General features: G+C 45.2%; 6 protein-coding genes across 13 annotated transcripts; 3 read left to right on the plus strand and 3 right to left on the minus strand.

The window, feature by feature from the left end:
* Positions 1-34,650: 34,650 nt before the first annotated feature.
* CLTB (clathrin light chain B) lies at positions 34,651-59,830 on the plus strand. 2 transcript variants are annotated; one of them, XM_010386384.2, is made up of 6 exons: positions 34,651-35,083; positions 40,950-40,996; positions 54,051-54,168; positions 54,379-54,490; positions 55,917-55,970; positions 59,343-59,830. In XM_010386384.2, the coding sequence occupies exons 1-6, from the start codon at positions 34,897-34,899 to the stop codon at positions 59,512-59,514; spliced, it is 690 nt and encodes a 229-aa protein (XP_010384686.1). In that variant the 5' UTR covers positions 34,651-34,896; the 3' UTR covers positions 59,515-59,830. The 2 variants fall into 2 exon arrangements, with proteins under 2 accessions (XP_010384686.1, XP_010384685.1); XM_010386383.2 differs by lacking the exon at positions 55,917-55,970.
* A 3,074-nt stretch (positions 59,831-62,904) lies between these two features.
* On the minus strand, positions 62,905-63,908 carry HIGD2A (HIG1 hypoxia inducible domain family member 2A). The gene is made up of 2 exons (XM_010386381.2): positions 63,688-63,908; positions 62,905-63,330 (listed from the first exon to the last, which is right to left on the minus strand). The coding sequence occupies exons 1-2, from the start codon at positions 63,839-63,841 to the stop codon at positions 63,164-63,166; spliced, it is 321 nt and encodes a 106-aa protein (XP_010384683.2). The 5' UTR covers positions 63,842-63,908; the 3' UTR covers positions 62,905-63,163.
* A 106-nt stretch (positions 63,909-64,014) lies between these two features.
* Positions 64,015-68,697, plus strand: NOP16 (NOP16 nucleolar protein). The gene is made up of 5 exons (XM_010386382.2): positions 64,015-64,223; positions 64,313-64,421; positions 65,728-65,797; positions 67,302-67,408; positions 68,254-68,697. Exons 1-5 carry the CDS (start codon positions 64,117-64,119, stop codon positions 68,395-68,397), a joined length of 537 nt encoding a protein of 178 aa, XP_010384684.1. The 5' UTR covers positions 64,015-64,116; the 3' UTR covers positions 68,398-68,697.
* A 6,742-nt stretch (positions 68,698-75,439) lies between these two features.
* Positions 75,440-87,181, minus strand: ARL10 (ADP ribosylation factor like GTPase 10). The gene is made up of 4 exons (XM_010386380.2): positions 86,909-87,181; positions 86,085-86,286; positions 83,448-83,623; positions 75,440-80,778 (listed from the first exon to the last, which is right to left on the minus strand). The coding sequence occupies exons 1-4, from the start codon at positions 87,089-87,091 to the stop codon at positions 80,605-80,607; spliced, it is 735 nt and encodes a 244-aa protein (XP_010384682.1). The 5' UTR covers positions 87,092-87,181; the 3' UTR covers positions 75,440-80,604.
* Positions 87,182-94,351: 7,170 nt separating this feature from the next.
* On the plus strand, positions 94,352-117,755 carry KIAA1191 (KIAA1191 ortholog). Of its 6 annotated transcripts, XM_030927162.1 has the most exons (10): positions 94,354-94,560; positions 96,255-96,362; positions 96,610-96,696; positions 100,459-100,637; positions 103,753-103,879; positions 108,398-108,522; positions 110,772-110,878; positions 111,072-111,214; positions 111,327-111,559; positions 115,897-117,755. In XM_030927162.1, the coding sequence occupies exons 3-9, from the start codon at positions 96,669-96,671 to the stop codon at positions 111,533-111,535; spliced, it is 918 nt and encodes a 305-aa protein (XP_030783022.1). In that variant the 5' UTR covers positions 94,354-94,560; positions 96,255-96,362; positions 96,610-96,668; the 3' UTR covers positions 111,536-111,559; positions 115,897-117,755. The 6 variants fall into 6 exon arrangements, with proteins under 6 accessions (XP_010384680.1, XP_030783022.1, XP_010384677.1 ...); XM_010386375.1 differs by lacking the exon at positions 115,897-117,755 and having other exon boundaries at positions 111,327-113,072; XM_030927163.1 differs by lacking the exon at positions 115,897-117,755 and having other exon boundaries at positions 94,359-94,560; positions 96,610-96,715; positions 111,327-113,072.
* SIMC1 (SUMO interacting motifs containing 1) lies at positions 113,143-203,189 on the minus strand. 2 transcript variants are annotated; one of them, XM_030927159.1, is made up of 10 exons: positions 202,912-203,189; positions 159,006-160,436; positions 155,310-155,542; positions 154,464-154,533; positions 142,337-142,491; positions 133,359-133,511; positions 131,351-131,479; positions 122,031-122,187; positions 121,761-121,845; positions 113,143-113,941 (listed from the first exon to the last, which is right to left on the minus strand). In XM_030927159.1, exons 1-10 carry the CDS (start codon positions 203,038-203,040, stop codon positions 113,679-113,681), a joined length of 2,805 nt encoding a protein of 934 aa, XP_030783019.1. In that variant the 5' UTR covers positions 203,041-203,189; the 3' UTR covers positions 113,143-113,678. The 2 variants fall into 2 exon arrangements, with proteins under 2 accessions (XP_030783019.1, XP_030783020.1); XM_030927160.1 differs by lacking the exon at positions 202,912-203,189 and adding an exon at positions 177,333-177,696.
* Between the last annotated feature and the right edge of the window lie 84,151 nt (positions 203,190-287,340).

Raw genomic sequence — 287,340 nt, forward strand, 5'->3', positions numbered from 1 at the left:
CTTTCTTTTTTTTTTTTTTGTTTTGAGATGGAGTCTTGCTCTGTCGCCCAGGCTGGAGTGCAGTGGCCCGATCTTGACTCACTGCAAGCTCTGCCTCCCGGATTCACGCCATTCTCCTGCCTCAGCCTCCCGAGTAGCTGGGACTACAGGCGCCCGCCACCTCATCTAATTTCTTTTTTTTTTTGTATTTTTAGTAGAGACTGGGTTTCACCATCTTAGCCAGGATGGTCTATGATCCCCTGACCTCGGGACCCGCCCGCCTCAGCCTCCCAAACTTCTGGGATTACAGACGTGAGCCACCGCACCTGGCCATTTTCTTCTTTCAGTAAAGATTTGCTTACAAGAAATAATTCATTTTTTAAAAACTCTACTTTAATGGGCCTCAGTGCGGGGACAAAATATGAAAAGCCCAAGTGTCCATTCCCTGTCCAAAGGTGGTTTCTGGCCAGACGCGGTGGTTCATGCCTGTAATCCCAGCACTCTGGGAGGCCAAGGTGGGAGGATTGCTCGAGCCCAGGAGTTGGGGACCAGCCTGGGCAATATGGTGAAACTGTCTCTACAAATTTTTTTTTTTTTTTTTTTTTTTAATTAGCCAAGTGTGGCCGGGCGCGGTGGCTCAAGCCTGTAATCCCAGCACTTTGGGAGGCCGAGACGGGCGGATCACGAGGTCAGGAGATCGAGACCATCCTGGCTAACATGGTGAAACCCCGTCTCTACTAAAAAATACAAAAAACTAGCCGGGCGAGGTGGCGGGCGCCTGTAGTCCCAGCTGCTCCGGAGGCTGAGGCAGGAGAATGGCGTAAACCCGGGAGGCGGAGCTTGCAGTGAGCTGAGATCCGGCCACTGCACTCCAGCCCGGGCGACAGAGCGAGACTCCGTCTCAAAAAAAAAAAAAAAAAAAAAAAAAAAAAAAAAAAAAAAAATTAGCCAAGTGTGTGCGGGGCGTGGTGGCTCACACCTGTAATCCCAGCACTTTGGGAGGCTGAAGCGGGCGGATCACAAGGTCAGGAGATCGAGACCATCCTGGCTAACACGGTGAAACCCCATCTCTACTAAAAATACAAAAAAAATTAGCCAGGCGTGGTGGTGGGCGCCTGTAGTCCCAGCTACTCGGGAGGCTGAGGCAGGAGAATTGCTTGAACCTGGGAGGCAGAGGTTGCAGTGAGCTGAGATCGTGCCAATGCACTCCAGCCTGGGCGACAGAGCGAGACTCTGCCTCAAAAAAAAAAAAAAAAAAAAAAAAAAAAAAAAAATTAGCTGAGTGTGTTAGCACGCATCTATCGTTCTAGCTAGTTAGGACGCCGAGGCAGGGATGATCACTTAAACCCAGGAGGCAGAGGTTGCAGTGAGCCATAGTCACCACCGCACTCCGGCCTGGGTAACAGACCGTGTCTCAAAAAAACAAACAAAAACAAAACATAACAAAAAACAGATGGTTTCTGCCTTTTAGCTGTAGGGGATGGCTTCCATGTATTGCCAAAACTGCCCATTTTTTTTAAGAGCACATACATTCACATCACAAAAAAATACATGTGAGGTGATGCATGTTAATCAGCTTGATTTAGCCATTCCACAAAGTACACATATTTCAAAACATCATGTCATATATGATAAATTTTATTTGAAAAACATCACATTGTACACCTTAAAAAGTAAAATATGCTAATTTAAAAAGAAAAATTCTACACATTTGGATTTCCATGTGAAATCTCCCCATTTAAAAATGGTGTTGGCCAGGTGTGGTGGCTCACATGCCTGTCATCCCAGCACTTTGGAAGTCCGAGGCAGGTGGATCACCTGAGGTCAGGAGTTCAAGACCAGCCTGGCCAACATGGTAAACCCAATCTTCACAAAAAATACAAAAATTAGCCGGGTGTGGTGGCCCACGCCTGTAATCCCAGCTACTTGGGAGGCTGAGGCAGGAGAATCACTGGAACCCAGGAGGCGGAGGTTGCGGTAAGCCAAGACCACACCATTGCACTCCAGCCTGGGAGACAGGAGTGAAACTGTCACAAAAAGAAAAAAAGAAAAGAAAAAAAGGTGTCAACTAATTCAATTTTAAAGAAAATTACTCTGCAAGTGAATCAGAATTGAAAGAAGCCTCCTAGCCTCTATTTGCCATGGGAGAAACAGACCTGGGAAGAAACTCAAACTTTTTTTGATAAGTTCAAGATGAAGAATGTGAAAAGTGTTACCAGTTATTGGCTTGCCTTTTCATTTTTTCTTTTCTTTTATTTTTTATTTATATTTTATTTTTGAGACAGAGTCTCACTCTTGTAGCCCAGGCTGGAGTGCAGTGGCACAATCTTCGCTCACTGCAAGCTCTGCTTCCTGGGTTCACACCATTCTCCTGCCTCAGCCTCCCGAGTAGCTGGGACTACAGGTGCCCGCCACCACGCACGGCTAATTTTTTTGTGTTGTTAGTAGAGATGGGGTTTCACCGTGTTGGCCAGGATGGTCTTGATCTCCTGACCTCCTGATCTGCCCACATCGGCCTCCCAAAGTGCTGGAATTCCAGGCGTGAGATACCACATGCGGCCCACTTTTTTTTTTTTTTTTTGAGACAGAGTCTTGCTCTGTCAACCAGGCTGGAGTGCAGTGGCACTATCTCAGCCCACTGCAACCTCCACTTTCCAGGTTCAAGTGATTCTCCTACCTCGGCCTCCCAAATAGCTGGGATTAAAGGCATGTGCCACCACGCCTGGCTAATTTTTGTATTTTTAAGTAGAGATGGGGGTTTCTCCAGGTTGGCCAGGCTGGTCTTGAACTCCTGACCTCAGGTGATCCACCCTCTTTGGCCTCCCAAAGTGCTGGAATTACAGGTGTGAGCCACTGTGCCTGGCCTTCTTTTCTTTCTTTTCTTTTCTCTTTTATTATCTTTTTTTCTCTTTTCTTTTCTCTTTTCTTTTTTCTTTCTTTTCTCTTTTCTTTCTTTTCTTTTCTCTTCTCTTCTCTTTTTTTTCTTTCTTTCTTTCTTTTTTTTTTTTTTTCGAGATAGGGCCTCCCTCTGTTGCTCAGGCCAGAGTATAGTGGCATGATCATGGCTCACCGCAGCCTCAACCTCCAGGGTGCAAGCGATCCTCTCACCTCAGCCTCCCAAGTAGCTGAGACTACAGGCACACACCACCACACCAGGCTAATTCTTTTATTTTATTTTACTTTATGTTCCAGGATACATGTGCAGAACGTGCAGGTTTGTTACATAGGTATATATGTGCCATGGTGGTTTGCTGCCACCTGTCCACCCATCCTCTAGGTTTAAGCCCTACACGCATTAGGTGTTTGTCCTAATGCTCTCCCTCCCCTTCCCCGCACCTCCGGACAAGCCCCGTGTGTGTTGTTCCCCTCCCTGTGTCCATGCGTTCTCATTGTTTAACCCCCATTTACGAGGAAGGACATGAGGTGTTTGCTTTTCTGTTTCTGCATTAGTTTGCTGAGGATGATGGCTTCCAGCTTCATCCATGTCCCTGCAAAGGACATGATCTCATTCTTTTTTATAGCTGCATAGTATTCCATGGTGTATATGTACCACATTTTCTTTATCCATTTGATCATTGATGGGCATCCATGTCTTTGCTAATATAAATAGTGCTGCAACGAACATACGTGTGCATATGTCTTTTTTTTTTTTTGAGACGGAGTCTTGCTCTGTCGCCCAGGCTGGAGTTCAGTGGCACAATCTCAGCTCACTGCAAGCTCCGCCTCCCGGGTTCACGCCATTCTCCTGCCTCAGCCTCCCAAGTAGCTAGGACTACAGGCGCCCGCCACCACGCCCGGCTAATTTTTTTGTATTTTTAGTAGAGACAGGGTTTCACTATGTTAGCCAGGATGGTCTCGATCTCCTGACCTCGTCATCCGCCCGTCTCGGCCTCCCAAAGTGCTGGGGGATTACAGGCGTGAGCCACCGCGCCTGGCCGTGCATATGTCTTTATATAGCAGAATGATTTCTATTCCTTTGGGTATACACCCGGTAACGGGACTGCTCACAGCAGGTTCATTCATGTATTTTTTGTAGAGATGGGGTTTCACCATGTTGCCCAGGCTGGTCTCACACTCCAGAACTCAAGCTATCTTCATGCCTCAGCCTTTGGAGTAGCTTGGTCTAACAGGCCTGCACCACCAAACCCAGTTTCTATTTTAATCCAAAGTGGATTTAAAAATTCCACCCAGGGCAAGAGGATTGCTTACGCCCAGAAGACCAGCTTTGGCAACACAGTGAGACCTCTGTGTCTATAGAAAATAGTAAGTAAAGTAAATCAGATCCTATCATGCTCCTGCTTAAAACACTCTATTGGCTTCCCATTGTCCTTAAAATAGAATCCAAGCTCTTTACTGTGGCCTAAAATGCCCTATAGCTGGCTCCTATGGTTTCTTTGACCTCATTGGTGCCAAGTCACTTCTCTCAAACCTTCACCTCATTATTCCTATTTAGACATCAGGGACTTTGCATCTGCAAGACCCTATTTCCTTGAGTCCTCACATGATTGGCCCCTTTTGACATTCAGATCTCAGCACAAGATAATGCAGTCTCCTCTGTAATCTCATCGCTTTGGGAAGCCGAGGTGGGTGGATCACGAGGTAAGGAGTTTGAGACCAGCCTGGCCAACATGGTGAAACCCCGACTCTAATGAATACAAAAATTAGCTGGGCATGATGACACGTGCCTGTAATTGCAGCTACTCAGGAGGCTGAGGCAGGAGAATCCCTTGAACCTGGGAGGCGGAGGTTGCAGTGAGCCGAGATTGGGCCACTGCACTCCTGCCTGGGTGACGAGAGTGAAACTCTGTCTCAAAAATAAAAAATAAATAAATAAATAAATAAATAAATAAATAAATAAATAATAAAAATGCATCTCACAGAAGACCTAAACATGTTGCATTTTCCTCAAAGCATTTATTACTACATGGCATTATCTTATTTACCTGTTTATTGTTTACCTCCTCACTCTGTATTCTAGAAGGGTTACAGAAGCCAAGCTTGCTTTGGCCACCACTGAATCCCCAGTGCCTAGAACTGGGCTGCACATGGAGTACAAGGTCTATAAATATTTGGCCCAGGCTAGCTCCTTAGAGAAAGGGCCTAGCAATACAGGTGGACTTACAAGAGTAACGCTAAGGGAAGTAAATTGGGAGATAAAGCCACTGCCTGTGGGATGCAGAGAGATGGGATTTAATTAGAGCATCTCAAATCAGAAGATAAAAGAAGAACCACTTCAATTTCAGGTGTTGGGCTAATAAATGCTGATAACAGGTGACTTTAAAGCTGAAATATTTTATTGCTCTTGGTTTTTTGTTTTTTGTTTTTTTTTGAGACTGAGTCTTGCTGTGTCACCCAGGCTGGAGTGCAGTGGCGCGATCTTGGCTCACTGCAAGCTCCACCTCCCGAGTTCACACCATTCTCCTGCCTCAGCCTCCTGAGTAGCTGGGACTACAGGTGCCCACCACCAAGCCCGGCTTTTTGTATTTTTAGTAGAGACAGGGTTTCACTGTGTTAGCCAGGATGGTCTCGAACTCCTAACCTCGTGATCCGCCTGCCTCAACTTCCCAAAGTGCTGGGATTACAGGCGTGAGCCACCACACCCGGCCTACTGCTCTTTTAAAATATCTCTGAGCCAGGTGCAGTGGCTCACGCCTGTAATCCCAGCACTTTGGGAGACTGAGGCAGGCAGATCATGAGGTCAGAAGATCGAGACCATCCTGGCTAACACGGTGAAACCCCATCTCTACTAAAAATACAAAAAATTAGCTGGGTGTGGTGGCATGCACCTTTAGTCCCAGCTACTAGGGAGGTTGAGATAGGAGAATCATTTGAACCGGGAGACAGAGCTTGCAGTGAGCCAAGATCACACCACTGCACTCCAGCCTGGGCGACAGAGTGAGACTCCGTCTCAAAAAAAAAAAAAATGTGTTTGTAAAGAATTGCATGATTTGTGAACTGTGAAAAAGTTTAACACCTGAGCTGGCAGAATGGGAAAGGGAGGAAAAGCAACAGACCTGCTTACAGATGGTTTAAATAACCCATTTGCATTTAAATTGTTCCTACAATCTTAGCCTCTGCCTGGTTGTGGGGGGCCATGTTTCCCAGGAGACATAGTGTAGTTTCCATTGAACTGCTTGCCGCAATGACTACCTGGACACTTTGGACACCTCACCGTAAATGTGCGAGTGGAGGAGCTGTCAGACCAGCAGGGTAATCCCCCTGTTTACAATGAGGGGCCAGGGTTGCTGTTATACACCACAGAGTCAGGACTGTGTCTGGAGCTCAGGGGACTTACCAGGACATCTTTTGTCACTTCCACACCTAGTGATAACAGAAAACAAGTAATTGCAACAACCACAGCCTGACAAGGGAAGGTAATTAAAGGCTAAGACCCTTCTGAAATAAAAGTCTGGATTGCCCAGGCCGGGAAAGCATTTAGGCCAACCAAAGTACTAGCCAAGGGTGAGGGCAATGCGGAATGAGTAATGGAGGAAGGAGATGATGATTATCACTTACAGCCTTGTGACCAGTTGCAGCTGCAGAGAGCTTAGTTTGTTTCACCAGCTAGCTCACCTTAAGTCTTTGTAGAGATTGTTGCTGGCTACTATATCAAAAGGGGTTTTTATGAATGTTTGGACTCCTTCCGTCCCTCTTGGAAGGAATGAGGGCATTTTGTTCCTACAGTCATGGAGAACTATGGGACTGGATATAACGGGAGGGAGTGAGCAGTGCAAGGAAGGGATTACATCCAACATGTCTTACATTTCACCTGAGATCTTTGCAGTCTTACCTATCTCCAAGGCCCTTAGTCACTTGTTGCACCCCCAGCCACTTCTGTGCTGACCAGTTCTACTTGGATGGATTCTGTCTGGCCACCCCCGTGGTGACCAGCTTGCACAGACCCAGTGCAACAGCATGTCACTGGCACGTGTACTACACGCTTTGGACTCCCGCCCTGGAGCTTTTCTACTGCTACTGGAGCAGGAGACACCATGGACCAGCGTAGTACTTACCTATGTGTGACCCAGAAGTGCAGTGGAAGTAAAGTCCCGCAGAGCAAATTTTTGGCCAATAAGAGATGGGAGTGTGAACCCTGAAAAAGCCGGTCCTTCAAGATGGATCCTGAGTGGCTAAGTTGGCCTGAATTCGCTGTCTCTAGGTCACCCACGTATCCTGCATTCCCAGAAACCCACATGCTCATGTAACGTTGGGACTTTCATACCTGTCTGTTCTTGTTCATCGTGCCTGAAATAACTGCTGCTGGAAAATCCCATTTCACTTCCTGAACTGCTATTGTTTGAATATGGTTTGTTTGGCTCCACCAAGTCTCATGCTGAAGTTTGATCCCCTATGTTGGAGGTGGGGCCGTGTGGGAGGTGCTTGGGTGATGGGGTAGATCCCTCATTAATAGCTTGATGCTGTTCTTGTGGGAGGGAGGGCGGTCTCACTCTTAGCTCTCAAGATAACTGATTGTTGAAAAGAGCATGGCACCTCCGCCCCTCTCTCTTGCCTCTTCTCTCTCCATGTTATCTGCACAAGCCTGTTCCCCTTCACCTTTTGTCATGAGTGGAAACTTCCTGAGGCCCTCATCAGAGACAGATGCTGGTGCCATGCTTCTTGTACAGCCTGCAGAACTGTGAGCCTAATAACCCTCTGTTCTTTATAAATTATTCAGTCTTAGGCATTCCTTTAGAGCAACACAAACAGGCAAAGACATGGACCTAATCAATAGACGATGACCTGTATCGACGAATCAGAACTCAACAAACATCAGTCAATCAGAACTAGACAAGATTGTATCCCTCATTTGCATAAGTAGACCATAGTGAGAACCTGGGCGGAGCTTTCTTTGTAAAAGACAACCTCTCTCTTTTCTCTTTTTCTCTTGGAAGGTACCTTTGTTTTCACTGAAGGATGCATCTCTCTGGTTTGCAAACGGTTCATTAGAATGAAGTCTCTCTTTTTTTAAAAAGACAATCCTTGGCCGGGCGTGGTGGCTCACCCCTGTAAACCCAGCACTTTGGCAGGCCGAGGTGGCTGGATCACCTGAGGTCAGGAGTTTGAGACCAGTCTGGTCAACATGATAAAACTCCATCTCTAATAAAAACACAAAAATTAGCTGGGTGTGGTAGTGGGCGCCTGTAATCCCAGCTACTTGGGAGGTTGAGGCAGGAGAATCGCTTGAACACAGGAGGCGGAGGTTGCAGTGAGTCGAGATCACACCACTGCACTCCAGCCTGGGCAACAGAGAGAGACACTGTTTCAAAAAAAAAAAAAAAAAAAGACAATCTTTGTGAATGGAATTTATATATTTATTTATTTATTTTAGATAGGCTCTCAGCCGGGTGCGGTGGCTCACACCTATAATCCCAGCACTTTGGGAGGCTGAGGAGGGTGGATTCCTTGAGGCTAGGAGTTCAAGACCAGCCTGGGCAACATGGTAAAACCCCCTCTCTACAAAAAAATATAAAAATTAGCTGGGCACAGTGGCACATGCCTGTAGTCCTGAGGCAGGAAAATAGGGTCTGGAGGCAGGGAACATAAGGCCGATTCATACTTCAGCTATAACAGGAAATATCCTCTCCATAAAACGTATGCTGTAAATAACTTTGTACTTCATTCTCTCCATTTATGTAGGGTGTACCCGAAGTAACCAATGGAATCCTCTAGGGGTATTTAAACTCCTAAAACTTCTGTAATGGGGCCCTTGAGCCTCTATGCTTGGGCCTGCTCCCACACTGTGGAGTGTACTTTCATTTGCAATAAATCCCTTCATTCTTTCCTTCTTTGTGTATTTTGTTCAATTCTTTGTTCAAGATGCCAAAAACCTGGAAATCCTCCACCATTAACAGTCTCAGCTACTCAGGAGGCCAAGGCAGGAGGATTTGCTTGAGCCTCAGAGGTCAAGGCTGCAGTGAGTCGTGATTGTGCCACTGCGCTCCAGTGTGGGTGACAGGAATAAAACCCTGCCTCAAAAAAAAAAAAAAAAAAGAAAGAAAGAAAGAAAAGAAAAGAGAGAGAGAGAGAGGAGAGGGTCTCATTCTGTCTCTTAGGCTGGAGTGCATGGTGTGATCACGGCTTACTGCAGCCCTGACCTCAGGGGCTCAAGCAATCCTCCCACTTAAGCCTCCCAAATATTTGGGACCACAGGTGTGTGCCACCACGCCCTCTTAATTTTTTTATCTGTATTTTATATAGAGGTGGGGGTCTTCCTAAGTTGCCTGTGTTGGTCTTAAACTCATGGGCTTAAGTAATCCTCTGACCTCAGCCTCCCAAGTAACTGGGACCATAGACAAATACCACCATGCCTGACTCATTTATTTGAGTTGATTTGTTGACAGGAGCCACCGGATAAAATCTTGTCATCTCTCGCTGTGTGGTGTGCTGTCCCATGATGCAGTCATTCATATGGTCTCTCTGGGAATAGACCGTGGGATTGACCAATGCACTTAGTACCAAGCAGTAGGCAGCCCCTCAAATTAGCCCTCTCATTTTCCCGGCCTCACTTTCCTGTTCCCTCAGGCCTGATTCCCTGGAATTGCACTTCCCAGTAAAGTATAAGCACGTAAGCTTTGAGTTAGGCTATATTTTCCATGATATTGTATATCAAATTAGTGGCTCAACTACAGAGAAAATAAGAAATTCTTTTTTTTGCGGGGGGAGGGATGGAGTTTCATTCTGTTACCCAGGCTAGAGTGCAGTGGCGTGATCTCAGCTCACTGCAACCTTTGCCTCCTGGGTTCAAGAGATTCTCCTGCCTCAGCCTCCCAAGTAGCTGGGATTACAGGTATGCACCACCACCATGCCTGGCTAATTTTTATATTTTTAGTAGAGACAGGGTTTCACCATGTTGGCCAGGCTGGTTTCGTACTCCTGACCTCAGGTTATCCGCCTGCCTCAGCCTCTCCAAGTGCCAAGGTGTTGAGATTACAGGCGTGAGCCACCAAGCCCAGCCAAAAATAACAAATTCAAGTGAATTTAAAACACAGTAATGTGGCCGGGCACGGTGGCTCACGGCTGTAATCCCAGTCCTTTGGGAGGCCAAGGCAGGCAAATCACCTGAGGTCAGGAGTTTGAGACCAGCCTGGCCAACATGGTGAAACCCCATCTCTACTAAAATACCAAAATTACCTGGGCATGGTGGCACATGCTTGTAATCCCAGCTACTCAGGAGGCTGAGGTGGGAGAATCGCTTGAACCCAGGAAGCGGAAGTTGCAGTGAGCCAAGATTGCGCCATTGCACTCCAGCCTGGGCAGCCTGGGCAGCCTGGGCAACAGAGCGAGACCCCATCTCAAAAAATAAAAAACAAAAACAAAAAACCATACAGTAATGTTGATGTATTCCTTTTTTTTTTTTTTTTTGAGATGGAGTCTCGTGCTATAACCCAGGCTGGAGTGCAATGGTGTGATCTCAGCTCACTGCAACCTCCACTTCCCGGGTTCAAGCGATTCTCCCGCCTCAGTTTCCCAAGTAGCTGGGATTACAGGCACCCGTAATCATGCCCAGCTAACTTTAGTATTTTTGTAAGGACGGGGTTTCACCATGTTGGCCAGGCTGGTCTTGAACTCTTGACCTCAGGTGATCTGCCTGCCTCGGCCTCTCAAAGTGCTGGGGTTACAGGCATGAGGCACCACGTCCGGCCTATATATTCCTTATCGGTTATATCCTGAGAACAAAAAGAAAAGCAAAGAAATCTGAAATGGTTTTAAATAATCCTAGTGTCAGTAATAATACTGATATTGCTACTTTATTTATTTTTGTTTTGCTTTGTTTTTTGTTTCTTTTTTGAGACAAGGTCTTGCTCTGTTGCCTAGGCTGGAGTACAATGGTGTGATCTTGGCTCACTGCAACCTCCACCTCCCGGGTTCAAGTGATTCTCCCACCTCAGCCTCCCAGGTAGCTAGGACTACAGGCGCACGCCAGAATGCCCGGCTAGTTTTTAGTAGGGACAGCATTTCACCATGTTGGCCAGGCTGGTCTCAAACTCCTGACCTCAAGTGATCTGCCTGCCTCAGCCTTCCAGAGTGCTGGGATTTACAGGCATGAGCCTCTGCACCCAGCCTGATATTGCTACACACACACACACACACACACACACACACACACACACACACACGTACTTATATATGTACTCCCAGTGGGTCCTGAAACCACGAATAGTACCAAATCTGAATGCTGCCAGTTGAAACTTGTTTCTGTTCATCTCTCCCACCCACAAATGTAATGCCTTTTCCATCTGAACTAACCACTTATCACATACTGCGGTGTAACTTTTGCAGTTTGGGGTGTGACAGCAAAACTGGCACAAATTTCTTCTTCCTTCTTTACAATTTCATGGATAGATCTGTTTCTATTACAGATCTTAGCAACCTCAGCAGACAATTTTTTCTTTCCTTATTAAATCAAGACCGTTCACCTTTACACTTAAAGAAAGGAATTTATGGCTTCTCTTTGGCGTATCTCAGCTGCCAGCATCACTAGTCTTGGGCTTTGGGACCAATATTAAGTAAAATAAGGGGAACCTGAGCAAAAGCACTGCAGAACCGTAACAATTGATCTGATAACTGCAAAGTGACTGATGGGTGGGGAGTATATACAGCATGGAGACGCTGGACAAAGGGGCGATTCACATCCCAGGCAGGATGCCATGGGAGGATGCAAGATTTCATCACGCCCCTCAATTCAAAACTTATTAATTGTTTATTTCTGGAATTTTCCATGTAATATTTTCAGACTGTGGTTGACCACAAGTAACTGTAATTGTAGAAAGTGAAACCAAGCATTATAAGGGACTACTGTGTATATATGGAGACAGCAAAAAAGAGTGAATATGTTATGCATTAGAACCAAGATTTTCAGTGAAAGGAAAAAATATATAGATCTAAAGAGATTAAGTAAAAACATTATTTTAAATTTAATTAAGAAATATCAGTAACAGTACAATGTGTTTTCTTTTTCAAAAAAAAATGTATTTCCTACTTTTTTTTTTTTTTTTTTTTAAGAGACGGGATCTCGCTCTGTTGCCCAGGCTGGAAAGCAGTGGCGCCATCTCGGCTCCATGCAAGCTCCGCCTCCTGGGTTCACCCGCCATTCTCCTATATCAGCCTCCCGAGTAGCTGGGACTACAGGCGCCCACCACCATGCCTGGCTAATTTTTGTATTTTTAGTAGAGACAGGGTTTCACCGTGTTAGCTAGGATGGTCTCAATCTCCTGACCTCGTGATCCGCCCGCCTCGGCTTCCCAAAGTGCTGGGATTACAGGTGTGAGCCACCGCACCCGGCCGTATTTCTTAGTTTTCTTGACTAAAGAGGTTTATAAGAAATAATTAGACTGAATGCAGTGGCTAAGCACACGTTAGCTCCAGTAGCTTTTTTGTAGAATCTACTTTTTTACATAGACAGTTATGTAGTATGCATATAAAGATAGTTTTATGGTGACTGTGCCTGTAATCCTAGCATTTTGGGAGACTGAGGTGGGAGGATTGCTTGAGGCCAGGAGTTCAAGACCAGCCTGGGCAAAGTAGAGAGACACCCCCTAACCTGCCACCGCCCTGCTGTTTCTACAAAAAAAGAAAAGGAAAAAAAGAGGATTGTTTAACCTTCCATTCAAATCTGGATTCCTTTTCTTTTTTCTTTTTCTCTCCCTTCCTTCCCTTCATTGTTCTCCTTATTGCACTGGTGGGAACCTCCAGTGTAATGTTGAACAAAAGTGGTAAAAGCAGACATCCTTGCCTTATTCCTGCTCTTCGAGGGAAAGTGTTCAGTCTTTCACCATTAAGTTTAATGTTAGCCGAAGATTTTTTGTAGCTGTAAGATTAAGGAAGTTCCCTTCGATTTGTAGTTCGCTGAGCATTTTTATTAGGAATCTATGTTGTCAAATGCTTTTTCTGTTATTGAGATGATCATATAACTTCTCCCTTTTGTTTTTTTTTTTGATATGAATAATTATACTGATTGATTCTTTTAAAATTGTGGTAACAAATATCTAACATAAAATTTATCATTTTAATCATTTTATAGTGTACAATCCAGTGGCATTTAGTAAAATGCTGTACAACCATCACTACTACATAGTTCCAAAATATTTTCATTAACCCAAAAGGAAACCCTGGGTGCATTAGCAGTCACTTCCCACTTCTCCCTCTCCCAGCTCCTAGCAACCACAAATCCACATTCTTTCTTTATGAATTGGTCTGTTCTGGATATTTGATATAAAAGGAATAATACAATATATGTGGGCCAGGCGCGGTGGCTCAAGCCTGTAATCCCAGCACTTTGGGAGGCTGAGACGGGCGGATCACGAGGTCAGGAGATCGAGACCAGCCTGGCTAACACGGTGAAACCCCATCTCTGCTAAAAATACAAAAACTAGCCAGGCAAGGTGGCGGGCGGCTGTTGTCCCAGCTACTCGGGGGGGCTGAGGCAGGAGAATGGCGTAAACCCGGGAGGCGGAGCTTGCAGTGAGCTGAGATCCGGCCACTGCACTCCAGCCCGGTCAACAGAGCGAGACTCCGCCTCAAACAAACAAACAAACAAACAAACAAAATATATGTGGCTTTTGTGTATGGCTTCTTTTATGCAGGATAATGTTTTCAAGGTTTAACTACATTGTAGTGTGTATCAGTATCAGATTTTGTTTTCTGAGATGGAGTCTCACTCTGTTGCCCCGGCTGGAGTGCAGTGGTGCCATCTCGGCTCGTTGCAACCTCTGCCTCCCAAGTTCAAGCGATTCTCCTGCCTCAGCCTCCCCAGTAGCCAGGATTACAGGCGCACACCACTGCACCTTGCTAATTTTTGTATTTTTAGTAGAGACAGAGTTTCACTCTGTTGGCCAGGATGGTCTTGAACTCCTAACCACAGGTGATCTGCCCCCCTCGGCTTCCCAAAGTGCTGGGATTATAGGCATGAGCCACCACTCCAGGCCTGTTTTTTGTTTTTTTTTTTTTGTTTTGAGACAGGGTTTTGCTCTATGGCCCAGGCTGGAGTGCAGGGTGCGATTTTGGCTCACTACAGCCTGAGATTGCTCAAGCCATCCTCCTGCCTCAGCCTCCCAAGTAGCTGGGACTACAGGTGTGCACCACCATGCCTGGCTAATTTTGGTATTTTTTGTAGAGATGGCATTTTACCATGTTGCTCAGGCTGGTCTTGAACTCCTGAGCTCAAGCGATCCTCTCACCTAAACCTCCCAAAGTGCTGAGATTACAGGCATGAGCCACTGCGCCTCACCCTTCAGTTCTTGGTTTGGCCAAATAGTATTCCATTGTATGAATGTACTACTTTTTTTTTTGACAGAGCCTCACTCTGTCACCCAGGCTGTAGTGCAGTGTTGGGATCTCAGCTCACTGCAGCCTCTGCCTCCCAGGTTCAAGCGATTCTTGTGCCTCAGCCTCTGGAGTAGCTGGGGTTACAGACATGCGCCACTGCACCTGGCTGATTTTTGTATTTTTGTTAGAGACGGGTTTTTGCCATGTTGGCCAGGCTGGTCTCGAACTCCTGACCTCAGGTGATCCACGCGCCTCGGCCTACCAAAGTGCTAGGATTACAGGCATGAGCCACTGAGCCCGAATATACTACATTTTTAATCCATTTGTCAGCTGATGGGTATCTGCCTTTTGGCTATTGTGAATAGCACTGCAGTAAACATTTGTCTATAGTTTTTGGGTTGAATACTTGTTTTGATTTTTGTGGATATACACCTAGGAGTGGAATTGCTAGATCATATAGTAATTCTATTTTTAACTTTTTTTTTTTTTTTTTTTTTTTGAGATGGAGTCTTGCCCTGTCCCCCTGGCTAGAGTGCAGTGGTGCGATCTCAGCTCACTGCAAGCTCCACCTCCCGGGTTCACGCCATTCTCCTGCCTCAGCCTCCTGAGTAGCTGGGACTACAGGCGCCCGCCACCACGGCCGGCTAATTTTTTGTAGTTTTAGTAGAGACAGGGTTTCACCATGGTCTCGATCTCCTGACCTTGTGATCCGCCCGCCTCGGCCTCCCAAAGTGCTGGGATTACAGGCATGAGCCACCGCGTCCGACCTATTTTTAACTTTTTGAGACAACACCGAAGTGTGTTTTACAATGGTTGCACCATTTTACATTCTACCAGCAGTGTGCAAAGGTTCCATTTTTCCCTTATACTTGCCAGCCCTTATTTTCTCTTTAAAAAAATTATAGCCAGTCTCATGGGTGTGAAGTGGTGTTTCACTGTGATTTTGATTTTCATTTACCTAATGACCAGTAATGTGAAGCCTCTTTTCATGTGACTTCTAGTCATGTGCATATCTTCTTTGGAGAAATATCTATTCAAGCTCTCTGCTCCTTTTTTTTTTTTTTTTTTTTTTTTTGAGACAGGGTCTTGCTCTGTCACCCAGGCTGGAGTGCAGTGGCACGATCTCAGCTTACTGCAAGCTCCACCTCCCAGCTTCATGCCATTCTCCCGCCTCAGCCTCCTGAGTAGCTGGGACTATAGGTGCCCGCCACCACGCCCAGCTAATTTTGCTTTTGTATTTTTAGTAGAGACGGGGTTTCACTGTATTAGCCAGGATGGTCTCAATCTCCTGACCTTGTGATCTGCCCACCTCAGCCTCCCAAAGTGCTGGGATTACAGGTTTAAGCCGCTGTGCCCGGCCGCTCCCTGCTCACATTTTTAATTGAATTGTTTGTCTTTTTGCTGTTGAGTTATGAAAGTTTTTTTTAAATGTATATTCTGGATACCATATCCTTATCAGATATATGATAAAATGTTTTTCAAATATTTTCTCCCATTCTGTAGGTTGTCTTTTCTCCTTCCTTCCTTCCCTCCCTCCCTCCCTTCCTTCCTTCCCTTTCCCTCTCTCCGTTCTCTGTCTTTCCCTCCCTTCCTTCCTTCCTCCTTCTTTCCCCCCTCCCCTCCCTCCCTCCCTTCCTTCCTTCCTGCCATCCTCTCTCTCTCTTTCTTTCCTCACTCTGTCACCCAGGCTGGAATGCCGTGGCATGATCATGGCTCACTGAAGCCTCAACATCCTGGGCTCAAACAATCTTCCCACCTCAGCCTTCTGAGTTGCTGGGACCCATCACGCCCGGCTACTTTTGTTGCTGTTGTTGTAGAGACAGAGTCCTCCTATATCTCCCTGGCTGGGCTTGAACTCCTGAGTTCAAGCAATCCTTCCGTGTATCTTCCTTCCCTCCCTCCGTCCCTCCCTTCCTTCCATTTCACTCTGTCACCCAGGATGGAGCACAGTGGCACAATCATGACTCACCGCAACCTTGACCACCCGGGCTCAAGGAACCCTGATACTTCAGCCTCCCCAGTAGCTGGGTCTACAGGTACATCCCATCATACTGGCTAATTTTTTATTTGTTGTTTTTTTTAGAGACGAGTTCTTGCTATGTTGCCCAAGTTGGTCTCAAATTCCTGGGCTCAAGTGATCTTCCTACCTCAGTCTCCCAAATTACTGGGATTATAGGAGTGAGCCACTGTGCCTGGCCTGTTTTCTTATTATTGAGTTTGGATCATTCTTTGTTTTCTAAAATTACTCATCAGATACATGATTTGCCTATTGGTCTCTGGGTGGCAAAGTTGTCCCTGGTTGAGAATCAACACTCTAGATCTTACTACCACCACTTTACAGGAAATTCAGGTTCAGAAGAGTATGTTAAATGCCACCACAGGAATGTGAACAGGATAGTCCACACTGAGATAAACTCTACAGGACAAACGCTAGGGTTTCTTTAACAATAACACATTGTAAAGAAAAGAGAGAAATATGTCAATTGAACATTTAAGAAAAGTTTTTTTTTTTTTTTGAGAGAGAGTCTTGCTCTCTTGCCCAGGCTGGAGTGCACTGGTGCGATCTCAGCTCACTGCAACCTCCATCTCCTGGGTTCAACCGATTTTCCTGCCTCAGCCTCCCAAGTAGCTGGGACTACAAGCATGCAACACCATGCCCAGCCAATTTTTGTATTTTTAGTACAGACGGGGTTTCACCATGTTGGTCAGGCTGGTCTTGAACTCCTGACCTCCAGTGACCCACCCACCTCGGCCTCCCAAAGTGCTGAGATTACAGGCATAAGCCACTGCGGCTAGCCAGAAAAGAACATTCTTGTTGTTTGTTTGTTTTTTGAGACGGGGTCTCGCTCTGTGGCCCAAGCTGGAGTGCAGTGGTGCCATCTCAGCTCACTGCAAGCTCCGCCTCCCAGGTTCAGGCCATTCTCCTACCTCAGCCTCCCGAGTAGCTGGGATTACAGGCGCCCGCCACCGCGCCCGGCTAACTTTTTTGTATTTTTAGTAGAGACGGGGTTTCACCATGTTAGCCAGGATAGTCTCAATCCTCTGACCTCGTGATCCGCCTGCCTCGGCCTCCCGAAGTGCTGGAATTACAGGCGTGAGCCACGGCGCCCGGCCGAAAAGAACATTCTTAAAGGTAGTGAGCTAGAAAACTTCCTGAAATGAAATTTCACCATCTGGAGAGAATGACGCCCCACGAGACTCTAAACCAGGAGACTGTTAAGGAGCGGAAGTAGAACTGGGGCCTCCCATACCATAGGGACCTAGGATAGGAGGTTAGCAGAGACCACTGTGAGGGAATACTCCAGTTCCCAGCACAGAAGAGACAGGCACCTCCTAGAAGTGAATTTAAAACTACTCAGTCTGGCCGGGCGCGGTGGCTCACGCCTGTAATCCCAGTTCTTTGGGAGGCCAAGGCGGGCGGATCACGAGATCAGGCGATCGGCACTATCCTGGCTAATACGGTGAAACCCGGGCTCTACTAAAAATACAAAAAATTAGCTGGGCAAGGTGGCGGGCGTCTGTAGCCCCAGCTGCTCGGGAGGCTGAGGCAGGAGAACGGCGTGAATGCAGGAGGCGGAGCTTGCAGTGAGCCGAGACCGCGCCACTGCACTCCAGCCTGGGCGGCAGAGCGAGGCTCCGTCTAAAAAACAAAATAAAACAAAACAAAAACCACTACTCAGCCAGGCGCGGTGGCTCACGCCTGTAATCCCAGCACTGTGGGAGGCCGAGGCGGGTGGATCACTTGAGCTCAGGAGTTCGAGACCTACCTGAGCAATATGGTGAAACCTTGTCTCTACAAAAAAATTACAAAAATTAGCCAGGTACAGTGGTGCGTACCTGTGGTCCCAACTACTTGGGAGGCTGAAATGGGAGGATCCCTTGACCTGGGAGGGGGAGGTTGCAGTGAGCTGAGATCCAGCCACTGACTCCAGCCTGGGTGACGGTAATGAAACCCTGTCTCAAAACAACAACAAAAGAAGTAGAACTCAGTGTTTCTCTCAGTGTTTACACCAGAGAAAAGGCAAAGCGCTGGAAGATCGGAAGATCCCCTGCCACAAACAGGTGAGGGTCAGCCTCTGTAAGCAGCGCAGGCCCAGGGAGCAGCGTGCTACTTTAATAGGCAGTAAAGATACTGAAAGGCAGGAGAAAGCTGTTGGGCAGATGTCACAGAAGAAAATGTCAGCTTTATGCTTGGTTATCGGGTTGGGAAAAAGAGAATCCAGGTACAGGACATCTTTTAGTTGGATGTATCTGCAGCCTTCATGTGGCCTCAGAGGGCCTGAATTTTTTAGGGAGATACAAGCAGATCAGGGACAGGCACAGACTTACTGCAAAAATCATGACATCCCAGGATCTACAACTTTGGTGGAGCATCCTCTGTCCATGCCTCCCAGGGACCCTGCGCCCCATCCAGCACCAGCTACGACGTACCAAGGCTCCCAGGAGCCTCAGAACATCTCCATCTTCATAGATGTGTGTTTCATAATGCAGGGGCTGTGAAAGGAAAATAAATCTTGGGGCCTCCAGATCGCTAAGCTAAAGGGAAAAGGTCAAGCTGGGAATTGCTTGGGAAAAACCTGCTTCGCATTCTATTCAGTCACCCCTCTGCTCACTGAGATAAATGCATATCCGATTGCCTTCTTTGGAGAGGCTACTCAGAAACTCAAAAGAATGCAACCATTTGTCTCTTATCTACCTATGACCTGGAAGCCCCCTCCCCATGGAGTTGTCCCACCTTTGCTTCAAGTTGTCCCACCTTTCCAGACTGAACCAATGTTCATATGTAAATATGTTGATTGATGTCTCACGTCTCCCTAAAACGTATAAAACCAAACTCTGCTCTGACCACCTTGAGCACCATGTCATCAGGACCTCCTGAGGCTGTGTCACGGGCGCAGTGTCCTCAACCTCGGCAAAATAAACTTTATTTATTAACTAAGACCTGTCTCAGATATTCGTGGTTCACATTTTAGTAACCATCTCCATAGAAGGATTCTGAGTGGAGATGCCCCAGACCTTTGGCAAATCTCCTATCAGTGCTTGGGACCAGCATGAGCTACCTTTATGGCTCAGACCAATAGGACAATTTGCTGAGGTCCGGATGCACCCCCTCCAGAGAATCCCTGATCTCCCAAAATTTGGTGGAGATCTAAAGTTTATTTTGCTGTACTACTCCCTTGTTTGTAGTTTTACCTGCTTCCAACAAGAAGGCAAGATCTCCTGCTTCCATGATGATTGAAGGCAGGTAATTCCTTTATGGAGTTTGAGCTCGCTCCCAGCAGGGAAGATAAGTTTGAGTTTTTTCCTGCTTCTAGCATGGTAGAGAGCAGTCTTCAGCCTGAGACCCATCCCTATGTAAGTAGCTGAATTGGGGTTTTGTCTTGGCTAAAGTTTAACAACCAGCTGGTCTTAATTTCTCTTTACCATTAGAGTGCTTAGTGACCATATTGTTGGGTTTGTTGATATTGTTATATGTTCTAGTCTTTCTCCCATTAGATTTGACCAACTCTACGTGACTTTGTCAAATCCGAGTGCGAATTCCAAAATATGGGTAACAAAGCCTCTCTAATTTGGCTAAAATTTCTTGCAGCTGCAAAGAGGGAAAACAAAAAACAAAAAAACCCCCAAAAACCATGTGCTTGGTTTCTGTGTTTGTTTTCTGTTTAAAAAAAAATTCTTTTTTTTGGTGGCAGGGACAGGGTCTCATTCTGTCACTCAGACTGGAGTGCAGTGGTGTGATCTTGGCCCAGCACAACCTCTGCCTCCTGGGTTCAAGCGATTCTCCTGCCTCAGCCTCCCGAGTAGCTGGGATTACAGGTGCGCACCACTAAGGCCCGGCTAATTTTTGTATTTGTATTTGTATTTGTATTTGTATTTTTTTGAGATGGAGTCTCACTCTGTCACCCAGGCTGGAGTGCAATGGCATGATCTCGGCTCACTACAACCTCCGCCTCCAGATTCAAGCGATTCTTCTGCCTCAACCTCCTGAGTAGCTGGAACTACAGGTGCGTGCCACCACACCCCGTTAATTTTTGTATTTTTAGTAGAGACGGGGTTTCACCATGTTGGCCAGGATGGTGTCGAACTCCTGACCTCAAATGATCCATCCACCTTGGCCTCCCAAAGTGCTGGGATTACAGGCATGAGCCACTGCACCTAACCAAAAAAATTTTTTAATTTACTTTTCTTGCATCCTAACCTCCTTCCCTCTTTGCCATATGCACTACCAAAAAATCTAGTGAAGGCTTCCAATGACTTAATCCTCTTTAAATAATTCAAACAAAGGCACCACTCACCCTTTTTGAGGTGTTCTGTTTTCTCTGTGGAGTTTTAAGAGTCATGAGCAGATTTTTCTTAGGTGTAAAGCTCGGTTTTCCTGTATTATAATATATGACCTGACTGACCTCTTGGGCTTTGGGGGTATCAGAGATTACCTTATACCGTGAGAGGATTTGACCTTGGTGTGTGTAATGGCGGATGAGAGCTACAAAGTAAGGGTGGCTGAGCACAGTTTCCAGGAATTGGTCTTGGCTGTTGGTTTTTTTTTGCTCTCCTAGGAAGTTGTTGTTTAAGGATCCTAATTCTAGTTCAGAGATGCTCTCAAAATTAATCTAAATTTGGCTTCTCTGTGCATATTTGTGTGAGGAACTGAACTGTTGTTTTCATAGGTAAATGAGAGACTAAGTTTTCTCAGCACCTAAGAGACAGGGCATTTGCTCCTGCCCGCCGAAAGGCACCCCTGGGTGACAGGGGGCCTCATGGGAGTGTCTGGGGGATTCACCCCCTGTGATGTGCAGTGGCCCCATGAGGAAATCCACAACAAAAATTAATTTAAAAAAAAAGGACTTGTCTAAGAAACTGCATATAAGGGCTGACACTCAGCGTTCTGAGCCCTTTCAGAGGTCATAGACCTCTGGAGAGAGAAACAGAGGGTGGAAACGACTCAGTGGTGACACACTTTGGAGTCCTGCCCACAAGCAGTACGCATCCATCCACCACACAAAAACCCTAGGCCACAGCTCAGTGCCTCCTTTTAAGAAAAAAAAAAAGTGGGAAACAAATAATCTAAGAATGAGGAGAAAACTACGAGAATAATCACTTTGAAAGCACTCCATAGGTTTTATGGCATCTCTACTTGCCAGACTTTATGTAAAATGAAAGTAATATGGTCTTTGTGCACATTTACGTCAAGGAAAAGGAGCCCTAAGGTCGATTAGCAACTATAGAGTTCCTAAGTCCTCTTTTTCTCTGTTTTCTTTTCTGCCTGCTTTAAGTCTGCTGTTATTTTTCTATTAAAATAAAAACCATTGTTTGGATCCAACAGGTTCTTTTCGCAAGCTGGTGAATTTGTATTTATCTCATGGCTAAAGTTCTGAAGTAAAAGCTATAGGATCTTTGTGTATGTGTGTGTGTATATATATTTAAAAGGCCTTTATAATTTCTATAATTTTATGTTAAATTGGCAATTAAATCTGTTTTAATTTCCCTCTAGCACACCATAGTTTTTTCTCCATACCTTATGATGTAAATTTTGCTATTTGATTTTCATCTGAGTTGTTTCCTTTAGTACGCAACTTGAAGGCAATTTAGCTGACAATTGCCTAGGGTAGTGAAACAGGTTATAAAGAATTTGCAAGTCTAAGGAAAATAAAAGATTTTTATGAATCTATAAGATGTACTTCTTTTTTTTGAGATGGAGCCTTGCTGTGTTACCCAGGCTGGAGTGCAGTGGTGTGACCTCGGCTCAATGCAACCTCTGCCTCCTGGGTTCAAGCAATTCTGCTGCCTCAGCCTCCCGACTAAATGGGATTACAGGTGCCCATGCCCAGCTAATTTTTGTATTTTTAGTAGAGACTGAGTTTCACCATGTTGCCCAGGCTGTTCTCGAACTCCTGACCTCAAGTGATCTGCCTGCCTTGGCCTCCCACAGTGTTGGGATTACAGGCGTGAGCCACTGTGCCTGGCCAGAAAACATTCTTCCCAAAAAAAAAAAAAAAAAAAAAAAAAAAAAAAGGTGAACAATTTTTGTCTAATTCAAAGCTTATTTAAAGATTATATGGTTATATTAAAAAGGTAAAAGAAACCAGGAAATAAGAGAGATGTAAAGTAAGTTATATAAAAAAAAAGTTTTATTTTGTTTGTTTGGTTGGGTTTTTTTGGTAAGGAGGCTTAAAGAGAATTTTTTTTTTTTTTTTTTTTTTTTTTGCGACGGAGTTTTGCTCTTGTCACCCAGGCTGGAGTGCGTTGGCATTATCTCAGCTCACTGAAACGTCTGCCTCCCAGGTTCAAGCAATTATCCTGTTTCAACTTCCCAAGTAGCTGGGATTACAGGTGCCTGCCACCACACCCAGCTAATTTTTGTATTTTTAGTAGAGATGGGGGTTTCACCATGTTGGCCAGGCTGGTCTCGAACTCCTGACCTCAGGTGATCCTCCTGCCTTGGCCTCCCAAAGTGCTGAAATTACAGACGTGAGCCACTGTGCCCAGCCATGAGAAACAATTTTATATGAGCAAGAACCTTGTATGGTAAGTTTAGTCCTAGAATAAAATGACTGGTTGTTTAAGAAAGAGGGGTGTTTGGCCAGGCATAGTGGCTCACACCTGTAATCCCAGCACTTTGGGAGGCCGAGGTGGGTGGATCAACTGAGGTCAGGAGTTCAAGACCAGCCTGGTCAACATGGTAAAACTCCATCTCTACTAGAATTATAAAAAATGAGTCAGGCATGGTGGTGTGCGCTTGAAATTCTAGCTACTCAGGAAGCTGAGGCATGAGAATCACTTGAACCTGGGAGGTGGAGGTTGTAGTGAGCTGAGATCGTGCCACTGCATTCCAGCCTGAGTGACACAGTGAGACTTTGTCAAGAAAGAAAGAAAGAGAGAGAGAGAGAGAGAAATGAAAGGAAAAGGAAGGAAGGAAGGAAGAAAGAAAGGAGAGAGAGAAAGAAAGAAAAAAGAGAGAGAGAAAGAAAGAAAAGGAAGGAAGGAAGGAAGGAAGGAAGGCAGGCAGGGAGGGAGAAAGAAAGAAAGAAAGATGTTCAGGACAAACCAGAAAGTCCAAGCATGGCATGAACAGTCTTTGCAAGTCATAATAAAAGGATTTATTTAAAAAAAAACTTTTATGCAATCAAGTTGTCTATTAATTAAAGGGAAATTATAATGGTCTTTCCAGAGATTGGGCTTGATGTAAATGACAAAAATGCAGTGAATAATTGGTAAGAGCAATGAAACTTTCTTAAGTGATTGATTTACTGTTAATAAATCATAAGAGATTTAAATATTTTTTAACCCAAATTTCAACTTCTGTTGTAGCTTGCCATTTTTGGTTTTCTCTCCTCTTTTAAAGGGCAAGACAGTAATGCTCTCCAACTTATTTTTCAGCTCATATAAGTTTTTTTCCTTGAGTTCTATTTGTTGTGGACTGATGCGAACAATGTTTTCTTAAAGGTGTAAAGGAAATGTTTTCTTCCAGCATAATATTTGGTGCAGTGCTGAAGGTTTTTTCTTTTGCCCTTTGGTAACCAGCCTAACAAATTTTATGGTTTACTGAAACAATTCCTATGCCATTATTATCAAGTTTTGGTTTGCTGAAAAAAAAGTGAGATTAAAAGAATTTTTTTTGCTGGGCATGTTGGTTCATGCCTGTAATCCCAGCCCTTTGGGAGACTGAGGTGGGTGGATCACCTGAGGTCAGGAGTTTGAGACTAGCCCAACCAATATGGTAAAACCCCATCTCTACTAATATTACAAAAATTAGTCAGCCTGGTAGCAGGTGCCTGTAGTCCCAGCTACTTGGGAGGCTGAGACAGGAGAATCACTCAAACCTGGAAGGCAGAGGTTGCAGTGAGCTGAGATAGCGCCACTGCACTCCAGCCTGGGTGACAGAGCGAGACTCTATCTCAGAAAAAAAAAAAAAGAAGTTTTTTAACTTTAAGGTTATTACATTCATGTATCTTTCTATATGGGCTTTTAAAGTCCTTGTGACACTGAGTTAAAAGGCTTTGACTACTGGTCTAAGAAGGACACCAAGTCTTGCTAAATGTTGAACACTGACATCAATTAAAGCCTCATCTTCAGGCTGGTAGAAGATGCCAGTCAAAATAAACTACATTCCTGAGACATGGAGCCAGAAATTAAAGCTATTTAACTCCTCAAGGTCCAGGCACTATCACAGAGGAAGTGGGCATGTGAGATTGTAAAAGCCAATTTTGAGAGATAAAATAAAATAAGTTTAGTTTCTCTATAAATTAATCATTAATGTCAAATGCATGCTGATGCAAGAGCAGCATTAACAATGTTTTCTCAAAGCGTTAACCAACTCATTAATAAAGGTTATAAAAGGCTTATGGAAGTTATAACTTATGGTCAAGATTAAAATTTTATAGATTACTTATAAAATTTTGAAAAACAAATTTAATTGGCTTCATGTTGTTTTCATTAGGGCTTATTGTTTATAAAATTAAGTCTCCTCTCTCAAAGAATGAAAGTTTCCTCTTTTTTTAAAAAAATCCTTGAGTTAGCACTTTGGTCAAAAGAATGACTTATTTTACAATGACCTGTGGTATCAAGTTTTTCAACCTTTAATATTTGACAAACTTTCTGAAATCAAATTATAAATTATGTCTTTTTCTGACCTAATTAATGCTTTAAGATATTAGATTCCCTAAAGTCCAAAAATGACACAATTTGGCTTATTTGGTATAAAAATTATACAGAAAACACAGTCAAATATGAAATGGTGTTTGGTTTTCTTTGGGCTATATTTGTATAAACATGTTATTAGTATATGTTCCAAAATTATGGGAAACCCCTATAATTATTGTATGACTTAGTGTACATTATCAGTAATAATTGTAATTGTTACATTAAATTATTTTGTGCCACAGATGTAACAAATATCCTTATCAATTGTGGCTTTGACTATGGCTGCCCTAAAACTTTTTGTCATCCGCAGACAATTGTTGTCTTGTTTTGGTCCTCTTTAGAAGGTTGTTTTATAATCAGCTATAAAATCTAACAGGTGCTTTTGAATACAAGTTTCTGATACATTTGGAGATTGTGACATCAGAATAGAATAAAACTTTCAGGACTCACGGAGAAGTGAAAAGTTCATGAATATCAAGCTGAACAGCAATTAACTACATGGAATGAGCTAACAGAAGACTGATGTAATCTTTCTGACTTTTTGCTGAAAACATTGCTAATCCTTTGTTTTGTTTTTTCAGAGTCAAGGGAAGTTTTCTTTTGAGCTATTGACAGCTTTTAATAATTTAGTATACTCCTATGAACAACATTTTGAACATATTTTTTGCTCTCTACCTGATTTCTCCAGAATTTGGAAACTATCTGTGAGTATTCTTAACTTATGATAACATGCTTATTTACATCAGTACAATAAGAATCTGTTTTCGGCCAGGCGCTGTAGCTCACAACTGTAATCTCAGCACTTTGGGAGGCCAAGGCGGGCAGATCACCTGAGGTCGGGAGTTTGTGACCAGCCTGACCAACATGAAGAAACCCCATTTGTACTAAAAATACAAAATTAGCCAGGCGTGGCGGTGCATGCCTGTAATCCCAGCTACTTGGGAGGCTGAGGCAGGAGAATCACTTGAACCTGGGAGGTGGAGGTTGCCAACGGTGAGCCAAGATCATGCCATTGTACTCCAGCCTGGGCAACAAGGGCAAAATTCTCTCTCAAAAAAAAAAAAAGAAAAAAAATTATGTTTTCATTTATTGCAGGACAGAATTGGAGAAACTGGTTACTGACTGGAATGGCATGCTTTCCTTTAAGGAATCAAACTTGACCTATGGAGCCAATAAAAGCACCTTGGGAAAACTGGCCTCTTACCTTGTCTGCACAGTCCCTGTACAGCGTTCCTGACCTGTGGTAAGTAAAGAATGTCACTTTCTGACAGGCCCAGGAGCCACAAGTTTATCTTGGAACTTCAAGAAGAGAGGAATTCACCCAACTCATAGGTATTTGATGATATAAATCCATGGCTGGGCTCAGTTTTAAAAAAGTCTTATCTGAGATTCCTTCTATGGAACAAAGTCCATTCATAGCCTTAAAAGCCTATGTAAAAAAATTATTCTTGCTGCACTGTATACAAATAATCAGGCCAAGTATAATAAAGCAAATCAGTCCTAACATGACTTTAGTAAAAATGGGAAACTAGAGAGATAAAAATTATGTTTCAAAAACTGTAGTACATCTGTTGTTAGACTCTAATCTTGCCTAATGTTTTTCATTTTTTATTATTTTCTACAATTTGGACCAAATTCTAATTTTTCTTGGCTACAAGTCTTAAAAATAGTGTTTTTAATTTTTTTCCTCTTTTTTTTTTTTTTTTTTGAGACAGAGTCTTGCTCTGTTGCCCAGACTAGAGTGCGATGGTACGCTCTTGGCTCACTGCAACCTCCATCTCCTGAATTAAAGCAATTCTCCTGCCTCAGCCTCCCAAGTATCTGGGATTACAGGTGCCTGCCACTATGCTTGGCTAATATTTAGTATTTTTAGTAGAGACAGGGTTTCACCTTGTTGGCCAGGCTGGTCTCAAACTCCTGACCTCAGGTGATCCACCCACTTTGGCCTCCCAAAGTGCTGGGATTACAGGTGTGAGCCACTGTGCCTGGTCCTGTTTTTAGACATTGGCAATGGGCAGCACAGGACTGTGATCCCTGAGAGAAGAGAAACAAACAGTGAACCCTGTGATTTTCCAGGTGTAGGAAAACAGCCGGTTGCCTGGCAAGAGCAACACTATCTTGAAGGGAAACCACCATAATGACCCATGTTTGACTAGTGCATACTAAGGCGGTCCTGTGACAAAGTCAGGAAACAGTGCCTGTAATGGAGATAACCCCTTGTAAAGAAACAGTGCCTGTAGCAGAGATAACCTCTCATAAAGATGTTTATCTAGGCTGGGTTGCAGTAGCTTAATCCCAGCACTTTGGGAGACTGTGGTGGGAGGATCTCTTGAGCCCACGAATTTGCAATCAGCCTGGGCAACACAGTGAGACCCTGTATCTTAAAAAAAAAAAAAAAAAAGAGAGCTTATTTAAATTCTCCAGTGGTCAGGAGTTTCATAAGAGGTCTGAGGCTAAAATTTCTCTATAAAAAGGATACTTTCTGGAGGGCAGTTGCAGAGATCCACTGCCATGTGGTTGCCTGAGACAAGGCTTCTGTTTGTCTCTATTAAATGTTTCTTTCTGAGAAACTGGATTTGTCAACCTCTTTCTTTGGCCTCTCAGTTCCCTTGGCCTTTGGAGGTAGGTTATCTTAGATCTGCTAACAAGAGAACACCAGCCTTTCTGCCTGAAGGAATTTCTTTTCTTTTCTTTTCTTTTTTCTTTTCTTTCTTTCTTTTTTTTTTTTTTTTTTTGAGACGGACTTTTGCTCTTGTTGCCCAGGCTGGAGTGCAATGGTGTGATCTTGGCTCACTGCAACCTCTGCCTCCTGGGTTCAAGCGATTCTCCTGCCTCAGCCTCCCAAGTAGCTGGGATTGCAGGCATGCGCCACCACACCTGGCTAATTTTGTATTTTTAGTAGGGATGGGGTTTCTTCATGTTGGTCAGGCTGGTCTTGAACTCCTGACCTTGGGTTATCCACCCACCTCGGCCTCCCAAAGTGCTGGGATTACAGGCATGAGCCACTGTGCCCGGCCTGAAGGAATTTCTAAGCTGCTAGGAAGGGAAGGGGGACCCAAACAGAGTCCAGTAGTCTCACAGAGGCAAGAGACAAGAGATAGGAGTTGGGGAAAGTTGAAGTGGCTAGGATTTCCAGGGTAAGGTACTGAGAAGAGGGAGCTAGGCAGGGCAAGAATTCCAGAAATGTGCATAGGAATTACCTTTAAATCATCAGCCAAATAATTATCTGTGCATCCATAGAATAAAACTCCACTAGTCTCAGCAAAAATAATTTATGAGCATAGAAAGTTGGTTCTTCATCTGGGCATGGTGGCTCACACCTGTAATCCTAGCACTTTGGAAGGCTGAGGTGGGCAGATCACTTGAGGCCAGGAGTTCAAGACCAGCCTGGCCAATATGGTGAAACTCCATCTCTATAAATAATAATAATAATAATAAACTAAAAAAAAAGAAAGTTGGTTCTTTGAAAAGATCAACAAAATTGACAAACCTTTAGCTAGATGAACTAAGAAAAAAGAAAATTCAAATTACTGAAAGTAGAAACAAGAATGAGGACATTGCTACTGATTCCATAGGAATAATAAGGATTATAAAAGATTACTGTGGCCAGGCATGGTGGCTCACGCCTGTAATCCCAACACTTTGGAAGGCTGAGGCCAGAGGATCACCTGAGTTCAGGAGTGCGAGATCAGCCTGACCAACATGGAGAAACCCTGTCTCTACTAAAAATATAAAATTAGCCAGGTGTGGTGGCACACACTTGTAATCCCAGCTACTCAGGAGACTGAGGCAGGAAGGAGAATCGCTTGAATCTGGGAGGCGGAGGTTGTGGTGAGCTGAGATCACACCATTGCAATTACGATCCAGACAAGAGCAAAACTCTATCTCAAAAAAAAAAAAGATTACTGTGAGAAATTGTACACCAACCTAGATGAAATGAACAAATTCCTAGAAACACAAAACCTAGCAAGACTAAACCATAAAGAAATAGAAAATCTGAGTAAACCTGTAACTAGTGAGATTGGATTGGTAATCGAAAATCTCCTAACAAAGTCCGGGATATAATGGCTTCACTGGTGAATTCTATAAAACATTTAAAGAAGAACTAATATCAACTCTTCTCAAACTTCTGACAGAAATTGAAGAGAACACTTCCTAACTCTTTCTATGATGCCAGCATTACGCTGACGCCAAGGCCAAATAAAGACACTACAAGTCCCAGTAATAGCATGAAGAAAAGAAGACACTAGCAGAAAGAAAAACTGTAAGTCATTATCTCTTGTGAACATTGATGCAAAAATCCTCAGCAAAATATTAGCAACTGAATTCAACAGCACGATAAAAGGATTGTGTACTGTGACCAAGGGGGTTTATAACCTGAAAGCAAGAGTGGTTCACCATACAAGAATCATCTAATATAATGTACTGCATTAACCGAATTAATTAAAAAAGCACGAGATTATCTCAATAGAGCAGAAAAACATTCGGTGAAATTCAACACCCTTTCATGATAAAAATAGTCAATAAAGTAGGAATGGAAGGTAGTTATATAATGTAATAAAAGCCATACATGAAAAATCTGGCCAGGTATGGTGGCTCACACCTATAAATTCTGAACACTTTTTGGGAGGCAGAGGCAAGAGGATCACTTAAGCCCAAGAGTTTGAGACCAGGTTGGGCAACATAGTGATACCCAGCTCTATAAAAAAGAAAAGAAAAGAAATCCACAGCAAACATCATACTCCATGGTGGAAGACTGAAAGCTCATCCACTGGGATCAGGAGCAAGGAGTCAACCTAAAATAACAGATACAGTGGCTCTAAGAAAAAATGAGATTACTTGGGAATTAATGACAAATTGTATATTGATCCGTTTTCACGCTTCTAACAAAGACATACCTGAGACTGGGTAATTTACAAAAGAAAGAGGTTTAATGGACTTACAGTTCCAAGTGACTGGAGAGGTACACAATCACAGTGGAAGGCAAGGAGGAGCAAGTAATGTCTTACATGGATGGCAAAAAGCAAAAAGAGAAAAGCTTGTGCAGGGGAACTCTCTTGTGAGAGTTATTCACTGTCACAAGAACAGCACAGGAAAGACTTGCCCCCATGATTCAATTACCTCCCACTGGGTCCCTCCTACAACATGTGGGAATTCAAGATAAGATTTGGGAGGGGACACAGCCAAACCATATCAGATTGTGTGAAAGGAAAATAAAATCTCAGGACCCCAAACTCACTATTCAAAAGGAAGAGTTAAGCTTAGAAACTAAGCCACACAAAAAACTGCCTTACCTTTTGTTCCTAAACAGATAGGTATAAGATAGAAGGCCACATGTCTCCCCAGGTGGCCTCCCTCACCTTGACAATGTAAATTAACAGCTTATCTTCACAGGTGCAGGACAAAAGGAGACTAGAAATCATCCCCCATATACCCCTCAGAAAAATGCATATTTGACCTCTTCCTCTACTCTTTGTTTATCTTATGTAAGATTTACTGAGTGCAAGATATGTAACTGACTATTCCTCTACCCTGTCCTTTTCACATGGAACATGTGGATTCAGTGAGCACTAATCAAAGCCTCAAAAGAATGCAATGGCTTATCTCATTTGTCTACCTTCCCTTTTTTTCCATTTCTCCTTTCCCCTCCTGCCCACTTTTCCCCTTTAAATAATGAAGTCCTCAAAATATTCTTTGGAAAAAAGTGCATGCCACAGATCGTACTGTGTCTTGTGTCTCTTCTTCTTGGATGCATGCACAACCTTGGCAAAATAAACCTCTAAATTGATTGAGACCTATCTGAGATACTTTTTTGTTTACAGTTGCATCCCAGGGAATACATGTACCATGGTGAACCATGGGGTGGGGGGGGTCACTCAGAGAGAAAAAGAAAGGAAAGGGGTTTTTTTTTTTTTTTGAGACGGAGTCTCGCTCTGTCACCCAGGCTGGAGTACAGTGGCCAGATCTCAGCTCACTGCAAGCTCCGCCTCCCAGGTTCACGCCATTCTCCTGCCTCAGCCTCCCGAGTAGCTGGGACTACAGGCGCCGCCATCTCGCCTGGCTATTTTTTTTTTTTTTTTTTTTTTTGTATTTTTAGTAGAGACGGGGGTTTCACCGTGTTAGCCAGGATGGTCTCGATCTCCTGACCTCGTGATCCACCTGTCTCGGCCTCCCAAAGTGCTGGGATTACAGGCTTGAGCCACCGCGCCCGGCCAGGAAAGTGGTTTTAAAGGCAAAATGAGGAAGGTTACATTAGTTGTTTTGAAAAAACTATCCTTGGCTACAAGGATTGATAACAAGGGTAGCATTAGTCCAAGATTGAACAGGCAATTGCTGGACACGTGTCCTTGCAGAAATATTCTTTGTGCATGAGTGTGACGGCCTTTGTGCAAGATTGTGGTTTCAGATAGTCCTTGTTTTTTTGTTGTTGTTGCTGGGTTTTTGTTGTTGTTGTTGTTGTTTTTTGTTTGTTTTTTTTGAGACAGAGTCTCGCTCTGTCGCCCAGGCTGGGGTGCAGTGGCCGGATCTCAGCTCACTGCAAGCTCTGCCTCCTGGGTTTAGGCCATTCTCCTGCCTCAGCCTCCAGAGTAGCTGGGACTACAGGCGCCCGCCACCTCGCCCGGCTAGATTTTTGGATTTTTTTTTTAGTAGAGACGGGGTTTCACCGTGTTAGCCAGGATGGTCTCGATCTCCTGACCTCGTGATCCGCCCGTCTCGGCCTCCCAAAGTGCTGGGATTACAGGCTTGAGCCACCGCACCCGGCCTTTTTGTTTTTTTTTTGAGACGGAGTTTTGCTCTTGTTGCCCAGGCTGGAGTACAATGGGGCAATCTCGGCTCACTGCAACCTCTGCCTCCCAGGTTCAAGCGATTCTTCTGCCTCAGCCTCCTGAGTAGCTGGGATTACAGGTGTGTGCCACCATGCCCGGCTAATTTTGTATTTTTAGTAGAGACAGGGTTTCATCATGTTAGTCAGGTTGGTCTTGAACGCCAGACCTCAGGTGATCCACCCATCTCAGCATCTCAAAGTGTTGGGATTACAGGCATGAGCCACCGTGTCCAGCCTCAGACAGTCCTTGTAATATTTTCTATCATAGGCATGTGTGCATGGGAGCCCCTCCATTATGGCCTCCTGAGTTCATTTTGTTAGGGTTTGGCATAAGTGACTCCAGTTTGATTTGGACAACTTGTGCAGAAGGATGCCGACTTTTGCTACTTCTATTCAACATAGTACTGGAAGTTCTAGCCAGGGAAATTAGGCAAGAAAAAGAAATAAAAGCAACTCAGATTGGAAAGGAAGAAGTATCTCTGTTCGCAGATGCTATTTATTTATTTAGAGACAGTGTCTCACTCTCACTGCCCAGGCTGGAGTACAGTGGTGTGATTGTTACAGGACAGGGGTAACCCCAAGAGAGGGTTCTTGGATCTCACGCAAGAAATAATTCAGGGTGAGTCCCTGGTGCAAAGAGAAAACAGGTTTATTAAGAAAGTAAAGGAGGGGCAAAATCTCGCTCTGTCGCCCAGGCTGGAGTGCAGTGGCGCGATCTCAGCTCACTGCAAGCTCCGCCTCCCAGGTTCACGCCATTCTCCTGCCTCAGCCTCCTGAGTAGCTGGGACTACAGGCACCTGCCACCATGCCTGGCTATTTTTTTGTTGGTTTTTTTTTTTGTATTTTTAATAGAGACGGTGTTTTACCGTGTTAGCCAGGATGGTCTCGATCTCCTGAGCTCATGATCCACTTACCTCGGCCTCACAAAGTGTTGGGATTACAGGCGTGAGCCACTGTGCCCAGCACTGCAACCTGTGTTATCAGCAAGGTCTTTATGACTTGTATTTTGTGCTGACCTCCTATCTCATCCTGTGATTCAGTATGCCCTAACCATCTGGGAATGCAGCCCAGTAGGTTTCAGCCTCATTTTACCCAGATCCTGTTTATGATGGACTTGCTCTGGTTCACACGCCTCTGACACAATCATGGCTCACTGCAACCTTGACTCCCCAGGGCTCAGGTGATTCCCTCACCTCAGCCTCCTGAGTAACTGGGACTATGGGCACCATAACACCATGCCTGGCTAATTTTTTGTAGTTTTAGTAGTGATGGGGTTTTGCCAGGTTGTCCAGACTGGTCTCAAACTCCTGGGTTCAATCTATCCACCCACCTCCACCTCCCAAAGTGCTGGGATTGCAGGTATGAACCATGGAACCTGGCTAATAAGCTCTTATCTGCAGAAAACCCTAAATATTCCACACATAAAAAAAAGTTAGAGGTAATAAATGAATTCAGCAAAGCAGCAGGAATCAAAGCCAATGCACAAAAATCAGTTAAATTTCTATGCATTAACAATAAGCAATCAAAAAAGAAGATAAAACTTCCACTTATAATAACATCAAAAAGACCAATCAAAAAGCTCATGCCTGTAATTCCAGTTCTTTGAAAGTCTGAGGATGAGAGGATCACTTAAGCCCAGGAGTTGAGGCTGTAGTGAGCTATAATCGTGCCAGTACACTCTAACCTGGACAAGAGTAAGATCCTGCCTCAAAACAAAAAACAAACACCAACAACAAAAACTCATGCAAATGGACAGCAATAAATAAATACATTAATTTAATTAAATAAAACAATTTTTAAAAAACCTCAAAAAACCAGTAACAGCAAAAGGTTCTCAAGGTGTTACCAATTAAATTGAAAGTTCCAGGTGGGCTTGGTGGCTCACACCTGTAATCCCAGTGCTTTGGGAGACCAAAGCAGGAGGATCCCTTGAGGCCAGCAGTTCAAGACCAGCCCAGTTACTATAGCAAGGCCCTGTCGCTAAATAAAAAAATTAAAAAGAAAAAAACAAAAAAACCTGGAAGTTCCCTTCAGCCCAACTCCACTTCTACCCCCAGTGTGGGGGCACGTCTTTCCTTTCTCTCTTCCAGTCCATATTTCATGTAGCCCTTCAAGTCCCACATTAGAAATAGCAGACAGCCCAAATCCCATGGTGTTTCTTTGCATCGTCTCCCTGTACCCCGTGTTTAAAGGTCACAGCGCCTCACACACAGAGCCTTGACATACCATTTGCCGTCTGTTGGTCTCACTGGATTGTAATCTCTGCATGGCCATGGCTGGATTTTGTAAAACGTTGCTGTCCTGGTGCTTGGCAAAGCGCAGGCAGGGAGGAGGTATTCAGAGCCTGTTCACGAGGGCAGAGGGCAGCGGGCAGCGGCGGAGAGTGGCAGGCTGTCTGGATAAACCAGGTCTGCCTTTCTCAGGCTGGTTCATACCTAAAGGACATTTAAGGGGTCCAGCCGGGCCATTCAAACTCTGGTCGTATGAACTGAAGCCTCCTCAAGGGAGATACACACAAAAAATGCACAAAACAACACGGCCTAGTGGGAAAGGACCTGGACTTGCATGAAAAGGTGCGGGGCAGCCTTTTCCAGCCTCAATTTTCCTCCTCTTACAGAGGCGGAGGCTCATAGAATGAGGTGCATGACACCCCAGCTTAGGAGAAGAAACTTTTGCAGAATGAATCAGGAGCCAGGTCTGCGCTCCCGAGGCCAGAGCTGGCTTCCTGTCGCGGCCCAGTGCACAGTGCGGCCACTTTGTGCCTTGCGCTTCGCTTCCAGACCGGGCGGGAGCTGTGCCTCGCCCCGGTGTCCTGGACGCGAACAGCTGGGCGCCGCTGCGGAGAGAGGGAAGCGCCGCGCGGGTGCCGGGCCCAGCGCTGCGCCCAGTCCTGAGGCGCCCTCCTGCGGCCGCTGCTCGGCGACCTCCCGGCCCTGCGGCTGCGGCCCCGCCCCCGCGCTGACGTCACCGCATTCCGGCTCCGCTCCTCCCGCCGCGGCGCCCGCACCGCAGTGACAGCCAGCCGGGCCCGGTGGCGGAGAGGAAGTGCGGTCCGCGCCAGGCTCGTCCCCGCCGAAGCCGGCTCCCCGCGGCTCGGGTGACAGCGTCGCGGCCGCCGGACGCAGCGCGGGGCAGGCGCGGGCAGAGCCGAGCGCAGCGGAGGCTCCGGCGGAGGCGCGGGGAAAATGGCTGATGACTTTGGCTTCTTCTCGTCGTCGGAGAGCGGGGCCCCGGAGGCGGCGGAGGAGGACCCGGCGGCCGCCTTCCTAGCCCAGCAGGAGAGCGAGATTGCAGGCATAGAGAACGACGAGGGCTTCGGGGCATCTGCCAGCAGCCATGCGGCCACCGCGCAGCTGGGCCCCACGAGTGGGGGTGAGTCAGCGCGGGGCCTGGAGCGGGGCTCAGGGCGCGCACCCGGGGGACCCCGGCCGGGGCCCAGCGGCACAGGGTAGAGAGCCTGCTCTAGGCCAGCCGGGGCAGGAGCTGGGGGACGTGGGGAAGAATCTTCCTGGAGCTCTCCATGGAGCACTTCCGAGCTGGGGATGAGGCCTCCCCTGGGGCTGTGGATCCGGTGACTCCCGGGACAGGAATTCTGTCATGACATTTCATCCCCAGGCCAGCTTCCTCGCTGCCCGGCTCTGGAATCCAACCCCAGCTCAGTTTTGAGAGTCCCTCCTGAGCCTCCTAATATCCTGGCTGTCCCAGGCTCCCAGCTAAGTGTGCAGGTGTGGGCAGAACACAGCCCTCCTGGCCCCTCAGGCTTAGCTCTCTCCTGCAGCTGGGAAAAAAAGAGGACCCTGGGTGCTCCAGGAAGTCACTAACCTTCCCCGGTGACCACCTGCCATTCGGCAGTCGCTGGGCTAAGCGCCTTGGTTACATTTAATCACTTCATACATGTTACTGAACCCATTTCAGAGATGGTAAAACTGAGACTCAAAGGGGTATGCTATTGAAATAACTAATAAGTGGCAGATCAAGAATTTAAACCTGATTCTTTTTATTTTTTATATATTTTTTCTCTTCCTTTTTTTGAGATGAGGTCTCGCTGTGTTGTCCAGGCTGGTCTCGAACTCCTGGGCTCAAGCGATCCTCCCACATCTTCCTCCTAAAGTGTTGGGATTACAGGTGTAAGCCACCACACCTGGCCGTGAATTTAAACCTGTTTCTGTCAGACTGGAAGCCCTCTCCACCTGACCACACTGCCTTCCAAGTGTCTGGCTCTGAGTTAGACACCGGAATGTGGGCCGCAAAGAGCCATCAGTCAGATGCGGTAGGGCCCTTCAGGGTTTTGTAGTTGTCGACTTAATGGTTTTCCAAAGGTGGTCCGGAGCTATCATGGTTTTCTGTGATTGGCTTCAGACTTCAGAGTTCATGCCTTGTCCCTGAGAGATCATCTTTATCAATGATGTTCCTGCCCTGGTTCTGGCTAGCAAGAATGATTTTGTGAAATATTTAGTAAAAAAAGTAGATATCAGCCGAGTGCGGTGGCTCTCCTGAAATCCCAGCAGTTTGGGAGTCCAAGGCGGGTGGGTCACAAGGTCAGGAGATCGAGACCATCCTGCCTAACACAGTGAAACCCCATCTCTACTGAAAATACAAAAAATTAGCTGGGTGTGGTGGTGGGTGCTTGTAGTCCCAGCTACTTGGGAGGCTGAGGCAGGAGAATGGCGTGAACCCGGGAGGCGGAGCTTGCAGTGAGCTGAGATCGCGCCACTGCACTCCAGCCTGGGTGATAGAGCGAGACACCGTCTCAAGAAACAAACAAACAAAAAGTAGATATCACCTTCATGGGTGCATCCAAAACAGGTTTTACTTCCTGTTAATGTCATTTTGGAGAGGTTTATGGGCCTGTTGTGATAGTGCTGACATGTATACATATAGATATATTTTGGTTAATGATGTTTACAAGGCTCTTCACAGTCATGTTTGTATTCATTCCACATTTGCTGAGCACCTACTGTGTGCCAGGACACTAGGGATACAGAAATGAATAAGACAGTTCCTGTGGCTGAGGAGTTTGAAGCATCTCTGTATCTCCTTGATATGAGAAATGTAACCAGGCTTTTGTAACATGCAAGAAACTGGTGGCCCAGATAATCTGAGTATCTTGCCCAGAGTCACACAGCCAGGAGTGACCGATCTAGGGCTTGATCCCACACCTCCCAACTCTGGTCTCCATTCTCTTTCAAATGCTGTGGAGCCTGGGCAGCATGGTGAAACCCCATCTCTACAAAACATACGAAAATTAGCCAAGCGTGGTGACATGTAGCTGTAGTTGTAGTTCCAGCTACTCGGGAAGGCTGAGACAGGAGCATCGCTTGAGCCCGTGAGGTGTGGGTAGGTTGCAGTGTGCTGTGATCATGCTACTGCACTCCAGCCTGGGCAACAGTTAGACCCTGTCTTTAAAAAAAATATGTGTAGCAGTCACCTCCTTGGGAGGAGATAGGATATGGGGTGAGAAGCACTGGGTCTTTTGCCACCTGTCTGGGACAGCAATGGAGGGCTTCTGAAGTGGCAGCTTCCAGCACCTCAGTACAGAGCCTGCCCTGTCCCAGGGAATTCCTGAGAAATGCCTGCCCCAGTTAATGCACTAGTATTCATTGGTCCACACCTCTGTGAGACCACCCTTTTCTTCAGTCTGGCTCACTGGGGCCTGTTGGGGGAGGGGTGCAGGGAAGAGGAGGGAGGCCTTGTGGGGAGGTCCTGCTGAGGGGAGCCATTGCCAGAACCTCAGGAGAGAGAAGATGGGATTCAGGCCGAGGGCAGCCAGACGCCTCTGGCAGCTGAGCAGTTTGTGGCCTCTCCCAGGACGGTGGGGCTCCAGGGGCTTAGAGCCTGGATGGGAAGTTCTGTCCTTGGCAGAGCTGGGGCACAGATTGGCCTCAGACCCAAGGTGACAGGGAGAGAAACAGACACGCTCTTCCAGGGAGCTGGCTGGGACACAGCCTTCTGAGGGTCTCCCAGGCACATACCTGCTGACTCTGCAAAGCCTCAGCTGCCCTTAGTCGGGTCGGGGAACAGGGAGGTGTTAAGGGATGGTGGCTCAGTGGGTGGCCTGATGGACTAGAATTGATCTGACCTTCTCAGCCTGCGCAGTGCTGAACAGGTAATCTTCCCCTGACCAGGGATGTGTGCCAGGAGCCTGGATGGGGCAGAGAAAAAGCGCCCTGGCCTGCTGGGAGTTGGGCAAAAACTGGCTCTGGCAGCAGCCGCCAGTCATTACCTCTGAGGCACCTTCTCTTGGATGTTGGGGTGCTCGGATTAACAGTCTTTGTGCCGACACTGGGCTCAGGTGCCCCTGGGGAAAGAGGGATCTGGTGTAGACCTGTGCTGGAGCTGCAGGGAGCCCTCCTCTCTGGCGGGGCCTGTGGCCCTGGGTGATCTGGGTGATGGACACTGTTTCCATTCATCAGCCTTGGGTAGGTTTCCATTTTCACACCCAGTTTTCTGAGCACCAGGCCTGGCTCTGACTTGCCTGTCAGTTCTGGGCAAGCCCATTTCCCCCGCTGGGCCTCAGTAAGCTCACAGGAATGTTCTGGACCCTCTCTGCCCTTGTTCCAAAATGGGTCAGACAGCTGAGGGAAGCAAACAGCCAGGGGTTTATCCCCGGGACGTGTCTCTGCCTCAGTCCTGTTCTGCCGGCCTGTGAGTGTGGACTCCCGGTGATAGATGTGCAGTGGGCGGGTGGAGAGCCCTGTGGGAACAGGTACTTGGAACGCTGTGTGGGTGTGTGTGGACTCCCAAGGAGGCCAAAACGGCATCTCCAGAGGAACACTCTGAAGGCTGAGGCTGGGGCAGAGAGACTTTCTGAAGGTCAGGGTAGACTCCGGGTAGCTGCGTGCAGGTGTGGGGTCTGAGACTGGGGTTGGTCAGGGCGGAGTGGAGTGGTGCAATTTCTTGAGAAGGCCAAGTGTACTGACTGGCACCACAGGAAATAGACAGACCCCGGTAACGTGAAGCCCTGCTAAAGGAGACAGCCCTGCAGGAGAAGCCCCTTTGCGGAAGATGCTGCCACTGAAACCCTATTGGTCCCACGGTGATGTAGGGGCCAGGACACCCACACGGGAGAAGCCTTATCTGAAGGAATGGGGGTGACAGCTGGCAGAGTTGGTTGGAATCAATCACTGTTTGACTCTGAAAGTAAAGTCAATTATGATTTATGTCACCCGGGGATTATTTCCGTGGGATTAAGTGTCCTTCCCTTCAGTCCCCAGGCCAAACACACTGTCGCTGCTCACAGCCCTCTCTGGCTGGTGAAGGGCTGTTTGACCATCTGCCTAATAACCTCATGTGGCCTCCATGGCTTTTTGCTAGGTGGCACGGCAGTTTCTGAGAGCCTTGCAGATAACAGCAGGCCTCAAAAGAACAATTCAACTTGCATTTAGCCAACAGTCACTGCTCACCCCTTCCGTGCTGGAGCCCTGAGGAGCTAAGTAGGACACAGAGCCGGGTAAAGGGGTACACACAGGCCCTGGGGATCATAAGTAATTGCACAAGAGGATGGGAGATACTGTATGATATCCTGGGATACCCCAAAAGTGAGACCTACCATAATTGCCCAGGGAAGTAGAGGAAGCAGAAGAGGGCTTCCCAGAGGAGGTGACTTATGAGCTGGACCTTGGAGAATAAATGGATCCAAAAAAGCGTTCTTTAGAGAGGGAAGCAGGATGAAAGCATGGGGATGAGGGTGGTGTGTTTGGGGAAGGAGGAAACCAGAATTTAGGGTTTGTGGGATGGGCTGGTGGGAAGTGAGCCAGGAATGGGCAGGGCCAGATTGTAGAGATCCTCATGTTCCAGGTTAGATGTATTCATCTGGCAAATATTTATTGAGTCTCTGTCATGTGCCAGGGACTGTTGCAGGTGGTGGGCCCCATCATGGATGAAACCAAGTCCACACCCTCATGGAGGGTCTGTTCGATGGGGGAAGACAGATAATAAACACATAGACAAATAAACAGCAGGCTGTAGTAAGTGCGCTTAATACTGCTGGAGGAATAGGAAGGGGTGCCCGAGGGGTGGATGGGAGTGTGGTCAGGGAGGCCTTTAATTAGACAGCATTTCAGCAGAAGCTGAAGGGGGTGAGGGAGCAGCCTTCCAGGCAGAGGGAACAGCACCTGCAAAGTCCCCAAGGCAGGAGCAGGCGCTACAGGCCACTGTGGTCCATAGGAAGTGGATTACTTTGGAGTTTGTTTTCATGACATTTTGAGTCAGAGGAGAGGCACAGGTAAGTGCATGTTTTACAGACTGTCAGCCCTGGCAGTTGGTTTGAAAGAGGGATGGGAGAGGCTGGAGTCAAGGGGGCCTGTGAACGGGCAAAAGCCGTGCATTCGTTGTCTTTCTTTCATGCCTTTATTTACTTGTTTATTCAACAGATAATGATTGAGCACCTGCAAAGGCACAAGTGCGTGCAGGTCTCTGGGAAAGACACAGGAGAAGAGAAGGAGACACAGTTGTGTCTTCCCAGCTGTTTGCCCCTATTTAGCAGGCAAAGCAGTTGTGCAGGTGCAAGATGCTGAGGGCCGGGCCTGGGGCTGAGCTGCGGGAGAGAGTGGAGGGCAGCTGTGAATGTCACTGTTGTAGCTGAAGCCCCAGGAATTGGTGACTAATCAGATGTCAAGGAAAGGGACAGGGAGGAGTCACTACTGAGGGCAAACTTCGTTCCTTCTGGGAGGGGCACAAAGAGAAAAAATGTGCCAGGTGCTGTCTGGTGGGAACTGCAACTCCGGCTCACCCAGGAGGAGCAGTTGCTTAAGGCACCTCAGGGACAGGCAGAGACACGTCGGCCCCTCTTTTCCTTATCCAGTATAGCCCCCACCCTGAGCTTACAGCAGCTCAGCCTACTCACCAGGCACAGGCTCCACAGGTAATCTGGCCATTCCCAGCCATGGCCAGGGGTCAGTGATTTCGGGTAGGTAAGGAGCTATTCCTGGCTGGGTGATTTTGAGCAATCGCATGGCCTGTCTGAGCCTCAGCTTGAGTATCTGTAAAATGGGTTGACAACAATTTCATTGCAGGGCTATGGTGAAAATAAAATGGACTAATGGCTGTGAGAGGCTTTGTAAACAGTCAGGGATGGGATTGAGCCTAAGTTATATATATATCTGTTATGTCTGCTTGCATGTGGGTCAATATATACATGGGTGTACACAGAGTTTGGGTTGAGGGGCTAATGTAGGACCATTTCCTGCTTGCTATAAGCTAAACAGTGAGTAATGCTATCTCCTCGTTCTCTTTCCAGCTGGTTCTGAGGACATGGGGACCACAGTCAATGGAGATGTGTTTCGGGTAAGCAAGGCTCTGTCTCAGCACTGGTGAGGACCAACAGCCCTGATCTCAGTAACTTAAAGCCTCATTGTTGTAGGCTTACGGCTCCAAGTTCTCCTGTTCATTATATCTGATGCGTTGGGGTGGGAACAAAGAGAAAGGTTTTTGGCATGTTTTCTTGTCATGTAGAGGGCAGGGAAGAAGAATAAGGACCACCAGTGATTGAGATTGATGGGGAGTAACCTCAAGTTGCCCATGGTGATGTCCGATTTTGGGAGGGAGAGGTCAAGTAGCCCACGGTGGCATGAGATGAAGGCAGCGCAAGGCCTTCCCTGACCATGTGCCACTGACGGGAGGCAGAACCCAGGCCATCTCCACACACAGGCCAGGCCCTTTGGTCCAGATATTCCACTTCCAGAATTTTCCCAAAGGAAATAATTAGACAAGGCCACCCAGATTCTCTGCAGGATTATTTATAATGGCAGACAAATTGGAGACAACCTAAGTGTCCAGCATCAGGGGACTGAATAGATAGATTAGAAAACCATGCTGTTGTTAAAAAGGACAATCAGGGTTGGGTGCAGTGGCTCACGCCTGTAATCCCAGCACTTTGGGAGACTGAGGTGGGTGGATCACTTGAGGTCAGAGTTCAAGACCAGCCTGGCCAACATAGTGAAACCCTCATCTTTACTAAAAATACAGAAAATTAGCCCGTCATAGTGGCAGGTGCCTGTAATTCTAACTACTTGGGAGGCTGAGGCAGGAGAATTGCATGAACCCACAAGGCGGAGGTTGCAGTGAGCCGAGATCATGCCATTGCTCTCCAGCCTGGGAGATTAAGAGTGAAACTCCGTCTCAAAATAAATAAATAAATAAAAAATAAAAGGGCAATCAGAGCTTCCTGTATTGACACGAAAAGATGTCCACAATATATTAAGTGGAAAAAGCAGCTTGCAGAATAATATACACAGTATGGTCCTGTGTTTTTTTTTTTTTTTTATATATATGTTTGGGCCAGGTGTGGTGGCTCACACCTGTAACCCTAGCACTTTGGGAGGCCAAGGCAGGTGGATCATGAGGTTGGAAGATTGAGACCATCTTGGCTAACACGGTGAAACCCCATCTCTACTAAGTAAATACAAAATTAGCTGGGCATGGTAGCGCATGCCTGTAATCCCAGCTACTTGGGAGGCTGAGGCAGGAGAATTGCTTGAACCCTGGAGGCGGAGGTTGCGGTGAGCTGAGATCGCGCCACTGCACTCCAGCCTGGGCAACAAGAGCAAAACTCTGTCTCAAAAAAAAAAAAAAAAGTTTGCACTGCATATCTGAAAGGATGTGTACCAGCTGTTAACAGTGGTTAGCCCCGAGGGCGGGGTGGGATGGGGATAAGAAAAGGGCATTCACTTTCACTGGGTTGTTTAAAAATTCTTTAAGTGTTTTTATAGCACAAAAAAGGAAAACCCAGTCGGGCACAGTGGCTTATGCCTATAATCCCAGATTTTGGGAGGCCGAAGTGGGAGGATCGCAGGAGTCCAGGAGTTTGAGACCAAACTGGGCAACATAGTAAGACCCGTTTCTACAAAAAATGAAAAATTAGCTGGGGCAATAGTGTGTGCCTATAGTCCCGGCTACTCAGTAGTCTGAGGTGGGAGGATTGCTTGAGCTGGGGAGGTCAAGGCTGCAGTGACTAGGATTACACTACTACACGTAGCCTGGGTGAGTCTTTTTTTTTTTTTTTTCTTTTCTTTTCTCGAGATGGAGTTTTGCTCTTATTGGCCAGGCTGAAGTGCAATGGCACTATCTCGGCTCCCTGCAACCTCCGCCTCCTGGGTTCAAGTGATCAAGTGATTCTCCTGCCTCAGCCTCCTGAGTAGCTGGGATTACAGAAGTCCACCACCATGCCTAGCTAATTTTTTGTATTTTTAGTAGAGACGGCATTTCCTTTTCTTTTTTTTGAGATGGAGCCTCGCTCTGTCGCCCAAGCTGGAGTGCAGTGGCAGCGATCTCTGCTCACTGCAAGCTCCACCTCCTGGGTTCACGCCATTCTCCTGCCTCAGCCTCCCAATTAGCTGGGGCTACAGGCATCCACCACTATGCCCGGCTAGTTTTTTGTATTTTTAGTAGGCACAGGGTTTCACTGTGTTAGCCAGATGGTCTTGATCTCCTGACTTCCTGATCCTCCCGCCTTGGTCTCCCTAAGTGCTGTGATTACAGGCGTGAGCCACCATGCCCGGCATGACGGTCTTAAAAAAAAAAAAAAAGGGAAAACCCTAGTAAGTGTATTTCTAGTTAAGACTGCTTCTGTCTGCACCCGCCTGACTCTCTTCCCCTTGAATACACACAAATCCATTTTAGTACTTTGAGGGAGCTCAGACCACAGAGGCGTGCAATCGTCCTCACCTCAGCCCCCCAACCAGATGCCTGGTGGGGCTAAACCTCCCCTCAGAGCCTTCATTCTCACTCAGACTGGGCCAAAGACCCTTGATCCTGGGGACTTTGGCTGTGGGATCTTCTGAGCCCTGCCCTGGAGGAGCTGGCTTCTTAAATTCTCTGGGGGAATAAACAATCCTTATTTTCTTATGTAAGAGGAATGGGCTGGTACCTTATGCAGGGAAACTGGCCAAGTCCTGTTTCTGGAAAATTACTCAACTATCAGCAAGCTGGAAAAGTCGATCTCTAGGACTTCAGCAGCTTCATGTCTGGTTGGGCCTGAGGGAGTCAAAGAATGAGGATTTGCTTCTGTGCAGCTTGATAGATCACTGAGACTTAGGCTGCCCAGGCTCTGGGCACATTCAGAAGGACTTTGCTTGACCCCACAGTTCTCTGTCCTAAAGTGGACCCAGAGCTGGAGATATGCTTGGAACCACAGAAGTATGTAGAACATGGCTGGGCACAATGACTCACGCCTGTAATCCCAGCACTGGGAGGCTGAGGTGGGTAAATCACTTGAGGTCAGGAGTTCGAGACCAGCCTGGCCAACATGGAGAAACCCTATCTCTACTAAAAATACAAAAATTGGCTAGGCAGGATGGTGGGTGCCTGTAATCCCAGCTACTCAGGAGGCTGAGGCAGGAGAACTGCTTGAACCCGGAGGCAGAGGTTGCAGTGAGCTGAGATCACACACTGCATTCCAGCCTGGACGACAGAGCGAGACTTTGTCTCAAAAAAAAAAAAAAAAGTACCTAGAACACTCTCAGCAGGATCGTTCACCTTTCCTAAAGACGAGCATCGTGATGCTCAGCGCGGTGAAGTGGTGAATGCAAAGTCACCTAGGAAGTCAGCCAGTTCTGGAGTGCACCCCATTTGACTGATTTGGCCCCCTGCCTTCTCCCTCCCAACCCCGCATCCCTGGGTGAGCCCTGGGTGAATCTGAGGAACCCTGGGCCTCTTTTCCAATCTCAGTGAGAACCCTTATTTTCACTGTTACTAAGAATCACAGCAGGTGTGTTTATTTGTAAATCATATCACATCAGTGCCATCCTAGAATCCTTATAGGCAGGGCGGGGTCACAGACGAACTGAGTCACTCAGAAGCACGGTGGCAAAGCCCCAGCTTGCCTACATCTCCTGACCTCTGACCCGGTGTGCTTTGCCTTACCGCTCTGTTGCTGGAACTGGCTGGCCACAGCAGCTGGGTCACAGGTGGAAAGGCCCAGCTCTTTAAGATTGAGCATAGCAGATCTGGCCTGCACCTGCCTGGGGAGGAGAAACCTTGGCCTGTGCACACCCAACACTTTCAAGGATCCTGGACCGAGCTTTTGTGCTTCTTTTGTTACTCTTTTCTGCAGTCCGTGCACCACGAGCGGGTCCAGCTGCAAACCCGATTGCCAACACAGCCTAAGGACAAGCCTGCCCACACCTATTCCAGCTCCATTTGGCACAGCCAGTGTCAGGGACAGAAGGGGCCTGCAGGACTCCGCCTCCCCACCTCTGCACAGATCCTCTCTCCTTTCCCTTAATACTCCCATCATCCTCCTTTGAGCTACTTAGAGGAATCAGCAGCTCAGCTTAGCTTAGATTTAGCCGATCAATCCCAAAGAAGGATGTGGCTCATCCTCTTGGCCGTCCCTGGAGTCGCAGCACACGCTTGGCTGGTGTGGGTCCGCAGAGGCTTTCATGGGTGGGCCCAGCAGAGGGGTCCCTCAGGAGAGGGATTCTAGGGAGCTAGACTGAGACAAGCCTGGCCCTGACTGTCGCCTCCTGCCTTCTGGTCCTGGCTATTCCTGCCCCTTTCTCTCTCCAGAGCTTGGGAGGGGTCAGAACATTGCTCTAGCCACTGGTGAGCTCTCCTGGTTGCCACCCCTCCTGGCTGTGACTTGATCTCCCCACTGAGAAGCTCAGGTGATTAAAGGAGAGCCCAGTTGTGGCCCCTGACACTGTCACTGGCAAGGGTAGGGGTGGTGCAGGGGCGAGAAAATCAGTTCTGAGCAGCCCGGAAATAATGAGTGGCGGCTGCTTCTCAGGGCTTTACCTGCTGGCAGCGGCACTGTGCTGTCCTGGTCATGGTGCACTGAGGGCCAGCAGGTGTGGGGCCCTGCCACCCTGGAACAGCGGGCGACAGCAGCCATGCTGTCCCTCACACGCACACACCCTCCATGGGCTGCGGAGTGTTTCCATAGCATCTCATGAGCCTCACTTCCCACCGGTAGTAGGATGTTGTCACTCATTTAACAGGTTTGAGAGCCAAGCTGCCCAGGGAAGGGACTTCTCAAAGGTCACGAGTCCGGTGAGCGGCAGAAGGGGGATGTAAAGCCCAGCCCCTCTGATAGGAGTGTCCAGAGCTCTCCCGTGCCCTCCACACCCCTGTGTACCCAGCCACTTGTTTATTCATTTGGTTTATATGTTTGGTCATTTATTCATTTGGTCAGTGCACATTCTTTTATGGCTACACACCTGCTAGGGCAGCAAATAAATGGATATGGAGGCAAATCCACTGGGTAGTTTGTCTCCAAAGAGCTCTCTTGGCCGGGCGCGGTGGCTCACGCCTGTAATCCCAGCACTTTGGGAGGCCAAGGAGGGCAGATCACGAGGTCAGGAATTCAAGACCATCCTGGCGAACACGGTGAAACCCCATCTCTACTAAAAATACCAAAAAATTAGCCGGGCGTGGTGGTTAATACAAAAAAATTAGCCAGGCAGGCGCCTGTAGTCCCAGCTTCTCGGGAGGCTGAGGCAGGAGAATGGCGTGGACCCGGGAGGCGACAGAGCTTGCAGTGAGCAGAGATCGCGCCACTGCACTCCAGCCTGGGCGACAACCGGGAGGCGACAGAGCTTACAGTGAGCAGAGATTGTGCCACTGCACTCCAGCCTGGGTGATAGTGAGACTCCGTCTCAAAAAAAAAAAAAAGAGCTTTTTTTTTTTTGAGAGACAGGGTCTTGCTCTGTAATTGAGACTGGAGTGATCAAGGCTGACTGCAGCCTTGACCTCTTGGGCTTAAGTGATCCTCCTGTCTCAGCCTCCTGAGTAGCTGGGACTACAGGGAGGGCCATCATGCCTGACTAATTTTTAAATTATTTTATGGAGATGTGGTCTCGCTATATTGGCCAGGCTGGTGTCAAACTCCTGGGCTCAAGCAGTCCTCCTGCTCAGCCTTCCAAAGTGCTGGGATTACAGGTGTGAGCCACTGTGCCTGGTCCCACACTGGCTTCTGATAGAAGACAGGGACCTGGAAAGAGGCAGATGGGAGCCCAGGAAGGGAGGGCTTGGCTCTGGGGAAGTATTAGGAGCTAACAGATTGAGTTCTTCTCTGTGTAGGCACCAGCCAAGAGCTTAACGTGCATGATCTCCCTGAGTTCTCTCAACTCCCTGTGATGTAGGTTGTCATTATTGTTTTAATCCGGAGGGTTAACAGCTCACTCGAGTTGTGTAGATAGTAAGAGGTAAAACTTGAATCCAGGATCAGGCGCCAGGGCCTGCCCTAAAGTTAGGGAACGCAACTGTGAGGGGACGCTGGCAGGGTTCTGAGGCTGCCCAGGGAGATGTGGGTGGCCTTGGCCAAGGGAAGAGCATGTGCAAAGCCGCAGAGGGTTGATCATTCAGTCCGGGGTTCACCCGAGCCTGGGACCTGCTGCACGAAGGGACGTGCCAGGAGAGCCAGGGGGGCCAAAGGTTTCGGGTGAGCCCTGCATAGCCCCCACTAGAGTGCATCAGTGGGCCTTGCAGCTGGTTGCAAGGGGTGGAGATGTGGACCCAGTTTGGCCAGCCTTGGCACCTTGGGCCTAGGGCAGGACACTGTGGGGGCTGAAAGTTTCCTTAAGGCTGTTCCCACACCCAGACTGCGGGCTGCAGCAGAGGTTTAGATGGAGTCAGAAGACCTGGACTTTCACTTTCTGCTTTTTCCCGGCTGGCTGGCTGTGCGCTAGTCACTTAACTGCTCTGAGCCTGGTTTCTCATTTGTAAAATGAGAATTAGAGGCTCCGCTCCGCTGCCACACAGGGCTGTGGGAAAAGTGCTCTGTAGCCCCGGACGCTTCTCACAAATTCCTGGCCCAGCCCCTCGTTGAGCTTCGGGTGGTGTGTGGGGGTGTGTCCCAGAGGAAGGCGGGCCAGAGGCCTGGGGGCAGCCGGAGCTGGGGACCCAGTCTCTAGTCTTGGCTTGAGAAGGAGACAAGCAGGAACACAAAGCATGCATCACAGAAGTGGTGCATGGGCCCTATTAGCTACTATGTGACCAGTCACACCCAGCAATTCAGTTTGAATCCTGGCTCTGTCACTTCCTGGCTGGGTGACCTTGGCTCTTTGGAGATAGAGTTTCCCTACCTGTGAAACAAAAAGAATAAAGCTTGGCTGGGTGCGGTGGCTCACGCCTGTAATCCCAGCACTTCGAGAGGCTGAGGAGGGCGGATCACTTGAGGCCAGGAGCTTGAGACCGGCCTGGCCAACATGATGAAACCCTGTCTCTACTAAAAATAAAAAATTAGCCGGGCGTGGTGGTGCCCACCTGTAATCCCAGCTACTCGGGAGACTGAGGCAAGAGAATCATTTGAGTCCGGGAGGCGGAGGTTGCAGTGAGCAGAGATCACACCACTGCACTCCAGCCTGGGCGACAGAGTGAGACTCTGTCTCAAAAAAAAAAAAAAAAAAGGGCCGGGCACTGTGGCTCACGCCTGTAATCCCAGAACTTTGGGAGGCTGAGGCGGTTGGATCACAAAGTCAGGAGTTCAAGACCAGCCTGGACAAGATGGTGCAGCCCCGTCTCTACTAAAAATACAAAAATTAGCCGGGCGTGGTTGTGGGCGCCTGTAACCTCAGCTACTTGGGAGGCTGAGGCAGAGAACTGCTTGAATCCGGGAGGTGGAGATTGCAGTGGGCTGAAATCACGCCACTGCACTCCAGCCTGGGTGACAGAGTAAGACTCCATCTCAAAATAGAAAAAAAAAAACAAACAACACCAAAAAACAAACAAAAAAAAAACGTAGGGTTGCGAAGATTAAAGAAAGCCATTTAATTGCAAGTTCTCCGGAGTCTTAATTTAGGGCAGGCTTGGCCAGGCGCTGTGGCTCATGCCTGTAAACCTGGCACTTTAGGAGACCGAGGCGGGTGGGACACCTGAGGTCAGGAGTTCGACACCAGTCTGGCCAACAGTAGAGAGAGAACCCCGTCTCTACTAAAAATACACCACACCTAGCCAGGTGTGCTGGCAGATGCTTATAATCCCAGCTACTTGAGAGGCAGAGGCAGGAGAATCGCTTGAACCCAGAAGTCTGAGGTTACAGTGAGCCGAGATCCTGACACTGCACTCCAGCCTGGGCAACAGAGTGAGACTCCGCCTCAAAAAAAAAAAAATTAAGGGCAGGCTTTATGGAGATGGCGGGCCCTGAAGGATACAGATGAAAAGAGACTCCTGCGCAGGGCCCCTCTCCAGTCCTCTCCTCCCACATCTGGCCACATGTATATATTGATTTCCCAAAGGCTCCAGGCCCACGTGATTCCTACACGTGCTGGCTCTTGGCCTGAAATGCCCTTCCCCATCTCTCCCCACTGTAATCTGTCTCCAGGTAAGAATGGTGCCCTCCCCCACTCTCTACCTGACCTGTGTTCCAGCAAGGTTCACATTTCCCCAGCCATGGTTCTCATTTGTGAGGGACTCCCTGTCCCAACTTCCTGGAAGATGTCTTGCTCATCCCTGTCCCCAAGCCTGAACATCTCTGAATTCATTCAACATTCTTGAAAGGCGGCCGGACGCGGTGGCTCAAGCCTGTAATCCCAGCACTTTGGGAGGCCGAGACAGGCGGATCATGAGGTCAGGAGATTGAGACCATCCTGGCTAACATGGTGAAACCCCGTCTCTACTGAAAAATATAAAAAACTAGCCAGGCGAGGTGGCGGGCGCCTGTAGTCCCAGCTACTCAGGAGGCTGAGGCAGGAGAATGGCGTAAACCCAGAAGGTGGAACTTGCAGTGAGCTGAGATTAGGCCACTGCACTCCAGCCTGGGTGACAGAGCAAGACTCCATTTCAAAAAAAAAAAAAAATTCTTGAAAGGCTCCTGCAGCCAGGCCCTCCTGGTGCTGGGTGCTGTATAGAAACAGGCAGCCTCTGTCCTCCTGGAGCTTGCTTACTTTTCTGGGGGAGGGAAGGGGGAAAACACAAATAATAAACAGGTAAACAAGCCAAGGCCTCAATCAGGAGGCAGAGGAAGCCCTAGGAAGATACAGACCGTCGATTCTAGGGGAAGAATGTTCCAGACAAAGCCTCTGAGGGGATACAAGATGAGCTTGCATGAAGGCCAGTGTGGCAAGAGTGCACAGATAGAGGACAGAAATCAGAGGCCCAGGGAGAGACCAGATCACTTGAATTTTGTTCTAGCCATAATAGGGACCCTTCACATATTTTATTTTAATTATTTTTATTTTAGTTTTATTTATTTATTTTTTGAGAGAGTCTCACTGTGTCACCTAGGCTGGAGTGCAGTGGCACGATCTTGGCTCACTGCAACCTCCATCTCCCGGGTTCAAGCAATTCTCCTGCCTCAGCCTCCTGAGTAGCTGTGATTACAGGCACTTGCCACCACATCTGGCTAATTTTTGCATTTTAGTAGAGATGGGGTTTTACCACGTTGCCCGGGGTGGTCTTGAACTCCTGAGCTTAGGCAGTCTGCCTGCCTCAGCCTCCGAAAATACTAGGATTATAGGTGCCAGCCACCATGCCCGACTGCCTTTGGATATTTTAAAGTGTGACATGATAAATCGGATTTAGGCTCTGAACAAGCCATTCGGGCATTTTGTGGAGATGAGGCTGCAGGAAGCAGAGACCATCTGTGGTCCAGGCCAGGGGTGGTGAGGGCCGGAGGGAGAGTTTTAGAGATTGTGATGACAGGCCCTGCTGATGACTTGCACGGGGGATGGGAAGGAAGGAGAAATCAAGGACGAGCATGAGGCTGGGGCCTTAGTACGCTTGGGAAATTGTTCACTGTCCCTAGGCTTTCATTTTAACATCTGGAACAAAAATCCAAGAAAGCAAAGGAGGTTTTGTAAAAATGCTGTGTGACACAAGGCGAGTGGGTGAGTGGCGATTGGAGGAGGCAGCCCCCACTGCCCTTTCTCATAGACCTAAAGGCTGAGGTCTCGATGCCATGTGGATGCCACCCTAAAGACAATGCTCAGATATGACCCTCTCTTCCCTTCCTCCTCCCCCACAAGGGCATCGTGGTGCCTTTTTCTCAGACGGAGGGTGGGGGCAAGTTTGGGGAATGAAAAGTCAAGTGGCGTTTGGGATTCCTGAACACCCACGTGGGCTGGCACAGAGAAAGGGCTCAGTATATGTTTGCTCAAGGAGTGGGGATTGGGTGGTGGTCAGATGGCTGCCTTCATTGTATTTTTATTTTTATTTCCAACTTCTCTGACCTCTCAAGTCATTTTAGACAGAGGTAAGTGTTGGGAAGAAAATAAAATAGGGCACCTGGGTAAACCCATATACACAAAGTAACAGTGCAGTTGTCTGCAGATGGAAGGCTCTGTAGGTTTGGGCAGCGGTGCTGGGAGGAGTCCTCGCTAGCCTGGCCTCAGAGCAGCGTTGTTCCCAGCAAGGAGCAGCGGTGAACTTGTGTTCTCCGGATGAGGGCCCCAGAAGGGCGCACTGGGATGTTGGGAGAGAGTCTCTGAATTGAAATGCAGCGCTGTGCTGGAAGAGGAGTAAGGGTGGCGCCCAGCTGCCCTGATGATCCCAGGAGCCAGGCTGCACCCCTGTCCTGGGCCTGCCCTTCCCTCACTCCCCAGACAGCTGGAGACCGAAGCCCTGATGTGCCATCTGTGTTCCCTCTCCCAGAGCTCCTCCCTGAACCAGGCGCCTGCTGGCTCCAGGGATCTTTGCTCATCCAGGCACTGAGGATAGGTGGGCGCCGTAGGACAGAGGGTGTGCCAGACACTCCTGTGGGGAGAAGATGTCAAACAACATGGGCAGTCATGGCAGTTTTGATAACTGCTTGAAGGAGGAGGAGAGGAGACTATTGCAGTCCAGAAGCGCCAGGAGACAAAGGCGGGGCGGCTGGAGTGGAATGCCTGCAGACAGAAATGCGGAGGGCGTGGGTGCCAGAGCGGGTGTGGCTGGACCTGGATTGGAAAGGCTTTGCCAGACCAGAGGGTGCCACACCCTTGTGAGCAGAGCTCACAGTCCTCAGCGCTTTGGGTCCCCAGCTCTGGCAAGGGGTGGGGAGACGTGAGCAGAGCCCCTGCCTGGGAGTCAGGGACCTGGACTCTAGCCCTGGCTCTGCCACTACATTGTCTCATGTCTCTGGGCCTCAGTTTCCTCCCCTGTAAAATGGGAATAATAATAGTAGTAATTCTAGCTACTATTCACTGAGCCAGCACTCTACACCAAACACTCTTCTAAATGTCTCACAAATATTATAGCATTAAATCACAACAGCTCTTAGGGATGTTCTTAATATTATTCCTTTTTTTTTTTTTTTCTGAGACAGCCTCACTTTTATTGCCCAGGCTGGAGTGCAGTGGTGTGATCTGGGCTCACTGCAACCTCCCCCACCCCCGGATTCAAGTGATTCTTGTGCCTCAGCCTCCCGAGTAGCTGGGACTACAGGCGTGGGCCACCATGCCTAGCTAATTTTGTGTTTTTAGTGGAGATGGGGTTTCACCATGTTGGTCAGGCTGGTCTCTAATTCCTGACCTCATGTGATGCACCCGCCTTGGCCTCCCAAAGTACTAGGATTACAGGTGTGAGCCACCGTGCCTGGTCTTTTCCCATTTTTCTTTCTTTTTTTTTTTTTTTTGAGACTGAGTCTCATTCTGGACCGGGCTGGAGTGCAGTGGCATGATCTCCGCTGACTGCAACCTCCGCCTCCCAGGCTCAAGTGATTCTCCCAAGTTCCAGCCTCCTAAGCAGCCACCACGCCTAGCTAATTTTTTGTATTTTCAGTAGAGACGGTGTTTCGCCATGTTGGCCAGGCTGGTCTCAAAAACTCCTGGCCTCAAGTGATCCACCTGCTTTGGCCTCCCAAAGTGCTGGAATTATAGGCATGAGCCACCGTGCCTGGCCTTTTTTTTCTGTAATTGAAAAAATTTTTTTGAAAATAGTGACAGTGTCTTGCTGTATTGCCCAGGTTGGTATTAAACTCCTGGCCTCAAGCAATCCTCCTGCCTCAGCCTCCCAAAGTGCTGGGATTATAGGCATGAGCTACCATGTCCAGCCCCATTTTTCAAATGAGAAAACGAAAGTCAGGCAAGGTTAAGCAATTTCTCCCAGGCCTTACAAACATTTCATAGTATGAGAGGTGGCATCTGAACCTGAGACAACCAGGCTGCAGAGTCCAACTTCTTCCCCATGGTGTGATCTGAGCTATGATCATGCTGCATATCTCAGGGATTCTTCTCTACTCAACAGACATCTACTGAGCATCTGCTGGGCCAGGCACTGTGCTGGGCTCTGGGGACACAGCAGTGAAAAGGACAGAGATGACATCCTGATGGCAGAGACAGACAAACACATTATAAAGTAAGGTCCTTTTGGGCTGGGCATGGTGGCTCAAGCCTGTAATCCCAGCACTTGGGGAGGCCAAGGCCGGCGGATCACTTGAGGTCAGGAGTTCGAGATCAGCCTGACCAACATGGAGAAACCCTGTCTCTACTAAAACTACAAAAAATTAGCCAGCCATTGTGATGGGGGCCTGTAATCCCAGCTACTCAGGAGGCTGAGGCAGGAGAATCACTTGAACCTGGAAGGCAGAGGTTGCAGTGAACCAAGATCACGCCACTGCACTCTAGCCTGGGAAACAGGGACATGTCATCTCAAAATAAATAAATAAATAAATAAATAAATAAATAAATAAATAAAGTGAGGTCTTTTAGGACTAAGTGTTAGGAGTTGATACAACCACAAGAGAGATTTTAACGACAGTAACATAAGGGACTCACTGTGCCAAGCAGTATTTTTATATTTTATTTTTATTTATTTATTTTTTGAGACGGAGTTTTGCTCTTGTTGCCCAGGCTGGAGTGCAGTGGTGCGATCTTGGCTCACTGCAACCTCGGCCTCCCAGGTTCAAGCGATTCTCCTGCCTCAGCCTCTGGAGTAACTGGGATTACAGGCATGCACCACCACGCCCGGCTGATTTTTTGTATTTTTAGTAGAGTCAGGGTTTCTCCATTTTGGTCAGGCTGGTCTTGAACTCCCAACCTCAGGTGATTCGCCCGCCTCGGCCTCCCAAAGTGCTGGGATTACAGGTGTGAGCCACCCGCCCGATGTTCTTTATAATTTAACTCATTTCATCCTTATGTCCTCCCATCAGGGTGCATACTGTTATTTAGCCCATTTTATGACAAAGAAAGTGGCTGGCACACGCTTTCTTGAGTCTCCTGCTTGGGGGGTCTCAAAACCTATGACTGGGCTGGAGGCAATGATCAGGCACAGAGAGGGTGAGTAACTTGCCAGCAGTCACACAGGTGGCGGAGTGTTGCTGGCAGAGGGAACAGCAAGTGCAAAGATAGGTGTAGTCACCGGAGACGGTGGGTATGAGATGGTTTGAGGTCGAATTATCCAGACATGAGCGAGTCCCCAGCAGGGGCAGCAGAGACAGTGGGGCAGGTGTGCTGGCTGGATAGACTGCTGCGTGTTTGTGTTGTAGGAGGCCAACGGTCCTGCCGATGGCTACGCAGCCATTGCCCAGGCTGACAGGCTGACCCAGGAGCCTGAAAGCATCCGCAAGTGGCGAGAGGAGCAGAGGAAACGGCTGCAAGAGCTGGGTGAGGGCGGGGCTGAGGTGGGGTTGGCTGTGTGGGGTGGAATGTGTGGGGAGTCCTCAGAGTGCATGGAACCCTGCATACCTTAATGTGGGACTGGGCCAGTGTGGTCCTGAGGCTGCCTGGCAGGGGCCAGGGGAGGAGCAGCCGGGGTGGCCAGGCCTGTGCATCCCCAGCTGGAAAGCAGCCGCTCGTTCTTCTGTGGGGTCCTAGATGCTGCGTCTAAGGTAACAGAACAGGAATGGCGGGAGAAGGCCAAGAAAGACCTGGAGGAGTGGAACCAGCGCCAGAGTGAACAAGTAGAGAAGAACAAGATCAACAACCGGTGAGAGGGCTGTGGGGACATGAAGGGGCTGTGGGGACATGAGGGGGCTGTGGGGACATGGGAGGGTGGGGACATGGGGCTGTGGGATATGAGAGGGTGGGGACATGAGGGGGTTGTGGGGACATGAGGGGGCTGTGGGGACATGAGAGGGTGGGGACATGAGGGGGCTGTGGGTACAGGAGGGGACTGTGGGGACATGAGAGGGTGGGGATATGAGGGGGCTGTGGGAACATGAGAGGGGCTAATGGGGACATGAGGGGGCTGTGGGGACATGGGAGGGTGGGGACATGGGGCTGTGGGATATGAGAGGGTGGGAACATGAGGGGGTGGGGACATGAGAGGGTGGGGACATGAGGGGGTTGTGGGGACATGAGGGGGCTGTGGGGACATGAGAGGGGCTAATGGGGACATGGGAGGGTGGGGATATGGGGCTGTGGGATATGAGAGGGTGGGGACATGAGGGGGCCGTGGGGACATGAGAGGGTGGGGACATGAGGGGGCTGTGGGGACGTGAGGGGGCTGTGGGGACATAAGGGGGCCGTGTGGACATGAGAGGGGCTGTGGGGACATGAGGGGGCCGTGGGAACATGAGGGGGCTGTGGGGACATGAGAGGGGCTATGGGGACATGAGGGGGCTGTGGGGACATGAGGGGGGCTATGGGGACATGACTGAACATTGCCCAGCTTCCTGCCTTTGAGGCTGTGCCCTTCAAGGTACAAGGTCTTCCAGGAAGGGAAAGGCCTGTTCTGGGAAAAGCTACCCTTCTGTCTAGGGAACTGCTGTATGCCAGGCTCTGGGGTAGGCACTGAGGAGATGGAGATAAGGAGGACCCAGTCTTATGTCCTCAAAGGGCACAGAGGAGAAAAACACACGTTTGACTGAGCTCGAATACACTAGGGCCCTCTGCACAAAGGCCATGGAAGCAAGGAAACAGGTCAGGGAGGGACCTCTGTGTCTTGGGACTTGGGCTTTGGAAGATGACTAGGAGGTCATCAGGGAAAAAAGGGCAGGGGGTGGGGGGCGCATTCTAGACCTGGGTACGAAAGAAAAAGATGTGATGTATTGGGCAATGGGGCCAGGGAGTGGTGGGAGAGAAGGCAGGAACCTGTGGGCTCACATTGTAAGGGCCTTGGCTGATGAGCTGGGCAGTGACATGGGCGGTGGGGAGCCACTGAAGGTGTCTGAACAGGAGTAACATGATCAGGGATGGATTTTAGAGAAGGCGCTGGGACCAGGGTGAAGGTCCCCATTCTCCTATTTGGGTCTGTGGATCGTTGCTGAGCCTTCCAGAACTATGCTTCCTAACACTTCTCCTACTGGAGGTACTAATGCTGTCTCTCTCTCTCTCTCTAACCTTCTGCCTGCCTGTCTGTCTTGCCATCTGTCTACCCCCACCTAACCCCTTCCCTCAACCTTTCCCTCAAGGATCGCTGACAAAGCATTCTACCAGCAGCCAGATGCTGATATCATCGGCTACGTGTACGTGTCTCTTTTGCTTCTCTGTCGGGGGAGCTAGAGAGGGAATGGCCACCACCGTTTCTTGAGTTTCCTGCTTGTGGGATATAAATGAGTGTGGCTGGGCTCGGAGCAATGGTCAGAGCAGGAGGCAAATGCCCTGGTGGGTGCAGGCACCAACCACCTCCCTCCCTCCAGCGAACTGGAGGCTGCTTGGCTAAATCAGAGCCCTGCAGGATAAAGGCAGAGAAAAGAATGTGCTTGGCACTCATTCCCATGTGGGAGGGGCAAGTGGCAAGCCACCCAAACTCCCTCCCTCTGAGATATCTCTTGGTGAGTGTGGGGGGTGAAGGGTTTTGTTTTTTTTTTGGGGGGGGATGGAATTTTGCTCTTGCCACCCAGGCTGGAGTGCAGTAGTGCAGTCTCGGCTCACTGCAACCTCCACCTCTTGGGTTCAAGCGATTTTCCTGCCTCAGCCTCCTGAGTAGGTCAGATTACAGGCGCATGCCACCATGCCCGGCTAATTTTTGTATTTTTAATAGAGACAGGGTTTCACCATGTTGGCCAGCCTGGTCTCGAACTCCCGACCTCAGGTGATCCACCCACCTCGGCCTCCCAAAGTGCTGGGATTACAGGTGTGAGTCACTGTGCCCGACTGAAGGGGTCTTTTATTGAACAAAACAGACACTGAGCATGGGATGCTGGAGGCATGTGAAGGACAAGAGCTGCTCCTCTGTGACATCCATCTCTTCCTCCTGCCCCAGTGCACTGACTTTGGCCATCAGCCCCTGCCCAGACCACCACAGGCCCGCTCACGTTTCAGGTTTGGGTCTACTTGGTGTGATGAGTAATCAAGACCAGGGTTGGCAAACAGGTTTTATCTCATGCCAACCTCAGTTGATTGGTAGAGGCATCCTGGAGGGTGGCGGTGGGGATTCTGGAGCTGAAGAGAAAGTGCTTTCTGTTCTTCACTCTAGGTGTGCCCTCATAGCCTGTTGTGTGTCGAGGCTAAGCCTCCTCTCACAGGGCACAGAGCACACCAGAGCCTTCGTCTGCTTCCTTCCACTCTCCCTCATTTAGTACTCATTGGCACTCGCCTTGTGCCAGATTGGTAAGACACCCACAGGCCGCCCCCCCACGGTGCTCGTGGTCTGGAGTGTGTTGTGATAAGGGCCTCGTGGAAGGACACAGTGAGCTCTGGAAGCCACTGTCTGCCTGGGGAGCCTGGGCAGGCTTCAGAGATGCAAGACCTTCAGCTGACCTTCAAGTGTGAGAAGGAGTTTGCTGGACAGGGAGGGTGGGAAGAGAAGGTGGGAGGAGCGGCTGGGGCCAAGGCATCCGGAGAGAAAAGGCCCAGCTGACTGCAGTGGCTGAAGCTCTACAGGCCAGAATTGTGGGGATGGGTGGGAGCTGAGGCTGGGAGGTGGTTGGCTTGGGGCTGGTTGTAAAGCTCCTGTTGTGCCAAGGCTGAGCTTAGACTTGATCCAGAAGGCAGTGGGGAGCCACGGGAGGCTTCCAGCCAGGGATGGGGATGTCAGATGGGCATGGGTGCTGTGAAATACCACAGGGTGCTCAATGCTTCTGTTGAGCCTGAGCAAATGGCCCAGAGAGCACCCAGGAGAGCCCTGAAGAGAGAATATAGACCAGGGCTTCTCAAACTTTTTTTTTTTTTTTTTAAGATGGAGTCTCGCTCTGTCACCCAGGCTGGAGTGCAGTGGCATGATCTCAGCTCACTGCAACCTCCGCCTCCTGGGTTCAAGCAATTCTCCTGCCTCAGCCTCCCGAGCAGCTGGGATTACAGGTGGCTGCCACCACACCCAGCTAATTTTTTGTATTTTTAGTGGCGATGGGGTTTCACCATGTTGGCCAGGCTGGTCTCGAATCCCCGACCTCAAGTGATCCACCTGCCTCTGCTTCCCAAAGTATAGGGATTACAGGCGTGAGCCACTGCACCCAGACTCAAACTTTCACATGCCTGTGAATTACCAGGGGGTCTGGTGAAAACCCCGGTTCCGATTCAGCAGGACTGTGGGGAGGCCCAAGGATCAGCATTTCTGACAAACTGTGTCGTCATGCTGATGCCATTGGACCATGGACACTTTGAGCTGCAAGGATGGAGGAGAGCCTCTGGACCCTGAAGGGACAGCTCCTAGGATAGCTTCCCTCATCCCCACCTGCCACCCAGCTCCACGTGGCACTTCTCTTTTTCCCAGGCCCACTTGCTACCTCATTGAATTCTCAGGCCAGTGAAATAGTTGGTAGGGCAGAGCTATGATCCTCATTTTACAGGCTACAAAATGAGCACACAGCCAGCATTGCTCGAGAGGGGCCACGTCACCTGATCCGGGGTCAGCTCTTCCGTGGAGAGCTCCTGCCATCAGTCGTGTCTGGCATCGGCAGAACCAGTCCTGCTTGAGATGGAGAGGGAGCTTCCAGGGACTTTTGAGGGACCCTCACTGGCCATACAGAACATAGACCCAGCTCTCCTCACCTAAGCATCCCTTATTGTCTTTCTCTTAATGAGTCCCACTTTGGATTTTGTTCACTATACTGTATTTACTTGTTTCCCCACTGTCCCTTAGTCAGTGGCTTCTGTAACCGTCAACTAGAACTTCTGATGAAGGACCGCCAGTTTTCATCCTAACTTGATTCCAACCAAAAGCAGACTCCAGTGGAGCATTCATGCCCCAGGCTGTGGCTCCATAGAGACACCATAGAGACAATGGTGGTTCTGGGCTACAAGGGGCTCTGTAGTGAAATATGCTTGGGATGTGGTAGATTCCATCACATACCCACCTTGGAGGGTCACGATGCACACAGCATATTAAAGGCTTTGAAAGTCTTGCTGTAAAGATCCTCTAGCTGGGTTTTCCATAGGTATTTGACCACAGTCTTTCTGGAGAATCCTCACACAGAGCATTCGGGCAGTGCTGAACTAGGCGCTTCTGTTAGGTGGTTAGTCAATGTCCTACTTCTGCCAAGCTTTTGGAAATAGTGAAAATAGCTAAGGTCCTGCATTAAGTCCTCTAAGGGTCTTTAGGTGTCAGGAACCCCAGGTTGGGAACTCCTGATGGGGAGGTAATGAACAGAAGGTACTTAGGCTGGGAAGACCTTTCTGAGCAGGTAAGGCCTGCACTGAGACCTGAATGGCAAGAAGCAGCAAGCCAGGAGCAAGTCTGGGGGAAGTGTGTTCCAGGAAGAGGTGATAGCAAGGTCCTGCCTCGGGACCAAGCTAGGCTTCCTCTTGCCCCAAGGCTGCCCTCCTCTGAAGTCGGGGGCACAAGGCTGGGGAGGACAAAGTGCCCCAGAGTAGGCTGGGCAAAGCAGCCTTGCTCAAGGGAAAGGCTGGGGAAAGGCAGACTGCTATAAAACCCCCTGTGCTATCTCCACCTGCAGGGCATCCGAGGAGGCTTTCGTGAAGGAATCCAAGGAGGAGACCCCGGGCACAGAGTGGGAGAAGGTGGCCCAGCTATGTGACTTCAACCCCAAGAGCAGCAAGCAGTGCAAAGATGTGTCCCGCCTGCGCTCGGTGCTCATGTCCCTGAAGCAGACGCCACTGTCCCGCTAGGTGCCTGCTAGGTGCATGGCCACAGAGCACGGGCCGGGCCTGGGCAGAGGAGGAGCAGCTGCTTTGGTCGGGGTGGAGACTCGCAGCAGCTGCTACCCACAGCCTATTCCACTCCTCCCCATCTCTAGGCGCTGGGAGGGGGACCCTCACCCCTCTCACCCCTCACTCCCTCCTGGCCCTATGGTCCAGCCCCTCACACCTCCTCTCAGTCTACTCAATTGTGACTGTCCCTCCTGATGTATTTTTTTTTCTTGGCTTAAAGGGTGTGTTGTTAACTCTTTTTACACTTATTATCATTCTCATTTCTCTGGAAGCCTCAACTGGTGTCAGGGCTCAGTTTGTGCTTAGAACTTTCCCAGCTTTATGGCCTTGAAAGGTGAGAATGTTTCCCCATTTCCCAGCCAAGTGGGAGCCTCAAGTTGTCTATGTCTGTTGCCTCCATCTCCAGGAGGAAAGACAGCCTCTCGCAGAATGCTTTTGTAACCTCGATCCTTTAACAAGTCTGTGAGGTAAATTCTGTTATTCTCATCATATAGCCAAGGACACCAAGGTTCCCAGAGGGGAAGTGGCTTGTAGTGGGAGGGAAAAGCAAGACCAGAGGTTCCTGGTGGTAGCTTCCTTCTAAGCTTGGGTAAGAGCCCTGAAGACCCATGAGACTCCCTTCCTCAGGGTTGGCTGGGACCCTCTGGATGTGGAGGGTCCACTGCCCTGTGTGTTTCGCTTCCTCCTTCGGCTGGGCCCATCTGTGGATTCGGGATAAACAACCAGTGACCACACCTTCTTCCCCTTCAGCAGAGTTTGCAAACAGGACGCTCATGACCTGCATGATGTTTAAAAAGATTTGAGTAATTGCCAGTAAATATTAGCTTCCTAGGGCTTCTGTAAGAAGGTACATGAACTAGCTGGCTTAGAACAGAAGTTTATCGTCTCATAGTTCTTGAGGCCAGAAATCTGAAATCAAGCTGTGGCAGAGCCATGCTCCCTCTGAAGGAGCTGGGGAAGGGTCTGTTCCACCTGCTTCTGGCTTCTGGTAGCCTCAGGCACCCCTTAGCTGGCAGATGCATCACTGCAATCCTGCCCCCATCAGATGGCTGTCTGCACATTGCCTTATAGGTGTATCTGTCTTTGTGGCCAAATCGTCCTTTTTTTTTTTTTTTTTCCTTCTCAAACAGGGTCTCACTTTGTCACTGAGGCTGGAGTGCAGTGGCACAATCTCGGCTCACTGTAGCTTCAACTTCCTTGGGTCAGGCGATCCTTCCACCTCAGCCTCTCAGGTAGCTGGGACTTCAGGCATGTGCCACCACATTCGGCTAATCTTTGCATTTTTAGTAGAGATGGGGCTTTGCCATGTCACCCAGGCTGGGCTCCAACTCCTGTGCTCAAGCGATTTACCCACTTTGGCCTCCAAAAGTCCCAGGATTACCGGGATGAGCCATAGCACCCAGCCTAAGGTCACATTCTAAGGAACTAAAAGGACTTCAACATTTTTGGAGGGGGACACCATGACACCAACACTTACAGTGTTCATCCTCTTTAAAAGTGTCACAGTCCTCACCACTCCATGTCCTTGTCTTGTACCTGGAGGCCAAGAGTCGCCACAGTGCACTGCTCTACACCTATCAGCTCTGCCTCAAAGCTGACAGAACATGGTGGAGGCGAGACACTTAGCTGGCCCTAGTACAGCCCTCCACTCTGAGATCTAGACTCTTGGGGGGCTCAAGAAGGGGTGTGGCTTCACTCCCTTTTTCCTTCTGCCAGCTTGAAGCTGGTGTTGAAAACAGTAGAATCGCACCCAGGAAGAGCGTTGGAGGAGAGCTGACCACAGACCAGGAATGCCTGTTTGAGACTTTCCATGGAGGAGGAACTCACAGGTCACCTCTCCTCCAGAGTTTGCTCAGGTCCTCAGCCTCTTCCAGAACCCTCAAACGTTACGTACACAAATCACTGGAGAGCTTTGGGACTGTGTTCTTCCACTGTACAAGACTGCTGCTCAGCCTGTTTCCTCTTCCATACTGTGTCAAGAACCAGATGGTCTAGGCCGGGCGTGGTGGCTCACATCTGTAATCCCAGCACTTTGGGAGGCCGAGGCAGGTGGATTACCTGAGGTCAGGAGTTCAAGACCAGCCTGGCCAACATGGTGAAACCGTGTTGTTTCAGTATTCTACTAAAAATACAAAATACAAAAATTAGCCAGGTGTGGTGGTGCACCTGTTACGCCAGCTACTCGGAAGGCTGAGGCAGGAGAATTGCTTGAGCCTGGGAGGTGGAGGTTGCAGTGAGCAGAGATTGTGCCATTGCACTCCAGCCTGGCTGACAGAGATTCTGTCCCAAAAAAAACAAAAACAAAAACAAAAAAACAAAACACCAGATGGTCTAGATCAGTGGAGCCCCACAGACTCTCGGGAGGTGGGAGCAGGGTGAGGAACTGATGGCAGAGTGGAGGGCAGAACCCTGTCTCTGACCTGACTATGGGAGGCCTCATCTGAAGGAAGGTTGTCCTACTGAAAGTTTGAAAAACTGCTGGGTAGATCAGTATTTTTCAAATGGCATTACTCTAGGCCCACTGAACTAGAATCTCAAGGAGTGACCTTGAGATTCTTTTTTTTTTTTTTTTTTGAGATGGAGTTTTGCTCTTGTCCAGGCTGGAGTGCAATGGCGGGATCTCAGCTCACTGAAACCTCTGCCTCCTGGGTTCAAGTGATTCTCCTGCCTCAGCCTCTCGAGTAGCTGGGATCACAGGCATGTACCACCACGCCCAGCTAATTTTGTAGTTTTAGTAGAGATGGGGTTTCTCCATGTTGGTCAGGCTGGTCTTTAACTCTTGACCTCGGGTGATCCGCCCGCTTCAGCCTCCCAAAGTGCTGGGATTACAGATGTGAGCCACGGCGTCCGGCCAAATCTCTGCTTTCAAAGTGCCCTGGGTGGCTGTTACTAGAAAAGTTCGGGAATAACTAGACTACAGATTTCTTTATTTTTTTATTTTTTTTTATTTATTTTTTATTTTTATTTTTTTTGAGACGGAGTCTCGCTGTGTCACCCAGGCTGGAGTGCAGTGGCCGGATCTCAGCTCACTGCAAGCTCCATCTCCCGGGTACAGGCCATTCTCCTGCCTCAGCCTCCCCAGTAGCTGGGACTACAGGCGCCCGCCACCTCACCCAGCTAGTGTTTTGCATTTTTTAGTAGAGACGGGGTTTCACTGTGTTAGCCAGGATGGTCTCGATCTCCTGACCTCGTGATCCGCCCGTCTCGGCCTCCCAAAGTGCTGGGATTACAGGCTTGAGCCACCGCGCCCAGCCTAGACTACCGATTTCTAAGCGCCACACCAGTCTAGTCTGTTTCTTTCAAAATCAAAGACCAAAAACCATGGGGATGATACTTAATTCACCATACTACAAGTGGATTTTTAGAGTTTATTAAGCAGGGGAGTGGAGGGGAGATGTGGCACAAATAGAAGTATGTAACATTCAAACAACAGAATCTAGGATTTTTGAAAAAACTTTCAGTTACGGTTACACAAAGGGTCACTTCCTCCCCCAACGACACATGGGCCTCTCAAAGGAGAGGAGGGAGTAAGACCCATGGTAGGGCCAGTGGTTGCTCCTGGGTTTTGGAATCATTTCTGTGGAGCTTTCAAGGCCAGACCTTGGGCTCAGGGTCGAGACTTCATAGCGGTTACAGCTAGACCCAGCAAGAGGGCTGTGACCGTGAAACCCTGGGCGGCGATCCGGGTGCGCATCATGAGCTGAGAGCGCTGGCTGTCGCCCCGGTAGAAGGAGTAGAGGCCGTAGGTGAGGGCGGCCACCGTGGCCAGGCAACCTGAGGAGGGGACAAAGCAACGGGGAAACAGCAGGTCGGGCCCCGCAGGTCATTCTCCGCTTTAGGTCTAGCTTCCCCCAAGCCAAGATCTCTGGATCACAGCGGAGGTAGGGCGGAAAGGGTAGGTCGAGGTGAGGTCCTCCTAGTTACAGAGTCCTCCCAATGCTAGGCCCCACATCCCGCCCCCTAAACCCGCTGCTCCCGCTCCAATCAGTTTCGCCCCTCACCGCCCCGCCGCCTCGTTACGTCTCTGGTCCGCTCTCATTCGGCTCCCCGCTAGTGCTCTGGTCCTCCTCTACTTCCTTCCCTCCGACATCACTCTCCTCTCCTTGTGCAGTTCCTACAGCACCCACTTACCTATGGGTACCACCGGGTTCTCGCGGGTCTTGCGAAGGAACTTTTCCTTGAAACTCTCTGGATTCCTGTAAACAGTGGGGCTAAGCCCCTCAATGACTGGAGGCTTCGATGGTTCAAAGGGAACCTCCGGAATCACAGGGCCGGGAGTCGCCATGTCCGGGCCACAGCAGCACGAGAAAATAGGGACTCCGAGCTCTGCCTCCTGGTAAAGGTCATGAAAGGGGCGGGGAAACGACTAGATTGAGCGTTGTAGGCAGGCGCAGGTGCTCGTTGCATCCTGGGAGTCGTATGCTCAGAACGGTAGCGCTACGAAAGGACTACGTTTCCCCAAATGCCCGCAAAGCGTTGTGCACGCCTTCCGGAAGGAGTTTGTTACACGAGGTCTGAGAGTGAGAGGCACTTTGAGCTGCTGGTGCCTTGGTCAGCACAATGCCCAAGGCCAAGGGCAAAACCCGGAGGCAGAAGTTTGGTTACAATGTCAACCGAAAGCGTCTGAACCGGAATGCTCGACGGAAGGCAGCGCCGCGGATCGAATGGTGAGGGGGCTGGGGTTCCGGGTGGCGGTGGGCCTCGGCCGGGAAGGTCCGCGAGATGACGGATCCGCGATGTCTCTCTTTGCCCGTAGCTCCCACATCCGACATGCCTGGGACCACGCTAAATCGGTGCGGCAGAACCTGGCCGAGATGGGGTTGGCTGTGGACCCCAACAGGGCGGTGCCCCTCCGTAAGAGAAAGGTACTGACATGGCAGGGTCTCGGTCCTTGACTTCTTTACTCTTCCCCCGCCATACTGACCTAGGTTTCAGAACTTGCTTGGTACTGCCCATACCTTCCCTCAGACCCTTCCCGAGTTTTCGACCTCCCCACAGTTGGAACGCTCAACTGATGGTGATCACGGGTCTCTTGACGACCTTCGTCACACTCCCTCCCCTGCACACATTCCCCACACCCTCTCTACTCAGTCTTTCTTCTCTGAAATTAACCCATTGGCATCTCAACGGTATTTTCCTTAATGCATCTTTTTCCACCCTTAACTTCGCTAATTAGTACTGCGTAAGAGTTGGATATCTTTACACCTTTCCTTTGTTGTTCTATCATCCTTGGTCTGAGGCTTCCCTAGACTTCCCTGACTGCAGTCTCCTCCCCGGGTTCAAGCGGTCTCCCACCTCAGCGTCCCAAGTAGCTGGGGTTACAAGCGTGTGCCACCACACCCGGCTAATTTTTGTCTTTTTAGTAGAGACAGGGTTTCGCCATGTTGGCCAGGCTGGGCCTCAAGTGATCCACCTGGCCCCCTGGAGGCTTCAACTATTAAAAGAATCTAGATTCCCAAAAGAAAAGCAAGCAATTCATCTTTCTCTGCTTATCTATAAAATGGGTATAACACTCCTTGCCTTAGGGATTATCTAACCCGTGTGGCTGTAGCCTCACATTTATTCAAGAAATGGCAGTGCCATTTTCCTCTGGCATGAAATAATAAAAAGAAACTTGCCTAAGGCAATGGGACAAATGCATTCAGCAAGCCCATTCATTAGGTTAACTAATTATTGAGAACATGTCACATCCTAAGCACCCTGGGGATTTAGTAGAGAACAAAACACAAAGTTCTTTTCACCAAGGTTATGTTGGGGGTAAAAGGCACAGACGGATTACTTGAGGCCAGGAGTTTGAGACTGGCCTGGCCAACATGGCAAAAACCCATCTGTACTAAAAACACGAAATTTAGCTGGGCATGGTGGTGCACGATTGTAATCCCAGCTACTTGGGAGGCTGAGGCAGGAGATCACTTGAACCCCAGGGGAGGTTGCAGTCAACCAAGATTGCGCCACTGCATTGGAACCTGGGCAACAGAATGAGACTCTGTCTCAAAAAGAGAGAGAAAAAAAGCCTCCAGGGCATTAGTTCTCATTGTTACCTACTTCTACCTAACCTTGGGCAGGGATTCTTATGGGTTAGTAGTTGTGTTGGGATAAGCAGGAGTCTATAACTTTCCCTCATCCTTCTGGTCTCAAGGACTGTGGTCTCAAGGACTCTGTTCTCTGCAGGTGAAGGCCATGGAGGTGGACATAGAGGAGAGGCCTAAGGAGCTTGTGCGGAAGCCCTATGTGCTGAATGGTGGGTTTGGTCCATATATTCCTTTAGGTCACTGTCCTGCACCGTGGGAAACTGGGAAGGGCCCTAAGATGTTCTCATTTTGCAGATGGAGAAACCAAGTTTCAGAGGGAAGAAGTGAGCTGGTTCAAAGTTCACAGAGTTAGGACTGTGTCCTGGCTGGGTCATTTTTCATTGTACTGACTAAACCCTGACCTTACTGTGTGAACTAAGGTCAGAGATGTTCAGGGAGGATGTACCTAGGTGCCTGGGAGAATAGAAGAGAAACTAGTAAATCTCAGGCATGTGTATGGCTTATCATGAATTTAAGGATGAACCGATTTTTAGGGATTCCACCATCTCAATAAATGTTTCCAATGACAAAATCGATTTTACATATATTAAGGCTATAGAGAGTGAATGCTAAAACAGAGGAGAGTAAACCCTACAGGAAAGTGGGAATACTCTAGAATTCTTCATTCATCCTTCCCCTTACCTGTCAGGGAGTTTAAGCAGCTCCCCTGAAGATAAAGGATTTGAATGGCCAGACATTTGATACAGAATTCCTTGAGTTCCTGTCTTTATCTCAGTGGTTCTCATGAGAGTTACTGCACAGGATTGTATAAACAAAGCCATGTGTACTTACTGTAGTCAAAGAGAAATATTTTTTAAAATTTTAAATTGTGGTTAAAAAATACATGAAAGTCACGATCCTAACCATTTTTGAGTGTACTGTTCAGTCAAATATACTCACTTTGTTGTGCAACAGGTCCCTATAACCTTTCATTTTGCAAAACTCAAACTATACCCATTAAACAGCTCCCCGTCTTCCCCTACCTCCAACCCCTGGCAACCATGTCAAAGATAATTTTATATACAATAGGACCTAACCCCTGGATATTATTTGCCTACTTCCTTTCTCTGAAGTAGCTCTTTCTCTCCCTTCCTAGATGAGAAATGGAGTAGGATTTGCCTGCCTATTTTTAAAATGAAGCCATTAGTTGGCTCCACATCCTGGCTTTTTCTCTCCCATGGAGCACTATTAAGGTGCCAGGGCCCAGCTTCAGGCCCCAGACCCAGAAGCTCTAGATCTCACATATTTAGACCATCCGATTTCATGTGTTGCAATAATACATCAAGAGCTTCTTTGAGCGGCTTATAGCTGGAAGGGAGCCCTGTCCTGTGGGCAGGTATGTACCTTCATCTCTGTCCTGAGACCTGCCACTAAGTAGAGGTTATTAGTTTGTTACCTTCTTTGTAAATCCACCTGAGGCCTGGAGAGAAGTGACTTCCCTTTCAAAAAGTTGCCATACTGGTAGATGATTGGGTCATAGGAGACAGAGTCTGGGATCCAAGGGGCCGAAGAAGGTTCCAGCAATGAATTGGGGAATGGGGAGGAAAAGACCCCCAGGTGGTTGGTGTGGTGGGTCTTGTGGCTTGGGAGTGGGTGAAGGGGTGATTGGACAGCTCAAAGAGCACAGAAAGCAAAGCCTTATTCCCTGTTTCCCCGCTTCTGTCATCATTCCAGACCTGGAGGCAGAAGCCAGCCTTCCAGAAAAGAAAGGAAATACTCTGTCTCGGGACCTCATTGACTACGTACGCTATATGGTGGAGAACCACGGGGAGGACTATAAGGTGAGCCAGCTGAGGCCACGTGGGCTGGCTGGGAAGGTGCCCTGGACCATTCGCGGCTTGATCTGCTTGCGCAGCACCTGTTTTCTGAAACGGTGCAAAGAAAGGGAGGAAAAAGACTCTAGGAAATGGATCCTACTGACAGAGACCTAACTCGAACGAATGCTTATGGCAAGCATAGACTGAGTGGCCTTGGTTCCTGTCTCACTCACAGATAAATGTTTTGCTTGCATATGGTGTTTTTGGTGTGTTTTTGTTTTTGAGACAGAATCTCTGTCACCCAGGCTAGAAGTCTATTTTTGGCTTCCTTAACAGTGGAAAGATCTGGCTACAAACAGTGGACCCTTGGACCCAGGTGGGATTAGTTGGCTATGATGCGTCACGAGCTCCTCAGCTGGCCCCAGCTCCTCCCTGGCCCACTGGACTCTCAGGCCTTCCTGGTCTTTTTTTGAGACAGAGTCTCACTCTGTCACCCAGGGTGGAGTGCAGTGGTGTGATCATGGCTCACTACAGCCTCAACCTCCCAGGCTGAAACAGTCCTCCTGCCTCAGCCTCCCAAGTAGCTGGGACCACAGGATGGTTAATTTATTGTTTTTGGAGAGACAGGGTCTCACTGTGTTGCCCAGGGTGGCCTGGAACTCCTGGGCTCAAGAGATCCTCCCACCTCGGTCTCCCAGAGTGTTGGGAGTACAGGTGTGAGCCACTGTGCCTGGTGCACCACAGCCTTTGAGGTTAGGATTCTGGACCTCAGGGGTAGATAGCAAGTGGCTTGCCTAATTCAGGATGAGCTAAGATTTCAGCCTTTGCCTGTCTAGCCCTCTCTTAAAGTAGCTCTTCTCCTTTCTTAGGCCATGGCCCGTGATGAGAAGAATTACTATCAAGATACTCCAAAACAGATTCGGAATAAGATCAATGTCTATAAACGCTTTTACCCAGCAGAGTGGCAGGACTTCCTTGATTCTTTGCAGAAGAATAAGATGGAGGTTGAGTGACTGGTTTACATCACAGCTGCCCCAGGCCGAGGCCTGCCCTGGACCAGTGAAGCTGGAGTCAGGGTGTAAGGCAGGGAGGGCTGTGTGGCTCCAGAGGCGCTGGCCAGGTCCATGGAATCAGAAGGTTACGCATGCACACACACACGCACACTCCCCGCTCTGGGGAAGGAACTGTTCTCAGAGGCTCCAATTTATATTCGTCTGGAGGTTCATGGAAAAGCCAGAACCTGCTGTTTTCAGGGTAGGTGGTTTTTATATATAGTGTGTACATAATAAAACAAAGGTATTTTACTTCTCTGATGATTTTGTATTTTCTGCTCTCAGCCAAACCCTGGGGCTGCCCCAGCGAAAAGCACCTCTACCGGGGCTGAGAGGCCATCCTGTCCTTCAGCAAGTGCTACATTCACATGCTCTTCTAGGCACGGCCCCCAGCCTCTTCCTGATTGCTGTCTGCCCGTTTCCCACACAGCAGTTCCTCTCACCTCTACAGAAGCTCGCCAGGAACCCTGGGCTGCTTGGAAGGGGCCTGCCTTGGCCATGCTAGTCCCATCCCTAGGCTGGGGACTGGTGGGGCCCTAGCTTGAGGCCAGCTGTGGCTTTACTGGCAGAGGGTAAGGAGCTCGGAGGGTAAGGAGCTCCGCTGGACTCTAAGCTGCCCTCTGAGTGACCTGCCTCCTCTGCTTTTCTTTGGATTGCTTATACTGGCCTTGGTCCGAAGTGAATCCGAGGCCCCCAACCTGGCTTCTGGGACTGGTGGGCTGGTGAATCCTACTCTGTTGTATGCCAAGCACTGGGCTACACATGGCTTGGCCATCCTTTGGGCCAGGCTTGCCTGATTCAGTGGCATGAGGTGATGTCCACAATGTAGCAGGATCACGAGCAGGGTATGGAGTGGACACTGGGCATTTTCTTAAGTCCTGATACTTGATCCCCAACTATTAGTCATACAAAAACCTCATTCCCAGGGTTTCTCAGAGTCACCTATCAGCTGTCTCTTGTCACTCATTGTTCTCAAAAAGGAGGGCTTGCTTTTTTTCCATAGATCATTTCATGTGAAATCTTGTATGATACATGGGTTTATCCTCATCTTACAGGTAAGGAAACAGGCTACAAGGAGTCGAGGTGGGATTTGAAGTCTGTCCAACAACTAAGCCTAGGCTTTCTGCTTGCTGTCTTCCCCTTTAAGGACCCCGAAGGCTGCCCATCAGTCCCACACCGTCAAGTCAGGCTGGGAGAGCCCCAGAGGCCCCCTTACTGGAGCCAGCTGTAGACTCCAGCAATGACTGGCCCTCGGAAGCATGAAGCAGTGTTTAGTCTGCAGCGGAGCTCCTGAGGGCCTATTTGGCCCCATCTTATGTCCTCCAAAGGATTCCAAATTCAGGCCTTTGGCTGGGGTGGCCCCTTAACGTGTATATTTACACAGTTGAGGAAAGAACTTTAGGAAGCCTTCCCTACCACTATCCTGCACCCCCAGGCCATGTGAGTGTCTTGTAGGTTTTTTGAGACAAGATCTTGATCTTGTATCCCAGGCTGGAGTGCCATGGCATGATCATGGCCCACTGCAGAAGCAGCCTCAACCTCCCAGGCCCAAGTGGTCCTCCCTCCTCAGCCCATCCCAGGAAGCCATCTCTGGTGGCCTCTCTTCAGAGGGATGGTAATAGGTCAGAGAATGGAAAATCAGAAGCCACCGCTTCATCTGAGTTACTTAAGAACAAAAGCCCCCAGTGCCAGGTGAGTGACCAGACACAGGTTCAACAGGTAAGTGTAGTGAAGACTTCCCTTCTATGTGAGGAGTGGACGCTCTGCATGGTCGGCACCACCCACTCCCTCAAGTCCACAGCCTTCCCTCCAGCTATCTCTGTTGGAACATGAGAGCTGCCCAAACATTTAACTCTGTTCCCAAGCTCAGCTAGGTTGGCAGCTGTTGGGTTTAGGCAGTGGGGGGAACACAGTATCACCCAGGCTAGATCATTCTGAGATGAGCAGCTCAGGGTAACTGGACTGGTTCCCAAGAGCAGGTGATCGTGGTTCCTGAATCACAGAGTCATATTCAGGAGCAGCTGGGTAAGGGCACCACACAGCCAGTTAGGTGAGGTTCTTAAGGCCTGTTCACTCACTTTGCCCAGTCTACGTGTGGTGGAAACCAAAGCAGGTGAGCACTGTGCCTGAGGAACAGGCCAGCAGCCCCACCAGAGGAGCGCAGCCACTGGCCACTGAGCCACAGGCTCCAGGACACTTACATTCTGTACCAGTATCACAAAGCGGTGACACTCTGGACCTTCCGTGCCCTCAGTGTGCTGCTGGGACCTGACATTCTGAGAGCGGTCTTGATAAAAGTAGCTCAAATAGACATAAAGAAACTATTCTTCAAGGTCACCTCCCACAACTGGGGACTTTAAAAATTGTACTATATAAAGATATTCATTAGACATACACAAATCTTAATTAGGTAAAATGGGACCCCCTCAACCATTAAACTGGTTCCAAAGGTGACCTCTGTTAAACTGCATTAAGTTTGGCCTAAAGCTGCCTCTGTACATAGTGAATTATAACCTAACTTAATGTGTAAACACCCTGCAACCTAAGAGTCTACTCTTGTAACAAGTAGCCAAATCTCAGCCAACCATAGGCTGAAGGCTGCCAAAACATGTCCAAAGAAGGGAAACGCCAGACTGCAGCCAATCAGGCTATCTCTGTATGTCATTTCCATTCCTTTGCCTATAAATAGAGCCTGCACACATTCTGAACCATTGCTTTTGGTCCTGAGTGCTACCTGGTTCATGAACCCTTTTCTGCTCAATTAAGCTGTTAATTTGTCTATAAAATTTTTCTTTTAAAAAACTGGTGTCAGAAGTAGGATCCGAAGTAGAACTTCAGTGACCTCCAGGAGCACTGAGTGACCACACAAAATGGTATCTGCCAGGGCCCATCGTGCCCACTGATCTCTCACAGCAACTAGAGGCCATAGTGAGTTCTGGGATTCTGAGCTCCATAAATTTGTGTTTTGAGCTCTCCAAGTTTATCTGAGCAATTTTTACTGGACTGCGTCCTGGATTAGACTCAATCCCATAATAAACTGGATGGATCCAGTTAGAGGCACTGGGTAGGTCATCCTTTTGATAATGGTCTTGTTTCAATCCAAGGAGTCTGGGACTCCACCTTCTGGGACTCCATCTAATTTTATATATAAGATTTATGAGGCTGGGTGTGGTGGCTGACGCCTGTAATCCCAGCACTTTGGGAGGTCAAGGCAGGAAGATCTCTTGAGCTCACAAGTTTGAGACCAGCCTGGGCAACATGGCAAAACCCCATCTCTACAAAAAATACAGAAGTTAGTTGGGCATGGTGGTGTATGCCTGTAGTCCCAGCTACTCGGGACGCTGAGGTGGCAAGATCTCTTGTGCCCGGGAGGCAGAGGTTGCAGTAAGCCAAGATCACGCCACTGCATTCCAGCCTGGGCGACAAAAGCAACACTCTATCTCAAAAGACAAAACAAGTCCGGGCGTGGTGGCTCACACCTGTAATCCCAACACTTTGGGAGGCCGAGGTGGGAGATCACCTCACCTGCCTGGCCGATGTGGTGAAACCCCTCCCCACTAAAAATACAAAAATTAGCTCGGCATGGTGGTGCACATCCGTGAGCGCAGCTACTCAGGAGGCTGAGGCAGGAGAATTGCTTGAACCTGGGAGGCGGAGGGTGCAGTGAGCTGAGATCACACCACAGCACTCCAGCCTGGGTGGTGACAGAGTAAGGCTCTGTCTCAAAAAAAAAAAAAACCCAAGATTATGGACCCAGAACTTGTTTTTAGAAAAACAGGCTAACCTTACTAGAAACAACTTAGAATTAAAATGGCCACAATGAGGAAACTTTAAATAAAACTGTTTATTTGTGGGACACATTAGAAAAGAAAGGATCAAAAACTCCACAAAAACAATGGGATGCATTTTAAATTGGTCTCTGCAGAGGCACCCAAAAGACTATACAAATCTAAAATTGCCTAAAAGATTCTTTACAAAATGCAAATGAAAGGCTCATGCAGCACACTAACCCCGACTGCTCCTTCTCTTTCTCTTCTTTACCTCGATGCTCTGAGTACAGTAACCCTTTTGCGCAGTCACCTTTTCTCCTTGAGATTAATGAAAGAGGGGAAGTTGGATAAATGCCTTGCCAAGTGAGACTCTAGTCAACCAGCCCTGCCTGCTGTAACCACTTTTACTCCATTGTCTTAAGCTGAGTTTAGAGCCATCGTAAAGACTTAACTAATCCAAGAGAAAATACTCAAAAATGTACTGGGAAATTGAGAATCCTCATAGGAGCTTATGATCCAGGCCTCTAATCTTTACCAGTTTATTCACATGATACTGGGACCTGGTGAAGCTCGAAAATTGATGGCAGGAGTAGAATGGAAACAGCCTGAGGATGTTACAGACCACTCCAAAACCCCGAGAGGGGGGCCAAAAGGAACTAGAAGAATTGCCGAAAATCTTTTAAATTCAGTCCCTAAGACTTTTCCACAGAAAAATTGGTCAATCACATAATCTTGTGGGCAAAAGATCAACCAGTTTCAGATTATAGAGCTCATTTAGAAACACTACTTGTGAAACCTGCAGAGACAGAAATGACATTAACTGCTCTATTTAAAAAGGACTTCATTCAGAACTTCGCAGTCTAATTAAGAAATATAAACCAGGATGGAAAGGAGCAGATACGGTTGCTCTAGGATTTCCAAATTACACTGAACCCTTCACCTTGTTTGTTCATAAACACAACAATCAGGCATTAGGAGTTCTTTCTCAAGAACATAGTTGGCCCAGCACTTTGGGAGGCCGAGGCGGGCAATCACCTGAGGTCAGGAGTTCGAGACCAGCCTAACCAACATGGTGAAACCCCGTCGCTACTAAATACCAAAAATTAGCCAGGTGTGGTGGCACATGCCTGTAATCCCAGCTACTTGGGAGGCTTATGCAGGAGAATTGCTTGAACCTGGGAGGCGGAGATTGCAGCTAGCCGAGACTGCACCATTGCACTCCAGCCTGGGCAAGAAGAGCAAAACTCCATCTCAAAAAATAAATAAATACATGAAAAAGAACATAGTTGGGAGAGCATAGGCCCATCACATATTATGGCCTGCAATTAGACCCCATAGCTAAGGCATATCCTAATTGCTTAAAGGCAGTGGCAGCAACCACCAGATTGGTAAAGGGTTCATCTGACCTGGTTTTAGGGAATGAATTTTTTTTTTTTTTTGCAAGTTCCACATGCTGTGGAAAGTCTATTAAATTCCAGTCAAACCCAGCATTTTTCAGCAAGTAGACTAACATCGTTTGAAATTATTCTTTGGCAAGATATGTCATCACAACCCAAAATGAGTTAATAAAAAGCAGACTCTTCCCAGTTGTTCAACCAGCTCAAAGTGCAGAGCTTTTGCTCTCACTTGAGCTTGTCATATAGTTAAAGGGAAATCAGTAAATGCTTATATACAGAGCAGACATGCCTTTGGAGTAGTCCACAATTTTGGCATGTTATGGCAACAAAGAGGGGTTCTCACTTCTAGTGGAGCCCCCATTAAAAACAGACTCAGGTGGATGAACTTGCTACCATCCTGTTGCCATCACAAATTGCTATAAGGTCCAAGCTATCTTGAGTAAAGGAGAAAAATAAATAACAAATTCTTGCAAGATTGAAGCCCATACATGGAAAGCTGAACCTGAATATCAAGGGACTGCCCTGACAGATTTTCATGCTAAATCAGATAGTGCTGAAACAGTTAGGATGTGCAATTGGAATGAACGCCACTAGATTGATGACCTTTTTGATGACCCATCTAACAGTGCCATGCACCTGACTTGGAAAGCCAAAATTGTCTGACAGACGTAAACATAATGTTAAGTGTAAACTCATGGAGAGCCTAGATGGCCCCCTGGTCCTTCCTGAGCCCTTGAAACTTTCATTGTTAAAACCTTTGCACTCGGCCAGGCATGGTGGCTCATCCCTATGATCCCAGCACTTTGGGAAGCTGAGCTGGACAGATGGCTTCAGCCCAGGAGTTTAAGACCAGCCTGGGCAAGAGGGTAAAACCCTCTCTGCAAAAATTACAAAAATTAGCTGGGGATGGTTGCGCACACCGGTAGTCCCAGCTACTCAGGAGACTGAGGTGGGAGGACTGCTTGATCCCTGGAGGTGGAGGTTGTAGTGAGCCACGATTGCACCACTGCATTCCGGCCTAGGTGACAGAGTGAGATCCTGTCTCAAAACAAAAACACCCTCTGCACCTCACAATTCCTCATGAAATGCGCAAAGTCATCCAAATTATAAAAACCATTGATAGTGTGACTCCTCTAAAATGCTAAAATGGGTTATAACCAATATTTGGTTTGTCAAACCCATAATCCTGGGAAGATAATAAAAACTCCAAGTGTGTATTTCCACCACCACCTGCTGGACCCCTGGAACGTTTACAGATGGCCCTCATTCAACTGCCACCCTCGATTAAGTATCGGTATGTTCTTGTAATAGCTGGCATGTTTTCTGGTTGGACAGAAGCCTGCCTGTGTAGGAGAGCTGGTGCTGTGACAGCAGCTAAGGAGTTATAAGAAAATGCGTTTCCTTTATGGGGCATCTCTGGAAGAATCTCCAGTGACAGAGGAACTCATTTTATTGGACAAACCATGAAGCAGCTAAATAAAGTGTTAGCAACACAGCGGCACTACCATCGTCCCTTTCACCCTCAGTCTTCCGGAAAGGCCAAAAGGACACATAATATTTTAAAACTAAAACTGGCAAAATTAACTGAACTGATTGGATTATCTTGGCCAAAGGTACTACCATTGGCTTTGAATTTCTTTTTTTTTCTTTTTTTTTTTGAGACAGAGTCTCGCTCTGTTGCCTGGGCTGGAGTGCAGTGGCTGGATCTCAGCTCACTGCAAGCTCCGCCTCCCGGGTTTCCACCATTCTCCTGCCTCAGCCTCCCGAGTAGCTGGGACCCGCCACCTCGCCCGGCTAGTTTTTTGTATTTTTTTAGTAGAGATGGGGTTTCACCGTGTTCGCCAGGATGATCTGGATCTCCTGACCTTCCTGATCCGCCTGTCTTGGCCTCCCAAAGTGCTGGGATTACAGGCTTGAGCCACCGCGCCTGGCCGTTGAATTTCATTTTTATTTCTCTGATCTCTGAAGAAGAAAGTCAACCATTGCCTTTGGTCCGCCGATCAGATCCACGACAGGACACAGATTGACCCCCATGAAATAGTTACTAGAAAGCCTGTGCTCCTAACAGAACTTCACGTAGTTTCTACTCTCCTAAATGCTCATATGACTAAATACTACAAAGCTATAACGCATTATGTCACACTGTATTTTGACAAAATAAACTTCCTGTGACCCACAGAGGACCATCAAACCCTTCACAATCTGTAACCTGAGACTGGGTCTTCTAGAGATGATATCAGGGAAAAAGTGCCCTTAAACCTCATAGAAAGAGACGATACCGAGTTCTTCTATTACCCACACTGTGGCAAAACTTCAGGGCTTCGAACCGTGGGTCCACATCTCACAGCTCAAAAGGACCTCTCCAGACTCCTGGAACTATGCACCTGTTGGAGACTTTAAGGTAAAGCTAACCAGGGAAGTTTTTCCCCAGAAGCAGATGGTATCCTAGACATGAACAGCTTTCCCTAGATTGTGGATGAAGACTTCACTGCAATCACAAAAATCTTATCTTTTTCCCTCTATTTCCTATTTTCTGCCCCCAAATCCTTTCCCTTTCTTTATGGGAAAATCCATGGGACCATAATCTGGGGCTGGCTTTAGCAAAAGCTAATGCTCTAGCAAGTAACTAGAGTAACTGTTGGGTCTGAGTTAATGCCAAAATCAGGAAACGATTCCATTAATGCCAGTATCTCTTCATGTTCCCAATGAGTCACCCCAAAACCCCAAACCCCAAAGGAAGAGTGGAATGCTAACCTTTTTTTTTTTTTTTTTTTTTGAGACAGAGTAGTCCACTCTGTCTCCCAGGCTGGAGTACAGTGGTGCGATCTTGGCTCACTGCAACCTCCGCCTCCTGGGTTTAAGCAATTCTCCTGCCTCAGCCTCCCAAGTAGCTGGGATTACAGGCGTGTGCCGCCACCCCCGGCTAATTTTTTGTACTTTTTGGTAGAGAAGGGGTTTCACCATGTTAACCAGGATGGTCTCGATCTCCTGACCTCGTGATCCGCCTGCCTCAGCCTCCCAAAGTGCTGGGATTACAGGCGTGAGCTACGGCGCCCAGCAGCTAACCTTGATATTCTAAACACCACTACTTGCTTCCCTACGCTCACTGGAAGTGGTACTCTGACCTTTTCAATTAATAACTAATAAGTGCCAATACAGAAAACCTGTCCAGGTAATGCCTATGCAAGGAATACTGCCTACACCTATGCTTTCAGGCGTCACATATTCAGGACCTGGGAACTATCTATGTGGCTCCAAGCAATTGCTTATATAATGTCACTGGGTTAAATCCAGTAGGGTCCCTTCTCACTGGCTGTGGTTATGCACCCTTACAGCATGCTATAAAGGGACCACAAAAAAACAAGTTCCCCACTGGATCTTGTTTTGGAGCTGTGCAGACTTATGGTGGAATGTAAGTGACCCCTGCTGAAATGCTACCAGGTGGCCCCCACTTTCCAGCTTCAGAGGGTACATATGAGGTCTGTGGATAATTTGCTTACTCTGTCCTGACTTCAGATCTTGCTGTTTCGCCTGATTCACACTCGCCTTGCAAACAGCTTTCTCTGAAAGTCCCCATAATCAGAGGTCCAAGACTAAAATGAATACCGGCCTTGAGACAGATGATGAGTAAGTTTCCACCGAGCAGATGTTCCAGTGGGGTTCCTGGGACTCACTTGCTGTGGCAGTGGAGTGCCAACTGTATGGAAATTAAAGTAAATGCTAAATTGAAAAAAATTTTGTAGCATGGAGATTCACACTGGTAGAAGCCACAGATGGATGGATGAGGCCATCGGTGTTCAACAAAAACACTTAATGGAACTTCATGCAGCTTTAGATTTCCTTTGCCCAGCTAGGAGCTTGTGTGTGGTGCTGAACAAAACCGAACGCTGTGCTTATCTTTCCCGATTCTACTACTATGGAAAGCTTTAAAAGGCGGTGGTGGCTGCCGCTTCTGTAGATACTGCCACCAAACACATCAAGGACATTTCTCAGGGAAAAGGAACACGTAATGTGTTTGCAGGAACAGCTAGGGGTCGGTTTGCAGGCATCCTGAATAGTAGATAGCAAGCTGAGCCGTTCAAGGTTTTCTAATCTTGATCTTTCCTTTAGTGGGTATCCCAATCACTATGACTTTTGTTACCAAGCTAACTAAAAAATCAAAAACCTTAAAATTCAGTTACTCCATAGTGAACTATGTCCTTAATTGCTGTTATACCCCGAACAGGCTATGAGCCACAGAGCTTGAATGCTGCTGAACTATTTTTTATCATTGTGACTGTGACCTTGAGTTGTCTGATTCCGATCAGTTTGGTTTGTGGAGACTCATATTTAGGAATGCCTTCCAGTTTCTTGGTATTATGCCCTGATGGCCATCCTAAGGTCCTCACTGATGTGCTGTAGTCGTAAGTCCACCAGTGCCATCATCCTTTGTACCTCAAGTGGTCTCATTACGGTTAGAGGAACAAAAACATGAAGACATAAAGAATCCTCTAACTGATTTAACATTGTAAACTGTGAGTTCCATAATGAGGTCAAATAGTGACAAGGTGGTGTGAGTACCTGGGATTTTGGTCAATCTCTCAAAATTAAGGGACTGAGCAAAATGGTAGATACTGTGAAGCTGAATTAAGTCTGGCCTAAAGCTGCCTCTGTACACAGTGAATTGTAACTTAAAGTGTAAACAACTCATAACCTAACCGAAAAGTATGTTCTTCTAACATGTAGCCGAATTTTAGCCAATCACAGCAGCCAAACCGTCAGTCAATCATCAGCTGAAGGCTGCTAAAACATGTTCAAATAAGACAAATGCCAGACTGCAGCCAATCAGGCAATCTGAGTTATTTTCGTTTCTCTGGCTATAAATGTAGCCTGCACACACTGTGGGGCTGAGCATTCTGAACTGCTTTTGGTGCTAAGTACTACCCAGTTCATGCATCTTTTTTCTGCTCAAAACCAGAACATAGTTTTTAAACTATGTTGAAGTTGTCTAAGGTTTTTTTTGTTAACACCTTCAAGCGCTGAAGAACAAGTTCATAGAACAAAGGAGAAAAGTCTCTTACCCTTCCAATGACAAAATGAAAAGCTGCCAGCAAAGTTTCAAAGGCTACTCTAAAACCCAAGTCCTTCCTTAAAATTTTACATAGGAGCACATAAACCACTTCTTACTGCAGAAAGTGAACCAGCACTCTAAAGAACAGTGATTCTTTACATGGCGCTCAAGGGCACAGCAGCCTCTATTCCAAAGATCGCACTTGCTTCTGGACTTCAGAAGTTCCCACCCTCCTTGCGGCCTGTTGAACTGCTTTTATCACAGTTCTTCTTCTTGCACTGGTCACAGTGTGGAACTGAGGCATGCTGGGTAAATGTCAAATGAAATGAAGGCACACAATCTCTATTCTCAACTAGACAGCAAACTGAGGTGCACAGCTCCTCTTAAAGAAAAAAAAAAAATCCCTTTGTGGTTGTTGATTTAGTGGTCCCTAACAGACAATAGGCTCCTCTTTGCCTGTACTAACAATACATGTCAGTACAGAGCCAGTCCTTACACTGGGCTGATGGCCAAGCACTGGAGAACCATGGAGTGTGCACTGATGAGAACTCCAGAAACTCAGTCCAACTCGCCTTTCGCTGGGGAAAAACTGGGCCCGGAAAGGCTGAGTGATGTTCCCAAGGCCACCCCGTTGGCTGGTCTGCTATTCCTGTCCTTAGGATCACATAATACAATTTTTTTCCATCTTTTTACCTAGATTCACATAAGGGAAATCCTCTCCCAGAGCCATTTCTTATCTACCCAGAAGAAATTTGCACCCTTTCAACATCCTAGGCCAAGTGGTGGAGTTTTAGTTCATGTGAATCCATGTAAAGTACTATGACATCGAAGACAGCCTCAAAGCCTGGTGGGAGGAGGAACTACAACGTTGTCTCCATTGACATCTGTATGTTATCTCATTGTCATTCATGATTCCAGCTATTTTCCTAAGTTCCAAATTTTCCATCACTATCATCTGGGGTTTTGATAACAGCACCTAGAAACAGAGCCTAGAACTCTGGCCTGTTCCTCTTATAAATAAATAAAATGCAGTTCTGAGGTCAACACCTAGCTCCAGTTGACTGTCGTCCCAGGGACACAGGCTCATCCCAGGGACACAGGCTCCTTCATTCCCCTGACTTATGTAAACATGGGCATTGGCACAGTTAGTACAAGAGCAGCAGCTTGTCTACAGATTAGAGGGGAAAAAAACCCAGCCTTCACTTTTTCTGTTTGGTGGGTGAATATGTTATTCTGTAGTCAAAAGAGGCTGGCAGGCCAGGCCTGGGCTCAGGGAAAAGCAGGGAGGTCTTCAGAAAGCTCCTTGCTAGGATTGCCAGGTTCATCCTAGCACTTCATACTCCCATGGCTGGGAAAGGCATCTCCGAATTGGGAAACCACCTCCCTTTAAAAATAATGGCTCTGGGGCCAGAGAGGCAGAGATTGCACAAGGCCACAAGTCATTTAGGTGGAGCTGGGGCTGTACAATGCAGGACTGGGAACAAAGGCTGGCTGTGTTACCACTCAGAAGCTGCCCACGTGAGAAAAGCATGACGTCACCAGGAGGGAACAGTCTAGACTGGGAGAGACCTTGAGGCTCTAGGAACATTTCTGACACCTACACTGGTTCCTCAGCTACCGGGACCCTGCAACGGAGGACTGAGCCCACTGAGTATCTCACTGTACAGGTAACAGAAGGGAAAGCTGGATCCACATTCCAGCCTGGAATGAGCTAGACACTATCCTCCCCACCCTCTGTCTCACCCACCTCCCAGCTTCGGCTTCACGGCCACCTCACCAGGAAAGCTTCTGCATGGTTCTTGGCCTTGCCCACGCCCTGCTCTTGAGAGGGAAAGGAGGGCAGAAGAGAAATGCTGTCATGTGGCTCTTGCCCCAGGCCCAGTCTGGCAATGAAACAGCAGCAGTACAACTGTGGTCTTGACAGGCAGGTGGCGAGCAGGAGAGCTCCAGCCTAGGAGAGAAGCTCCAAGAGCAGTTTCCAGATGTGAACAGTGCCAGGCTCTTCGAAGCTAGGTCCTGCAGGGGCAATGCTGGCTGCCAAGAGGAAAACCTCCCGCTGGTTATCGATAGCCTGTAGGCCCAGCTCCCGCTGCAGCTCCACCATACTCATGGCCTCGCTCAGGTCCTGGGTGAGACAGAGAAGTCAGAACACAGCTGGCAGCATTTCGTAACACACTCACACCCTTGTCATTCATGAAATACACTGTTCTTAGGCTATCCCTGGGAATATCAGGCCCCAAGTTCCAAGAAGTAGCCTCTGGACCCGTTGATCTAAACTCAATACTCTCTCCCTCACCCTGGGCTCACCTTTGTACCAACCTCTTTTCATTGCATCATCACTGTGGTAATTTCATTGCATTACCACAGTCACTGTGGTAAGAAACAGAGCACTTTCTTTTTTTGTTTTGAGACGGAGTTTTGCTCTGTCACCCAGGCTGGACTGCAGTGGCACGATCTTGGCTCACTGCAACCTCTACCTCCTGTGGTGGAATCCTGAAGCGATTCTCCTGCTTCAGCCTCCCTAGTAGCTGGGACTACAGGCGTGAGCCACCATGCCTGGCTAATTTTTGTATTTTTAGTAGAGACAGGGTTTCGCCTTGTTAGCCAGGCTGGTCTCGAACTCCTGACCTTAGGTGATCCACCCGCCTCAGCCTCCCAAAGTGCTGGGATTACAGGCATGAGCCACCACGCCCAGCCAGAAACAGAGCACTTTGTATGTGTCAAGCGTTGTAGATAGGCCCTTATATACCTAGCTTAATTTTCACAGTCCACACTTAATTGATGAGAAAATTAGCTCAGGGAGCTGAAATCATTGAGCTAAGGTAACAGTGATAAGTGGCAGAGCCAGGTTCCAACTCAGGTTGGTTTGATAACCAAGTTTCCTAAACTCAGTCATGGAGAGATGATACAGTAGGGTCACTTCCAGACAAGACCTCTAGAAACTAGCTGGAGGAAAACAAGAGACCACTACACAGCATGGCTGGTGATGGTACATTGTAATTTCAACCCTGGCCCAAGATTGAAATGATTCTTCCTGGAGCAATTGAGAGACTGCTGGGACCTTAGATGTTGTCTCCTACAGGTTCAAAACTGCTATAAATTAGTTTATAAATAGAATATGATGTGATTCCTTGTCCAAACTGGGGTAGTGTGAGGCTCAGAGCAGGCACTATTAATAGTCATATATGGGGACTGTCTTGGACAGAAAAGGACATACAGTCACCCTATTTAGAAATAATTGTCAAATGTTTCCTAATAGGTTGGGGAATCTGAGGTCAAAGACATACAGCCTCTCTCCATGTCAAGTTGGAAATAGGTCCCACAGCTCTCAGAGGCACCTGAGTTCAGGCCGCAGGAAATAGGATCAGACTCTGTACTCTGGCAGTTTCACCTGATATTGAGAATGGGACCCAAGGTCTGTGATATTGAGGGTTCCTGGGCCCAAGGCGACTCTCTGGCACCCACGAGAGGTGCAGCATACTGGTTTAGAGGAAGAACTTTGAAGAATATCTGACTTCAGGTTGGCTTTGCCACATACCAGCTGCAGCTCCAGGTATTTAGTGCTAACAGCAGGGCCCATCACGGGGTTTTTGGAGGGCTGAAGTGAGGTCATGATTGTCAGGTGCTTACCACATGTATGGCACACCGTAAACACACAATAAGTGTTAGCTGTAATTATTTAACCTCTTCTACCTCTCATCAGTTACCAGCTTCAGCTCTCTGATCTAGAGCCAGAATTTGCAAGGGAATAGCAGAGTGGAAAAGGTACAGCTTTAGAGTTAGACGTTCTCAATTCTACTATTTTTTTTTTTTTTTTTTTTTTTGAGATAGGGTCTTGCTGTGTCACCCAGGCTAGAGTGTGATCACAGCTCACTGCAGCCTCGACCTCCCGGGTTCAAGCGATCTTTCTGCCTCAGCCTCCAAAGTAGCTGGGACTATAGGCAGACACCACCATACCCAGCTAATTTTTTGCATTTTTTTGTAGAGACAGAGTTTCGCCATGTTGCCCAGGCTGGTCTCGAACTCCTGGAAACAAACGAGCCACCTTCCTTGGCCTCAAAGTGTTGGGGGTAGAGGTTTCAGCCACCACGCCTGGACCAATTCTATTACTCTCAAGATGTACAACCTTGGAAAGATTACAAAACTTCTCTCATCTATAAAATGGAATAACATCCCATACTTTATAGGCTGAACAGAAGCATAAGAAGAAATGTTATTCAAAACCGTACCTGGGGGCCAGACACAATGGCTAATGCCTATAATTCCAGCACTTTGGGAAGCTGAGGTGGGCAGATCACTTGAGGTCAGGAGTTCAAGACCAGCCCGGCCAACATGGCAAAACTCCGCCGCTACTAAAAATACAAAAATTGGCTGGGTGTGGTGGCACATGTCTGTAATCCCAGCTACTCGGAAGGCTGAGGCACAAGAATTGCTTGAACCCGGGAGGTGGAGGTTGCAGTGAGCTGAGATCACACCACTGCATTCCAGCCTGGGCAACAGAATAAGACACTGCCTCAAAGAAAACAAACAAACAAACAAACAAAAAACACCATGCCTGGCATGTAGGAGGCACTTAATAATTATTTTTCTCATCTCTCCAGGGTGCGAGATGATAGGGAGGCAAAGAGGAAGGAAGACAGAGGCAGGCATCAGGACAAGGCATAGGTAGAAGAGGTAGGGGCAGCATCTCAGCCAACCTCTCTAGGCCATGGGCCCAGGCAGCGCTCCTTGCCCCTGCCCAAGCATCTCTAAGTGGATATCCCCTGGACTGAGCTGCCCTCCCACAGCCCTCACCTGCTTGTTGGCCACCACCACGACAGGCAGGTCAGGGTCCTTGTCCAGCAGCTTGTGCAGCTCCTGTCGGGCCCAGGGCAGTCGCAGTCGGTCCGCTGAGTCCACCACAAACACCAGCACATCCACCTCGTTCACAAACTCCTTCCAGTAGAAGCGCAGGTTCTGGCTGCCACCAACTGAGGAGAGGCCAGGGGCCAGCTCAGAGCGTCCAGGGCCCTGGCTCACTGCCCACAGCCCCCACCCCACCCTGTTCCTAGCTTGGTGAGCTTCCACCGGCGAGGGGCAAGGAAAAGTGTCCGCAGCTACTCAGACGAGATGCAGCTCCAGCTCTGACAGGTGGGTCTCCTGGGGCAAGTCCCTAGCTTTAAACCCCAGTCTCCTCCCTGAACTGTCCTAACAGGTTGCAGTAAAACCCACAGGTACCATGTGCAATGTACCTTTCACAGGACTGACACATAGGTGCTCAATAAATGGGACTCTTCAGTTCTTTCCCCTGGGCTGTCTTGCTTTGCCTCTTGCTAATTCTTAGCTTTCTCCGACAGGTTCGAAACTGTCAGTGATGGCTGTGATAGGAGCCAAGAGTCCTATTGTCTAGAAAACTCAGGACCCCCTGCCCTGCCTATATACAACCATTCTCCATTCAGTTTCCCCATCCCCTTCTTTTCCCTTGGAAATGTCATACTCCATCCTACCAACACATGGTTGCCAACACAGTCCCCCAGCCTGGGTCACCTTTCTGTTCCTCTGTGCTCCCCTGCAGTAGTCCCATTGGTCACCCCGCACCCTAGTGTTTCTGGCTATGCTCTGACACTTGTGGATTCTAAGCTGTGAGAGTCAGAGACACTTACCTCTGGATCCCCACAAAGCCCTCAGCACAATGCCTGGCACATAGCAGGCACTCAACAAGTATTTACTGAGTGCTTGCTAGGTGCCAAGCACTGATCTGGGTGCTGGGGATACAGAGGTGAGCAAGGCAGGCAGGGGCCCTGCACCAAGGAGCTCCCTCCCTAACTGGGAAGGACATGGCAATGACATCAACACATTTCAGAAAGGAAGGAAATAAAACAGAAAAAAGGGAAAGTGGCTGAGGTGGAACAGGGGTTGGCCCTGGATTGGGTGGTCTGGGTAGGTCTCATCAAGCAAGTGGCATGTGAGCTGAGTGTGGGATGATGAGAAGGAACCAGCCACGGGAAGAGGCAGAGGAAAGCATTCCAGACAGAGGGGAGAGCAAGCTGGAAGTGTCTGCAAAACAGAAAGAAGGCTGGGGTGGGCCGGGCGCGGTGGCTCAAGCCTGTAATCCCAGCACTTTGGGAGGCCGAGACGGGCGGATCACGAGGTCAGGAGATGGAGACCATCCTGGCTAACACGGTGAAACCCCGTCTCTACTAAAAATACAAAAAACTAGCCGGGCGAGGTGGCGGGCGCCTGTAGTCCCAGCTACTCGGGAGGCTGAGGCAGGAGAATGGCGTAAACCCGGGAGGCGGAGCTTGCAGTGAGCTGAGATCCGGCCACTGCACTCCAGCCCGGGCGAGAGCGAGACTCCGTCTCAAAAAAAAAAAAAAAAAGAAGGCTGGGGTGCTGAGGCACTGCAAGAAGGAGAAAGATATAGCTGTGAGGCTAGCTGGGACGGGCCACATAGGGCCAAAGACCACAGTGAGGGGGTGGGGAGACCACCAAGGGCTTTAAGCAAAAGTGACATGACCTGACATGGGCTTTCTCCAGCTGACACTAGGGACAGAAGGGGAAGCAGGAAGACCAAAGAGGAGACTGTGGTGCTGAGAGGAAAGATGACACTAGATTGGGCCAGACAGGCAATGGTGGGGGAGGGTGTGCCACTGCTCACTGCACTCCAGCCTGGGCAACAGAGACCCTGTCTCAAAAAAAAAAAAAAAAAAGACTAGAAAGGTCGGGCGCGGCGGCTTACGCCTGCAGTCCCAGCACTTTGGGAGGTCGAAGGGGACGGATCACTTAACGTCAGGAGTTCAAGACTAGCCTGACCAACATGGTGAAACCCCGTCTCCTCTAAAAGTACAAAAATTAGCCGGGCGTGGTGGCGGGCGCATGCAATCCCAGCTGCTCCGGAGGCTGAGGCTGGAGAATCGCTTGAATCCAGGAGGCGGAAGTTGCAGTGAGCCGAGATTGCACCATTGCCCTCCAGCCTGAGTGTCACAGTGAGACTCCATCTCAAAAAAAAAAAAAAAAAAAAAAAAAAAAAGAACACTAGAAAGGTGGGTGACCTTGGATTCATGATACTACTGCTGGAACTCATTTTTCTCTGGAGATAATTAGTGTAGTGACTGATTCTAGTTTTATGTAATTGTTTAGGGGAGTTTTCTTAAGCAATGCCTGTCAAGTGCTTGGCATATGAACCCTTAGCTATTAGTATCCCTGTGTTAGGCCTATCAACTTTGGTAGGGGTGATGGAGCAGGCGGTGCAACTGGAGAGGCCCGATCAAGAAGGCCCTAAATGTCAGAGCACAGAGCGTGGACTGAATCCTGTGCCCCAGAGAGGGGTGGGAAGGATTCGTACACGGGAATGTGCTGCTTAGACATGCATTTTGGAAGCCCCCTTCCCTGCGAGAATCCAGGACAGGTCCAGTAGAGGAGACGGGGAGATGGGGTAGGGTGTCCGCTCACTTTCTAGCAGGTCCACCTCAAAGTCCTTGGTGGGCAGACGCACGGAGTTGAAGCCCCAGGTGGGGATGTGGCCTTCCAGAGGTGGCTTCCCCGACAGCACGCGCAGGAACGTGCTTTTGCCCGCGCCATCCAGCCCCAGCACCAGCACCTCGCGCTGTTCCAGCTCCTCCAGCGCCGGCTCCTCGTCCTCCTCGTCCTCGGGCTGCGGGGAAGCGGAGGTAAGGCTGCGGCTGGCGGCCTCCTGGTGGACCTTTCGCGAGGGAAGACCAAGGCACCAGAGGGCTCAGGCCCGCCTTCCACCCGTCCTGGGACAGGCAGGCATGGTCTGGATGAGTGGGACGAACGCTGCCTTTGGAGTCCTGAGTTCCAAACCCTTGGCGAACTCCTCACGCTCCCGCGCCCTGCTTCCTACCCCGGACTCGGAGTCCCAGCCGCAGGCGGGAGGGGACGGGGTTTCTCCCGACATCTGCCGGGGCGGGGCGCACTGCGCAGGCGCCGGAGGGGCGCGAGCCGACCCAGCTGGGGCCCAGGACACTCCCGAACCGCGCCCTCCAAACTCCGGCCCACGCTGGAACGCCCGAGCCCCACGGCGTGGAGCGACGGCGCGGCTCTACGGCGCCGTACACACCCAAACACGCCCAACCGTTCCTCGGTTCCCGGGCTCTCACCGGCCACCCGCGCGGGGCCTCTGCGCTGCGGCTGCCAAGCTCTCGACCCCCCGAGCTTCCGGCGCCAGCAGGGCCGCGGTCACACCCCTTGGCCACATGCGCGGAGTCGCAGCCCCAGCTTGCCCGCCCTTTCGCGAACCTAGGCCCGGCACTCACGTCCCACTCGTCCCACTCGGGGAGGCGGGCGGCTTCCGCGCCCCACCAGGCCTCGCCCCGGTCCCAGCGCCGCTCCCTGCCGCGGCCAAAGTAGGTCTTCCAGAGGATGAAGAGCACGGAGCCCAGAACCGCCGCGGCGCCGCCCAGCGCCAGCACCAAGGGGCCCAGCGGCCGCGGCGCCATCGGGCCGGGCGAGGGGCGCAGGTGCGGGCTGCACAGGCCGAGCCCGCTCGCCCGCTGAAGATGGCCCCGCTGCGACTGCCGCGGCCGCGCCCACCCACCCAGCCCTAGTCCGGCACTACAAGCCCCACAATGCACCGCCGCTGTCACGGCTGGCCGCCCGGGACCCGGCGGCGCGGGTGGGGGGCGCTGGCAGGCGCGCAGGGACCTCCGCTCCTCGTGCCAGGTGCGGGGTGTGGGGAGGAGAGGCTGTGCCTGGGGAGGACGGGAGACGGCGGTGCTTGCTGGCAACCACCAGGGGTTAGCTCACGGCTTTTCTCGGTTACCCCGTACAACGATACCACGCAAAAGGGAAAACCGAGGCCCAAGAGTTAAGTAACCCGCCCAACGCCGCATCGTAGTGCTTCGGTGTAGCCTGCGTTCAAGCCCAAGCGATCTGTCTCCTGGTCATCTCTCAAGACCTCGGGGAGGAAATTGAAGCAAGACGCCGGAGATCACACGGCTATGGGGTGGCAGAGGCAGGAATAGAACCCAGGGCCCTGGCTCCCCGCCACCTCTAGCCTTCTTTCGCTGCCTCCTGGACCCAGTTGTCTTGGGGTCCTGGTCAGGCTGAATTAAGCAGTGTCAGAAGTTCAGAATGTTTAGAGCTGACTGCCTTGTTCTAGGTCCCCCCAGTGGCTGCCAAGGCTTCTACGTGTGTAGCACGAGGAGGAAGAAGAGGAGAAACGACCTGAGTACAGCAGTCAGGTTCTTTTGGCTCTCCAAAGGGGTGACACCATGTACAGCCGGCTGTAGGGTACATGGGTCGAGAGACCGCCTGTGGCTCTCAGGGCCCAGCAGGGTTACCTGTTTCCCTTTATGTTGTCTCAATTCTTCACCTCCTTATAGTTCCCGATTCCTCTGTACCCCTGGCTCTGGGTCCCAGCCCCTATTCCTTCTGATGTGACCCCCTTTCCCTTTGGCTACATATGTATGCTCCTCTCCTCCCAGATAGTGATGTTTTAGCTACATCCGTATTTCTGTATTAACACTTTTGGAGGACTATGGATGTAGTTTATTTGGGAAGTGATGTCTGGAGGCAGGAGAAGGACATTAGCAGAGTAGGACAGGGAAGAAGGAAAGGAGGCCAATGACAGGGTGCAGCATCAAGGACTCTGCTGTGGACCTTCTGGGCCGAATCCCATTGGGGCCTCTCAGGGCACTAAGGCCTCTCGAAAGGAAGAGAGGTTGGAACAATTACTCACTGGCTCCAGTTTCCCAACGGTTAATGGTTGCCCCTGGGGTGCGTGTTGACATTGGTTTCAGAATGTGGTTTTATTGTAAGCCACTCCATGCCATTTTGTAGGACCAGGGAGGACTATCTTAGAAATCAATTTGCCCCCTACCCCTTCTCACTCCTTACCCCCACCCCACCTCCTGGTGTTTTCTAGCAACCCACACACATATACTCAGATTTCTCCCACTTCAGAAAACTGGCTTCTCTGGTTCTTGTCCATTTCAGCCCCACGCCTGAATAATGTGCACTTCCTATGCCTTGCCCCATGCACCCAGTGAAACTGTTTTCACCTGTGTCTCCAACAAATGCCCTTGTTAGAAAATCCATCGGGAACACCTTTAGCCCTTATCTTGCTGGAACTATTTAACATTGCTAAACATTGGAACCTTCCAGAATAAAAAATACCGCTTATCTCCAGGGATAGAACCAACTGAGAAGATGCAGGAGGCAGTGAAACGGAGAGAACAACGTCACCTGCTGACCCTACAGAGCCAGGCCCCAGCCCAGGAAGCAGGGAGCATCCTCACCCACTCTCTTTGCAGATGGGCAGGGCTGGGAGGGGAGCTCAGAAGCAGCCTGTTTGAGCATGCCTCCTGCCTTCTAAAATCCCCATCCAAATAAAACAGGCCTCTGGGGGACAGTGAGTGAGGGTTGAGGAGAGAGCCCAAGAGTATGACTCCAGGGCTGGGGTTCAAACTGGTTCAAGACTATTAGTGTGTTATGAAATTAATTTAGGGGTTGCTACTACAACTTTATTTATTTATTTATTTATTTATTTATTTATTTATTTACTTATTTATTTATTTATTTAGAGACGGAGTCTCGCTCTGCTGCCCAGGCTGGAGTGCAGTGGCCAGATCTCAGCTCACTGCAAGCTCCGCCTCCCGGGTTTACGCCATTCTCCTGCCTCAGCCTCCCGAGTAGCTGGGACTACAGGCGCCCGCCACCTCGCCCGGCTAACTTTTTGTATTTTTTAGTAGAGACGGGGTTTCACCGTGTTAGCCAGGATGGTCTCGATCTCCTGACCTCGTGATCCGCCCGTCTCGGCCTCCCAAAGTGCTGGGATTACAGGCTTGAGCCACTGCGCCCGGCCAATACAACTTTATTTAATTTTATTTTATTTTATTTTTTGGAGACGGAGTCTTGCTCTGTCACCCAGGCTGGAGTACAGTGGCCGGATCTCAGCTCACTGCAAGCTCCGCCTCCCGGGTTTACGCCATTCTCCTGCCTCAGCCTCCGTAGTAGCTGGGACTACAGGCGCCCGCCACCTCGCCCGGCTAGTTTTCTGTATTTTTTAGTAGAGACAGGGTTTCACCATGTTAGCCAGGATGGTCTCGATCTCCTGACCTAGTGATCCGCCCATCTCGGCCTCCCAAAGTGCTGGGATTACAGGCTTGAGCCACCGCGCCCGGCCAATACAACTTTAAATTAGAAAATGAAATAGACGGCCAGGCATGGTGGCTCACGCCTGTAATCCCAGTACTTTGGGAGTCTGAGCTGGGTGGATTGCTTGAGGCCAGGAGTTTGAAACCAGTCTGGCCAACATGGTGAAACCTCATCTCTACTAAAAATACAAAAATTAGCTGAGCGTGGTGGCACACGCCTGTAATCCCAGCTATTCAGGAGGCTGAGGCACAGTAATCTCTTGAACCTGAGGGGCAGAGGTTGCAGTGAGCCAAAATCGTGCTACTGCACTCCAGCCTGGGCAACAGAGTGAGACTCTGTCTCAAAAAAAAAAAAAAAAAAAAAAACTGGGCGCGGTGGCTCATGCCTGTAATCCCAGCACTTTGGGAGGCCGAGACAGGTGGATCACTTGAGGTCGGGAGTTCGAGACCTGCCTGACCAACATGATGACACCCCGTCTCTACTAAAAATACAAAATTAGCTGGGCGTGGTGGTGTGTGCCTTTAGTCCCAGCTACTTGGGAGGCTAAAGCAGAAGAATCACTTGAACCCGGGAGACGGAGGTTGCAGTGAGCTGAGATTGTGCCATTGCACTCCAGCCTGGGCGACAAGAGTGAAACTCCGTCTCAAAAAAAAAAAAAAAAAATTAACTGGGCGTGGTGGTGGGCACCTGTGGTCCCAGCCACTTGGGAGGCTGAGGTAGGAGAATCACTTGAACCTGGGAGGTGGAGTTGCAGTGAGCCGAGATCAGGCCACTGCACTCCAGCCTGGGCAACAGAGTGAGACTCTTGTCTCAAAAAAAAAAAAAAAAAAAAAAAAAAAGGAATAGAATGGAAAACACCAGCATTTTATGAATTTTGTGAATGTGTATTTGTACTGAGCACCACGTAAAAAGTATTTCTTACTTTGGGATGTGATAATAAAAACTACTTTGAAAGTCCCTGTTCTAGTGTAAATAAGTACCTCTATGAGGAAATGAGTCAGGGAAAGTGTGCAGGCCCCCCGCCCCCTCCTCTCCAAACACACACACCCTGGTCAGTCCTTTTGCTTGAAACTTGTTTTCACCACCTGTATACCTGGGGAGCTTCTAGATGGCTTTCAACTCCTGGTGGAGCCAGGAGCTCAGCCTTGAGGGATCAGCTCACTGGCAAGACAGGAGCCCAAGGCCTCCAAAGAGAAAAATTTAGCACCAATTAATGTATTCAGCACTTTGCTGTCAGATAATTAAAAAGCAAGCCAGGTGTGTGGTGGCATGGGCCTGTAGTCACAGCTACTCAGGAAACTGAGTGGGGAGGATTGCTTGAGCCTGGGAGTTTGAGACTGGCCTGGGCAACATAATGAGAACCTGTCCCTTAAAGAAAAACCAGGCTAACATAACTTACGCCTGTAGTGCTAGTGCCCGTGATTTCGGAGGTTGAGGTGAGAAGATCGCTTGAAGCCAGGAGTTTGAGACTAGCTTGGTGAATGTAATCAAACGCCGTCTCTATAAAAAATAAAAAAATTAGCTGGGTGTGGTGGCGCGTACCTGTAATTCCAGCTACTGGGGAGGTTGAGGCAGGAGGATTACTCGAGCACAGGCGTTAGAGGCTGCAGTGAGCTGTTTTTGTGCCACTGCACTTCAGCCTGGGTGACAGAATGAGATCCTGTCTTTAAAAAAAAAAAAAAAAAAAAGAGAAACAATCCTCACAGGGATTTAATTTTAGCACTCCTGTAGATTTTATGTCATTTCAAAGAAAAGCACCTTGATCTCTTAAGAAATGAAGGCTCCTCAAGGTCTAATTTGAAGACCCCGAGGCATGATTTGGCCTTGCCTCACCTTTTCTGCCTCCTGAGTGAGTAATCATCTTCTTAGGTCTTTCAGAGGGAGTCTTGCCACCCTGTCTCTTTCCCTCTACCTTTTCCTTTCCTTTTTTGTTTCTTTTTTCTTTTTTGTTTTTTTTTGAGTTGGAGTTTGTCTCCCAGGCTGGAGCGCAGTGGCGTAATCTCAGCTCACTGCAACCTCCGCCTCCCAGGTTCAAGCGATTCTCCTACCTCAGCCTCTTGAGTAGTTGCTATTAACAGGACCCCACCACCACACCCAGTTAATTTTTGTATTTTTAGTAGAGACAGGGTTTTGTTATGTTGGCCAGGCTGGCCTTGAACTCTGGTCCTCACGTGATCCATCCGCCTCAGCCTCCCGAAGTGCTGGGATTACAGGCGTGAGCTACCACGCCTGGCCAGGAGGGGCCATTCTTAAATCTTGTGATTCAGTTGTGACTTAATCCTCCCTACAGGAAGCTTACAAAAACCATTTAGCAAAATAGTTTACTTGAAGAAGGCTTGCAGGGGAATCTAGGCATTAAAAGAATTAGCTCCTCCTTGGTCCGGGCGTGGTGGCTCACGCCTGTAATCCCATCACTTTGGGAGGCTGAGGCGGAAAGATCACCTGAGGTCAGGAGTTCAAGAATAGCCTGGCTAACATGGTGAAACCCCATCGCTACAAAAATTAGCCAGGCCTGGTGGCACCTGCCTGTAATCCCAGCTACTCAGGAGGCTAAGGCAGGAAAATCGCTTAAACCTGGGAGGCAGAGGTTGCAGTGAGCTGAGATTGCACCACTGTACTCCAGCCTGGGTGACAGAGCAAGACTCCATCTCAAAAAAAAAAAAAAAAAGAAAAAAAAAAATTAGCTTCTCCTCAAAAATACACCCACTTAGAGGGGAAAAACCCACAAAATTGCTAAGATTAAAAGTTTGGCCAGGGTGGTGGCTCACGCCTGTAATCCCAGCACTTTGGGAGGCCGAGGCAGTCGGCTCATGAGGTCAGGAGATTGAGACCATCCTGGCTAACACGGTGAAACCCCATCTCTACTGAAAATCCAAAAAATTAGCCAGGCAAGGTGGCAGGCGCCTGTAGTCCCAGGTATTCGGGAGGCTGAGGCAGGAGAATCGCTTGAAACTGGGAGGCAGAGGTTACTGTGAGCCGAGATTGCGCCACTGCATTCCAGCCTGGACAACAAAGTGAGACCCTGTCTCAAAAAAAAAAAAGTTTACAGTCTATTATTTGTGGAAAAGAAATAGGTGCTTTCACATAGGTGCCATGCACCAAGACCATGGCAGCTTCAGACACTGGTACCACAATTATTAGTGATAAAATTGGTGGTTTTTTTTTTTTTTTTTGGGATGGAGTCTCGTTCTGTAGCACAGGCTGGAGTGCAGTAGCATGATCTCAGGTCACTGCAGCCTCTGTCTCCCAGGTTCAAACGATCCTGCTGCCTCAGCCTCCAGAGTAACTGGGATTATAGATGCTCATCACCACACCCTGCTGATTTTTGTGTTTTTAGTAGAGATGGGGTTTTGCCATGTTGGCCAGGCTGGTCTCCAACACCTCAGCCTCTGAAAGTGTTGGGATTACAGGTGTGAATCACCGTGCCCAGCCAGATAAAATTGTTTTAATCAAATAGTACCTTCCAGGAAAGTCTTAAGTTTTCATGTATTTGTGGCTAAGAAATAAATGAGATGATCCCACCTTATGATCTATATAAGGGTGCAAAGTGCTATTTCTTCCTTTTCTGACTGAGAGGTGATACACATCCCTTCCTGTGGTGGATAAAGAGCAAGGTGCCAGCTTTGCTTCCACAGAGGTTAAAAAATATGGCATATTTTAAAAACTCCAAATTAACAAAGGAACACCTTTAACACACACACACACACACACACACACAAAATTTTACTGCAATGTAATTGTGCTGTTCATAAGCTAATTATGTAATTCATCGAAGACTTTAATTCTTAGTGCACTCAAGCACCCTGGTCTGGAAACAGTGCTTAAGTTTAAAGTTGCATGAGCAAGGCCTCTCAGTTCTGCCAGTATGGCTGGAAGCCTCAAATGCTGAAATCTAAATGTGGCATTCACGCCACACCACCAATCATAGGTCTCCTGAGATGAGTTTTGATGGCAAGCTTTGGACTGGGGTAGAAACGGGGATGGATTTTTGCAGCTTCTGCCTTAACTTCGTTGCTTCGTCTTCTTTGTGAACCCTTCTGGGATAAGAGAAGTCTTCCTTCAGGATGTGACTGACACCTCAGCTGGCGCCTCTAAGCCTCACTTTCCTTAATGTAAAAGGGAAATCATGTGAGGATCGCCTTCCCTAGGGGAGGCAGGTGAGGTCGGTTCCCCTTTTTGGTTCAGCTACTAGTATGAACCCTGCCTAACCCCGCTGTTTCGGGAGACAGTCCGTGCTCACTACACCGCTTATTAACCGAAGTGACTTCTCTCCCAGTCTCAGCTTCACCTCCGTGAAGTGAGAAAAACAAGATAAGTAATCGCACTTGGCAGCCCTTTATGAGCCTTGAGGGCTTGGGATTGTGGGTGTCATTTTACTATGCCACCAGCGGCTTCCCTTAGCTTGTCACGGACCCAGGCACAGCACACGCGCTGAGGAAGTAGTGGTGAAGTGTGGCGTCTCCTCTTGGGGCTGGAGGATTCCACGCTCGGAGCTGCGGCTCCACAACCAGCTGGGCAGCGAAGGGTGGGGACTCCCGACCGTGGACTACAACTCCCAGTATGCCCTGTGCGCCTCTGGGCCAAGTCTCGCGCGAGATCCCGCGGTCTCCGGAGGCTTTATCAGCAGGGCTGCCTGCCCGCCGGGTAGGTAGTGCTGCCTAGCGGGTCTCGGGGACCTTCGAAATAGCTGCCGCTCTCACCATGGCTTGTGTCCAGACTACGCCACAGCCTCTCGGGAGACGTGGACCCTCAGAACCTTTTTAGTGCCGGACTCCGGGCCGCAGGCAGTCTCGCGGCAGCAGGATAACAGGTGAACAGATGGCGGGCCTGGGCCCTCCCTTGGGGCTGCGTTCTCTGCCGATCAGGAGGGGCGCTTCCGGCGAGGCCCGATCTGGGGGCCCCCCAAGCCTCTCCCCTCTCCCTCTCCCCGCACCCCTTAACCTTTCATCCCGACTCCGAGCTCGGCTGGGTCGCCTCTTGTCTCCCTGGCTCCCCTTTCTGGGGTCTCCGTGATGGAGCTCCTCTCCGGGGATGCTCTGCAGCTCCCGTACGGGCTTCCCCTCCTCTTCGTGGGACCAGCCCAGCCAGAGCCCCCACGGCTTGTCCTCAGCCTCTTCTCCCCAGACCCTGCCTTCGGCTAGGGTCCCAGCCCTAATCTTAGCATGGAGGGGTGGGTGAGGCAGCCAGCCTTTCATATCCTGGCGGCGCCGTCTTGTATATTGTGAAGGAGAGGCAGAGGAACGGTGAGCTGGGGGGTGGAGGCACAGGGAAAGGGGAAGGGGATGTGTCTGGGGCGGGAATGCTCCCTGGACTGGCAGGATGGCTGAACTCGGCCTTTGCGACTCTCGTTCGTGACGAACTATCAATAACTGGTTTGCTCTCTCTGAGCCTTATCGGGATAGAGGGACGGTGTAGCAAGCTCAAAAACAGAGTAACTTTCTCAGGCCCTCGCTTTAACTCCCCTGTAAACGGCATGAAACTACCTACCTTGCACACGGACCACTTATCTATGACCGTGGACAAATTTACTTAACTCCTCTGATTTTTATTTTCCTTCTCTTTATTATTATTTTAAAAATTTTTTAATTTTTTTAATTTTTATTTTTGGTACTGAGTTTCACTCCGTCGCCCAGGCTGGAGTGCAGTGGCTGGATCTCAGCTCACTGCAACCTCCGCCTCCCGGGTTCAAGCTATTCTCCTGCCTCAGTCTCCCGAGTAGCTGGGATTACAGGCGCCCGCCACCATGCCCAGCTAATTTTTGTATTTTCAATAGAGACAGGGTTTCACCATGTTGGCCAGGCTAGTCTCGAACTCCTGACCTTAAGTGATCTGCCCGCCTGAGTCTCCCAAAATGCTGGGATTACAGGCGTGAGCCATCGCACCCGTCCAGTTTCCTTCTCTTTAAATTTGGGATATCCTTTCTGTAGGAGATAGCTTAAAAAAAAAAAATGGGGCGGGGCGCGGTGGCTCACGCCTGTAATCCCAGCACTTTGGAAGGCCGAGGTGGGCGGGTCACGAGGTCAGGAGATCTAGACCATCCTGGCTAATGCGGTGAAACTCTGTCCCTACTAAAAATACAAAAAATTAGCCGGGCGTGGTGGCGGGCGCCTGTAGTCCCAGCTACTTGAGAGGCTGAGGCAGGAGAATGGCGTGAACCCGGGAGGCGGAGCTTGCAGTGAGCAGAGATCGTTCCACTGCAATCCAGCCTGGGCGACAGAGCGAGACTCCGCCTCAAAAAAAAAAAAAAAAAAAAAAAAAAATTTGGGATAAATAATATCTGCTTTGCCATCTTGCTGCAAGGATTAAAAGACAAGATAAACGCTATAAATAGTTTATAGTGTTAGCAGTAAAGAGCGAATTTCCCTACTGTAGTATCTAGCCGCTTGCTGTGAGTTAAGATAATGAAATGAGTGTAATAACCCTTGCAGAGTTGTTGTGGGGAATAAACAAGTGTTTGCCAGACTCTGACGGGCTGTTCCAATGCTGGCTGTTTGTTGTTATTAGAACTTCTGGATGGACTCTTCCTGGGAAGCTTTGCTAATTTGCAGCAGCTGGACCATGTTCCTCATTAACATCTGTCTGTCAGCTTAGTCGTCACATCATTTCACTGTGGTAAGGTGACTTCACCACGTATGGCATCTTAGGTCTGTCATCTCACAGGTGTTAAGATCAGCCACGGGTGTGGTGAGACCTTTGACTTTATCCTTTTTTCATTGGCATGTTTGTCACCCACTGGCTCCTGTGTGTGTGTTTCAACCTTGTAAACAAGCCATAAAATTCTGTGTGCTTGTCAGAAGAACAGCATTGGTGCTGCTCTTTGGTGTTCACCATAAGAAAATGCCCTTTGTTATTTTATTAGGTGGCAGGGACTCAGCTCCGAATTCTATATAGAAAAAGCACCTGGATCCCAGTCTTTCAATGGCTTCAAGACAACCAGAAGTGCCTGGTAAACTTAATTCTTTTTGGTAAAATCATGTTTTGCCCTTATTAATGTTTTAAGCTAGATAGAAACCATTTTATCTGAACTATATGTTAATGGTTAATCTCTGCCACCAGGCGAGTATTTAGACTGAATAGATTGGCTTATTTTATTTTTTTGAAATGGAGTCTTGCTCTGTTGCCCAGGCTAGAGTGCAGTGGCACAATCTCAGCTCACTGCAACCTCCACCTCCTGGGTTCAAGCCATTCTCCTCACTCAGCCTCCCCAATAACTGGGATTACAGGCACACACCACCACGCCCAGCTAATTTTTGTATTTTTAGTAAAGACGGAGTTTCACCATATTGGCCAGGCTGGTCTTGATCTCCTGACCTTGTGATCCGCCCGCCTCGGCCTCCCAAAGTGTTGGGATTACAGGTGTGAGCCACCACGCCCAGCCAGTTTTATTTTACTTTCAAGATGGAGTCTCACTCTGCCCAGGCTGGAATGCAGCGGCATGATCTCAGCTCACCGCAACCTTCCGCCTCCCAGGCTCAAGTGATTTTCCTGCCTCAGCCTCGAGTAGCTGGGATTACAGGTGCCTGCCACTGCGCCTGGCTAATTTTTTGTATTTTTATTTATTTATTTTATTTATTTATTTTTTGGAGATGGAGTCTCGCTCTGTCGCCCGGGCTGGAGTGCAGTGGCCGGATCTCAGCTCACTGCAAGCTCCGTCTTTCGGGTTTACGCCATTCTCCTGCCTCAGCCTCCCGAGTAGCTGGGACTACAGGCGCCCGCCACCTCGCCCGGCTAGTTTTTTGTATTTTTTAGTAGAGACGGGGTTTCACAGTGTTAGCCAGGATGGTCTCCATCTCCTGACCTCGTGATCCACCCGTCTCGGCCTCCCAAAGTGCTGGGATTACAGGCTTGAGCCACCGCACCCGGCCTTTTTTGTATTTTTAATAGAGACATGGTTTCTCCATGTTGGCCAGGCTGGTCTCAAACTCCTGACCTCAGGTGATCCTTCTGCCTTGGCCTTCCGAAGTGCTGGGATTACAGGTGTGAGCCACCGTGCCCGGCCTTAGATTGGCATCATTTAAATATTTTATTAGTTGCTCAACCATAGTATGAAACTTTTAACTTAAAGAGAGTAGTCACTTCATTTAAGGGTATTATGGTAAGTTTGTTACTTTCCTAGTTATCAAATAAGAATTCAGAATAAGTTGTGCAGTTCTTGTAGTATGTACCAAAGTGATTAAACTCACCTTCTTGTAGTATGTACCAAAGTGATAAAACTCACCTTTTTGGGGGTGGTGGGGAGGTGGGATGGAAGTCTTGGTAAAAAGGCACCAGCCTGCTTAAATGGCAGATTGAACTTAATCATGAAAATGCTCACAGCAACCCTTAATGAGTCAATTTCTGGGTTACTGACACCATTGATGACTACTTGAATTGTTTCATGAGAAAGGAAAGTGATTTTTAATTAAATCTGAATCACTTAATTTCTGATTCTTGGTAAAGGATGATGACGAAGAAAGATGATGGTTCGTATCTCTCAGGATTGTGAAGATTAAACAAAATATGTAAAAATGGGATAGTGATAAATATGTATTTACTGCCCAGAATGCGTTTGGTCTGTCTGTATACGAACATATTTTCTAGTAAATATTAGCTGACTTGATTGGTTTTAGGATGGCTGTTCAGTGGGAATCTTTAAGATGTTTTTGAAATTGCTTCCCAACTAGGTGGATTAACAGAAGTCTCCTGCATTCCCCAATATAGATCCATCTCTAGTCTTAACATCATCAGCTCTGTTTTAGTTTGTCTTTCATTGTTGCTGTGATTTACCGTAAACTCCATGTAGCCATCGCGAGCCGTAGGGTTGTGCCCATTCGGTGCATGCTTTTTAGTGTGTTGCATGCAGTGTGTGCACTGGCTCAGGTCTGTGTTCCAGTTCCCAGAGCACTCTTTCAAGCTAGGTGATATTGGGCAAATTGATTGTGAAAATGGGAAATTGGAAAATGGGAAGAGTATCTGCTTAGTGAGGATTAGATAAGATAAGGGATGTAATTGTCTAGCAAGGAGGAAGACTTAGTAATTATTATTTGCTTGTGTGTGTTTGAGATGTAATGCACATACCATAAAATTCACTCACCGAAAGTGAACAATGTTGTGATTTTTAGTATATTCACAGGGTTGTGCAAACAAAACTGCTATCTAGTTGCAGTACATTTTCTTTTTTTTTGAGATGGAATTTCACTCTGTTGCCTAGGCTGGAGTGCAGTGGCACGATCTTGGCTCTCTGCAACCTCCGCCTCCCAGGTTCAAGCAATTCTCCTGCCTCAGCCTCCCAAGTAGCTGGGACTACAGGCACGTACCACCAGGCCTGGCTAATTTTTGTATTTTGAGTAGAGATGGGGTTTTGCCATGTTGGCCAGGCTGGAACGCCTGACCTCAGGTGATCCACCCACATCAGCCTCCCAAAGTGCTGGGATTACAGGCGTGAGCCACTGCACCCGGCCAAATTGCAGTACGTTTTCATAACTTCCAAAGGAAAACCTCATGCCATTAGCAGTCGCATCCTCACTGCCCCCCACCCACTCCCTGGCAACCTCTAATCCTCTTTTTATTTCTATGGTTTTGTTAATTATTACTAATAGCAATAGTAATAATAATGATAGCTGCTTGGTCCCCTTGCCGTTTAAATGAAATCTTTTGTGGTTTTGGACTTACTGCCAGGCAGGTTGATGTCTTAGAGAATGTGATTATATGATTTTAGCAACAGGAAAATGTCGCCTCTCAGGTAGGCTCTGGACATTAGTTCTGATATGCAAGGGTTAGCAAACGAAACACAATGAACTTGGCTCCCTGGTCTGGCACAGCCGAGAGTGCCTGCATCACAACCAGACATGTTGGGCGTCAGTTCCAGTGGACAGGAATGGCGGGATCAGCTGGTGGTGGTTTGCGAGAGTGGTTGTCAATAATTTCTGTGATGGAAAGTGACTCTACTGTTGGAATAAATCATACAGAACATTTGAAACCACAGGTGATGCCAGACAACATTTCTTGCAGTGCTGTTTCTTTGGTGAGGAAAGGAAGGTAGAGGATCCACAGACCTTGGCTGAGCGCCAGGCAGCCATTTTCTGAATGAACTTGGGAAGCTCACTTTACCCCTAGGCCTTAGTTTCCTCATCTATGAAATGGGAATGAGAACTTCGTATGCTCATTCATTTCATATCCTCAGTCTTGCATGAATTGAGAGCCTTCGTATTGCAGTAGGGGGGTGGCTTCTGTGGCATAAAGGACACAGCTTTGAAATCAGATAGGTTTGGGTTTTGATTCCAAACTGTACTTGGAAGTTGTGGTCAAGTACCTTTAAATGGAACTTCACATTTCCTAATCCATGAAAATTAGCTGGACGTGGTGGCATATGCCTATAATCCCAACTACTCACTGGGCTGAGGCACTTGAGCCCAGGAGGTTGAGCCTGCAGTGAGCTGTGATGGTGCCGCTGCACTCCAGCCTGGGCAACATAGACTGTGTCTCTAAACAAATAAAAAAAAAAGGATTAGGACGGCTGAGTGGGTTCAGTGGACCACCCAAAGTGTCAGGCATAGAGGAAGGGATTGGTACCACTGCCTTTCCTGAACGGGATTAGCTACTCCAGAACAAGCTATTTTGCTGTGTCCAAGAACAAGAGTATTTCAGAGCTTTCCTTCCTGCAGATTAATTCAAAGCTACTAGTATGTCCAGTTGCTGAACCTGTCTTGACAGGTATCTCTGTTCTTAGCTCTTGAGGCTAGTGGGCCTCTAGGCAAGATGTCCCTGCCCATCGGGATATACCGCCGGGCACTCAGCTATGATGATACCCTCGAGGACCCTGCGCCCATGACTCCTCCTCCATCGGACATGGGCAGCGTCCCTTGGAAGCCAGTGATTCCAGAACGCAAGTATCAGCACCTCGCCAAGGTATCTGACCCTGCTGGCCGCTTCTGGCATACGCAACCCGTTTATCCTTCCTCTGCTCCAGGAGCCTTCAGCGGCTCCCTGTGCCCACGGAACTGGGCAGCAACCACTCCCTGTATGTGTTTTCTGTGCCTCAGTTATAGTTGTCTTTTTTTCTTTAAGATTTTATTTATTTTGTTAAAGAAAAAAATTCAGTAGCTTAGGGTGACCTGAGGTTTTGTTCACATGGATGAATTGTATAGTGGTGAAGTCTGGGCTTTTTGTGTGCCCGTCACCCGAACAGTGTACAGTGTACTCAATAGATGTTTTTTTAAATCCCCCCGTTTTTTTCTTTTTAATTCAAAACTAGAATGGCCTTGTCTGCTCCTGAGACTCTTCCATATTCCCCACAGAGCTAAATTCAAGCTCAGCATGATCTACGTTCCATGTGATCTAAGTCTTGCCTGTATCTCCTCAGCTCCCCTACCCAGTGCTTGAACCATGCAAGTTACCTAAAATTCTCGCACTTACCAGCGTATTTTCTTTTTTTTTTTTTTTTTTAGGGGGAGTCTCGCTCTGTCGCCCAGGCTGGAGTGCAGTGGCTGGATCTCAGCTCACTGCAAGCTCCGCCTCCCGGGTTTACGCCATTCTCCCGCCTCAGCCTCCCAAGTAGCTGGGACTACAGGCACCTGCCACCTCGCCCGGCTAGTTTTTTTTTTGTATTTTTTAGTAGAGACAGGGTTTCACCGTGTTCACCAGGATGGTCTCGATCTCCTGACCTCGTGATCCGCCCGTCTCGGCCTCCCAAAGTGCTGGGATTACAGGCTTGAGCCACCGCGCCCGGCCAGCCAGCGTATTTTCTGCCTGTCAGTTTTTGGCTGACACTGCCCTGATTGTTTAGGATGTTTACCATCCGCATCCCGTCCTCTCACCCCTTCTCCCACTCTATTTGCCCTTTAAGTCTTAGCTCAAAAGTCTCTTCTATGACAGTTTGCTTGACATCTCCGTCCTCCTGATAAGGCCATCACCTCTTCCTCTGAGCTCCCCACGGTACCGTGGTCCCCGTCGTCATTCCTGCATTGCTTTCTTACCCTCCATTAGCTTCCTGAGGACAGGGGCCATGTCTAGGTTTGTACTGTTATCTGCAAAATCCAGCCGAGGGCCTGGCATAGATTCCCAAAAAATGCTCATTTTGTGATTGGGGAAAAAAATTGGCCCTTTCTTGAACACATGCTGTACCTCTCCTCATGCTGTTCTTCCAGCCTCAGCTGCCTTTGCCTGTGGCCGTCCTTTGTAAGAACTGCCTCCTTCCTAAGGCCACTCCGAACACACCTCACAGTCTTTTGTGCAGTCTAGTTCGTAGGTTCGTATTATTGGAGTCTCTGTTTCCCGATCTCAGGGACTCTCTCCCCTCTGACTCTCCAGCCACCAAGAATACAGAAAGGCTAGACTGTTGCCTGAATAACATAGGCCCACCAAGTTCACATAATGCTGTCTAACCTGTAGTTAACAGTTTCTCTGAACTTTGAGCCATATGATAGCTCAGGGCCTGACAGGCAGTACACAGTAAGGGTCCCCTGAAATAGACCTGGGTGTGAGTCCCAGGTGGTCTGTCCTAGCAAGACCTTGGGCACACAACTAAGTGCACCCTGAGCCCCAGTGTCTCCCTCTGAGAGCTGGGAATACCTTATGTCATAGAGGTGCTGTGGGGATTCAGTGAAGGGAATGTAAATATTAGCTGTGTAGCTGGTATTAGGAACGCGGGCTCTCTGCTGCACTTTCTCTTTGCAGAGCCATATTTGATTCTTTCTAAGGAGTGTTTTTTCCCCCACCTCCAATACACTCTCAGGGCAGAAAGCTCCGTTCTAAGAAAGTGCCCCCTACAGCTCTGGGGGATATTCCCTATATCAATTATCTACTGAAATATGACCCAATCTGCTGTTGAGGAGAGAGTATTCCACGTAACAGGTAGCAAAAGTGCAAGGAGAAAAGGCCTGCTGCAGCTTGCCTGTGGCGTCAGAGCAGTGGGCTTGAGGGTCCAGAGCAGGAGGTGAGCAGGGCTTCTGGTGGCGCTTCCCAGGCCACACACCCTGCTGATGGCTCCACAAGGCAAGGGATGAGCGGGCTTCCAGGTTTCTGCGGGGCCTCAGCCGGAACAACTGACAACTTGGAACAGCTGCTCCAAAGGAGAGCTCCGCCTGACTCATCACATGCAATCTTTCATTTGCCCTAACTCTCCCCATGTTAGGAATCAACCATCTTCCCAGTAAGGAAACATAGGCTCAAGTTTTACTCAAGGTCACAGCTTAAAGGTATAAATTCCGTTTTGTAGTAAGGATACCACATTTTTCAGTACTTTTTATCTGTCCCCTCTTTTTTTTCAACCGTCTTATTTTCTTCTCAGTTCTTCCAGACAAGCACAGAAAGAAGAATAAGTCTTGTTCTCTCCTCCCTGCTAGGCCTGAGTAAGGTATCAGGTGTTTCAATTGCAGAAGGTGGAGGCTCCCAGCTCTTGCATGTTGAAAATGAGGAGCTAAGTAGACTTTTTTGTTTGTTTCAAAAGACCATTACTTGAACCTTGGGAGCAGTGGTCCTCAAGGTGTGGTCTTGGGACCAGCAGCAGCAGTATCACCTGGGAATTTATTAGAAACAAATTCTTGAACTCCACCCCAGACCACCCAGGACCTACTGAATCAAACTCTGAGGTGGAGCCTGGCAGTCTGTTTTAATGCCTGGCACAGGGTGAGAACCACTTACCTAAGTGCTCTCATCAATTAAGATCTCGCACAGTGCCTGGGATGTGGCCAGTGCTTCATAATAAGCATTTCTTCTGCATTCTTAGGGCATAGTACTATAGTATATTGGAAGGGCATAGTCTAGGAAGGTAGTAGACCTCAGATTTTCAAATTCTGGCTTTCCCACCTTTATAAACGTAAACTATTCACATAATGTCTGTTTTTGTTGTCACTTTGGATAATACCTATCTAGCTGGGTGGAGATGACCAACTCTTCCCTTCAACGATTTCCTTACTTACCAGATTAATGTTATTTCAGTAACTTCCTCCCCAAAGGAGTAAGTTCAGGTGTGTGTCTCCCCTGCCCTGCCTAAGTGCTTCTGTACTGTACCTCTCTTGAACAGGTGGAGGAAGGAGAGGCCAATCTACCCTCCTCTGCCATGACCCTGTCATCGGCCATTGACAGTGTGGACAAGGTCCCAGTGGTGAAGGCTAAAGCTACCCATGTCATCATGAATTCTCTGATCACAAGTAAGCACTCTTCACCCTCAGAGTAGAGTGCCATAGGGGCGGGGAAGAGCTGAGGCTTCCTACAAGTGGACTGGAGATGATCCTGCAAGATGCCGCCTTACCTTGTCCTAACAAATGTCAGTTTGTTAGGTTGGCTGAATCATGTCAGTATTGAAGCTCCATTTATTAGGTGGAAGATTTGCCAAATGTTAAGCATCTTAGTCTGATTTAGGTGCATTCCTGCTGCTTTGTTGATACAAACTCATTTTCCCAGATCTGTCACTGTGGCCTTGGGCAGGCTACTTAACTGCGGAGACTGTCCCGCTCTAAAATGGGGAATGTCACTGGCAGGCTGAGGTGAGGATCAGACGGCCCAGTGCTCAGTGGCTGGCAGCTGCTGCTATCACTGTTTCAGGCTCTGCTGGAGAAGGCCAAATATCCAGGCATTTCCCACTTGCCCCAGTTTTTTTTTTTTTTTTTGTAATTAAACAGCTCAAAGTTGGTCTACCAGGAAGAGGACCAGGTCCAAGTGTCTTTAGTCTTAAGAATGTATGATTGGTCATCCTAATGAACCCTGATATGAGAACTTGGATTTTTTCTTAACCTTATAACAAGCTAACTAAACTTCATTCTGGAGGGCTGTACAGGTTGCTGTAGGAAGTTAACAATTAGATACATGGCTCTGCTTGTCAGCAGTTGTGCCCCTACCAGGGTAAGGTACATAGAGGTTCTCCTTGGTTGGCTCATTTTTGAAGGCAGAAGCCCTTGTTTATCTTTTCCAGGAGGGCATCAATTTGTCCTGGGCATTTCCTAGTGAATTCACAAAGAACCCAAAGTCCAAACTCTTAACTCTTACTTTGGTTTCTTTTTTTTTTTTTTTTTTTTTTTTTTGAGACAGTCTCACTCTCTCACCCAAGCTGGAGTGCAATGGTGTGGTCTCGGCTCACTACAACCTTCGCCTCCTGGGTTCAAGCAATTCTCCTGCCTCAGCCTCTCGAGTAGCTGGGACTACAGGCGCGTGCCACCATGCCTGGCTAATTTCTGTATTTTTAGTGGAGTTGGGGTTTCACTCTGTTGGGCAGGATGGTCTTGAACTCCTGACCTTGTGATCCACCCGCCTAGGCCTCCCAAAGTGCTGAGATTACAGGTGTGAGCCACCGCACCCGGTCTATATATACTTTTTCTCTTATTCACATCTGTTGAATCAACAACACTACTTTTATATTACAAGCTTGAGAATGTGTTCTAGCAGTGTTACAAAACGTATTCATTGTTCTTTTAGCACAAGTAAGCACTCTTCACCATCAGAGTAGAGTGCCATAGGGGTGAGGAAGAGTTGAGACAACTTTTTTTTTTTTTTTTTTTTTTTGAGATGGAGTCTCACTCTGTCGCCCAGGCTGGAGTGCAGTGGCTTGATCTTGGCTCACTGCAAGCTCTGCTTCCTGGGTTCATGCCATTCTCCTGCCTCAGCCTCCCAAGTAGCTGGAACTACAGGCGCCTGCCACCACACCCGGCTAATTTTTTTGTATTTTTTAGTAGAGACGGGGTTTCACTGTGTTAGCCGGGATGATCTCCATCTCCTGACCTCATGATCCACCCGCCTTGGCCTCCCAAAGTGCTGGGATTACAGGCGTGAGCCACTACGCCCGGGTAGCACAATGTAACTTCTTTAATGAAAATAATTTACCCACCGGGGGTGGTGGCTCAGGTCTGTAATCCCAGCACTTTGGGAGGCAGAGGTAGGTGGATCACTTGAGGTCAGGAGTTCAAGACCAGCCTGGCCAACATGGTGAAACCCCAACTTTACTAAAAATACAAAAATTGTTGGGTGTGGTAGCGTGTATCTGTAATCCTAGCTACTTGGGAGGCTGAGGCAAGATAATTGCTTGAACCTGGGAGGCAGAGGTTGCAGTGAGCTGATATCATGCCGCTGTACTCCAGCCTGGGCAATGAGCGAGACTCTGATATGAGAACTTTTAAAACTTAAGACTATAGCAACATCAAAAGTTCATGGCAGTATTAACTGAAAAAAAACAGAATAGTATATTTACTATACCTGGAGTTATATAAAATATGCATGTATGTGGAAATGAGTAAGTCAAATAAATATGAGTGACATTCACATACTAGAGTGAACCTTCGCCAGGAGGCGAAGGTTGTAGTGAGCCGAGACCACACCATTGCACTCCAGCTTGGGTGAGAGAGTGAGACTCTGTCTCAAAAAAAAAAAAAAAAAAAAAAAAAAAAAGAAAGAAACCAAAGTAAGAGTTAAGAGTTTGGACTTTGGGTTCTTTGTGAATTCACTATATATGTAAATTCACTATATATGTAAAAATACATATATAGTTTACTAACAGTACAGAACATTATGACACTCTAGTATGTGAATGTCACTCATATTTATTTGACTTACTCATTTCCACATACATGCATATTTTATATAACTCCAGGTATAGTAAATATACTATTCTGTTTTTTTTCAGTTAATACTGCCATGAACTTTTGATGTTGCTATAGTCTTAAGTTTTAAAAAGCTGCATTTAAGGCTGGGCGTGGTGGCTCACACCTGTAATTCCAGCACTTTGGGAAGCAGAGGCAGGCGGATCACGAAGTCAGGAGTATGAGACCAGCCTGGCCAACATGGTGAAACCCTGTCTCTACTAAAAATACAAAAACTAGCCGGGCGTGGTGGTGTGCGCCTGTAATCCCAGCTACTGGGGAGGGTGAGGCAGGAGAATTGCTTGAACCTGGGAGGTGGAGGTTGCAGTGAGCTGAGATTGCGCCATTGCACTCCAGCTCTGGGCGACAGAGCAAGACTCCGTTGTCGGGGAGGGTAGCGGGGCAGGAAAGCTGCATTTAAACTCCTGGTATTAGTTGGGTGCTGTGGCTCATGGTTGTAATCCCAGCACTTTGGGAGGCTGAGGCAGGAGAAATGCTTGAGACCAGGAGTTTGAGAATTAGCCTGAGCAACATAGTGGGATCCTGTCTCTATTAAAAAAAAATTCCTGGTATTGGTATACTGTCATGCATTAAATCCCTTGTTTTTAGATTTTCAAGTGACTACCTGGTAAGTCTGAAGAACATCTTTATGCATTTAGGTTTTTTTCTTTTCTTCCATTTCTGATGGAAATACCTCCTTAGAAGAGGAATGACGAAGTCATAAAAGGCATCTGGTATCTCGTCTTTTGGTTCACAGCTGCCACATTCCTGTATGTAAGAGTGTATTATGTGGTTTGTGTACAGATTAAGCAGAAAGTCAGCCATTATTCATTCCACAGCAGAACTAACTTATTGATTATGAGATAATCAAGTCAGACTGAAGGAATGTTGACTGGAATTATGTCTGCTGTTCCAGGCACTGGGATGGGACATTTCACACAGGAGAAACATGGAATCAGTAGACTTTGGCTAGCTCAAGGCAGGCTATCTGGTTTGAATCTGGATGGTACCTTGGTGCCATCTAGCCTGAATGGGGCCAGTTTCTCTTTGGCAAAATTTTTTGTGTGGGTGACGAGGGTGGTGAATCTCTTAGAAAGTTTTATATTTGGAGAATTTTTTTTTTTTTTTTTTTTTGAGGCGGAGTCTCGCTCTGTTGCCCGGACTGAAGTGCAGTGGCCGGATCTCAGCTCACTGCAAGCTCCGCCTCCTGGGTTTACGCCATTCTCCTGCCTCAGCCTCCCAAGGAGCTGGGACTATAGGCGCCCGCCACCTCGCCCGGCTAGTTTTTGTATTTTTTTTTTTTTAGTAGAGACGGGGTTTCACCGTGTTAGCCAGGATGGTCTCGATCTCCTGACCTCGTGATCCACCCGTCTCGGCCTCCCAAAGTGCTGGGATTACAGGCTTGAGCCACCGCGCCCGGCCATATTTGGAGAATTTTTACTGGGTTGGGCTATCAGCCTCCTTCTCCATGCTGCATTTCTTTCTTTCTTTTTTTTCTCTTGAGACAGAGTCTGTTGCCCAGGCTGGAGTGCAGTGGCACGATCTTGGCTCATTGCAACCTCCACCTCCCAAGTTCAAGCGATTCTCATGTCTCAGCTTCCCAAGTAGCTGGGATTGCAGGCATGCGCCATCATGTCCAGCTAATTTTGTATTTTTAGTAGAGACGGGGGTTTCTCCATGTTGGCCAGGCTGGTCTCGAACTCCTGACCTTAGGTGATCCTCCTGCCTCGGCCTCCCAAAGTGCTGGGATTACAGGCGTGAGCTACCGCGTCCAGCCCCATGTTGCATTTCTAAATACAAAGAAAATGTCACTGTGTACAACTAAGAGGAGGGTGGGAGTATTGAGCTCAAGTTTCTTCAGTTGTCCCTTTAGGAATAACCTCTTCAGCTTGGTGTGAGGGAAGGCTTCTTTCTGGCTAGACAGCCTTTGTGTGAGGTTCAGAATTAGTGCTACAGTATCTCTCTGGGGAAAGTCTCCTCTTCTTTGAATGGTCAGTGTGGTCTCTTGCTTCTGGGGAGAACAGTAGATATCCATGTTGTCCTCCCTGTTTTGTGATGGGAGAGGGGAATGGGCATGACTGTCATCTCCTCTGTTCCCAGAACAGACCCAGGAAAGCATTCAGCATTTTGAGCGACAGGCAGGGCTGAGAGATGCTGGCTACACACCTCACAAGGGCCTCACCACCGAGGAGACCAAGTACCTTCGAGTGGCCGAAGCACTCCACGTAAGCTCTTAGGAACTTTCAAAAAACAAAACCTTCAGTGTTCATGGCTTGAAATGTGGCTGTGGTTTCGAAGTCACCAGCTCAGTTAGTTGAGGGCCATGGAGTTAGTCTCACTCCCGAGCTCTTATCCTCATAGTTTTGCTTATCCATCCACCTATACAGTGGGGGTGTCTGTTTTGCTACTTCTGGTTAGCAGGATCGAGTGAGAGCCTCAGCTTACATATATATACAAGTACTTTAGGAACCATAAAGCAAATGTGGAGTATCTTGGGGAGAACTGGGCAGCCTCAACAGAGGTAACAGTTTAACTGGAAAGGAACATCATGCTCTGCATTTAATTTTAACAAGTTAAAATCCAATGTGGAATTGGAATGTTTTTGCTATTTCTTTTCTATAAGTGAAGAATTTTAGTAAGGGTTAATTTAGTGACAGCCAAGTATTTGAATGAATAGTTTCAAATGACTTTCTTTCAGAGGAGCCACTTCATACTGGATAGCATTTTGATTTGTGAAGCCCTTGCATTCATTTCATCCTCACAATCACCTTTTGGGGCAGATGCTCTTCTCCATATTTTGTCAGTGAGGAGACTGAGGTTCGAGGCCATCTATTCAGCCAGTCATAGTACCCGAACCCAAGTCTCCTGATGCCTTACTTCCTGTTGGCTTCCTCCTCCTTCCAAAGCAGCCTGGAAATCTAGCTGCTGAAGGGGCAGATTGTGCAGAGACACAATTACAGTTAAGAAACTTGGGCTGGCTTCTGTAGGCAAGGGTGGGTCAGAATCCAGGTCTGTTCCAAGCTTTAAGAGTTCTGAACAGGGTATGATGAGGGCAAGGTGAGGAGAGCACAAGAGGCAGGAAAGGATCATAGTATACATTATATATAAGGAGGAATAACCTGGATCTGGTGGCCTGTGGGTGGGGATATAAAACACTGTGGCCTGTTTGCAGTCACCCGGGCTGGAGTACAGTGTTACGCTCTTGGCTCACTGCAACCTCTACCTCCCGGGTTCAAGTGATCCTCCCACCTTAGCCTCCCAAATAGCTAGGATTACAGGCATGCACCACCATGCCCGGCTGATTTTTAGTAGAGATGGGGTTTTCACCATGTTGGCCAGGCTGGTCTTGAACTCCTGACCTCATGTGATCCACCTGCCTTGGCCTCCCAAAGTGCTGATATTACATGTGTGATATTACATGTGTGAGCCACCGCACCTGGCCCTGTTTGCATTTTGTAATGAGCATTCCAGATGATTCTTTTGCAGGCTAGGTTTAAAAACTGCTATAGGAAATCAGGTTTGGGCTGGTGGCCAGTTTAAGCTTTCAAACAAGGCCGATGCTTCCAGAGAGGGGTACCATCAGCCTTTGACACTTAACTGAGAACTTTCCAGTATAGGTCAGTGAGCATTCTATTTGAGCAATTCACCTTACATAATGGTAGGACTGACTTTGGTTAACTCATTTTCTGTGTCTTGCCCATAGGAGTAGAACATGAGGATGGCTGAAATATTAGCCGTAACTTACTTCTTGTAACAGATTGTCAACTTATTTGAATGGATCTGTTGAGTGAGAAAATTCAAATGTGATCATTGTTTGGAGCACAGCTTGGGCTAAGCAGTGGCATGGCAGGCCTGGAGGGAGGAGACAGCATGGGAACCTTGCTCTAGAAGAACTGAGATGTAGACCTGTCTCTCCCCGCTAGACTGCGAGTCAGTTAGAGGAATGCTAACGGTGCTGAGGGAACCCAGAGTGGCTATGGGAGAGGAGGAGGAGAGAATGGAGCAGGCTCCTCAGAGGAAGCATTTAGCTGAAGAGAAGCAACATGCCTGAGTCTTGGCTTGGAGAGTGAGAATGGCAGGGCTTTGTACATGGTAGGAGCAGCAGCGAGACAAGAGCTTAAGCCCTGCTTAAAAGGCCAAGAAGGCTGGCAGCTTGAGTTCTGGCTCTTCCATTTTACTGACTGGGGGAATGTGGGGAAATTACTTCACTTTTCTGAAAGTAAAAGTTGTAGTGTAAAGCTTTAAGTACAGGGATGTTCACAATATAGTGTAGAATGAACACAATTTTTGAGGAGATGGAGTTCCATGTCCTTTGGCAAAAACAAAGGACTACCTGTTAGATCATCCGAAATCATTCCACCTGTAGATGTCTTGTGCTTAAAGTTAGAATGCGAACCAAATTGTTTATGCCTAGACTTAGCTGTTTGGAATTTGCTTTCATTTTTAAAGTCTCTCTTCTTACCCATCTGAGCAGAAACTAAAGCTACAGAGTGGAGAGATAACAAAAGAAGAGAGGCAGCCTGCATCAGCCCAGTCCACCCCAAGCACCACTCCACATTCTTCACCTAAGCAGAGGCCCAGGTGAGCCCTTCCTGTGACGCTTTCGAGTTCCTGTGTGCTTCAGGAAAGCTAGTGTGGCAGACGAGGTTGTATTATTGAAGCCTGTGGTTTTGGAGGCAGAAGGGATAGTTCAGTTCCTGTTCTTTTGGTGTGAGACATTTCTAGGGGTGAAGGAAGAGGTATTTTAGGATATGTTTTGTTCTTTTTTTTCCAGGGGCTGGTTCACTTCTGGTTCTTCCACAGCTTTACCTGGCCCAAATCCTAGCACCATGGACTCTGGAAGTGGGGATAAGGACAGAAACTTGTCAGATAAGTGGAGCCTCTTTGGACCGAGATCCCTTCAAAAGTATGATTCTGGTAAGGCAGTGCCTTCAAAAAAGAGAGCGGCAAGGCAGGCATCTTACCATATTGTATATCGGGGGCTGCCTACTGGTTTTGAAATCATTTGCACTCTGGTTCACTTTTGTAGGAAGTTTTGCCACCCAGGCCTACCGAGGAGCCCAGAAGCCCTCTCCATTGGAACTGATCCGTGCTCAAACCAACCAAATGGCTGAAGATCCAGCAGCCTTGAAGCCACCCAAGATGGACATCCCAGTGGTGGAAGGAAAGAAACCACCACCACGGGCCCATAACCTCAAACCCCGTGACTTGAATGTGCTCACACCCACTGGCTTTTAGAGCCGTTTCTTTCCAGGGATTCTGGTAAAGAAGGCTTCTTGCACCCCACTCTCCTTTTACCTTGGCTTTGACATAGGAAAGGTATATTTAAAAACTTAATCAGCTGGGCGTGGTGACTCATGCCTGTAATCCCAGCACTTTGGGAGGCCAAGGTAGGTGGATCACTTGAGGTCAGGAGTTCAAGACCAGCCTGGCCAACATGGTGAAACCACATCTCTACTAAAAATACAAAAATTAGCCGGGTGTGGTGGTGGGCATCTGTAGTCCCAGCTACTTGGAAGGCTGAGGCAGGAGAATTGCCTGAACCTGGGAGGCGGAGGTTGTAGTGAGCTGAGATCACGCCATTACACTCCAGCCTGGGCGACAGAACGAGACTCCATCAAATAAATAAATAAAGTAAAGAACCCATTAAATTGAGGCTAGAGCTGGAGATGTAATTGGTTTTTGAGAAACATTAGTACAAAGTTGGCCCTTGTTGTATAGAAGAAGTCATTTTGTACTACTTTAAAGTTAGACTAAATATGCTCAGCACTGGTGTATGGGGACCTTATTACCTATTTTTTCATCATTTATCCTAGGTAAGAACTTTGATCACTGCTTACTAGGTAAAGAATGTTTGTGCTGTTCCAAAACCCAGACTTCTTGATTCCTTTACCACTATCCATGTGAGCATTGACAAATCATGGCTTAGAGGTGCTCATTGACTCACTGAGACGACTTTGGCCCTCTTGATGGCTGGTGCTGTGCTCCAGCTTTATCAGTTAGGGGACCCAAGATTTGTTTGGGACCTGGGTACAGGTAAAAGCCAGATTCGGCAGGGACCCCTCTTTCTAGGCTGAACCCTGAGTCCGCCTGCTTTTTGGTAGACCTAATGGATCACTGTCCTGCAGCCAGTTCTTCTTGTGGGGCCTCTTAGGCCAGTGCTGGGGGAGGCATGCTCCTCTCTCTATGCCACAGAACAAACACTACTCTAGCAGAGCCTTTCTTGCACTTTAAAGTGAGATTAATTTAGCTCTTAATTTGGTTAAAAACTTCCTAAGAGAGAAAATTCAGTCTACTAATTTGGTATAGGTAAAATGGACATTAAACTTTAAAAAAGTAAAGGAGATGGTAGGTACAGTTAGATTATAGTCTTGAGGTTCATGTGAAGCCAATGGTGTTACCTTATTTTGATTTCCTTGTTTAGGTCAGGGCCTGGAACGCCTGTATGGGGAGGTGAATGAATGCAAAATTTTCTGTATGAAAGCATTTTTCACCAAAATGAGCCTCATCCCTTGATGCAACACATAACCTTACTGAGGGAGGGAAATAGGGAAGCCACCTTTTTATTTCTCCTCACTGTGTACAAGTTCAGTTATTGTCTTGAACACTGTCTCAAGTACCTGTTTTTTGTTTTGGATAGTACCTTGTCTGTATAAGAAGCTGGCCTTTCCATGGAGAGGCCCTGGAGTCTAAAATTATGAGAACAATTAATTTATTTGTGTCTTCTATTATGATTTCTTGTTTTGACAATAAAAATCCTTACTACTTTCTCAAATGTGGCTATTTTTTTGTCCTTTTAACAATAGTTATTCCACTCTGCCTACCCAGAGTCACAGTGAACTTGGTATTTTGAAAAACCATTGCCTTTTTATTGTCTCCTTTTAACATCAAGTGTTTTGTAACACACTTGATCCTTTTGTTTCTACCCTCTATTTATTACAAAGTCAAATTAATAGGCAATATAATAGGTCTAACACAGAATGCTTGCATTTCATTAGGGAAAGATGAACGTCTCTCCTGAAACAGGTCGTTGGTACCCTGAATGACATAATATTGGTGTGTAGAGTGGGTTCAGCAGAGGGATTTTTCCACATCTTGAATAAAAATGTTAAACGTGGTGCACACAGTATTAACCTGTTTCAAAAAAAGTATAATTTATTAAAAAATATATATACCTTGTATATTTAAGCCATATTTGAGAATAGGCTAGGATAGGATTATTTAAAGATATTTATACTAGAGTTAGAAATTACAACCTACTGATTAAATAATATAGGTTTGGTCTTGTAAGATTTTAGCCACTTTTCCTACTTTTGGAGCTTTTAAGTAGTTGGAGATAGAGTTCAGGAGGTATTCTTGGCATTCAGTGCTTGGCAGGCCCTCAGGAGCTGCTCCAGCCCTTTTGAGAGGGCTCTGCGTCAGGGTTCAAGTCCGCAGCATAGAAGAGCAGGAGCTTCAACAAGTGCACTTTGTCTTGGAGTTGGGGGACAAGAGGCTCCCCCAGCATCTGGATCAGGCGGTGGCGGAAGGCCTCAATCTGCTTCTCTACGTCCACCACTGTGATGTCATCTCCTTGCTGGGGTTTGGGCTTAATCCTTTTGATTATTAAGTCCTTTCGGTCGATCACGGAACTCCTTAAGTGTTCTGCAAGAGGGAAAAAGTCAGTTGGGTGCTCTGAACTGCTTTTTATTCCTTTTTTAAGAAGTCTAATTTTGGTAGGTAGGTAGAGTCTTGGCAAAGACTTGTTGACTAGCTACAGGGATACAAGTCGAAGGCTATGTGAGTACCTGCAGTAACTCCACTTCCAGAAGGCCCTTTGTTCTCGGTTCTCTAGGGTCCTTAAGTTTTACATTAAAGTGATACGGTTTGGATCTGTGTCATTTTTTATGATCACATAAAAAGTGGTCAAAAAATGAAAATACTGGGGAAACAATCAGACATCTTCATCTATTCCATGTTCTAGCCAGTAGTATTTAACATGAGTATGATCATGAATAAACAACTAGACAATCCCAAATTATAATCCCTAATGTTGGAGGTAGGGGCCTGGTGGGGGTGATTTCTCATGAATGGTTTAGCACCATCCCCTTGGTGCTGTTCTAGTGATAATGAGTTATTGTGAGGTCTGGTGGTTTAAAGTGTGTATGTAGCACCTCACTCTTTCTTCTGCTCTGGCCACGTAAGACATGCCTGCTTCCTGTTCAGCCATGATTGTGTTTCCTGAGGCCTCACTACAAGCAAAAGCCACTATGCCTCCTGTATAGCCTGTAGAACTGTGAGCCAATTAAACTTCTTTTCTTTATAAATTACCCAGTCTCAGGGGTGTATGTGTGTGTGTATACTCCTGACCTTAAGTGATCCGCCTGCCTCGGCCTCCCAAAGTGCTGGGATTACAGGTGTGAGCCACCATGCCTGGTCTATTCCATGTTTTTGTTCTTGTCAACAGTATTTAACATAAGTGTGATCATGAGTAAGCAATTAACAATCTCAGTTATGGGAGATTTACAAAATAACTGGCCTGGACTCTTAAAAAATATCTACTATGAAAGACAAGTAAAAGCTGGGAACTGTGCTAGACTGAAGGAGACCAAAGAGTATGACCACCAAGTACAATGCTTCATATTTGACTGTATCCTGGCTCAATCTAAAATCAACCACCAAAAAAGGATATTACTGGGACACTATTAGATAATATGCTATCAAGAACAAGTTTCATGGCTGGGTGTGGTGGCTTATGCCTGTCATTCCAGCACTTTGGGAGGCTGAGGTGGGCAGATCACCTGAGGTCAGGAGTTTGAAACCAGCCTGGCCAATATGGTGAAACCCTGTCTCTACTAAAAATACAAAAAATTTAACTAGGCATGGTGGTGCGTGCCTGTAATCCCAGCTACTCGGAAGGCTGAGGTGGGAGAATTGCTTGAACCCAGGAGGTGGAGGTTGTAGTGAGCCAAGATTGCGCCACTGCACTCCAGCCTGGGCGACAGAGCTAGACTCCACCTCAAAACAAACAAACAAACAAAACAAGTTTCGTGAGTGTGATAATGCATAGTGGTATGAAGTACAATATCCTTATGCTTAGAGATACATGCTGAAGTACTTAAGCAATAGAATTATAATGGTGTACTTATCAACTGTTACAGAAAAACGGTACATAAATGAATCGATAGGTAAACCAAATGTGTCAAAATCTTAGCAGCTAATGACAACGTAAATGGTATATATATATGGGCATTCGTTGTGCTATTCTTTCAACTTTACCGTAGGTCTAAAAATGAAAACACTCAAGAAAACAAAAAGTTAAGCCCATCCACAGTAGATTCTAGAAGCATGTGGAATTGAGGCAAATGAGCACAAGGTCACATTAGGCAAATGTATTGAGAGTTCTGGGGACTTGAAGACTTCCAGTTGCACATAAGTACACCATCATTTCTCAGTCTCCTCATTTATCAAATGGGGATGATGGCATTTTCACTAGCAGTTATTAAAAGGATTGAGCTACGCTGTGTCCAGATTTAGGACACAGAATAAATCATTTTAAGCAGTATATCAGGTTACATTTTCAAGTAATACATTCAATATGTTTTTTTCTCAACTTTCAGATGAAATGACTGAAAAGTAAAATCTCTCAAAACTAAAGTCTGTAATCTGCGAAGAAGTATAGTAAGTATACAACAGCGTATTCAGAAAGTCTGGAAACACAGGAAACAAAGCTGCCTCGAGATGGAAGTGCAAGGCCCTTTCAACATTCAAACAGCACACATCTACTGAGCACCTGCTGCACATCTGGAACTGGCTAGAGTCTGGGGACACAGTGGAATTCAGAGCCTTGGGCCCAGTCCTTGTAGACTGATATTCTAGTTGCAGGAAGCCTGACAATAAGTTAGTCAACAATATTGATTGTAGTCTGCGGCAAATGCAATCAAATAAATAAATCAGATGCGGTGATAAACAGTAACATTGAGGGGAATAAGGGAAGCAGCCCACTCTAGCCAGGGAGGGTCTGTGAGCTGAGTATGGACGGATGAGGAGGCAGCCATGCAAAGGTCAAAGGGAAAAGCTGTCCATGGAGGACAGCAAAAGCAAATGCCCTGAGGAAAAGCATACTTTGAGAACTAGACAGAAAGTCAGGTAGTAAGCCTTCTGCCATGGTAAGACGCAGCAAGAAGTCCTTCCCGTGTGCAGCCCCTCAACCTTGGACTTCCCAGCCGCTGGAACTGGGTGGAAGCACTGGGGATGCATATACCACATGTTAATTGCATCCATGGAAGGCAATGGAGATTACATTTGATACCTAAAGTTTTTCAGCTAACATAAAGTAATGACTTCATAAATTGAGAAACTAAAAAAAAATCAGAGTAATAAAAGGGAGAGAAGTACTAGATGAGATTGGAAGGTAGGGTAGGCCACATTATAATGTGGAGTTCGGCCTTTGAGAGCAAAACAGGGTATCTGTAGACTTAGAGGGTTGTAAACAGGGAAATATGAGCTGTTTCATTTGTGACTTGTTAAGAACGGTCTTGGGAAGAAAAGAGCCTTTTTGTAGACTTTGATTTTCTTAAGGCATGTGCCACTCTGAAAAATATAAAAATGATTTTGAAAGAAGTGGGAAAAAAGTTGACTGAATAGGGTGGGACAGGGATACTTAGAGGGGAAGCAAGAAGCATTTGGAGTTTATTAAATCCTGCAGGAAAGTTAAAGAAGCAAATGTTAGCAGCGCCCATCTCAGCACTGTCCATGGGGGAGGAAACCCTGGCCAGTGGACTTCAGCCCTGCTGGTCTAGTCAGCAAGGACTTGGATTTTATGCTTCGGTAAGATGAGAATTGTTATATCAGAGGCTGCTGATTACCGTATGAGGACATTTAGCATTGAAAAGGGTTTGAGCCATAATGCCTCAGTCAAGATATTTCAGCTGATAGTATTGTTAGTAGTTTTGGATCAATAAAAGAGTCAGCTATTTTTTATCATCATCATCATCATCATCATCGTCATCATCACCACCACCACCATCATCACTATAGGACAGGCCTACCTAATATGTCAAACCTGAGCTCCTGATCTTCCTTGCAGATCTTTCTCCATGTCAGCAATGGCAGAACCCTGGGAGTCATCCTTCAGACTCAGTCACTTAAGCCCTGTCAAAGTTATATTCGAAGTGCTTCTGTCCCATCCACTGCCTTCTCCACTGTCCTTCTGTCCTTGCCACACCCTTGTCACCATTACCCCTCCTCTGGCCCTCTGCCAAATGATTTGCTACACATCAGGTAGAGCGGCCTTTTATATTTGCAGATCTGATCATGACACTCCCTTACTTGGAACTAACCACTTTGATGGCTTCACGCTGTTCTAGGAACCAGCTGAATTTCCTTAGCATGGCCAAGATGGCCCTTCACAACCTGCCCCATGGACTACTCTAGTTTCATTTAGTGTTATTCTCCCCTTACTCACTACATCCTTGCCCTGCTAGCTTGTTCTATGTTCCTTGGACTCACTAAGCATCTTTTTGCCTCAAGGCCCTTGGACATGCAGTTCCTTCTTTCTGGAAAACTCTTGTCTTCCCATTTGCCTGGCTAATACCATTACTTCATGTCTTTATTTATTTTTGAGACGGAGTCTTGCTCTGCCACCCAGGCTGGAGTGCAGTGGCATGATCTCAGCTCACTGCAACCTCTGCTTCCCAGGGTCAACTGATTCTCCTGTCTCAGCCTCCCGAGTAGCTGGGATTACAGGCACCCACCACCATACCCAGCTAATTTTTGTATTTTTAGTAGAGATGAGGTTTTGCCATGTTGGCCAGGCTGGTCTTGAACTCCTGACCTCAGGTGATCATCCACCTCGGCATCCCAAAGTGTTAGGATTACAGGAGTGAGCCACCGTGCCCTGCCTACTTAATGTCTTAGATGAGGTATCACTTCTTCAGGGAGGCCTTCCTGGGTCCCTCCAAAAATAGATTTTGTGCACTTGTACTTCTTTCATAGCATTTACTTTAATTGTAACTATAGGTTACTTGTGTGGTTATTCATTTAGGACCAACCGATCCTACCTGCTTCTGCTTTTCCCCATCCATGGACAGGGCTCCTTGCAGGGAGACTGTGTGTGTGACTGTCCTCAGAATGACTGTGACTGACTTCTGTAAGCTATGCTGGCCAGATGAGCGGGATTCAGGAAAAGCATGCATTTGTTCATTTAAGTATTATATGTTCAAATCCCTAGAATTCATACTCATAAACTCCATGACAGGCAGCACTTTGTAATTTTGCAGAGGCTGAAACTTGAGCCACATGGCTATGCAGCTGGGGTGGGAGGACTGATTCTCTCAGTCGAAGAACAAGAACTTGAGCTCAACTGACAGCCCAGAGTCCGTGTCTCTGACAGACCTGTTTGAATCCTGGCTCTGCATCTACTTTTCTCTCAGCCTTTGTTTTCCCATCTGTAACAGGGGGGTGATACCTTCACAAGGTTTTTGGATTATATAAGCCAGTGCAGGTGAATTTACCTAATCTCTTTTCCTCTCTTCCTCCACGCTGAGAGTTCCCCTAAACAAAGGGAAAGCTTAGGCTCTCTAATCCCTTCCCTTCTTCTCCCACTCGTGCAGCTAGACAACTAGTGGAGCTAGACAACTCAGACTAATCTCAAAACGCCCTCAACCACATCCACAGACCACGTGTAGAAGGCAGAGATGACGAAGGGGCCCTCACAGTAAGATGCTTACTGACTGACAAGGACGCTGACTATTGCAGGGTACCATTCGGCTGTGTTCTTTGCAGGACAATGTTTTCAAACTACTAGTGCTAATTTTCCTCCTTCCCAACTCTTGGACCTCAAAGAAGCTGGAACGAACATTAAGGATAAAACAGCATTGCAACACACCCCATTTATTCTTTGTCAATATATACTGGTCTGAGGCCTTTCTCACTCTTATCAAAACATAAAAAATATTCTATAATAAAAGTAGATTCCGTTTCCATCTTAAGTCATTATTGCCCATGATAGGTGTATTCCCTGGGAATTGAAATAGTAAGGAAAAAAAAATGTGAAAGGTGAACTTTAAAACAAGCTGTTTAATATTAACCTTTCTGGTACTCTCCAAAACAATTACATAAGCCTCCTTGAAGCTAAGAACACCTGGAACTTGCCTTCGGGTCTTTGTTCTGAGAAGGACATGCACCTTTCTTTGAGGGTGCTACAAAATGCACAAACTGCACAACCACATATCATGCATGAACTGGACAACATACTCTTTTGTTTATTTTTTTTGAGACAGAGTCTTACTCTGTCGCCAGGGCTGGTGTGCAGTGGTGCGATCTTGGCTCACTGCAACCTCCACCTCCCGGGTTCAAATGATTCTCCTGCTTCAGCCTCCTGAGTAGCTGGGATTACAGGACCCCGCCACTATGCCCAGCTAATTTTTTGTATTTTTAGTAGAGACAGGGTTTCACCATGTTGGTCAGGCTGGTCTTGAACTCCTGACCTTATGATTTGTCCACCTTGGCCTCCCAAAGTGCTGGGATTACAGGCGTGAGCCACCATGCCTGGCTGACAATGTACTCTTTTAAGTGTTAGTTACAAGAGTCCGAAACACAGAGAAGACCCTTAGCCTACCTCTGCCCAGGAACACAGGAAGACAGATTCAATAAACATTAAACACTTAATACTTTTTTTCACACTCAAGAATAATCCTTGCAAGTTACATACTATCATCCCCATTCTACAGAAGGAAGAAACCGAGGCCTAGAGACATAGTTAGCTGCCCAACACGGAGTAAATGGTGAAGTTGGGATTTAAACTCAGACTTTCTGTCTTAAATCCAGAACTTTTTTTTTTTTTTAAACGTCTCTACAACAGCTTTGTCAATTCCTGGCCTGAGAGGGTCTGAGGGCTATCTTACCTTCCCAAATGCCATTACTGAGTTAAAATAAACCTCAATATGATCATGGGCATGTGCACTTCACTTATACATTTTTGTCGCTTACTATTCGGGAATAAGTTGCAGACACTGCGCCCTCTACCCTCAGTACTTCAGTATGGATTTCCTGAGGCCAAGGACATTAACTATCACAATCCAGTATGATTATCAAAAATAGGGAATTCAGTATCCACACAATACTGTTATCTAATCTATTAAAGTTTTACCAATTGTTCAAACAATGTACTATAGCCTTGCCCTGCTAGTTTGTTCTATGTTCCTTGGACTCACACTAAGCAACTTCTTGCCTCAAGGCTCTAGGACATGCTGTTCCTTCTTTCTGAAAAACTCTTGTCTCCCCATTTATGATTTCTTTTCTCCTGTTCAGGATCCAGCCTAGGGTCATGCATTGCATTTAGTATTTATGTGCTTTAGTTTCTCTTAAATATGGAAGAGTATCTCAGTCTGTCTTTGTTTTTAAGACACTAGCACTTTAAAAAAGTACAGGTCAGTTATTTTATAAAAGGTCACTCCATCTGGTTTTGTCTGAAGTGTACTGGCCATTGGATCGCGGTCATAAACTTTTGGCAAGAACATTACATACATTATGATACATCCTTCTCCATCAATCACATCCAGGAAAAATGCCGGGTTTCTCCCCTAGCAAGTTACTGGTTTTCCTCTAGTAATTAATAATTCATCAGTTCTTCCGTTTTCCCACAGGCCTCATTAATCCTTGGCTAATAAAATCATTCTCATTTGAAGCAGCTATTCTATCATTATCCTGGTCAACATTTACCTTCTGAGGGTTACCTGGTCTAACTCTCCTACATCGTCACTGGTCACTGGCTTCACCTGTGACCTGAGCAGCTCTGAAGAGCCACTTTCATAGACTTAGGGTATCTTACATCTTCTGCAAAATGTACATGTTCACCTTGCTCCTGATTTGCTCTGTACTTACATCGTATTGACAGATGTTTACAATGTTTACAATGTCCACAGTCACTGAGCAAAGATGCTGCAGTGACAGGCCAAGGGAGGATGCCAGGGGTCTTCAGGTCATTCATGACTCCTTCTCAGGTTCTGATGACTTCTCTGTTTTTTTTCCCCCTTGAGACAGGGTCTCACTCTGTTGCCCAGGCTGGAATGCAGTGGCATGATCTTGGCTCCCTGTAACCTCTGCCTCCCGGGTTCAAGCGATTCTCCTGCTTCAACCTCCTGAGTAGCTGGGAGTACAGGCGTGTACCACCACGCCTGGCTAATTTTTGTATTTTTAGTAGAGACAGGATTTCACCATGTTGGCCAGGCTGGAGGTTCTGATGACTTCTGCTTACCTACACAAACTTACAACTACGAGGACCATGAATTGTCAGCCATAACAAGAATATGTGAATTCTTTTTCACAGTGGTGACTCCAGCTATGTCATTTCTTATCCCTTTAATAAGTTACATACAACCAAGGAACAATGTCAACAAATTAGAATCTCCTGTGTAGTTATGATTAATACAAATGTCCACTGAGAATCCCACAACTCCACTTGTGAATAAACGCTCCTTACCTCTTAAAACATGTTGATAACTGGACAACAGAAACTGCAGATGCTCAACCAATTCGTCCCAAGTCTGCCACTGGCTTTTATCTGACTGTAGAGACAGTAAAATTGATTGATAATAAATGCCTTCCCCAGTTAAAATTTTTGTACAGTTTTCAATTCACCTTCACAGAATGCTCAAACAGTTGTGTTTTAAGCTAAAATCCTATGGGAAGGGTTTGGGTTTAGAGCAAAGAAAGGTGCTCTAGGTCTGAAATTGAGCAGGAAAAAATGTACCTGACACTTGAGCAGTGATGTAGAATTATTCAGAAAGTAGAGGGCCTGAGCCAGAGACAGAGGCAGGCGGGTGGGTGTCTCGCAGCTGTGGAGGAATATGATTTCTAACACTTTGCAGCGCAGAAGGTGGCTTTCCATGGTAGTAAAGAACATCTCTCTGTGTGGAGAAGAGGAAGAGGGAGTTAACCACAACTGTGTTTCAAAGAACATAAGCCACAATTCACCCTGAATGAACAACATTTGTCCTAAAAAAGACAGTTAAGAAGGAATACCATGGAGGCCTACAGAATCACACAACCTGTGGAAAGGGTAGAAATGGGTTTGTTGGATTAGCAATGGCTAGAATGAGGAAAAAGTCTTTCACCTTTGACAAAGACAAGTTTAGGACACATTAAAAATAATTACTACACATTGTAACTATGAGAATTCATCATGAGAATATTTCTGAATGCCTATGATGTGCCAAATACTATTTGGCACAAGGAATATTAAGATAAATAAAAGAGGGAGCCACTCTCAAAAAGCTGATAGTTAAACAGGGGCAAGGGGTACGCAAAAGGAACTTAAAAATGTGCAGGGCAAGTGTGCTCGTATGCTAAGTGCTAGTGGTGCTCCAGAGATACACAGAAGAGGGTGCATTTGGTCAGGGGACTGCAAGTGGCCTTCCTATGGAGGCAGAAGCACTGGTGAGAGTGGTCTAGGAGGGGCAAAAAAGGCCCAAGGCAGGAGGTATTTCTTTCTCTCTCTTCTCTCTCTCTCTCTCCCTCCCTCCGCCCACCACTCCCTTCCTCCCTCCCTCTCCCTCCCTTCATCCCTCAGCCCACACCCCGCCTTTCTGACAGGTCTCACTCTGTCACCCAGGCTGGAGTGCAGTGGTGTGATCATCACACACTGCAGTCTCAATCTCTTGGGTTCAAAGTGATCCTCTGACCTCAGCCTCCCAAGTAGCTAGAACTACAGGAGTATGCCACTGTCCCGGCTAATTATTTTTTTGTAGAGATGGGGTCTCACTATGTTGTCAGGGCTGGCCTTAAACAATCTTCCCACGCTGGTTTCCCAAAGTGTTGGGATTACAGGCATGAGCCACTGTGCCTGGCCATAATATTTTTTTATCTGAAACTTTTCTCTTCTAATTTTTATGCCAGGGCTTGCTTTATAATCTGCAGATGGTAAACTCAGAGATCTACAAAGGACAAGGACATAATTTCAATATATTCAACACAGTAGGAGCTGTAGATAGAATTACCTATAGCAATTCAAATTAAAAATTTAAAAACAAGGCCAGGCACAGTGGCTCACGCCTGTAGTCCTAGCACTTTGGGAGGCCGAGGCGGGTGGATTGCTTGAACTCAGGAGTTCGAGACCAGCCTGGGCAACAACGGTGATACCCCGTCTCTACTAAAATACAAAAAAATTAGCCAGGCGTGGCAGTGTGTGCCTGTAATCCCAGCTACTTGGGAGGCTGAGGCAGGAGAATCACTTCAACCCAGGAGGTGGAGGTTGCAGTGAGCCGAGATCGCACCACTGTACTCCAGCCTGGTCAACACAGCCAGACTCCATCTCAAAGAAAAAGATACAAAGAAAAAAGAAAGGCCAACATCTAGATCTAGCCTCAACACAGTAATTGTTTTGGACTTTCCTTTCTGTCATCCAGAGAAAATACAGAAAACAACCATTTTCAGGCATTGGAGAACTTCCTACAAAGGACTGTGATTTTTTTTTTTTTTTTTTTTTGAGACAAAGTTTTGCTCTTTTGCCCAGGCTGGAGTGAAGTGGCCTGATCTCAGCTCACTGCAACCTCTGCCCCCAACCCCCAGGTTCAAGCAATTCTCCTACCTCAGCCTCCTGAGCAGCTGGGATTATAGGTGCCCACCACCATGCCCAACTAATTTTTGTATTTTTAGTAGAGACGTGTTTCACCATGTTGGCCAGGCTGCTCTCAAGCTCCTGACCTTAGGTGATCCACCCCCACTGCCTCCCAAAATGCTAGGATTATATGAATGAGCCACTGTGCCCGGCAGGACTGTGATTCTTGAGAGAAGGGAAACAAAGGTGGTAAACTTCATCTACCTCAGATTTCTTGCTGGGGGCACTTTCTAATGAAGGCAGAGGAAGGTGTGGGTCCAAAATAGAAGACAGTGGGCTTCTTGGGCAGGCAAAACAGAGACTGGAGTTTAGGACAGGTGAGGTGTCTGGAACTCGTGTCAGAGAAGAGGGTGCTCGGGAAATGTGTGTAAGGGAACGGGGAAGCCCCAAAAGCCTGGTGGAGAACAGCTACTAGGGGGCTGCAAGCTGGCTGGGAATTCTGGAGATCTCAGAGTGCTGAAAGATACTGGTGTTTCAAGGAGTCAGTGTGGAGAGATCTCACAGAATATTGTGGACATTCAGTTGAGACCCCAGAAAGACTAAGCCTCAAGAATGTAGCTCCTTAGTAAGGGCTGCTGTGGAACCATCCTCACAAATCCTAGAAACAAGCCTCAACAGGAAAAAGCTAATCTGCCAGCAAATTAACTGCCTGCCAGAATAAAAGTCAATGCTCTTTAAAGAAAGAGAGCAAAATCCAGACTCTCAACAATGTAGTGCCCACAATGTCCAGCACACAATAAAAATTACCAGACAAGTAAAAAAACCAGGAAGATGTAATTCATAACCAGGAGCAAATGTCCACAGAAACACCAGGAGGTGATACAAACGTGGGAATTAGTTGTGAGGGGCTTTTAGACAGCTATTATAACTATGTTCAAGATTTTCAAAAGCAAGCAAGTAAATTCAGATGTACATAATGAGTGACTAGATGAAGACCTGCAGCAAAAAGAACAAAAAGGAACCAAATGTCAACTCTAGATTCTAAAAATACAATAATAGACTTAACAGCAGATTGGGCACTGGGGGAATAAAAGGAACAGAGATTTTAAAGACAAGAGAGAGAGAGGGAGAGAGAAAACAAAATAAATGAAACTAAACAGCAATAGAAAACATAGAGCTTCAGTGATCTGTGGAACAGATCTATATGTACACTTAGATTCCCAGAAGATAAGAGAGGTTAGGGCAAAAAAAAAAAAAAAAAAAAAAAAAAAACAAACTAAAAATATATATTTAGGCCAGGTGCGGTGGCTCACACCTGTAATCCCAGCACTTTGGGAGGCCAAAGTGGGCGAATCAACTGAGGTCTGGAGTTCAAGACCAGCCTGGCCAACACAGCGAAACCCCGTTTCTACTACAAATACAAAAACTTAACTGGGCGTGGTGGTACGCACCTGTAATCTCAACTACTCGGGAGGGTAAGGCAGGAGAATCACTTGAACCTGGGAGGTGGAGGTTGTGGTGAGCTTAGATTACACCATTGCACTCCAGTCTGGGTGACAGAGTGAGACCCTGTCTCAAACAAAACAAAACAAAACACCAAAAAATCCCCACAACCTGGATGAATCACCAGGGAATTATGCTGAGTGAAGAAAGCCAGTCCCAAAAGGTTACATACCAAATGATTCCATTTATATCATTCTTTTTATTTTTATTTTTGAGATGGAGTCTTGCTCCACAGCCCAGGCTGGAGAGCAGTGGTGCTTGGCTCACTGCAACCTCTGCCTCCAGTGTTCAAGTGATTCTCCTGCCTCAGCCTCCCAAGTAGCTGGGATTACAGGTGTGTGTCACGACGCCAGGCTAATTCTGGTTCCCTTTGTTTTTTTTTTTTTTTGAGATGGAGACTTGCTCTGTTGCCCAGGCTGGAGTGGAGTGGTGCGATCTCGGCTCACCGCAACCTCCACCTCCTGGTTTCAAGCGATTCTCCTGCCTCGGCCTCCCAAGTAGCTGAGATAACAGGTGTATGCCACCATGCCCAGTTAATTTTTTTATTTTTAGTAGAGACAGGGTTACACCATGTTGGCCAGGGTGGTCTTTAACTGCTGACCTCAAGTGATCCGCCCATCTTGGCCTCCCAAAGTGCTGGGATTACAGGCGTGAGCCACCACACCTGGCCCTGGTTCCCTTTCATGTAAACTGGAATTTAAAAACAAAAATCTGGGTATCATGTGTGCTCCACTACTACTAAGACATAATTGCTTCTATGCTTTCTCAGTGGGCAGAGGTAGGAAACATGTATGAATACACACATACGTATCTGTATATATAATATATGTAAATAGGCCAGGCACGGTGGCTCATGCCTGTAATTCCAGCACTGTGGGAGGCTGAGGTGGGTGGATCACGAGGTCAGGAGATCGAGACCATCCTGGCTAACACAGTGAAACCCCATCTCTACTAAAAATACAAAAAATTAGCTGGGCATGGTGGCAGGCACCTATAGTCCCAGCTACTCGGGAGGCTGAGGCAGGAGAATGGCGTGAACCTGGGAGGCGGAGCTTGCAGTGAGCCGAGATCGCACCACTGCACTCCAGCCTGGGAGACAGAGTGAGACTCAGTCTCAAAAAAAAAAAAAAAAAAAAAAAAAAAAAAAAAAATATATATATATATATATATATATATATATATAGTATGTATGTATGTATGTAAATAAGCCTTCACACATCTACATCTATTCCTACATCTCTCTATATTTATTAGAAACCACAGGTTCATACTGATACCTCCAATTCCAATCCAGTACCACAGAGTTCATTCTATCCTTTCCCCTTTTCATATGTGTAACTCTTTTCTCTGACAGTGAGAAACTTCGCGCTCAGCATCCACAATGTATTTATATGTTTAATCCTAGAATACACATAAAATAGTTTTTGAATCTCTGCAAAAAAGAAACCTACTAACTAGAGTTCATTTTGTCTTTACCATTATGACATTTAGTCCAAATATTGTGTTTTAAGTGACTTTGACACAGACAGAGAACAGATTAGTGTTTGCCAGTAGCTGGGGAGGATGGATGATTGTGGCTATAAAAGGGTAGCACAAGGAATCCTTGTGATGATGGAACAGTTATACATCTTGACTGCAGTGATGGTTATATAAATCTACACATGTAATAGAACTAAAAAGAGCTTCACACAAATGACTGCAAGAAAATGGGTAGAACTGAATAAAGTCCTGGATTGTACCAATGTAAATTTCCTATTTGTGATATTGTACTATAGTTATAGTTCTCCTTGTATCTGGGGGAGAACAGTGTAAAGGACACACAGTACTTGTAAAAGGTTTTGCAATTTCCTGTGAATCTACAATTATTTAAAATAAAAAAAAAATAAAAAGTTAAAAAAAAGTTACCTGGGCTTGTCACTCCACTCCTTACCCCATTTTTATTGATTAATTACCAACAGGATTTTGCTGTGTTGCCGAGGCCGGCCTCATACTCCTTCGCTCAAGTGATCCGCCTACCTGAGCCTCCTGAGTAGCTGGGACTGTGGGTGCATGCCACCACGCTAGCTCTGCTTTATTTTATTAAAGTACAGTTAGGTTAACTTGTTTCTGTTTGTATTCCATTTTTGGCACCCCATGAACTTGATTTTTTTTGAGTATGTAAAACATTTAATTTATGCCCAGTGTTCCATTATTGGAACGCTAAGCTTGTGAGAGTTATTTGTATCCTACTGCTCAAGGTCATTGCCAAGGTCTGATTTTTTACATAAAAAATGTGCAACCTCAGGAGTAAGTGGTTTAACATGACTCTAAGAAGTGTTTATAGCCACACAAAAAGGCATATTCAGGGAAGTGTTTACCACCACCACTGCCACCATTACCACCCAGCCCAGTACCTTTTCTCCTTTTTATCCCATTCCCACCCATTCTCTATATGTAAGCAATTTTATTAGTCTGTGGCTTACCTTAACTTTGTTTCTTTTTTAAACAAATGATCAGAATTGTGTGTATTTTTAATGTATCCTTTTTTTACAAAAAGATATGTATATTTAATATACATACTCTTGTATTTTGCTTTTTAAACTTATCTTAGAATTCTGTTCACAGAAGGCTGCATGTGGTGGCTCACACCAACGTTTTGGGAGGCTGAGGTGGGCAAATCACCTGAGGTCAGGAGTTCGAGACCAGCCTGGCCAACTTATCTTCTTTCAATATGCATAAGGAAACATTATGGAAAACATTAAACATTACAGCAAAATAAAATTACATATCAATATCCCATGTAAACATTGATGCAAAAACCCTTAATGAAATATTAGCAACTGGAATCCATCAATATATAAGAAGGATAACATCACAACCAAGTAGGGTTTTTATTCCAGGAATGCAAAGTTGGCTTAATATGAGTAAATTAATCAGTGTAACACACCACATCAACAGAATAAAGAAGAAAAACTATGATTATCTCAATAGATGGAAACAAGATATTTGGCAAATGTCAATACTCATTCTTCATAAAAATAATAAACTAGAAGTGGAAGGAAGCTCCCTCAATCTGACAAAGGGCACCTATAAAACATTTATAGCTAATGTCACACTTAATAGTCAAAAACTGGATGTTTTCACCCTACGATCAGGAATGGGGCAATAATGTCTACTCTCACTGCTTCGCCAACATTTTCCTGGAGATACTAGCCTATGCAATAAGGCAAGAAAAAGAAAGCAAAAGCATACACAGATTGGGAAGGATAAGGTTAACTGTATTTTTAGACAACGTGATTGTGTATGTAGAAAATCCTAAGGAAAACAAACAAAAATCCTACTAGGATAAGTTAATTTATTAAGGTTGCAGGGTTTCTATACACTACTAATGAGCAATTGGAAAATGATAGGTCAAGAAGCTATATGCATTTGTCAAGACTCACTGGATGGTATGTATGCAAGTTAGTTTACATAATTTAATTGTATATAAATTATACTTAATCTTTAGAAAATTAAAATAAATCAAGGTAAAGGCCAAGTAAAGTATCTTTTAGTATAATTTGAGTGAGTGGTCAATTTGCCCCTTCTGAGAGAATTTTAAAGTAGGGCCAGATTTTGTAAAAATCATGTTCATCTGTTTTAATTCCTAATTTGTTTTTGTTACCCATTCCTTAGCTTTCCCATTTCTTACCAGCATCTGGGCTTATATGAATGGATAGTGGAGGAATTGGACCCAAATGAAATACTCCTGACAAAGTGTTAGAGCAAGCATGGTATTCATGTGCACTTTCTTCTGTCTGACCACTACAACATACTGCCTCCTTTGAATACTGAATTTGGGATTAAGCAGCCCTGGGTTTAAATTTGGATTCTGAACCTGATTAGCTACATAAACTTAAGCTAGTTAACTCTACCTCTTTGAATGCTTTTCTTATTCATTAAATACAGGTAACATTGCCAGGTGTTGTGGTTTATGCCTGTAATCCCAACACTTTGGGAGGCTGAGGTGGGCGGGTCACCTGAGGTCAGGAGTTTGAGACTAGCCTGGCCAACATGGTGAAACCCCATCTCTACTAAAAATACACAAATTAGCTCGGTATGGGGGTGTGAACCTATAATCCCAGCCACCCAGGAGGCTAGGGCAGGAGAATCGCTTGAACCCAGGAGGCGAAGATTGCAGTGAGCTGAGATCCCACTATCATACTCCAGCATGGGTGACAGAGTCAGACTCTGTCTCAAAACAAATAAATAAATAAATAAATAGGGATAACATTATAAGAAAAATAAATAAGGTTGGGTGTGGTGGCTCATGCCTGTAATCCCAGACTTTGGGAGGCTGAGGCAGGAGGAATGCTTGAGCCTAGGAGTTCAAAACTAGCATGGGCAACATAGCAAGACCCTGTTTCTAAATTAAAAAAAGAAAAAACAGGAAAAAAAAAAAACCCAGAAAACAAATGAGATAATGTGACAATGACTGGCACATTGTAGAGGCTCAGTAAATGTCTTAATCTTACTAGAGTATTTTAATGAAGTCCTATTACAGTACTATTTGGCATGACATTTTCTTGTAATAGAAGAAACCAGAGCTGCACAATAGTTGTCTTGGTTGCCAGCTGGCAGTTTAGGGACGGAGATAGGAAGCAGACATGGAGCTGATGGAGATGAACTGCAGACAAACATACACCATAATTTCCCCAAGGGTCACCACTACACAATGACTCTCTTATACTTATTTCCTGTACCAGCAATTGTTCATGAATTCATATTCATTCCAGTTTATTTTTCTTCCTCTGGATTTTAAAATTACTGGCTCAAGGAATGAATCATTGGTTTTATCCAAAAACCATTTCTTTATCCCTTCCTAATGAAATACTTCACTAATTCATGCTTAGAGAAACTGAATTCCTAATTCTTACTATCTGGAGTCATTCTACAGGTCCAACTCTTTCCTTTCTTGGGTCACCTCTAGTTCCCCTAATATTGGATATATCTATTTCATTCACCCACCAAACCTTTAGTGAACACTTACGCCAGGCCTATGGATAAAGATCAGAGAAGGCAGGGCTTAACAGTTAAATAAATAAATTTATTTATTTATTTATTGAGACAGAGTCTCGCTCTGTCGCCCAGGCTGGAGTGCAGTGGTGCAATCTCAGCTCACTGCAAGCTCCGCCTCCAGGGTTCACGCCATTCTCCTGCCTCAGCCTCCAGAGCAGCTGGGACTACAGGCATCCACCACCATATCTGGCTAATTTTTTTTTGTATTTTTAGTAGAGACGGGGTTTCACCATGTTAGCCAGGATGGTCTTGATCTCCTGACCTTGTAATCTACCCAACTTGGCCTCCCAAAGTGCTGGGATTACAGGTGTAAGCCACCGCAGCCGCCCTTTATTTTAATTTTTTTTGAGATGGAGTCTCACTCTGTCACCCAGGCTGGAGTGCAGTGGAGCGATCTCAACTCACTGCAACCTCCACCTCCTGGTTCAGGTGATTCTTGTGTCTCAGCCTCCCGAGTAGCTGAAATTACAGGTGTGCACTACCACGCCCAACTAAGTTTTGTATTTTTAGTAGAGACAGGGTTTCACCATGTTGGCCAAGACTGAGTTGAACTCCTGACCTTAGGTGATCTGCCCGCCTAGGCCTCCCAAAGTGCTGGGATTACAGGCGTGAGTCACCGCACCCAGCCTTAACAGTTAAATATTGAAAGAAGAGTAAAACTGTTAGGCAAATTGATAAGGTTAGAAAATTTAGGCTCCATTTAGGGTACTGTGCCTCTTCCCAAGAAATTATATCTCAGTTGTAAATAATAATAATTAGTTGAGAACCTCCTTTCCAAAAGTTAAAGACCTGAGAATAATCCTTCTACTATTGTCTTCCTATCTTAATTAGTTTGGAATTTTCTCTTGTAAAATTCTGTTCCTGACAGGTAACATAGATAGAAAAGTTAATCTAATAAAAATGATTTCCAAGAGGTTTCTTTCTTTCTTTTTTTCTTTTAAATAACCGCTCTCCCCAACAAAACTAAGACTCACCTTTGGCTCCTCTCAGGAATGTCCAGCACAAACCCAAACATCATCTCAGCAATTTTATTGGAGCTGCAGGTGGGGGTCCTGTCCACCTCTACGGCTATGGAGAGCATCCTCTGAAGCTGGCACACAATCCTGAGTCCAGAACATAGGACACATATGAGTGTGAGGGTCTGGCAAAGAGCCACTCTGTGGCTGGAAGGAGTCCCCACCAGTGTACATCGAGAGTAGAGACTACTAAAGGACTTATAAAGCACACACAAGGTCAGGGAGAACTACTCAAGCCATCAGCATGCTTTTATTTAGCAATTTCACCTACCTGAATCCCTTTTGCCAGAACATACTATCTGAACCTCTCAGAACCTGGGGTTGAGCTGTAAAAGCAAGCTGCTTTTAAATTCAAAAATAGAACCACACAATCTTAAGGATCTAGAGAACTATAAGGATCATCTGATCTCTAACTTCCTTATTTTGTAGATGAAGAAACAGGTCCAGAGTGACTTAAAATGATTTAAATTTCTTTGATACAGGAGAAAACATGTATTTGCCATACAGTTTTCTCCTGTTACTGTTTCCTTTACAATAGGTTCTTACTAAGTTCAGTCTCAGAACCTCCCCTGGTGGAACCTGACCTTCTCTCTCATTAGATCTAACTGTGGGAGACAGCCAGCCTGATGTGGCATTAGGTGTCTGGGTAACCTCTCAGAAAGGTGAGCCTGGCCCGACATCAGTCTTTTCTAACGTGTTATTTGTGATGGAAGAAAGGCTTTACTTTAAGAAAATCTGCAGCTAGCAACACAATAGGTGGGCCAGATCAGGAGCTCTAGCCTCAGATTCTGTCTCTATAATGATAATAAGCTGTTCAACCTTTGACAAGTTACTAAACTGCTCTGAGTCCAAGTGTTCTCATGTATAAAAAGGGTGAGCAATAATATAATCTATTTTGTAAAGTTGTGAGTGCTATATAAAATATGTCACAGATAGGGACTCTAGTGATAAGTGGTAGCAACCTATTATTGTTGTTAAGATCATAACAAAATTGACTTTTAGGGGACTCTATTGTTACTTCTACTAACATGTATTTATAAACATTTATTATGATGATTATTATATGATATTAGCTTCCATTGAAGGAACGGTGTCCACCACCTCCCTCTTGGGTCTCTATGTGGCCCTGCGGAAGAATGCCACTTTAGGGCCTTCCTCAATCTGCCCAAATGCTTCACTGTTGCAAAACATTCCCCTTTAGACATAAAATTGTTTCCTAAATTAGTTATAATTATTTATAATTTAGGGAACAATTTAAACTTGCAGGCCTTTCATAAAAATCAGGTTGCTGCAACCAGATTATAACATTGTGAATTCAGACACAAATGTTATATTTGAAATGTCCAGTGTGACTGGCTTTTAATATGATTGACATGGAATACTGGGTTACTTGTGCAAGGGTAGCCCCAGCCCCTAATATCCTGGCATCTCTCAAAAAATGCCAAGGCCACTCTCAACTCCACAAAAGAAATGCCATGAATTTCTTTCCAGTCCAGTCTGTGGTGATGAGACCTGCCTTCGTGTGTTGGAACCTGCAGGCTGAACTGCTATTTTCCTCCTGGGACCTGGGGAGAGAAAGCCAGGTCCTTGAGGACTCGAAGTTAACAAAACTCGCATTACACACCACTCCTTCTCTATGGCAACAGATACCTAAAGTGATGAGCAGCTGTAACCCTTTACTGTCTCCTGAAATGCAGGAAATGAAGGGCAGTGTTCTCTAGCATTTGTTTTGTGTCTGCGTTGTGACTTCCTATTCACTTTGCGAAGTCCTGTTCATTCTAGGGGTGAAAGCACCTGGTTTTGTTCTACCTTTTAAATTAGAAAATTAGCCTTTAGTTAAACTAAGTCTTGAATAAGCATCAGCCTATGTTCTAAGATCTTGTTAATTTGGGGGAAGCTGCTCTTAGGGATTGGTGCTGTTCTCTAAAATACTAAACCCCAGGAAAGATAACTGCCTGCCCCTTACAGCTGATTGGTATTCTTTGTCAGGTTGGGCTGGGAAGAAGGGTGGCTACTGCCGGCCTTCAAGATTCCTGTTCCTGAAGATGTTTGATTTCCATTTGGGGGCTGAGTCAATCCATCTTCAGTTACTGCTTTGACCAGCCACTTGATAACATCCCTGCAATGGAAAAAAGAAAGAAAAGGTTTATTCTTTCTTTCCTGTGCAGAAAAAAAAAAATAAATAAATAAAGAGAAGGTTTCAATGTCTGTTGTATTTATGGTGCTCAGAACCACAGCCTTAACCTGGGCCCCCAGATCCCTGGATTTCCCCACAGGCAACAAAAGGTCCCTTCGGCTATTTTCAATTATTAAACAAGTCTAACAAAAACATCACATTTAACTGCAGTAAGGCTATAAAAGCCAACTAAAGGCCAGGAATGGTGGCTGATGCTTGTAATCCCAGCACTTTGGGAGGCCGAGGTGGGAGGATCTTTTGAGACCAAGAGTTTGAGACCAGCCTGAGCAACATAGCAAGAACCCATCTCTACAAAAAAAAAAAAAAAAAAAAAAAAAAAAAAAAAAAAAAAAAAAAAAAAAAAAAACCTAACTAAAATATCAACATTTTTCTTTGAGTTATAAGTATTTATAAGTATTCAAAAGTAACTCCAGGGTCAAACAGTACTATCTGTGCCTTCCTGACCAGGAACATTTCTAAACCAAGTGGAAAGTTGGACTGGATGACCATAGAAGTCCTTGCCAGCTCTATATTATTGTCACCTATTAATGTTAACAACTAAGGTTTACAGTGTGCACAGTGGAATCATACTTTATACAGGGCTGAGGCTCTATAAGTTAGTAAGGTAAAAACATCTCATATAGTCAAAACTACTTTTCATGATCACTTAGGTAACCTAGGTAAAAATAGTAGATTGAATAATACACACCTAGTTTTGTTTCCTCCAAAACCCCACTAATATTATAATAAATAACTTTTGAAAAATATCTACAAGGAAGAAGAGAAGAGGGGAGAAGATGATAGCAGTGACATTTTGAAAGGTAGAAGGCAAATGAAGGATACACATAGAATATTACATAGTAGTCAATATGAATAAACTACAGTGACAGGCAACAATATGGACAAGTCTTGGTACTATAAAATAGTAAGTGAAAAATAAAATTCTCAGTAGATTACATACAGCATGATACCTTTTAATATAGAGCTAAAGGAACTAAAGTAAAAAAAAATATTTTATAGGAATATATGTATATGCAATAAAACTACATAGAAAGCAAAGAAATGAAATGATGACCATGCAGAATGATGATCACCTCAGGTGCAACGTGACTGAGAAGGGGTGTAGAGATGGGTTCTTGTTATGTTGCTCAGGCTGATGGATGAGGGGTGAGGTAATTGTCAAGGGTTTAGTCTTTGATTTGGGAGTAGGTTGAGAGATGCCGATTACAAAATTAAAGGCAACCAATTAACTAAGCAAATAAAGCCAATGTGCCATATTTTTTTAAGATGATGTTTAATCCAAGCCTATGAATGAGGCAAAGGAATACATTTTAATTGACTTAGTGGAATTGAGAAAGCTGAATCCTAAGCCAGCAGCAGAGAAGAGCTATCCTATTTAATCCTATTTACTTAAAAAAAAAACAAAAACCAACTTCAATAAGCTCTGTAAGCGGCAGCACCAGGTTTCTCTGAAGTGACAGTGAAAGAGAGGTAAACTGAAATAAGTAGGAGGTGGCCAGGCATGGTGGCTCACTCTTGTAATCCCAGCACTTTGGGAAGCTGAGGTGGACAGATTGCTTGAGTCCAAGAGTTTGAGACCAGCCTGGGCAACATGGTGAAAACCTGTTTCTACAAAAAATTAGCAAGGCGTGGTGGTGCATGCCAGTAGTCCCAGCTACCCAAGAGGCTGAGGTGGGAGGATCACCTGACCCCATGGAGGTCAAAGCTGCAGTGAGCTGTGATCGGGCTGCCGCACTCCAGCCTTGGGCAACCAGAGTGAGTGAGACTCCACCTCAAAAAAAAAAAAAAAAAAAAAAAAAAAGGATGGCTTGAAAGCTGTTTAAGAAATTTTTAGACCTCCAGATCTTCCCCAGTCCTGCAGACTACAAGTTAACTTTGTGGAGAGGTAAATCAGATGGTCTCTGGACTGGGATACCAGCCACGGCTTGGAAGCAGACACTGAAGCAAATGGGGCACTAAATGAACATATGCATGCTGAATGCAGAGACCCTTGCCATCTTCTCACACATGTCTTCCAACACCTTGGCATCCTGTCTTCATCCTTCATGTAAGAGGTTGGATGTCTTCTCTGTAAAACTGAACCAGCCCAAGAGGGAAGACCTTGACTCAAGAAATTTTCTTAGAAATGAGAAATCAGGGCTGGGCGCAGTGGCTCATGCCTGTAATCCCAGCACTTTGGGAGGCCGAGGCGGGCGGATGACGAGGTCAGGAGATGGAGACCATCCTGGCCAACACGGTGAAACCCCGTCTCTATTAAAAATACAAAAAATTAGCTGGGCATGGTGGCGGGGGCCTGTAGTCCCAGCTACTCGGGAGGCTGAGGCAGGAGAATGGCGTGAACCCAGGAGGCAGAGCTTGCAGTGAGTCGAGATCGCGCCACTGCACTCTAGCCTGGGCGACAGAGTGAGACTCCGTCTTAAAAAAAAAAAAAGAAAAAAGAAATGAGAAATCAGTTCCACCTACAGGGAAGTGCAGAAATGACAAGTCCTCTCATGTCTTCAGAGCTTCCATTATCTTTTGAGTCTTGCACCTTTAAATATGGATAGACTATAGACTACCAACATTTACCAGACATCTATGGAAAGAGACCAAAATACCTCTCCTTCCTCCCAAAAAAGCAACTCGGAGAAAACAGACATTATGTAGAAGAGAAATAGAGAACAAACAAAAATGAAAATTCTGATTAGCAAAATCAAAGATATGAGATGGTATGGATCCAGGAAAGAAGAAAATAAGAATACAGTTTATATTATTAATTTTTTGCAGAGTCAGGGTCTTGCTATGTTGCCCAGGTTGGTCTTGAACTCCTGGCCTCAAGCGATCTTTCCACTTTGGCCCCTGAAAGTGCTAGGATTACAGGCCTGAGCCACTGTGCCCAGCCTATTATTATTATTTTTTAGAGATGAGGGCTTGCTCTGTTGTCCAGGCTAGAGTGCAGTGGCACCATCATAGCTCACTGAACTCCTGAGCTCAAGCGATCCTCCTGCCTCAACCTCTCCGGCAGCTGGGACTACAGGCACATGCCACCATGCCTGGCTTATTGATTAATTTTAATAAGGAAGACACAGAGAAAAAATAAAAGAGCTCTGGGAAATTAGAAAGATAATAACAAAAGTGAAAAATCCTGTTTATTAGAAATGAAGGACATTTTTCCAGACTGAAATGGCCCACTGAATGCCCAACACAATGGATGAGTATAAACCTAGGACAGGTACATTTGGCAAAAAGAGAACTTTGCAAACTTCCAGAGAGAAAAACCAGGGCACATACAAAGACTCCATAATCAAAATAGCTTATGTCTTCTTTTTTTTTCCCCTCCAAGACAGCGTCTTGCTCTGTCACCCAGGCTGGAGTACAGTGGCACAATCTTGGCTCAGTGCAACCTCTGCCTCCAAGGCTCAAGTGATCCTCCTATCTCAGCCTTCTGAGTAGCTGGGACCACAGGTGTGTACCACTACCCCCAGCTAATTTTTTGTAGTTTTGGTAGAGATGGGGGTTTGCCATGTTGTCCTGGCTGGTCTTGAACACCTGAGCTCAAAGTGATCCACCCACCTCGGCCTCCCAAAGTGCTGGGATTACAGGTGTGAACCACCACACCCGGCTACTTATGATTTCTTAACAACAATTCTGGAAGCTAGAAGACAATGGAAGATTTCCTTTGATGTTCTGTAGAAAAGTTATTTCTAAGCAAATCATCTATCCTTAGCCTAATTATCAATCAATGTATGAGAAGATAAAGACATTTGCAGATAAACAAGATCTCAAAAACTTTACTTCCCATACACCTTTCTTAGAAAGCTACCAGGAATGGATTCCTTAAATGAAGGTATGAGCCATGAAAGAGAAAGACAGGACAAACAAACAAGTCATCCAACCTTGAAAAGCATTAAAGGGACTCTCAGATTTACAATGAAGACTGGAAAAGAGGACGAGTGATCCAGATTGAAGGAGATCAAAACATTCTACCTCAGATTTTTTAGAAGAAACTAATAGGACAACCCAGTGTGAATAAATATCTTGAGGGGATATTGAGACCAACTGAGGCAGGAAAATAGGGTCTGGAGGCAGGGAACCTATGGCCAATTCATGTTGAATTCCTAGAACTAAATCAAAAGGAACACCCCAGTTTTCCATGCCCAAGTAACAAAAGGATCAGAGGTTTCTTCCTTTGCAACCCTGCCCCCCTCCCACAACTAATCAAACTGATGGTAGGCCACTACTTCATTTACATAGGGTGTACATCAAGTACAATGGGAAACCTCTAGAGGGTATTTAAACCCCAGAAAATTCTGTAACCAGGCTCTCGAGTTGCTTGCTTGGGCCTGCTCCCACCCTGTGGAGTGTGCTTTCGTTTTCAATACATCTCTGCTTTTGTTGTTTCATTTTTCCTTGCTTTGTTTATACATTTTGTCCAATTCTTTGTTGAAGACGCCAAGAACCTTGACACCCTCCTAGGGAGGGTGTCCACTAGGAAAGAATTTGGGGTTGAATTCTGATATGTACAAGGAAAGCAAGAAACTTAAAAATAGGATAATTATTAACCTTAGGGAAAACAAAAAGATATGAATAAAAGGAAAAGCAATCACGGTTTAGTACTTAGTAAAATTCTGACTAGCATATATAGTTATAGTAATAGAAACATTGAACACTGATATAAAAATTATAATTATATTAATGATACAGGGGCTGGGAAATATGTGTGTGATGGGGAATGTGGGGAGGAAAAAGAGCAAACTCCTTATCTTTCATGTGAGAAGTCAACAGATAATGGCTAACAATGAAAAATCAAGAAGCAGCACTGAAAGCATGTTATTTTGCCATATGGAGGTAAACATTAAAAATACCAATTAAAGAGAAACAAAAATGCAGGTGAGGGGACCTGGAGACAAGTGTATTTCTGAAGTCTTGTAGAAACTAGCCTACTGTTCGTATGTGTAGTTCAAAATGAAAGAAAGAAAAGAAAATCCCTTAAGAGGGGGTCATATGGAGACTGATCATCTCTCTCTCTTTTTAAAAATACCTCTTTGAGGTATAATTTACATACAATAAATTGCCAAAATTTTGTTTGATGAATTGAGATAAATACATGCATACATCCTTGTAATCACCAACTCAGTCTAATATCCATTTCTTAATGAATCAAAGATAGCTCATTTTCCTGCCAACTGAAACAAATGATTTTTTTCATTGAGTAAGCACAAAACAGAGGACCTGGCCTAGATTTACAGGTCACAAACACCTCTCAAGAATGCCTATCTTTGGCCGGGCGCGGTGGCTCAAGCCTGTAATCCCAGCACTTTGGGAGGCCGAGACGGGCGGATCACGAGGTCAGGAGATCGAGACCATCCTGGCTAACACGGTGAAACCCCGTCTCTACTAAAAATACAAAAAACTAGCCGGGCGAGGTGGCGGGCGACTGTAGTCCCAGCTACTCGGGAGGCTGAGGCAGGAGAATGGCGTAAATCCGGGAGGCGGAGCTTGCAGTGAGCTGAGATCTGGCCACTGCACTCCAGCCTGGGCGACAGAGCGAGACGCCGTCTCAACAAAAAAAAAAAAAAAAAAAAAAAAAAAAAAAAAAAAAGAATGCCTATCTTTGTTGTTGTTGTTGTTTTGTTTTTGAGACAGAGTCTTGCTCTGTTGCCCAGGCTGGATTGCAGAGGCGCAATCCTGGCTCACTGCAACCTCTGCCTCCCAGGTTCAAATGATTCTCATGCCTCAGTCTCCCGAGTAGCTGGGATTACAGAAGTGCACCATCATGCCTGGCTATTTTTCTACTTTCACTAGAGGTGGGGTTTTGAGGCCAGGCTGGTCTCAAACTCCTAGCCTCATGTGATCTGTCCCCCTTGGCCTCCCAAAGTGCTGGGATTACAGGCCTTAGCCACCATGCCCGGCCCAAAATGCCTTTATTTATTTATGAGACAAGAGTTTTCCTCTGTTGCCCATGCTGAAGTATAATGGCACGATCTCGGCTCACTGCAACCTCCACCTCCTGGGTTCAAGCAATTCTCCTGCCCTCAGCCTCTCAAGTAGCTGGGATTACAGGTGCCTGGCACTATGCCTAGCAAAAAAAATTTTTTTTAATGTATTTTTTAGTAGAGATGGGGTTTCACCATGTTGGCTAGGTTGGTGTCGAACTCCTGACCTCAAGTGATCCGCCCACTTTGGCCTCCCAAAGTGCTGGGATTACAGGTGTGAGCCACTGTGCCCAGCCTCAAATGCCTATCTTTAAACCCAAGGTCATACCTTGTACAGTGAGAGGCTCACACCACAAGAGGTGAAAATGAAAGCAACCGAGAGAACAGTGCCTTGTGTATCCCACTCACTCTAATGCCTAGGCAGCAAAGCATAACTGGTAGATGGAATTGTTCTTATTATATAAATTATTTTTCACTTTTTAAAATTTATTTTTTATTTGCTTTTGAGACAGAGTCTCACTCTTGTTGCCCAGGCTGGAGTGCAGTGGTGTGATCTCGGCTTACTGCAACCTCTGCCTCCCAGGTTCAAGCGATTCTCCTGCCTCAGTCTCCCAAGTAGCTGGGATTACAGGCGCATGCCACCACGCACGGCTAATTTTTGTATTTTTAGTAGAGACGGGCTTTCACCACGTTGGCCAGGCTGGTCTCGGACTCCTGGGCTCAGGTGATCTGCCCGCCTCGGCCGCCCAAAGTGTTGGGATTACAGGCGTGAGCCACTGCGCCTGGCCAATTTTTCACTTTAAAATTCAACTGTGTTGTCTTGTGCTCTTTGCTGATCCTCTGCTTACTGATTTTGCACCCCTAAAATTATTAAGATTTAATTTTTAGATAAAACACCACATATAGGGAAATAAATATGGGCATGCAAACTAAGGGGGTGGGAAAGCTGACCAATGCCCAAAACATAATGAAACGTCCTCCTTTTTATTAGAGGATTTATCATAGTCAATACCCCATGCTGATCTGTGAATACTTCAACAAATACGTAAGAACATATGAGAACGTAAGTATGAGTGAAAGAGTTTCAATGCTGCTCTGAACAAAGAGATGCTGGTACACCCTTCTAGTAAGAGCCTTTCCAAAAAAGCAAGAGATGTTCAGATGCTCAACATATGACGGGGTTACATCTGGATAAACCCATCTGATATAGCTTTGATATTTGTCCCCTCCAAATCTCATGTTGATGTGATCCCCAGTGTTGGAGATGGGGCCTAGTGGAAGATGTTTGGGTCATGGAGGCAGATCCTTCATAAATGTCTTGGTACTATCCTCATAGTAATGAGTGAGTTCTCACTCTATTAGTTCACTTGAGAGCCGGCTGTTTGAAAGAGGTTGGCACTATACCCTTGCTCCTGGTCTTCCTTCCTTCCTTGCCAGGTGATACTCCAGCTCTCCTTCACCTTCTGTCATGAGTGGAAGCTTCCTGAAGCCCTCACCAGAAGCAGATGCTGGAGCCATGCTTCTTGTACACCTTGTAGAATTGTGAGCCAAACAAACCTCTTTTCTTTATAAATTACCCAGTCTCAGGCATTCCTTTATGGCAACACAAAGGGACTAAGACACCATTGTAAGCAGAAAATATTTTAAGTTGAAAACGCATTTAATGCACCCAATGTACCGAACATTGTAGCTTAGCCTAGCCTACCTTAAATGTGCTCAGAACACTGACAGCTTACAGTTGGGCAAAATCATGCAACACAAAGCCTATTTTATACAAAGTGTTGAACAGTTTATGGAATTTATTGAAGACTATACTGAAAATGAAAAACAGAATGTTTGTTGGGTACTTGAGGAATAGTTTCTACTGAATGGTTATCACTTCAGTACCAATGTAAAGTCAAAAAATCCTAAGTCAAACCATCATGAGTCAGGGCTGTCTGTAGTTCCAAAAGAAAAATTCCAGCCCATGATCCCCTACCCTAAAGATCATACTTTCCCCCCTTGGTATAAGCATATAGTAGTTCCATGCTTCCAGAAACTCTGACTCTGATTCTGCAAAAAAAGAGCACATGCTTACTATCTATACCTTGTCAGCTGCATGACCTATTGTTACAGATATTACTTTTCAGAAACTAGTAGTGACAAATGAGATTTATATTGAGGTTCATCGGGGGATAGGAATAAATGCAGGTTAATAGAAACTGACAAGTTTTATATAAGGTTCTCCCTTAGATCTCATAATGTTGTTTGGACAATACTGAAATAGACCAAAAGAAGTCTGTTGGTCTTGAGAGAAAAATCACTCAAGCAATGTGGTGCCTGCCGCATTGTTGGTTTCTTTTATGATTATCAGGAGGGGGTTATTTTATGATTAGCTATAGTTTTATTTTTAAAAATTAATTAATTATTTTTGAGACGGAATCTTGCTCTGTCACCCAGGCTGGAGTGCAGTGGCACAATCTCGGCTCACTGCAACCTCTGCCTCCTGGGTTCAAGTGATTCTCCCACCTCAGCCTCCCAAGTAGCTGGAATTACAGGCATGCATCACCACACCCTGCTACTTTGTGTATTTTTAGTAGAGACGTGGTTGTGCCATGTTGGCCAGGCTGGTTTCGAACTCCTGACCTCAAGTGATCCACCCACCTCGGCCTCCCAAAGTACTGGGATTACAGGTGTGAACCACTGCACCCGGTCTATCTATAGTTTTAACAATTAGCCCTACTATACTACCTACTGACTAGAAAACCTCACCTGGCTGATATTCTGGCTTCAGCAGCTGCCCACCTATAATCCCTTACCTCTTCCCATCTCAGGGCTCAGGTGGCTGCTCACCTGACATTGTGGGGCTGCTTGTCACAGGACAGCACCATGTTTGCAATGGACTGCTGCAGGTGCTGCCGTTGTCTCCTCAGGGTCTGCTGGAAGTCATCTTCTAGGGTCTGAACGACATAACGCAGGAAAAGGACTCGCCCAGGCAGAGTCTGTCCCTGTGGGGAAAAGAATGAGAAGTCAGTCTTCTCAGTCTCCTGGATGACAGTCAACATTGGGCTCTCATAAACACTAAGCCCAAGAGAAGGCCATGCATCAACAAGTATGCCTGTGCTTAAAAGAGAGGCTCCCAGGAGAGGGTAGGTAGTCTGGGTCATTATGAGAGAGGACAAATAGGGTGACTGCTGAAAGAATCATACCTTATAAGATTTCAGAAACCATTTTTTAAGTATTATTACTTGCTCAAAGGATCTAGTCATCTGCAAATAATTATAATTTTCGAACACCTAAGTGGCAGTCAAATATCTACTGGAGTTTCTAGGATTGTAGATCATTTGATTTAAGAGACAGCCATGGGAATTTAATCTCTCCCTGTCACTGAACCTATCAACCTCAGGATATACCCAAAACTATGGATGGCAAAACAGAGAAAGAGAAACTGGTTCTTTAATGACGCCTATGTTGCTAGATCAAACTGCCATGATGTCCACTCTGCTGATGAACTTCCAGTCATGGGACCTGATTGAGCCAAGTTGTTGGCTTGGCTCAACTTGACTGCTGGGCCAAGTCTGAGTTGGGTATTCTGTTACAGGTGAAATGATCCTAACTGACAAACAGTTAAAGAGCATGGGCTTTGGAGGCACACAGCATTCAGTTTTTGTTGCTGTTTTAGATCTAGCTCTGTCCCTTATTTAAGCCCTCTAGAACTTAGCATGCTGGAGTGCAGTGGCCGGATCTCAACTCACTGCAAGCACCGCCTCCCGGGTTTACGCCATTCTCCTGCCTCAGCCTCCCAAGTAGCTGGGACTACAGGTGCCCGCCACCTCGCCCGGCTAGTTTTTTGTATTTTTTTAGTAGAGACAGGGTTTCACCGTGTTAGCCAGGATGGTCTCGATCTCCTGACCTCGTGATCCGCCCGTCTCGGCCTCCCAAAGTGCTGGGATTACAGGCTTGAGCCACCGCGCCCGACCTATATGGGGATAATTCTAACCTTACCAAAGACAGTGTAAGTACTTGTCACATAGTAGGCAGGCATGCACAATTTGTTGGTTTCCCTTTACTACGAGACAAGTGCTGGGAGCTTAGGCTTCAAACTTTAAAGAACGAGAGGTACCAAACTATTTCGGGACTATGTGGAAACATCCGAACTCCAGGGAATAGGTATATTTTCTCAGAACATAAACTAATGGACCAGGATATGATTTAGTCAGTAGGAAACTAAGTGACCATTCTAAATACATATCATTTCTTTCTTTTTTGGGAGGAGGTGACAATATCTTTGTCTTCCACATGTGTTTATTTTTCTCTAATCCTTGATAACTGATGCAAATGTTTTTTTAAAAAATCAAGTACCTGTGCTAGATTTTTCTTTTTCTTTTTTTGGAGTCTCGGTCTGTCACCCAGGCTGGAGTGCAGTGGCGCAATCTCGGCTCACTACAACCTCCGCCTCCCAGGTTCAAGCAATTCTCTAGCCTCAGCCTCCCGAGTAGCTGGGATTATAGGTGCCTGCCACCAAACCCGGCTAATTTTTGTATTTTTAGTAGAGACAGGGTTTCACCATAATGGTCAGGCTGGTCTTGAACTCGTGACCTCAGGTGATCCACCCGCATTGGTCTCCCAAAGTGCTGGGATTACAGGCGTGAGCCACTGCGCCCAGCCTTGTGCTAGATTTTTGATAAAAAGTCTTCTACTGACACCACTCTCCACCACTACTTGTGTTCTCCAGTATCCTAGAATAATTTTTAACTAATTCTTCTAGAAGTCACCATAAACATCTCTAAAGAAATAGACTTTTATTATGATTTCTTGATTTATCAACTGTAGACATTACCTATGATTTCTGCTATGCTAGGTAAGGATTTACTTAGGCCAATCCCCCACCTCTTCTCTTCCTAAAATAAGTGTATTTCTATCACCTACAGACAGTTATCTCTTGACTCCCCATTTTGGAAGATAAGAATGTTACACCAGCACTACTATTTTCAGAGGTCCTGTCCCTTTTCATCTTCCAACCTTTATCTTCTATACTTTCCATTTTACATCATCAAGGCTAATAAAATTGTCTCCTATGCTTTGTATATATTCTAAATGTTATAACTACATAGTGTTTACAGTGTCAGGATTATGTTAAAAGTATTCACTAAATACATTTACTAAATACTTTTAGTAAATCCAGATAGTAAACTAAGAAAATCATTCCTTTCTTGTGAAGTTTTTTGTTTTTCTAGAGTTTTGCTTTTTTCTCCCCTAACTACCTGTAATATACCTCTTTCAACTCCTCAAGAATAGTGCTGCATCTTAAGAATACCTTTTTTTCCCCGAAATAATTCTCCCTTTTTTTTTTTTTAAATAATGTGGGCTGGGCATAGTCATTCATGCCTGTGATCTCAGAACTCTGGGAGGCTGAGGTGGGAGGATCATTTGAGGCCAGGAAACAACACCAGCCCAGGAAACATAGCGAGACCCCATCTCTACAAAAATAAAAATAAAAAAATTAGCTATGCCTATAGTCTGAGCTACTTAGGAGGCTGAGGCAGGAGGATCACTTGAGTTCAGGAGGTCATGGCTGCAGTGAGCTATGATCATGCCACTGTACTCCAGCCTGGGTGACAGAGCAAGAGACCTTGTCTTAAAAATAAATAAATAAAACAACTTTATTAGCATACCATAAAATTCAGCCATTTTAAAAGTACAATTCAATGATTTGCAGTAAACCTACTGAGTTGTGCAAACATTACCATAATCTATTTTTAGAACATTTCCATTACCCCAAAAGATCCCTCATGGGCACTTACAGTTCCCTTTCCAATCATCAGGCCAAGGCAACCACTCATCTGCTTTCTGTCTCTCTAGATCTGCCTTTTCTAAACATTTCTTAGAAATAGAATCATATAATATGTAATGTTTTATGTGTGGTTTCTTTCACTTAGCTTAATTTTTTTAAGGTTTGCCTGTATTAATAGTATGCATCAATAGCTCATTGCTTTTTAGTACTGAATAGTATTTCATTTTGTTTATCCATTCACCAGCTCATGGACATTTGGGTTATTTCCACATTTTGGCTATTATGCATAACACTGCTTTGAACATTTGAATGTAAGTCTTTCGCAGACAGACATTTTCATTTTTGTTGGGTCTATATCTAGAATTGGAATAGATAGGGTGAATAAATTTTTTTTTTTTTTTTTTGAGACGGAGTCTGGCTCTGTCGCCCAGGCTGGAGTGCAGTGGCCGGATCTCAGCTCACTGCAAGCTCCGTCTCCCGGGTTTACGCCATTCTCCTGCCTCAGCCTCCCAAGTAGCTGGGACTACAGGCACCCGCCACCTCGCCTGGCTAGTTTTTTGTATTTTTTAGTAGAGACGGGGTTTCACTGGGTTAGCCAGGATGGTCTCGATCTCCTGACCTCGAGATCTGCCCGACTCGGCCTCCCAAAGTGCTGGGATTACAGGCTTGAGCCACCGCGCCCGGCCGGGTGAATAAATTTATGTTCAACTTTTAAAGAACTGTCAAACCATTTTCCAAAGTGCCTGTACTATTTATATTCTCATCAGCAATGTATGAGACTTACTGTTCTCCACATTCTTGGTAATGTTTGTTATTATCTGTTTTTTCTTTAACAAAACTTTAAAAATTGTGATAAAGTCCGGGCACGGTGGCTCACACCTGTAATCCTAGCACTTTGGGAGGTCAAGGCAGGTGGCTCATGAGGTCAGGAGATCACAACCGTCCTGCTAACATGCTGAAACCCAATCTCTACTAAAAATACAAAAAATTAGCCAGGCATGGTGACGGGTGCCTGTAGTCCCAGCTACTTGGGAGGCTGAGGCAGGAGAATGGCGTGAACCCGGGAGGCGGAGCTTGCAGTAAGCCAAGATTGCGACACTGCACTCCAGCCTGGGCGACAGAGCGAGACTCCGTCTCAAAAAAAAAAAATTGTTATAAAAACCACATTATCATTAAATTTACTATCTTAAACATTTTTAAGTGTACAGTTCAGTATTGTTAAGTATATTCACAGTCCTGTAAAAGATCCCCAGAACTTTCCATCTTGCAAAACTGAAACGCTATATCCATTGAACAACTTCCCATTTCACATCCCTCATACTGTTTTCCATAGCAGTGGCACCACTTTACAATCCCACCAAGAGTGCACAAAGGTTCTAATTTCTCTAAATCCTTGCCCACACTTATTTTTTTGTTTTTTAAAAAATAGTGGCCATTCTAATAATGGGTATGAGGTGACATTGCACTGTGGTTTTGATTTGTATACCTCTAATGACTAGTTATATTGAGTATCTTTTCACAAGTTTGTTGGCCATTTCTATACCATCTTAGGAGAAATGTCCATGTAAGTCCTCTGCCCATTTTGAAACTGGGTTATTCATTTGTTGTTGAGTTGCTGGAGTTCTTTATATATTCTGGATATTAACCCTCATCAGATAAATGATTAATACATATTTTCTCCCATCCCATAGGCTGCCTTTTCACTCTACTTTTGTGTTTTCTATTTTTATTGCTCACTCTGTTGATGCATAGAAGTTCTGAAGTTTGATGCAGTACTATTTGTCTATTTTTGTTTTTGCTGCCTGTGTGTTTGGTATCATACTCAAGAAATCAACTGCCAAATCCAACGTCATGAAGCTTTGCCCCATGCTTTCTTCAATGAATTTTATAGATTTGGGTCTTATATTCAGGTCTTTAATGCATTTTAAGTTAATTTTTATATGTTCAGAGTCCAACTTCATTCTTTTACAAGTGGATATCCACTTTTTCCTATGACATTCAGAGACTGTCTTTTCACCACTGAGTAGTCTTGGCACCCTTAATGAAGGTCACTTGACCATGTACCAAAGGTTTATTTCTGGGCTCTCTATCCCATATGTCTATCTTTTTTCTTGTACCACACTGCTTTGATTACTGTAGCTTTATGTTTTACAGTCAAGAAGTGTGAGAACTCCAACTTTGTTCTTTTTATTTCAAGATTGCTTTGACTGGTCGGGCATGGTGGCTCACGCCTGTAATCCCAGCACCGAGGCGGGCGGATCCCCCGAGGTTGGGAGTTCAAGACCAGTCCGACCAACATGGAGAAACCCGTCTGTTAAAAATACAGAATTAGCTAGGCATGGTGGCACACGCCTGCAATCCCAGCTACTCGGGAGACTGAGGCAGAAGAATCGCTTAAACCCAGGAGGCGGAGGTTGCAGTGAGCTGAGATAGCGCCATCGCACTGTAGCCTGGGCAATAAGATGTCCCTTGGTGTCCCTTGGGATTCAACATGAATTTTAGGATGGAATTTTCTATTTCTACACATACACACAAAAAAACGTTGTTGGGATTTTGATGGGAATTGTGTTGAACCTGTAGATCACTTTGGGTAGTACTGACATCTTAACCATATTAAGTCTTTCACTCCATGAATACAGGAAGCCTTACCATTTATTGGTGTCTAATTTCTTTCAACTTTTTGTAGTTCTCAGTGTACAAATCTTTAACCTCCTTGGTTAGGTTTATGCCTGAGTATTTTATTCTTTTTGATGATACTGTAAATGAAATTGTGTTATTTCCTTTTCAGATTTTTCATTGTTGGTTTAACAAAAATGCAACTGAGTTTTGTGAGCTGGTTTTATATATTGCTGTTTTGCTGAATTCACTTATTATTTCATTTACTAGTTTTTTTTTTTTTTTTGGTAGAATTTTAGGATATTCTACACATAAGATCATGTCACCTGTGAACAGAGATATTGTACTTCTCCCTTTCTAATTTGGATGCCTTTTAGTTGTTTCCCTTGACTAACTGCTCTGTCTAGGACTTGAAGTACTATGTTGAATAGAAGTGGCAAGAGTAGGCATGTCTGATTTTAGAGGAAAATCTTTCAGTCTTTCACCATTCAGTATGATGCCAACTGTGGGCTTTTCACAAATGGCCTTTATTATGTTGAAGTGGTTTTCTTCTATTCCTAGTTTGAGTGTCTTTATCGAGAAAGGGTGTTGAATTTTGTCAAATGTGTTTTCTGCATTAATTGAGGTGATCGTGTGTTTTTTCTTCTTCATTCTGTAATATGGTATATCACATTTATTTTCATTTGTTAAACCATCCAAGAATAAATCCCATATGTTCATGGTGTACAGTTGGCTCTCTGTATCTGTGGGTTCTGCACCCATGGATTCACCCAATTAAGATTAGAAAATATTTGAAAAAAATTTACATCTATACTGAATACGTACAAATGTTTTTTCTTGTCATCATTCCTTAAACAATGCAGTATAACAACTATTTACATGTAATTTACATTGTATTAGGTATCATAAGTAATCTACAGATGATTTGAAGTATATAAGAGGATGTGTATAGGTTATACAGGATTTAAACATCTGCAAATTTTGGTATCCAAAGGAGGTTCTGGAACCAGTTCCCCCATGTAGTCAACCAAGAGATGACTGCATATCCTTTTAATGTGCTGTTGAATTTTAGTTTATTAGTATTTTGTTGAGGGTTTCTTCATCAACATTTATCAGGTACATTGATTGGCAGTTTTATTGTAGTTTTTTCCTTTTCCTTTTTTTTTTTTTTGAGACAGTCTTACTCTATCGCCCAGGGTGGAGTGCAGTGGCACCATCTCAGCTCACTGCAACCCCTGCCTCCAGGGTTCAGGTGATTCTCCTGCCTCAGCCTCCCCAGTAGTTGGGATTTCAGGTGCATGCCACCATACTCAGTTAATTTTTGTTATCTTTAGCAGAGATGGGGTTTCGCCATGTTGGCCATGCTGGTCTTGAACTCCTGGCCTCAAGCAATCCACCCACCTTGGCCTCCCAAAGTGCTGGGATTGCAGGCATGAGTCACTGCGTCCAGCTGCTTGTAGTTTTTTTGATCTGGCTTTGATATCAGGGTGTATCATGCTACTAATAAAGACATACCCTAGACTGGGTAATTTATAAAGGCAAGAGGTTTAGTTGACCTACAGTTCCACATGGCTGGGGAGGCCTCACAATCATGGCAGAAGGCGAATGAGGAGCAAAGTTACATCTTATACGGCAGTAGGCGAGAGAGTTTGTGTAGGGGAACTCCCCTTTATAAAACCATTAGATATCATGAGATTTATTCACTATTATGAGAACAGCACAGGAAAACCCGCCCCCATGATTCAATTACCCCGCACCGGGTCCCTTCCATGACACGTGGGAATTATGGGATCTACAATTCAAGATGACATTTGGGTGGGGACACAGCCAAACCATATCACAGGGTAATGCTGGCCTCATAGAATAAGCTGAAATAAAATCCTCCTTCCGTTTTTTGGAAAACTCTGAGGAGGACTGGTGTTAATTTTTATTTAAATGTTTGGCCAAATTTACTAGTGAAGCCACCTTGTTGTAGGCTTTTTTGCTGAAAGGTTTTTGATTACTGACTCCTTACTAGTTATTATTCTGTTCAGATTTTTTATTTCTTCATGAGTCAATCTTGGTAGGTTTCCAGGAATTACTCCATTTATTCTAGGTTTTCCAGTTTATTGGGGGTATAATTGTTGGCAGTATTCTCTTATAATCCTTTTTATTTCTGTGGCACTGGTTGTAATGCCCCCTCTTTCATTTCAGACTTTAGTAATTTTTTAAAACTCTATCGCTGAGCTATCAATGCTGATTTTAGTAATTTGAATCTTTTCTCTTTTTTAATCTAGTTAAGAGTTTGTCAGTTTTGATCTTTTCAAAAACCCAACTCTGTGGCTGGGTGCAGTGGCTCATGCCTGTAATCCTAGTACTCTGTGAGGCAAAGGTGGGAGGGGATCACTTGAGGCCAAGAGTTCAAGACCAGACTGGGCAACTTAGCTAGATTCCCATCTCTACAAAAAATAATAAAAAAATTAGCTGAGTATGGTGACACATGCTTGTTGTCCCAGCTACTTGAGAGGCTGAGGCTGGAGGATGGCTTGAGCCCAGGAGTTCAAGGTTTCAGTAAGCTATAATTGTGCTACTGAACTCTAGCCTGAGTGACAGAGTGAGACCCTGCCTCAAAACAAATTAAATGTTTAAAAACCTCATATCTTAGTGTTGTTTATTTTTTTCCCTATTCTCCATTTATCTCTGCTCTAATCTTTACTATTACCTCCCTCTGCTAACTTTGGGTTCAGTTTCTTCTTTTCCTACTTTAGATATAGTCAGGTTGTTGGTTTGAGATCTTCTTTTTTAATGTAAACATTTATTTATATCTGTAACTTCTTAGTTCTGCTTTTGCTGCATCCATAAGTTTTTGTATGTCATATTTCCATTTTAATTTGTCTCAAGGTATTTTAAAATTTCCCATGAGATTTTTTTTTTCTCTGAACCACTGTTGTGTGTTGTTTAGTTGTCATATATTTGTGGGTTTTCCAGATTTCATTCTGCTGTTGATTTCTAGTTTCATCCCACTGTGATTGGAAGATACCTGGTATAATGTCAATGTTTTTATATTTTGTTTAAGTCTTCTTTTGTGGCCCAACATGTGGTCTATCTGGAGAAAATTCCATGTACACTTGAGAAGAATGTGTATTCTGCTGTTTTTGGGTGGAATGTTCTGTATGTCTATGCTGAAGTGACCTATAGTATTGTTCAAGTCCTCTGTTTTCTTATTGATTTTCTGTCTGGTTATTTTATCCATTATCGAAAGTGGGGTATTGAATCTCCCCCTATTATTGTGTTGTCTATTTCTTCTTTCAATTCTGTCAGCGTTTGCTTTATAGATTTAGGAGGTCTGATGTTCAGTGCATATATATTTGTAATTTTTATACCTCCTTGGTGAACTGACCCTTTTATTATATAATGTCCTTCTTTGCCACTTGTAACAGTTTTTGACTTAAAGTCTTTTTGTCATAAATTAGTATAGCCACCCTTGCTCTCTTTGGGTTACTATTTGTGAGGAATATCTTTTCTCATTCTTTCATTTTCAGCAAGTCTTTCTTTCTTTTGTTTTTTAGAGACATGGTCTTGCTCTGTCACCCAACTGGAGTATAGTGGCATTATGATAACCTACTGCAGCCTAGAACTCCTGGGCTCATGGGATCCTCCCACCTCAACATCCACAGTAGCTGGGACAACAGGTGTGTGCTACCATGCCTACTAATTTAAAAAAAAAAACTTTTTTAGAGACAGAGTCTTTCTATGTTGTCTAGGCTGGTCTTGAACTCCTGACTTCAAGCAATCCTTCTACACTGGTCTCCCAAAGTGCTGGAATTACAGGCATGAGCCATTGCACCTGGCGACAAGAGTTTGGTATTGAAAACATATAAAGTGAGACTCCTGTAGATGGCATATAGTTGGATCCTGGTTTTTAGTCCATTCAGTTAATCTCTGTCTTTTAATTGGGGACTTTAATCTATTTGCATTTAAAATAATTACTGATAGGGAAGAACTTACTATTGCCATATTAATTATTTCCTATATGTCTTGTAGCCTTTTCAGGCCTCCTTTCCTTTGTTACTGCCTTCCTTCATTTTTCATTGATTTTTTTTTGTAGTGACATGCTTTGATTTCTTTCTCATTTCCTTTTGGGTATATTCTATAGATATCTTACTTGAAGTTATCATTGAGATTACATAACGTATCTTAAAGTTGTAACAATCTAGTTTAACAACTTCAGTTGCATACAAAAACCCCTCCTTCTTTACTACTCCACCCCAATTTATGTTATCAATGTCTTAAGTTAGATATTTATATACTGTATACCCATCACTTATTTTATTTTTTAAGACAGAGCCTTGCTCTGTTGCCCAGGCTGCAGTGCAGTGGCATGATTTTAGCTCACTGCAACCTCCACCTTCTGGGTTCAAGCAATTCTTGTGCCTGAGTAGCTGAGACTGCAGGCATGCACCACCACACCCAGCTCATGTTTGTATTTTTAGTACAGACAGGGTTTCACCATGTTGGCTGAGCTGGCCTAGAACTCCCGACCTCAGCTGATACTCCCACCTCAGTTTCCCACTCCAGGAAAGGCACGGTGGCTCATGCCTGCAGCCCCCAGACAAGTCAGTACATTGTATGCATGGTCCACTCTTTTGTTTCTGGCCCAAGGGAAGAGTCAAGGTATGGGAGGTTTTCTCCTGGTTGAATCATGCTTTGCTGGGCAGGGAGAGGCACATGGGCATGCAAAATGCCACAAACTTTCCTAGCACTTTTGACTTTTGACTATGCTCTTGGTTAGGCATTGGCCTGGGCACTGAAGCTTCTTAATTCGGCTCTAGAGTTCTCACAGTGATATTCTGGCCTGTATATGGTTGTTAACCCAGTGTCTCCATGGGGTAACAAGGGCCTGGAGCTTCCTAGTTTACCATCTTGCTGATGTCTCCCAGATTGTTCCTATTTAAAATCTTCCGTTATTTCACTCCAATCTGGACGAATTGCTTCCTAGGTGTGCTCTTCATTGTAATTTTGGGACTTCTCTTCAATATTCTCCTGGATTAAATCTGATGTTCCCTGGATCCCATGCCTCCCTGCTTTTTTTGATTACTTCCTCATGCCTTTGATACACTACCTCAGGTAACCTCCTAAGGAACAGGGTGTGGGGATATATTCTCAAATTCATGCGTAGCTGGAAATATCTTAATTCTATCCTCACACTTAACTGATAGTTTGGCTATGTACAGAATTCTAAGTTGAAAGTAATTTGTTGTAGCTAATTGCTTTAGGTGAGCAGACAAAAAGTTGGCTATTAAACTCGCAGATCCTTAAAGGTCAGAATGTGGAAGACCTTTGTCCTGTAGCACCAACTCTGCACTAGCTGTCTTTGTTTATTACAGACGGTTCATTCAACATTTTTTTTTTTTTTGAGACGGAGTTTCACTCTTGCTGCCCAGGCTGGAGTGCAATGGCATTATCTTGGCTTATTGCAACCTCCACCTCTCGGGTTCAAGAGATTCCCCTGCCTCAGCCTCCTGAGTAGCTGGGATTACAAGCATGTGCCACCACACCCAGTTCATGTTGTATTTTTAGTGGAGACAGGGTTTCTCCATGTTGGGCAGACTGGTCTCAAACTCCCGACCTCATGTGATCTGCCCGCCTTGGCCTCCCAAAGTGCTGGGATTACAGGCAAGAGCCACCGTGCCCAGCCTCATTAAACTTTTTTAGACAATAAATTCTCTGACTTTTTGCCTGAAGGTAGGTAACCTGGCTACTGATCCTCCTGTCCTCAGCGATGAAGAGGTTGGCTGTTCCATCCACAAACTTTCAAAATAAATATCCAATTACAGCCCACATCTGACTCCTGCCCTCTATTAGATACTGTGTTTCTAAGTCCAAGACCTCTCTGGTGCTCTAAAGGGAAGATTCGTCCTTCCTTGGCTGTAGCCTCTCTACATGTATGTGGCTTTCTCTGCCCAGCTTCATCAGTCATTACTCTTACATTCTCTGTAGGTCTCCCTAATCTTCATTCAAATCTACTATCCTTCCCTCTTTTATATAGCCATGAATTTATAACTTTCTCTATTCATTTACTATTATTTTTAATGGGATCTCAAGGACAGGGATAAGTAAACATACTAAATCTTGAATTGGAAGACAGTACATACCATTTCAATAGGAATTTTTTGGCAGGGGTGGGAGTATCAGGAGGGAATAATGGTGTAGACTTTATTACCAGATTTACTGTCACTTTTCTTTTCAGATAGGGTCTTGCTCTGTCACCCAGGCTGGAATAGTGTTGTGATCATGGATCACTGGCCTCAACCTCCTAGGCTTAAGCAATCCTCTTGCCTCAGGCTTCCGTGTAGCTGGGACCACAGGCATGCGTCACTATGCCTGGCTAAATTTTTTATTTTTATTTTTGTAGAGACAGGGTCTCACTTTGTTGCCCAGGCTGGCCTTGAACTCCTGGGCTCAAACTGTCCTCCTGCCTCGGCCTCCGAAAATGTTGGGATTATAGGTATAAGCCATGGCACCTGGTATCACTTTTCTTTACAGTTAAAACTTCCCCTACAGAAGATATAACCTCGTAATTGTTGTTACCTCTTCCTCCATGACATAGGTGAGCAGTTTCCAGTCCCACTCCACTGTCTTGGCATTGGCTGGATGTAGCCTGAAAGTCAAGTGAAATCAATTAGAATTATGGAGAATTTAGAGGGAGAAGGGATGGGATCTGGAAGGTGATAGAAGGAAGAAGCCTCTTCTTATCCTCCATGCTCTTGCTCACCCTCTGGTATTACACCATGTCAATCTGAGAGTAGTGGAACTTCATTGTTTTTTGCTACCCAGTATCCACTCCCCTTTTGGAAAGCTTTAGTACTATAATTTTGTCTTAAGAATCCAACTCTTCACTACTCTTAACCAACTAGTTTTACCTACCAGAATGCCAAAATGAAGTATGTGACTTTTTTAGCCAATCATGCTGTTCTACCCCTCAATTCACAGTGATTGGCTCAAAGATATAGTCATGTCTCTCATTAGGCAAACTAAATCCTGCAAGACTCAATTTCAGAACTCTTGGGTGACTGTAAAGGAAACACTCTCTCCCACTGGAAGTGTCATAAAAGCCTGAGGGTGAGAGGGCTACCACACGCAGCCCCAAAACAGAACCAAAGTATAGCTGCAAAATGAATCCTGGTAACCATTTTTGTATACTGAATCAAGTCACATCTTACTCCTAGGTTTCTAGTAACATGAGGCATTAAATTCTCTTTTACCAGTAGTTAAGGTCTGCTTGGACTGGGTTTCTTATCATTTGCAATTTAAGTAACACTAATATACTAAGTCACCCACTGTGTAACAGGTTAAAAAAGGCTATCAAGAGAAAGCTATGCCCTGAGTCTAAGATCCCTAGAAGATTCACCAACAGCCAGAGGTTACGGTTCATACTGTTGAATTTTCATGAGAAGCATGTAGGCCTCCTTTAGGACATCCACAGTCTCAGAGCCACTGAGCAAGATTTTCTGGATGATGTGAGCCACAATTTCTCTTGGTGGGTAATGCTGGGGTGACACAAAGTCCATCAAAAACTGCACAGTCCCCAGGGGAAAATTCTCTTCAATGGTATTTGCTACCATTCTTAGTCTTCGATGAGGGATGGGTTCTAATTTTTGACCCTTGTTCTGCAGAGATTAAAAAGAAGGAAATTAGGAGGGATTTCTGTAGAATACAAAAATAAGAGGTTCTAGAATAGGTTGAAGATAGCAAAGTTTTCCAGGTATTTGAAATATTTCATTATGAGAAAAAAAAAAGAGGCTGGGTGTAGTGGCTCATGCCTGTAATCCCAGCACTTTGGGAGGCCAAGGCAGGCGAACTGCTTGAGGTCAGGAGTTCGAGAGTAGCCTGACCAACCCCATCTCTACTAAAAATATAAAAATTAACCAGACGTGGTGGCATGTGTCTGTAGTCCCAGCTACTTGAAGGCTGAGACATGAGAACTGCTTGAACCCGGAAGGTGGAGGCTGCAATGAACCGAGATGACGCCACTGTACTCCAGCCTAGGTGTCAGAACGAGACTCTATCTCAAAACAAACAGACAAACAAGAGCTTTAGCTAAAAAACTTTTAATGACATGCAAAAAAGCTTATATAAAGTTAAAAAATCAGAATTCAATATTATACATATAACATGATTTCATCTATGTTAAAATATAGCATAGACAGAAAAATACAAATGGGTCAAGAGGTAGCCTAGGTTGATTTTGGGGTGAGGGTAACTAGAGACTTAGGGATAGCTGTGATACTATATCAGATACTGAAATAGATAAGAAAGAAGTTTTAAATTCATTTTGTTGTTAGGAGAAGAATTCCATTTTTTTTTCTGTGAGAAGAGTAAATATTAAGTTGCTTCTTCCCCCAAAAAATATGTATATAAAGACTGTGACAGAATATGTGAAAAGTGATTTTCTATTATGTGGGTGGTAGAATTAGGGGTGATTTTTTCTGTATGTGCTCTTCCATATTTTTTAATTTGTCCATAATACACACTTATTACTTTTATAATTAAAATTAAACAATTTTAAAGTTTGATTGATATGAGGATTTAATAACAATACATTTTGAACTCTTAATTTTTTTTTTTTTTTTGAGATAGTCTTGCTCTGTCACCCAGGCTGGAGTACAGTGGCATGATCATGGCTCATTGCAACCTCTGCCTCCCAGGATCAAGCCGTCCTCCCACCTCAGCCTCCTGAGTAGCTGGGACTATAGGCGTGTGCCACCACGCCTGGCTAATTTTTTTTGTATTTTTAGTAGAGACGGTTTCGCCATGTCGTGCAGGCTGGTCTCGAACTTGTGAGCTCAAGCAATCAAGCCTGTCTTGGCTTCCCAAAGTGCTGGGATTACACGTGTGAGCCATCGTGTCCAGCCTTAAGCAATTATTTTATTTATTTATTTATTTTTTTTTTTTGAGATGGAATCTCACTCTGTTGCCCAGGCTGGAACTCAGTGGCGCGATCTTGGCTCACTGCAAGTTCCGCCTCCCGGGTTCACACCATTCTCCTGCCTCAGCCTCCAGAGTAGCTAGGACACAGGTATGTACCACCATGTTCAGCTAATTTTTCAATTTTTTATAGAGGGGGTTTCACCATGTTGTCCAGGCTGGTCTCAAACTCCTGGGCTCAAGCAATCCACCTACCACGGCCTCCCAAAATGCTTGGGTTACAGTCATGAGCCACCGTACCCAGCACTGAAGACTTAATTGATCCACAACCAGTTCTTACAATAATCTTAGGAAATATACACTATTATTATTCCTATTTTATAAATAAAGAAACTGAGATTTGGAGGGTAAGCATTCGTCATACAACAAATGGCAGAAGCTGGTTTCAAACACAGGTGGCATAAACTTCAGAGCCATCCTCTCAACCCCTACTCCCCGTAAACAAAAATAATAAGTGTATATGTTAAAAATCCCAATTATTAAAATAAGTAAAATGCCTATGTATAAAAAGGCAACTGGGAAGGAAAGACATCAAATTATTCACAATAATAAATGCTGTCTGGGCCGGGCACGGTGGCTCACGTCTGTAATCCCAGAACTTTCGGAGGCCGAGGTGGGTGGATCACTTGAGGTCAGGAGTTCAAGACCAGCCTGGCCAACATGGTGAAACCCTGTCTCTACTAAAAGTACAGAAAATTAGCCGGCAGTGGTGGTGGGCGCCTGTAATCCCAGCTACGTGGGAGGCTGTGGCAGGAGAATAATCGGTTGAACCTGGGAGGCGGGGGTTGTAGTGAGCTGAGATTGTACCACTGTACTCCAGCCTGGGTGACAGGGTGAGACTCCATCTCAAAAAAAAAAAAGAATGATCAGGCAGAGGCATTCAGAAGGAGAAGACATAAAACATATTAGAAGATGTAATAATTTTAAAAAAGAGAAAAAAAATCATTCTCCAAGGTCAAATCAGTATGAATCCTTGGCTCCCGCCTACCTGGATCACTGCTTGAACGAGGAAAGCATACCTTTTGACACTGAACTATTTCAAGCTGGTTTTCTTAATATGGGGATGGGATGTACATAACTAAAAAACACATCATACTGTGGAACTTAGCCACAGTTATTTTCCCTGACACATCTAGTTTACTTCTCATAAATCAATGATGACCAATGGAAAGTAGCATTCCCACTCATGTCTTAAAATTGAGTTTCCTCCCCCAAAGTCAGCAAGTAATAATTTTGGAAGCCCTTAAGTGATAGAGTATTATTATGTCTGTGATATGGAAGCTGTAATAAGGGCATCAGGAAGGGAAAGCATAGGAGTTGAAGATAAAAATTTATTTATTTTTTTGAGACAGAGTCTTGCTCTGTGGCCAAGGCTGGAGTGCAGTGGTGCAGTCTCAGCTCACTGCAACCTCTGCCTCCCAGATTCAGGTGATTCTCCTGCCTCAGCCTCCTGAGTAGTTGGGATTATAGGTGCATGCCACCACATCCAGCTAGAAGATAAGAATTTACATAAGGCCTACGATGAGTCCAACACCCTGACACTTTACATGTATGACCCTGTGAGGTAAGTTATTACTTCCGTTTTATAGATAGGAAAGCTCAGGCTCAAGAAGCTAAAGTGCCCTGCCAGGCACAGTGGCTCATGCCTGTAATCCCAGCACTTTGGGAGGCTGAGGCGGGTGGATCACGAGGTCAGGAGATCAAGACCATCCTGGCTAACACGATGAAACCCCGTCTCTACTAAAAATACAAAAAATTAGTCGGGTGTGACAGCATGCGCCTGTAGTCCCAGCTAATAGGGAGGCTGAGGTAGGAGAATCTCTTGAACTTGGGAGGTGGAGGTTGCAGTGAGCCAAGATTGTGCCACTGCACTCTAGCCTGGGAGACAGAGTGAGACTTCATCTCAAAAGAAAAAAGAATAAAGAAAAAAGTGACAGTTTTTAAGTGTGGGACTAAAATTTGAACCCAGATCTGGGCCTCTACACTGAATGGGTCTTCACAAGTGGAAGAAAGATAAGAAATTCCATTTATGAATGAAATTTCATTAATTTGACCTGTCCTCTCATGCATGGACTCTAGTCACACTGAACTTCTCCTAAGCCTAGGGAAAGGACACCCAATCCCTAGGGGAAGATGTTAGCTTACCTCTCTTGTGTCTTTATCCGGTATTAGTGTCTGAAAGAAGAGGTGATGAACTGGAGGTCGTAAGAAGTACTTCAGTCTATGCAGGCAGGGTCTGTTGTACAACCCACCTTGTGGTGTTTGTGCTTGTACATGGGCAGACTTGAGTTTGGCAGGCTCTGACAGTGATATTTCTTTTCTGGCTGGGGTTTCCATGACAGAGAGCCAAGGAACTTTCTCTAAGGGAGTTTCAGACAGTAGGCTGGGAGAGCAGCTTGGAGAGGACGGAGCTGAGATATCCATAGGCATGTCACGGTTCTGTACACCATTCTGGGTAGAGTCAGGCCTGTCTTCTGGTAAGTGAGGGATGTCTCTAGGTGAGTGTGTCACATTCTCTGATGAGTATGGCCTGTCTCCACGTGAATGTAACACATCTCCCGGTAAGTGTGGCATGCCCCCTGGTGACGGTGGTACATCTGGTGACAGTGAAGCATCACTTGATGACTGTGGCACATCTTCTGGTGACCCTAGCATGTCTCCTGATGACTGTGGCACATCTGGTGATGGTGGCATGTTTCCGGGTGACCGTGGTACATCTCCTGGTGACTGTGGCATGTCTTGCACGTATGCCACATCTTGTGGATGTAATATGTTTTGAGGTGGGCCTGGTACATCTTGAGGTAGGCCCAGAGAGTCTTGAGGTGGGCTTGGTGAGTGTTGAGGATGCCATAATGAGTCTTGAGGTGGGCTTGGGATATTCTGCCCAGGGCATGGCACTTCTTGAGGTGGGTGAGTTAGAGCTGGTAGTTGGCACTGCATGGTTTGTGATGGGCATGACAAAGCTCGTGGTGGGCATGAGGAGGCTCGTGGTGGACATGGTGAGGCTCTCAGTGGGCACGGCAAAGCTTGGAGGGCACATGGCAAGGGTTGTGGTGGGTGAGGCACATCTTGCTGTGGGCATGGCAAGGGTGCTTTTTGATTGCTGCTGCTGCTGCTGCTGCTGCTGCTACTATTATTGCTTGTTGGGGAGAGGGAGCTAACATCTGAAGACAGCTGTAGGCTTGCCAAGAAGCTGAGATTACCTGTGAATGTGGCTGAGCTACAATTAGGCTCTGTTGGATAAACAGAGCTTCCACTGATGGATGTAGCGGGTGGGGGACCGACAAAGGTGTTTTCTTCTACTAGGTCCAAATCTACAGGATCACTGTTAATGATTCTCCGTGCTGTAGGCTGAGAGCTTCTGTCCACCTGCCCTTCCATCACCTCTTTGCCAGAGAGGCGGGTACATGTCTGAAGACTTGTTGGCTCCTTCTGGGAAGGAGTAACAGGTTCTAAAGTTAAGTCAAGAGTGGCAATAGGTCTATTTTCTCCCTCAGCTCCTGTCAGGTCAATCACACACAGTCCATTGCGATCTTTTGTCCTTGGTCTGGTCTCTCTAGTTAAGTCAATGAAGTCCTGTTGAAGGATTGTATGAAGAGAAGAGGTGAAGATGGCAGTATTAGCTTTATCTGAGATGATTTACGTCTTAGCTTTTAAGGATAAGCATTACTTTACCATTTCACCTCACTGATAAGTTACACATCTTGTATAACATAAGCAATAGTATTGCTAAAGCTGTCAATTTCTATACCTTCTTAAATTCTCCAAATGCCACATGCACATGACTAGGATCATAGTGGGATTTTTTTTTTTTCTGGTTTGAGGAGGACAGGGGAGTAGTAGGAGATATTCCAACCTTAAGTCACAAAGCAAAAAGCAACCTTTGTTTGGAAGGTCAAATACACAGGATAACCTACAACAAAAGCTAAATAAGAAGTGAAGCAAATGTAAGAGAATCTATGTGCTAAGAACTTTGAGTATTTTCACATATCTTTAATTTTCACAATGACCTGATAAGGTAGGCATTATCAATCCATCATACAGATGGGGAAACTAGAGTTCAGAGGGGTTATCTACCTTAAGATTATACAGCTAAGTAGCAGAGACAGACATTCAAACACAGATCTGTCTATTTCTTTCCCTGTGAGGGCCTAGGAATATACAACTTGATTCAATATGTAATCAGCCTAGAAACAGATATGAAAGATAATATAACAAGGGTAATAACACCAATAGTGTAAGTCTGAACCCTAAGTAAGTAAATTAATGAAAACTTCTGATATCCACTTCCATTCCTTGGCAAATTGATCAGGCTATTCACAAAGCCTAATGATACAGTACAGAGGTATTGTAATCAACCTCTGTACCATAAGCCTGGAAAACTATTGCTCTATCTTCCAGGTGTCTTCTCACTTACTTGGATACTATTGCCATTGGTACTTTAGGGCCCTGAGGCTAGCAATACTATTGCTGCTCTCACAACTACCATGCTATTTCTCTTAATAGATGGTCACCATGGTCAACAGCACCAAAGCAGAATACAGAATTCTGAGTGGGTCAAGTGAGAAGTTGGCATCCTGGAATAGGGATTCCCTCATCCTGGAATAGGGATTGCTTGGTGAAACCTAACGCCTCATTCTTAGGAAGCAGCCATATGGTATCACCACCTTCAGTGGCTTGGCTCTCAATGGCTCATAGAACGGAACATAAATAGCTGAAAGGCCATCAAAGGTCTGAACTCAACTCCTCTCCCATAGCCAACTGCTAAAATGCAACATCACCAGGTCTCTCCCATTTATTTATTAATTTAATTTAATTTAATTCAATTTTTTCTTGAGACGGAGTCTCGCTCTGTCAGCCTAGGCTGGAGTGCAGTGGTGCAATCTTGGCTCACTGCAAACTCTGCCTCCTGAGTTCAAGCGATTCTCCTGCTTCAGCCTCCCAAGTAGCTGGGATTACAGGTGTATGCCACCACACCAGACTAATTTTTGTATTTTTAGTAGAGATGGGGTTTCACCATGTTGGCCAGGCTGGTCTCGAACTCCTGACCTCAGGTGATGCGCCCGCTTTGGCCTCCCAAAGTGCTGGGATTACAGGCATGAGCCACTGTGCCTGGACTATTTAAAATCCATCACTGGCTAGGTACGGTAGATTACCTAGGGCCTAGGAATGTTTGCTTTTGTCCTTTTTTTTTTGAGATGGAGTCTCGCTCTGTCGCCCAGGCTGGAGTGCAGTGGCCAGATCTCAGCTCACTGCAAGTTCTGCCTCCCGGGTTTATGCCATTCTCCCGCCTCAGCCTCCCGAGTAGCTGGGACTACAGGCACCCGTCACCTTGCCTGGCTAGTTTTTTGTATTTTTTAGTAGAGAAGGGGTTTCACTGTGTTAGCCAGGATGGTCTCGATCTCCTGACCTTGTGATCCGCCCGTCTCAGCCTCCCAAAGTGCTGGGATTACAGGCTTGAGCCACCGCGCCCGGCCTGCTTTTGTCCTTTTACCTAGAATGACTATTATCCCTTTGATTGTTTGGAGTTTTTTGTCTTTCAAGACACAGCACAGACACCATTATGTGTGAAATCCTTTCAGATGACTTCTCCTCCCAGGTTAAACTAACCCCTTCCTCTACCATGTCTCCACTGAACCCATGCAAACCTCTCTCTTTATCCTCAATAATTTAATGACATTGAAAACAGAAATGTATTTTTACTTCATTTTCCAATTATGCATCGCTACTATAAATATACTTGATTTGCGTATATTAATACTGTATTCTGCAACTTTGCTAAGTTCACATACTAGTTTGAGTAAACTTTTTTTGTCTATTCCTTAGGATTTTTTTTTCTTTTCCTTTTTTATTCTTTCAATTTATTTTATTTTTTAAGTGTTTGCTTACATTTTACTTTTATTTTTATTTTTCACTTTTTTATTATAAGTTCTAGTATACATGTGCACAACGTGCAGGTTTGTTATATATGTATACATGTGCCATATTGGTGTGCTGCACCCATTAACTCGTCATTTACATTAGGTATGGTATATCTCCTAATGCTATCCCTCCCCCGTCTCCCCACCCCACGACAGGCCCTGGTGTGTGATGTTCCCCTTCTTGTGTCCAAGTGTTCTCATTTTTCAATTCCCACCTATGAGGGAGAACATGTGGTGTTTGGTTTGCTGAGAATGATGGTTTCCAGCTTCATCCATGTCCCTACAAAGGACATGAACTCATCCTTTTTTACGGCTGCATAGAATTCCATGGTGTGTATGTGCCACATTTTCTTAATCCAGTCTATCACTGATGGACATCTGGGCTGGTTCCAAGTCTTTGCTATTGCGAAGTGCCGCAGTAAACATACATGTGCATTGTCTTTATAACAGCATGATTTATAATTCTTTGGGTATATACCCAGTAATAGGATGGCTGGGTCAAATGGTATTTCTAGTTCTAGATCCTTGAGGAATCGCCACACTGTCTTCCACAATTGTTGAACTAGTTTACAGTCCCACCAACAGTGTAAAAATATTCCTATTTCTCTACATCCTCTCCAGCACCTGTTGTTTCCTGACTTTTTAATGATAGCCATTCTGACTGGTGTGAGATGGTGTATCATTGTGATTTCAATTTGCGTTTCTTTGATAGCCAGTGATGATGAGCATTTTTTCATGTGTCTGTTGGCTGCATAAATGTCTTCCTTTGAGAAGTGTCTGTTCATATCCTTCACCTGCTTTTTGATGGGGTTGATTTTTTTCTTATAAATTTGTTTAAATTCTTTGTAGATTATGGATATTAGCCCTTTGTCAGACGGGTAGATTGCAAAAATTTTCTCCCATTCTGTAGGCTGCCTGTTCACTCTGATGGCAGTTTCTTTTGATGTGCAGAAGCTCTTTAGTTTAATTAGATCCCATTTGTCAATTTTGGCTTTAGTTGCCATTGCTTTTGGTGTTTTAGACATGAAATCCGTGCCTATGCCTATGTCCTGAATGGTATTGCCTAGGTTTTCTTCCAGGCTTTTTATGGTTTTAGGTCCAACATTTAAGTCTTTAACCCATCTTTAGTTAATTTTTGTATAAGATGTAAGGAAAGGATACAGTTTCAGCTTTCTACATATGGCTAGCCAGTTTCCCCAGCACCATTTATTAAATAGGGAATCCTTTCCCCATTTCTTGTTTTTGTCAGGTTTGTCAAAGATCAGATGGCTGTAGATGTGTGGTATTATTTCTGAGGGCTCTGTTCTGTTCCATTGGTCTATATCTCTGTTTTGGTACCAGTACCATGCTGTTTTGGTCACGGTAGCCTTGTAGTATAGTTTGAAGTCAGGTAGTGTGATGCCTCCAGCTTTGTTCTTTTTGCTTAGGATTGTCTTGGCAATGCAGGTTCTTTTTTGGTTCCGTATGAACTTTAGTTTACCTTGGGCAGTATGGTCATTTTCACAATTGATTCTTCCTATCCATGGGCATGGAGTCCATTTGCTTGTGTCCTCTTTTATTTCATTGAGCAGTGGTTTGTAGTTCTCCCTGAAGAGGTCCTTCACATCCCTTGTAAGTTGGATTCCTAGGTATTTTATTCTCTTTGAAGCAACTTGTGAATGGGAGTTCATTCAGGATTTGGCTCTCTGTTTGTCTGTTATTGGTGTATAGGAATGCCTGTGATTTTTTCACATTGATTTTGTATCCTGAGACTTTGCTGAAGTTGCTTATCAGCTTAAGGAGATTTTGGGCTGAGACGATGGGGCTTTCTAAATATACAATCATGTCATCTGCAAATAGGGACAATTTGACTTCCTCTTTTCCTAATTGAATACCCTTTATTTCTTTCTCCTGATTGTCCTGGTCAGAACTTCCAACACTATGTTGAATAGGAGTAGTGAGAGAGGGCATCCCTGTCTTGTGCCAGTTTTCAAAGGGAATGCTTTCCGTTTTTGCCCATTCAATATGATATTAGCTGTGGGTCTGTCATAAATAGCTCTAGATACGTTCATCAATACCTAATTTATTGTGAGTTTTTAGCATGAAGGGTTGTTGAATTTTGTCGAAGGCCTTTTCTGCATCTATTGAGATAATCATGTGGTTTTTGTCTTTGGTTCTGTTTATATGATGGATTACGTTTATTGATCTGCGTATGTTGAACAAGCCTTGCATCCCAGGGATGAAACCCACTTGATCATGGTGGATAAGCTTTTTCATGTGCTGCTGGATTCAGTTTGCCAGTATTTTATTGAGGATTTTTGCATTGATGTTCATCAGGGATATTGGTCTAAACTTCTCTTTTTTTGTTGTGTCTCTGCCAGGCTTTGGTATCAGGAAGATGCTGTCCTCTTAAAATGAGTTAGGGAGGATTCCCTCTTTTTCTATTGATTGGAATAGTTTCAGAAGGAATGGTACCAGCTCCTCCTTGTACCTATGGTAGAATTTGGCTGTGAATCCATCTGGTCCTGGACTTTTTTTGGTTGGTAGGCTATTAATGATTCAGAGCCTGTTATTGGTCTATTCAGGGATTCAACTTCTTCCTGGTTTAGTCTTGGAAGCGTGTATGTGTCCAGGAATTTATCCATTTCTTCTAGATTTTCTAGTTTATTTGCATAGAGGTGCTTATAGTATTCTCTGATGGTAGTTTGTATTTCTGTGGGATCACTGGTGATAACCCTTTTATCATTTTTTATTGTGTCTATTTGAATCTTCTCTCTTTTCTTCTTTTCAAAAAATCAGCTCCTGGATTCATTGATTTTTTTGAAGGGTTTTTTGTGTCTCTATCTCCTTCAGTTCTGCTCTGACCTTAGTTATTTCTTGCCTTCTGCTACCTTTTGAATGCGTTTGTTCTTGCTTCTCCAGTTCTTTTAATTGTGATGTTAGGGTGTCAATTTTAGATCTTTCCTGTTTTCTCTTGTGGGCATTTAGTGCTATAAATTTCCCTCTACACACTGCTTTAAACGTGTCCCAGAGATTCTGGTATGTTGTGTCTTTGTTCTCACTGGTTTCAAAGAACATCTTTATTTCTGCCTTCATTTCGTTATGTACCCAGTAAGGTACGTAACCTGCTCATTCAGGAGCACGTTGTTTAGTTTCCATGTAGTTGAGCAGTTTTGAGTGAGTTTCTTAATCCTGAGTTCCAGTTCGATTGCACTGTGGTCTGAGAGACAGTTTATTATATTTTCTGTTCTTTTATATTTGCTGAGAAGTGCTTTACTTTCAACTATGTGGTCAATTTTGGAATAAGTGCGATGTGGTGCTGAGAAGAACATATATTCTGTTGATTTGGGGTGGAGAGTTCTGTGGATGTCTATTAGGTCTGCTTGGTGCAGAGTTGAGTTCAATTCCTGGATATTCATGTTAACTTTCTGTCTCATTGATCTGTTTAATGTTGACAGTGGGGTGTTAAAGTCTCCCCTTATTGTTGTGTGGGAGTCTAAGTCTCTTTGTAGGTCTCTAAGGACTTGCTTTATGAATCTGGGTGCTTCTGTATTGGGTGCATATATATTTAGGATACTTAGCTCTTCTTGTTGAATTGATCCCTTTACCATTATGTAATGGCCTTCTTTGTCTCTTTTGATCTTTGTTGGTTCAAAGTCTGTTTTATCAGAGACTAGGATTGCAATCCCTGCTTTTCTTTTGCTTTCTGTTTGCTTGGTAGATCTTCCTCTATCCCTTTATTTTGAGCCTATGTGTGTCTCTGCACGTGACATGGGTCTCCTGAATACAGCACACTGATCGGTCTTGACTCTTTATCCAATTTGCCAGTCTGTGTCTTTTAACTGGTGCATTTAGCCCATTTACATTTAAGGCTAATATTGTTATGTGTGAATTTGATCCTGTCATTATGACGTTAGCTGGTTATTTTGCTTGTTAGTTGATGCAGTTTCTTCCTAGCCTCGATGGTCTTTACAATTTGGCATGCTTTTGCAGTGGCTGGTACCAGTTGCTCCTTTCCATGTTTAATGCCTCCTCCAGGAGCTCTCGTAAGGCAGGCCTGGTGGTGACAAAATCTCCCAGCATTTGCTTGTCTGTAAAGGATTTTATTTCTCCTTCACTTATGAAACTTCGTTTGGCTGGATATGAAATTCTGGGTTGAAAATTCTTTTTTTTAAGAATGTCAAATATTGGCCTCCACTCTCTTCTGACTTGTAGAGTTTCTACCGAGAGATGTGCTGTTAGTTTGATGGGCTTCCCTTTGTGGGTAACCCAACCTTTCTCTCTGGCTGCCCTTAACATTTTTTCCTTCATTTCAACTTTGGTGAATCTGACAATTATGTGTCTTGGAATTGCTCTTCTTGAGGAGTATCTTTGTGGCATTTTCTGTATTTCCTGAATTTGAAAATTGGCCTGCCTTGCTAGGTTGGGGAAGTTCTCCTGGGTAATATTCTGAAGAGTGTTTTCCAACTTGGTTCCATTCTCCCCATCACTTTCAGGTACACCAATCAGACATAGATTTGGTCTTTTCACATAGTCCCATATTTGTTGGAGGCTTTGTTTCTTTTAACTCTTTTTTCTCTAAACTTCTCTTCTTGCTTCATTTCATTCATTTGATCTTCAATCACTGATAACCTTTCTTCCAGTTGATCAAATCGGCTACTGAAGCTTGTGCATGCGTCACGTAGTTCTTGTGCCATGGTTTACAGCTCCATCTGGTCATTTAAGGACTTCTCTACACTGGTTATTCTAGTTAGCCATTCATCCAATTTTTTTCATGGTTTTTAGCTTCCTTGCATTGGGTTCGAACATCCTCCTTTAGCTCGGAAAAGTTTGATCTTCTGAAGTCTTCTTCTGTCAACTCGTCATTCTCCGTCCAGCTTTGTTCTGTTGCTGGCAAGGAGCTGCATTCCCTTGGAGGAGAAGAGGCGCTCTGATTTTTAGAATTTTCAGCTTTTCTGCTCTGGTTTCTCCCCATCTTTGTGGTTTTATCTACCTTTGGTCTTTGATGATGGTAACGTACAGATGGGGTTTTGATGTGGATGTCCTGTTTGTTAGTTTTCCTTCTAATAGTCAGGACCCTTAGCTGCAGGTCTGTTGGAGTTTGCTGGAGGTCCACTCCACACCCTGTTTGTCTAGGTATCACCAGCAGAGGCTGCAGAACAGCAAATATTGCAGAATAGCAAATGTTGCTACCTGATCATTCCTCTGGAAGCTTCATCTCAGAGGGGCCCCCGGTCATGTGAGGTGTCAGTTGGCCCCTACTGAGAGGTGCCTCACTGTTAGGCTACTCAGGGGTCAGGGACCCACTTGAGGAGGCAGTCTGTCCGTTCTCAGATCTCAAACTCGGTGCTTGGAGAACCACTACTCTCTTCAAAGTTGTCAGAGAGGGACATTTAAGTCTGCAGAAGATTTTGCTGCCTTTTGTTCAGCTATGCCCTGCCCTCAGAGGTACAGTCTACAGAGGCAGGCAGGCCTTCTTGAGCTGCGGTGGGTTCCACCCAGTTCAAGTTTCCTGGCTGCTTTGTTTACCTACTCAAGCCTCAGCAATGGCTGGCGCTCCTCCCCAGCCTGGCTGCCACCTTGCAGTTCGACCTCAGACTGCTGTGCTAGCAATGAGTGAGGCTCCGTGGGCGTGGGACCCTCCAAGTCAGGCGCGGGATATAATCTCCTGATGTGCCGTTTGCTAAGACCGTTGGAAAAGTGCAGTATTAGGGTGAGAGTGACCCGATTTTCCAGGTGCCGTCTGTCACAGCTTCCCTTGGCTAGGAAATGGAATTCCCTGACACCTTGTGCTTCCTGGGTGAGGTGATGCCTCGCCCTGCTTCGGCTCTCGCTCGGTGGGCTGCACCTACTGTCCTGCACCCACTGTCCGACAAGCCCCAGTGAGATGAACCCAGTACCTCAGTTGGAAATGCAGAAATCACCTGTCTTTTGCATTGCTTACGCTGGGGGCTGTAGACTGGAGTTGTTCCTATTCGGCCATCTTGGAACCTAGGATTTCTATATAGCAAACCTAGGATTGCTATATATGTGTTGTCTGCATATAAGTCTTACTTCCTTTCCAATCTGTATTTTTTTTTTTTTTTTTGCCTTATTACAATTGCTAAGGCATTCAGTATAATTCTGAATAGAAGTGCCAAGAACAGACATTCTTGCTTTTTGTTTTTTGAGATGGGGTCTTGCTATGTCACACAGGCTGGAGTGCAGTAGCATGATCCTATGACCTCAGCCTCCTGTGTAGCAGGGACTGCAGGTGCGTATCTCCAAGCCCAGCTTTTTTTTTTTTTTTTTCATAGAGATGTGATGTCACTACAGACCGGTCTTGAACTCCTGGGCTCAAGGAGTCCTCTTGCCTTGGTCTCCCAAAGTGGTGGGATGACCAGCGTGAGTCACTGTGCCTGGACCTTGCTTTTTCTTTTTCTTTTTATAAGTACATAGTAGATACATATATATATATATAATATAATATATATAATAATTGTATATTATATATATTTATGGGGTACCTGAGATATTTTGAGACAGAAATATTTTGAGACATTATATAATGTGTAATAATCACATCAGGGTAAATGGGTATCCATCACCTCAAGAATTCATTTCTTTGTCAAGAACATTCCAATTGTACTCCCTCATTCTGAAATGTGTAATAAAATATTGCTTACTGTAGTCACCTTGTTGTGCTATCAAATACTAGATCTTACTCATTGTATCTAACAATATTTTTGTACCCAATAACCATCCATTCTCTCCCAACCCCCTACTCCCCTTCCTAGCCTCTGGTAACCATCATTGTACTCACTATCGCCATGGGTCTAATTTTTACCTCCCACAAACAGTGAGGACATGCAAAATTTGTCTTTCTGTGCCTAACTTATTTCACTTAACAGAATGCTGTCCAGTTCTGGAAGGTTATTAATAATTATTGATTCAATTTCTTTACTGGATATAGGTCTACTTAAATTATCTACTCATACATCTTTTTTTTTTTTTTTTTTTTTTGACAGAGCCTTGCTCTGTCACCCAGGCTGGAGCACAGTGGTGCGATCTTGGCTCACTGCAACCTCCGCCTCCAGGGTTCAAACGATTCTCAGGCCTCAGCCTCCTGAGTAGCTTGGATTACAGGTGCCTGCCACCATGACTGGCTGATTTTTAAATTTTTAGTAGAGACAGGGTTTCGCCATGTTGGCCAGGCTGGTCTTGATCTCCTGACCTCAGGTGATCCGCCCACCTTGGCCTCCCAAAGTGCTGGGATTACAGGCGTGAGCCACCATGCCTGGCCCCTCTTTACTCTTCCCTCTCATCCTGGTGCTGTGAGCTGTGCTGCCTGAAGTTGGGGAAGGGGTGACATAAGCTTTCCCTTGGCTGCCCCAGCTGGTGTCTCACTGTATTGTGTGGACCCCAAATCCCCTGGTTCTGAGCCTAACACAGCACCAGGTCTCATGCAGGAATTGCAGTCCTTGTGGCCTAGACTGCCCTTCAAATTTATTTAGCACACCAGACCACCTTAGCCCATGGTGGTGGGGCTAGCTGGAACTCAAGTTCTGACTGCTAGGATGGACGATTTGCCTCTGGCTATGTCTATTCTAAATGCTCCTGCTGTGGGCACCGACCAAATTCTGCCGTGTGTTGTTTTCTGCTGTCACAGAGCTGCAGTGAGTTCCAATGCAAAGTCCCACAATCACTTCACTTTCCCTTTCCCAAGCACACAGATTCTCTCTCCACATCATACTGCACTGCTGGAGGATGGAGGAGGGGTGGTATAGGCAATTCAAGACTATCTTTCCTAACCTCTTCAGTGCCTCTTTCCTTAATATGTTAAAACCAGGTACTGTGATTGCTCACCTGTGTTTTAGTTCTTATGAAAGTGCTTTCTTGTATGGATAGTTGTTCAGGTTGGTGTTCTTGCTGGGGGGAAACTGCTGGAGAGTTCTATTCGGCCATCTTGTTCTGCCTCCCCTGCTTGTTCTTGAACTTAGAAGAAAGAATTTCAGACTTCCATCATTAAGTATAATTCTAGCTGTGGGGTTTTCACAGATGCCTTTAAGGAAGTTCCCTTCTTTTCCTAGTTTACTCAAAGTTTAAATTTGGAATAGCTATTAAATTTTGTCAAATGCTTCTTCGGCATCTGTTAAGATGATGATGATTTTTTGTTCTACTAATATCAGAATTTATATTGATTGATTTTCTAGTGTTAAATTAACCTTGCAATCCTGGGAAATCTTCTCTTGGTTATGATGTATTGTTCTTTTCCTACATTGATGGGCTTCAGTGAATTGATATTCTGTTAAGAATTTTTGCATATTTATCCTGGGCACAGCGGCGCATGCCTGTAATCCTAGCACTTTGGGAGGCCTAGGTGGGAGGATCTCTTGAGCTCAGGAGTTCAAGATCAGCCTGGGCAACAAAGCAAGACCTCATCTCTACAAACATTAAAATAAAATAAACTAGCTGGGCAGGGTGGTGCATGCCTGTGATCCCAGCTACTTGGGAGGCTTAGAAGGGAGGACTGCTTAAACCTAGAAAGTCAAGGCTGCACTCCAGCCTGGGCAATAGAATAAGGCCTTATCTCTAAGAAAAATAAATTTGCATGTTTATGTGGGATTTTTATTTGTAATTTTCTTTTTTGTAATTTCTTTTTCTGTTTTTGTTATCAGAGTAAAACCGAATCCATAAAATAACTTGAGAAACAGTCCTACCCCTTCTATTTAAGTTGGGTTTGAATGGCACTATAGTCTTTCTTAAATGTTTGGTGAAATTCACCAGTGAAGCTCTTTGCACCTGAAATTTGCTTTTCAGGAAAGGTACAAATTAAAATTACAAATTCAATTTCTTTAGTAGACATAGGCCTATCAATATTTTATCTGCCTTCTTGTGTTAGTTTTATGACTTATGTTTTTCCAGAAATTTGTCCATTTCATTTAAATTATCAAATTTATTGGCATAAAATTGTTCATAATATTCCCTTACCAACTTTATAATTCTACACTCTGTATAGATTTATTCCCAATTCCTATTTTTATTCCTAATATTGGTAACATTTTTTAAATCCCTGATAAATCTAGCTAGACATTTATCAACTTTATTGATCTTTTTAATCTGTTTCCTATGTCATCTGTTTCTGTTATCTTTATTACTTCTTTCTTCCTACTTTAGATTTAATTTATTCTTTCTCTAGCTTCTTAAATGGAAGCTTAGGTTTAGACTTTTTTCTTTTCTAACATTAACATTTAAAACTAAAAATTTCACTGTAATGACTACTTTGGCTTCATCCCACAATTTCAAAAAGTATGTGAATTTTTCTGAAGGACACAATTTTTAATACGTACTCATTTTATTATCATCTGGTTCAAATTTACTTCCATTATGGTCAGGAAACATACTCTGTAAGATTTTAATCTTTTGAAATACACTGAGACTTATGTCCTAACACACGGCCTACCCTGGTGAATCTTCCTTGTGTACTTAGGGAGAAAAAGTGTATTCTGTATTTGTTAGCTACAGTTCTATAAATATCAATCAGGTCATGGTAGTTAATGGTGTTTTTCAGATCTTTGATTTCTTTACTTTGGTGGGGGGAGATCCAGTTGTATTATCAATTACAGAGTGAAAAGTGTCCAACTACAGTTCTAACTTTGACTGTTTTCCCTCTTAGTTTAGTTGTTTGCTTCATGTATTTTGAAACTATATTTATTAGGTGCATATACACATGTAATTCTCGTAACTTCCTAATGTATTAACTCTTTTATCATTATGAAAGATTCCTCATAGTCTCCAAAAATCTTCCTTGTATTGATGTCTTTTTTTCTGGTAAGAACAGAGTTACTACAAATTTCTAGTGCATACTATTTGCATGGTATATTTCTTTCTATCCTTTTACTCTCAGTGTATTTGCATCTTTATATGTAGAATGTCTCTCATATAGACAGTACATCTCACACAGTTAGCACATACTCGGTTCTTGCTTTTTTTTTGGTCCAGTCTGACAATCTCTGCCTTTTGTTTAGAATTTTGGTCTATTTACACTTAATTATTTACATGTTCAGTTTTAAATCTACAATCATACCATCTCTTTCCTATTTCTTCTATCCATTACTTGTTTCTCTGACCCTCTTTTCCTACCTCCCTTTATGTTAGTCACATATTTTTTGGCATTTCATTTTAATTCCTCTATTGGTTTTCTATGTATATCTCTTTTCATTATATTTTTAATGGTTGCTCATTATAATTTTCATTATATTTTTAATGGGACTACAGTGTATAAATTCAATTTATTCCAGTGTACTTTAGAAAATTTTAGAAAATGTACTGAATTACTTGGCACAGCATGGTGGCTCAGGCTTGTGGTCTTAGCACTTTGGGAGGCCAAGGCGGGCAGATTGCTTGAGCTCAGGAGCTAGAGATCAGCCTTGGCAACATGGTGAAACCCCATTGCTACAAAAAAAATTAGCTGGGCATGGTGGTGCGTGCCTGTAGTCCCAGCTACTTGAGGGGCTGAGTCAAGAGGATTGCTTGAACCTGGGAGGTTGAGACTGGGAGGTTATCCTGTGTATTATCTGTATACATTGTAAAAAGATATTAAGACATAACAAAAAATCATTATTTTTGTTTTACACATGTTTACAATTTCATGTGCTCTTCATTCCTTTGTGTAGATCCAAATATCCATTTAGGTGTCATTTCCCTTCAGTCAAAATGTTTTATAGTGCAGGTCTACTAGTGAAAAATTCTCTCATCTCTGTTTATCCAAAAATGTCTTTATTTTCCCCTTATATTTGAAGGATAATTTCTCCAGATGCAGAATTCTTGGCTGAAAGCTTTCTTTTTTCCATCATTTGAATATGTTGGTCCAATGTCTTTTGACCTTCACAGTTTCTGATAAGAAGTGAGGTGTTAATTGCACTGTTGTTCCCTATGTACAACATACCATTTTTCTCTGGATAGTCAGTAAGTGGTTTTCTTTGTGATTATCTTGCTTTCAGTCTGCTATACTTCTTGGGTAAGTTAATTTTTTCCCATAAAATGTGAGAAAATTCCAGTCATTATTTAAAACATTTTCTATAATCCACTGCTGCCGCTCCTTCTAAGACTCTAATTATACCTATAATGGATTGTTTGACATTGCCCTACATATCTCTTTTCAACTTTATTCCGGCTTTTTCTCCCGTTTCTTGAAACTGGGTGATTTCTATTGATCTAGCTTGAACTTCATGGCTTCTTTTGCCAATCTGCTTTGTTTTCTAATCTACTGTTGAAGCTATTTAGATTTTTAAAAATTTTCAGTTACTGTATTTTTCAACTCTCAAATTTCCATTTTTACAGTTTCCATTTCTTGGTTGAGATTTTCTACCCACTCATTGATGTCATATTTTAACTCATTGAACACATTTACAATAAGTGCTTTGAAGTTTCTGTTAAATCCAACAACTAGGCTCACTCAGAGTCAGTTTCTATTGACTGCCCTTTCCCCTTCCTTGAGTACGATTCACACTTCTGTTTCTTTGCATGCCTAGACACTGGGTTTAACTGTGTTCTTCTAAGAATTGCTGTGGGATTTTTGTTGTTGTTCTAGTAGATATTAATACTTAACCTGCCTAGATTTGAACCGCAAACTTTGTCTCCCTTGCACAATATAGGTACTGATATCTTTGTTCTTATGGTTTCCAGCTGCTGTTGTTTTAACCTGGCCTCTTGAGGCAGAGGGGTCCTCTGTTGTGCCTACATAATTTGGCTGTCAGCCAAGCACCTGAGCAGTCCTTATACTAAAATTTTGTGGTTCACCCTTCTTATGATTTTTCTTGTTTGCAGGGATTCCTCTGTAATTTCTTGCTCTGCCAGCCTTGATCTCTGTCCCTTAACATTTCAAGTCCATAAAATCTCAGCCTTCTGCCACCCAAATTGCAAATGATTGGGGAATACAATCAGTTAAAAAAGCCGCAAAGTCACAGACATCACCCTACGCAGCTATCTTGTATAAATAGATTCCTCTCTGGTATCTGCCTGATTTTTCACTGGGCCCTCAGAGAGTACTTTAACAGGTGTGGTGAGTGAGTTTCACAGATTGGAAATAGAATCCAACTGCATTGCTCTTCAAACTTTGTAGAGAGTCAGTTGCTCCCCTCTTTGATAGTTTCATAGCACACTGTACATACTAATGTTACTTTAGCACATATCATGAGGCATTTTGCAGGATACTTAATTATCTTCTCCCCCATTTGAGGATAACCTCTTTTTGTATCCTGTATCCTTGGTAGCTATAAGGTACTTGGATCCAACACATGATTAATAAATAAATTTAATAATATTTGCTAATTTTTCATTCATTGTTCTCTCATACTCTCCCTAACTCCTAATTAAGTAATTTGCATTTCCATCACATATTGCTCCAATTAAACTTTCACAGATAACAAATTATCTTTCTAATTTTAACAGTTGGATTGCCAGAGGGAGGAGAAACACAGATTACTAAGGCATCCCGTTATTGGGCATCTGCAGAGTGAAACTAGGAAACAACTCCATCAGGCCTCCTAATTAACCCTATTTTCAGACATTGTGAAGTGAACATTATTTACATTTTAGAGTAAAACAAAGCTCAGAAACCAGAACACTTTTCTTCTGGGGCTTTGGACTTAATAAATTGGAAGTGTCAGATTCACCTATACCAGCAAACTACTGACCCAAGGCTTATCACCCACTTACGGTATTGATAATAGGATTTGCTGCCTACCACTCCAGTTTCTGCTCACAGTTTTTGGTTAATTTTACTCTTTGGAGACTTTTGTTAATTCTTGCCAGCTTGGCTAGCAGGAAAAATTAGTTTCGGTCAGAATCCTGTTTGTTTGTTTTTAAGTGGAGAGTCCTTCAGGCTATACTCCTGAAGGAAAAATTCCTGGTCAAGGCTTGTGTTGAATTTGTATCCAGTGACTTTGTTAAACTCACTCAATTAGGTCCTAGGAGGGCTGTGTTGTTGTTGTTGTTGGGGGTGGGTATATTCCTTGAGATCTTCTGCATAGACAATCATGTCATTTGGAAATAGGGACAGTTTCATTTCTTTTTTCCAATCTGTATGCCTTTTATTCCCCTTTCCTGTTTTACTTTTTTTGTAGAAATGGTATCTCCCTATGTTGCTCAGGCTGGTCTTGAACTCCTGGGCCCAAGCAATCTTCCCTCCTTGGCCTCCCAAAGTGCTGGGATTATAGGCATGAGCCACCATGCCTGGCCTATTTCCTTTTCTTAACTAATTGCACCAGTTGAGACTTCCAGCACCATCTGAATAGGAGCGGTAAAAGCAAGTATCATTGCTTTGTTCTAAATCTCACAGTCCACAATCAAATGTGGGAGCAAAGGGCTGATCTAAGGTTTCAACTTAAAAGGAAAGCAGAGTGTAAAAGTTTGAAAAATTTACAACCCAGTCCTGTGGTAGGGAAGGAACAAGCATTTTTAGGAGAGAAATTTAAAGGGGCTGAAGAGCAACCACTTGCAAAAAAAATTAGCAAGACAATGGGGAAAAGGCCTAGAGACCTAGAAGGACAGAATGCTTTCAGGCCCCAGTCAGGGCTCAAAAGGCCCCAGGCATGGCTCAGGCTGCCAATCACAGGCCCTGGCAGCTTCTATGTAGTGTTAAGTCTGTAGACACACAGAATGTGAGAGTGCATTCTGGCAGTTTCCACCTAGATTTCAGAAGATGTATCAGAAAGTCTGCATGCCCAGGCAGAAGCCTGCCACAGGGGCAGAGCCCCTGCAGAGAGACTCTACTAGGGGAGTGCCAAGGGGAGATGTAGGGTTGCAGCCCCCACAGAATCCCCACTGGGGTACTCCTTAGTAGAACAAGGCTGCTGCCCTCCAGAGCCCAGAGTGGTAGAGCCACCAGCAGGTTGTACTTTCAGCCTGGAAAAGCCAAAGGCACAACTCCCACCTGTGAGAGTAGACATATAGGCTGTGCCCCAGTAAAACCAAGGGGTGAGGCTGCCCAAGGCCTTAGGAGCCCACCCCTTGCACCAGTGTGCCCAGGATGCAGGACATGGAGTTAAGGGAGATTATTTTGGAGCTTTAAGATTTAATGTCTGACCTGCTGAATTCTGGACTTGCATGAGGCCTATTATTCCTTTCTTTTGGCCATTTTTTTCCTTCTGGAATGGGAATGTTTACCCTATGCCTGTATAACCATTGTATCTTAGAATTCAATAAACTTGCTTTTCATCTTACAGGCTCACAGCTGGAAGAAATTAGCCTTCAGTTTCAGATGAGATTTTGCATTTTTTAATTGATAGTGGAATGAGTTAAGACTTTGGAAACGATTGGGAAAGGATGATTATATTTTGCAATGTGAGAAAGATATGACATTTGGGGGGCCAGGGAAAGAATAATACAGTTTAGATAAATGGCCCCTCCAAGTGTCAGGTTAAAATTTGATCCCCAATGTTGGAGGTAGGACCTGGTGGAATTATGGGGACGGATCCCTCATAAATGGTCATGGTGCCATCCTCAAGGGATTGAGCCAGTTCTCACTCATAGTTCCTGCAAAATATGATTGTTCTTTTTCTCTTCCTCCTTCTCTCACCATGAGACATACCTGCTCCCCATTCGCCTCTGCCATGGTTGGAAGCTTCCTGAGGTCCTCACCAGAAGCGGATGCTGGTGCCATGCTTCTTGTTCAGCCTGCAGAATTATGAGCCAAACAAACCTCTTTTCTTTATAAATGACTCAGCCTCAGGTATTCAGGGAACCTTACAGCAATGCAAAATGAACTAAGACAGCTGTTCTGAATATTTTGTCCCTCCATACAAACTTTACAATCAGTTTGTTGATGTTCACAGAACAAATTGCTGGGATTTTGATTGGGATTGCATTGAATCTACCAATTAAATCAGGAAGAATTGACATCTTGATGACACTGAGTTTTCCTATTCACAAACATGAAATGTTTCTCCATTTATGTAGTTCTTCTTTGATACCTGTCATCACAGTTTTGTAGTTTTCCTTATTAAGATCTTGTAGATATTTTGTTATATTTATGTCTATTTGTTCAATTTTTGAGAGTGCTAATGTAAATGGTAATGTATTTTTCGTTTCAAATTCCACTTTTTCATTGTTGGTATATAGGAAGGAACTGACTTTTTTGTATGTTAACCTTGTGCTCTGCAAACTCACTATAATTGCTTGTTAGTTCCAAGAGGTTTTTTCTAGATTCTTTGAGATTTTCTACATAGATAAATCATGTCTTCAGTGAACAAAGACAATTTTCTTTCTTCCCAATCCACATATCTTTTGTTTTTTTTTGAGACAGAGTCTCACTCTGTCACCCAGGCTGGGGCACAGTGGTGCAATCTCTGCTCATTGCAACCTCTGTTTCCCGGGTTCAAGTGATTCTTCTGCCTCAGCCTCCCAAGTAGCTAGGACTACAGGTGCTCACCACCATGCCTGGCTGATTTGTACATTTTTGGTAGAGACAAGATTTCACCATGTTGGCCAGGATGGTCTCAAATTCCTGGCCTCAAGTAATCTGCCTGCCTTGGCCTCCCAAAGTGCTCAGATTACAGGCGCGATCTAACATGCCCGGCCCTGTATCTTTCTTTTCTTCTGTTTTCTTTTTGTGTCGCATTAGCTAGGACTTCCAGTACAATGCTGAAAAGGGGTAGTGAGGAGACATCCTTGCCTTATCCCTGATCTTAGTAGGAATGCTTCAAGTTTTTCACCGTTAGGTATGATGTTAGTGGCAGGTTTTTGTAGATGTTCTTTCTGAAGTTGAACTATATTCCTAGTTTGCTGGAAGGTGTTTTTGTTTTGTTTTGTTTTGTTTTGTTTTTAAATCATGAATGGGTGTTAAATCCTTTTTTGGCATCTACTGAAGGGATCATGTGATTTCTCTTCTTTAGCCTACTGATGTGGTGAATTGCATTAATGGATTTAATTGATTTTCAAATGATGAATTGACCTTGCAGACCTGGGAGAAATCCTACTCGGTCATGATGTATAATTCTTTTTGAACACTGTTGGATTTGATTTGCTAATATTTTATTGAGGATTTTTGCATCTGTGTTCATAAAAGATATTGGTCTGTAGTTTTCTCTTATAATTTGTCTTGTTTTGGTATTAGTGTAATGTTGGTCTCACAGAGTTAGTTAGGGAGCAGTCCCTCTGCTTCTATTCCCTGAAAGATTGTTGAGAATTTACATCATTTATTCCTTAAATATTTGTTGGAATTCACTCGCCAACCAATCTGGGTCTGGTACTTTCTGTTTTGGAAGGTTACTAATAATTGCTGATTCTATTTCTTCATTGAATATAGGTCTACTTAAATTACTTATTCACAAAACTTTTTTTTTTTCTTATATTTTTTGCTCTGTCACCCAGGCTGGAGTGCAGTGGCATGATCTCGGCCCACTGCAACTTCCGCCTCCCGGGTTCAAGTGATTCTCCTGCCTCAGCCTCCAGAGTAGCTAGGATTACAGGTGCATGCCACTACACCTGGCTAATTTTTGTATGTTTAGTAGAGACGGGGTTTCGCCATGTTGGCCAGGCTGGTCTCAAACTCCCAGCCTCAAGTGATCCACTCACCTCGGCCTTCCAAAGTGCTGGCTGGGATTATAAGCGTGAGCCACCCAGCCATCATACACCTTTTATAACAAAAATCTAAATTTTAAAAAGCATTTGTTCTACCCAAATTGATCTATAAGCTTAATAATTACAAACAAAATTCCAATGGGATTTTAAAAAGTAACAGATAAGATTATTCATAACTTCATTTGAAATAGAAAAAGCAGTCAGGCATGGCAGCTTGTGCCTGTAATCCCAGCACTTTAGGAAGCTGAGGTGGGCGGATCACTTGAGACCAGCCTGGCTGATATGATGAAACCCCATCTCTACCAAAAATACAAAAATTAGCCAGGCGTGGTGGCGTGCACCTGTAATTCCAGCTACTCAGGAAGCTGAGGCAGGAGAATCACTTGAACCCAAGTAGTGGAGGTTGCAGTGAGCTGAGGTTGTACTACTGCACTCCAGTGTGAGTGACACAGCAAGATTCCGTCTGAAAAAAAAAGAAAAGAAAAAAACAAAGAACTTTACTACTGCTGCATGTAATTGCTACTGCTGCTGCCATCTTCACTAAATTGGAATTCACCTGGGCCCTGCTTCTTCCCGTCACCAGCTTCTGGTAGAACCTAGGTCCCACGTCTTAGCACTAGGTGCAATGGAGCCTGGGAAAGTGAGCATCTGCCATTTCTGCTTCTTTACACAGAAGTAGATTGTATCTCTGAAGGTGGGAGTTCTGTACACTCCTAGTATTCTGAGATTCAGGCACTAGGATCTCACAAGGAATGACATAATGTCCACAATAGTGGTATATATTAAAATAAAAAAGACATATTACTCTTTATCCTCAAAATTCAACTGCAAGGAACTTGTCCTACAAACATTTTTTTCCTTTTTTAACCATAAAATGCAGAGAAAAAAATCATATCTTAATGACTATGCAGGAGGATTCATCATATCATAGTTTAACAGCAAAAAAATTAAAATCAATAAGAGACTGGCTAATTTAGGTTTTTAAAAATTTTTATTAAAATTTCTTTTGGTTTCATAGGTTTTTGGGGAATAGGTGGTATTTGGTTATATAAGAAAGTTCTTTAGTGATGATTTGTGAGGTTTTGGTGTACCTACCACCCAAGCAGTATACACTGAACCCAATTTGTAGTATTTCATCCCTCGCCCCTTTCTCACCCCTTCCCCCTGAGTCACCAAAGTCATTCTTGTGCCTTTGCATCTCATAGTCTAGCTCCCACTTATGAGTGAGAACATACGATGTTTGGTTTTCCATTCCTGAGTAATTTAACATTACTTTTTAACATGAGAATAACATTTTTTAACATTAGAATAACATGCAGCTGATAAAATGATTATTGAATGAATATTACAATGTACCAGGCACCATGTTGTGCACTGGGAATACCATTGTGAGCAAAATGAATAATGGTCTGAATGAGGTACGAATTTTTAAAATGTCTATCATATATATTTCAATTTTAAAATATATATACTAATTATATATATTAATATATATAAATTTTCTTTTTGATTTTAATGCCTATAATATATTAAGTAGTTTTAAAAAATTAGTATGAGGCCGGGCGCGGTGGCTCAAGCCTGTAATCCTAGCACTTTGGGAGGCCGAGACGGGCGGATCACAAGGTCAGGAGATCGAGACCATCGTGGCTAACACGGTGAAACCCCGTCTCTACTAAAAAGATACAAAAAACTAGCCGGGCGAGGTGGCGGGTGCCTGTAGTCCCAGCTACTCAGGAGGCTGAGGCAGGAGAATGGCGTAAACCTGGGAGGCGGAGCTTGCAGTGAGCTGAGATCCGGCCACTGCACTCCAGCCTGGGCGACAGAGCAAGACTCCATCTCAAAAAAAAAAAAAAAAAAAAAAAAAAAATTAGTATGACCCCATTGGGAAATAATTATACACATATATATTTGTGCACACACAGGAAAAATTTCTGGAGCAATACACAAAAACTGTAGCAATCTAGAGTAGAAATAGACAGGGGCAGGTTCTTACATAAGAATTTCCTACCTCTATTTACAATTTATGATTATCATAATTAGTTTTGAGATAGAGTATTACTCTGTCGAACAGGCTGGAGTGCAGTGGCATGATTTCGGCTCACTGCAACCTCCACCTCCCAGGTTCAAGCAATTGCCATGCCTCAGCCTCCAGAGTAGATGAGACTACAGGCGCATGCCACCACTCCCAGCTAATTTTTGTATTTTTAGTAGAGACAGGGTTTCGCCATGTTGGCCAGGCTGGTCTCGAACTCCTGACCTCAAGTGATCCGCCCGCCCTGGCCTCCCAAAGTGTTGGGATTATAGGCCTGAGTCACCATGCCCGGCCTATTTACAATTTAAAAATAATGTTTATAATTTTTTTTTTCAGATGGAGTCTCACTCTGTCATCCAGGCTGGAGTGCAGTGGAGCCATCTTGGCTCACTGCAACCTCTGCCTCCCGGGTTCAAGCGACTCTTAGTCCTCAGCCTCCCAAGTAGCTGGACTACCATGCCTGGCTAATTTTTTGTGTTAGTGGAGATGAGGTTTCACCATATTGTCCAGGCTGGTTTCGAACTCCTGACTCAAGTGATCTGTCCACCTCAGCCTCCCAAAGTGCTGGGATTACCGGCGTGAGCCACTGTGCCCAGCCTAATGTTTATAATTTAAAATGGGAAAAATTTATTTTTTGAATGATATGATTATGCACCTTTAAAACATAAGCAAACCAGAGAACCCATTGGCGGGTACAGGGTTTCCTTCTGGAATGAAGTAAATGTTCTAAATTAGATAGTGGTGATGGCTGTACAACTAAGAGAATTTTATGGTATGGTATGGAATTATACCTTAATAAAGCTGTTATTAAAAGACCCACTGGAATAAGGTAATACTTTACAAATTAGCTAACATAAAAATATAAAACTAAATCTCTTCCAGTCAGGAAGGAACACTTTGCCTTTGTGGGTAGCCAGACCCACCAACCTCCCAAAGACAGCTCAGGATGAATGAGGGATGTTGGAAGTAATCTGCAGGCTTACAAGGAAGCTGAACTTGATTTAAGACCCAAGTTAATTTCACATCTGATGTATTAAATTCAAAATGTAGATGAATTTTGCTTTCTATTCTATGGCAGCTCCATACAGCTGTAGTGAATATTATATTAATAAGTTCACTAACTTATAATATTTGGGGGAAGGGGTTGAGAAAGAGAAGGTAATTTTTCAAAGTACCTGATAAGAGTTAAAAAAATATATAGCTTGGTGCGGTGGTGTACGCCTGTAATCCCAGCTACCCAGGAGGCTGAGGCAGGAGAATTGCTTGAACCCGGGAAGTGGAGGTTGCAGTGAGCCGCGATCGTGCCACTGCACTCCAGCCTGGGTGACATAGCGAGACTCTATCTCAAAAAAACAAAACAAAACAAAAAACCAAAAAAACAAAAAAGGAGTTTTGAAAAACAATTTTCAGATTAAAAAACTCTGGTGGGTCTATTTTTTCAAAACCATCCGTTTAAAAAATAGAATTACATTTTGTGACTTGCTTTTTTCCGCTTAACCATTTACTACTAGCATCTCCACCCGATGTTCCCTTGGAAACCTGGCATGAGGTTTGAAAGTGTGCCCCAGGATCTTAAAGATGGAGACAAGTGGTGGTAAACCTGCTCTACTAGTTAGCATCTTGTTGAACCTACTTTAGTTTCCCCATTTACCAAACAGGGATAATAATACTACCTACCTCATGGGGTTGCAGCGAAGATGATGAGTTAATCGAAGTAAAGCACTTGACATGGTGCCTGGCATAAATGCCAGCTATTCTTATTATGTGATGCTTACCATGATTGGTATGTTTAACCCTACATAGCTCATAGTCATTCAGAATCAAAACACCAGCTCCACAAAAGGGCACCAAACCCCAGGAAGTCTTATAGTTTTACTGATCACCAAGAAGCAAATCTCATAAAATGAAAGTTATACTGTACTTCTGCTTAGAAAGACAATATTGTAAAGACATTAATTCTCCTTTAATTAACTTATAAAACTAATGCAATGGTTCTGAACTGGTACAATTTCACCCCCCATCCAGGGGCTATTTGGCAATGTCTGGAGACATTTCTGATTGTCACAAGTTGAGGGGTTACTACTGGCAGGCATTTAGCGGGTAGAGGTCAGAGATGCTATTAAATATCCTACAGTGCATAGGACAACCCCATGCAACAAATAATTAAATGACTCAAAGAAACAATCTAATGCAGTCTTTGACAAAACTATTCTAAAATTCATTTGGGGGAATAAATGGGCACAAATAGCCAATATTTTTTTTTGAAAATTAGTAAGGAGACACATACATACATATGTATGTATTCCCCATATGTTGAATTGTAATCCCCAGGGTTGGAGGTGCAGCCTGGTTGGAGGCATTTGGGTCATGGGGGCAGATCCTCATGGTTTGCTGCTGTCTTCACAATAACGAGTTATTGCGAGATCTGGTTGTTTGAGTCTGTGGCACCTTTGCACCCCCACTCTCACTCTCTTGCTCTCGCCATGTGATGTGCCAGCTCCCACTGTGCTCTCCACCATGACTGTAAGCTTCCTGAAGTCTCATCAGAAGGTGAGCAGATGCTGGCACCATGCTTCCTGTACAGTCTTTGGAACTGTGAGCTCTTTTCTTGATCAATTACCCAGTCTCAGGTATTTCTTCTGTTTTTTAATTTTAAAAAATTTTTATATAAAAGTCTTTGATCAACCTTGAATTGATTTTTTGCATAAGGTGAGAGATAAGTATTCTCGGGGATTTTTTTATAGCAATGCAAGAACAGCCTAACACATATACTGTTTTATAAAATCCCAAAAGATATGTCAAACTATAAAAATAAAACAGGGAAGTTATGGTATTGAATAAAGAAATCAATGAAACATTATGGAAAACCCAGAAACACAAGTAAATAATTTGGTATAAAAATGTGGGCCGGGCGCGGTGGCTCAAGCCTGTAATCCCAGCACTTTGGGAGGCCGAGACGGGTGGATCACGAGGTCAGGAGATCGAGACTATCCTGGCTAACACTGTGAAACCCCGTCTCTACTAAAAAATAGAAAAAACTAGCCGGGCGAGGTGGCGGGCGCCTGTAGTCCCAGCTACTTGGAGGCTGAGGCAGGAGAATGGCGGTAAACCCGGGAGGCGGAGCTTGCAGTGAGCTGAGATCCGGCCACTGCACTCCAGCCTGGGCGACAGAGCGAGACTCCGTCTCAAAAAAAAAAAAAAAAAAAAAAAAAAAAAAAAGTGTTACAGGCCAGGTGTGGTGGCTCTGGCCAATGTGGTAGGACCACTTGAGGCAAGTTCAAGACCAGTGTGGGCAACATAGTGAGACCCTGTCTCTACCAAAAACTAAATAAGTTAATTTAAAAAATTAGCCAGGCATGGTGGTGCATGCCTATAGTCCTGCCTACTCAGGAGACTTGAGGCAGGAGATCACTTGAGCCCAGGAGTTCAAGGCTGCAATGAGCTATGATTCTGCCACTGCACTCCAGGCTAGGTAACAGAGTGAGATTCTAAAAAAAAAAGTTACAAATAATTTGGAGAAAAGATAATTGTTTTAAAATGACTGACACAATTGATAACACCATATTTTATAATCTAATATCTGGAAGGTTTCCATAATACACATACAACCGGGATGTATCCTATAATTAATGTGTGTATTTCATGTGGTAGTGTTTCTTTTTAGAAAAGCTGTTTTTAAAATGAATAAGCAAGTCTTAGATTTGTTGTTGTATTAGAAATAAGGCAAGAAATTAAATTTTATCCTTAAGTAAAACGACTAATTATTTAAGAAAGAAGCAAGGACAAAACTAAAGGTCTAAACATGCCATAGAAGGTCTGAGTATGTCACGGAAAATTTGCGAAGGATGAATTTACAAAAGAAATTTGTGGTGACCAAGGTGGCTATAATTAGAAGAAACGTACTTATAAGTCGTTCTAAAGACTGTGCTTCAATTAAGAAACATATGTGTGTATATACATTTATATACACATTGATATAAAAACTAAAATTTTGATCTCCTATATTAGAACAATGTTTTCTTGGAGTATTAATCTGCTTTTAATAAAATTTGCAAGAGATTTTGACCTAATTCTGAAATTTGTTTCTTAAATTTTCAACCATCTTCTGAACTGCAGCTTTTTTTGTTGTTGTTTTTCAGTCTTCATTTCTCTAATATCAGTTTTAAAATGAATCTTCTTCATTTAGAATGGTAATTTCATGTTTTGAGGTAGAGTTTTCCTGTGGAAGCTTCTCAGATTCATATCTCAGTAGTTAAACTTTTGCTGTATCTTGTTTAATGTGATTTGCAGGTCTGACATTTCTGCCTTTTGGTCTTTCGCTTTCTCTCCTTGAGAAGGTATATCTTTTTGTTTGGGTGAGGTGATAATTCTCTTTTAACTTTTTCATCTTCTGTAACTTTTTTCTCCAGCTCTAACTCTGCTTTTATGGCCTGACACTGAAATGTTCTATCTTGAAGGCCTAGAAAAATTATGTTTTCCTCCAGTATATCCTGATTCTGTGCTCTTGGATTTCTTACTTTTTTTTTTTTTTTTAAAGATAGTCTCACTCTGTCACCCAGGCTGGAGTGCAGAGGCACGATCTTGGCTCACTACAATTTCCGCCTCCCGGGTTCAAGCGATTCTCCTTTCTCAGCCTCCAGAGTAGCTGGGGTTACAAATGTGCGCCACTACACCCAGCTAATTTTTTGTATTTTTAGTAGAGACAGGGTTTCGCCATGTTGGCCAGGCTGGTCTCAAATTCCTGTCCTCAAGTGATCAGCTCGCCTCGGCCTCCCGAAGTGCTGGAATTACAGACATGAGCCACAGTGCCTGGCCCTGGCTTTCTTGATGTGCCTCAATTGTTCCACGTAACCCAAACATTTCCCATGCTTTTACTAAGAGCTATGTACAGTTGACCCTTGAACAACATGGATTTGAACTGTGTGGGTCCACTTACATGAGAATTTTCTTCAATTAAACATGGATTGAAAATACACTATTCTTCAGACATGAAACCCATGTATATGGAGGGCTGACTTTTTTGCATCTGTGGGTTCTGCAAAGGCTAACTGTGGGACATGGGGAAGGGAAGACTTTGGTATCTGCAGTTAGTCCTGAAATCAATGCCCTGCAGACACCGAGGGACAACAGTATTCCTATCCCCTTACTCAAGTTACTAGTTTTCCTATTTGAAGTTCTCTATAATATGGTGTATAAGCTTACAACCTTGGACACACTCTTCCTGTGTCTGATTAAATTCAAGTATCTTTTCATCAGGCTTGACTTCCAGGTTACCTAAACAGGCTTCCCATAAGAAGCAGCAAGCATACTATAAGTTTTTCTTTACCTTTTTGGTAACTGGCCTGAAAAACAAAGATTTAATGTTTTGTCAAGATAATTTCTTATACTGTCTTTATTAGGTTTTTTGAATACTTAAGAAAACTGAGCTTTGAAAGAGTTAAAATAATTTTTAAAAAATATATCCATGTAACTTTCTATATTGTTTTTAAGCCTTTATCACTCCGGTTAAATGAATGACTATTGTTTCACAGTGATCTGTAATCATGTTTTGAATCTTTTGACATTGTTAGCAGGCTTCCCCAGGATCAAATTCTAAATTAAGTCTTTATGACCTTGAACTAACTTTGGGATGTACCAGAGGGTCCTAGAACTTCTCAAAGCTTTATAAAAGAAAGATATTGAACTAAGTCAGGCCTATTTGAGATACTGAATTGTACAGAAAGCAGTGTCAAATGATAAGTGATACAAGATCTTTTATTAATTACATTTATGGGTATATTATTGATATGTTTCTTCCAATATTACATAAAATTCCTAAAAATCTAATATGTCATCAGTCACAATTCTGGTTACTATGTTGTATGACACAAAAATAATAAAATTTCCTTGTCATTTTCTGGTTATGGTAGACTTTCATCAGATTTTTAACCATAGCTATTCTCTTTCATCCACAGTTATGATTCTTCTCTAAAAGCATTTGCAATCAGATTCATGAAAAAGACTCTAATAAGTACTCTTAAAGATTCCTAGTAACAAAGATCAGTGGACTAACATTTTTTTTTTCAGAACTGTAATGAAGAAATTGATGACTTCATGAAACTACTAATCAACATCAAGCAGAACAAAAATTAATTACATGAGATTAAGAAATGAATGAATGTTTTCTTTTTTTTAATTTTTATTTTGTTTTGAGATGGGAGTTTCGCTTTTGTTGCCTAGGCTGGAGTGCAATTGCGCAATCTCGGCTCACTGCAACCTCTGCCTCCCGGGTTCAAGCGATTCTCCTGCCTCAGCCTCCCAAGTAACTTGGATTATAGGCATGTGCCACTATACCCGGCTAATTTTGTAGTTTTAGTAGAGATGGGGTTTCTCCATGTTGGTCAGGCTGGTCTTGAACTCCAGACCTCAGGTGATCCGCCCACCTCAGCCTCCCAAAGGGCTAAGATTACAGGCATGAGCTGTGGCACCCAATCCTGATAATGTTTTTATGACTTTTATTTGAAACATTATCGGTTCTTTTTTTTTGAGGTGGAGTCTTGCTCTGTTGCTCAGGGTGGAGTGCAGTGGCACGATCTCAGTTCACTGCAACCTCAGCCTCTGGAGTAGCTGGGATTACAGGTGCCCGCCACCACTCTGGGTAATTTTTGTATTTTTAGCAAAGACAATATTTCACCATATTGGCCAGGCTGGTCTCAAACCCTGACCTCAGGTGATCTGTTCCCCTAAGCCTCCCAAAGTGCTGGGATTATAGGCATGAGCCATCGCGCCTGGTGAGGTTCTTTATTTAAATATTTTGTTTTCTAGATTTAAGGAAACCTTTTCTTTCTCTTAAGCTACTTATTAGTTTACAGTAATTTGGTATACTTTTGTGAACAAAGGTGGCAACATTTTTTGTCCCTATTTGACTCCTCTAAAATTTAGAAACTATCCATGAGTATTCTTATTTTTTTATGGCAAGAATTATTTACATAAGTTTAATAAAATTTGCTCTCTCTTTATAACAGGATGTAGTTGGAAACATTGGTTATATATATTACCAAGGCTTTGACTACAGCATCATATTTGAGAATGTGCATATAATGCCTGGCTTCAAGGGTTCCCAGCATTACAGTGAGTAAGGCTGTTAATACATCTGTTCTTAGATTATAGCCCTGAGCATTGTCTTTGAGTTCCTGTTATATACTGGTAGACTGAACTAAATCTCAAATTCTTCTAGATTCCTCCAATCTTACTTTCTTCCATGAAATTACTAAAAACACGAACTGCTCTGTTCCTGAAATCCTAAAAGCTAAAACTAGATCAATTTTAAGGGGCAAGTCTCATGGCTGATGACGGGTCACACAGAAAGTTCACCAAACCATCCAGTGCCATAACCAGAGACGTTCACAACTGCAAACCAGGACAATAAGTTGGCATTTTCATGCTGCCAACAGCTGCTTCCCTAGACGTTAAAACAAGACTACAGAATCAGACTCCTATTCCTCTTAATCCTACCTTTTCCACTTGGCAGGATAACGGTGTAATTGAAATTTCACAATCAGCAGCTTCTGTTGGTAACTTGACAGAAACTGGTTTAAGGGATCCTTTAGTCCACCTAGTGGGCGACCTTGTCAACATCCCTCATACAACTGTTGCTCTCTCTCTGCTTTAATTCCACCTAGTCATGGGATCCTAGATGATAAAATTGGTCTATATTATCTATTAGTTAAATAAGGAAATTTCTGTGCTGCTGCTAATACTTTATGCTGTACCTAGATAAAGGCCTTTGGGAAAGTTGAGACCCATATATGCAAAATAAGAAAACAGGTCACATGGTTACAAAAGGTGTCACCTAGTTCTCCATGGTCATCTGATTTATTCAATTGATTCAAAAGTTCAGTTGAACCTTGAAGCCTAGGTTCATAGCTGAAAACTATTACACAAACTGAGATTATCATTTTACTTTGTATTTTTCTTTTTAAACTTTGTAGCTATTACTTGTTAACATTCTGCCAAACTACAACTCCTAACAGAATAATGCTGGCCCAGCACTTTGAGGTGATAGGAAACACCTATGGAACTGATAAAATTAAACTTAATAATTAACTCCAGGTAAACTTAGCTTGAGAGCCACTCCCTCCAAACCTTCCTTGTTGCTCAAACGTGGCTAAAAGAGTTTGACACTGAGTCCTAGTTGTCAATGACTCCCTCCAACATGAAATCAGACCAACAATCCAGGATAGGTCCATCCTGGTACTGAGGGATATCAAAACTGAACTACTGGCAGGCGCAGTGGCTCACGCCTGTAATCCCAGAGCTTTGGGAGGCCGAGGCGGGTGGATCACTTGAGGTCAGGAGTTTGAGATTAGCCTGGCCAACATTGCGAAACCCCGTCTCTACTAAAAATATGAAAAAATTCTCGAGTAGTATCTTTAGAAGAGCAGCCCCTAGACACATAATCATCATATTCACCAAGTTGAAATGAAGGAAAAAATATTAAGGGCAGCCAGAGAGAAAGGTCGGGTTACCCACAAAGGGAAGCCCATCAGACTAACAGCAGATCTCTCTACAGAAACCCTACAAACCAGAAGAGAGTGGGGGCCAAAACATTCTTAATGAAAATAATTTTCAACCCAGAATTTCATATCCAGCCAGACTACGTTTCATAAGTGAAGGAGAAATAAAATCCTTTACAGACAGGCAAATGCTGAGAGATTTTGTCACCACCAGGCCTGCCTTACAAGAGCTCCTGAAGGAAGCACTAAATATGGAAAGGAAAAACCAGTACCAGCCACTGCAAAAACATACCAAATTGTTTTTGTTTTGTTTTTGAGACGGAGTCTTGCTCTGTTGCCAGGCTGGAGTGCAGTGGCACAATCTTGGCTCACTGTAATCTCCACCTCCCAGGTTCAAGTCATTCTCCTGCCTCAGCCTCCCGATAGCTGGGACTACAGGAGCATGCCACCACACCCAGCTAATATGTGTATTTTTAGTAAAGACAAGGTTTCACCATGTTGCCAGATGGTCTCGATCTCCTAACCTTGTGATCTGCCCACCTTGGCCTCCAAAAGTGCTGGGATTACATGGGTGAGCCACCGTGCCTGGCCAAACGTACCAAATTGTAAAGACCATCGACACTATGAAGAAATTGCATCAACTAATGGGCAAAACGACCAGCTAGCATCATAATGACAGGATCAAATTCACACATAATATTAACCTTAAATGTAAACGGGCTAAATGCCCCAATTCAAAGACATAGACTGGCAAATTGGATAAAGAGTTAAGACCCATTGGTGTGCTGTATTCAGGAGACCCATTTCATGGGCAAAGACACACGTAGGCTCAAAATAAAGGGATGGAGGAATAAATTACCAACCAAATGGAAAGCAAAAAAAAACTCAAGGGTTGCAATGCTAGTCTCTAATAAAATAGACTTTAAACCAACAAAGATCAAAAAAGACAAAAAAGGGCATTACATAATGGTAAAGGTATCAATGCAACGAGAAGGGCTAACTATCCTAAATATACATGCGCCCAATACAGGAGCACCCAGATTCATAAAGCAAGTTCTTAGAGACTTACAAAGAGACTTAGACTCCCACACAATAATAGTGGTAGACTTTAACACCCCGCTGTCAATATTAGACAGATCAATGAGACAGAAAATTAACAAGGATATTCAGGACTTGAACTCAGCTCTGGAACAAGCAGAGCTAATAGACATGTACAGAACTCTCCACCCCAAATCAACAGAATATACATTCTTCTCAGCACCACATCACCACTTATTCTAAAACTGGCCACATAATTGGAAGTAAAATACTCCTCAGTAAATGCAAGAGAACGGAAATCATAACAGTCTCTCAGACCACAGTGCAATCAAATTAGAACTCAGGATTAAGAAACTCACTCAATATTGCACAACTACATGGAAACTGCACAACCTGCTCCTGAATAACTACTGGGTAAATAACCAAATGAAGGCAGAAATAAATAAGTTCTTTGAAACCAATGAGAACAAAGATATAATGTACCAGAATATCTCTGGGACCCAGCTAAAGCAGTGTTTAGAGGGACATTTATAGCACTAAATGCCCACAGGAGAAAGCGGGAAAGATCTAAAATTGATATCCTAACCTCACAATTAAAAGAACTAGAGAAGCAAGAGCAAACAAATTCAAAAGCTAGCAGAAGACAAGAAATAACTAAGATCAGAGCAGAACTGAAGGAGGTAAATACATGAAAAACCCTTCAAAAAAATCAATGAATCCAGGAGCGGTTTTTGTTTTGTTTTGTTTTTTGAGATGGATTCTCGCTCTGTTGCTCAGGCTGGAGTGCAGTAGTGCTATCTCGGCTCCCTGTAAGCTCTACTTCCTGAGTTCATACCATTCTCCTGCCTCAGCCTCCTGAGTAGACTATAGGCGTTCGCCACCATGCCCAGTTAATTTTGATTTTGTATTTTTAGTAGAGATGGGGTTTCACCGTGTTAGCTAGGATGGTCTTGATTTCCTGACCCTGTGATCTGCCCACCTCGGCCTCCCAAAGTGCTGGGATTACAGTCGTGAGCCACCATGTCCAGCCAGGAGCTGTTTTTTTGAAAAGATTAACAAAATAGATACACTGCTAGCCAGACTAATAAAGAAGAAAAGAGAGAAGAATCAAATAGACACAGTAAAAAATGATAAAAGGGATATCACCACTGATCTCACAGAAATACAAACTACCATCAGAGAAGACTACACACACCTCTACGCAAATACACTAGAACATCGAGAAGAAATGGATAATTTCCTGGACACATACACCCTTCCAAGACTAAACCAGGAAGAAGTTGAATCCTGGAATAGACCAATAACAAGTTCTGAAATTGAGGCAGTAATTAGTAGCCTACCAACCAAAAAAGCCCAAGACCAGACGGATTCACAGCCAAATTCTACCAGAGGCACAAAGAGGAGCTGGTACCATTCCTTCTGAAACTATTCCAATCAATAGAAAACGATGGACTCCTCCCTAACTCATTTTATGAGGCCAGCATCATCCTGATACCAAAACCTGGCAGAGAAACAAGAAGAAAATTTCAGGCCATTATCCCTGATGAACATCAATGTGAAAATCCTCAATAAAATACTGGCAAACTGAATCCAGCAGCACATGAAAAAGCTCATCCACCATAATCAAATTGGCTTCATCCCTGGGATGCAAGGCTGGATCAACATACGCAAATCAATAAACGTAATCCATCATGTAAACAGAACCAATGATAGAAACCACATGATTATCTCAATAGATGCAGAAATGGCCTTTGATAAAATTCAACACCCCTTCATGCTAAAAACTCTCCATAAACTAGGTATTGATGAAACGTATCTCAAAATAATAGGAGTTATTATGACATACCCACAGCCAATATCATACTGAATGGGCAAAAAGTGGAAGCATTCCCTTTGAAAACCAGCATAAGACAAGGATGCCCTCTCTCACCACTCCTATTCAAGACAGTATTAGAAGTTTTGGGCCGGGCGCGGTGGCTCAAGCCTGTAATCCCAGCGCTTTGGGAGGCCGAGACGGGCGGATCACGAGGTCAGAAGATCGAGACTATCCTGGCTAACATGGTGAAACCCCGTCTCTACTAAAAAATACAAAAAACTAGCCGGGTGAGGTGGCGGGCGCCTGTAGTCCCAGCTACTCGGGAGGCTGAGGCAGGAGAATGGCGTAAACCCGGGAGGCGGAGCTTGCAGTGAGCTGAGATCCGGCCACTGCACTCCAGCCCGGGCGACAGAGCAAGACTCCGTCTCAAAAAAAAAAAAAAAAAAAGAAGAAGTTTTGGCCAGGGGAATCAGGCAGGAGAAAGAAATAAAGGGTATTCAATTAGGAAGAGAGGAAGTCAAACTGTCTCTGTTTGCGGATGACATGATTGTATACTCAGAAACCCCATTGTCTCAGCCTAAAATCTCCTTAAGCTGATAAGCAACTTCAGCAAAGTCTCAGGATACAAAATAAATGTGCAAAAATCACAAGCATTCCTATACACCAATAATAGACAAACAGAGAGGCAAATCATGAGTGAACTCCCATTCACAATTGCTACAAAAAGAATAAAATACCTAGGAATACAACTTACAAGGGCTGTGAAGGACCTCTTCAAAGAGAACTACAAACCACTGCTCAAAGAAATAAGAGAAGACACAAACAAATGGAAAAACATTCCATGCTCAAGGATAGGAAGAATCAATATCGTGAAAATGGCCATACTGCCCAAAGTAATTTATAGATTCAGTGCTATCCCCATCAAGCTACCATTGACTTTCTTCACACAATTAGAAAAAACTACTTTAAAGTTCATATGCAACCAAAAAAGAGCCTGTATAGCCAAGACAATCCTAAGCAAAAAGAACAAAGCTGGAGGCATCATGCTACCTGACTTCAAACTATACTACAAGGCAACAGTAACCAAAACAGGATGGTTCTGGTACCAAAGCAGATATATAGACCAACGGAACAGAACAGAGGCCTCAGAAATAATGCCACACTCTACAACCATCTGATCTTTGACAAACCTGACAAAAATAAGCAAGGGGGAAAGAATTCCCTATTTAATAAATGGTGTTGGGAAACTGGCTAGCCATATGCAAAAAACTGAAACTGGGCCTCTTCCTTACACCTTATACAAAAATTAACTGAAGATGGATTAAAGACTTAAATGTAAAACCTAAAACTATAAAAACCCTAGAAGAAAACCTAGGTAATACCATTCAGGACATAGGCATGGGCAAAGAACTCATGATTAATACACCAAAAGCAATGGCAACAAAAGCCAAAATTGACAAATGGGATCTAATTAAACTAAAGACCTTCTGCACAGCAAAAGAAACTATCATCAGAGTGAACAGGTAACCTACAGAATAGGAGAAAATCTTTGTAATCTATCCATCTGACAAAGGGCTAATATCCAGAATCTACAAGTAACTTACACAAATTTATAAGAAGAAAACAAACAATCCCATCAAAAAGTGGGTGAAGGATATAAACAAACACTTCTCAAAGGAAGACATTTATGTGGCCCACAAACATACGAAAAAAAACTCATAATTACTGGTCATTACAGAAATGCAAATCAAAACCACAATGATACACCATCTCACACCAATTAGAATGGTATCATTAAAAAGTCAGGAACCAACAGATGCTGGAGAGGATGTGGAGAAACAGGAACACTTTTAAACTGTTGGTGGGAGTGTAAATGAGTTCAACCATTGTGGAAGATAGTGTGGTGATTCCTCAAGGATCTAGAACCAGAAATACCATTTGACCCAGCAATCCCATTACTGGGTACATAACCAAAGGGATTATATATCATTCTACTATAAAGACACATGCACATGTATGTTTATTGCAGCATTATTCACAATGGCAAAGACTTGGAACGAACCCAAATGCCCATCAATGATAGACTGAATAAAGAAAATGTGGCACATATACACCATGGAATACTATGCAGCCATAAAAAAGGATGAGTTCATGTCCTTTGGAGGGACATGGATGAAGCTGGAAACCATCATTTTCAGTAAACTAACACAGGAACAGAAAACCAAATGCTGTGTGTTCTCGCTCATAAGTGGGAGGTGAACAATGAGAACACATGGACACAGGGAGGGGAACATCACACACCGGGGCCTGTTGTGGGGTGGGGGGCTGGGGGAGGGAGAGCATTAGGAGAAATACCTAATGTAGATGATGGGTTGATGGGTGCAGCAAACCACCATGGCATGTGTATACCTATGTAATAAACCTACACATTCTGCACATGTATCCCAGAACTTAAAGTATAATAATAATAAATAAAAAATTAGCTAGGCATGGTGGCGCTTGGCTGTAATCCCAGCTAATAGGGAGGCTGAGTGGGAAAATCACTTGAACCCGGGAGGCGGAGGTTGCAGTGAGCCAAGATCACTTTGCCTGGGTGGCAGAGTGAAATCTCAAAAAAAAGCAAAAAACAAAAAAACAAAAAAACCCCAAAACACACACGAAAACCTGAACTATTATACAAACTGATTGGTGATGTTTTTGGGAAAACATCTAGATCAAATGAGGGAAATGTGAGTTGTCAGTATCAAAATGGAGTCACTTATGTTACAAAAAGAAAGAAAGAAAGAAAGAAAGAAAAACCTTGACAAACAGAGCTAGGGAAGGCCATGAAGGGAAGATTATTATGCACAAATGCCTGATAAGAAGTACCACAAAAGGCTCTGCAAAAACCACAACCTTGTAGAAAAAAATACTTCCATGAGGATGTCTGCCCAGCAACTGCCTGCCTGACCTTGGACTGGAGCCACCCTTGTTATTAATCCTTGTAGATAAGGATAATTATCTCTAAACAACTATGTAATCCTCCTCATTTTTGCCTTTAAAAGCTTTTGCCTTCCTTTACCTCCCTGAATACATACATAGTTTATTATGGCTCACATACTCCTGTTGCAATGCCATTCCTGAATAAATATAACTTTCTTTTTAGAGAGTCGCTGTCTGTTACTTAGATTGACATAAGCATGACAACTAAGAAATCATAAAGAAAAGGAGTCGTAGAATTGACTATATAAAAAAGTAAAACCTCTGTAATTAAACAAAAACAAAATCAAAAGTTGAAAGAAAATCGTAACATGTATGACAGGAGGCTATATTAGTTTCCAAGTAAAAATTACCAGAAACTAGGTGGATTTAAGCAACAGAAATCTATCCTCTCGCAGTTCTGGAGGCTAAAGGTCTGAAATCAAGGTGTCTATAGAGCCATGTTCTCTTGAAGGCCCCAGGGAAGAATCTGTCTCATGCCTTTTTCTTAGCTCCTGACGTCACCAGCAGTCCTCAGTGTTCCTTGGCTTGCAGCTGCATAACTTCAGTTTCTGCTTCCACTGTCACACGGCATTTTTCCCGTGTCTTCACGTGTTCTTCTCATAAGGACAGCAGTCATGTTGGATTAAGGGTTCACCCTACTTGGCACGACCTCATCTTCACTGATTATATCTGCCAATGACCCTGTTTCTAAATAAGGTCATTATCTGAGGTAGTGGGGGGTTAGAACTTCAGCACATCTTTTTGGGAGATACAATTCCACCAACACCAGTCTTTAATACGTGAGTAGATTTTACAAATGAGTAAGAAATGTTGGCCAGATGTGGTGGCTCACGCCTGTAATCCCAGCACTTTGGGAGGCCGAGGCGGGTGGATCACTTGAGGTCAGGAGTTTGAGACCAGCCTGACCAACATGGAGAAACCCCATCTCTACTAAAACTACAAAATTAGCTGCGTGTGGTGGCGCATGCCTGTAATTCCAGCTACTTGGGAGGCTGAGGCAGGAGAATCGCTTGAGCCACGGAGGTGGAGGTTGCAGTGAGTTAAGATCACGCCATCGCACTCCAGCCTTGGCAACAAGAGTAAAACTCCGTCTCAAAAAAAAAAAAAAAAAAAAAAAAAAAAGAAACGTTAAAACACCCTAACAGAAAAACGGGCAAAGGACAAGCATAGGGAATTCACACACACCATCTATGTGTTTCCAATAAACATAAGCAAGATGTCTGGCTCTACTATATGTGAGCACACTCCCTTATCTCCAACCTCACTAGCTGCTCTTCCTCCCTTGGGCTATGCACTATGGTGTTACCTTGGGCTAGGTCCTGGATGCTCTTCCTCTTGTCGCCTCAACCTAGATGATTTTATCCAGGCCAATGACTTTACTATAACCTATGTGCTAACAAGACTAAATTTGTATCTCTAGTCAGGACTTTTCTTTTGAGCTCTAAACTCAGTACAAATGTTATACTTGGCATCTCCAGTTGGCTATTCCACAGGCATCATAAGTTTTATACCTTCAAAACAGAACTCTTGAATCTTTCCTCTAACCCTGTTCCTTCCAAGTCTGTTTCATTTCAATGCATGACACCAACATGCATTCAGCTGCTTCAGAACTCAGGGCATCCTTCTTAATTCCTTCCTTTCCCCCTGTTATCCACATCCAAGTTATCAGGACCTGTTGATTTTATTCACTATATATCTACATCCCTCCACTCTCCCAGTCTGTACCACCACTCCAGTCCAAGCTACAATTATTTCTGACCTGGACTACTATAGCCAACCTTCTAACTGATCTCCCTAATTTCACTCTTCCCCTCTTACAGTGGGGCGACTACCGACTACACTTCTGGTTTGTTTGGGACAGTTCCAGTTTTCACCTGTTGCTTGACATCCTGGTCCAGTTAGCATCCCTTTTCATTTGCAAAGTTTCCCATTTGGATGATAAATTATATGGTCTCCCTACCTTACCATCTTTTCTTTTCACAGTAGCTAAAGTCATCTCTAAAAAATGTGAATCAAGGCCGGGTGCGGTGGTTCACGCCTGTAATCCCAGCACTTTGGGAGGCTGAAGCGGGCGGATCATGAGGTCAGGAGATCTAGACTATCCCGGCCAACATGGTGAAATTCCATCTCTACTAAAATACAAAAAGTAGTCAAGTGTGGTGGCGCGCTTGTAGTCCCGGCTACTCAGGAGGCTGAGGTGGGGGAAATCGCTTGAACCTGGGAAGTGGAGGTTACAGTGAGCTGCTCCACTGCACTCCAGCCTGGGCAACACAACAGAGCAAGACTCCGTCTCAAAAAAAAAAAAAAAAAAAAAAGTAAATGAAATCATGTCACTGTCCTGCTTAAACCTTCAAACATGTCTTACTGTATTACGATAAAATCCAAATTCCTTATTGTGGTCTCCAAAGCCCTAGAACCTAACCTACCTACTTCTCATCTCTTCTGACTCTGTCCATCAGTCATTACATTCCAGCCTCACTGGCTTTCCATTCTTTCAGTAAGTCATTCCTTACCGGAACACTCATTCCTGCCTCCAAGCCTTTGGTTTTGCTGTTCCCTTTGACAATGCCTTATTTGTCTAGATCTCATAGCTAATTTGTTGTCATTTTAGTCTCATATCAAATATTAACTCTTCAGAGAGGCCTTCTCTGAAAACACAATCAAATGTTCCCAATCCCACCAAAGTTACTCTCTATTATACTGTTCTCTTATGTGTTAGTTTGTTTACTGCCTATCTTTCCACAGCAGAATGTAGTTCCATTATCATCTTGTTCACCTCTGGTCCCCAGGGTTACAGCATAGGCTCAATAAATACTTATTGAATAAATGAATCATAATCGATGAGAAAAATTAAAAATAATGACATCTTATGGAATCTGGCTATCAAACAGCAAAGATTAAAAGAACAAAAATACCTTATTTTTTTTCCTAACACTCTGTATTATCACCTGACATTACATTTATGGAGTTGTTTACTATTTGTCTCCCCTCAGTAAAATGAAATCTCCATGAGGGCAGGGACTTGGTTTTCACAGATGTATTCCCAGCACCTCTAAGAGTGCCTGGTATATAATAAGTGTTCAATAAATATTTATGGAATAACTTAACAATACCTAGGGGTGACTAGGAAGCAGAGAAAGGGATACGATTGGCCATATACCACTGGTAAGAATATTAATGCACAATTTCTGTAGGAAATTTGGCAATACAGTTGACTCCTGAACAACACAGGTTTGAACTGCATGGATCCACTTACAAGAGAGTTTTTTTTAAGAAACATATTGGAAAATTTTTTGGATTTCTAACAATTTGAAAAACTCACAGGCGAACTCCATAGCCTATATAAAAATGGAAAAAAACTAAGCCAAAGATATGTCCTGAATGCATAAAATACATGTAGATACTAGCCTATTCTATACATTTACTACCATAAAATCAACACAAATCTATTATACAAAGTTAAACTTTATCAAAATTTATGCACACAATCACTTACTGACCATACATGGTGACATCTGCAGTTGACAGAAATGTAAAGATGCAATATTAAATCACAATTGCATATCTTTAAATTTATTTTTTATTTTCTTAATTTGTATCACAACTGCATAAAATTAACCATAGAACACACTGTACTACTGTGATAATACTGTACTACTACCACAGACATCGCCAGCTGCTGTGGTGGTGAGCTCAAGTGTGGTGAATATCCACTTAAAATGCCATGTGACACTAATCAATTTCTGCATTACTTTCCACTAAACTGTATATTACAGTAAAAAGTGTTCTCTCCTGGGTTTTTTTTTTTCCACTTTTTTTTTCTTTTTATCATGTGTAGGGTAATATCGTAAACCTTGAATAACACCATGAAACCCATACAAAATGCTACTAGTGATGCTGGATGTGCTCCCAGGAAGCAGAGAAAAGTCATATGACATCATAAGGAAAGTTGAATTGCTTGAGATGCACCATAGATAAAGGTCTGCAGCTATGGTTGTCCACTATTTCAGACAGACGATTTATCTTGCAAACAGACGATGTCAACTTATGGTATTGACAAATACAGTATAGTACTGTAAATGTATTTTATCTTCCTTATGATCTTAACATTTTTCTCTCGCTTACTTTATCATAAGAGTACATATAACATACAAAACATGAGTTAACTGACTGCTTATGTTATTGGTAAGGCTTCCAGTCAACAGTAGGCTACTGGTAGTTAAGCTTTCCAGGAGTCAAATATTATATGTAAATTTTCAACTGCACGGGGGGTTAGCAACCCTAACCCCCATGTCATTCAAGGGTTAGCTACATATATCAAAAGTAGGGCACACCTTTTCACTCAGCAATCTAACTTCTAAGAGGAACTTAATAAACAAATGAACAAGAGTATAAAGATTATGAGGGAATTTTTCACTGGGTTCTTAGAGAAAATTTAGAAACGAAGGCATAATATCCATTAAGAGGAGGTCATAAAAACATGTATGGGGAGGACACACAGGTATGTATGTATTCACATGTGCATTCACAAGTAAACATTTGCATAGACATACATCAAAATGTTAACATTGGTTATCTTTGGATGGTGAGATTATGGGCAATTTTAATTTTCTTCTTTATACATTTATAAAAATTGTATAATTAGTTCAACAAATTTAACTATCTGAAAATGTTCTGCTTTTATAAGTAAAAAACCAAAAAACCCCAAACTAAAAAGCCATAATAAACACAGAAACACACTTCATCAACTAAGTGAAGACTAAAGCCCGGGTTAAGAATAAAGAGTTCAGAAATGTCAACTTCATTATGAGATATGGCTTTCTTAAGTTCAAGCAAGTTATTTTCCCTTAGGCAATATTTATTTAAAAAAAAAAAAAAAAAAAGAAAGATGTGAAAGTTGCTTCTTTTATCTCATTGCCTGTGAAGCTCAAGAGGGACAGGCCTGGGCTTAGAAACAACACAAAAAGTGGCAAAAGCTATCATTTATATGATACCCTTTCCTTGCATTTGTCTCATTAAAAATTTAAAACCATCCTGCTACGTAGGCATTAATGTTCTCAGGCTCAAAAGCTGAGAGCTGACAGAACTTTCCAAAACTCAAATAGTTGCTATGTTGGAGATACTGATTCAGAAGTCTCTCTGACCTCAGAGCCATCAGGAAAAGCTACAGAAAAAAGGGCACTTTTAGACTTTATAACCTTGCAAGTCTCTCAATGCCTCTGATCTTTTACATGGTTATCATACCACCCTTATCTAACTTGCAAAAAAGATAAAACAAGAATAAGCTTGGAGCTTTTAGAGAGCTGGAATAAATATCTGGAGAAGCATGATTTAAATTGGGTACTGCTCTCTGGAACTTGCCCTTCATTTCGATTCAACTCAAAGGCTCCAGATCAAAATGCTTGCTTGAGTGGTCACAAGGGAGGGGAAGGGTGAGAGAGCACACCCATGTACGTGTGTGAAAGACCACAAAAGACTGGGATAAGGATGGCATCCAACCACTGAAGAGAGAAGCTGGACCAGAATGAGGGAAAATGGACAACACTTGGGAGGAAAGGAAGCAAGTGAGAAGGACAAAGTTAAACAGGTACTGAGAGAAGGGGCTATAGGAATGAGGAGGAACTAGGAGGAAAGCAGTATTTTTTTCCTTCCACCTTTTTTCTCTCTCTACTCTTTTCCTTGATGATCTCAGTCACTATTAGGCCTTCAATATTCCTTTCTGTTTGCATGATTGCCAAATATCTCCACTCTTGCCTTTTCTCCAACTACTGAGCTGGCCACATCCATCTACATTTCCTATTAACACTGTAAATCCAACAGGTCCCACCTGAATTCAGCATCTCCTTCATCCTAAGCCTGCTGCTACTTTTATATGCACTTCTCTTATAAAACATCCATCTCAACCATTCTCTCTCCCCATATTCTTTCAATCATTCTTTCATCCAACAAATATTTATTGTGCATCATGTCCGCTACATTCAGCGACAGCCCTAGACATATCCATTCACTCATGAAGTCGGGTCATTTCTATCTTGGAAATCTCTTCTGACTACCTCATGAGCTGTCTAACTCAACTAAATTTGTTACTAAGACGTACTGAGAATCCCTCTTGCTTGAAAAATAATATATATTAACTAGTTTTGTATGCTATTCATTCTATAGTGATCGTCTAGCACTTGGCACTGTACCTCGGGCACAGAAGGGGTTCCCAATGGAGGTTTAGGGACTGTAAACTAGCTGGAAAGGGAACAGCGGCAGCAGAAGCTAGGAAACGTCTTGAAGGAGTATTTGCATAGGAAGCATGGTAAACTGTATGATCTATACACATCACATCAGCTTGATAATCCTTGTGTTTCCGGGGGATGGCTCTGGGAGGCTGGGGAGATCGCTGGAAGCCTTCTGAGAGAAAAGCTCCACTTCCCACCCCTTGAGTAGGTCCTCAATAACCACCTGATGAATGTATCACCTTATGAGGGGACCATGGATGTTGTGTTCGCCGTTGTAGCCCCAGCCCCTGCAACATCGGTCCATAGTAGGGATTCAATAAACATCTATGCAGGATTCTCCAAAGGCAGATAATTCACCACCTCATGAATGATAAAAATGAAAGGGTTCTGGGGGAAACAGAAATAGTGCGCGAGGTTTCCTTCCCTGTTCCTTCAGGGCTGGGTACGGGGTAATTGCTTGGTAAGGAAATAAATCGCCCTCCTGTACAACTTCAAAATCGGGCCCCTCGCTCTGCAGTCAGGCCCTGGAGCGCGGCCACCATCTGGCCCAGGCCCGCGCTTCCCTCCCTACCAGCCTGGGCTCCTGTTACCTCCCTGCACACATCTGTGCCCACCACAGGCCAAACAATTACGGGCTCCCGCTTTGCTGCCTCGGCCAGGGCCAGTACACCCGAGCTCCCACGTCCCGCCGAGGCTCTGAGGACGCCCGCGGCCCCGGCCTGAGACCCCGGCCCCTGCAGCAGGCGAGCCAGGAGCTCGTCCATGTGCTCGGCCGCTTTCCAGCCGCAGTCCTCTCGGGCTTCAGCGTTGAGCCCGGGAGGCCCGGCTGCCCCTGTCTCTGCCCTGGCCCGCCGCGCTCCCCCGGGCCCGAGAGGCCCGGAAGGAGGCAAGGCGGGAAGTGGCTGCAGCTGTGAGGCGCAAGGGGGTGGGAAGGGGGCGGCGGGCCCAGCAGAGGGTCGCGAAGACGCGCGCCCCCAGACGAGGCGACGCTCACTCACCACGGTCCGGCGGGGCAGCGCGCCGGGGGTCCGCGACAGGGCCCGGCGCAGCCTCCGCGACCGGCTCGGGCGGGCGCCCCCGGAGCTCTCGGAGCCGCTGTCGTCGGAGATCACGATGAAGTCCTCCATGGCTGCGGGCCCCGACCGAGCCAGCGCGCGGTCGGCCGGCGACCCAGGCAGCCGCGGCGGCGGCGACTTCGGTTCCTGCTTCTGAGGCGGCGGCGGCAGCGACGGCGGCAGCGGCAACCCGGGCCATCACCACGCCGGCCCCGCCCCGAGCCCCGCCCCGCCGGGCCTCCAAGCCCCGCCCACCGGCGGCTGGCGGCTGGTGTCAGGGCCGGGGTCGCTGTGCTTCGCGGCGGCGCGGGTCCTCCCTTCCCCAGGAGAGAGAGAGAAAAAAAAGAAAAATGGAGTCGCAGCTGGCTTCGGCCGGTGTTGGGGGCAGGCGTACGAGACCCCGAGGCCGCGGGGACTTCCCCACCTGCTTCCAACTGACGTGAGGCGCGCCCAGCCCCAACCTGGCCCAGGTGTGAAGCACCTCCCGGATCGAGAGGGCCTTGACTGAGGGGCAGGGAGAGGGGTCCTGGCCCCCGAGTGACCGAGGGTAGGTGACCTGGCTTCTGGCCGAGCTAGGGGAGAGAGACCCCACTTTTTGGTGCAGATCCGCAAGTGTATCTGTAGGATAAATGCCTGAAAGTGGACTTACTGGTGCAAATGCCATGTTTTTGTAGTTTTGATAAATGATGCCAAATTATCCTCCTAAATTGTACCAGTTTTGCAGTTTCACCAACAATATGTGTCTCTCAGGAGTTTAAACTGAGATTTAGAGCAGGGGTGTCCCATCTTTTGGCTTCCCGGGGAAGAAGAATTGCCTTGGGTCATACATAAAATACACTAATGATAGCTGATGACCTAAAGGAAAAGAGTTGGAGGGGGGCAGGGGGAATCGCATAATGTTTTAATGGGCCGCTTGCGACTCAGGCAGGGGGTTAAACAAGCTTGGCGTAGACAGTTGTTCAGTTGGTATCAGGATCAGAAGCTGAAAAGGTGCACAAAAGAAGCAATGAAGCAGCAGAGGCCATGAATAATTAGACGTTGTGAATAGCAGAAGTTATAAAGGTGAAAAAGGTTGTCACCAGTGGAGGAATCGGTGGGTAGTTGGCTGGTTGTAGGGTAGGACCATTAAAATCAAGATAGGACCTATCGGTACACTAAATGCGGGGTATTGACAAAATCCTGCTGCTCAGGCTCCAACAATTTTGCAAAATATGTTAACAGATCCAAAGAATATAATGTGTTTAATAGGAGGGGGATTTGTTCCCAAAGGAATGGTTATCAGGTCTCTCTACGCACGGTCTAATGCAGTGGTTTTCACACTTTAGTGAGCATCAGAATCACCCAGAGTGTTTGTTAAAACAGATTGCGGCCAGGTGCGGTGGCTCACACCTGTAATCTCAGCACTCTGGGAGGCCGAGGCGGGTGGATAACTTGAGGTCAGGAGTTCGAGACCAGCCTGGCCCACCTCATCTCTACTAAAAATACAAAAATTAGCTAGGCATGGTGGCAGACACCTGCAATCCCATCTACTTGGGAAGCTGAGGCAGGAGAATTGCTTGAACCCAGGAGGCGGAGGTTGCAGTGAGCCAAGATGGCGCCATTGCACTCCAGCCTGGGGGACACAGCAAGACTCCATCTCAAAAAACAAAAACAAAAGCAGCAAAACACAGAGCGCTGGGTTGCTGGTATGGTTTGGATCTGTGTCCCTACCCAAGTCTCATGTTGAATTGTAAGCCTCAATATTAGAGGTGGGGTCTGGTGGGAGGTGATGGGATCATGGGGGTGGTTTCTTATGAATGGTTTAGTACCATCCCTTTGGTACTGTCCTTGTGATAATGAGTTCTCTTGAGATCTGGTTGTTTAAAAGTGTGTGGCACCTCCCATCTCGCTCCTTTCCCCATGTTACCTCCACTCCCTCTTTGCCTTCCACTTTGATAGTAAGCTTTCTGAGACCTCCCCAGAAGCAGATGCTACTGTGTTTCCTGTACTGCTTGCAGAACCGTGAGCCAATTAAACCCCTTTTCTTTATAAATTACTCAGTCTCAGGTATTTCTTTATAGCAATTCGAGAATGAACAATCACACATCAGATTTTCAGACTGACAAAAAGAATTTTGGGGGTGGGGCCCTGAAATTTGCATTTCTTTTTTTTTCTTTTTTTTTTTTTTTTGAGACGGAGTCTCGCTGTCACCCAGGCTGGAGTGCTATGGCGGATCTCAGCTCACTGCAAGCTCCGCCTCCCGGGTTCACGCCATTCTCCTGTCTCAGCCTCCCAAGTAGCTGGGACTACAGGCGCCGCCACGTCGCCCGGCTAGTTTTTTGTATTTTTTAGTAGAGACGGGGTTTCACCGTGTTAGCCAGGATGGTCTCGATCTCCTGACCTCGTGATCCACCCGTCTCGGCCTCCCAAAGTGCTGGGATTACAGGCTTGAGCCACCGCGCCCGGCCGAAATTTGCATTTCTAACAAGTGCCCAGGTGATGTTGATGCTGCTAGTCTGGGGACCACACTGAGAACCACTGGTCTGGTGAACAGGGAGTTTATGCCCAGCAGATTTCAGACATTCTGGTCCAGTGGGTGAAGCCACCCTTATGAAAGGATTTATTAAGTTGTCTTCATCTAAAGCTATTAAACATTTAGGGTTGTGGTCTCTCACACCTGTAATCCCAGCACTTTGGGAGGCCGAGTTGGGAGAATAGCTTGAGGCCAGGAGTTTGAGACTAGTCTGCGCAATATAGCAAGATCCTATCTCTACAAAAATAAAAACAAATTAGCCAGGTGTGGTGGCGCATGCCTGTAGTCCTAGCTACTCAGGCAGCTGAGGCAGGAGGATCCCTTGAACCCAGGAGGTGGAGGCTGCAGTGAGCTATGGTAGTGCCACTGCACTCCAGGCAGGGCAATAGGGTGAGACCCTGTCTCAATAAAACAAAATGAAACAAAATACACAACCATTTAGTTTGTTTAACTACCTTCTTGCTGAAACACTGTCTTCTCTAGGTTTCTTTGATGCTGTACTTCTCTCACCACTTTTTTTTAAGTCTCCTTAGCTGACTCCTATTCCCCTACTCACTCCTTAAACTCTTGATGTCCCTTAGAGTCCTGACATCAGCCACCTTTACACACTGGACCTCTTCCCTATACAATCTCAACTATTCCCTGGCTTCAGTGATTGGTTTTATGCCAATGGCTGCCATGAGTTTATCTCAGCCCAGCCCTCTCCTTAAAACTCCAGTTTATGCATCCAAACATCTGCTGAAGTTCGTAGGCCTCTCCGGTTGAGTATGTCTAAAGCCAAACTCACCCTCATGCTCCTCACACCCACACAAAAGCCTGCTTTCTGTGTTCTGTCTTATGGTGATGGCTCCAGCAGCCAGCGATTGCTGAAGTGAAAAACCTGAGCATTGCACTTGATTTCTACTCTTTCCTCAACAAGTCCTGTCTGTTTTACCTCCTACACACCTCCTGCATCCCTCTACTTTTTTTTTTTTTTTTTTTTTTTTTTTGAGATGGAGTCTCACTTTGTCGCCCAGGCTGGAGTGCAGTGGCAGGATCTCGGCTCACTGCAAGCTCCACCGCCTGCGTTCACACCATTCTCCTGCTTCAGCCTCCCAAGTAGCTGGGACTACAGGCGCCCGCCATCACGCACGGCTAATTTTTTCACATTTTTAGTAGAGACAGGGCTTCACTGTGTTAGCCAGGATGGTCTCCATCTCCTGACCTCGTGATCCACCCACTGCAGCCTCCCAAAGTGCTGGGATTACAGGCTTGAGCCGCCGCGCCTGGCCTCCTCTACTTCTTTTGGCCTCTCCTGCTGATTCTAGCCAAGCTCTGGCCTGCTCTACTGTAGCAAGACACAAGGGTGTTCAGATTATATCTTTCTCATCAGCCATCCTGCCTGAAATACAGGAAACTCAGGATCCCTGGTGGTATAATATGAGTACACCTTAAAAGTATCCCACCCTTACTTGGCAACCCAGGTGGGATGAATGCTGGTTCTGAAGTTGCCTTCCTTAAAACTATGAGTAATGTCACTTATGTTTCTTTGGCCATCCTGAATTTGTCTTGAAGTGCACCATTTACCCAAGACTTCCAAAGTGATTGTATGTTTTGCAGAAATTTGTGTATTTTTTTTAAGGTGACACTTTTTCATAGACTCATTCCCCTCAAACCATACATTAGTCTCATGTAAAATGAGAGGCTAATGCAGTATTTTATGCAGCCAGTGAATACCGTATTTGGTGAGTACCTGCTAGATGCTAGGTATTATATTAGGGTCGGGATAAAGCAGTGAGCAGGGTAGCTATTGCTTCTGTTCTCAAAGAGCTTAGCAGTTAAGGAGGTATCGCTAGTTGGTTAATGAAGAAAAAAATGTTTCTTTTCTTTTAAAATAATTTTTAATGAAAAATTTATACATGAAAGAATGTGTGAAGATGCAAATCAAAACCACATTGAGATCCTACTTTATACCCATTTAGGATGGCTATTTTTTTAAAAAACAAAACAAATTTGCTCAAGGATACGGAGAAATTGGAACCACTGTGTGTTGCTGGTAGGAATGTAAAATGGAGAAGCAGGTGTGAAAAATAGTTTGGCAGTTTCTCAAAAGTTAGACATAGAATTACCATATGATTCAACAATTCTACTCCTAGATATTTGCCCAGAAAAACTGAAAATGGGGACTCAAACAGGTACTTGTCTGCAAATCTTCACAGCAGCATTATTTGTAATAGCCAAAAGGTAGAAACAAGTATTCCTCAGTAGATGAATGGATTAGTTTTGGGGTGGGGGGAGGGGGGAGGGATAGCATTAGGAGATATACCTGATGTAAATGACGAGTTAATGGGTGCAGCACACCAACATGGCACATGTATACATATGTAACAAACCAGCACGTTGTGCACATGTACCCTAGACCATAAAGTATAATAAAAACAAACAAACAAACAAACAAAAAAAGAAATAGCAAAATAGGCAGAAAGTAATCAGAGTCTGGATTTGCTCTATGACACTGGAATTGCTTAAAAAAAAAAGTGGTATATACATATAATATATATTCAGCCATAAAAAGGAATTAAATTCTGATAACATGCCACAACATGGATGAACCTTGAGAATATTATGCTAAGTAAAATAAGCTAGATACAAAAGGACAAACATACAATTCCATTTACATGAAGTACCTAGAATAGGCAAATTCACAGAGACAGGTAATGGAATAATGGTTTTCAGGGGTTGGGGATGGGGAGGATGGGGGGTTTTTGTTTAATGGGGAGAATGGGGAGTTCTTGTTTAATGGGTATTGAGTTTCTGCTTGGGATGACAAAGAGTTCTGGACATGGATGGTGGTGATGGTTGCACAACTTTGTGAATGAACTAATGCCACTGAATTGTACACTTAAAATGGTTATAATGGTAAATGTTGTGTTATGTATATTTTACCAAAATAGAATGCACTGTGTATATAGTTTTCTTTCATAAATTTTAAAAGCATCATAGACAAGGCTAAAGGCCCCTTTTGCTGCCTCCCCCATCCAGATTCCCAATTTCCCTTTTTCAGTGCTATTATGTTTATTCCTCTAGAGCTGCTTCTGTGTATTTACCTGAATTCATGTATACTTACTAAAATTACATACATTTTTAGCTTTATGCAATAACATATCTGCTCTGGTATTGAGATTTTTTTTTTTTTTTTTTTTTTTGAGATGGAGTCTCACTCTGTCACCCAGGCTGCAGTGCAGTGGCACGATCTTGGCTCACCACAACCTCCTCCTCCTGCGTTCAAGTGATTCTCCTGCCTCAGCCTCCCGAATAGCTGGAAGTAGCCGGGCATGCACGCCACCATGCCTGGCTAACTTTTGTATTTTTTTTCTTTACTAGAGATGGGGTTTCACTATGTTGACCAGTCTGTTCTTGAACTCCTGACCTCGTGATCCACCTGCCTTGGCCTCCCAAAGTGCTGGGATTACAGGCGTGAGCCACCGCACCCGGCCTGCTGTAGAGATTTGAAACTGTCATTTGTGGTAAAAACACTCTAAATACAAAGCTTCCTGCCTTATTAATGGATTTTTTTTTTTTTTTTTTTTTTTTTGGTGGTGGTTATTTATCTTTAAAATATTTTTTCTTTTTTCTATTTTTCATTACATGGCAGGGTCAGTGCCTGCAGACCCGCTTTTGTTTATGCTAAAGCCAGCTAGCTCAAGTTTCTCCCTGCTCTAGGGAACATTCTGTCCCTTCTGCTGGATTCCAGGTCTAATCTTCCAGTTTCAGAGCACTCTTAGCTTTTCCACTGGATTGCTTCAGCAGGCGGCCTCTCAGTTTACATAACTTTATTTAAATCATTTTCTTATCCTTTCTCCCTGCTTCCTTCCCATCTTCAAATTTGCTGTGATATCAAGGTCTTTTTAAAAATTTTGTTTCATTCCCTGTGTTCAAAGATGATACATCCTCATTTGAGAAAATTAAAGCAACTGAGAATGGTTACGAAGCAGATGTTAACTCCATCATATTTTGATAACATCTTTCCGGACATCTCTAAATGGCCGATACTCACATGTGCAAAATTTTTACATCCATGTTGTATCACAGTTGGTTTTCTTAAATTAATATGTCCTTATGGTTTTCTGTGTTAGTGAACATGGATCTATAGTATCCATATTGTCTATTTTATGGCTCACATTTTAAAATAGTGTTTTTGCTCTTATATAGAAAACCACAAAGAAGCAAGTAAAAAAAATACCACATTCTCCCATTCTTGGTATCCCTCATTGAACAGTTTGTAAAATTAAAAGAAACATCTTGTGAGTTCAGAAAATTCTTGCTACCAAAACTTACAAAATAAAAAGTGAAAGTTGAAAGCCACCCTCTCTTTCCTAGTTCTTCTTCCTAACACTAAATGCCTTTATTAGTTTTTTTTTTTTTTTTTGAGACGGAGTCTCGCTCTGTCGCCCAGGCTGGAGTGCAGTGGCCGGATCTCAGCTCACTGCAAGCTCCGCCTCCCGGGTTCACGCCATTCTCCTGCCTCAGCCTCCCAAGTAGCTGGGACTACAGGCGCCCGCCAGGTCGCCCGGCTAGTTTTTTGTATTTTTAGTAGAGACGGGGTTTCACCATGTTAGCCAGGATGGTCTTGATCTCCTGACCTCGTGATCCGCCCGTCTCGGCCTCCCAAAGTGCTGGGATTACAGGCTTGAGCCACCGCGCCCGGCTATTAGTTTCTTATAAATCCTTCAAAACATATTTACTTACTACACATACTTACCTGTTTTAGCACACCCCAAAAAATCGCACTGTACAGTTACTTACTTTGAGTTTTTTTTCATTTATCATGGGCATTATTTCCTAACTGCAGGGTAAACATATCTGTCTCCTTTTAACAGCTTACGTTAAAAAGTCATTTGTTAGGCTGTGCCACAATTTATGTAATTGGTTTTCTATCATGGATATTTTGGTTGTTTCTAGGGTTTTTATTCGTGTAGTTTTCTTATTACTATTACCAATTATGTTACAACAATGTCTTTGAGCTTCTAAGAAGTCTTGCCAACATATCTTCAGGGAAATTCTTTTTTTTCTTTTTCTTTTGAGACGGAGTCTTGCTCTGTCACCCAGGCTGGAGTGCAGTGACACGATCTCAGCTCACTGCAAGCTCTGTCTCTCGGGTTCACACCATTCTCCTGCCTCAGCCTCCTGAATGGCTGGGAATTACATGTACCCGCTACCACGCCTGGCTAATTTTTTTTTGTATTTTTAGTTAGAGATGGGGTTTCACCGTGTTAGCCAGGATGGTCTTGATCTCCTGACCTCGTGATTCACCTGCTTTGGCCTCCCAAAGTGCTGGGATTACAGGCGTGAGCCACTGCACCCAGCCTGGGAAATTCTTAAGTATGGGGAACTGGGTTAGAAGATGTGTATTTTACATATTGATAGAAATTACCAAATTGTCATCCAGAAAGGTTACACCAACAAAAACACTTGGGAGTGCTTGTTTCCCCGAATTCGTCAAGCACTGGTTATCAAACTTTTTAGTTGTTGCCAATCAAATAATTTAAGTTGGTATCTTGTGCTGATTGCCTTTACTTCATTATGAGTGAAGTTAAGATACTTTTAAATTGCTCATTGGCTATTTGTAGCTTTTTCTTTAAACTCTGTTCATATACATTGACTTTTTTTCTCCTATGCTGTTCATCTTTTTCAGTAACAGTGAAATTTATATGAGTAGCTAACATTTACAAAGTACTACATTGCTTGCATATTCAACAAGACACGAAATAATGAACATTTAGGGTGTTTACAGTATTATCTTGCAGCTTTAAACATTCTTGCACATACATCTTTGTCCTCTGGACCAGATACTGTTTAAGTTAAATTTCTAGAAGTGGAATTGCTGATTTAAAGTTGAATTCTTTGTCCACATGTTCCAAATAGCATTGTGTGATAGGGGAGTGGTCCAAGTGAGGAAGTAGGAAAGACAGGAACTAAACAGTTACTCCTAATTGCAAGGCCAATCAGCTCTAAATTAGAGTTGAGTTAGCAGGCTAATTGATGATATCATCCTAGCTGCTTTCATCAGTAAGCTTCGTAAAATCCTAACTCTCCTTCTCTATTTGAGTGCCCAGACATCCTGGGAGTCTGCAAATTCTAGGGTTAAAAAAAAAAAGGGAAAAATAATTTTGTAATTTCCAGGTGAGCGATAGTATTAAAAATTATAAGCACAGGCCAGGCACAGTGGCTCAAGCCTGTAATCCCAGCACTTTGGGAGGCCTAGACGGGCGGATCACGAGGTCAGGAGATCGAGACCACCCTGGCGAACATGGTGAAACCCCGTCTCTACTAAAAAATACAAAAAACTAGCTGGGCGAGGTGGTGGGCGCCTGTAGGCAGGAAAGGAGGCTGAGGCAGGAAAATGGCGTAAACCTGGGAGGTGGAGCTTGCAGTGAGCTGAGATCCGGCCACTGTACTCCAGCCTGGGCTACAGAGCGAGACTCTGTCTCAAAAAAAAGAAAAAAAAAAAAAAAAAAAGCACATTCTGAATCACACATTCTGAATCATTTTATGACCATACAATTCCAACATTGGCTTTTTATTTCTGTTTCCAATTGCCTGCGTTGGTGCATAATGTTTTAAGGCACTATGGTAGTTCATGAATTTTAATTAAGTGGAGGGAAGTAGTGGGAGAATTGAGCCAGTTTACTTATGGGGCAGGTGGCCTCCGGGGCAAGCAGAGCTCAAAAGAACCTGGGCAAAAGCAATCCTTTAAATTAGAAGAATGTAGGAAATGATTTGAGGGAGGATGAATTGCATAAATCCTGTGTTTGTACAAATTGTTCATTAGCAGCAAGTATAGTAGGAAACAATGACATTGTTTTGCATTTCTGACTTGAGTAATAAATGGATTAGGACACCAATTCAAGCCAAATTGCATTAATGACCACAATGTCCACCTTAGTTTTACAGGAGTTATTGGGTAACTGCATTAAACCAGGCAGTCCAGGATTGTTTGAAGGCGGTTTTGACCAAGTATGAGGTCTACCTTGAGGTACCGAAGAACTGAAATTATTAACACCATTTTGTACAGAATAATTATCTGAACATTTTTCTGCATTCATTTTATTGACAAAATCAAATAGACAAAAATTGGTGTGCTCTCAAGTTTTGTTCTAATATGCATTTATTTAATAAGGATATATAAAATGCTATTTTTTTCTTTTTTCCAGTGTTACTTTCTTGTGAAAAAAGACATCCAAGACAAAAATCTACTACTCACATTAAGTTGTCCTTTGTCCTAGTTACCATTACATACATATTCAGTTTTACATATTTTAACAATATTGTGGCTAGACTTTGGATTTATACGTTTCACTTAGCATACCGTGAATATTTTCCAGTTTTACTAATCTGTTTGTTATCTCCCTTTATGCTCTTGCCTTATACATTCTTTGTTGACCACCATCACCAGGCAAGTGTTGTTTGCCCAGGTATGTAAGCCTGTACATATTTCTCCATAATCGTGTAAGCCTCTCCAAAGATATAGCCATATGTACACACATACATATATATAAAATATATGTAAATGGGAATTTGTCATTTGCTTTTACTAAAGTGAAATCATAAACTATATTTCTTAACCACATTTTTTTTAATTCATCAGGACAGCCACCAGATCAATAGCTACAGATCCAACTTGTTTTAAATAGTGACATTCCTACTGTAGAGGTACATGTTTATTTACTTTTTCCCCATTGATGGTCATTCAAGCTGTTTTCATGTTTTTTGTCATTACAATGTCACAGTAAGTCTCAGATTCAACCTTACATTGTTAGGACTAGGATCACTAGATCAAAGGGCATGTATATTTTTGGTTTTAGTGTATAAGGCCACGTTACTTACTTTAAAAGGTTGTAGGGCGTATCACCCAGTATCAATGTGTAGACCTTATTTGCATCTCAGTTCAAACAAAATATAGAAAGTATGACATTTATAAGACAGTTGGAAATTTGAACACAGGGTCAGGTGTTGTGGCTCATGCCTGTAATCCCAGGTCCTGGGGAGGCTGAGGTAGGAAGATCACTTGAGCCCAGGAGATCAAGGCTGCAGTGAGCTATGATCATGCCACTGCACTCCAGCCTGGGCAGAAGAGCAAGACCCTGTCTATTAAAAAAAATTTTGAACACTGCGTAGATGTTTCACTAAATTAAGGACTTTTTGGTTTTCTTTTTTTTTTTAGATGTAATAATGGTCAAGAGACAATTTGAAATATTTATGGATAAAATAATTTGCTTCAGAAAGGTATTGGGGAGAGAGAAATAGATGGAAACAGAGATAAAATGAATGGCCATGAGTTGACAATTGTTGGAGCTGGTATAATGAGAGTCCATTATGCCGCTGTCTTCTTTTAGATATGTTAGAAGTTGTCCATAATAATAATTTTATAAAGCTGTAATAATTCACCTTATATTATCAATGTATGAGAAAAATGATTACGTTACATTTCCCTTGGTAATGGGTGTTACTACTTTTATTTTTGTCAGTCTGATGTGTGCAAAGAGGTATTTGTTGCTATAATTTGTATTTACCTTAATGCTAGTGAGGTTGATTATCTTGAGAAAGTGTAACGCTTCCTTTTTTGGCAGCTAGCAGTCAGGTTATGGTGTTCCCAAACATAAAGAATACTTTCTAGAATATAAATAGGATATAGACAAGGCTACTGCATGACCATGTCTGGAACAAAATAGAAACAAAGCCATTTTGCAACCATGGAAACAATAAAACATTCTCCACTTCTAACTGGAGTGACTGCTGCTCATTTACCAATGACGACTGTAGTCTCACCTTAGTCCTACTTTCTAGATAAAAATTAAGATATCCCAGCCACTGCATTGCCCTAACTTATTAACAACCCTCAACCCACAGTTAATCCTCACTTCTCTAGCTTTTCTTGAAATAATCTAGCACAAGCCGAAATTCTGTGAGAAGCCCATTTCAGTTCTTTGTTGAGACCTCTACAGTTCCTTTGGAGTGCTTTCCCCCGTCCTGCAGTAAGGTAAATAAACCAAACTATTTTCTACTATAGAAATGTTCCTGGTAGCCTTTAGTCAGTGGGCTTTGAAACAATCTTTTTAAAGTTTGTCAATTTGGATTTCTTCTTCTTTGGAACATTTTCCCAGTTCAGTGGGTAGTTTTGAAATTTTTCCTTTTGTCTGAGAGTCAGTTTCATTTTTACCTACCCCACTCTTTAAGAATATTTTTCTGGCCAGGCGTGGTAGCTGCAATCCCAGCACTTTGGGAGACCGAGGTGGGTGGATCACCTGAGGTTAGGAGTTCAAGACCAGCCTGGCCAACATGGTGAAACCTTGTCTCTACTAAAAATACAAAAATTAGCTGGGCATGGTGGTGGGTGCCTGTAATCCCAGCTACTTGGGAGGCTGAGGCAGGAGAATCGCTTAAACCTGGGAAGTGGAGGTTGCAGTGAGCCAAGATTGCACCACTGCACTGTAGCCTGGGCAACAAGAGCCAGACTCCGTCTTAAAAAAAAAAAAATTGTTTTTGTGGGTAAATAGGTGCATATATTTACATAAGACACTTTGATACAGGCATGCAATGCATAACAATTACATCAGGGTAAATGGGGATAAACCTCAAGCATTTATCCTTTGTGTTACAAACTCTCCAATTATATTCTTTTTAAAAAATGTACAATTATTTTTGACTATAGTCCCCCCCCGTTATGCTAGCAAATACTAGGTCTTACTTGTTCTAACTACTTTTTTGTACCCGTTAATCATCCCCACTTCCTCCCAACCCCTGTTCTTTTCTAGGATCCGTGTATACTACCTAGAATAAGTAAAAGATAAGGATTCCCATTCAGGTTAGATCACTCCAGGTTTGATGACATTAGCAAGTGTTTTCAGGGTTTTGTCAATTCACCGGTAAGACCACTGGAGGCTGAGGCTGCAGTGTTGCTAAGTTGGACCTCCTTTTGCTCTAGACTCTCTTCTTTTTTTTTTTTTTTTTTTTTGAGGCAGAGTCTCGCTCTGTTGCCCGGTCTGGAGTGCAGTGGCCGGATCTCAGCTCACTGCAAGCTCCGCCTCCCAGGTTTACGCCATTCTCCTGCCTCAGCCTCCCGAGTAGCTGGGACTACAGGCATCCACCACCTCGCCCGGCTAGTTTTTTGTATTTTTTAGTAGAGACGGGGTTTCATCGTGTTAGCCAGGATGGTCTCGATCTCCTGACCTCGTGATCCGCCCATCTCGGCCTCCCAAAGTGCTGGGATTACAGGCTTGAGCCACCGCGCCCGGCCTAGACTCTCTTCTTAACTACCAGTCTAGTTTGGCTGATGCTGATGTGTGTGCTCACACGTGTGTGTGTGTATGTGTGTGAGTGCATTTACCACTTATTTGCTCATTTTGTAAAGTATTGAGGGAGAAAATTGCTAATGCATTTTCATTTCATCATCTTATCAGAAGTCTGATATTTCTATTATATTCTGCTTTATATATTTACAAGTACTTATGTGAGATATATAAAAATTCAAGTTAATTGTTATTTTACTGATATGAAGTATCACCATTTGTCCCTGTTAGTGTCTTTCATCTTAGAGTCGTTGGTTACATAATATTACAACATACATAACAATTCTTTGATGTGCTGGGAAAATATTGATATTTAAGCCCACGTTTTTATCCAGTATGTAACTTTCACCATTCAAATAACTAGACGGAGTCTTCCTTTGCCTTAAAGAAGATTGTCACAGTGGAACCAGAATACAAAAAGACATATTCTTGGCTTGTGAATGTCAGAGCTGGGGCTCAGGTGTAAGACATTCTGAGCCAGTTTCTTCCCCCTCAGAGTAAGTCATATTGTTTGCTCTATTAGTTCTGTTTCCTTAGATGTGACTTCTCTCCTTCGTGTGGGGTGGTATTTCTCATTTTTAGTGTTAGAGTTTTCCTCAAATATTTTGCCATTCTTGGTTGGGTGTTTGTCTTAATTTTTGAAGTTCCCTGTTAGCTCACATGTGAGTGCTGGATTTTTTCATAGCACCTTGTTGCCAGTAATTTCAGGAAAGAATTTGGACTTGCAATGGGATAGGGTTTGTTAGCATCCAGTCTTTTGGGACAGGCACGTGTGTGTGTTGGGGGAAACCACATAGTTACCATGGGCACTGCAACGCCCTGCTCTCTGGCTCAGGCGCTCACACTCGCACTTACTGCTCTTAAGCGTCTGCTGCCAGTTGCTTTGCAAATGCTGAAGAAGGTTACTCTTAGGTGCCCGGGGCTCACTCCTGTTTCCTCACATCTGCTGCCCCTGAGGTTGGAGATCCATCAAGTTGATCTTACCTTTTGTTGCGGTTTTCTCCTCTGGGTGTTTTAGGTTATGATTTTCTCCTTCAGTCTGATACCATTTGCTCTCCATTTTTCTGGGATTTCCTTATAATTCCTGCAGACTAATGACTGTCAACATATCAGGCCTCAACACTATTCTAATCAATTTTCTCTCCTTCGCACACTTCCTGAGAGAGTCATCTACATTAGCAGGCTCCATTTTCTAGCCTCATATTCACTTCTCAACCCACTCCAATCTAGCTTCCACTCCTCATTAGTCAGCAGAGATAGTGCTCACTCAGGTCCCCTGACCTCTATGGTGGTTTTAAAACATGTCCACAAATTCCTTAGAAGTCCTCCTTCAAAAGGCACCATCTAATTTCCCTCCCTTTAAGTGTGGGTTGTACTAGGTTGACTTGCGTATGATAAATAGAATGTGTCAGAAGTGATGGCAGGTGATTTCCAAGTCTGGGCTGAAAAAGACAATGTGACTGCAGCGTTTCTCTCCTAGATAGATTGCCTGCTCTGGGAGAGCCAGCTGTGAGTGGGCCTTGTTGGATGAGGATCCTCCAGGCCTACTGGCCTTTTAGATGGCTGCAGCCTCATGAGACATTGATCCCAAATCTCTCAGCTAAGCAGCTCCTGGATCCTTCACTTTCAGAAATTGCATGGATATCTTAGTCTGTTCATGCTGCTGTGGCAGAATACCTAAGACTGGGTAATTTATAAAGAACAGAAATTCATTTCCTCACTGTTTCTGGAAGCTGGGAAGTCCAAGATCAAAGTGCCAGCACTGGTACGTGGTGAGGGCCTTCTTGTTGCATCCCCTGGGAGAGAGGAATGCTGTGTCCTCACATGGTTGAAGAGGAGAGGAGTGAGCTAAGCAAATTCTGCAAGAAGCCTCCTTTATAAGGGCCTCAGTCCCATTAATGAGAGGAAATCTCATGGCCTAATTATCTCATAAACACCCCACTCCTTAATACTGTCACATTGGCCACACCTGAATTTTGTAGGGGACACATTCAAACCACAGCAATCAGTTAATATATATTTGTTGTTGTAAGGTGCCGAAGTTTAGGGTAATTTGTTACACAGCAATAGAGAAGGAATACAACCTACACATTGTTATATCTAAAGGATGCTGCGACTTCTGGGCAGCATTTGACACTGTTGACCTCTCCCTCTCTGAAACTCTTCCTTTTAATTCCACAACCCTGCATTCTTCTACCTCCCCAATCCTTCCTTCTCATTCCTTTGCCAGTTCTTTCTCCTCTACAGTCATTTCAGTGATGAGCTCTTTAAAGTCCAAAGTCCCTCTTCTCTTTTCAATCTAATCTCTCTCTCAGTTCTCACTCAGCCTCTCAGTAAATATGCAGTTGACAGTTTCTTCATCCAGCCCAGACCTCTGCCCAGAACAATTCACCTACATATGAAACTGCTTGCTCAGCGTTATCCTTCATCACCGCCAAAGTACGTCAATCCCTACTCAGAAAACAAATCATCTTTCCTGCAAACTTGGTTCTCTTTCTGTGTTTTCTATTTCAGTGAATAACATTACCACCATCTATCCAGTTGCTTATAGCCAGCCATGCACCTCTCTCTCCTTAACCACATATCTAATCCATTTCCAAGCCTGCTTAACTCCTGCATCATCTCTTAAATCTCTGCTATCCAAGCCATAATTATTTTGTCACCAGGACTCTTATTGTAGCCTTCAAACCTATTCCCTTACATCTACCCTAGGCCCATCTCCAGTCCATTGTCCATACTCTTGCTTGAGGGATATTGTCAAAACACAAATCTAATCATGTTTCTTTTCTAATGTCTTTTTGTTCTGCTTTAATGCATTTAAAGTCTTTAATCATCTCCTATCAGTCTTTGACTAAAGCCCCCAAGTCCTTAAGATGACCTGCCAGTCTCTGTCTTCTTATCACAGTCTCATTGTGCCGCATTCCCCACTTGCTCCCTAAAATTCAGTCATAGTGACCCTTCTAACATGGTATGTTCCCCCTTGACCCAGGCAGGCCTTTATGGGATCCTCTATGAAATGCTTTTTCCCTGGCAGATCTCAGCATAGCATCCCTAGGTCATGGAAAACTCTTCAAACCTACAATCTGTGTCAAGAATGTATCTTACAACTTTCTGGAGAATTGGGGCCCTTTTCTCTAGGTCATAGCCTAAGTTAATAATTGGGCCTAGTGGTGGTACCTTTGATTAACATTTGCCCCTCCCTCAATTGTGAGTGCCACCAGAGCGTGGAGAATGACTAACTGTGAACACTGTTGCAGCTCAGTGCCTGGCACGGGGTCTAATAACCTAGTAGACGTTTGATGAATATTTGGGACTGACTGTTCCTTGAAAATTTGAAAGGACTTGCACATAAAAATCTTTGGTCTGGTGCCTTTTTATGGAATGTTTTTTTCAGTACTTGTTTTTCAAAGTTTTTTTTTTTTTTTTTAACTTCTGATTTTATGGTTCTTCCTGAATCAATTTTGATAATTCGTATTTTCTCAAAAAATGTCTGATTCAAGACTTAAACATTCATCAGGAAAGAATGGTACAAACGATCTTATTATAGTGGGCGAAAATCACATTTGTGGTTTAATCTCTTCTTGTTTTTTATATGGTATATTTATGCCCCCAACCCTTTTTAGGCTAGTGTGAGTTTGTGTATTTCATTGCTTTGGTATTTTTCCTTTAAGAACCAGATTCTCTCTTTGTAATTTACAGTTAGAAAGTTATGTAATTTTTATAGCCTTTCTTAAAACAGCTTTGAGGCAGTTTACATCCCACAGTATTTACCCATGTTAAGTGTTATAATTTAATGATTTTTAGTATATTTATAGGGTTGTATAACCACCATCACAATCAAGTTTTAGAACATTTTCATCACCCCCAAAAATCCCTTGCTTTTGTTTATTTGTAACCAATCCCTATGCCTACCCGTAGGGTCAGGCAGCTACTAATCTGCTTTCTGTCTCTAGGTTTAATGTCTCATCTGGACATTTCATATACATGAAATCATAAATACCTGACCTTTTGCGTCAGGCTTCTTTCATTCAATGTAATGGTTTTGAGGTCATCCATGTTGTAGCATGTATCAATATATCATTTGTTTTTTTTTTGGTTGAGACAGAGTCTTGCTGTCGCCCAGGCTGGAGTGCAGTGGCGTGATCTCGGCTCACTGCAAGCTCCGCCTCTCAGGTTCATGACATTCTCCTGCCTCAGCCTCCCAAGTAGCTGGGACTACAGGTGCCCGCCACCACGCCTGGCTAATTTTTTTTTTATTTTTAGTAGAGACAGGGTTTCACCATGTCAGCCAGGATGGTCTCAGTCTCCCGACCTTGTGATCTGCCCACCTCGGCCTCCCAAAGTGCTGGGATTACAGGCGTGAGCCACCTCACCAGGCCCTTTTATTTCTTAATAGTATTCCATTGTATGGATAGACCGCGTCTCACTTGTCTGTTTACCACTAGATTAACATTTAGTCCTTTCCACGTTTTGGCTGTATGTATAATGCTGCTGTGAAGATCCCTGTACAAGTCCATGTGGACATATAATGTCATTTCTCTTTATTACCTAGGAATGGAATGGCTGGATAATATGGTAAATTTGTGATTAACCTTTTAAAAAGCCACCAGACTGTTACTTCACATTCCCATCAACAATGTTGCGGTATAATTTACCTACCACAACCTCACCAATACTTGTTACTTTTTCTGTAAAAGGTCAGATAGTAAATATTTTAGAATTTGCAGACCACTGTGGTCTCTGTAGCACTACTAAATTCTGCCATGATAATGTAAAAACAGGCATAGACCATACATTATAAATAAATGGGAGGGCTGTATTGCAATAAAACTTTATTATACAGAAACAGGTGGTTCTGTAATTTACCAACTTTTTTTTTTTTTTAATTATACTTTAAGTTCTAGGGTACATGTGCAAAACATGCAGGTTTGTTACATATGTATATATGTGCCATGTTGGTGTGCTGCATCCATTAACTCGTCATTTACATTAGGTATATCTCCTAATGCTATCCCTCTCCCCACCTCCCCCCCTCAATAGGACCCGGTGTGTGATGTTCCTCTTCCTGTGTCCAAGTGATCTCCTTGTTCAATTCCCACCTGTGAGTGAGAACGTGTGGTATTTGGTTTTCTGTTCTTGCAATAGTTCGCTGAGAATGATGGTTTCCAGCTGCATCCATGTCCCTACAACGGACACGAACTCATCCTTTTTTATGGCTGCATAGTATTCCATGGTGTGTATGTGCCATATTTGCTTAATCCAGTCTGTCACTGATGGACATTTGGGTTGATTCCAAGTCTTTGCTATCGTGAATAGTGCTGCAATAAACATACGTGTGCATGTGTCTTTATAGCAGTATGACTTATAATCCTTTGGGTATATACCCAGTAATGGGATGGCTGGGTCAAATGGTATTTCTAGTTCTAGATCCTTGAGGAATTGTCACACTGTTTTCCACAATGGTTGAACTAGTTTACAGTCCCACCGACAGTGTAAAAGTGTTCCTATTTCTCCACATCCTCTCCAGCACCTGTTGTTACCTGATTTTTTAATGATTGCCATTCTAACTAGTGTGAGATGGTATCTCATTGTGGTTTTGATTTGCATTTCTCTGATGGCAAGTGATGATGAGCATTTTTTCATGTGTCTGTTGGCTGTATGAATGTCTTCTTTTGAGAAGTGTCTGTTCATATCCTTTGCCCACTTTTTGATGGGGTTGTTTTCTTCTTGTAAATTTGATTGAGTTCTTTGTAGGTTCTGGGTATTAGCCCTTTGTCAGATGAGTAGATTGCAAAAATTTTCTCTCATTCTGTAGGTTGCCTGTTCACTCTGTTGGTAGTTTCTTTTGCTGTGCAGAAGCTCTTTAGTTTAATTAGATCCCATTTGTCAATTTTGGCTTTTGTTGCCATTGCTTTTGGTGTTTTAGACATGAAGTCCTTGCCCATGCCTATGTCCTGAATGGTATTACCTAGGTTTTCTTCTAGGGTTTTTATGGTTTTAGGTCTAACATTTAAGTCTCTAATCCATCTTGAATTAATTTTCATATAAGGAGTAAGGAAAGGATCCAGTTTCAGCTTTCTACTTATGGCTAGCCAATTTTCCCAGCACCATTTATTAAATAGAGAATCCTTTTCCCATTTCTTGTTTTTGTCAGGTTTGTCAAAGATCAGATGGTTGTAGATGTGTGGTATTATTCCTGAGGCCTCTATTCTGTTCCATTGGTCTATAACTGTTTTGGTACCAGTACCTTGCTGTTTTGGTGACTGTAGCCTTGTAGTATAGCTTGAAGTCAGGTAGCATGATGCCTCCAGCTTTGTTCTTTTGGCTTAGGATTGTCTTGGCAATGCGGGGTCTTTTTTGGTTCCATATGAACTTTAAAGCAGTTTTTCCCAATTCTGTGAAGAAAGTCATTGGTAGCTTAATGGGGATGGCACTGAATCTATAAATTACCTTGGGCAGTATGGCCATTTTCACAATATTGATTCTTCCTATCCATGAGCATGGTATGTTCTTCCATTGTTTGTGTCCTCTTTTATTTCACTGAGCAGTGGTTTGTAGTTCTCCTTGAAGAGGTCCTTTACATCCCTTGTAAGCTGGAATCCTAGGTATTTTATTCTCTTTGAAGCTATTGTGAATGGGAGTTCATTCATGATTTGGCTCTCTGTTTGTCTGTTACTGGTGTATAAGAATGCTTGTGATTTTTGCATATTGATTTTGTATCCTGAGACTTTGCTGAAATTGCTTATCAGCTTAAGGAGATTTCGGGTTGAGACGATGGGGTTTTCTAAATATACAATCATGTCATCTGCAAATAGGGACAATTTGACTTCCTCTTTTCCTAATTGAATACCCTTTATTTCTTTCTCCTGATTGTCCTGGTCAGAACTTCCAACACTATGTTGAATATGAGTAGTGAGAGAGGGCATCCCTGTCTTGTGCCAGTTTTCAAAGGGAATGCTTCCCGTTTTTGCCCATTCAGTATGATACTGGCTGTGGGTTTGTCATAAATAGCTCTTATTATTTTGAGATACGTCCCATCAATACCGAATTTATTGAGAGTTTTTAGCATGAAGTGCTGTTGAATTTTGTCGAAGGCCTTTTCTGCATCTATTGAGATAATCATGTGGTTTTTGTCTTTGGTTCTGTTTACATGCTGGATTATGTTTATTGCTTTGTGTATGTTGAACCAGCCTTGCATCCCAGGGATAAAGCCCACTTGATCATGGTGAATAAGCTTTTTGATGTGCTGCTGGATTCGGTTTGCCAGTATTTTATTGAGGATTTTTGCATTGATGTTCATCAGGGATATTGGTCTAAAATTCTCTTTTTTTTGTTGTGTTTCTGCCAGGCTTTGGTATCAGGACGATGTTGGCCTCGTAAAATGAGTTAGGGAGGGTTCCCTCTTTTTCAATTGATTGGAATAGTTTCAGAAGGAATGGTACCAACTCCTCTTTGTACCTCTGGTAGAATTTGGCTGTGAGTCCGTCTGGTCCTGGATTTGTTTTGGTTGGTAGGCTACTAATTATTGCCTCAATTTCAGAGCCTGCTATTGGTCTATTCAGGGATTCAACTTCTTCCTGGTTTAGTCTTGGGAGAGTGTCAGTGTCCAGGAAATTATCCATTTCTTCTAGGTTTTCTGGTTTATTTGCGTAGAGGTGTTTATAGTATTCTCTGATGGTAGTTTGTATTTCAGTGGGGTTGGTGGTGATATCCCCTTTATCATTTTTTATTGCATCTATTTAATTCTTCTCTCTTTTCTTCTTTATTAGTCTTGCTAGCGGTCTATCAATTTTGTTGATCTTTTCAAAAAACCAACTCCTGGATTCATTGATTTTTTGGAGGGTTTTTTGTGCTCTATCTCCTTCAGTTCTGCTCTGATCTTAGTTATTTCTTGCCTTCTGCTACCTTTTGAATGTGTTTGCTCTTGCTTCTCTAGTTCTTTTAATTGTGATGTTAGGGTGTCAATTTTAGATCTTTCCTGCTTTCTCTTGTGGGCATTCAGTGCTATAAATTTCCCTTTACACACTGCTTTAAATGTGTCGCAGAGATTCTGGTATGTTGTATCTTTGTTCTCATTGGTTTCAAAGAACATCTTTATTTCTGCCTTCATTTCTTTATGTGCCCAGTAGTCATTCAGGAGCAGGTTGTTCAGTTTCCATGTAGTTGAGCAGTTTTGATTGAGTTTCTTAGTCCTGAGTTCTAGTTTGATTGCACTGTGGTCTGAGAGACAGTTTATTATAATTTCTGTTCTTTTACATTTGCTGAGGAGTGCTTTACTTCCAACTATGTGGTCAATTTTGGAATAAGTGTGATGTGGTGCTGAGAAGAATGTATATTCTGTTGCTTTGGGGTGGAGAGTTCTGTAGATGTCTATTAGGTCCACTTGGTGCAGAGTCAAGTTCAATTCCTCGATATCCTTAACCTTCTGTCTCGTTGATCTGTCTAATGTTGACAGTGGGGTGTTAAAGTCTCCATTATTATTGTATGGGAGTCGAAGTCTCTTTGTAAGTCTCTAAGGACATGCTTTATGAATCTGGGTGCTCCTGTATTGGGTGCATATATATTTAGCATAGTTAGCTCTTCCCAATAAATTGATCCCTTTACCATTATGTAATGGCCTTCTTTGTCTCTTTTGATCTTTGATGGTTTAAAGTCTGTTTTATCAGAGACTAGGATTGCAACCCCTGCTTTTTTTTGTTTTCCATTTGCTTGGTAGATCTTCCTGCATCTCTTTATTTTGAGCCTATGTGTGTCTCTACGTGTGAGATGGGTCTCCTGAATACAGCAAACTGATGAGTCTTGACTCTTTATCCAATTTCCCAGTCTGTCTCTTTTATTTGGACCATTTAGTCCATTTACATTTAAGGTTAATATTGTTATGTGTGAACTTGATCCTGTCATCATGATATTAGCTGGTTATTTTGCTCGTTAGTTGATGCAGTTTCTTCCTAGCATTGATGGACTTTACATTTTGGCATGTTTTTGCAATGGCTGGAACCTGTTGTTCCTTTCCATGTTTAGTGCTTCCCTTCCTTCAGGATCTCCTGTAGGGCAGGCCTGGTGGTGACAAAATCTCTAAGCGTTTGCTTGTCTGTAAAGGATTTTATTTCTCCTTCACTTATGAATCTTAGTTTGGCTGGATATGAAATTCTGGGTTGAAAATTCCTTTCTTTAAGAATGTCAAATATTGGCCCCCCTCTTCTGCCTTGTAGAGTTTCTGCTGAGAGAGCTGCTGTTAGTCTGATGGGCTTCCCTTTGTGGGTAACCTGACCTTTCTCTCTGGCTGCCCTTAACATTTTTTCCTTCATTTCAACTTTGGTGAATCTGACAATTATGTGTCTTGGAGTTGCTCTTCTCGAGGAGTATCTTTGTGGCATTCTCTGTATTTCCTGAATTTGAATGTTGGCCTGCCTTGCTAGGTTGGGAAGGTTCTCCTGGATGATATCCTGTGGAGTGTTTTCCAACTTGGTTCCATTTTCCCCATCACTTTCAAGCACACCAATCAGACGCAGATTTGGTCTTTTCACATAATCCCATATTTCTTGGAGGCTTTGTTCATTTCTTTTTATCTTTCTTTCTCTACACTTCTCTTCTCACTTCATTTCATTCATTTGATCTTCAATCGCTGATATTGTTTCTTCCAGTTGATCGAGTTGGTTACTGAAGCTTATGCATTTGTCACGTAATTCTCGTGGTATGGTTTTCTCTTTTCTTGAGACAGAAGTCTCGCTCTGTCGCCCAGGCTGGAGTGCAGTGGTGTGACATCAGCTCACTGCAAGCTCTGCCTCCCGGGCTCATGCCATTCTCCTGCCTCAGCCTCCCGAGCAGCTGGGACTACAGGCGCCCACCACCATGCCCAGCTAATTTTTTGTATTTTTAGTAGTGATGGGGTTTCATCGTGTTAGCCAGGATGGTCTTGATCTCTTGTCCTCATGATCTGCCCACCTCAGCCTCCCAGAGTGCTGGGATTACAGGTGTGAGCCACCGCACCCGGCCATCGTGTTATGGTTTTCATTTTCTAAATGATGTCTTCTTAAGAGCAAAATTTTAAAAATATTGATGCAGTTTAATTTATCAGATTTTTCTTTATGCATTAGGCTTTTGGTGTTCTGTCTAAGGACTCTGTCTAATCTGTCATGGGTGAGCAGCAACTATCTGGGGTAAAAAGAAAGAATTTAGCAAGACAGTTGAAGGTAAAGAAAGGCAGATTTACTAGAGAAAGTAGAAAAATACATTGCAAGGAAGCAATGGGCAAGTTTGCAAGAGAGGAGCTAACTGCAAGGAGACAGAGGCTTGCTGGGGATTTTATAGGGTGGTGTTTGTGCTGTGTGCTGAAGGGATCTTTGTGCAGTATTGATAATACCAAGGTTCCAGTGAGCTAACTTGCAATTTTTTATCAGCTGAGGGTCTGGTGATAGGTGCAGGATGATTGTGAGTTATTTGCCCAAGAGGGCTATGTGTCCTGGACCATGAAGAAAGGCAAACTTACAGCTTCTCTGCCTTCTCTTTTTGCTTTCTGTTAGTCGCATCAGCCTGACTCCTTTTCCCTGATTAAGACTCCACATTTTCCTGTTGACAGAGCAACAATGACAGATGTTTGGCATGTGGGTGAAGGTCTCATCTTCCAACTGCTTCCTGCTGACCAGGGGCATAGAGTTGGCCCTACCTAGGATTATTGGCCTATTAGGAGGTTATATGGGCCTAAACCCCTGAGTTGGGACTTGAATTGGGCAGGGTTGCTGTGGGACTATGGGGGGATAGCATTTAGCAGCCTAAAATTTTGTCCTGCTGTGTTTAAGGGAGAGTTAATGGAGTACCCTCAATGGCTGATACCATTGTTGCTGTAACATTTTGGTTTGAAATTGTTGTATTCTAGAAGACACAAAATGAGATATTGCATTAACAATGAATGGTACAAATGAACTCCTGTGAACATTATTACAGATGGGAGAAGTGGGGTCTGACAGATAAGACTTCTAAATATTAATGGGATAAGGGAAAATTGAGGAGAAGATGTAGGTGTATTAGTGAGGATAAGGAGATGTCTAGTCTTGACTCCTATTCCTATATATTCCATCCCAGTTGCTGAATTGTTTATAGGCATAAAGTAATCATCATCAATCTTGCTGGCATTAACTTTGTTGTTTCCCCGAGATAGAGAAAGCCTGTGGGGGTCCACAATGAGTTGACTGACTCATCATATGGCCCCTGTTCCTGGTATTCCTGATTATAGCTGAGGGTGAAAAATTGCAATGCGCTTGTGTTAAAGCCCCTAGGAAAGGGCTGGACCCCTTGGAGTTTCTAATGTAGAGGCTTGCCTTACAGGTCATCTCTGGTGCCTTCCCGATCCACTTTGTCATGGTGGATGATTGCCATGAGGGATCCATTGGCCTAGGTCTCCCTCTTAAACTTGCATTTTTGGTGTGTGTGTAAGTGGTGTAGTAGAATCCAGAATATTGGGCTTGTATGTTAACAATTTCTTCTATAGATAGTGTGACAGCTAGGAGGAGTGTAATGTCATCCTCAAGTGCCTGCCTGTGTGGGCATATTCAGCAGTCAGTATTGTGTGTTATGTTAGCAACTTGAGATATTACTGGGTAGAGTGGGTGCTTGGGTACAGCCATCGAGGCAATAGCTAGCTATGATAGAGTAAAAACAGAATCATATTTAAGGAAAATGACAATATATGGTAAACTCAGGGAGACAGGAAAGAAGAGGAGCTGTAAGGAGTATGAGAAAAACAGTTAAACACCTAGTCCTTCAGTACATTGAACTTATGGTGTGGGGGTAAATTACATTACTAGGACAAATGTAAGGAAGTTTCATCTGGGTGATAGTTTTGGAGGTTCCTCTGCAAATAGCAATCATGTACTATCTCCCTTATAAAAGCATTAATATCAAGAGGGTAAAGCTGCTTAACAGGCAGTTGGATAATTACTGAGAGCCTGCAGTAGAACTGAATACAAAGAGTTAGCTTTAAGAATAAGATTTAGCCCAGCACAGGTTCACGACTAATTCCAGCACTTTGCAGGGGCTGACTCTGATGGAGCACTTGCAGCCAGGAGTTTGAGACCAGCCTGGCCAACATGGTGAAATCCTGTCTCTACTAAAACTATGAAAATTAGCCAGACTTGGTGGCACATGCCTGTAATCCCAGCTGCCCAAGAGGCTGAGGCAGGAGAATCGCTTGAACCCAGGAGGTGGAGGTTGCAGTGAGCTGAGATGGCGCCACTGCACTCCAGCCTGGGTGACAGAAACAGACTCTGTCTCAAAGCAAAACAAAATAAAACAGATTTAAACGAGATGCTGGATTTATTTCCATCAACTTTAAGGGAGGTTGAAAATTCTAGGTTGTTTGGTTTAACAAACTTCTTCAATGCTTTTTTTTTTTTTTAACTTTAAAAGAGTTTCCAGTGTTTACATTCTAGTTAGACCATAAATAATGACTCCTATCTCAGTACCAGCAGCTTAGTAACAGCAGTTTTAAAGCAGGAAGAAAAAAAGAGGAAAATCAAGAGCTTTAGAAGACAGTTTAACTCTGTAGTGCAAGTTAACTGTTTGAGCTCTGATTTTTTTTTTTTTTTTTGGTATTTGCCCATTCATTTTAAAATGTGCACAAAAACAGAGCATAATGTGTAAGCAGCTGGAGTTTTAAAGAGAGCAATAAAATCTGGGGCTAGGATGTTAGAAACTGTTTTTCCCATTTAAGGTTAGACTCCTGGATTGAACAGAAAAAGAGAAAAAGAAAAGAAAGGAATGGAGGAAAAGGTTAAGCTTTACAGGATGGCTTTTGAGCCTGCAGCCACTGGACAGTGCAGGGCAGCATCCCTACCCCTCTCGCTTATTTCCTATCAGGGAGAGCCTTAACACCCCAGACCTACACAGTAAGGGATGAATTCCACCTGCCTCTACAAGCCACCAGTTAAGGTGAGCTGTTTCCAGCAGGAGCAGAGAGCCCCTTCAACTTAAGGCCATCGGGGTCAGGATTCTCTTTCAGGGGCCCTTCGGTCCTCAGTGCAGTCCCTTTTCCAGTGGCTGAGCTTATGGCAGATAGGGTAAGCCATGTGGGGCTTTTTCCCATTTATCCCATTAGGCAGTTTGCCTTTTAGTGGCCTAGCCTTTTGTACCAATGATGGTTACCTGGAGGAGTGTTCTTAGGGAAACCTGGAGGGGGCTGGGGGCTTGTAAAGCAGCCAAGAGTTGAGCCTGCCTTTTGTCCCTGTGTTTTTCTTTCTTTTTAGCCCTGTCCTCCTTATTCTGCTTTTGGCTATAAAAGACTGAGGAGGCTAATTAGGATTTTCTGCATGGGGCCATGCTGTATTACACAAGAAAATTAGACGTTTCTTCTTAAGAGTCTAAAGGTTAAATTTCCTCCAGTGTTTTCGAACGCAGCCTAGATGTGAGGCTAAACGAATAGATGGGGTTTATCCCATGATGAGACTGGAAAACGTGCTGCTCAGGGCTAACTGAACCACACATTCTCTCTGGATATCCTGCCAAGATGAAAAGGGCTCCACTCATGTCTGCTGAGGGACTCAGGGGTACAGTTTCTAAAGGGGGCTCCCACCTATTAGAAAAGACCTCTGGGCTGCTCAGGGGCTTTACGCTTAGTGGCCAGGCCAGGTGCTCACACTGCGTGGTCAGCCCAGGTATGAGGAAAAAGGGTAAAGGAAGAACTCAGCCTGGTGCCAGTCAGAAGAGCGGGCGGATAAGGGAAGACTCATTGTTCTGAAAGAGCGGGCGGATAAGGGAAGACTCATTGTTCTGAGGCTGAGATCACCTGGTTTAGCAAAGTCCTGAACAGGATGGCTGATTGACTCCGCAGGATAATTCAGAGTGAAAGAGAGGGTATGAGTCATCCAAAATGTGTGTGAATTTGCTCTGAACGAGCTTCTGCTGTCAGTTGTGTCACACATACGGTTTAGGGACTTTTGACCAGAAAAGATAGGAGAGCGCTTTCCTTCCTTTTGGGCAGGGCACTCAGCCCTGTTCACCCTTTGGCCTTCAGACAACACCAGAGAGTGGCCCTGGCCAGTTACCATCAATTGCCAGAGGGATACTAGAAGCCAGCTGCTGGGAGACTGAAAAGTGAGAGTAAATTTAGGTCCCTCACCTGAACCTGGTGGTGGGTCAGACACTTCCACATGATACTTCCACATGGGCGTCTTTCAGTCCCACTGGAGTGTAGGTCTGGCCAGAGACCTTTAGTTGTCTCTGTGCTCAGATGTTGGTCACCAAGGATCTCAAGTTGGGAAAAAGAAAGAGAGAAGGGAGAGGGTTCCCTGTAAGGAGAGAGAGACCCTATATGGGCCACCAAAATGTCATGAGTGAGTGGTGACTATCTGGGGCTGGTGGTGTGATGGTTAAAATAATTAACCAAATAATTTACAATAATTAGTTGTAGGTTAAGAAAAGCTGATTTATTAGAGAAAGTAGGAAAATATGTTGCAAGGAAGCAATGGGCAAGTTAGCAAGTGTGGAGCTAACTGCAGGAAAACAAAGGCTTGTTGGGGATTTTATAGGATGGTGCTTGTGCTGTTTGCTGAAGAGGGCTTTGTGTAGTACTGATAACACCAACGTTGCAGTGAACTAAATTGCATTTTTCTATCAGCTGAGGGTCTGATGATAGCTGGGCGCAGGAAGATTGTGAGTTATTTGCTCAGGAGGGCTGTGTGTCCTGGACCATGAAGAAAGGAAAATTTACAGCTTATCTGCTTTCTCTTGTTGCTTTCCCTCAGTCCCACCAGCCTGATTCCTTTTCCCTAATTAGGACTCCACATAATCCAGGGTCACAAGGATTATTTTCTTCTAACCATTTTATAATTTTAGGTTTCTTTTTTGTTTTTGTTTTTTTGAGATGGAGTCTCACTAGGTTACCTAGGCAGGAATACAGTGGCATGATCTCAGCTAACTGCAGCCTCTGCCTCCCGGGTTCAAGCAATTCTTATGCCTCAGCCTCCCAAGTAGCTGGGACTATAGGCGCATGCCACCATGCCCGGCTAATTTTTGTATTTTTAGCAGAGACGGGGTTTTACCATATTGGCCAGGCTGGTTTTGAACTCCTGACCTTGTAATCTGCCCACCTCAGCCTCCCAAAGTGCTGGGATTACAGGCGTGAGCCACTGCGCCCTGCCTGTAATTTTAGTTCTTATATGTAGATCTGTGACTCATTTTAAGCTATTTTTAATGACTAGTATGAAGTACCTAAATTTATCTTTTTGCATGAGAATATCTTTGTCCTACACCATTTGTTGAAAATAATATTCTTTCCCCTTTGAATTTTTCTGTCAGCTTTGTTGAAAATCAGTTGGCCATAAATGTAAAAGTTTATTTTTGAGCTCTTAATTCTGTGTAATTGATCTACATGTCAATCCCTATGCCAGTACATTCTCCTGATTTTTTTTTTTCTTTTTATAGACAGTCTTGCTCTGTTGCCTAGGCTGGAGTACAGTGGTGTGATCATAGGTCACTACAGCCTTGAAGTCCTGGGCTCAAGTGATCCTCCCACCTCAACCTCCCAAGTAGCTGGTACTACAAGCATGAGCCATCGTGCTCAGCCTGTGCTGATTTTTGCAGATTTATGTTTTGAAATTAGGAACTGTAAGTCCTCCAACTTTGTTCTTCCTTTTCAAAATTGTTTTGGCTCTTCTAGGTCATTTGTATTTTCATATCAATTTTAGGATCAGCTTGTTAATTCCTGCAAAAAAGGCAGGTGGGATTTTGAAAGGATTGCATTGAAGCTATAGATCAATTTGGGGAGAATGGTCATCTTAACAAGACTGAGTCTTCCAATCCATAAATATGGATGTCTCCTCATTTATTTAAATCTTCTTTAATTTCTCTCACTACCAGTTTTAGTGTATAAAAGTTTTAGTGTATAAAAGAAGTGCTTTTTTTGTTAAATTTATCCCTAAGCATTTTATTGTACTGATACTCTTATGAATGGAATTATTTTTTAAATTTCATTTTCAAATTGTTCATTGCTGGTATATAGAAAAATAATCAATTTTTGTGTATTGATGTTGTATCTTGTGACCTTGCTGGAGTTACATCTATCCTACTGTATATTTAGCTGAGTTGTTTTGCTGTCAGTGCTGGTGTTCCTAGTTCACTCAGAAGCCCCCGTGCTCTGATCCTGACAATTTCCAGTGCCATTTCTACTGTCAGTAATGAACCCACAGTTGTCTGCAGACTGCCCAGCCTCATCTGCAGCTGAGGCACAGTCAGCCCTTTCTCCTTGTTCTGCTTTTCAGCAGGGTTGGAAATGCACAGTCTGGGATGCTTCTTACTGGGGATGGCCTGACAATGACTGAGGAGTCAGTGCTTGTCATTGGGTAGCAACCCCTCTGGCCCTCTTCCATACTTCAGCAGTCCTAGGATCTGGGTCCCCTGGTACCTGGGGGTTCTTAGATCTTGTTCCAGATCCCTACTCCAGCTTTCTGAGGATTGGGGGACTCTGCCTGGCACTGTAAGTTTATATAATGTACCTTCTTTTGACAAGATCTGTTTCTATGGGGGAAGATCAGGGCTGGACACTTTTCCTACCTTGTTCCTATTTTCTGACAGATTTCCTTAATGTTCTATTCTGTAGTCAGTTCCCCCTGCCCCCTTCTTAGGACCTGAGTCCTTACTGTTCCCCATCTAAGTTGATACCAGCCTGTGGTTGTTGCTCCTCTTCTTTTCTGGGAGCTCCTGTGTTTTGGTCACTGGTAGCTGTGGCTGACATTTGGGCAGCTTTTTGTTTGGGAAGTTAGCAATTGTGTTCCTGAGGTAAGAAAGCCAGATGGGCAACTGTGGGTTCTCCCCAGGGCTGGGTATTAGCATTGCAAATATGGCTCTTTAGTTCTAGTTAGTAAGGTGATGCCCAGGAAGGGAAGGAATCGTGCCAACCAAAGAAGGGTTCTCATTTGTACTTTCCCCATCCAGCAGGAGGTTTTCTTTCCTTTCTTTTTTTTTTTTTGAGACGGAGTCTTGCTCTGTCGCCCAGGCTGGAGTGCAGTGGCCGGATCTCAGCTCACTGCAAGCTCCGCCTCCCGGATTTACGCCATTCTCCTGCCTCAGCCTCCCGAGTAGCTGGGACTACAGGCGCCCGCCACCTCACCTGGCTAGTTTTTTGTATTTTTTTAGTAGAGACGGGGTTTCACCGTGTTAGCCAGGATGGTCTCGATCTCCTGACCTCGTGATCCACCCGTCTCGGCCTCCCAAAGTGCTGGGATTACAGGCTTGAGCCACCGTGCCCAGCCTAGCAGGAGGTTTTCAAAACATAGCATCTCTCATCTGTCTTAGAAGGCTCTTGTGTGCTCTAATAATCATAATTACTTTTATAATTGTGATGTGAATTTAAGTTTCAGTTACAAACTCATGTGTGCAAAAAGTATAATTTTCTTCATTCTTAATACCTCATTAACTTCTGACTCTGCATTTTTGTTCTACATAATGGCAGACAATTCCTTCCCAGCCCAGTTGGACCCCGTTCCTTTTAGGTGGCCTCACTGACAAACTTGGACACGGTTACTTCTCCAGATTCAGTGACCTTTACTGGAGCCTGCTTCAAACTTGCTTATTGCCCTCTAAAAGAGTTTTGAAAATCTGTGTACCTCCTTTGTTGACATTTAAAGCTTTTTTTAAATCATAAGTTTAAATAAATACTGTTATTACATATATTGATGTCTAAAAATACAACTGTCACTATTATCCCATGCTTTCTTTTATTTTTATTTTTTTGAGACAGGGTCTTGCTCTGTCACCCAGGCTGGGGTGCAGTGGTGCGATCATGGCTTATTGCAGCCTTGACCTTCTGGGCTCAAGTGATCCTCCTGGCTTAGCATCCTGAGTAGCTGGGACCACAGGCATGTGCCACCACGCTTGGCTAATTTTTGTATTTTTGGTAGAGATGGGGTTTTGCCATGTTATCCAGGCTGGTCTTGAACTCCTGAGCTTAAGTGATCTCCTGCCTCAACCTCCCAAAGTATTGGGATTACAGGTGTGAGCCACTGTGCGCTGCCACTTTTTAAAATTTAAACAATCTTTTTTTAGAGTCAGGGTCTCACTGTATTCCCTAGGCTGGTCTCGAGCTCCTGAGCTCAAGTGATCCTCCTACCTCAGCATCCCAAGTAGCTGGGTCTACAAGCACATGCTTCTGCACCTGGCTTATTATCCCATACTTTTAAATGTATCCAAAGAAATCTAAATACATAGCAATTGAAGTGCATTAAAAGTACCTTACATCCAATACTACTATGTTACTTAGAGCTAAATTGATACTTGTAAATGCCTATGTTGAAAAGAAGAAAGATCTCAGTCAATAACTTAACGTTCCACTTTATGAAACTGGAGAAGAGCAAACGACACTCACGGCAAGCAGAAGGAAGGAAATGTTAATGTGCAAAGTGGAAAGAAATGAAATAGAGGTAGAAAGCAATGGAAAAAAAATAAAGGAAACCAGAAGTTTGTTCTTTGAAAATATCAACAACATTTACAAACTTTTAGCTAGGCTAATCAAGCATAAAAGAGAAAAGATCCAAAATTACTAAAATTAGGAATGAGAATGTAGATGTTAGTATTGACATTACAAAATAAAAAGAATTATAAGGGAATACTATGGACAACTGTGTGTCAAATTAGATAACTTAGATGAAATGAATGAGTTCCTAGAAACACACAAACTACTGAAATTGACTCAAGAAGAAATGGAAAATCTGAAAGACCTATAACAAGAAAAGATACTGAATTAGTAATAAAAAATCCTTCCCCCACAAAAAAGCCCAGGGCCAGATGGCTTGACTGGTGAATTCTACCAAACATGTAAAGAGGAATTAATATTACCTCTTCACAAACTCTTCCATAAGCATAGAAGAGGCGGAAATACTTCCCAATTCCTTCTATGAGGCTACTATTGCCCAGATACCAAAGCCAGAAACACACACACACACACACACACACACACACACGAAAGAAAACTACCAACCAGTATCTCCTATGAATTTAGATACAAAAATCCTTAACAAAATCCTAGTAAACTGAATCTAGCAACATATAAAGGGATGCTATATCATGACCACATGGGATTTATCCCAGGAATGCAGTTTGTTCATCAGATGAAAATCAATATAATACACTGTATTAATAGAATAAAGGACAAAACCCACATAATAATCTCAATAGCCTCAGATAAAGCATTTGATAAAATTCAAAATAAAAACAATTAATAAACTAGGAATAGGAGGGAACCTTCCCAACCCATGAAAGGGTATCTCTGAAAATTCACAGATAATTTCATGCTTTAGGTTAAAAGATTGAGAGCTTTCTTCCTAAAGTCAAGAACAATACAAGGATGTTCATTCTCATCATTTCTATTCAATATCGTATTGGAAGTTCTAACCAGACAGGCAAGAAAAAGTATTAAAAGGCATCCAGATAGGAAAGGTGCAAGTAAAACTATATTTGCAGATGACGTGATCCTGAATATAGAAAATCCTAAGGCATCTACAAAAAAACTATGAGAGCTAATAAAGAAGTTCAGCAAGGTTTCAGGATACAAGACCAAAATACAAAACTCAGTTGCGGCTGGGTGCAATGGCTTACGCCTGTAATCTCAGCACTTTAGGATGCTGAGGCAGGTGGATCACCTGAGGTTAGGAGCTCAAGACTGTGGGGAAAAGAAAGAGAGATCAGCCTGTTACTGTGTCTATATAGAAGGAAGTAGACATGAGAGACTCCATTTGGTTCGGTATTTGAGATGCTGTTAATCTGTGACCCTACTCCCAACCTTGTCCCTGCAAGAGACATGTGCTGTGGTGACTCAAGGCTTAATGGATTTTGGGCTGTGCAGGATGTGCTTTGTTAAACAAGTGCCTAAAGGCTGCTTGCTGGTTAAAGGTCATCACCATTCTCTTAATCTCAAGTAAGAGAAAAGCATTTGTCTCCTGCCCGTCCCTGGGCAATGGAACATCTGCATGTAAAACCCGATTGTATGCTTTGTTTACTGAGCAAGGAGAAAACCGCCTTTAGGAATAAGGTGGGACTTGCTGGAGCAATGCTGCTAAAAGGTTTATGGAGATGTTTGCATATGCATCTCAAGACACAGCATTTTCCTTTAAACTTATTCATGTCACAGGGATTTTTGTTCATGTCTTACTGCTGATTTCCTCCCTACAATGATTCTATTGTCCAGCCACTCCCTTATCTTTAAGATGGTAAAGATAATTATCAATAAATACTAAGGGAACTCAGAGACCGATGCCGGCGTGGGTCCTCTGTATGCTGAGCGCCGGTCCCCTGGGCCCTACTTTTCTTTCTCTATACTTTGTCTCTGTGTCTCACTTCTTTTCTCAAGTCTCTCGTTCCACCTAACGAGAAACGCCCACTGGTGTGGAGGGGCAGGCCACCCCTTCAAAGACCAGCCGGCCAACATGGTGAAACGCCATCTCTACTAAAAACATAAACAGCTGGTTATGGTGGCAGGTGACTGTACTCCCAGCTACTCAGGAGGTTGAGGCAGGAGAATCACTTGAACCCAGGAGATGGAGGTTACAGTGAGCCAAGATCACGCCATTGCACTCCAGCCTGGGCCACAGAGCAAGACTCTGTCTCAAAACAAAACAATACAAAACAAACATCTCAGTTGCAGGATACAAGACCAAGACACAAGAATCAGTTGTATTTCGGCCGGGTGTGGTGGCTCATGCCTGTAATCCCAGCACTTTGAGAGGCTGAGGTGGGCGGATCACGAGGTCAGGAGATCAAGACCATCCTGGCTAACATGGTGAAACCTCGTCTCTACTAAAAATACAAAAAAATTAGCCGGGTGTGGTGGTGGGCGCCTGTAGTCCCAGCTACTCAGGAGACTGAGGCAGGAGAATGGCGGGAACTCTGGAGGCGGAGCTTGCAGTGAGCCGAGATTGCCCCACTGCACTCCAGCCTGGGCGACAGAGCGAGACTCCATCTCAAAAAAAAAAAAGAAAAAAAAAAGATTTGAACAGACTTTCCATGATAGAGGACAGAAAGATGGCAAATAACCAATGGAAAGGTTGCTCAATATTATTAGTAATTAGGAAAATGCTAATTAAAACCACCCTAAAATATTATTAAATACCCATTAGAATGGCTAAATTTAAAAAAATACTGACAGTACCAAGTGCTGATGAGTACACAGAGTTACTGGAACTGTCATACGTTTCTACTAGGAATGCAAAATGGTACAGATACATTGGAAAATAGCTTGGCACTTTCTTAAACAAGTTAAACTTACGTTTACCATGTAACACAGCAATCCTGCTTCTAGGGATTTATGCTGGAGAAATGAAAACTTATATTCTCTTAAAGATCTGTCTCTGTGTGTGTGTGTATGTATTTATAGCAGTGCTACTCATAATCATCAGAAACTGGAAGCCACTAACCTGTCCGTTCATAGGCGAATGTATAAAGAAATTGTGATATAGCTACACAGTGGAGTACTTCTCAGCAATAACAAGTAATGAACTATTGAGGTACTCTACGACAAGAATTTATGCATTATGTTAAGTGACAGACCCTGTCACAGATGGTCACATAATATTAGTCCATTCAGTGACCTTCTGGAAAAGGAAAACATCTAGGAACACAGACCAAGGTCAGTGGTTGTCCGGAGTTAGGGTTGGGGCTTTGAAGGCAAAGGTCAGCCCCCAGGGAATTATTTTCCTGGTTGGAATTTTTCTAATCTTGTCAGTGGTGATGGTTATATTATTAATAGCATATTCATGTTTAAAATCTCATAGAGCTGTACATAGAAAAAAGCAAATTTTGGTATTTTGCAATTTAAACATTGAAAAAGAAAATAATATCTACCTTGCTAGGTTACTGGCATTCAATAAAGTATAATCTATTGGATTTATAAGGCCTGCTCAACAAGTAGTAGCTGCTGCTGCTGTTTTTCCAGGGAATATAGAATAAAGGTTCAAGGCACATAGGCTCTTAAGTTAACCTGCCTGTGTTCAGATCCTACTGGTTTGTGATGTCTGTAGGTCTCAGTGTTCTCCTCTGTAAGGAGTAATAACCGTACCTATCCTGTAGGATTACTAAATAGATTAAATGGGTTAACACAGACAGGAACTTAATGGATGTTCACTGTTGGTATTAACATCGTTTATCGGTTTCTCTATATTGATTTCTGTGGGAGACAAGCTAGGGAAGTGTAGTGTGAACCCCAACCTCAGGGTGGGGAGGCGCGCTAAAAGGACTGTGCTGGCATTTGCCTTTGCTGACAAAGACGGCAAATATGATAGTAATCAGGAAGCAGGAGCTGTGAAGCTGTTTGGGCTTCCTAATGATTCCTGAGAGGAGGGCCTGATGTAGGGAGAGGAAGCCTTGGCAGAGGCCTTCCTTTGTGTAATTAATTTGATCTGGTCTCTTGGCGCTGCTAACTTTCTTATTTTTAATTGGCTGCCAGACCGTCATTTCTAGCAGCAGGAAAATTGTGGCCTTCCCGTTTTCCCAGCCTGTGGGACCCCCACCCTGCCCCCAGCTTGGGAATGGTGGTGTAAAGTTACTGCAGGCGGACTGGCTGTCTGTAGCATTAGGTTCTGTTTAAGGACCTCCTAAAATTTTTACCCCAGGACTTTGAGACTTTGGTTTTGTTAGCACCTCTAATGTCTTTCTATAGGCGTTTAGGGTCCGCATGAAGCCTGTGTGGTTGCATTTGACTTCCAAAGAGTCAATGTGTTGTCTACCAGAGGGTTTCCAGCAGCTCCAGGACTACTCCAGGTTATGGGTAAGGATGGCAGCACGCCTTGTCCTCTGGGGTGTATGGTGGACTTTGTTGGCCTTCCTACTGCTAAGATATATCAAAATTCAGTGGAGTGAGGAAGGAAGGGGAGGCATGGAGGCAGAGTTTTTATAGTTAAAAAAGATACATATGTATATATGCAAAATTTTTTGAGAATTGAGTATTTAATAAGGCAGTGACCCAATTCTAGAGCTCTTAAAATTATGTTATTACAGGAAGATTTCATATTTCTGCATTTGTTTAAATCCCAGAAACAGAGTTAAACAATTAATTCTGTCATTAACATTGTAATCAAGAGCTCTGTGAAATGCAGGTACTAAGCATGAAGCACATGGACTGTCACCACAGTCCTCGAAAGTCATCAGTTATTTATATGTGTGTGTATATATGCCTGGCCTCATTCTACAAAGGATTTGTGGTGGCTTATGATAAACACTGAGAAAAATGCAAAAATAAAACATCAGGAAAAGACAGATATAAATAGGAGTAGAAAGTCAAGGCTGGCAGAGAAATTAAAGGGAAATATGCAAAAGAATAAAGATCTGATTAAATGATTGAACTAAAATTTTGGCTCTGAGCTCCCTGGAGGCCAAAGTGAAGAGGCAGATAAGTCAGTTAGCTCATTCTTATGAAAAAGGAAAACACTCCAGCGCCTCAGGGAAAGCAAAGCTTTTATTAGCTCTCACCTTCAAAAGAAATGGTGCCTGGAGGGGGTTGCTACATATGAACAGTATCATTTTTGTAATGTATTTTGGCATAAAAACAAAGCCAAAATACAATCTATATATGAGAAGTTTGTAGAAGAGTTTGAAAAGGCAAGTAAGCAAAAAATGAAACATAAATCATCCATAATCAAAGCTCTAAGAGAGAGATGTTTTGGTGTATATCCTTTCCAAACTTTTCTGGTACTCTTATAGTAAGTTTTATGAACTAGTATTTGCACATAGAAATAGATATATTCATGTGTTTTATCTTTATAAAAATCTTTTGAAGGATAGACAAAGTTTAATGAAAGAACCAGCCCAATCCAGTTCAACTTTGTGTAATAAAAGATGTGAGTTGTTTTTCAGTTGCCTTGCAACTTGCAATAAAGCTTTCTCTTTTCTTAAAAACTGGTGCCATGGTATTAACTTCTGTGTGCATCAGACAGTGGGCCCTTGCTTGGTGTTACAAAAACAAGTTTAAGATAAATTGTGCAAAATGCTCAACACAATGTTGTCAGCAATGTTGTAGGCAAATTGTAAGCAAAAACACAGTATTAATAGATCATTTTCATTATTGGACATGCTGTGATAGTTAATACTGAGTGTCAACTTGATTGGACTGAAGGGTGAAAGTATTGATCCTGGGGGTGTTTGTGGGGTGTTGCCAAAGGAGAGTAACATTTGAGTCAGTGGGCTGGGAAAGGCAGACCCACCCTCAATCTGGGTGGGCACCATCTAATCAGCTGCCAGTGTGGCCAGAATATAAAGCAGGCAGAAAAACGTGAAAAGGCTAGACTGGCCTAGCCTCCCAGCCTACATCTCTCTCCCATGCTGGATGCTTCTGGCCCTCAGACGTAGGACTCCAAGTTCTTCAGTGTTGGGATTCAGACTGGCTTCCTTTCTCCTCAGCTTGCAGATGGCCTATTGTGGGACCCTGTGATCATGTGAGTTAATACTGCTTAATAAACTACTATCCTATTATTTCTGTTCCTCTAGAGAACCCTAATACACATGCCTTACATCCCTGGCATTGTAATAAACACTTTATTTAAGCTGAGCTGCTACCCAGTTTTCACCACAGACCTCTCCCCACACTAGATTATTAGCATCATTGTATGGCTTTAGGGAGATAAAGTAACTCAAGGTTACTCAGTAAGTGATAACTTTCACATCCAAGTTTGTCCAAAAGCCCATATGGTTTCTATTGCAGTGAGTTGCTGTTTCTGCACCTATCACTCTTCCCATTTTACAGATGAGTAAACCTTGGCTCTGAGAGGTTGACTATTGGCGTAGGTTAGTGAGAGATGGAGCCAGGGCTTCAGTTGTAGAGTACTGGCTTTGCTCCTGCCCTGAGATCAGCACGGTCCCTGAAGAATGTTGCAAACCAACGTGCTCCCACTTTGTGTTGGCAAGATATTGCTCTTCAGCTGCCTGGGAGAGCATTTCTTCTCATGGTTAATGTAAAAGCCAATAAGAGTAAACTTGGATGTACTGGTTCTTGCTTTTGCAGTTACCTGCCACTAGAATGGTTGCTGTTGCTTCATGTCTGTATATATGCCCCTTGGCATTGTGACCAAATGCTTAGGGGTTTAGTCCAAGTAGTATTTGATCTATAACCTTCTCTCCCATCCATATGGATTCTTGTATTGTCTTCTCCAGATATAGAAAAGCAAAAGTAGCAAACCTCCTCAGTTGTCACTTAAATGAGAAGAGATTCACTGCTTTTAACTAAAAGAGCAATGGAAATTAGCAACAGGAAAATTATTAGCACACATATCAGAGCAGAAAGTCCCCGCTTGTGGCAGCTGACTCTCAGAGTCATGCCCCACACCTCCTTTCCTTGGCTACACAGTCCTAGATGGTTTGATACCCATCCCTAGAGTAGCCAGGAAAGAGCTTTGAGGGTTGGGCTCTGCTAGGAAAGTGACAAACTGACTCAGACCCAGGACCCAATGGCTTGGTCAGTTCTGTAATTTCTCCAGACTTATATCTGGTCAATTATTAATGTCAATCTAGGCACAGCATACAGTTTCTTTATAAAATACTAGTAAGCTAGGTGGGGTGGTACGGTCTGCTATGGGCTAATCTGGTTAGTATGAAAAAGCTCACGTTGATTGCCATTACAAGCCAGGTTGAGAAATAGCTCAGATTATAGTGTCATCTGAAGAACAGAAAGTGTGTAGTGCAAACTATTTCTTTTTTGTTATTCTTGCTCCATCTTTTGCTGAGACCCAAGTATATTTGTAGCTTGCAATTCAGGGCGGGATGAACCTGTTCATCATGCCAGATGTGAAGCTTGTGAGGTGCATGTGTGTGCCTTGTGATTTGTTTCCCCCACCTTAACCTGAGTGGGTGGGAGGCTGAGCAGCTGGAGACGGCCATGGGCAGAGGGTTGGGAGGCTGGTGCAGGGAGTCCTGGCCAGAGGCACGTGGATCCAAGGAACAGGCTAAGCCCAGAGCAGGTTTGGCCCCCCTCAGCAGGAGGCTGAGGTGTGGAGTACTACAGATGGATCAGGAAGAGGCCAGTCCTGGGAGGCCAGGGATGGGGTTGGCGGGGGAATGAGAGGAGAGAGAGAGAAAGTATCTGGTTGAGGTGATGTGATGTGTGAGTTGGCCCAGTTTAGAGTGGCCAGGAATGGGGTACAAATGCCCTGAGCCTTTTCCTGTTTCTACTCCCTAAGGGTTTTAGTTACAAAAGGGACCATGAAATGTCTTCCTGCTTTGGAAGAAAAAGAGCCCATAGACAAATTTAAAAGGTAAATCCTCTCTTCAGGAAGAGAGTAGAGGTTGAATAGAGTGTGTTGCAAACTCAGAGATACCTAGGTGTAGGGGAGGCGTTGCCTCCTTTTCTCTCTCTGACACTGTAGTGCAGTGGAAGTAATGCTGGCTTCATACTTGGGCAGAATCAGATTCGAATCCAGCTCCAGCAGTGATTTATCTGAACCCACTTTGCTCATCCATTAACTCGGGATGATGAATCCCCTTCTGCTTCGGTAGTTAGGGAGATTAAACAAGATACAGTGTCTTTAAAGTGTCCAGCACAGCACCTGGCAGGAGGGAGGTGCTTAATAAGCCTTCCCCTTGCTTGAGGTGGAGCAGCTCCTAGCAAGAGCACAGGGGCTGATGCAGGGACCTGTCACCAGTCTGTCAGCCTTCTCAGCTCCAATGCCGCTGCTGCCGAGTGAGCCATGTTCATTATTCCAGAGTGAGTGCTGTGAAGGGAGATTATGAATCCATCACACCCTGGGCGCAGTGGGAGGTTCAGAGGAGAAATATGAGATCTGCTTTCCATTTGCAGTCTCTTTGGGCGCATGATGGGTAAGTGTGTGTGAACAAGTGGAGCATAACTCAGACCGCACAGGAACAGGTAGAGGAGGAGGAGGGCGAAGCTCCCGCTAGCTGGGCCTGCTGGGGAAGGGTCGCATGGGGAGGGGCTGGCCTCAGTGCAGGCCTTGGGTAGAGCAGAGGTGAGTGCAGGGCAGGGGACAGGTGAGGGGCCGTGCTGCAGCTTGGAGCCAAGCCAAGGTTGTGGCTGTCAGTGTCCTGGACATGAAGATGGTCAGGGCCAACAGGAGATGGCACTGGAGGGAAGAGGGAGGGAGGGGTGTCAGGTTCTGGGTGGTTTCAGTTTGGACTGGCTGGTAGTATGGCTGGCTGACTAGGTAAGAGACAGATATACCTGGGTTCAGATCCTTTCCTGCCATTACTGATGGAGAGACTTGGGCTAAATTACTTCACCTCTATGATTTTGCTTGTCTTTAAGATGTGCCTGATGATAGTGTGACTTAGGAGGGTTACATGAGTTGCTGCGTGTAACTCTTTAGTAGAGACCTGGCACACTGTGGAGGTGCAGGAAACAGCAGCTCTTGTTATGGAGGTGCTAATACCATGTGTGTGCTGTATAACCTTCCTACCTTAGGAAGGGGCTTTTGCTGTCCCTGGGCACCCCCAAGCATGGAAATAAAGGAACATCTTGGAAATAAAGGAACATCTTGAGTTATTTCAAGGGAAATTCCAGGTACCTAGCCACCCCAAAGAGGTAAATGAGCAACTTGAAAAGCAAGACGGTAATAGTAGCTTAAAACAGTAGCCAAGGAAGTTAGAATCGGAGGTGTCTGGTTCCCTGTAGAAATGAAAGGTAACATTGTAACATATATCCAAATTGTTTTTCAGAAACCTGGACCCCCACCAGACAGATCCACTGGCATGCAGACATCAGAGGGGGACCTGAGGACTGAACTCAGACCACCATTCCTTGTTCTACATTTCTTCTTGAGGGGCCTGAGGAAGTCACACCCACAAGCCAAAGCTAACATTATTTTCTGCTGAGCCCCAGTTTTTTTTTTTTTTTTGGCAGGGGGACGGAGTCTTGCTCTGTTGCCCAGGCTGGAGTGCAGTGGCGTGATCTCGGCTTACTGCAACCTCTGCCTTCTGGGTTCAAGCAATTCTCCTGCCTCAGCCTCCTGAGTAGCTGGGACTACAGGCGCCCGCTACCACGCCAGGCTAATTTTTTTTTGTATTTTAGTAGAGATGGGGTTTCACCGTGTTGCCCAGGCTGGTCTCGAATTCCTAAGCTTAGGCAGTCTGCCCACCTTGGCCTCCCAAAGTGCTGGGATTACAGGAGACACTGCGCCCAGCCTGCTGACCCCACATTTTAAAACAAATCTTCCCTTCCTTAACTGATGACAAGTCAGGAAATCTTTGAATCGACCTATGACCTATAAGCTCCCGCTTTGGGGTATCCAGCCTTTTGAGGCCAAACCAATGCGTAACCTCCATCTATTGACTTACGCTTTCCTGCAATTTACCCCGCCTTTAAAAACCCTTACTTGCAAGCCCTTGGCGACCCTTCCTTGAAACCCCTGCAAGCCCTGGTCAGGTCTTAAGTGTGAGCTGTCTGATTCTCCCTGCTCAGCATCCAGCAACAAAAGCCTCACTTTCTCTCACTGCAGTCCTGGTGTCAGTGTTTGGTTTTATTGCACCAGGAGAGCAGACCCACGTTAGGTTCAGCAACAATCACATTGAGTCTAAGAGAGAGGAAGATAGGGTTGTGAAAAAGATACGGTAGCTTTAAAAAGGGGGTGGGATTTGGAGAAAGTGAGTATTTAAGACTTAGTGTTTGATACCCATGTATAGAGCTAAGGCCCTTTGTTAGCATTTAGGAAGACTAAATTGAAAATATTCATACAATTACACATTTACTAGTATTAGTACGTTTGAATTTTTTGCTCACACGGAGCCATGATCTGTTAAATTTCAAGACATCAGTGTCTGAGTTTTCTCCCCTTGTAAGAAGCAGACTAGAGAAGAAAACATGCGCACCTGACCAGGTGTATCATAGTTACAAAGCCACTGGATACGATTTACCTGGCTGGAATGTCCCCTTCTGGTAATTAATTACTCTTGGGAGGCGTTACATCTAAAGGGAACAGTGCTTTCTGGGCCACCTTGGGTTTGCCAAGAACAAGTTGCTAATCTCACCTTTTTTACTCTTACTTTCCTGATAAGGTTGCTGTAATACAGGCATGGCACTGACACAGCAGAGAATCTGTCTAAACATCCGACATCTTGAGGACCAAAAGAAATCTGAGCTGGCACAGGTCTGTTTGTACCCGGTCATCAGCTGTACCCAGAATGGGGATAAGTCAATTTGGAGAAAAGTTTCTGTCTTGAAATGAGATACCAATGTAGGGTTCAGGTGGGAAATGACCAGATCTATCATTATTTACTGACCACTTAGGATGGTGATTTCCTCTAATATTGTGGCTAAAGTGCTTCACTGAACATGTAGCACAAAGGAGGCTTGCCCTCTTTGTAGAAGGGAGCAATTTTTGGGCCAGGCATGGTGGCTCACACCTGTAATCCCAGCACTTTGGGAGGCTGAGGTGGGTGGATCACCTGAGGTCAGGAGTTCAAGACCAGCCTGGCCAACATGGCGATACCCCATCTCTACTAAAAATACAAAAATTAGCCGGGCGTGGTGGCGGGCACCTGTAATCCCAGCTACTCAGGAGGCTGAGGCAGGAGAATTGCTTGTACCCGGGAGGTGGAGGTTGCAGTGAGCCGAGATCACACCATTGCACTCCAGCCTGGGCGAAGAGCAAAACTGTCTCAAAAAAAAAAAAAAAAAAAAAAAAATTTTTTTTTGTTGGATTGACCAAATACCTGAGCTCCCTCTGAGTGCTGGGCATTTATGAGGAGATAAGTAAGGCCACTGTACCTTGGACCCATTGTACAGATGAAAACTGAGGTTCTGAGGTTAGGGAGCTTGCCCAAGATCAAGTGGTCAATTCATCAATTTGAACCCCATGTTCCTTTCATTGTGTTATGCCCTGCACCTGGGTCCAGCACCCCAACTGTTTTAAGTTCTTCCTAATCTAGATGTGGCTGAACACAGATGTAAAGGCTTAGGGTCTTAGGAGTTTGACTCTCAACATTGGGATTCATCTGGTTCTTTATGGGAAAGGTGTCACACTGCTGATGGGCAGAAGCTAGGAGACAGAGAAGCTTTAGCTTGGTAAACTGGACTGGGCGCGGTGGCACACGCCAGTAATCCCAACACTTTGGGAGGCCGAGGCGGGTGGATCACTTGAGGCCAGGAGCTCGAGACCAGCCTGGCCAACATGGTGAAACCCTATCTCTACCAAAAATACAAAAATTAGCTGGTCATGGTGGTGTGCGCCTGTAGTCCCAGCTACTTGGAAGCTGAGGCAGAATTGCTTGAACCGGGGAGGTGGAGGTTGCAGTGAGCCGAGATTGCCCCACTGTACTCCAGCCTGGGTGACAGAGCCAGACTCCAACTCAAGGGGAAAAAAAAAAAAGCTTGGTGAACTGAAGGGAAACAACACATTAAGGGCAAGAGGTTTCATTTATTCAGCCAGTCACTCAACCCCTATCCTGTGCCAGGCCTCACCGGAGCACTGAGGGTACAGAGGTGAAGGTCCCACAGTCTGGTGTGAAGATGGTGACAATTCATGAGTGGTTTCATAAAAAAGCAAGACAGCGTCCAACTCTCCCTTGCTTAGAACATTCCATTATATTCTCATTGAAGTTTTTACAGATCTGATCTTTCCAGACTCTGTCCTTCAAGTCTTAATTCAGAAAAAATAAACAGCTTTATTGAGATATAATACACATGCTGGTGGGCTGAATAATGGACCCCAAAGATGTCTATGTCCTGCTCTCTGGAACCTGTATGTTACTTTACCTGGAGAAATGGCCTTGGATATGTGGTTAAGGATCTAGAGACACAGAAATTATCCTGGGTCATTCATGCAGGCCTATTGTAATCAGAAGGGGTCTTATAAGAGGAAGGCAGGAGGGAGAAAGGGAGAAAAAGGAAATGCAATGTTGGAACTGGAAGAGTCTAAAGGAGGCACTTTGAAGGTGCAAGAAGGGGCCATGAGTCACGGAATGCAGGTAGCTTCAAGAAGCTGAAAAAACAGGAAACAGATTCTCTACTGGACTTTCAGAAGGAAATACCTGCCAATATCTTCTTTTTGGACGTTTTGTTATTTTTTGTTTTTGTTTGAGAGGGAGTCTCGCTCTGCCACCAGGCTGGAATGCAATGGCGCGATCTCGGCTCAATGCAACCTCTGACTCCCGGGTTCAAGTGATTCTCCTACCTCAGCCTCCCGAGTAGCTGGGATTACAGGCACACGCCACAATGCCCAGTTAATTTTTGTATTTTTAGTAGAGACGTGGTTTCACCATGTTGGTCAGGATGGTCTCGAGCTCCTGACCTCAGGTGATCTGCCCACCTCAGTCTCCCAAAGTGTTGCATGAGCCACCACGCCTGGCCTGATTTTGGACTTCTTTCGATCTCCAGACTGTAAAGTAAGTTGGTATTGTTTGAAATCACTAAGTGTGGTAATGTGGTACAGCAATAGGTAACCAAATGCACAGGCTGTACAATTGTGGATTTTACTATATTCACAGAATTGTACAACTAATACCACAATTAATTTTGGAACATTTAATGAATCTCCTTCTCCCCCTTAAAAAAACTAAAATAAAACTCCATTCCCATGACACTCTTCTTTTCCACTGGTTGTTAGCCATGTGGCCTTGGGTAAGATCCCTAACCTGTGTGGATGAGCCTGTTTTCATCTGTAAATGAGATACCACTCAGTTCCAAAGGATGTTGAATAATTCCATGAGATCACGTGTGTAATCCCTCAGCACCGTGCCTGCCATCAGCATTCAGTAGAGGATCCTTTTATTATTTTATTAATACCAGTGAGGAGTCTGTTGCAGAAGTCCAAGGGAGAAATGAAAGAGAGACTGAACTAGGCCAGTGGTTCAGGGATGGAGGGCATCTTGTCAGTGGCTCAAAGCCTGTGATCCTCCCTCATTGGACAACAGGTGGCTTCCTTCCACGGCAGGAACTTGCTGAAAACTTGCCTGCTCGTGCCTGTGCAGCCTCTAGAAGGCAGTGGAGCCCAGGCTGTGGATAGAACACTGTGTGTCTGTGCGTTCAGCCCTTTTTCCCTGTTCTGAAGCTTCATTGTATGTTTGCATTGGACTGTTCCCTTTCTCCTTGCTCTGTGCATATATATATATGTAAAATTATATATATATATAATTTTAAAGATACAGCATCCAGCTCTGTTGCACAGGCTGGAATGCAGTGGCGCAATCATAGCTTGCCTTGACCTCGTGGACTCAAGTGATCCTCCTACTGCAGCCTCCCAAAGTGTTGGGATTACAGGCATGAGCCACTCACTGCACCTGGCCAGTTGATGTTTTATTTTATTTTTTAAACCACCTCACATAGCAGGGTAACCTCTGAGTTTCTGTTCCATCTTGTAGCCTGGGATTAGGTATGGCTAAAACTGCCAAGTTTCAGACAGCGATTTTTTCCAGAGCTCAAGTGGCTGCAGAACATGGGGGCCCCCTCCCTGCAGCTCAGCAGAGCCTAGAATGAACCACAATTGCTCTTCTGCCAGTTCAAAAGTTAGGGCCTGTTCCATCTTGCATTCCTCCTCTGCTCCACAGGGCGTATCAGTTCTGCCCAAAATCACATGGGTTGTGGTGGGTGGGGGGGGTGTGTGCTGAGTGTGATTCCCTGAAGAAAATTCAGGTGCTGTCACCAGGCAAAACCCACAGATGTCCACTACAGCTACTACCGTGGAACAGAATAATTCACCCATTAAGCACCTGGCTTAGGACTCCAGTTCCCAGGGATGGAATCTCAACTCCACCATTTGTAAGTTGTGTGACCATGACTGGGTCACTTCACCAGTCAGCCTGAGTCTCAGTGTCCCATCTGCACAAAGGGAGTGACGGCCCACATTGCCAGCTTGAATCACCGTGAAAGCACCTTGCAAAGAGTCCAAGCAGGCTCAGGCAGGTGGCGCTGCAGTTTGGTGTGGCATGAACTATGATGTCTCTGGTGTGTTATCCAGCCAGTTGCAGGGCAGCTGTCTGCAGAGAGCAGCCAGATGTAGCACAAAGAGCCAGGCTGTCCTGGGTTCAAAGCCTGAACCTCCTACTTAGGAGCTACATGTTCCTCCTCCATGATGATCACCTGTCCTGCCTCCCAGGGTTGTTGGAAGTGTCAAGGGGACATATAGACAGCCTGGTACACTGTTCTGTGAGTGGTGATAGCTGTGTTCATAGTACAGTTGTTACTCCACAGCACGCCAGGAGTCCAGATGTGAATCGAACAGGACAGACCCCATACTCTGTGAACGAAAGCCCATCTTTCTGGGTAAAGGGTGCATTTGGCCAGCAGCCAAGGGCCCTGGGAAGGCTTTGTGCAGCCCGGCCCTTCCCTCCTTCAGTTCAGCGTGGGGTGGGTATAGCCTCACGGAAGTTCATGTTTCACTATTAATTATCCCCCAGGCTCTTTTATCAGCCTGTCTCTCATTCCCACCACAAGGCTGTCAGCCAGACAGTTGGAACAGAATCTCATCTGGAGTGTTTGCTCTTCTCCCCCATCGCTGGCAGAGATCTGGGATCAGCTCTGCATCAGACAAGTTGTAAGTAAACACACATTTGCTCAAATGTGGCCCTTCTAGTAGAGAGACTCAGTTTTCTGTATTCCCCTTCCTTTTACGAATGACTTGGAGCTTATGGTAGGCAGACCATGGCTCCGACAGTGTTTATTAATGGTTATATTAGACTCAGTGAAGGTTTCTGTCTTTTACTTGGTATTGAGTTACTACTTTTAAGAGACCCGTCTAGTAATGCTATTGTCATGTTACTCATTTTATAAATCCTATCTATAATGTCACAGAAATGACAGAAATGTTATGGAAGAATCTCAAAATACTGCTAAATGTGTTAGTCAAAAAATGTCTTTGCACCTAAAATATGTAAAGGTATTGTACTTAACTATTATCACAAAGTATTATGTTGAGTATACTATTTCAGACCCTATTCTTGCTACTTAGTGAGAGAAAATGCCTTTTCCATAAAAGATTTAAGTAAGAATGCTCTAGATGGGAACACTTTAGGTTTGAAGTATTCCCACACATTTCATAATGAAGTAGATAACTGGAACTATAATTAGGTGTTTCCAAAAATTGATACTAATTTCTAAAAAAAAAAAAAAAAATTACAATTTAAAAGCTGTTTTGTTATTCTTCTTCCTAATTCTGGAAAGTTATGAATTAAAGAAACTAAATTTGGAAACTGGCTCTAACCTGTATTTATCCTTTTCCTTTCTATGTTCATTCTATTGACACATAGATTTATGTTTCCCTCCTAGACTTTCTTGCAAAAATGCCTGTTTCAGATTCGTCAGAGTACAGATAAAAAGGAATGATTGATCAGCATGTGGTGAATCTGAAGATTCAAAGAGGTGCCATGGCTCAAAAGTAGACATTTTGGTAAATGTGAAGAAGATTCAATGAAGATGGTAAGAAATGAAAGGTGTTACCAAAAGTGGGTGTGTAGCTATGCTTGTCACACAAAGTAGGCTTTAAGTCAGAAAAGCACAAAAATAGAACATAAAAGTCCTTATAAAACGATAGAGATCAATTCAGCAAGAAGGTAGAACAGTTGTCAATGTAAACACACCTGACGCAGGAGCCCCAGTTATTAAAGTTTAAGAGTTATTTGAGCAACAGACAGAGACAGACAATAATAGCTGGAGACTCCAACACCCACTTTTAGCAACGGACACACCCTCTCGGCAGAAAAGCAACAGAGACCAGACTTACTTCCAATAGAAGTGAAAGGGACCTGACAGGTAATTACAGCACATTTCACCCAGCAACTGCAGAACCTGCGTTCTTCTCATCAGCTCACAAAACATTCTCCAGGATAGGCCACATTTTAGGCTACAGAACAAATCTCAAAAAAGCATTTAAAAAATGAAAATCATAGCAAGAATCTTCTAAACCCAAAATGGCATAAAACTAAAAGCCAATAAGAAGAGAAACGTTGGAAACTGTCTAGGTACATGGTATATAAATAACAGTTGCCGGGCGCAGTGGCTCAAGCCTGTAATCCCAGCACTTTGGGAGGCCGAGACGGGTGGATCACGAGGTCAGGAGATCGAGACCTCCATCCTGGCTAACACGGTGAAACCCCGTCTCTACTAAAAAATACAAAAAACTAGCCGGGAGACGTGGCAGGCGCCTGTAGCCCCAGCTACATGGGAGGCTGAGGCAGGAGAATGGTGGGAACCCAGAAGGCGGAGCTTGCAGTGAGCCGAGATCCGGCCACAGCACTCCAGCCTGGGCGACAGAGCGAGACTCCGTCTCAAAAAAAAAAAAAAAAAAAAAAAAAAACAACAGTAATGGTCAATGAAAAAATCAAAAAGGAAAGTAACAAAAACATTTCTTGGAGAAAAAAAGGAAATGAAAAAATACATATATAGTAGGTGTTTTTGACGTAAAAAATGCAGAATAAAAAAGTTCCAAGATACAATAAAAGAAACATTTTCTGAACTAAACATTGATTGGAATGTTTTCTTTCATTGGTAAGAAAATGACTGGCAGGGAAAGGTGATGTCCCTGAATTTTTTTTTTTTTTTTTTTTTGAGACAAAATCTTACCCTGCCACCCAAGCAATTCTCCTACCTCAGCCTCCCGAGTAGCTGGGATTACAGTCATGCGCCACCACGCCCAGCTAATTTTCTGTATTTTTAGTAGAGATGGGGTTTCACCATGTTGGCCAGGCTAGTCTCAAACTCCTGACCTCAGGTGACCCACCCACCTTGGCCTCCCAAAGTGCTGGGATTGATTATAGGTCTGAGCCGCCACGCCCAGCTGATTAGAGAGGCTTTTAAGGCCATAGCAGAAGAAGCAGGAATGTCTGTAACCAATGGCCAAACAGTATTAAACTCCTGGGTTGTTTTCCGTGGAGTCACTACAACTACAGCTCAACTAACACAGTGCTGGGGGGACCTACTGGAGTTGACAAGATCCCCTGGGGGCACAAGTGGCAATGGCTGTGCACCAGTGGCTGGATATTTCTGAAAAATGAAATAAAATTAAACTAGTAGTCATCCAAGAAGATGTAGAATTCATGTACTGAAAAGCATTGATGAACATGGTCCGGCTCAACAGGAAAGCTGCAGGAATCATGCACACGTTCAATGCCCACACAGCCACTGACATCACTGGCTTCGGGGTCACAGGTAGAATGTGACCAAGCAGCAGAGAGGCTCTTTTTAAAGGTGCTTTCATGGGCAGGCACGGTGGCTCATGCCTGTAATCCCAGCACTATGGGAGGCCGAGGTAGGCAGATCACCGGAGGCTGTGAGTTTGAGACCAGCCTGACCAACATGGAGAAAGTCTACTAAAAATACAGAAAATTAACCAGGCATGGTGGCACATGCCTGTAATCCCAGCACTTTGGGAGACTGAGGTGGGTTTATCATGTGAGGTCAGGAGTTCAAGACCAGCCTGGTCAAAAACTCTGTCTCTACTAAAAGTAGAATATAAGTAGTGTATAAGCCCCGGGTCCTAGGCACTGTGTGTAAGACTTGGTCCTAGGTTCACCCCAGGAACCCCTAGCACAGGTCCAGTGGCTTCTCGTTATTATAGGTGAATGTGATCCTGGGCATCATTTCTTTGGGGGAAAATTAGATTCTTTGGGGCTCCAGTTCCTCTGTGTTGCTGGCTCTCCTAGGCTGCCAGTACCCCATCACGCATTCGCCTGTGTATGGGGGGAAGGGCACCCCAGGCACCCCCTTCACACTTCCCCCATGAGGCTGAAAGTGGCCAAATTCTCCCATAGAAGTTTGCTGCTTCCTTGAATAAACATAGAAACTGATCCTCCCAGCCTAAAAAAAAGTTACATTTGTCGCAATGGAATTGTTTTCTTGGGAAATCTCCCAGAGAACAGTAGGGAGCTGAAACTTACCAGCTCAGGGGCTGACAGTGAGAGGCCTGCCCCTCACCCCTCCGGAGTGCTTCAGCCACCTGGTGTCTGTTGACCAATGCCTCTGCATCCCTGCTCCCTAACTCGTTTTTCCACAACTGGTTATATTTCTTCCTGGCCAGGCCTCCGGGACCCCCACCCTCTGCACTGCTCTGGATGCTGACAAAGGCTCTCCTGCCCGCTCCCTGCCCAGCTCCTCCCCTCCTCCCGCCTTTGGCCATACAGGCCGAGGTCCACTGTGCCTCTGCCTCTGAGAAACAGCTGGGGGTGCGCTGCGGGGGAGCCTGGAGCATGGGTAGGGGAAGGGGTTTTGGGAAGAGGGCGTTGTTCTCAGAGTCCTCTGTGCGGCAACCCCAGGAGTATCAGATCTTACATCCCCACCTGGCTTCCCTGCCCGCTGTGCAGTAAAGGGCGCACCTGGTAAAAGGAGGTGGCCTTTCCAGCACCCGCCCATCTTCCACCTGTCTGGCTGCTACCGCGCCCCGCTCCCGTCCGCGTCCTGACCCCGTTCTGCACCTGCGCGCCCTGCTCCTACCTAAGGCAGACCGACGCCCGCTCCTACTCGCCGCCTCACACTGCCCCTTCCGGCTCCTTCGGAGCAGCCGGCACCCGCCTGGCCCAACAGTGATCAGAGTAGGGCGCGCAGCCGCTGAATGCTCTGGAGTCCCTGCCCCGAAGTGCCACGCCCGCGTCGGCCACACCCGGGCTGGCATGGGGCTGCCGGACTTAGCGCCACACCCCATCGACCAGAGCCACCGTCTCTACAGCCGCTGCCCCGGTGCGCACCGGGGATGGCAAAGACGACATCCGGTGCTGCTGCGGCTGCTTGGCAAGTTAGTCTTGCTGGTTACAGGCACCCACACCGGCCAGCGCAAAGCTGACCTGGAGTGCCAAGTGGCGGAGCCAAGGCTTTGAGCACTACCTTTCTGCTTGCGCTGGGCAGGGGGCTGCATGTGACCAGCCACCTGGCCTTAGCTGGGAGCGCACTGGTGGCGGGCAGCGGGCAGGTCTCTGGCAGGAGCAGGCGCCCATCAGCAGCGGGGCTGGTGCTCAGAACCTAGCGCGGTGGGAGTTCCCAGCGTAGTTGTCCCGAGCGCCAAAGCGGTGTCCTGAAGGAACCAGGACAACTCTTTCAGGGCAGGTGTGGGCAAGGGGGCAGGGAGGGAGCCCAGGAAGCCGCGACAGGCACGGGGGTCTGCTGTTTTTCAGGAGGTGGCACAGTCCTGGTTTCCTTTTTTAAAATTGTATTTCATTATGCTTCAAGTTTTGGAGTACATGTACAGAATGTGCAGGTCTGTTAATAGGTATACATGTGCCATGGTGGTTTGCTGCACACATCAACCTGTCATCAACATTAGGTATTTCTAATGTGATCCCTCCCCACCCCCAACAGGGCCCAGTGTGTGACGTTCCCCTCCCTGTGTCTATGTATTCGCATTGTTCAACTCCCACTTATGAGAACACGCGGTGTTTGGTTTTCTGTTCCTATGTTTGCTGAGAATGTTTTCCAGCTTCACCCATGTCCCTGCAAAGGACACGAACTCATCCTTTTTATGGCTGCATAGTACTCCATGGTGTATATGTGCCACATTTTCTTTATCCAGCCTATTATTGATGGGGATTTGGGTTGGTGCCAAGTCTTTGCTATTGTGAACAGTGTGGCAATAAACGTACGTGTGCATGTGTCTTTATAGTAGAATGATTGATAATCTTTTGGGTATACACCCAGTAATGGGATTGCTAGGTCAAATGGTATTTTCTAGCTCCAGATCCTTGATGTGGAGAAATAGGAACGCTCTTACACTGTTGGTAGGAGTGTAAATTAGTTCAACCATTGTGGAAGACAGTGTGGCGATTCCTAGTTTCCTTTTTGATCTCTGCCTTCCTCATTCCTCCTCCAGCTCAGACGCTTTGGTTGGCAGAGGAGTGCAGGGGCTCTCTTTGGCAAGGATGCTTTGCTGTCCTGCATTTTTGCCACCCTGGTCTTTAGAAACCTAAAAGCCTGTGGTTTCTGGGGTGGCTCCCTCGGAGGGGTGCAGTGGGCTGAGACCCAGCCTGCAGCCTGGGAGTTCTGTACCACTGTCTGGCAGGGCACCTGAAGATGTAAGTTTTGGGGCCATGGGAGGCTCAGGGCCACCAACACTTACGGGTGCAAGTTTTGGGCCTGGATGTCAGGAGCCAGTGGTGCTGCTGCACTGAGGACTAGGTGCAGGGTGTGGCACAGAGTGTCGGGGGCAGAGTTGCTGCAGTGCAGAGGACAGAGGTGGTGCAGGGTGGGGGTCCTGGGCATCAAAAGGCAGGGGTGACAGAGCAGGAGCACCATCATCTCAAACACCGCCACTTTAAGTTCCAGCTCCCTTTCTAGCCCCATGCATATCAAGGAAATCACTCCACTTCTGACTACAAGCAGCAGCCAGAAAGAGCAAGGCAGTGCAACACAGATAAGACAGCTTGGGCACAAATGGAGGTGGCAAGAAAGTCTCTGAAGTAACTGCCAAACTTGACCCTCGTAACCATGGGCCCCAGTAAACCAGTGGGCCTTAAGCACAGTCCTTTCCCTACAGGTGCACTAAAATATCGGGAAGTTACAAGCAGACTTGGGGAAAGACTGGAGTAGGCCTGCCGCTGCAGCAAGATGTACGAGCGCGCGTGCACACACACACACACCTCTCCCACCAGATAAGCACAGCAAAGAGACACAGAGGCAGTGCAGCCTCTGATAAACTTTCCCACCCTGAATCCTTAAAAACTCTTAGCCTGTAAGGGAGTGCAGGTTCTGACCTAACTTTGTCATTAGTCCCTCCCAGGTTTGAAATATACCTGTTGACTGTTGAGCCATCCTTTGTGTTTCTAATTCTTAAAACTCCTCCTTCTGAGATGGAGATGTTTACAACTCGGGAAACTGAGGCTCAGACAGTCGACTAAGGGAAGGTAAGAAAGGGAGGTAGAGCCCCCTGCAGGCCCTCCTCACCCAAGGAGCTGAGAGAAGCCCGGACCAGGGTCTGCCTTGCAACCCACTCTGCCTCCACCTCCCTTTGTGGGACCTCAGGGGGTGGCCCCATTTCCCCTGTGCTGGGTGAGCTCCTTTTCACTGCCTGATGTTTTGGATCCTGAGCCCACACCCAGGCAGGGCAATCTCCTCTCTCTGTAGTTGCCAAGGCCAGCAGGCCCCAGGCTTCACATTTCTGTCCTCTACTGGGCCACCCTCTGGTCAAGTCCCTGGGTGTGCACATGGAATAAGGTGTCCATCTGTGTTCACACATGTGAACACAAGTGTATGTATATGTGCATGTATGCAAGTGCACAGGGGGGCACCCACGTGAGGCTCCCCAGATCTTTTTCCCAGGAGAAAACCATAGCCCCATCCTGGTGTCAGGTGTTCACTCAAGTCCCCCAAGGGTGGGGATGGGGAGAAGGAAAAAGTGCCTGGGATGCCAGGCAGGACTGCAGGCTCAGATGGGCCCTAAGGCTGTCAGAGCTGAACCAGGCATCCAGTCTGTCCAGCAGCAAAGATGTGGCCAGAGTGGTTCCCGGGAGGTGGAGGGGTGCTATCCAGGCCCACCCCCTTCCCTCTTCATTCTCCTGGGAGACAGTCACAGGAGCTTGTTTGTTGCTCAAAGTTCCCCTCAGCCCCTCCCTGACTACAATGTCACTTCGCTGGGCATAGGCCTGAGTGTGAAGCCTGTGTAGCTGCTAGGAATAGAAACGGGGCTTGTATGCACTCAAGGGAGCCAACTCCAGCTCTAAAGCCTGGCAGGGGTGGGCAGCAGGCAGCAGAACGTCCAGTGGTTTAGGGTACCTCTCGTGGGCTGGCTGCCCACACCATCTACCCCTCTCAGCAGGACAGCTCTGGACATAGCAGTTGGCCAAGTCCAAGCCAGCCCATCTTGGTAACTCCTTCTACTGCCTGCCAGAGTGACTTTACTTTTTGAGGTCTGCAGTGATGCAGAGATCAGTGATTCAGTCGTGAGCTCAACCAGGACACGAGAAACAGGAGGGGCTGGCCCTGGGGCACCCCAGGCCCAGCGTCCGGGGCCCTCCCACCCCATGGCTTTCCCTTCCTCCATCTCTCTGTGGCTGAGTGCAGGGCAGACCTCAAAAGGCAGCTAGGGGATGCGGAAAGAACAGGGACTTTCCCCACGGAAGCCCAGAACCCACATCCAACCTCACACCCCAGGGCCCCCAGCACAGGTCCACGGCTTCCCCTTGTTAGAAGTGAATGTGATCCTGGGCATCATGTCTCCGCGGGAAAATTGGATTCTCTGGGGCTCCATGCTGGCTCTGCTAGTCTCACATCCTGTGTAGAGGAAAGGCACCCCCTTCCCCACTCCCCCCATGAGGCGGAAAGCAGCCAAATTCTCCTATAGAATGTTTACTGCTTCTTTGAATGAATGGAAATTGCTCCTCCCACTTTTAAAGTTACATTTGTTTCAGTGGAGTTGGTTTCTCGGGAAACCTCCCAAAGAACAGCATGAAATTCAAGCTTACCAGCTCCGGGCCTGACAGTGAGCCCTGCCCCTTACCCCTCTGGACTGCCTCAGCCACCTGGTGCCTGTTGACTAATGCCTCTCCCTCCCTCCTCCCTAACTCTTGCTTTTCCAAACCTGGTTACATTTTCTCCCAGGCCAGGCCTCCAGGACCCCCACCCTCTGCACTGCCCTGGATGCTGACAAACGCCCCCCAGTCCCCATCTTCTACTTCTTCCCGCCTCTGGCCCTAGAGGCTGAGCTCCACCGAGCCTCTGCCTCAGGAAAAATGGCCGGGGATGCGCTCTGGTTGGGGGAGCCTGGAGCATGGGGTAGGGATACGGGGTTGGCGGGGAGAGTGTTGTTCTCAGAGTTCTCTGGGTCGCAACTCCAGCAGTCCCAGATCTTGCACCCCTGCATGGCTCCCCTGCTGTCTTTGTGCAGCAAGAAGGGCAAAGCACAGGGACTGCAACGCAGGTGCACCCGGTTAAAGGAGGGGCTGTGCGTGCGCAGGTGAGTAGACCCAGGCTACTGGTAGCCTTCACCAGCACCACACCTGCTCCGGCCCGCGCCCTGCTGCTACCTACCTCTGCCTCACAGCTTTGCTCCTACCGGCGCCCTGCTCCTACCCCTGCACGGTCCTTGGCCCACGCCCCGCTCCTGCCCCTGCACGGTCCGTGGCCCACGCCCCACTCCGACCCCTGCAGGGTCCGTGGCCCACGCTCCTCTCCTACATACCACCTGCGTACTGCCCCTGCCCACTCCTGTCGCCCAAGGCACTCACCCAGCAGGCAGAGATCAGAGCAGGGCATACAGCAGCTCAGATTGCCAAGGAGTCCTTGCCCAGAGATGCCTTTGTGTCCACAATTGGTGGGTTGTCAGTCTGACTTCAAGAACAAAGCTGTGGACCCTCACGACGAGTGCTATAGTTCTTAACAGTTCTTAAAGATGGTGATGTCCGAAGTTTGTTCCTTTAGACGTTCAGATGTGTTTGGAGCTGCTTCTTTGTAGTGGGTTCATGGCCTCGCTGTCAGCAGTGAAGCTGTAGACCTTCCTAGTGTTATAGCTCTTAAAGGCAGGGCGTCCAGAAGTTGTTCGTTCTTTCTGGTGGGTTCATGGTCTACACTGACCTCGAGACTGAAGCTGCAGACTTTCCGCGGTGTCACAGCTCTTCAGTGCAGCGTGGACCCAAAAAATAACCAACAAGAATTATTTCGTAAAACACAAAAGAACAAAGCTTCCACAACACGGAATGGAACCCCAGTAGGTTGTCACAGTTGTCTGGGGGTGGGGGGGGGGGGGAGAGGCCGGGTGGCGCAGCCTGGTTTTATTCCCCATCTGACCCCACCCACATCCTGCTGATTGGTCTATTTTACAGAGAGCTGATTGGTCCATTTTACAGAGAACTGATTGGTCCATTTTGACAGAGTGCTGATTGGTGCGTTTACAATCCTTGAGCTAGACAGTCACAGAGTGCCTTAGACACACAGTTAACTAGATACAGAGTATCAACTGGTGTATTTACAAACCTTGAGCTAGACACAGAGTACTGATTGGTGTGTTTACAAACCCTGAGCTAGACACAGAGTGATGACTGGTTAATTTACAATCCTTGAGCTAGACACAGAGTCACAGAGTGCTAGTCCTCCAAGTCTCCACTAGGTTAGCTAGATACAGAGTACCGATTGGTGTATTCACAAATCCTGAGCTAGACACAGAGTGCTGATTGGTGCATTTACAATCCTTGAGCTACACACAGAGTGCTAGACGGAAAAGTTCTCTAAGTCCCCAGTAGGTTAGCTAGATACAGAGTGCTGATTGGTGCACATGCAATCCTCCAGCTAGATACAAAACTTCTCCAAGTCCCCATCCTGTTCAGGAGCCCAGCTGCCTTCACCCAGTGGATCCTGCACCAGGGGCTGCAGGCGGAGATACCTGCCAGTCTCGAGTGGCGCCTGCACTCCTCGGCCCTTGGGCTGTCCGTGGAACCGGGCGCCACGGAGCAGGGGTCGGCGCCCGTAGAGGAGGCTCAGGCTGCGCGGGAGCCCACCGCAGGCGCGGGGAGCTCAGACATGGTGGGCTGCAGGTCCCGAGCCCTGCCCCGCGGGGAAGCAGCTAAGGCCAGGCGAGAATTTGAGTGCGGCGCCGCAGGGCCGGCACTGCTGGGGAGCCCGGCGCAACCTCCGCAGCTGCCGGCCCGGGTGCTAAGCGCCTCACTGCTCTGGGCTGACGGCCCCGACTGGCCACTCCGTGTGAGGGGCCCCCCGAAACTCACACTGGGCCCCGAGGGCCGCGCGCAGCCCAGGTTCCCGCCCGTGCCTCTCCCTCCACACCTCCCCGCAAGCAGAGGAAGCAGGCTCCGGCCTCAGCCAGCCCAGAGAGGGGCTTCCTCGGTGCCGTGGCGGGCTGAAGGGCTTCTCAAGCACCGCCAGAGTGGGCTCCGAGACCGAGGAGGCGCTGAGAGTGAGGGCTGCTAGCACATTGTCACCTCTCACCTTGACCACAGTGTCCCTCGGGTCCACCAAGCCCTGGACAGGCATGGGGCGACCGGGCTGAGCGCCGCACCCCGCCCCGGAGAGCAGCCGGCCAGAGCCATCGTCCTTTCTGCAGTGACCCTGGTGCGCACGGGCGAAGGCGGCATCCGGTGCTGCTGCCCCCGCAAAGCGCGAAGGTAAAAGTCCTGCCGGCTGAGGGTGCCCGCACTGGCTAGCGCGAAGGTGGCCCCGTGCACACAGCGCCCTAAGAAGCACCTTTCTCCTTGTGATGGGCAGCAGGCTGAACGTTGCCGGCCACCAGGCTTCATCTCGGAGAGCATTGGCATGGCAGGTCTGCAGGAGCAGGCGTCCACCTGGCAGCGGGATTGGTGCCCAGAACCCAGCCCTAGCTGGAGGTCCCAATGTGGCTGCCCCTCCTGCCAAAGCCGCCTCCTGAAGTAAACAGGACAGCCCTTTCTGAGCACGCATGATAAAAGGGCCAGGGAGCACAGGAAGTCGCCCCTGTCCTGGGCCTGCTGTTTCTGCAGCAGATGGCCCAGTCCTGAGTTCCCTTCTGCTGCTCTACCTCCCTCATTCCTCCTCCAACTCTGCTGCTGCAGTGGAGCGATCTCTTAGGCAAGGTTGCTTTGCTCTCCTGAATTTTTGCCACTCTGGTCTTTAATCATCTAAAAGTCTGTCATTTCTGGGGTGGAGCCCTTGGTGAGGCTGCTGTGGGCCTCAACCCACCGGGCAGCCTGGGAGTTACGTGCTGCTGCGGACAGAGCACCTGAAGATGCTGCCTTCAGGGCCATGGGAGGCTCAGAGCCAACACTTAGGGGTGCAGGTTTTGGGACTGGGTGTCAAGGAGCAGGGATGCTGCTGTGCTGAGGACAGGGGTGGTGCAGGGTGGGTGGCCTGGGCGTTAAAAGGCATGGATGGTGCTGTGCTGAGGACAGGGTTCAGGGTGGTGGGACTGGGAGTCAGGGGAGGGGTGCTGCTGTGCTGAGGACAGGGGTGGTGCGGGGCGGGTGGCCTGGGTGTCAAAAGGCATGGATGGTGCTGGGCTGAGGACAGGGTTCAGGATGGCAGGACTGGGAGTCAGGGCAGGGGTACTGTTGCGCTGAGGACAGTGGGTGCAGGGCCGGGGACCCGGTTTCAGGGTCAGGGTGGGGGAATGGGTGTCAGGGGGCAGGGGTGCTGCTTTGTTGATGACAGGCTGCAGGGTGGGGGGCTTGGTTTCATGGGACGGGATGCTGCTGTGCTGATGATGGGGTAAAGGTTGATGGGCTGAGGGTCCGGGGACAGGGGTACTGCTGTGCTGAGGACAGGGAGAGCCAAGTGGGGCTTGGGTGCCAGGGCTGGGGGTGTAAAAGTAGTGAGGACAGGATGCACTGGGGAGACTGCCACATGGCACGGAGAGGCTGCAGTCAACACCCTGTGTCATGATTTCTTCCCCAAGTGTGTGTGTGGCCAGGTGCGGGGGACTAGACAGTGGCTGCCAGACAGGGAGTGTGCCCCGGCCGTGGCTGTTGGGGACCACGGTAGTGGGGCCATCTCTCCCTGCCTGTCTGCACCTGGGTCTGCCAGGGCCGCCTTCTGTGCTCCATGGGGTGGGGGTCTTTGGCCCCTGGGAGGCTGCAGCTCAGTGACTCGGAGAGGTTGTGGTCAGGGGTCCCCTGGGGGCCATGGTGCAGGAACTGCACCCTTTGGGGCTGGGAGGGGTGAGAAGGTTCTAGGCTTCCCAGAGCCCAGTTGGCTCCCCCATCAGAAAGGCAGCCAGGCTTTGGGTTGAGGGAGGTGATGCTGTGCCTCTGAGGCGGGCTCCACTTTCCCCAGGGGACCTTGGAAGATGGGCCCTCTCCTGACCCAGGCTCAAGGACACTCAGCAGCCCCTGTGGTCCTGCCCTTTCTCCCAGCCTTGGCCTCCCTCCCGGAGCTCTAAGGTCAGGCCTAGGCCTGTGGATGGCTCTGAGATGATCCCTGGGCCTCCATGGAGCTCTGGCCTCACAGCTGTGTGATCTGGGGGCCTCAGGGAACCCACTGCCCTCTGCCCCTGAGCCTGAAGGCCATGAGGCCTGTGGATCCCTGAGCTGTCCCCTCTGAGACCCCTGGCAAGGCGGGGGTTGGGCAAGAGCAGGCGGTGAGGTGTCCTTGTTCCTGAAGCTCCATTCTGCTTGGCTCCTGCCCCCTAGAGAGGCCGGGGAGGGAGACGCTGCAGGCAGGACCTTGAGGGCGGCAGTTCAGGCTCACCTGGGTCCTGGAGGGATTGGCGTTTAGCCCTGAGCAAACATCTCTGTTAGCTTTTGCCTCATGGGTGGCTCCACAAATTACAGCAGCCCAGTTACCACCACAGGTCTCCTGTGCACCTGGACAGGTGTGCACCCACCTGGTGCAGGCTTTCCTTCTTGACACCAGTGATCCCAGAGGAACTGGGGCCAGCTCAGGGGAGATGTCTGTGGGGCACCAGAGCCGCTTCCCAGATTTGGGTGCTGGCAGTGGTTCTTCCGGTCCTGACCCTGGGCTCCTCTGTGCCCTGGGCTGCTGATGTCTGTGTCCTGCAGAGCCCGGAGTTCCAGGGAAGCACCTGAGGGGTGGTGTGGCCCTGGGCAGGAGGCAAGGGAGGCAGGACAGGGGCCATGCCAGTTGCTTCCAGGTCCCTCCTGTGTCTCCATGACTCTAGAAAATTCTCACTCTTGTGTTCTTTAAAGAGAAAAAATATAGTTTCCTAGAATTTAAGTCATGACCTGGGGGATGCTGGGGGAGGTGTATACTCTGGGTGCCAGGAACTGAGGGTGGTGAGCTGGGGGTGCAGCATGAGCTGGGGTGGGCAAGGGAAGGGGAGGGCTCACTGGGTTTCTTCCTCACACTTCATAATTGCCAGTGAAGCCGGCACAGACCTGGCAGACAGGGGCTGGTTCTATGTGGGCAGGGGTGTCGTCCTGGTCTGCTCTCCTTTCTGCTCTTCCACCATGGCCTGTGGGGTGTCTGCTGCACCTCGGGAAGCCCGGGCTCCCTTCCAGCCTGACACTGAGCAGAGGTGGGACTCTGGGCCCGGCCCTCCTCACCTGGAGAAACAGGGCTCACAGGCACTTCGCGACGTGGGCATGGTGCTCTGCCATGGTGGGGGGCCAGCCTTGGCTGTGGGACCCAGCACCGGTGGGCAGCCCCCAGGTCGTCTGCAGGAGACTCCTCTGGCAGGTCACACACAGGACGCCCCACAGAGCTTTGAAAAGTCGTGACCCAGGAAGGGCTCGAATCTTCTTTGCTCATCCAGCCTCCAGACCACCGGTACCTGTGAGGGCAGGTGAGACTGTACTTGGGTACAGGAACGCCCCCAGTCTCGGGAGCTAATGCCATCCACTCGTGTCCTGCTTGTGGGCACAGCCTAACATGTCCTCCAGGCTCTGGGACTGGTGGCCGCACCTCCAGCCCATGTACCCGGCCTTGTGTGCAGGAGAACACAGGGCCTCGAGGAGCCTGAGGCTTGAGGAGGTTTGAGGCCTGGAAGGGCCATTGTCACTTTGCCTGTGTTCCACAGGATCTGGTCACACAGCCCTTCTGACCTCAAAGGAAGCTTGGAATACAGAGGACACAGGGCAGGAGGTGCTCGGGGGTGCTGCACACGCTCCTGCACACTGGCTCTTCGGGCTGGTGGTGGGCCCAGCAGCTGGGGGGAGGGAGGGGTAATCAGGGTGACAAATAATTACAGTTTATTTATTTATTTATTTTGAAACGGAGACTTACTGTGTCGCCCAGGCTGGAGTACAGTGGCGCGATCTTGGCTCACTGCAAGCTCTGCCTCCTGGGTTCGTGCCATTCTCTTGCCTCAGCCTCACGAGTAGCTGGGACTACAGGCGCCCGCCACCATGCCCCGCTAAGTTTTTGTATTTTTGGTAGAGACAGGGTCTCACCGTGTTAGCCAGGATGGTCTCCATCTCCTGACCTCGTGATCTGCCTGCCTCAGCCTCCCAAAGTGCTGGGATTATGGGCATGAGCCACCGTGCCTGGTCAAAATTATCCATTTTTCAGTGGGTGATTTGTGGCATTCAGCACCGTCACAGCCTTGCACAGGCATCGCCTCTGTGTAGTTCCAAGACATTTCCACGACCCCAAAAGGAAACCCCATACCTATTAAACAGCTGCTCCCTGCTCCCCGCCTCCCCCGGCCCCTGGGTTCTGTCTGTGTGGCCTGGCCTCTTGTGGACATTTCATCTGGACTTTTGTCTGGCTTCTGCCACTCAGCATAAGGTCTTCTGGGTTCCTCCACCCTGTGGAATGTGTCAGGCCCCCTTCCTGTGAGGGGTGAAGTGTTCCATCACCCGTTCATCTGGGGACAGACATATGGGTGCCTTCCACCCTTTGGTGAGTATGAAAAGTGCTGTCAGGGACATTCCCGTTACAAATAGCTGAGTCTCTGTTTTTGGTTCTCTTGGGTACGTACCTAGGCCCCAGGCATGAAATTGCTGGGTAATTGTTTTGTTTTCTGAGGAGCTGCCACGCTGTTTTCTGCAGTGGTTGAACCGTGTTCCATTCCCAGCAGCAGTGCACGGGGGTCAGTGTTTATCACATTCTCAACACCCCATGTTACTCTGGTGCGTGTCTAACTCTGGCCATCTAGTGGGTGCACAGTGCCATCTCACTGTGCCTCTGACTTGCCTTTCCCTGGTGACAGTGCTGCCGGGCATCTTTTCCTGGGCCTGCCGGCCAGTTGCATCTCATTGGAATGGCATCTCTTTGAGCCCTCTGCCCATTGTCTACATCTGGAAAACCCAACAGCCTGTCCCATTTTTAGTGTGCTGAGTTTAAGCATTTCTCTGCCCAAACCATCAAGCAGCTTCATCCAGAGGCGTCTTCATCAGTGTCTGAGCCCCAGGTCTCTTTTGAGGAGGGCGTGGGATCATCTGATTTCTCCTGTGGGAACTGAGTCACCACCATCCTCGGGAACCCTGGGAACATTCCCAGAAGACCTCCTTCTCCCAAACCTCAACTGTGCCTGGACCCCTTCCCCACCCACGGCAGAGGGCTGCATGTCGCTGTAGGGGTGTCAGGAGACTTGGGTCCTGGTCACAATTTCACCGTAAGTGTAAGAGGCGAGTGCTGGGCCTCCGTTTCCCTGCACAGAATGGGGGAGGGATGTCCGTGTTCTCTAGTGGGTGGCTCAGGCCGGGTGTTGGAGGAAGAGCCTTGAGGAAGAGGGGGCTGTGCCTGTGTGTGCAGGGATGGTGGCGCCTCCGAGCCCAGGACTGGCTCCTGTCTCTGCTCCTCCACCCATTGCTCCTCCAGGTCACTCCTCCTGGCTGGGGGCCCAGGAGGAGAGGTGTCTGCAGAGGCCCTCCACCCCACACTGGGTCCCCTGCTCCACGTGTTGGGAAGAAGGAATTTAAGTCTGGAACTGAGAAGGCACTGCCATGATGGTGACTGTTGTCCTCATTGGACACCAGGGAGGTAGCTGTCCTTGGCATTTATTGAGTGCCCAGTGTATGCACTAGACTGTTCATGCATCTGCAGAGCCCAGGGTTTTCTTGATGGTTTGGCAGAGAGATGCTTAAACTCAGGGCACTAGGAACAGGACAGGCTGTCAGGTTTTTCAGATGGAAGCACTGGCTTGTAGATGAGTGCAGCTGGGCAGTGGAGCCATGAGCTGAGGCAGCTGCTCCCAGAGTGAGGCTTCTGTGGACCATCCCGTCACTCCAGCCTGCCCCGGGTCTCTCCACACCTGCTCAGTGCTGGGCATCAGGCCATGGTGGATGGACGACCTGATGTCTCGTTCTGCCCCTTCCTTTCATGTGTAGACACAGCCGGTGTCCAGCAGCATGTTCCAATTGAGGTCACCAGACGGACAGAACAGACTCTGTGGCAGTAAAGTACCAACGTGCAAGCAGCACTTACAGCCATGCCAGGCAGGGGCTGAGTCACACGCCCCTAAACAAGGAATAAACTGTTCCGACTGTCACAGAGTTTCTTTTTCTCTAGCAGCTAAATCAGCACTAGTAACAGTTGTAGCGCACCACCAGACACTGAGTAATTGGCCCCCAAGCCCTGTTCCAGCAGCCGTAACTGCAGCTCCAACTGGACAGGAAACCGGTTTCAGTAACTCACTCCTGGGAAGAGACCACCCGCCACGGGCTGGCTCTGGCCGGTTTACAGAGGCCGTGCACTTGTGTGCCTTTGTGTCCTGAAGACCTTTTGAGGTATAGGGCCTAATTGTAATACATTTAAATATTAGGTCTCCACCCCATAGTGAACATGGGTCATATGTTGCATGTATGTTTGTTTGGTATACATGCATCAGGACCATCCTCACGAATGTTCACAGCTCCTCCTGTAACCTGTGGAAGGTTTCTATTCAGCCAGCCTGTCCAGCGTAAAGCTCCTGCCCCAACTCCCCCTCCTTCCATGTGCCAGGCTCTGGCCCTGGCAGGAAGCACACGTCCCAGCCTGCAGGATGGCCACCTTGCACGCTATAAACTTTCATAAGAAATCAAGTCTCTGGTTGTGCCAGAAGCTCTTTAGTTTAATGAAGTCTTATACCAGGCCTTAGCAACACGATGTAACCATGTAACAAACCTGCACATGAAGCCCCTGAACCTAAAATGAAGCGAAGAAAAAAAGTCTCCTCTTGTTTTCCGAATGTATGAATGTTGTGATTTTTTTTTAAGTTAACAGAGTGAATGAAATGCTTCCTTTGTAGAGCAGCACTTCAGGTCTACGTTAGCTTTCATTACCCTGTTACTCCATGACCCTCCGGTTTCCCTGAATGTGTGTGTGTACTTGTCAGTCAACTCACAGTGGCTGAAGCAGCAGGAAAACGCACACTTGTCTTACCCTTGGTCTGGGTCATACAGCGGCAGGTCTTTTATCCCATGTTTGACAGGTATCTCTGTGCTGGAGATTTTCAAACAGGAATTTGCATGTGGCTTTTTAAACATATCTGCAATTTCTCTGCTATTCTCCTCTTGAGAGGTGGGCGTCTATGCCTCTTCTCATGGGGCCGGGCACTAGTGCTCACTTGTCCCTGACAGGTGACGTGGAGGGGATGCTGAGAAACTTCCCAAGCTATGTTTCAAAAGGCCACGAGCCTCTGCCTGGTTTACTCCAGTCACTCACCTGTGGCGTCCTTGGCCACCAAGTCAAGGCTCTGAAATGACCTGTGATTGCCCAGCTGCTTGGAAGCCCAGAACACCAGAGAGTCTCCTGTAGGTTCTCCAGCCAAGTCCAGTGACCCTGCCAGACCCGGAAGTGATGTTCCCTCTGGATGATCCCAACCCTTTGCTGTGGATTCAGCCCCAGCCAGTGAGCCTTCTCTGCAGTCCGCAGACATCAACACGTAGCAAGAAGCTATCTTTTCTGTGTCTTGCGTGAATTCCTATCCCCGTGAAGCATCAACAAAACAAAATGGTTGTTTTCTACCAGCATTTTGGGGTATTCAGTTAAAAAAATGAATAAATTCCCAGTAAACGCACCAGGAATAACACACTTGTAGCACATTCACAAGGTACAAAAGAAGACACACTGAAATCTGGGTTTCCGCCTTTCCCTCTTCTGCAGCCTGCCAGCTCCTGCCTCTGGAAATAACGGCTGTTTAGTTTTTGTGTATTTGTCTAGATTTATTAATTGAACAATCATATATTACAGACGCCGTGACAAAGCTTCTAAGGGCTTTGCCTGCCAGTGTGAAAGATCCATTCAGTTTTCATTCCCTGTAAACACCCAGGTGGCAGCGGGAAGGAAAGCTTTTTGCTCTTTTCAACTGTTCCCTATAAATGAAAGTCTAAGCTGCTCTTTTAAAAGTTGCTTTTGAATGCTATTCCTCCAATGAGATGATTTTGTTTTTTTATTTAATGCATTCTCTATTTAAAAAAAAAATTCTTCCTCAATTTGCATTGGAGATGTGTATGTTTTCTAGTGTTTTTTAAAGTCTCACCACTGTCTCTCTTTCTCATGCATATATATATGCATACACATGTATATGTATATACATATGTATATATATCCACGTATATTATGTGCAAACACATTTTTCTGTTCCGTTGTTAGCCATTATAATTCTCCATTTAGACAGGTAATATTACCTGTTCCTTCCCAAATCCTGTCAGTGACCTTCTCAATTAGGTACTCTGTGAAAAAATGACAATGTCTGTGTTAACACAGTTTTTATATCTCACCAATGCCCATTAGATTGAATAGTTCTTAAAGCTTGTGATGAATTTGCAGTGATGGAAATTTGCACTGAACCATTTCATTTCATAATGGGTATCTACTTTGTTTTAAATGTGATAATGCTCTCATTTTTATTCTCTAATTTTCAGTTGTTCTGTCTTTTGCAGGACCTGACAGCTGCCTTCCAAGTGCTAATTCTCATGACGAGATAATAAGAATGGGTGTGACTGGGTGTTGATTGATGAGCTGAACACATTTAATCTTGGAGTTTGAGGTTATCAGAACTCCCCATTTAGAAAATCATCCTTTATGTATTTCCAGATGAACACATTATTGAACATATAATGCTTCTTTTTTCTTCATCTCCGAGTGAATAGCTAGTCTTTCATGTTTACATTCGCAGAGAAACCTCTCAAGAACTCAAAAAGATTCAGAAATTAGTAAGTATATTGCATACAGAGAAAAACAGTACATAATATAGATAGCTGGTAAGAGCGTTTATACAATTCCTGTGAGTTATAGAGATTAACTTTTAAAAATTGAATTTAGGCCAGGCACAGTGGCTCACTCCTGTAATCCCAGCACTTTGGGAGGCCGAGGTGGGTGGATCACCTGAGGTCAGGAGTTCAAGACCAGCCTGACCAACATGGTGAAACCCCATCTCTACTAAACATACAAACATTAGCCAGGCGTGGTGGTTCATGCCTGTAGTTCCAGCTACTAGGGAGGCTGAGGCAGGAGAATCGCTTGAATCCAGGAGGCGGAGGTTGCAGCGAGCCAAAATCGCACCACTGGACTCCAGCACCACTGGGCGACAGAATAAGACTCTTGTCTCAAAAAAAAAAAAAAAAAAAAAAAAACTTTATACAAAGGCATTTTATACTTTCATCTGGAACAAATTTAAAACTGCCGAATACAGAAATTGCTGATGACTCAGGAATAGTAAAATGGGTAGGGATAGTCTTTCAAATCCAGGAAGGAACCTCGTTTTATTCTGAATGTGTTTTGACCCTCTTCACCCTGAAATTTTCACTATCAAATATATTTGGAAGGCGGGTGTTCTTTCCTCATTTAACGTTTATCTCATACACAGGGACTAGTACTGTGGGTGTGGGATTCAGATTTTGAAATGAAGCATGGACTCTGAGTGGCCCCTTGTCCTGTGAAAGTGCACTGGTCTGGAGAGCGGCAGTTGGACCCCAGAGTGTGGCACGTGTTCCTGTGTTCATGTGAACATTCTCTGATGACCTGTCGCTGAGGTCATGTGAGGATGCATATCCTGTCTCCACCCCAACTGCCGCTGGGTCTGAACTGCCGGCTAGACCACTCACCAGAATGGGAGGCAGCCTGTGCTGCTGTGGTGAAGGTAGGCTCACTTCCATCTTCTCACTGCAGCTTCTTCACATGGGCCACTTGTACTTAAAATGTCTTCCTGATTTATTTATTTTTCCCCAACTCCAGTTGGATATTAAGAAATCATTATTTTTAAGTATATTCTGGCAGAAGTAAATAATGAACAAAAAGTTTGATTTTTCTCCTTCACTTTTCTTATTCTCCCAGAAACTGTTGATTTTGTCAGCTGTTGGGCTATATTTCTCCATTTCTTCTATGGGCCTATGAATTCTGGGCTTCCAAATCCGAAGTGAGTATCAGCCTCCAGCCAGAGCTCCCCTGTCTAGGGTACCAAGCTTGCTTCTGTGACCCTTGCTTCAAGGGCCCTCTCCTTGGCTTCTCTCCCTGCCTGGGCTTCTCTCCCTGCCTGGCTTCTCTCCCTGCCTGGGCTACAGAACTCTTTCGTGTGTTCAGTCTGCTCTTAGGATCTTAGAGAAGAAGAGGAGAGTCCTGCCTGCACCAGTGTGAACGCCTGTGCCTGGAATGGTTGCCCACAGTTTCCCTGGGCTGGCTCCCTCTGGGAAGCTTTCCTCCACTCTTCCCAGATTTCTCATGAACAGCATGCTTGTAACACCATGGCCGCTCACACCCCGTGTAGACGGCATTGGATCGTCTCTCTCCTTGCCTATATTCTTCTCTGGAGCACAAGCTCTAAGGGTGGGACTATCATTGTGTCCTCAGCACCTAGCTAGGTCTTTTGGACAAAGGAAATACAGAAAACAGTTGACAAAATAATTGAATTCAGAATCTCCAACTCAGATTTCTGTGTTAGGATCTAAAAACTGTGCAGCCATTTGGACCTCAGTACGAAGTGATGTTAAAAGGTGAAGTCCATTCTTCAGGAAGTAAACCTCTGCCACGCGGATCATGCTCAGACATTCTATTGAAGTTTGTCCAACAGTTTTTTGCTTTGGAAGGTGTCCCTCTTGGTAGAACACACTAAGTGTCAAAGATGGACAAATAGTCAATCCTCTGTTTGTACATGTATTGGAGAAGATCCCAAATTAATGTTTGGAGGACAATTTTGTTGTAATAGACACTGTTGAGGCTCAGTTGTACAGAACTGGAAAAGCCTTTAGATGTGCATGTGTCTAGATTCAGCCTGTTTAACATATATTTCAATCCTGATCCTGCCTTCACCAGCTGCAGAGAGTAGCTGACATGTGACCACAACACAGGAGCTGCTGAAGAGGGAGTATTATCACCTCAAACTCATGGCCACCTGGTATTTTCAAAAGCCAGCCGAGAGAGAGATTTAGAGAGCTGTGGAGAGAACGTGCAGTCCATCCAGGCATCTCAGTGAGCTAAATTTCTCAGTCAGTCACCCCATGGATTTAGCAGACCCCACAGAAGTGGTTTTGATGCACCAGCCTTGGTTGTCACACCGTGCCTGTACGAAATGGAGCACCTCAAAAGGAGCAGAGCCTAAGAAATGGGATTTCATATTTACTGCAAAATTGGGTTTTTGAGACTCCCCATATTCCACAGATTCATCTCCAAAGGCCTCAGCTTTCTCTTTTAATACAAGGCAGAGAGGCACAGACCACAGCTTAAATAATTTATTAGCTGCTGATTTTCCCCAAGTTTGAGTAAGACCCTTCTTTTAACAGACAAAATGTGGGTGAGACGGCAACGTAATTCACAAAAAACTGGTGCCTCTTCTTTTGTGAGGTGGTGATGGGCTTGTGGAACTCAGCTGGTCATACTTGCCTTATAAGTGGACTGGAAGGTGTACATGGGGTCATCTTCATCCTCTGGGGTGTATCCTCACCAAATTGAACCATCTTCCATCTAACTGGGAAACTGTAAAGGCTCATTATAGAAGCCATCTGCTTCCACCAGATGGCTATACCTTCTTCACAGGCAGCTACAATCAATGTTGAGCTGCAAGTTGAGGCCTTGGCCAAGCACATGGCTGCAGCTTTGAGTAATATGCACCATGCCCTTACCCTCCTGAGGACATCACTCAGATTAGGCAGGTGGCCTTACCAAACTGAATGGCAAAGCCATTTTAACAGCAACTTAAGGGGGAACTTGTGCTTCGATCAAAATGAAATGTTGCAGCACATTCCAGATTATTCACATATTACTACCCAGGCTAAGAAAGCTTTAGACACTTGTCTCTCTGCCACTGATGCACTGTCAGCCAACTCCATATCGGCTTGGTCCCAACAACTGCCCAGTCTTTGGAAAACCTTCCTGTTAGTTTACCTGGGATAATTTTACTTTTCTTTGATGTTGTCGAGTATATTATGATTGTACTCTTTGTGTAGGAACACAAGATAAGCTTACTCGATACTTTCTTAAATTGGACACTTATTAATCCTCCAGGTTTCACCTCTTGCTGGAACTCAGAGCTGCAAATGATGCTTAACGTACCAACGCTTTCTGACTGAGCTCCTTTCTACCCTGAATACAAGAGACCCTAATAGTTATGTGGAAATGTCATCGCCCCTGTTCAGCATGAGGAAGTTACAGAAGAATCCTTCTGCAACCCCTGGGATTAAGGGTCCTCTTGTAAAAGGGAGGGGGAAATATGTAAGAAACATTCAAACCAGAGCAACTCCATTTTGAACAAGGGCTAAAAAAAAATGAAACTGGGTCCTGCTGGGCTGCATTTCCCAGGTGGTTAAGCATTCCTAGCCTCAAGATATTTACAATTGAGGGGACAGATTAATAATGTTTCCTAAACACACTCAGGACTTAACAGACCCAGGAATGTCTTGATACTTTAAGAACGAAAGCACTTCTAGTTTTAAATATGCATTGTACCTAGGATGGATGCTTTCGTACTTTTGGAAATGGCCTAACCTGTCTATGGAGTCACTATTCGTTCACTCCTTTAATAAAGTAGCTTCTGTTTTGCACTGTGGACTTGCTCCAAATTCTTCCTTGCATGACTTCCAAGAACCCTCTCTTGGTGTCTGGATTCAGACCCCTTTCTGGTAACAGGTGGATCTACCATTCTGGGGTCTGGAGGATGGTAGCCCTTTTCTCACAGCTCCACTAGGCAGTGCCCCAGTGAGGACTTTATATGGAGACTTTAACCCCACATCTCCCCACCACACCATCCTACTTAGAGGTTCTCTGGATTTTGTATACATTTTCTGAAATCTGGGCAGAGGTTCCTAAGCCTCACTGTGCACCTGCAGGCTTAACACTATGTGGAAGTTGCCAAGGTTTACAGTTTGTACCCTCAGAAGCAGCAACCCAAGTTTCACCTTGACCACTGTTAGCCGTGGCTGGAGCTGGAGTGGCCAAAGTGCAGGGCATCATGTCTTGAGGCTGCACAGAGCAGCAGGGCCCTGAGCCTGGCCTATAAAACCATTCAGTCATCCTAGGCCTCCAGGCCTATGATCAGAGTGACTGTCACGGAGGTCTCTGAAATGCTTCTGAGGCTGTTTTTTCATTGTCTTGTCGATTAGCAATTAACTCCTTTTTCCCTTCAGCAAATTTCTGCAACCTGCTTGTAATACCTCCCCATGAAAATGGATTTTTCTTATCTACTGCATGGCCAGACTGCAAATTTTCCAAACGTTTAAGCTCAGCTTCTCTTTTAAACATAAGTTCCAGTTTCAGGTCATTTCTTTAACTCAGGTATATGATCACAGGCTTTTAGAAGCATCTAGGTCAAATCTTGAATGCTTTGGCTGCTTAGAAATTTCTTCCACAAGATACCCTAAATCACCTCTCTCAAGTTCAATGTTCCACCAATTCTTTGAGCACGAGCACAATGCCACCAGTCTCTTTTCTGAAGCATACGAGAGTGACCTTTACTCCAGTTCCCAATAAGGATTTTATCTCCATATGAAACCTACTCAGCCTGGACTTCATTGTCTATATCACTATCTACCTGCGTTTTGGTCACAACAATTTAACAAGTCTCTAGGACGTTCAATTTTTTTCCTAATCTTCCTGTCTCCTGAGCCTTCCAAACCCTTACAACCTCAGATTACCACCAATTCCAAAGCTGCTTCCATATTTTAAGGTATCTTTAAAACAGTGTCTCACTCCCAGTACCATTTTTTTGTACTCGTTCATTCTTGCATTGTTACAAAGAAATGCCTGAGACTGGTTAATTTCCAAAGAAAAGTTTAATTGGCTCATGGTTCCATAGGTTGTACAGGAAGCAAGGCAGTATCTGCTCAGCTTCAATTATGGTAGAAGGTGAAGGGGAAACTGGCACTTCACATGGCTGGAGCAGGAGGGGTGGGGGGCAGGCACTACACACTTTTAAACATGATCTCATGATAACTTGCTATTGCCACGAAAACACCAAGGTGGATGGTGTTAAACCATGAGAAACTGCCCCCATGACCCAATCCCACGAGGCCCCATCTTCAACATTTGGGATTACAGTTGAACATGAGATTTGGGTAGGGACAGAGATCCAAACCAGGACTCTGAGCATTAAATATATGCAGAAAAAAGCATTTGACATATTCAACATCTACTAGTGATGAAAACTCTCAGCAAATTAGGTATATAAAGAATGTGCAACTACACAATAAAAGCCACATATGACAGAGCCACAGCTAGCATCATAATCAACAGGATCCAGAACAAGACAAGGATGCCCTGTCACCACTTCTATTCAGTTTAGGCAACAGAAACAAAAAGCATCCAAATTGGAAAGAAAAACGTTGAGTTGTCCATTTGCAGATGACATGATTTTTTTTCCTTGAGACACTTTCTGTCACCCAGACTGGAGTGCAGTGGCATGATCACAGCTTACTTCAGCCTCCACCTCCCTGACTCAAGTGATCCTCCCGCCTCAGCCTCCCCAGTAGCTGGAACTACAGGCATATGCCACCACACATGGTTTTTAATTTTTTTTTGTAGAGATATGGTCTATGTTGCCCAGGTTGGTCTCAAACTCCTGAGCTGGAGCTCCATGATACTGATCTGGGCAGTGACATTTTGGATTTTACCCTAAAAGCACAGACAACAAAAGCAAAAATAGACAAATGAGATTACAGTAAAGCTTCTGTACAGCAAAGGATACAGTGAACAGAGTGGAAAGAAAACCTACAGAATGGGAGAAAATATTTGCAAACCACACATCTGACAAGGGGCTACTATCCCAAAAATATAAAGAATTCAAGCAACTCAATAGCAAGAAACAAAGAAATCTGAGGCTGGGCGTGGTGCTTCACGCCTGTAATCCCAGCACTTAGGGAGGCCGAGGCAGGTGGATCATGAGGTCAACAGATTGAGACCATCCTGGCCAACATGGTGAAATCCCTTCTCTACTAAAAACACAAAAAATTAGCTGGGTGTGGTGGTGCTCATCTGTAGTCCCAGTTACTCGGGAGGCTGAAACAGAAGAATTGCTTGAACCCGGGAGGCAGAGGTTGCAAGTGAGCCAACATTGCACCACTGCACTCCAGCCTGGCAACAGAGCGAGACTCCTCAAAAAAAAAAAAAAAAAAAAAAAAAAAAAAAAAAAAAAAAAAAAAAAAAATTTGAAAATGGGCAAAAGACTTAAATCGTCATTTCTCAAAGGAAGACATACAAATGACCAACTAGTGTCTGAAAAAAATGCTCAAATCACTAATCAGGGAAATGCAAATCAAAGCCACAAGGTATTTCCTCACACCTTTCAGAATGGCTGTTATCAAAAACAAGAGATAAATGTTGGTGATGCTGTGGAGAGAAGGGCACCTTGTACATTTTTGGGAATGTGATTAGTACAGCCATTATGGAATACAGTATGGAGGTTCCTCAGAAAATTAAAAATAGAACTACCATGTGATCTAGCAATTTAATTCTGGGTATATATCCAAAAGAAGTGAAATCGGTACTTTTGCACTCCCGTGTTCATTTTGGCATTATTCACAATAACCAAGACATGGAATCAACCTAAGTGCCCATCAATGGATGAATGGATTAAAAATGTGGTAAATATACACAATTGGGTACTATTCAGCCACAAAATGAGGGCGATCCTCTCATTTGTGACAACACGGATGAACCTGCAGGATGTTATGCTAAGTGAAATAAGCCAGACGCACCAAGACAAATACCACATATTCTCACTCATATGTGGAAGCTAAGATGATGGAACTTAAAGAAACAGAGTAGAATCATGATGACCAGAGGCTGGAGTGGTTGAGATCAGGGAGGGCTGCATATATGTTAATCAAAGGATATAAACTTTCAGTCTGATAGAAGGAATAAATTCAGTAGATCTACTACACAGTGAATTACACTTAATAACTTATTGTACTCTTGAGAAATGCTAAGAGAGTAGGTGTTGTTTCAACCACAAAAATGATCAAAATGTGCCATAATACGTATGTTAATTAGCTAGATTTAGTCATTCCACAATGTATAAATACTTCAAAACATCATGTTCTACATGGTAAATACATACAATTTTAATCTTTTTTAGCATTAAAAAGAAAGGAATATTTCCTTATTTTTCTTCCCAGCCTACTGAAAGATAGAATGGGTAACAATTTGAGTTGTAAAACAAAAAAACAAAAAAACAAAAAACCCCCACAAAACTCCATTATATAGATAGGGCACCAAATGTTTGCTTTGCCTTTCCTCTCAGCCCCGGCCCATAGGAAGCCAGTTAGTAACAGTGTCGATCCGGAGTTCCTGATGCAGAGAGATTAAAATATTTCATAATCTTTCCAGTTTCACCAGAATTCATTTTCTAAATTTTAGCTTAGGTTGAAATTCTTCCATAAAGATTAAAGACCCTAAAGAAATCAAATCCCATGCTTTTATTTTACACAATGTAGCATTTTGATGAAATTTCCTATGTAGTAAATGTCATAGTATATGGGTAGATGATTGGATGGTTTCAATTATCACTATTAACTGTTGTTCATCAAGTCCTACTTATATTTCCTTTATGTTTAGTGCATTTAAAGAAAAATAACTTTGTTCTGAACAAAATACAGTTAGTTTTGCTTCACTACTTAAAATTAAGCTGCATCATTTTTACCTATGTAGATTTTGTACACTGTGTTCAGACATAGTATCATATAAAATTATATTTGAGCCGTTATATAGACATTATTGTTCATCAAATAGCATATCTCATCTAGTCCAAGAAAGTAACAAACATATTCTTGGATTATATATATCTTCTAGAAAATGCCAGCCGGGTGCGGTGGCTCAAGCCTGTAATCCCAGCACTTTGGGAGGCCGAGACAGGCGGATCACGAGGTCAGGAGATCGAGACCATCCTGGCTAACACGGTGAAACCCCGTCTCTACTAAAAAAATACAAAAAACTAGCCGGGCGCCCTGGCAGGCGCCTGTAGTCCCAGCTACTCGGGAGGCTGAGGCAGGAGAATGGCGTAAACCCAGGAGGCGGAGCTTGCAGTGAGCTGAGATCTGGCCACTGCACTCCAGCCTGGGCGGCAGAGCGAGACTCCGTCTCAAAAAAAAAAAAAAAGAAAAAAAAAAAAAGAAAAAGAAAAAGAAAATGCCTATACCACTATATTCTGAATGAGATAAAATAGAAACATAACTCTATATCATGTCCAGATAGTCTTGTTTTGACTTCCTATTTGCTTCCATATTCCTTGATTTTATTGCTTTTTAAATATACCCTGGAATAAGCACAGTATATTTCATTTTGATTTTTAAAGAGGAGCTTATACTTTTTGTGCTATAAAATCCAGTAACTTCCCAATTTCCAAGCTATGGCATTTTTATGAGTAATTTTTGATATTTAATCAGATTTGACATTTGAGAGTTTAATTTTATGAGCATGGAAGTGACAGAAACATTTATATTAATTCTGAGAGTAAGTTCTTATAGACACTCCTTCAATGTTATTTATTAAATCTAAAAAGGGCTTATTTAAAAATCAGACTAGGTACAAGAATAGCTAAAATCTCTTACAGTTATTATTTTATTAGACAATGATAGGTTTGAAATAATACTATTTCATTGTATACATTAAAATTTAACTGTATTTGTCTTTTCTGCTATAGAACTTAACTGCAAGAAAAAATATTTGTTAGAATTCTAAGTTCTGGAAATGCTTTAATCGGACCTTTAGTGTTAAATATCCATTTCAGTGAACAGATTCCATGGTACTGGACAGAATATACATTTTAAAATACTTCATAAAAATTCAACTTTTAAGTTCAGGGGCACATGACGTGCAGGTTTGTTATATAGGTAAATTGTGTTATGGGGGTCTGCTGTACAGATGACTTCATCACCCAGGTATTAAGCCTAGTACCCATTAGTTATTTTTCCTGATCCTTTTCCTCCTCTTACCCTCCACCCTCTGATAAATTATTCCAATTTTATAAAGGATAAAACTTATCTGGTTTAAAACTTTTGTGTTCAAGAGTTGTTTAGGACTTGTGTGCCTAACACACGTAGTTACTTGTAGCAGGATTTTAAAGCAATTAGAAAGAGCGATGGGGTTCAGGAGGGTATTTATTATTTAGGTGCACCGGCCCAGTCCAATTAATATTCAAAGGACTAAGCCCTGAATAAAGAGTTAAGTTACCTTTTAAGCATTTTGTGGGGTGGGGGGAGATCTGTGGAGGGGGAAGCATACTACAGAAGTGAGAAACAAAGGCAATTATTCAGTTGAGATATGCATTACATCATTTTTTACTTTTTAAAGAAAAAAATGTTTTGCAACTTGAGTGTATCTGTCTATTGACCTTGCAACTGCACAGCTAGGGAATCAGGGTCTTCACCATGCCTGGGAAGGGAGGAGAGGTAAGGTTCACTAGCCACAGAGAAATAGGCAGTTTTTAAAGGACTCCCCCTCTTTCTCTTTCTCAGGGGGAGTTGGGTTTTCTTACAACTGGGTTTCTGCTTACACACTCTTTCAATTCCTGTGCCAACGAAGGAAATGTTTTCAGTTTTAGGCTTCTTTACAATGATTCATTTTAGGTATTTGGTGCATTACTACACTTTCAAAACATTTCTAGTGAGTTATTTATTCATTCTCAAATGTGCAGTCTATTCAGCAACTTTTTCTAAAAGTGGTTACACAGCTCATCAAAGCTAAAACAATATTCCTAAAACTTCAGTTTTTTTCATGGTAGAATATTGTGTCTTAAGTGAAAGAGCTGCATTTCTTCCCACATAAAAAACGGCCTGTTAGCATCACCACAGCAGTGCCTGTCTACTCTGTATTTTTAACTCCAATCAGACTATCATATTAGGTATGCTAAATACTCAGAAGGCAAAGACAGAGTTCAATAAACTTTTTTTTTAGACGGAATCTCGCTGTTGCCAGGGTATAGTGCAGTGGCGCAATCTCAGCTCATTGCAACCTTCGCTTCCTGGGTTCAAGCAATTCTCCTGCCTCAGCTTCCCGAATAGATGGGATTACAGGCACATGCAACCACGCCCAGCTAATTTTTGTATTTTTAGTAAGAGACAGGGTTTCACCACGTTGGCCAGGATGGTCTCAATCTGTTGACCTCGTGATCCACCTGCCTCGGCCTCCCCAAGTGCTGGGATTACAGATTTGAGACACCACACCCGGCCCTAAACTTTTTAATTATATAAGTTATATGCTCTGTATAGTTCTTCCTGTCTCCGCTTAATTTTACCTACTTAGCCAAATGCCCAGTAGTCATTTTATCCTTTGAAAGTTTCAAGTAATCTCTCACATTCTTCCAATTCTTTTTTGTTCATTAACTTTTTTCACAGGGTGTTTAAGTATATATGTGGCTCTGTACTTAATACTCCAGCTCCTCAATCAACAAACTGTTCTCCAGTTCTTTTCCCTGTGACAAAATGCATGCGTTTCATATTTACAAACTTCCAAACTGCCAAGTGTAATTTCCCTTACACATCAGCCTATTTACAATTGATATTAAATTGCAGTTTAAATGAGCAAACTTAGATTGTATTAAATTTGTGTGCATATTTATTTTATGAAATTTGAACACTCCTTACAATAGAGAATAGCACATTTTAATTTGAAAACATCAATAGTTACTGAAAGCATTTTAACTCTGAAAATACGTAACAGCTGCAAAGGCATGGAATCAATTTAAATGCCCATCAATGGTAGACTGGATAAAGAAAATGTGGTACATATACACCATTAAATACTATGCAGCCATAAAAAAGGACTAGATCATGTTCTTTGCAGGAACATGGATGGAGCTGGAGGCCATTATCCTCAGCAAACTAACAAAGGAACAAAAAACTAAATACTGCATGTTCTCATTTGCAAGTGGAAGCTAAATGATGAGAATATATGCACACATAGAGGAGAAAACACACACTGAGGCCTATCAGAGAGTGGAGGGTTGGAGGAGGGAAAGGAGCAGGAAAAATAACTACTGGGTACTAGGCTTAATATCTGGGTGACTAATGTGTACAACCCCTGTGACATTTCTCTATGTAACAAACCTGCACATGTACCCCTGAACTTAAGATGAAAGTTAAAATAAAAAAAAAAGTTTGAATAAATTAAGACGTGTATAAACAGCCTCCCAAAGTGCTAGGATTGCAGGCATGTGCCACATGCCCAGCCAGCTAGCATAGTATTTTTACATAATTTTTTGCTGCTAGAATTTTCACATGGCATTATGACAGTAGCACTTTCTTCATGTAGGTATTTAAGATTGTGTGCTGAAAAATTAATAGCACATACTTTAGAGAGAGATGACTAAGGGGAGTCAAGAAAGGGAGGCAGAGCCCCATGCAGGCCTTCCTTTCCCTGGGGACGCAGAAGCCAGGGCCAGGCCTCCTGGGCAGTTGCAGGCTGGCATGTCTGCCTGGCACCCCACCTGGCCTCAAATTCCCCTTGTGGGACCCTCAGGAGGGGCCCCGTTTCCACTCTGCTGGGTGAAGAGTTCCTTTCTGCTGCCTGATGTTCTGGATCCTGAGCCCACACCCAGGCCCAGGCAGGGCTGAGTCTCCTCTCCCTGCAGCCTCTGAGGCCAGGAGGCCTGGGGCTTCAACTCTGTCCTCCACTGGAAGACCCTCTGGTCAGGTCCCTGGACATGCCCGTGGGAAAAGATATGCACCCATGTGCACATGTGTCCACATATGTGAAGACAGGTGTGCGCATGTGCCCACGTGTGCAGGGTGCACCCATGTAAGACCCCTACAGACCTTTTTCCCAGGAGAAGGCTATATCCCCCCATGGTGTCAGGTGTCCACTCAAGCCCCCCAAGGGTGGGGTGGGGGGACGGAGAGAAGTCGTTCGGATTCTGGGCAGAACTGCCGTCTCAGATGGGCCCTGAGGTCATCACAGAGCTGAGCCAGACATTCAGCTTGTGCACATCTGCCAAGATCTGGCCAGAGTGGTCCCTGGGAAGCGTGGGGAGGGAGCTGTTCAGACCCACCCGCTTACCTATTCATTCTCCTAGAAGAGAGTCACAGGAGCCTGTTCGCCACCAAAAGTTCCACACACCCCTCCCCCACAGCCTCTCCCTCCTTATCAGGCCCCTTCCCCGGGCATAGGCCCGAGTGTGCAGCCTGGGTAGCTGCTAGCCTCACAGATAGGACCTGTCTGCACCATGGGGAGCTCCCTGTGGCCAACTCTACCTTTGTCAGCCCTGGCGAGGGTGGGTGGCAGGCAGCACCTGGTCCCTTGGTCCAGGTTAGCTCTCCTGGGCTGGCTGCCCCCGCTCCCCAGCTCTCCCCGTACCACCTCCCCCTCAGCAGGCTACCTCTGGACACAATTGTTGGCCGAGTCTGAGCCAGACCCTGACTTGACAGCTCCCTCTCCTGCCTGCAAGGATGACTTCACTTTGACTTCAAATCTGCAGTGAAGTGCAGATCGCACATTCAGCCCTGAGCCCCACCAGGACACAGCAGAGACAGGAGCAGCTGGCCTGGGGGCCCCCCAGACTCAGGTTCCTAGGCCCTCCCACCCCAAGGCCCCATGGGCTTCCCTTCTTCCATCCCTCTGTGCCTAGATGCAGGCCAGACCTCAAGAGGCAGCTTGGGGGATGGGGAGAGAACAAAGGACTTTCCCCACAGAGGCCAAGAACCCACATCCAACCTCAGCCCACAACCCCCCCAGCGCAGGCCCACTGGCTTCTCCTTGTGAGCTGAATATGTTCACAGCCACTTCTTTAGAAGAAATTAAGTCTTTGGGACTCCAGTTCTTCTCTGCTGCTGCCTGCTCTCCTCTGCTGCCAGTCCCACATCCTAAGAGTGCCCCTGCATAGAGTAGGTGGGGAAGGGCGCCCACCCTTGCAGCTCCCCCGATGAGGCTGAAAGGTTCCCAATTCTCCCATAGACCCAATATACTACACAGCTTTCTTGAATAAAGGAGAAATTGATCCTGCTAGTCTTAAAATTACATTTGTTTCATTTGAGTTCCATGAAACTTACCTGCCCAAGGCCTGACAATCAGAAGCCAACCGCCCTTCCTCAGCCCCTATGATTGCCTAAAGCACCTGCTGCTGCTGCCTGGTGACCAACTCCTTTTCCACACCCTTTTCCAGTTCGTTTTCCAGTTACATTTCTTCCGGGCTAGCCCTGCAGGACCCCCAGGCCTATCCACTAACCTGGATATTGAGAAAGGCCCTCTCGGACCCCCTTCCTTGCCCAGCTCTTTCTGTCCTCCTGCTTCTGCCCTGTCCCCTACCCCTTTTGCAGAGGCCCAGCTCCACAGGGCCTGTGCCTCCGAAAAACCGCGGGGGTTGTGGGTGGTGCTCTCTGCCAGATGAACCTAGGGAGGCGGGGCGGTTTTCAAGTCCCCTTGGTCGCACCCCCAGCCATTCCCAACGTCGCACTCCCGCGCGGTGCGTGGCTTCCCTGCCCTCTGTGCAGCCAAAACGAGCAAATGCACGAACTGCAAACTGGCGCACCAGGTGAAAGAGCAGCTGTGCCTGCAGATGTGCTGGGACCCAGGCTACTGGTGGCCTTTCCAACATCAGGTTCCGATCTTTCCCGCGTCCTGCTGGCATCCCGCTCCTATCAACGCTCTGCCCTGCCATCACCCTCCACTTACCCACGGCCCCGTCCTAACCGCACCCCGCCTCGCCAGCACCCTGCTCATACCCACACTCGGTCCTGCCAGTACCACATCCTACCCGCGCCCCTCAATCACCCTGCCCCTATCGCACTCCCTCCCACTCTCCCACGCCCCTCCAGCACTCCGATCCTACCCATGTTTCTCCGCACCAGTACCCCACTCTGCCCCGTCAGCATCCTGCTCCACCCACACCCCGCTCCCACCTGCGCCCTCGGCACCCTGCCCTTTCCTGGGCTTGGCCCAGCTGTCACCCTGCTCCTACCCAGCACCGACCGCAGCATCTAGCTCCTACCTACTGCCCTGCCCGGCAGTGTCCAGAATTGGTAGGTTCTTGGTCTCACTGACTTTAAGAATGAAGCCACAGACCCTCGCAGCGAGTATTACAGTTCTTAGAGGTGGTATGTCCCGAGTTTGTTCCTGCAGATGTTCAGATGTGTCTGGAGTTTCTTCCTTCTGGTGGGTTCGTGGTCTTGCTGACAGGAGTGAAGCTACAGACCTTTACCGTGAGTGTTACCGCTCTTGAAGGCAATGTGGGTTCGTGGTCTACGCTAGCTTCAGGAGTGAAGGTGCAGACCTTCACAGCGAACATTACAGCTCGTAAACGCAGTACAAACACAAAAAGTGAGTAACAATAAAACTCATGGCAGAGAGAAAAAGAACAAACCAACCACACTGGCAGTACCACCCAAGTGAGCTGTCGGCAGGGGCAGACTGCTTTTATTCCCTTATCTGACCCCACCCATATCCTGCCGAATTGGTCCATTTTGCAGAGAGCTGATTGGTCCGTTTTACAGAGAGCTGATTGGTCCGTTTTGACAGGGTGCTGATTGGTGCATTTATGATCCCTGCGCTAGACACAGAGTGCCGATTGGTGCATTTACGATCCCTTAGCTACATATAAAAGTTCTCCAAGTTTCCACCAGACTCAGGAGCCCAGGTGGCTTCATGTAGTGGATCCTGCAGCGGGGCAGCGGGCGGAGTTGCCTGCCAGTTCCCACACCATGCACCAGCACTCCTCAGCCCGTGGGTGGTTGATGGGACCGGACGCCGCGGAGCAGAGGGCGGCGCCCGTTGGGGAGGCTTGGGCCGCGCGGGAGCCCAGGGCGGAGCAGGGGGCTTGGGCATGGCGGGCTGCAGGTCCTGAGCCCTGCCCTGCGGGGAGGTAGCTGAGGCCGGGCAAGAATTTGAGCCCAGCGCCTACAGTGCTGGGGGACCCGGCGCAACCTCCGCAACCTCTGCAGCTGCTGGCCCGGGTGCTAAGCCCCTCACCGCCCTGGGCCCGCTGCCGCGGCCGGCCGCTCCTAGTGCGCCCCGCGCCCCTCGCCCCGCCCCCGCCGGAACTCGCGCTGGCCCGCGGTCGCCGCCCGCAACCCCGGTTCCTTCCCAATCCTTTTCCCTCCACACCTCCCAAAAAGCGGAGGAAGCTGGCTCCGGCCTCTGCCAGCCTAGAGAGGTGCTCCCACAGTGCCGTGGCAGGCTAAAGGCTCCCCAAGCACGGCCAGCGTGAGCACCGAGAGCGAGAGCTGATAGAATGTTGTCACCTCTCAGCAGGACCACATCCTACCCGCGCCCCACCCCGCCAGCACCGAACTGTACCCGTCCTGCAGCACTCCATCCTACCCACCTTAGCCCCACCAGAACCCCAATCTTACCCGCACTCCACTCCTACCCATTCTCTGCCCCACCAGCACCCTGTTTCTACCTGCACTCTGCTCCTTCCAGTGCCCTGCCCTGCCCTACCCTGCCAGCACCCCATCCTACACATGCCTGGCCCAAGCAATCACCCTACTCCTATCTGAACCCCACTCCTACTCACACCCCGCTCCTACCCATGCCCCACCACTCCAGCACCAGCCCAAACCCAAACCCTGCTCCTACCCACACCCTGCCCTGCTAGCACCCCATAGCACCCATGCCTCACCCTGCCAGCACCCCAATACTACCCACACAAGGATCCTACCCACATGCTGCTCCTACCTGTGCCCCACCCCACCAGCACCCTACTCCTACTGGAGCCCATCCACACGGCACCCTGATCCTGCCTGCACCATGATCCTACCCTTGCCCAGTTCCTGCCTGCTTGAGGTCTTCAGACTCCTACCATTTAGACAACCACACAATCCATTAGATCCATTCAAAATGTTTATTGATAAACTAAGATTTATGATGTGAAAGTCACACAGACACGTTGCGGGAAACTGAGGACTGGAGAGACGGATATGAGAGTACAGGAGGATTGTTTATTTTAGGTACACGTCAGCTCAGTGGATTCGCATCCAAAAAGCTGAACATTAAACAAAGACAGAGCGGGGTTTTTGTAAGTGGACTTACAATAAATAAAACCAAAGCACCTAATCATATGACAGGTCACATAATCTATAGCATAGCATAACTTGTGGCCTTGCATGGCTGGTGGCCTTGTAGCTGCATTGAAAGAAAAACAAGAACTGGCTACATACAGACATTTGTAAAATGTCTGTATTTACATTTTACATGCTTAAGAAGCCTGAGGAAACAGTAACAGTAAAATAATTTGTCTTTTTTTTTTTTTCCCTTCAACCTTGCTCTGGAAGGGGATGGTGTCTGGAGCCCATTCCTTTGGCCTTGGCTTCTCAAACAGCTTATCTTACAACTGTCCTTGAAGTGAGCTGCTAAGCAGAGGAAAACTTGTTCTTTTCTTTTTAACCCATGCCTTGCCTGTTACTTTTCTTGGAGTGAATGAACGCATCTTTATTTTTAAATTTCTGCCTCATGCAAACAAAATATGCTGGAATTTAATTTGAAATTAAAGAGGTCTAGGAAATAAGAAGTCACCAAATTCTCAAAAATACATTTATTAGAGTAACATGTAATTTTTAAAAGTAGTTTTAAACAAAATGTAGTTTTAGGCAAATCAAGATAATTTCATTTATGGCACATAAAATTCCATAATCTTGTGCATAACACTTTACAATGAGAACTTTTGTTAACCAGGACACATTATTTTCTATGTTCATTCTTTTGACACACAGATTTATGTTTCCCTCCTAGACTTCCTTGCAAAAATGCCTATTTCGGATTCCTCAGAGTACAGATAAAAAGGAATGATTGATCAGCATGTGGTGAATCTGAAGATTCAAAGAGGTGCCATGGCTCAAAAGTAGACATTTTGGTAAATGTGAAGAAGTAAGATTCAATGAAGATGGTAAGAAATGAAAGGTGTTACCAAAAGTGGGTGTGTAGCTATGTTTGTCACATGAAGTAGGCTTTAGGTCAAAAAAGCACAAAAATAGAAAATAAAGGTCATTATAAAATGATAGAGATCAATTCAGCAAGAAGGTAGAACAGTTGTCAATGTAAACACACCTGACACAGGAGCCCCAATTATTAAAGTAAGAGTTATTCGAGCAACAGACAGAGACAGACAATAGTAGCTGGGGACTCCAACACTCACTTTCAGCAACAGACACACCCTCTGGGCAGAAAAGCAACAAAGACTAGACTTACACTCCAATAGAAGTCAAAGGGACCTGACAGGTAATTACAGCACATTTCACCCAGCAACTGCAGAACCTGCGTTCCTCTCATCAGCTCACAAAACATTCTCCAGGATAGGCCACATTTTAGGCCACAGAACAAATCTCAAAAAAAGCATTTAAAAAATGAGAATCATAGTATCTTCTCAGAGTAAAATGGCATAAAACTAAAAGCCAATAACAAGAGAAACATTGGAAACTCTCCAGGTACATGGTATATAAATAATGGTAATAGTGAAAAAATCAAAAAGGAAAGTAACAAAAACATATCTTGGAAAAAAAAGGGAAACAAAAGAGAAAAAATACATATAGTAGGTGTTTTTGAAGTAAAAAAAAAGCAGAACAATAAAAAAGTTCAAAGATACAATAAAATAAACATTTTCTGAACTAAAAATTGATTTGAATATGTTTTCTTTCATTGGTAAGAAAATGACTGGCAGAGAAAGGTGATGTCCCTGAATTTTTTTTCTTTTTTTTTTTTTTTGAGAGGGCATCTTACGCTGCCACCCAAGCAATTCTACCTCAGCCTCCTGAGTAGCTGGGATTACAGTCAAGCACCACCATGCCCACCTAACTTTCTGTATTTTTAGTAGCAATGGGGTTTCACCATGTTGGCCAGGCTGGTCTCAAACTCCTGACCTCAGGTGATCCACCTACCTCGGACTCCCAAAGTGCTGGGATTACAGGCATGAGCCACCATGCCCAGCTGATGAGACAGGCTTTTAAAGCCACAGAAGAAGAAGCAGGAATATCTGTAACCGATGGCCAAACAGTATTAAACTCCTGGGTTGTTTTGGGAGGAGTCACTACAACTACAGCCCAACTACCTTTATTATGCCAGGTAACACAGTGCTGGGGGGACATACTGGAGTTGACAAGATCCTCTGGGGGCACAAGTCGCAATGGCTGTGCACCAGTGGCTGGATATTTCTGAAAAATGAAATAAACTAGTGGTCATCCAAGAAGATGTAGAATTAATGTACCGAAAAGCATTGATGAACATGATCCAGCTCAACAGGAAAGCTGCAGGAATCATGTACATGTTCAATGCCCATGCAACCACTGACATTACTGGCTTCGGGGTTTGGGAACAGGTACTGAATGTGGCCAAGCAGCAGAAGTACTCTCTTTTTAAAAGTGCTTTCACGGGCAGGCACGGTGGGTCATGCCTGTAATCCCAGCACTATGGGAGGCTGAGGCAGGCAGATCACCTGAGGTTGTGAGTTCGAGACCAGCCTGACCAACATGGAGAAACTCCGTCTCTACTAAAAATACAGAAAATTAGCCAGGCATGGTGGCACATGCCTGTAATCCCAGCTACTCAGGAGGCTGAGGTAGGAGAACTGCTTGAACCCGGGCGGCAGAGGTTGCTGTGAGCTGAGATTGCGCCATTGCATTCCAGCCTGGGCAACAAGAGCGAAACTCAGTCTCACATAAAATAAAAAAGTGTTTTCACATATGACAGACATTACCAATAGTGTCAAATAGCAGTTGGTGTCTTTTCATTTTATGTATGTTTATCATATAAGTCTGATCTTTTTTTAGTGTCTTGAATGGTTTTCTGGAAAGACAGCATTGGTAAATGGCACAGGATGGTATCCCAGTTGTAAGAGGGTTGCATAATTCCTTTGTCTTTGACTTGACAAGCCTAGTCTTGGACCAGGTGCGTTGGCTCACGCCTGTAATCCCAGCACTTTGGGAGGCCCAGGAAGGTGGATCACGAGGTCAAGAGATCAAGACCATCCTGGCCAACATGGTGAAACCCCGTCTCTACTA

This window comes from Rhinopithecus roxellana, chromosome 3 (assembly GCF_007565055.1).
Source record: "Rhinopithecus roxellana isolate Shanxi Qingling chromosome 3, ASM756505v1, whole genome shotgun sequence".
In the NCBI taxonomy this organism is placed as follows: domain Eukaryota; kingdom Metazoa; phylum Chordata; class Mammalia; order Primates; family Cercopithecidae; genus Rhinopithecus; species Rhinopithecus roxellana.

Coding starts and splice junctions, on each gene's coding strand:
- CLTB (XM_010386384.2), top strand. CDS start 34,897: ATGGCTGATGACTTTGGCTTCTTCTCGTCGTCGGAGAGCGGGGCCCCG. Junction 54,169..54,378: donor GAAACGGCTGCAAGAGCTGG/GTGAGGGCGGGG, acceptor GTGGGGTCCTAG/ATGCTGCGTCTAAGGTAACA. Junction 54,491..55,916: donor AAGAACAAGATCAACAACCG/GTGAGAGGGCTG, acceptor CTTTCCCTCAAG/GATCGCTGACAAAGCATTCT.
- HIGD2A (XM_010386381.2), bottom strand. CDS start 63,841: ATGGCGACTCCCGGCCCTGTGATTCCGGAGGTTCCCTTTGAACCATCG. Junction 63,331..63,687: donor GAACCCGGTGGTACCCATAG/GTAAGTGGGTGC, acceptor TCCCCTCCTCAG/GTTGCCTGGCCACGGTGGCC.
- NOP16 (XM_010386382.2), top strand. CDS start 64,117: ATGCCCAAGGCCAAGGGCAAAACCCGGAGGCAGAAGTTTGGTTACAAT. Junction 64,224..64,312: donor GCAGCGCCGCGGATCGAATG/GTGAGGGGGCTG, acceptor CTTTGCCCGTAG/CTCCCACATCCGACATGCCT. Junction 67,409..68,253: donor ACCACGGGGAGGACTATAAG/GTGAGCCAGCTG, acceptor CTCCTTTCTTAG/GCCATGGCCCGTGATGAGAA.
- ARL10 (XM_010386380.2), bottom strand. CDS start 87,091: ATGGCGCCGCGGCCGCTGGGCCCCTTGGTGCTGGCGCTGGGCGGCGCC. Junction 83,624..86,084: donor TGAGGTGGACCTGCTAGAAA/GTGAGCGGACAC, acceptor GCCTCTCCTCAG/TTGGTGGCAGCCAGAACCTG. Junction 80,779..83,447: donor TGGTGGTGGCCAACAAGCAG/GTGAGGGCTGTG, acceptor TGTCTCACCCAG/GACCTGAGCGAGGCCATGAG.
- KIAA1191 (XM_030927162.1), top strand. CDS start 96,669: ATGGCTTCAAGACAACCAGAAGTGCCTG. Junction 103,880..108,397: donor CATGAATTCTCTGATCACAA/GTAAGCACTCTT, acceptor CTCTGTTCCCAG/AACAGACCCAGGAAAGCATT. Junction 111,215..111,326: donor CCTTCAAAAGTATGATTCTG/GTAAGGCAGTGC, acceptor TCACTTTTGTAG/GAAGTTTTGCCACCCAGGCC.
- SIMC1 (XM_030927159.1), bottom strand. CDS start 203,040: ATGGAGGACTTCATCGTGATCTCCGACGACAGCGGCTCCGAGAGCTCC. Junction 131,480..133,358: donor ACAAAGAATACCAATCAGCT/GTAAGGGGCAGG, acceptor TTCTGGACTCAG/GATTGTGTGCCAGCTTCAGA. Junction 121,846..122,030: donor CATCACTGCTCAAGTGTCAG/GTACATTTTTTC, acceptor CTGTCTCTACAG/TCAGATAAAAGCCAGTGGCA.